Raw genomic sequence first — 288,358 nt, forward strand, 5'->3', positions numbered from 1 at the left:
TTTTAAGTTACAAAAACTTAGTGATAATAATCTTTAATTTTACTTGTTTATATATTAAAAGCTCCATCTAAATGGTTTTTTTTTTTGTAAACATGTTAAAGAATCATCCATCTATGTTAAAGTTTTGGTACTTTTGTTATTCTTTGTTTGTTTCTGCTCCTAAACTAGAATCATAGAATCACTCGAATTATTGATAAACCTTAAAGTTCACAGATCACTGGGGGTTTGTACGGCACTATATGGTAATAAAGTACAAATAAATTTAAACTGAAGCAAATTTGCCCAGCAAGCAATGGCCGTCATTTCACAGTTTCAAGTTTACTAGACCTGATATAGTCCAGGTATGAGTAGCTCACATCTAGCCAAAATAACCTTGAAATTTGTTCCAAAATAACTTAAGTGAGTGATAACACACGTAAGTGAAATCAACAGTGATTACAAGGTGTTTGGTTTCATTTCTTTGACATGCCCTTTGTGCTTCTATTCTTGGGCTATGGTTAGACGTTTATTACATTTTCACTGCCCACATTTTGCCTTGTTTTAGCCTAGACATCAGGGCTGTGTTTGGATGGCTAGAAGTCTTTTAAACGCTTTTAAACGCTTTGTTGTTGTTTTTTATCTTGATCAATCTCATTCCTCCACAGACAAACACTATTTTCAATACTGTAATGTTCTCATTGCACTAAGCAATTTCCTAGACAGCTTTGTTGTATTCTCCCATTGAGGCTGAATAATGTAAATGTCTGTCAAACTGTTTGACACTTTTACTACCAGTTTTATTAGGTTTTAATACATGGCTCTATGGAATACCTGATTCTTGATACTTAAGTTTTTATTTCCTATACTGATGCCGTTCATGTGGAGAAATTGATTTGGCTGTAATATTGGCTGAATATTTTGTACATTGTACATTTGATACAGTTAAAGAAAATCAAAACAATATGTCATGTGCACATATTTATTTATTTGGTGAGTAGCCGTGTAATAACTGGGATAATGTACGATCATTACAGCTGCAAAAAATATTTACAGACCTTATGCGCCCGAGAAACAAGCTTGCAGCCATCTTTAGAATTTTGTGTCTGAACTTCAGTTTAAAAGTAATTAGCTGGTGTATTGGATTTACTTATTGTAGAGTTACCAAAAGTTCTCATGAGCATTGTAATGTTTGAAGCTGATGACGGAACAAATGGGAAGATTTTAAAACGAGTGGGTCATTCATAAGTCCGTAAGATCTTACCTTCATGGCGTGGAAATATAAACAGAACACAAGAGCGCAGTGCTGAAAAGGGGCGGGGCTACATAAGGTCTATATTTCAATAACGACTATCGTACTGTACATTATATCCCTTAAGGCCAATTCACACTGAACCGGCGAACAACGGCAACTGACACTTCAGATCAGTGTTTCCCCTGTCGGCAGCTTTTTCCAATGGTCGTCGCTTGTTTTCACAGATTGAACGTTCAAGTTTGTCAGGTTGTGGAATGTCTGAGAAGTGGCAAACTGTAATCTGGTCAGGTGATTGTCCGTGTTGGTCGGTGTCAGTCAGTGCAGTGTGAATTGACTTATCCAAACAAATGATAAAACTTCCTCTACCAATACCCATATTAAAAACAAGAAAGAAACCAAATAAATAACATGTCTTGTTATTTAAATTGTTAAGACAATAAGGATGAGTTTAATACAGCTACAAATGAAATGTTACAAACCGATAGGTAGTAGATTAACAGTTTCACATTTACCACACACACACACATACAAAAAAAAACAATCCTTCTTGCAGTTTTTATGCCCACAATTTAAAGAGTTTTACAGCTTCTAAGTTTCAGTCAAACATCTTCTCATTTACAGATGAGTATTGCTCAAATTCACTTTTTGATTTATTCCAGTGTGACATTAAAAGTGAGATGGCTGCAACTTCCTGTCTTTGCAGCCTGTTTAGGGAACCAGTAGTATTAGAGCAGCAGAATGGAGAAGAAGAGACCCTTAAGAACATTAGAACCAGGCCGGGAGGGAACTAGACTTCTTGTTTTCTTCATGAGTAGAACTTGCTGTTGTTTATTTTTTGCTGTTGTTTATTTATCCTGTATGGACAAAGATAGAGAGATATGAATATCCTCTTTAAATTCACTCACGCATTCACTCTGTGATGTGTCTTTAAATTCACTCACGCAATTTTGCACACTCACTTTTTTTCCGAGTAAGTGAACTCCTGCGAGAAGTCCTCGCGGCGATTAGGAGTCGCGGCGCGCTGCAGGTTGGAGTGAGTGTCATAGAGGCAGAACTCATTGCTCAACTCTGCCTGCTTCTTTTGCAACTGTTTCGAGGAGGAGTAGAGTTCTTCCTGTGCTTTCTGAAGAAACAAGTCAGACAGGGGATTTCCATTAAACTAACAGAGTATTCTCATTAAAGCAAAATTAGATATTCTATAATTGTGACCCTGGACCACAAAACCAGTCACAAGTAGCACGGGAATATTTGTGGCTAACTGCTAACGATACATTGTATGGGTCAAAATTATCGATTTTTCTTTTATGCCAAAAATCATCAGGATATTAAGTAAAGATCATGTTCCATGAAGATATTTAGTAAATTTCCTACCGTAAATATATAAAAGAAATATTTTTGTGAGTGAATGCAGCAAAATCACGAACATAAATGGACAACTTTAAAGGCGATTATTTTGCACCCTCAGATTCCAGATTTTCAAATAGTTGTATCTCTTAACAGACCATACATGTATAAATCTCAATTTCAAAAAAATTACCCATGTGACTGGTTTTGTGGTCCATGGTCACAGTTATATCATCAACAAAAGTACCTAATTCTTATGTAAAAATTTAGCTGTGTCTTACCTCCACCAGCTGAATATCAACATACACCAATAGAGTTGCCAGCTCCAGGTTTTCACTAAATCCATTCTTTAAAGGGACTGATCTGTACCCTGTGAAAGCATCAAGCTCAGTTTTTGTACTCAAACTTAAATCTGCATTCACTTGTTTCATAAAAAAAACTAATTTGGCAATGTTGTTGACAGACTTACCTGGGCGAACACCTTTCACAGGGAACGTAGCCTGGGCCAGGAAATTGGGGTCAGAGAACATGTCCTCCTCAAAGACCACAAAACGTAGAAAAGTGAGGTCTGGGTCATACACGTTGAAAGTAAATGCCTCTGAAGGCTGAAAGTTCGGCCCGAGCCATACAGGGTTCAGTCCATTGTCATCTGTGGACATATTTAACTTTTTAAAATCTCTATAGATGAAACAAATACTTCTGGTGCACTCTATTACAAGGCAGTCCACAAATAATGATAACACATAATAATGTATTTCTATAATAATTTTTATAAAAAAATTAAACACACACACATATATATATATATATATATATATATATATATATATACAAAGCTTAGCAGGTTAGCAGTTTAGCACGTAGATTCTAGTTAGAAAATCTATAAGAATAAGTATGAAAATGATTTAAAAAAACTTCACATATTTAAAACAAAAACTAATATAAAGCGACAAAAACACACAACAAAATTACTAAACCTTTAAATCTAAAATGCAAATGTAAAACAATTCAAAATATGAATAAAAACTTTTAAAAAAGTATCTCAGTGATATTAAAACAAGACTGCTTCTTACGGCAAACGGTAGTCTTGACTTTGTTGTCTTCTGTTTGGCCACACAGTTCAATCTCCACAAAGGGACTGGCAATGCTTCGCCCTGGTTTGGGAAGATGTCGCGCTCCTATCACCTGAGCGTCAAAAAAACAAAAACAAGAATCTTTTCCAATTCTTTTATTAAAATGAAACCGTTCTTGTTCAGTTCTCCGACTCGGACTAAATTAATTTGATTCTGTTAGAATGAAGATCATGTCTTACCCTAATGGTGATAGTAGATCTGACATTCTTCTTCTCCTGATGAGGGTCATAGGAGTCTCTGCGCATCATCTCAGGTTGCAGCACATATCCCGTGCCTCCATTCAGACTGAAGAGAGCGCTGTTCAGCTGCATGTACTTATCTGAGGAGAGTTTTATATATTTATATATGCTATGCTCTTTTTTTATTGAATGACTAAAAAAAGGTTGTATTGTTCTTGTGCTTACACTCACAGTTTGAGCCCATGTCTTTACATTAAGGTTTATACAGTATGTTTAACATGAACTAACAATGAACAAAATGACTACAGCATTTATTAATCTTAGTCAATTGTAATTTCAATATTTACGTTACATTTTTAAAATCCAAACTTGTATTTGTTAACATTTGTAAACTAACATGAACAATGAACGATTTGGTTTTTACTAGCATTAACAAAGATGAATAGCTCATTGTTAGTTCATGTTACAAATGAGACCTTATTGTAAAGTGTTACCAAATAATTGTTTAACCTTCGCACTATTCTTACATTATTTTGCATGTTCCCTGCTTCCGTCTAATACTCTACCCATTTATGCAAACATTTATTTAAACTTTAACTAGAATTTCAATAAAACCTTTCATTGTGTAATTTCCTCTCTTCCTTGTTTACTATTTTACACAAGAGGTCAAGGGTTGGTTGATTTGTGTGGTGTAGTTTTCTTGCCCCTGCTGGTAGATGCATGGCATAACTACACCATTATGTTGCCAAAAAGCATTGACAAACTAATACATTTAGTGTGATAGGCTCAAAAAGTTCTTTGTGCCCATGAGCAAAAATGGCTGGTCACAGGTCATACGTTAGCAGACCTGATCAACTTCACACTTAATCTTACCAGCAGTTTGAAAGTTGAGTGCCACCATGTGACAGCCGCACATCCACAGAGGATACGGATCGTAGTTGGAGGAATCCACTCTCTGGCCTTTAGGGTAGATGCGGCTCAGCGACTTGCGGTTATACAACATAAATTGAGTCGACTTGTTTCTGGAAGGAACCTTATTTTCTACAAAGGAGCGAACCTCTTTGTAGGTATAATTATCTGAAAGGGAAAAGTGACTGCATTGTTAATACACAGTTAATATATGTTTGGGGTCGGTCATTTTTTAAAATGTTTTTTAAAAGAAGTCTGGTCGCATTTGTCTAATCAGTAAAACAGTAATATTGTAAAATATTATTACATTTTAAAATAACTGTTTTCTATTTTAATATATTTTTAGATGTAATATATTCCTGTGACGGCAAAGACAGAAATCATTCTAATATGCTGATTTGGCGCTCAAGAAACATTTCTCATTATTATCAACGTTAAAAACAGTTGTGCTGCTTAATATTTTTGTGGAAACAGTGAAACTTTTTTTTAGGATTTTTTTGATGGATAGAAAGCTAAAAAACAGCATTTATTTGAAATAAACTTTTCTAGCATAATAAATGTCTTCACTGCCACTTTTGATTAATTTAATGAATACTTGCTGAATAAAAGTTAATTTCATTAAAACAAAATACTGACCCCAAACATTTGAATGGTAGTGCATATGTATTCATATTTGTGTAAATATGTATAAATGCATATTTATATAATTAGCTGTACCAAAGCGGTCCTTGTCTTTACTGCGAGGCTGGCAGTAAACAACCAGTTCAGACATCTCGCTGGCCACGTCTTCTCTGCTCTCGACCTCCCTCTGTTTTATTTTCTGCAATGGGAAAGTATTGTAAGCATTCATAAACCCTAGCCCAACATTATACTTTAAATACTTGACTAGATACTTAGAATGCTTTAGATTAAATGTTCTCTCAAGGGCTACACCTAGCATTTAAACACCCCCTAAATCTGTCTGGCTTCAAAAAAACAATCCTATATTTATAGAATGAGTGACTCAAAACCTTGTGACAGCTTCCCCGTGTGACAACTAGCCCCGGTTTGCCCTATTTAGGACACGTCTTAAGATCCGAACGTGAGTGTGTGAGTCTAAGCGAGTGAGACAGACCTCGAACTCTCGGTTTTCTTCTCTCTGTGTGATGTCCCAGGCCACCTGATACCACTCGTACAGCTCCTCAGTGGTCTCGGTGGCCAAATCAAACGGCATCATGTTCTCTTTATTTTCCTTATCCTGCAACGTCACCACCACAGGTTTGCCATGCTTGGCTGAGCGAACTGGAAATGAAGAAATGAGTGCAAAATAAGTCTGAGCATAACAAAGCCACATGCTGTACAGGTGTTAAATGGCCCCCCCTGAAGATAAATCATCTTACCAACAGTACACTTTGAGATGTCCACTACCCCTTTACATAAGTCACCTAATGGATTTTCTTCTTCAGGCTGAAAGAGAACATGTAATGTTGATGTTCAGAGTATTGGATGTAGATGCTCTCTATGTAAGTAAGCAAATAAGCATGCAAAATACTATACTAACTAGCACCAAAGGACATATCTGTTTAGTTAAATATCCACATTTTTAATATGCTTTACCTGGTAATTGGCATCAGATGCATTGGCCACTTCTTCTACATAATTTGAAGGGAAATAGTGCTGCAGTTTCCCGCCATAGTCTCCTTTCCACCTGTAGGCATCAGCAGATAAACGGGGAAATTAAATGTTGGTGAACTTCTAAAAATGAAAGCAATTCAAATCACAAGAGAGTGATATGATAATCTGGCACAAAAAGGCAATAATGCATCTATGTGCCACAAAGCTACACTAAAATAAAAGTACCATGGGTTTTTGGACAATTTATGATGGTCAAATGTTTTATGAGCCATGGTAAAATATTAGTATTCTTTGATGTACACCTCAATTCAAAAGTTTGGGGTCGGTAAGATTTTTTTAAAAGAATGTAATACTTTCATTCCGCAAAGATGCATTAAATACAGTAGATGAAAAGTGACAGTAAAGACATTTATAATGTTAAAAACAAAATACTGTTCTTTTGAACTTATATTGACAAGAATCCTGAAAAAAGGTATCATTGTTTAACAAAGAGTATTAAGCAGCACAACTGTTTTCAACATTTATCAGCATATTAGAATGATTTCTGAGGGATCATGTGACACTGAAGACTGAAGTAATGATGCTGAAAATTCAGCTTTGCCATCACAGGAATAAATGACATTTTAACATGTCAAAATAGAAAACAATATTACTGTTTCTACCATGCTTTTGATCAATAAATGCAGGCTTGGGTTGAGCATTAGAGACGTCTTCTTAAAATCTTAAAAACACATCTTACCGACCCCAAGCTTTTGAACGTACCTTGGAGTTTTGTGTAAATGCTGTGGTACATGTATGTGCTAATCATTTAGTACCATGGTATTTATCAAATTTTTATGGTTTTTATTATTTGATACCTTCACTGCATCATGGCACTGCCACAGCTTTTTTGCAATGCTAAATAGAGCATTTATTGCTTTTATCGACATAATATACAAATAATCTCACCATCCATTTGCCTCCTTAGTCACATTATGGATCAAACAGCCCTTGTAAAAGGAGAGTTCATCCGGCCGCATGGCCCTGTAGTCATAGAGGGCCTTCACTGTGCTCTGGGGCTGCAACGCAACAAAATAAGTTCAATCTTGCTATACGGATCTGCAAATGCACTGAGGTAACCCACACAACACCTCAGTGGTTCAGAGTGTGAAGGCTAAAATAAATTCTCTTTAAAGGTAATGTGAGAATTACATCGAACTAGAAACATGAAGCATTTATGGCTAAACATGACATCGCTGTTTTAGCCAGGCTGCATTTCCTCTTTCGAGACGCTCAGTTTCCTATGTGAGAGAAAGAGATAGCCAGCACCACCACTTCCTCCCCAGCCCACAGGAGATGACCTCTTGTGCATACTAACATGCAGGAGCTGTGTTCGCTCTTCAAAGTGCTTACCAGAGATGGCTCTATCTCGTTGGCCTCCACATACTGTTTAGAATCATAAAGTGAAGCAGTTTTGGTTATCTGAAAAGAAAGACATAAAGCATTTCTTAGACATTTTTCCCTGCACATTAGACTTAAGCCAAGCAAAATCTATAATCTACACATTTTAAATGTCTGATTAGTCCCCACAAAAATATCTGTTTTCAATAATAATTAGAAATTTTAAATTGTGAAAAATATTTCGCTATATAAGAAGTCATTGTGACATCAGGAATGTGCTTTTGCGACGTATGTGTGCGTGTGTCGGGGACATTAGCATATCCTCAAGAAGTGAAAAAAGAGACATGTTTTAGTTTATATGTCTCCTTGAACACATTTACACAAAACAATGACACCTTAGTGCATATTATACTTGTTCAACTAAATCAGAACTTTTGGTCTGAACTTTGATTGGAAAAAGGAGAAGAGACCAAAATAACTACTACAGATGAAAGGATGCAAGTGTGACATGCAAACTGTGGCCGTAGCAAAGGAAGAGGTGCACATGCCCTTGTTCACTTTGAAGAGTGTATGCAGACAATGCACTCAAAGAAAAACTGTTGTACAATCACTGCACAGTGTTCAGTACAGTCCGCAGTATGGGGTTGTATAAAAAGTGGTTAACACTTTATTTTACAGTGTCCTCGTTACACGTTACATGTAGTTACTATAGTAATACCTATAAATTCTGCATAATTACATGCAACTAATCCTAAACCAAACCCTAATCCTTACCCAATAGTAAGTACATATACCGGTAGTTAAATATTATATTTACACTGTAACACAGTCACCTTAAAATAAAGTAACCAAAAAGTATTTTCTATTCCAAAAGAAACAATATTTTTTTCTTACCGAACTGAAGCGCTCAACTAGTTCTGGAGTGACTGGGTAGCGGAGTTTGATCTTCCGATATAACGGTTTCTTTCGGAAATAGTCCACCAATTCCACCAGGCTCTCAAACTCACTAGAGGTGCCCAGCACGTACATAGATCCCTCTTTGTGTATCCGGCAGTGCTTCACCATCCCTTCACCTCTGTTTCAGCAAATAAAACCCACAATGAATTACAATAATTATTAACTAAATAATATAAACACCAACAACAATGTGCTACTGTGGGTCTTTTGCCACAGTTTTGAGGCTATGAATTGGATGAATTGAGCTTCAGGGATGTCTTGATTTTTTGAAAACAATTACAGTTAATTTAGAAAAAAATATTTCCGTACAAATCTAAATGAATTACTGTATCCACAAATCTCCCATTAAAAACACACATAAGAACATTTAATATCCAACATAAATTCACAGGTCATTATTATGCAGTGACAAAAAAAAAAGTTTTATTCAACCTCAAAACTGTTGAAATAAATCTCACAAATGTTGATGTTCATTTTCAGCACATAAAACACAAAAAGACTGTAAGAGTGGGCGATATGAACAAATTATTATATCACGATGAGTAATTTTATTTCAAGATAACGATTTATATCACGATAGTTATTTTTGCTTTTGATACTTTTAAAGTATGAAAAAGTGAGTCAGCTCTCAGATTTCATCAAAATTATCTTAATTTGTATTCCGAAGATGAACGAAAGTCTTACGGGGGTTGGAACAACGTGAGGGTGAGTAATTACTGACAGAATTTTCATTTTTGGGTGAACTAACCCTTTAATAATGACAGCAGGTAAATTTGGATGCTGTCACTTTAAGACATAAATCACTACGTTTACTTGCAAAGACATGGTCAAGTCTTTGACTCATAAGCATGTGTATTTAACCGTTCAAGCTCATTTAGTTGGCAAAAAGCACTCAGTTCAGTTCTCGCGCTTTGTGAACAGCAGCTTTATATGTGCGCGTCTCAGACAGCGATGAGAAACAGTCTCTCTGACAGCATGCGCATATAGCGAAATGAGCTGTCTTTCACTGCTTACTGCACTTCAACGGTTTAAAATACTTGTTTTTAAATAATAAATGATAAATAATTAAAATAATAAATGGTTCATGAAGCATGATCCACACTAAACCAAGTCTATGGGATTTTTTGTTTTTGTCTGTTTGAAAACCACTTAGAAAAGTAACAGCACATTTTGCTTCAGGACTCGTATTGGAAATCAAGTGGTGACCCAATAAAGTATCAAAAAAGTTTATTTTTAAACATTTTTTTTTATTATTTTATTAAATGATTAGTTGTTTTTAAATAATGTATTTAAATCACTAACTGTTAATTGGTTTAATAAAATGACATGAATTTATATACAGTACATATACATTCAGCATATATAAATACAAATCTCTCCACATGATGGGATGTGAATGGATGGACAACTTGAGTGTAATACTAGGGGTTACGTGTTTTAAAAAACAATCTTAAAAAGCAATGCTAACGAAGAGATGGAAAACAGAGCAGCACCTGAAGGTTATGGCGTAAGATTCTGAATCTTCTCTCTGTCTGATGAGGAAGGCTCCATCTCGAGGGATCCTCATGAGATAGTCCTCCGCCTCACCTCGACTCAAGTTACTGTAAAACCACCTGAAGACAAAAAAAAACCACAGCTTCACATTTACGATGTGCCTGCATTTTGTAGTGAGCGTTAGGAGAGGCTGCAAGCCTGACCACGTGGTCTTCTACAGCCCTGCTGGCCGGGATGTGGTAAACAGCATGAAGTTGTTTGTGCACATCAAGTATCGACTAACCCTTCACGCAGGTGCTGGTCTGGTCGAGGCACAAGTTCGGTGAGGCGCAGGTAGAAATCTTGACAGCGGAGCAGGTTTTCCCTGTAATACTGGATGAGCGCATACACACTGGGGAAATGCAGGTTTTCTGTGAGGAAATAGACAGTGTGACCTCCTTCTATGCAGGAACGGATTCGACAATGCTGAACTCGTCCGCTGCGCCTGCAAAGACCACACAGTGAATTTATTTAGCAAAATGTGCATTTCTGTATAATTGTGACCAAAGGAAAAAAGTAATTAATATGAATAATATGGGTCATTCTTGTTATGCAGCACCATATGAATGCATTGTAATGGAAGTATTTCTATAAAAGGGTATTTCTTTCAGAAATATACTTTGGTCAACATCAGGCACATAAATGTATTAAAGGTATAGCGGAGGATTTTCCCGAATTTTAGAAAATTTTGAAAAAATGCACATGCGCAACACTCTACCTGCTCCCGAGAGGGAACGCCTATTAAACGTATGCACGAGCTAATCATAGCTTACATGAACTTTTACTAGCAGTGATTTTAAATGGATTTCTCCAAATAGCATGCCAAACTTTACCTGTCAAGTAGAAACTTTGCCACTGAGGCATCAGTGGGAAGCCCAACCTATGTTTTGAGCGCACGCCATCGTGTGAATCGTGTGCACGAGCACGTACGACGGCCTTACGTAAACATATCACCAGAATGATTGACACTTAGGAGGACCAATAGTCTTGATGATCCACCCGGAAAAAGAAAATCCTCCGCTATACCTTTAATTCTGAATCATTTACACAATGTAAACGAAAATTAAACTAACAGGATAAACAAAGTGCTAAAGTTAGTCACTGGTCAGTGAGACATTGAGAGTAACTTCCTGGAGGATGATGTCATTATGACATGCTCAAACTGTTTTATTGTATTTGTTTTGTATTGATTACAATTGATAATGTATTTGTATTGTGTTGATTTTAGTACAGTAATTTGAGTACAATATCAATACAAATATAAATTACTGTTTGCGAACTAGCTAACAAGAAGGTGTCAACTTAAAGTTAAAAGGATAGTTCACCCAAAACTGTAAATTCTGTCATACAGTAATTTACTCACCCACCCTCAAGTTGTTGCAAACCTGTATGAATTTCTTTCTTCTGCTGAACACGAAAGAAGATATTTTGAAGAATGTAGGAAACTAAACCGATGATTGGCCCCATTGACTTCAATAGTATGTAGGGGGAAAAAGTCAATGGGGTCCATCAACTGTCTGGTTATAGACATTCTTCAAAATATCTTCTTTCAATGTTCAGCAGAAGAAAGAAATTCATAAAGGTTTGGAATAACTTGAAAGCGAGTAAAGACAGAATTTTCATTTTTGGATGAACTAACTAAAATGATTTAAAATACACCCCATGTTCACTTAATTGTGAAACTGTGCTAAAATAAATGTTATATAATGTTATAAATAATATGATTCTGATTTCAGTCTTAAACAACTGCCAGATTAATATTTTATCTAGTATTTTATCTAACATTATGATGGGACATGAAAATGTACTGCATAATAGGAATGACCCATATCAACTGCATATGCTGCATTTTCCCTACATCTTCCATTTGTAAAGACAATAAAAAAAGAGAAAATAGGGAATAAAAAAACCCAATCTTTCCTCCCTCTTTGAAGAGAATGAGAACAGGCCTACATTACCAGAATGAGAGGGTGCAATCATTGACGAAGGTGTCGCTCTCCCGCACCAAAAACGTTCCGTCAACTCCACCCGAATCTGCACAATATTCTTGCAGCAGTCTCTCGGCAGTCTGTCTGCCCTCTGACATACGCCCGTGAAACCAGGGCTCTGACTGATGAAGCTCTGTACCTCCCTGGGACGACTGAGGAGAGGTTTTACATTTGAATTACACAGTTTATTTCCTTAATTTGTGGCATTTTAAAGTGAATCTCATTCTGTGATTGAGTCTCAGTGATTTACCTTTCCAACATCGTCCTCTAGATCATTCTCCTCAGCATAATACAATGTCTTGTTCTCGATCACACAGTAGTGCTTGTACCATCTCTGCACACGGACACGGTCACACAGAAATTACACTCATAATCAATTAAGGCAACTGAAATAAGATGAAACAACCACACGAGCCCATGATGATGTTAACTGGATTTTGGCACCTCATCTATTGGATCCCAGATGAAGAGCTCTCCCTGCTTATCTCCTTTTCGTATATCCTTTTTGCCAAAAGTCCCATCAAGATTCAGTTTCTTGTGCTGTATGAAAAAGTTAGTAGCAAAACATTGATTGTTGTGGCTTGGTATTGCATTGTAACCTGAAAGGATGCAGGATTATCCAGTGAAGCTTTTCTACCTTGAGGATGATCTTGCCCTTCAGTTGGGTTGGTGATGGCAGTTGTTCTGCTTCTGGTTCCAGTGGCTCCATCAGAAGCTTGTCCTGGAAAACATCTTTGAACACCTGAGCCATCATTTTCTGTTGCTTGATGTCACAGTGTTCTTCTATGGACAGCACCACAGGATACCTGCAAACAGTATACCCGTTCATAAACATTCTTCATAAATTCTGTGCATTTCCAAAAAAACTAAAACTGTGTGTAATAATTTTATAATTATATTTGGCATGAAGACAATGAAAACTATGAAAATGTCTGTGCATTGTGAAAGTATTCTCAAGCCTGACGCTCGCATCGCATTTCTTACTATTGGTGATTGGTGATTGGGCTCCCAAGTGAGATCCCAATGTCAGTATCGACGTAATGTCAAACATGACGGACTAAATGGCAACAAATTCTACCCATGCTTTATAACACTTTACATTTAAAATGTACATTTTAATGATTTCTTTTTTTCATGTAGCAGTAATGGCAATTTAGGGGGAAAGTTTGTTTTATTGTCATAAAAATAATGTCACAATGCAAATAATCTATAAAACTAGTCTTAATTGTCTTTATGCAAAATATAACTGCTTATTTCTTTTAAATAGGGGACACATTATGACCCGGGCATGTTCTTTAAAGGTTTTGTTAAATTCGCCCATTTCCCAAGAATGTCACCAAATAAATGTGTGAATGTGTGTGTTGCTGATGACTAACTCAGATGTTGCAAAAGCATGATCATTGATGGCCTTAACCACATCCTTAAACTTTATCTTGGAGGTTCTGGTCCAGCCATGGTATATAATAGGTTCATCTGGACCACTCCAGCAGTCCACTGAATAAAAAAATAAATAAAAAGAAAACAGTCATCATACTGACTCCCACTGATTTCAGATTTCAATGTATTATTCTCATCAATGCATACTCTAACAATGAAGCAGAAAGGGACCTGCATTAGTTTAGCAGAGAACTCAAAAGTATTTATGTAGAAATGAGGGTATGGTTCACTGACACTCAACACAGCGGCAGCCGAGCCTCAGGCAGCGCACATAAGCTTCTGTTGACGACTCACTGCGCAGTTGATCTCCAGTCAAATATCTGTGAAAAAAGCAAAACACATGAAGTAACACAGGAAGTTCATCATGACGAGAAGGAGCTGCATGTGTGTCATGAGCATGAAGAACAGCAGCACTGACGTGTTGTGAGAAGAGTTGATCCAGTAGTGAGACAGAGGATTGTTCATGTCCAGTGGGCTAATCTCTGAGAACTTCTCATCCCAAATTGAGTTTTCTTTGGAGAAGAGAAAACTGAGGAACTAGAAAGACAGAGAGAAAAGCTCTATAAACACATAACCTGCAAATATAAATGATCATAGAGTAAACAGATCTCTATAAGATGTACCTCTTCAACAGTAAAGGCTGGATCATTAGTCTTCCTCATGGTGTCATCAATAAATATAGTCATCAGCTCTCTGACTAGATTCAGGTTGTTGGCCCATGTATCCTACAAAATAAATTCACAGAATTTTCTTAACAAAACAAATAGAATTTAAATGAAATATATATACTGTAGATGACAGGTATATACAATATATAAATACAGCTAGATTGACTGTGTGATAATGTCAGGATAATGCCACATCGACAAACTAAAGTAGAGAGATTAAAATGATTTAAAATTCACCCCATGTTCACTTACTTGTGAAACTGTGCTAAAATAAATGTTATATAATGTTATAAATAATATGATTCTGATTTCAGTCTTAAACAACTGAATGCATGGATGGATGAGCAGGAAGTATACAAATACATATATCAATCTTACTCTTTGCTGATATAAAAGGAATCTTTGGAAATCGGAGAGTTGAATAGGCAGATCGTTGATACTGAAGAGAAAAAAATGCAAAATAATAAGAATGAGAACATTAGCATGACCACATGATGCACATTTAAAGAACTGATTCAACCAAAATAATGGACAGTTTCTTACCCCATGATGAAAGCACACGACTCCTTTTTAAACTCCTCTAGAATCTACAAAATGACAAGCAACATTCAACATAAGTAAGTAACATATATATATATATATATATTTCAAAAGTTAAGGGTCCAAAAGTTTTTCCCCAAAGAAGTTAATACTTTTATTCAGTTAAGTCATGACAGTGAAGTTTTTTATAATGTTACAAAAGATTTCTATTTCAAATAAATGAAAATATATGTTTTACGGTTATAATGCCATCTGCCAATCACAAAAATATCATGCAGCACAACTGTTTTCAACATTGATAATAATTTTTTCCTGAGCACTAAATCAGCATAGAATTTCTGAAGGATCATGTAACTCTGATGACTGGAGTAATTATGCTGAAAATTCAGCTTTGCCATTATGGGAATAAATTACATTTTAAAATATATTAAAACATAAAACAGTTATTTCAAATTGTAATAACATTTCACAATATTGCAGTTTTTAGTGTATATTGATCAAATAAATGCAGCCTTGGTGAGTATAAGAGTTTTTTTTTTTTAAATGATCTTACCGACCCCAAACTTTTGAACAGTAGTGTATGCTTATATAAGCATATATATATATAAGCTTATATATATATATAAATTACACCCAAAGCATATTTTATTCAGCAAAACTAAACTGCACTCTTACCATCTTTTGGTTTTCAAATATCAAAAGATTGTAGAATTTGTGAAATTGCTCAAAATCCAGGACTTCTTTCTTTGCTCCCACCGCCTGAAATTATGAAGTTTATACTTTTAGTGCAAAGCCATTAACTAAACATGTCTTTGAAAAAAAAAAAATATATATATATATATTTACTGTAGTATATGTGTATATTAAAACTTGTGGATAAACACAGATCATCATTTGCAAAACATCAGGAGAGGAAATGTTCCAATTCAGTTGCCATAAAGTTTTCCATATGATGCAAAGCATTCACTTCCGTCAAGATGATGTGTATACAATGAATCATTCATACCGAAATTCTGTCCTTCAAAAAACGTCCACCTGGTACTTTGAAGTTCATTTGTGGCAAAAGAGATTTGAGCTCTTTCAAGGTAATGCTGTGAGAGACATGAAAAAGCATTAAAGATTGGTAAAGAGGTTAAACGAAAACTGCAATGAAACTGGGTGAGAAGCAGGTGAAAGAGAAAGAGAACCTATTTTTCTTTGTCTGATCAACCGAGTACATCTGCTTCCTCAGCCAACTACAGTAAAACAAAGAATGAAACAAACATAATGATTTGGGTTACGGTTCATAGATACACAAGGTACACTCTCTGTAAGTGTGTGTGTGTGTGTGTGTACCTCTCTATAATCTCTGGTGTGTGAGCCACCAGTGTCTCCTGTCTGAGTAACTCCAGTCCTGTCAGCCATTTTTCTGCATCCTCCACTGAATCAGCTGTGGAACAGCAAACACTATCAGCGCTAAAAACAATGCAATCTTTTCCACAGAAAATTTAAGTTCTTCCTTTAACAGTCATTTCTAAACCAGCCAAATAATGGAATGTCCGTTAACTCAGGTAAGCAAAATGTGTTTTAATGTAGTCTATACATATCAAAATATCAAATAAATCTAAAATGTATATTGAAAGAAAGGAAGTGGCCTTCTCAAGAGTCTCAGGCTAGGCTAGGTGGTACAACTAGAGCTCTGTAAGCTGTTTATGTTCATTATTATTGTAATGTTATGTGCTTTGAGACATGAGGTAATTTAACATCTCTCATCTCGTGACTTTTTGCAGATGCTGCTGTGTGCGTTAATGTGTTTTGAAGGAGGCGTGGCTTTGGAGAGCACTGTGCTATTGCTAGCATGTTCAAAATTGCCTACCCTATCTTTATATGGTTTTATAACTTAGAATATGTAATGTATAAAAAGCACACATACCCCCCAGACTGAGAGTGTTGAGAACAAACTGAGAGCCATAGAATATGGTAAAGCATGTGTTGGGGTCTGTATTTTTATCCTTGGTGTCCTTGAATCGATCAAATTCTTTGGAGTTTTTTCCTGGTCGTACTTCCCGGATCTCAAAAAGGTCCACTGCAAAAATGAGATTGCAACATAAACATACTCTATATACTGACAGTATTCAGATCAGATCAACAGACAGCAATCATAGTGTTGTTATTGTTAACTAAAAGTAAAATTATTAAAAATCGTTTCGTTTCTTGAAAAAAAAAACTGAAATAAAATATAAGATGAAAAACTTGATAAAAAAAAAAGAATTGTAAAAAATATACAAATAAATGCTAATTCAAAATACAAAAAATACTATAATAGTATATAACAAAATACTAAAACAACATCTGATTAAAAGAAAGAGATAATTCCTGTGGGGAAGAGTTTTGAATTAAATATAAATGTATGTTTTTTATATATATAAATATATGAATATATGTAAATATCAGAAGCACCATGACAAGGCACAAGACATGTTACATCATGCAAAGTATGATGCACAAGGAGTCATGTACAAAAGAAACAAAAAGAAAGATTAGTTGAAACTGGAAGTGGCACTTCATTGGTTGAGACGGGTGTGATGGCACTACAGGCAACCATAATTACTGGCAACAGACAGTCAGTTCACTGGCCACACCCCCAAAAGTGTCCTCCTACAAGATCATGGTGCCATATGAGTTTAGATTGTTGCTGCCCATGGAGACAGCGAAGTAGCTCACTTAGAGACAGCCTATGATTACTGTCTGAAATCAGCTCTCTATTATTTAACAGATCAACCTGGAATGTTGAAGTTGATGGTCAGTTCATCTCACTATTAAATTTATCCGTGGGATTTTTATATAAAACCGTTCAAGAGTTTTTTTTATGCTTAAAGTGATACTTTTATTCAGCAAGGACAATAAAGACTTTTACATTGTGACAAAAGATTTCTATTTTAAATAAATACTGGTCTTTTGAACTTTCTATTTATCATGTATAATGGTTTTCCACAAAAATTTAGTGTTTTCTAAATTGATAATAATAAGAAATAGCTCTTGAGCACCAAATCTACATATTAGAATGCTGGAGTAATGATGATGCTGAAATTTTAGCTTCACAGAAATATTTTTTTATATATATGTAAAAAAGTTGTAATAAAATTTCACAATATTACGGTTTAACTGTATTGTCATCAAATAAATGCAGCCTTGATGAGCGTACAAGATTTTTTTTTACCAAAAATATTACAAAATCGAACCGACCGCAAACCTTTGAATAGTAGTAATTCATTCATGAATTTCTGTAAAACAATAGCTTAAACCCAAATTTAAAAAGAACATATTAACATGCTTTTAACTTTCAAATAAATATTCCTTTAAAATACAAATGCATTCCTTGAATATGTGTACCGCAAAATTTTTTGATAAATTGCTTGTGACGATCATCATTTATACAGTATGTTGCTTTGGATAAAATTGTCTGCTAAATGAAAAAAAAACCTAGATATGTTTTTATATTTCAAATTTATTTATTAGGATAAACCCCTTGAGATGCACCATCTCGTTTTCGAGGGGGTCCTAAAATAATTTATATAATTTAACGCCACTTTATATGGCCACATATTTGTAACATCCAAAGACACACAATAACTTATTAAGTATTAATTGTCTAATAAATAGTACTGTCAAACCGATTAATTAAAATTAACCGCATCTAACATAAAAAGGTTTGTATGTGTGTGTGTGTGTGTGTGTGTGTGTGCGTTTGATTTATATTACATTGTGGGAACCAAATGTCCCCACAAGGATAGTAAAACCTGAGATCACCTCCATTGTGGGGACCAGCCAGCGGTCCCCATGAGGGGAATGGGTAAATAAACATACTAAATTGTATTTTTTTTTTATGTAAAAATGCAGAAAGTGTTCTGTGATGGGTAGGTTTAGGGGTAGGGTTAGTGTAAGGGGACAGAATATACAGTTTGTACTGTATAAAAACCATTAAGTCTATGGAGAATCCCCACAAAGATAGTGAACCAGACATGTGTGTGTGTGTGTGTGTGTGTGTGTGTGTGTGTGTGTGTGTGTGTGTGTGTGTGTGTGTGTGTGTGTGTGTGTGTGTGTGTGTGTGTGTGTGCGTGTGTGCGCGCATGTGTCTGTGTGTATGTAATTATTCATTATTATATATATATATATATATTTCTAAACTTTTCTGTTGGATGCAATTAATCAATTTTACAGCACTACTAATAAACATTTATCATAAAGTTAATGTAGCTTAAATGGTAAAACAAACATGGGTTATTTTCTTTACACATACAGAAACAACGTACAGCTTAAATGTAAAGGTAAGTGTAAATGCAAGAAATTAACTTGAGGCAAGGTACTCACACACTCCTTCTGTCTTGTCGGCGGTGCGCGTCCAGGCCACCTGTCGCGTCTCCATGATGACCTGCACGGTAAGCCTCTCCATCCTCTGTCTGTACACGGTCATCACTATCCCCATCTCCAAGTCCCGCTTAATGGTACTCTTCCTGTACTCGGTCAGGTCTCCCTGCTGAGTGCGGCCTGCCATCTCTGCCTTTGGTCACACACTGGCAAAAACAAACGGCCACAGGTGGTTACTTATATATACTTATTCAGTACAGCAGGTACACATGTAGTCTCATGGTGCATATGTAGATACTTGGCAGGTATGCTTTCTGTACAACTGAATTATATGGCTGGAAATGTCTGTACTTTGAATATCAAAACACAACAGAGTATTTGATATTCAAATTTTTCAAGATACTGCATGGAACAAATCAAACATTAACTGAAATGAAAATTCTGTTGTTGTTTCAAAAATTCATGTTGTTTCAAAACCTGTATGACTTTCTTCTCTGGAACACAAAAGAAGATATTTTGAAAAATGTCTCAGTGTTTTCATTGCCCATCCAATGGTTTGCAGTGACTTTCAGGTTGAAACATTCTTCAAAATATTGTTTTTGTGTTCTGCAGATGAAAGAAATTCATTCAAGTTTTGAAACAGGTTTGGGACGACAAGAGGATGAGTGATGAATATCCTGAAATACTTGTATCTGAATTAATCCATCGTGTTGTGAAAAGCATGGAAGTTATTGAATGGATTATACAGCTACTGTTTCATAGACAACAGCAAATACATTCACTGAAGCTTTTTAAGTTGTCAAATGAAACAAGTGCTCATTAAACAGAATTTTCTAGAACAATTGATTCCTCTTTACAGTTTTGGGTTTAAAGAAGTACAATTTGTGAGGAAGACAACGTTAATACTGTAATTTCCCAATCATGCATGTCAGCTCTGATAATAGAAATTATCAAAACCTAAGGAGGAATATCACCATCAGTTATCTGTGACTAAACAGTACACCTTTCAGAGACAAGTCAGTTTTCCAAACTGTTGAACCATGGCAAGCAAAATAGATGTTTCATGTCTCGTTCCCCATAGAAGCCAATATTTGCATTGCAAATGAGTAGCTGAGTACTGTGGAAGTGTCCAAAAGCAAGTCCCTCTTTAAAAGTAAATCATTAACCCAGTAAACTCAATGTGGTTTCCATTCAGAAACCTTTGTACATCACCTTCACACCCTCAATTCTTCCATTTTGTGCTTTCTGTGTGAAAGAGAGACCATTCTCTTTGTCTTTCCAAACATATAAAGACAAGCACCAAGATAAAAGAACCAATTAACAAACCAAAATTGTTTACACAAATGATAACAAGATAAGAATAAGTGAAGATCTGTTGCTCTACAGTGTCAGAAAATGTATATGCTTTGTAAATGTAAATGTAAATGTTTGTCTTTACTGTAAGTAGAATACGTAATTGTTATCATTTACAACAAGAGGCAGAGGAGGCACATCTGCTTTTGCAGAATTAGCTTTTTTTTATAGACCACGGATATGTATAGAACAATTTTGTGCATTACTTATTGTGCATTTTGTTGCAAATATTTGCAGATTTTCAAGTATCAATTTTCCCATTGATGATAAATGGGAAAACTAAAGGAGCTTCAACTCATATTTAGTTTTATAAAACGCCTTTAACTTTATCAGTGTATTTTTCATAAACAAAAATGTAGGCCTTTAAATCAAATGTACACAAACATAAACAGCTACTGTAATACTCCGTAATGTAAACATCCAAACATCCAAATTAAAAAAATACTTACCCAAGTTTAGAGAAGACAATCAATGACCACTTCGAAAACCGCCTGCTGTAGTCTAACTAATTCTCATTTTAAAAATAAAAAATAGCCTAATGCAGTATTGAAAAAATCTCTATGATCAGTCTAGTCACAATGTGGTCAGTTCCTCTATTCGCTTAACACAAGGAAGTGAAGAGAACATTTTGAGAATAAAAAAAAATCCGGAAGCAAAAATATCTATGCAAAATCCCCAGGGAAGAGATAGCGATGTGTGTACCACGCTGTCAAACTTGTGTCTTTGTGCCTGTGTAAATGTGCCAAAAAACGTGAGACCCTGATACTTGGAGAAGCGTTTATTTCTGTGTGTATTCAGGTTGTGTTTCAGTCGCTAGTTGCCCGTATTGACGTAATCATGACATCACGAAGTTCTTCTAATTTAGTGTTTTATGTTCATAATCATTAACAACCTATTAATGACTCTGTGAAAACTAAATGTATAACTCTAAATGCAAACGGAATGCCTTAAAGCAAAGTATAAAAATGGACATACTTTCTAAGTAAACTTTTGAGGAGGTGATATGAAAATGAAAGCACCTGTTGCTCGCAGCTGGGCGCTGGCTGTCAGAAGAAAATGTTGTCGTCCAAAATTATGTTGATGTTTGAGTAATGAATGATTGATCTTATTCTCATGTTTATTTCTTTAAACATGCGAATGAGAAAAAGGCTCCGTAGCCTAGAATGTCGAATTCAAGTCACGTTCTTTTCTTATAGCATTACTTTCCACCGCGCGCATTCCACTGTTCATTTGCATTAAGAATGCATGAACAAAAATCTGATTAGAAGACTGTTGGGTAACATATTTATCATCTGGATGCAAAAAATACAAAGTATTAGGCTACCATGATAACCCACTGTAAATATCTAACCCACTCACTTCATCTTGAAAAAGTGTAATTTCGACCTAAAAACCAAAGTGGTTCACTTATTTAATATCCATGTTGTATAGTACATTATTAGGATTGTTCATTGTTTAATAATATTAAAAACAGTGAGTGACTGCAAAAGAACCATTACTAAAAGCAGCAAACAATAAACAGTAATCTGCACATTTTATTAATACAGCGATGCATGCTGGAAACTCCAGTAGGCCTACAGCATCTATCAAAGTTACACTTTACTGTCAAATTATTGTGGAAACAAAGTTCCTTTTTTTTTTAATTGCCATTATTACATGGTTTTGTAATTTCCCATTGTCAATCAATAGTAATTCTTTTACATTTTCATTCTGAGAATTACATTTATGTATTTGGTGCTTTCTGGGTTTTAACAATTCATAAGAAAATAATAATAATAACTATAATGTACATTTCCTGAAAAAAATGTGAGTGGTGCTTACAGTGGCAAAACTCGGCACTCGGTTGCTAGGGTGTGGCTATACAGTTACCATGGTAATATTCACAGACTGGTTTCCCAACCGAAACAAACGAGCCCATATGTCTAGTCTATAATATATTCTCTGAGATATAGCTTATTCATGTGATTGTACGGTTTCTAGGGTAATCTTTATGGTTACTAGGGTTTGCTTATACAGTTTATGGCTTGATATTTAAAGACTGTTTGCCAGTCTGAGTCGAAAAAGGCCAACTCTGTGTTTCTACAATGTTCTGGTGCTGAGATTTTGCTTGTTAATGTTGTTTAATGGTTACTAGGGTCCCGTAACTGGCTGCTAGGGCGTGGCTATGAAGTTGAAGTTGTTATGAAGCTGCTTGATAGGCCGAGTCAAAAGAGCCCAACCCCAAGTCTCTCTGACCTTCTGATCCAAAGATATGATCTTTCAAATTTTTTGCTAATGTTAAGTCTATGGAACTTTTTTCGGCTGATTTATCGCCCACTGGACGAACATCGTACACCCAATGGCTTATAAAAGTCATAGCACACCTCTCCTCAATAAACTGGTCGATTTGACACTTCATTGATGGGTCTACGACAAATGGTGCGTGAGGAGTAGCGTGCCAAAGTTTAAGTATGAGCAATAACATTGGCAAGCACCATTAATAATAATTTCCATTTTCCAATCTTTCAGTTTACAGACACTAAAGTTATCAGTCAAGACAAAATGCAACCACATAATGACCAGATATTTGATAAGAAATGTAGAATCCAGTCACACATTGTCAATACTCAGTGTTAAACAGTAGTCAGGCAGAACATCTTGTGTGCACATTTTAATATTTCACAGAAAGCAGGAAACCAGCTCCTTGATTTTGCATATCCACATAAAAACTGCAGTGTAATAACACCTTAATAAGTGGTTCTTAACAGTGTGGTTTCTTCATCATTCATATTAGTGTAAAAACACAAACCAAACCAAACCAAACCAAACACTTAAAAGAAACACTGCTAGTTTGATCTCCATGTTGTCTTCATCTTTTTTCCATCCTCACTGTCCCTCATCCTCCTCAGGTTCTCGGAGGCCTTGGCTGTGCAGGGTCTTCCCTGTCATTTCCATCATGGCCTGTACTTCAGGATCTGCATCTAGTATGCTTTTCTTCTTCTCATCCTGAATGTCAAGATCAGGAACATTTCAATTTTGCATTTCAATTTTTTAGTATCAAAAATGCAAACCCAAAAAACTATAAAATTCAGCATATTATCACAGACCTGTTCCTGTTCTTCAGGTAGCTGCCCAACGCCCCACATCTCCACGGTGTCCAGTTTGAATTCCTCGTCTCCTGAGAGCTGAGGACTGCCGTATGTAGTGCACCGTGGTCGAGCCCTGCTGTGGCCGTGTCCAAAATCGCAGTCCAACCACAAGCCGAAATAGCCATGCTGACCACCCATACCCTAAAAAAGAGAAGTAACAATGTAGTTTTGTTTTGCTCCATGGTATTGTAAAGCCTTGAGCACTGTTTAATATTGATCTCACCAAGCCATTTGGCATGGTCTGCTGGCCCTGGTTCAAGTACATGTAATGATTGTTATAGCCTGTACAGGTGAACACTCGCATGTAGGGAGAAATAGAGAAGAGGAAGCTCCTGGAATCGCCTAGTGCAAAAAGAAGAAAACATTGATTGTAATGTATAAAGGTGTGTTCACACCATGTCAGAATTAACTAATTACGAGATTTTGTAAGCGTTCATGGCCTCATAGAACTTGTAATTACAATTTGTAAACTCTGACACTCTTAGAAAAAAAAGGTTCTATATAGAACCTTAAAGGGTTCTGTGAGGCACTTCATATATAGAAGCGACTTTTGTAAACATTTAAGACACTTCTCCTTATTGAATTTATCCCATATAGAACCTTTTTGGTAGAGATGCACCGATGTATCGGCCAACTATTTAATGAAGTTTTATTAACTAAGTTCGGGAGGTGCATGTTCAGATAATTAACACGAGTGGATAGCACTCAGCAATCAATGACAAGAGGGTATATATAGACTCAGCAGTCTTACGTCGATCCATTGACAGTTTGCAGCATCCCCCCACCACCCCTTCTCCACACTTCTAGTTCTAAACACTTACATGCGGGGGGAGTACTCTGGGTTCGGGCTGAATTCCGAGCTCGGAGCCCTCCCTCCGGACAGCACGCCAAATACGCATTAAATCTTACTCCCTCAAAATTATATGTAAGTGTGAACTCGTGAAAAAGCAGCTGATGATCAGGGCCAATAATATCCTGTCAATCAAAATGGTGCGGAAAAACGTCTTCAGACTGCAACTCATACTGTGTGTGAAGAAAATCTCTCTTGTGTTGAATTTAGGGCAAATTAACATGACAATAAAGCATTAACAGTTAAAAAATAGCTACCTTAAAGCAGGCTCTATTTGAACCTATAAATCACCCATAGTTCAAGCCAGTAGTTTTCCCACGGAATGGGGTTACTTTTACACTGTCCTTTGATCTAAGAGTGTATATATCGATGTACCACCTGACTGCTACAGAGCCATTTTGGCACTGACGGTGTTGCCGTAGAAACACATAATTTTGAATCCGAGGATGTGAATGGCTCCGACTCTGGGTTATCATCTCATAATTACCACAATTATGACATGGCATGAACACAGCATAACATTGTATATGGTTTAATCCTTCTGAACTCACCCTGAAACTGAGGCTTGACCTCCCAGCTTTGAGACGCAAAGCCACCAAAGATATGACCTTTAGTGTCTTTTACCAACATGACAGTGGGACCCCGACTTTTGCAGTTGCCCACCAATCGGGTGAAGCTTTCCCCGTGTATGTTTGTAGAGAATAACAACCTCCAGGGGGCGCTATGTCCCTCTGGTAGTTGAGGGGACAGGAACATCAGAAGAGGTAGATTCAAGATACATCGGAGGTCACTCCAGGGAGCGTACCGACACGGGGGCAAGAGAGTTGGGGGAGGACGAGAGGGCAAACCAACTCCTAGCCCCTCACCAATCAGAAGCTCCAAGAACATGGCCATTGCTGGGATCCGGAAAATCCAGTCTTCCAGACATGGAATGTCACACGTACTCTGGTCTATTGAAGCGATAAGGACTAATTATATTAAATAATCCTCTTGCTGTGCACTGCAACTGTTAGTTAAAACAAGGTAACACTTCACAATAAGGTCCCATTAGTTAATGTTAGTTAATACATTAATGTTAATAAAAATACAGCTGTTCATTGTTAGTTCATGTTAGCTCAGGTCCATTAAATAATATTAAAAGATACAATTTTTGATGTTGAAATTAACTAACTAAAATTAATAAATGCTTTAGAATCATGTTTTCACTGTTAGTTCATGTAACTAATGTAGATAACTGATGTTAACAAATGGAATTATTGTAAAGCGTTAAGCAAAAACAAAAGCTATTAAAAATTACTAAGCATAAAATTGTAAAATATAAAAATAAAAGCTAATTCAAAATATTAATAAATATTTTAATAGTATATAAATACTACTAAAAGAACACCTCTTATTTAAGAGATTTATCCAAATGGTTCACATTCACATTATTTAAAAATACACTTCATTCATTTTCATTTGGATTTAATCTAAAACAGCATTTACTGTGATTCTGATACAAACCTGAAGATTTTAATTCAGAGGTCAAATGTTCTGACAGCAGTTTAACCCCTTGATGGCCATCAGCCATGCGATCGGGTTGCCAACCTCGCAGATGCCCCCTGTGGACTAGAGTCTGCACTGCCGCTGAAACCAGGTCTTCCACAAACTATTTCATAAACATTAAATTACCACAATAAGATATTAAAAATTATTTGGAAATTGTATTGATGCTTCATTGTTAAATTGACTTTGTGGGTTTAAACAGTCATGAGCTTAGGCCTAGTCCTAGACAAAAAATACACATTTGAGCTGTTTTAACAGAAAGCAACCTGCACTGATATATCCTTCTTAAAATATGTCAGTGCCATTGTTTTGTCTCAAGATGCACACCAGTAATGTTTTTTTTTTTTCTAAGGCATGTTTATAAAAGCTACAGAAATGTCCTAATTGATCTAAGGCCGAATCCTGGATTAATCTAAGCCCTATCTGTGAAACCGGGCCTAGTTGGTTTATATTTTCAGGCCTATGTTTAACAGTGTTAATGAAATCAACTTTGGTTATTGAAATGAAGCTGAAATAAACAAAACAAAAATCACATTATAACTATTAGCTGAAAAACTTAAACAAAACTTAGAAAATATGCCCTGCCAACTAAATGAAATAAGTACTAAAATTACTAAAACTTAACTGAAATAAAAATTAATTAAATCTATATAGAGATATTTCTATCTATATAAAAATATATAAATATGAAAAACTAATAAAAATGACAAAAGCACATAACAACTAAACCGTAAACTAAAATTAAAGTGAAAACTAAAAAAATAATAGTACATAACACTTAATACTGAAACCCTTTATATAATTAGATTTTGGTGATACTTACACCTCTGATCTGCTCAGCTGTGGTAGCAGTAGCCTTTGCACCCTCTGCCATTGCCAAGACCAAAGGTGCACGTTCCTCTGCTGTTCCTCTGAGAATATCTGCCAGGAAAATAACCAACTGCTCACGACTTACACCATCACCAGGGGGCAGTGGCACTTCTGGATCAATGCTGTGTATGCCATGGAATACTCTCTTTATCATTGATTCTGAGGACATCTTTCCCATTGTCATCTGAAACAAATAATAAAAAATAAAAAAACAGCAAAAAGTTCAAATCAATGTATCTTAAGTTTGCAAATGCAATCCAAAGAGAAAATGTTTGACAGATCTGCATCTGTTCACCAGCCATAACAATTACATTATTGATTTTTAGGCAGATTATTATTAGATATTCTACAATACTGTTCAGCCTTCTTACAAATGACTTCAGACAGCATTTAACTGGACATCAATGATTTATGATTGTCCCACTGATGGGTAAGAAATTATGCGGTAGACTTAGGAATATGTGGAAATTCACTACGGTTTTTCAATCGTTCAGTTCAAGACAGTGTTATTTTAGTAACACTGAAAAACTGTTATAGTTTTTATTAATATTCTGAATTTATTTTTTTAATATATATTTTCTGTTTATATATATATCAATTGTATTTCAGTATTAGTTATTTTAGTAAGTACATCAAGTTCAAATAAAAGAAAATGAGAAATGTTGTATTTGCATTGTTGGCAACTAGCTAATATAAAATAAGTTAAAGGGGTTTTTTATATCTTTATTTCAGTTAACATTTATTTTATTTGAAGTACAAAAACATTTTAGTTTTAGTTAACAATAATAACAGTGTTGTGATGTTCATCACACCGGGACACAAAATCATTAAAAGGATAGTTCACCCAAATATGAAAATTCTGTCATCGTGACATTTACTCACCCTCAGGTTGTCCTAAACCTGTATGAATTTCTATCTTCTGCTGAACACAAAAAAATATATTTTGAAGAATATGGGTAACCAAACAGTTGATGGACCCCATTGACTCCGTATGGGGGGGAAATTACTATGGAAGTCAATGGGGTCATCAACTCTTTGGTTACTGGCATTCTTCAAAATATCTTCTTTTGTGTTCAGCAGAAGTAAGAAATTCATACAGGTTTAGAACAACTTGAGGGTGAGTATATGATGACAGAATTTTCATTTTTGGGTGAACTCTCCTTTTAAGGATAATATATACACGCACATACACAAATATAATTCAAATTAATTAAATTTGAGGTTTAACATAATTAGTTTAATGCTTATGCCACAGCTGCTCACCTTACCTTCAGCATGTCTAGGGATAAAACCTTCCCCGTTTTTCCAGATGAAGAAGCGGAGGAGCCAGTTCCATGAAGCCTGTCAAATGTCCCCTCTATAACGGGTCTTTCATCCGGACGAAAACGAGCCAGTCGTTTCTGCGCTACAACACTGTCGGTGTTCCCCATCACCCTGAATGGAAAACACGAATGAATGTCAACTTAAATGAATTAATTCATGGAATTTAGTCTGACTGTCATGGGCACAAATTAATTCATAAAAACATGCTTAGTTTCAGCTGCTGACTGAAACAAGCGCTCAGGGGAAACTCTGAAATACAACGAACAATTGAGTTCTGAAAAACTGAAGTGAGATCTTCAGACCTGGTCAGTGGTTCAGTTTGACATTTCGACTCACGATGTAAACACCAGGTAAACACACACAAAAAATAATTTCCGGGTTCTGCACTACATCACGCGCAGAGGACCAATGACTGCAGAGAAACTTCAAACCGCGCTGTGATTGGCTGGATCAGGTTGCGTCATCCGCAGAGTGCTAGACTGCTAGTTGGTTTCTGGAGGCAAATTAGTTGGAATTTGTTACACACAAAAAAAAATACAAACAAAGGATACTGTTACGCCAGATGGTTTGGTGTTGATGTAGCTACTTTTATCTTAGTTTTGTAGATTAATATGATATTTTATAAATATTATTTAAAACTAGGTACTGTAAGTATTTGTTTAGGCCTACTTTCTGTTAATGACAAATAAATGGTGATTAGCCTATATAGAAAAGTATTTGCTTTCGGGTTTTTAAGACCACACAGAGAACAAAAGTATACATTGCCGTTAAATTTACTAAATCAGGCGTTTTCAAACTGGGTTTAGGGGAGTCCCAAGGGGCCACAATTGATTCCTATGGGATCTGTGGAAAAGTCTAAAGATAAAAAGTGTAAAAATTAACAAAACATTGATTAAAGCAAATCAATTGATTTTAAAAATAAATGAGCGCCTACAGCACAGTAATACCACAACACAGTAACGAAACTAAATATTTTTCAAATGACTATTTTAAGCATATTTTAATATTAATTTTCACATTTTTACATGAAAATATATATAGCTGGCTTTTAAATTTTAGGACGGGGCACTAGGATGATGTCCTTGGCATCTGAAAGATTGAAAGACCCCTGAACTAAATTATTACATTATCTTTCTGTTTATCTAAAGATAAAACAGCACATAAGATTGGCAAGTAGGCTAGATATATATAAATATAGGTTATGTAATTAGTTCATAATTAGCCTAGTTTTTACAGGTTGGCTCAGCGAACTAATTTGTTTGCGTCATTGGGAAGAGTAATGTAGTACCTCTTGTTGACCATAAGAGGTCAGACTAATACAGCTATTTAAAGCAGCAGATTTGTCTTTTCCGTGGGGCTTTACAGATCTTTCTCAACAGGCGATGAAAAACGCCTTTTAAGGGCATGAGATTCATGTGAGATCTGGGCGTGATGCCCGCTGACGCGCTGACGTTCCGCAGTCTTACCAGAAGTTTTAAATGAAGCCGTTTAAGGACATTTCCGTAAACGAAACTGTTGGTTAAAAAAATAGAGAAATGGAAATAGTCAAATCAGATGACCTGCAGGAAGGGATAGTATTCAAGTCGATACGACGGAAACAGAAAGACAGGCTATCACATGAATTCACAATGAATGAATGGCAAAACCTCACGGTAATGTACTGCGCATGCGCATCAATCATCAACCCAGCATGACTTACTGAGACTCTATACTGATGAGTGTATTCTTTACTTCTCTCGAGTCAAAGCACATAGCCTATACATGTTTGTTGTATTACCATGTATTTAACCTTTTATTACCTTGATATGTTTTTATACTGAGCTATTTCTCATATTCCTTCCCTAAATCTAGCCACTTCTTAATTTTCATTAAGACGTCATTTAGTATGCTTATTAAGCCATGTTTTGTGTGACTGGTTCTCACAATGTAGATGATTTAAGTTTTACTGTTCCTTTGTGGACATTTTGTCTCCACAATTAAGCCAAAACTGACCCACACACACACAAACACTTTAGAAGTTAAATAAGGCCTCTCATAGACACAGTTATTTTCATAGTGATAGGCTATTTATTAGGGGAGAGCGGGGCACAAAGTAACGCTTTTTGACTTTCTCAGTTTGTGTAAATCTACTTATGGTTCAGAGTATTTATTTTTTCCCACATTAATTTCCCACATGTCTAGTACAATTATGTGGTTTTGTTTTATTATATAATTTTTTCTGGATATACCCCGAAAGAATGGAAGTGAAATGTGACAACATGCCCCATAGGTGGGGTACATTGTAACATGTGAGGGGCACATTGTAACATGACATATGACAGCTTAAAATGTTATCTGATCTAATAAAAAAAAATACAAGACAAACTAAAATATTTTCTAAATAAAATACAATTAAAAAACTCTTTCATATAAAATAATGGCAATTTTTAATAATTAAATATAAACTAATTTTTGAGTTTTGACTACGAACACAGGAAAACACAGCTATACAACATAATTCAAAACAAATAAATAATTAGTCATTTCTGAACATTGACTCTCAGTCTTTATTTACCTTTTTCTCACGTTTTCTCAATAAAATTAATAAAAGTATAGAATATAGCATATTTCTAATAGGGGCACATTGTAACGCAGTGTTACAACATGCCCCGCCTGCACAACTGGGATTTAAACCCTACTAGTGTCTTCTGCTAGTTAGCGAAGCATTAAAGAACTATCTCAACTGTTAAATAACATATTGGAGATTAAAATAATATCAGATTTGTCTTATTTTAAATAAACACAAAAAATAGAGATGAAAAATTAACTTAAGTAAGAAATGTACTTTTGCTATGGTTTAATAAATGTCTATGGATATCTTCCAAAAAAATAATAATTTTGGCGCAATTTTTTCTCTATATAGTGTTGATATGGCAACTAGTAAATACACTAAGTTTCGTCATCCTAGCATGTGTGGAAGTATTTAAAACAAGTGTGTTACAACTAGCCCCACGTTACGTTGTGCCCCGCGCTCCCCTACATCTTAAACTTAAATCTAACCCTCAAACCTGTTGACAATATTAGATTCAAAGCATGATTTGATTTAAAGTCACCATGAAATCAAAATGGATGATTATTGTGTTTTTATGGAATATTGCATTATTTATTATAGGTTAAATGTTTAATTATTATTGTTATTATAATTATAATTCATGTCCCCTTGTAAATTTGAATCAAAATAGCCCCTTGGAGCAACATTTCTTCTCTTCTCTTATAACAGGCATAAAGGTGGGACAACCTCACTCACATGAGATCACAGCAATAGAAAGCCACAATGATCCAATCAATTGCCCGCCTGGACGCCTTACATGATATTCTCATTCGAGAAGCCGATTCACTCAGATAAACATGTATGTCACAAATTAAGAAAATACTCTCGCAACCTTCATATCAACTTTAAGCATGATAAATAATGAGCTTTTAAAATAGGGAAATTGACTACAAATCATTTTTGTTCCAAAAATTTTGAGCATTTGTAATAAATTTACCAAAACTGGTAAAAATCGTTACTTCATGAGAGTTATCTTCAGGTAATCTTGAAATATTCAAGGTTTGTACATATTACATGTGCGTAAAGGTCATAGAACATATGAACAACAGGTTTTTACAACCTAATTGCACATTGTCATACAGTGCAGTCTCTAATGAGCAGGTGTAAACCTCAACAATGCCGCTATTGTGCTGCAGAGTGCAGATCAACCTGCTCGCAGCATGTGCATGCGTAGGCTTTTTACACTTTTGATATTCCTGTGAAAGTTTTGGTGCCCATGTTCTGATGATTTGTGCTACCCGCTTAGATTTTGCTATACAGATAGGTAGCACAAATCGTTACCTATCAGATTGTACCAGCATCATATTCATGTGGTTTGAGACTTTTTTAACGTCCATTCATTCCCCTATCCTAAACCTGCCCATAAAACAATTGTTGGTAGCAAAATCTGATAGCATGTTTCATCAGTACACCCACATAGAATCAAATGTGACAGAATACGGGAAAAAGTAAACTACTTTATTTCATGAAGCATAACTACTGTGAAGCATGAAGCATAACTCCCGCTGATGTACTGAGTTATTTATGAACTGCAATATTTGTATATGCTGCAGCTGTTTGTATTATTTGGTTTTCTTTCCTAGAGTGCCTATAGCAATCACACCCTTCTTTAAAATGAGTATTGCTTTAGTGTGCGAAGGTCACGCATCCCCATATATTTTCATGATATATGTCTTTTATATATATTAATTTCCCTCTTGATATTGATTGATTTATTTAAAGCTGATAAATTCTCAATAGCCGAATCTTTACCATATATAAAACATAACCACACATTTGCTTATTATAATATTGCATGTCATATGTACTTTTATTACTATTACTATTTAATTTTATAATCATTTTAAATGTATAATCATAATGTAAACAATTGCAAATGTTTTATTATACAACTATTTGCATTGAAAGGCCATATTTTGTAGCTCTGTGTATTCTAACAGGCACAGCACAGACACTTGAAGTGAAACAGAGGTAGTATAGGCAAACCGTAGTCACTGTCTGTGGCACCTCCAATCTGCGAGTTGAGGCATGAGGTTTCTCTCTTTCTTTTCGACTGCTTCTTCTTCCTCTTTCCTTTATCTGCCACTGTCGTTCTACAGCCCTATATGGTAAAAGTCTAGCACACTCAGTATACAGGAAATGGTGAAAACTTTAGCACCCACGCTCATGCATGCAAACACTGTTCTTTCTCTGTGGTGCTCATTTGTGTTTATGCTTAACCAAATTACTGTTATCAATACAACACATTGTTTAGTAAGGAACTAACAATTCTCTCAAAAGTCTTTGCTTCTTTTTTGCTATTGTCTATTTTTCTATCTATCCTGCCCTCATTTGCATATCATCACATGCACATTAAACAATGCCATGCACTGGTATATCTGGCTAAGAATATCAAGGGCTCTGTGTTTAAAACAAATTGTCTTTATTATCCCTTAACTCTTAACACACTCATTTTGGTTTGCATTGTAGTATAGCTACTAATTATAATACGTACATTGACATTTATTTTCCAGTACATACAGAATTATATGATGCACCACCTTAAAATATAAATAAACTCTTCATGAAATATGAGGTTAAATTGGATATTTTATTGTAAGGGGGTGTACTTGAGATATTTTAATTAGATCATAATTAAACAGCTAAATTTGTTTGAGACTATAAAAGCTGACCTTTTCTTTTGATATTTGCGCTTGACCTTTCATCGCATTGTGTGTATCCCCACATTGGCTTGCAAGAAGTGGGCCTAATCAATAAATGAATCATTTTGTTATCCAGTTCATTGACCCGTATACTAAAGAGCTATAGCCCAATTAAATGGACATTTCTAGTTGGCTAACAGTACAGAGAGATTGATAGATTTGTTTTGTAATATTTAAATTGAGCCGACAGGATTTCTGGTAAGAGTACTTCCTGTTTCCTGGTTACTGTTTATATTAGTTGTATTTATGAAGCCTTGCCAGTGCTGCATTCTCCTGTGCATGTTGCCTTCCCTGATCATTACCGTTCAAAAAATTTGGGCTCATTAAAAATAAAAAAATTTGAAAGGAAATAATACTTTTTATTTAGAAGGAAACATTAATTTGATTAGAAGTGACAGTAAAGACTTTTATATTGTTACAAAACAATATATATTGTTAATTATATTTACCCTTACCCTTATAATTCATATAAATGCTATTCTTTTGAACTTTATATTCATCAAAGAATACTGAAAAATAGATAACTAATAGGTTCCACAAAAACTTTTCAACATTAATAATAAGAAATGTTTCTTGAGCACCAAATCAGCATATTAGAATGATTTCTGAAGGACCATGGGACACTGAAATTATGGAATATTCCCTGGAATAACCAGCTTGACCTTTACAGGGATAAATTATATTTTAATATATTTTGAAATACAAAATAGTTATATACTGTTTTTACTGTATTTTTGATCAAATAAATGCATCCTTGGTGAGCATGAAGGCTCCTTCACTCAAAGAACAATAACTATAAAGATAACTATATTAGCGTCAGTGGATGATATCGTTCTGTTTATTGTGTGCTTGTCTGTCACTTTAAATTCTCAAGCTCGTTACAGCAAGATGGATTCTGATTGGCTGTCAATGTTTTTATCGTTCATCAGCTGGATAAAATCGTTCTGAAAGTGATTCCAACGATATCGTTTCTCTGTGCCTCGTTATAGCTGTGGTGTGAACTATTCTTTAATATTGAGAACGATTTTTAGAACTAGGCCTATATCTTTATCGTTATCTTTAAAGTTATTTACTTGGTGTGAACGGGCCTTTTCTTTCAAAAATATCAAAACATTTTACTGAGCCCAAACTTTTGAACAGTTGTGTAGGGCTACTTTTTTTTTTTTCTGACACTACAAATAAAATACATCCGTTTTGTGGTGAATTCAGTTAAATTGGCAGGTCAAGTACAAATCTGCACTAAAATAAAGAATTTTGCAGGTTAATTTCTTACCCTGAACTTGAGGTGTTTTCCAGACTAGCCTACCAATCTGCATCTCTACAAAAACAAACCTTCATAAAGCTCTTGCACATTCAAGAATCCAACCCACAACTGAACATATAATCAGCGAATGATGGGATGCTCTTGTTCTAAAGAAGAGTGTATTGTTTTATAAACGTAAAAATACTGCTGTTTTCAAATATCTCCAGGACTTTCAACATTTGTGGTCAAGAGCATATGAGAACATTGCATGTTGGATTGTTGGGTACAGTGTTGGTGATGGCGACCCTACTATTGGCCCGCAGGTTAGTGACAATTGGACCACTGAGCCAGGTTGGGAGCGCAACTTGTTAGCTCATGACAATGGCAGCACTGTGCCAGAGCCTGAATGGTTCACAGGAACATTGCGAAGTGACCCATTCACTCACTCAATGGGCGCCCCTTTCTCGCCCCAGTAAAATCCCATCTTCCTCTTCCCCCAATGCTAGACTCAACTAGCAATTCCTGTAAACCATTCTCTCACACCATCTTCATATCATTGCACTAGATTTCCTGTACCTTTAGAAAATGTAAATAAAGGTGTTTGTATTTAAACAAATTTAACAAATTTCCCTTTGCCAACACCTCTCAGGCATCAGAAAGCAAGAAATAAGGCAAAACAGCAGAACTTTGTGTGAGCCCTGCTCTCCAGTTGGGTTCTTCATGTTAATGAAAGGTTAACAGAACACTGTGTTTGTTCTCATCAGACTCCTCCACTTGCTTGATGTACAGTAATTGGCAATCAAAATAGATTTGAAGCCGCTAACCAATTTATTATGTAATGTACATGGCTGACTCATTTGGTGACTGTAAGATTCAGTCACCAAAATAGTCATATTTTAAAAAGCTGTTTTTTTTTAACTTTCTATTCAGAAGCTGAAAATTTAGCTTTTGCGATCACACAAATAAATTCTAATATAATTTAAACAGTTATTTTAAATTGTAATAATATATGGAAATTTACGGTATTTTTGATCACATAAATGCAGCTTTGGTGATCATAAGAGACTTCTTTCAAAAACATTTTAAAAATGTTATCGACCCTTGACTTTTTAACAATAGTGTACATTTCTCTTTTGTAATAATTATCCAAAAACAATCATCACATCAATGCAGTAATGTGTGTGGGGTATGAAATACGCTTGAACTGGGAGGCCTCTGGAATGCAGGAAGGATCCGAGCAGAATAGCTGGCACTGACTTCCTTGTGAACAAGATGCCAAAGAATCTTCAGAAACATGTCTACACACACGCACACATTCTTTCTCTCAAACACACATTCTGTATTACAGCGAGCTGCACAAACGCAAGCAAGCAACGCTGGAGTTGTCAGAACACGTAAGCAACTCAAAGCCCCACAAACAGGCTGGGAGATAAAGATAAGGACTAGCCTGTCTGACTGAGTGCTTGTGTGTCTTAAACATGAAATTCTTGTTGACAAGATCAATACAATGCCCGTTTCCCAGTGTCAGGAGAGACTAATTAACATTCACATCTAATTTATCTCATTAAAGTCGTCCCCAAAGTCACTCAGCAACACCTGCTACAGTACTCAAGCTATTCGAGCGAAGATCTGGAACAAACACACAGTTCATCTAGGTGCAGTTTTTTAGTATGTTGCAAAGCAGTTGCAAGGTGGTTTCTTGGCCCAAGTAAAAACAAAAAGCCCACCCATTACTATGAATGCACTTATGTGAATAGATATTCAAATTCAATACTATTTTGTCAAAATTAAATAAATATAAAACACTAAAAACAAACCTGCTTTCACTGACAAGTCTTAAACCTAGTCCCAGACCCTAATGCATGTTTGAGCTGTTTTAACTGAAAGAAACTTGCTCTGACTTTAAATATATCAGTGCCATTGTTTTGTCTCAAGATGCACACCAGTAATGTTTTTTCTACTTAAATATCCTAATTGAACCAAGGCCTAATCCTGGTTTAGTCTAAGCCCTGTTTGTGCAACCAAGCCTAATGGCCGGTTTTACAGACAAGGTTTAAACCTAGTCCCAGACTAAAATGCATGTTTGAGTTGTTTTAACTGAAAGAAACTTACTCTGACATATCTTAAAATATGTCAGTGCCATTCTTTTGTCTCAAGATTTACATGGGTAATGTTTTTTTTTTTTTCTAAGGCACATTTATAAAAGCTACTTAAATGTTCTAATTGAACTAAGGCCTAATCCTGGCTTAATCTAAACCCTGTCTGTAAAACCAGGCCTAATTTTTTTAAATGTTAAAAGTGAAAATTCTAAATATGTTTGTTAAAACCATGATTTGAGCAAAAAAAAAATTCTAATATTATATGTATGTCTTGTCTGTCACCTTAATGCATCCTTGCTGAATAAAAGTATTCATTTCTTTAATCAAATAGTAATAAAATAAAGAAAAATAGTAACACTTTAGTTTAAGGTCCAATTAATTAGTTGCTTATTAGCATGAATATTTCTAGGATATTTGCTGTTTATTTATAAAGCACATACTAATGTCTTATTCTGCATGACCATATTCTACATCCCTCAATCCAATACCTAAACTTAACAACCATAACTATTAATAAACAAAAATTAGGTGTTTATTGAGGCAAAAGTGTTAATTAATAGTTAGTTAAAAGTGAGAATTGGACCCTAAGCTAAAGTGTGACTGAAAAAATTGTGAAAGAGCATGTGCAATAAAATATACATTATAAACAATACCAATGCATTTAATATATATATATATATATATATATATATATTTTTTTTTTATGTATTTAAAAAGTAAATGCACATCTCTCCTATCGTTCATGTCTATCACAACCAGTACATGCCAAACTTGGGCTTAGCAATACTTAGGTCTACTGACCCAATTTAACCAACTATTTACACAACACGAACACGCATATCTTCCACAGGCCCCAATTTCAGCGTCTACATTCCTGCCTCACGTCTTTCTGTGCTACCAAAACTCAGCGTCATAAAAGCAGCCTGGAAGAAGCTTATAGATTATGGATTAAGCAATTATGCAGTTGGGATCACATCTGTTGGACTAAACGCAAGGCAGGGAGAGTAAGAAGAAGGGAGGAGAAAAGATGAAAAGAGGTTACAACTGAGGGGGAAAGGGGGGTGGGAAATGTTTTTGGGGGGAGAGGAGAGACCATTATTGACAGGCTTTAGAGCAGAGCAGCTTGACCGCAGCGGTGGCCATGACAACCCCTGGGACTCCCCCATATGCCCCCTGGGATTGTTAGGATTCGTGCAGAGGAGCAGTGCCGTGCCAAGCGGCTTGCATTAGCGGGGCAGAGGCCAACCCACAGCACAATAACGTCAAAGAGTAGAGTATCGCAAACAGAGCAAAATATAACACACAAGGACAAGTCTTGAAAAAACAAACATTTTATTCTGACATGATTGCTTTTGTGACCATCATATTTTTTTGTCTTGGCTCGGGAGGCATTTTTATCATAAAGGAAGAACCACAGATTGTATTTTTTTAAATGTAAATAAAACCTACTTTAAAAAAAAAAAAAAAAGAAAAGAAAAAAAAGACAACATTTTTGGGTATTTTAATGTAATCCAAAATGAAGGCTACACTAGAGAAATGGCTGCTCCGCGGTTGGGTGGAGAGAAACAGCCAATCACAGCTACAGGATACTTTAAGACTCCACCCCCTGCATGCAAGTTAGCCAGTCACAGTGCAGTGTCTGCAAACACACACATACACAAATGCACACATTCCATGATGCCTTCCTCTCCATGGGAGATTGAGACAGTAAACACAGTGGTCTGTTTTAGAGGAGTCAGCAGGGAGATGAAGATTCATAATAAACCCCTTAAATAAAACAATGCTGGACTCGTATGCACTCCATTGATTATGGAAGCGTATCACAGTGATGACAACTTTGAGCCAAGACAGCATCCTCAGAAACTCTGATTACAGTTACAAAAATGCCCCTGAAAAAAAAAGAAAAAGATAACCCTCATAGCACTAGCAGAGATGACATTGAGATGATGCACAATACAGTAGATAAATCAACCATGCCCAGACTGGCAATAGGGGTGAGGTATGTATATTTGCGTTTGTCTGTGTGTGTATGTTTGTCTGTGTGTGCATGTGTACAAGATGACGTTTTCCCCTTCTTTCTGATTCCAACCCTATGGAAACCCGTCCCCAAGTTCTATTCGGCCTGGGCGTCGTAGTTGGCCCCGCCGGCCTTCTTCAGCTCATTGCGGAGGTAGTCTTCCTCCAGCTCCCGGGGATCACTGATCATAAACTCCTTGGCAAAGTTCTGCATGGAAAAAGGACAGCAAACACACTATGAGCGATGGAGGGACAGGACTTGAGATTGTTTGCATGAGCGCACCGATTTGTTTACAGTGAAAATGAACATTGTTATCTGCGCGTCTGGGTGTGTCAAATTTTGTAAATCTGAGTCGGAAAATTTGCATATGGCATGAGGGATGGCGTAAGAGAAAAGGAAAAAACCCACCTGCACGATGTCTTTTACCAGTGTCTTGTCAGTGCTAATCTTAGCTCTTTGCAGTCCGCTGATGTTCTCGCCAATCCAGGTGATGAGGGTGAACTTGGCACGCTTGCTCATGGCGTCGCCCGTCGTGATCCTCACGAAACCAAAGAGACGGGAGTCATCTGAGAGTCAGAGAGAAAGCAAGGAGGAACCTTAACAAGGAGGATGCATTTTCTTGAATATTGTTTGTTTCTTTTAGGACTGTCAATTGATTAAAAATATGAATCAAATTAAATACATAATTCAATTTGTCACAAACATATCAAAATTGGTTGAGAAAAGCCTCTAAATTAAGATAAGTCTGACCTTATTCTGGCAGACAAGAACAATATTGAATAGACACACAAAAAGTGTTTTTAGACGTCAATATTCTTTTTTGAAAAAGGTCGGTTTTTCTCCACAAATTAAAATTCCACACGATTATTTCCCCAATTAAAAAACCCAGCAAAATGAAGAACAATTACAACAGAATAATAACAGCACATACAATTTAAAAAAAATATATAGATTTATTAAAAAAAAAAAAAAATTATAATGTAAAAAATAAACCTATTTGAGTTTGATTTCATGTTGACTTTAATATTAAATGTGCTTCTTTAATGTCTCTAGTTTAGCTGAACTTTGTCTGTTAAATAACAAGGAAGAGCTTAGATTCAAACAAACACTGTCCCCATTGTAGCAAGTGTTTTGAATCTACACTATTTCATTGTTTTCTTTTCCAGAGAAAGAAGTCACAACATAAAACGTAATCTGAGAGCATCACGTGCGAGTGGTGGACGAGGCTGAGAAATTTAAGCTCTATGACATCACATGACACGAAAAACAAGGAACAGAGTAAGTGGGTGAGGAAAGGAGGTGATCTAGTTTACCGATAAGGATACCGATTATCTATTGATAAGGGTGTAATAATTCATCGGTAACACTCCCAGTCTCTCAGAGCTTAACAGCTGGCCACTTCCTCCCAAATGTGCTACAACTGCATTGCAGTGGCACTAGGACAAGATTCAAAGATAACATCAATTGCTCCTAACTCTGGCGTGCCTCTGTTTAGACACTGACAGTATCAGAGATAGCATTATACGGAAGAAAACACTTACTAAACCATTTATTTACATATTAATGATACACACCTTTGCACTTTGTTCTCTATGTATCTGTGAATATAGATCTGCTGAAACTCCTGCTTATCCCTAATAAGTATAGCAATAAATGTATATGTATATGTATGAATATATATATCAGGGCTGCACGATTATGACAAAAATCATAATTGTTGATTATTCCCTTGAATTGTAATCAATTATGATTACCACAATTTACATTGAATGATAGTTTGGCCATGGGACCCACATTTCCCCATGGTCATCAAGCCGCGACCCACCTTTTTAGGAATTATATAGGCCTATTATAATACATTTGTTTACACAAAAACTGTTGACACACACAAGTAGGCTACTGCCCCCCTTTACTTAATATACAAATAAATTGTAAGAATATGACTAATAGGCTACTGCTAAAATAAACAGTAGGCCTACGAGTTTAAGCTATTTAAATAGCAGTCCCAAACTAGTTTTTGTTAATACAATCTTGGTATGAGCCACCACAGTCATTTAAAAATACACAAAATAACCAATAAGTGGCATTATGTGGTTATGGAAACAACAGTTACCATGGTGATACACAATACTTACAAGAACTGTTAAAGTGAGTGCAGGCTACGAGCGCAGTATAACAACTGACAGGACATGAAATTTCGTTTTTCTGAGGTGAGAGACTTTTTTTTTTATTTCGTATCAAGTTATGAAAATAACGATAGAATAATGACACTGACATATAGCCTGACAACATCTCATCTGACCGCAGACACTGAATCTGGACAACGCGTTTATTTTCTAATTTAAAACGTAACGACGTTGCATGCTTGTAGTTTATTTTGCGCGTGCAGTTGAAGAGTGCGCGCTACTGCAGTTTAACGGCTGACAGGAAAGTCCGTTTTTCTGAGAGACTTTTTATTTCAGCATACACTTACGTCTCTGGTAGTTCCTATTGTGATGGGTTCTCTGAAGTAGTCGTGGTTCGCCTCTCACAGCGTAACATGCTCAAAACACCATGCAGAATAATGTAAGCGGCTGTTTTTTTGTTTGTTTGTTTTTTCGTAACGCGGCTTTGAACGATTACGTAATCGTGGCATCGGTAATCGTAATCGCGATTAGAAATTCGATTAATCGATTAATAGCCCTAATATATATATATATATATATATATATATATATATATATATATATATATATATATATATATATATATAGCCTACATATATAGCCTACAGTAGGCCTACATATAGCCTACAGTAGGCCTACATATAACTTAATTAAACAAACTCAGACAGATAGACAGCTAGACAGACAGACACGTTAGACAGATAGATAGACTTTCCTGGAAAACCAATGCCACGTGAATTCCCTTGGTACTACTTGAGACTGACAATATCTGGTTTTCTGTTGTTGATTAACTAGGCTTAAGGTTTAAGAAGCTAAGTCAGGGAACCATGGGTAATACTGTCAGTTGTATTTGGCACATTGACTGTTAAAGTTTCAAGAGCAAAGTGGATGGTGAATCGAAGTCACATTATAGAGACCTCTGCTGTATTTCAATAGAACTGAAACCTTAAACAAACCGCATTTAGGAAGTGAGCAGTGCTCATGAGTCAACATGCTAACAGTCAGCAGTGGGAAAGCATGAACTCTAGTAATAAAAAATAAAAAAAATGTGGCAATGATTCCATGCACTTTTACTTCCTCGTGCGTACGCAGGACATTTCTGAAGAACTCACTTCCAGAAAGTCAGTGTATTTGTGCTGACTACTACATGTGTACTCTATACTTCCAGTCTGCCAGGCTATGATGATGCAGCAAAAAGAAATATTTAAAATACTAAACTTGTTAGACATGACCTAAAACTCAAGCTTTATATATAATGATATACAAAATGTATTATTTTATTAATGTGACCCGCTCTATAATTTTTAGCCACTTTGACCCAAAAACCCATTTTGAGTTTGTGCACTACAGTAAAAAGCAAAGTTTAACATGAAAAATGAAGCAGAACACAAATGTAAGCAATGAAAAATCATATTCTTCACCCAGAGATTCACTATCACATAAAACCACATAATAAAGTTAGGATAACTCATTATGCTACTGACACTTCATGATACCTCTTAATAAAGCAGCAATCTTTTCATATTGTCCTGTCTACAACAGCTTTTTAGAGGGGATTGCAATGCTCATATACATAAAAGATTCTCCAACTACTCAAGAACCTACACCAATTATATTTATTGCTGGATAAAACAGTTTATGGGCAGCAGCTACAGCACAAATCACTTTTCTGTTTGGATTTAAAACATAAGTAAACGTCATGACTAAAGTTGTCACAAAGTATTCTCCAGCAAAAGAGCTTATTGTAACATGACACTGCTCCATTAAGGAAGACATCCTTGATCATCTGTCAGAGCACAATGGCAGAAGCCAAGCTATTGCAACACTTGTACAAGTTCACATCTGCTAGTGGCTACACATCTAGGCTACTCATGGAGACTGAACTGAGCACCACACCCAGATCTCTGTTCATTAAGGATGACAGAATGAGAGGCGAGAAATGACATCATTTCATTCTCTCTGTGGAGCTAGACAGTTATTTACAGTTATAAAAAATAATTCATGCAGTATAGTATACTAATTCACTGTAGCTTGTTAGATCCCCAAAACCACATTAAATTAGGTATCAAGTTGAATCTAATGAGTTCTGTTGATTAATCGATTACTAATACAAATGTGTTTAAAACCTCTCATTAAACATCTCACTGGTAGCTCGCCCTCTTGCCATGTCATCTAGGACAAATACAAAGCCATATTTGGTATGGTCTACCTTGGAATATAAAGTACTTCCTAACATGTGGTATGTAGAACTTAAAGTGACAGTGCACCCCAAAATTAAACCTCTGTCATAATTTACTCACAGTCATGTTTTTTTCAAACCTGAAAGAGTTTTTTTTTTCTTCTGTGAAACTCAAAAGGTAAGGTTAGAGCCTGTAAGACTCAGTCACCATTCACTTTCATTGCATCTTCTTTTGATTGTAAGTGAATGGTGACTGAGTCAACCCCTAATAAGGAAGTCATTAGGTTTGGAACAGCATGTGGTGAGTAAATTAGATTTGATTAAACTTTCATTTTTAGGGGGTGAGCTATCTCCTTAACTGATTTAATAATTAATTGCAGCTGCTTTCAAAAATACCTTAAGGTCCTCCCAACATAAAGCAGGTAAATAAGAAAATTAACTCACCTGTACACTGACTCTTGAATTCTTCGTAGTCGGACCCGTGACCAGCTGGTACAATAGTAGATCCGTCATACTTAAAAGATGCCCTTTAAACAGAAAATGTATATTTTAACTGTTGCCAAAACGATGGATGCGTCTCAAATTTTAGCAAGCTGCCTACCTAGACATTTTTGGGGGAAATGCTGCCTAGTTTCTAGGGTGCAGACTAGATTTTGAGACACTGCCCCTGGGTTAAAAGACCCAGCCCTACATGTTGCACCACATACATTCATGTCATCAAATCAATTAAAAACAGCGTTAAACGGTATCATTTGATAATTCAAATTGTTGAAACAATGTAACGAGTTTCGCCAGCACGCGCCAAACAGCAAAAATCTGGATGTGCAGCAAATCAAGGCTTCACTCACCAGCATATATCTGAGCCGTCGTCTCGCACCAGATTGTATGCTTCTCTGCAAGCCTCTTTGTCAATTCGCGTTGCCATTTCGACGATGCAAAGGAAGATAATGTAACTAAATGCAGAACAAAGCCGGGGGAATGAGAGAAATCGCAGATAAATCCCAAAGTGCGGCAGAGGTTGCTGCTGGTGGGACAGGGAGGTCTCTTCTCTCAGTGGGATGGAGAGGCAACTAAACTAATTTCACGACTCGATTCATTTCCTATTGCCTCTTAATGGGCGTTAGTGATATTTGTCTGTCAGGTTGCTGTTCCAGTGAATCAGAGAGCTTTTCACCTCCTAATGGCCAACCTGGGTATTGAGCTACATTAAATCCACCCAGTTCTGTTCTGTCATAACATTTGGTCTGAGTTACTCTGCCATCTTGTGGACCTGGGTTCATCCTGACGTTGCTCTTTTCGGTAATATTTGGATTAGGCTACAACGAGAAATACCATAGGTAATGGCATCAATAAATGTAAAATTTCACCCGAAAATAAAACATATTAAAAAATATTTATATAAAAATAAAAGTTTACAATTATTTGCATGGTTACAAGCATATCCCTTCCCTTGAAATTCTCATTCATAATAGAATTAATTTCAAAACAACATGCCTAGGCCTATTATCATGTTGCATAGCCTACATGATTGATAGGTAGATAGATAGATAGATAGATAGATAGATAGATAGATAGATAGATGGATAGATGGATGGATGGATGGATGGATGGATGGATGGATGGATAGATAGATAGATAGATAGAGTAGTAGTAGTATGTAGCCAGTACAGTCTGAATTTCTTCAGGGCGAAATTGAGCACACAAAAAAAACTTTTATTTTGAAATAAAGGTCAACACGGAAGAGAGAACTCAGCCTCACTGTGCCACGGTCAAAACTTGTTTATAGTCACGTACGGGTATTTAACTAGTAGTTAATACGGATAAAGAATGGAAAAATGGTAAAATAATATCTGCATTTGACTGTACGGTTGTTGTCTAAGATGCATCGATAAAATATGTAAAATTAAATTGAATATCAGTAAAACGTAATCACGAGTTATTGTGCATGTGTAAATGCCACTTTCCTTTTGTATTCAGCCTTTGTCTTTTTTACTTTGTCTTTTCCTGTTTTGAGCGTTATATAATTGTTTTATACATGGTTATATTTAATTACTCCCGATAATTTTTTCTTTCTTTTCTTTTTTTTTTTTTTTTTACGATATTTTGCAGAGAGTCCTATGGCAGGTGGTGACACAATGGACATTGGAAAGCAATCTCGTCTTTCACGTCCTCACAGAATAAGTGAATATTCAAAGGTATGCATAACAGTAGTGTTGTTATGGTTAACTAAAATGATTAAAATCATTTTCAATGATTGAAATAAAACTGCAATAAAATATAACTTAAAAATCTTAAATGAAAACTATCTGAAATAAGTTGAAGTACTAAAATGGCTAAAACTGATAAAAAAATAAAAACTAAATAGAAACATTAAAAAAATAATATGACTGAAGCTAAAATTAAAACAGAAAATCTAAAAATAAAAGCTAATTAAAAATATTAATAATTTCTATAATAGTATAGAAATAATAATAAAATAACTGATGCACCACTCTGTCATATTTTGTTTTTAGAAATAATAATTTTTCAATAATAATTAAAATTCATAATATGAAATAAACACTGATTGCATTATTACTTTTTTTTTCTTTTTATATTTAGTTAAAGGTAGTTAAAGGTAAGTTAATCGTCTGCTTTCACTCGAAATGAAGACTCCTGTTTATCAGTCTGCTAGAAAACTTTTGTATCCTTCAAGGAGTGGGCCTTCTTATGAGCTGATGGACCATGTTGATGTCACATGACTAGCTAACAAACCTTGTGCACACAGGTGTCAGTATAAAGTCTTAAAACACTGGGATGATAAGAATTGAGATAAGAAAAACTGCCCATTTTATTTGTCTTGAAAGTCTGTTACAAGTGTCTTGAAACTCACAAACTAACTAACTCTGATGCACAACAGGTGTATCGATGGGCAGACCAGGCTAACTACCTCCTTCAAGGGTTAAATGAGCAAAGACAGCATGGCCAGCTGTGTGATGTCGTTCTGGTGGCCGATGACCAGCGGATCCCTGCACATCGGGCTTTGCTTGCGGTGTCCAGCCCCTACTTCCAGGCGATGTTCACCCTGGGCATGCGAGAGGAACACGAGGCAGAGGTAGAGCTGGTGGGAGCCTCATACGTTGGTGTTAAAGCAGTAGTGGACTTCCTGTACAGCGGAGAGTTACCACTCGATGGTGGAAACATCGACTACGTCCTGGAAACGGCTCACTTGCTGCAGGTGTGGCGAGCTGTAGATTTCTGTTGCCAATATCTGGAGAAAGAGGTACGTGAGGACAACTACTTGTACCTTCAGGAGCTTGCCTTCCTTTATAGTCTGGACCGCCTGGATGCCTTCATAGACCGCTTTATTCTGGAGCATTTCACCACGCTTTCCGTCACATCCGAGTTCCTCCAAGACGTGCGGCTGCCCAAGCTTTGTGCTTACCTCGCAGATGAGCAGGTGCAGCACGAGAATGAGCAAGCTCTTCTGCAGGTCACCTTGCAGTGGTTGAGTCAAAGACCCGAACGTCTTGCGTTCGCCCAGCAGCTTCTCTCCAACATTCGCTTAGCTCTCATCCCGCCAGATGACCTCATAGGGCGCATATTGCCAGCCATACGTTCCCTGCTGCCTCCGGACGCAGGCTGTGAGGCATTAGTGGAGGAAGCAGTGGGCTACCACACGAGACTGAGCGCCCAACCTGTTCTCCAGACAACACGCACAGGCCTTCGAGGAGGTGTGGAGCGCCTGCTGTTGGTGGGAGGGGAGGTGTCTGAACGTGGAGAGGAGTTGAGTGCCGAGGTGTGCTGGCTGGATGAAGAAGCAGGAAAGTGGGTTGTCGAGACACAGCTGCCAGCTCAGAGGAGTCACCACTGCGTTGCAGTTTTGGGGGGATTTATCTTCACTGCAGGTGGGAGCTCCTCGCGGGACAATGGGGGAGATTCTGCAAGCAACTTGCTGTATCGATATGACCCCCGAAGCAACGTGTGGGTTAAGGTAATGAGCTTCACTCTGACAGTTTAAAAAGTCAGCAACATTTAAGTTTCAATAGCAGGGCTCCATCTATGGCTAATCACTCTTTATTTTCATATTTTTATTAATACATTTATTACTATTTATTATTTTTATGTGTTTATTACTACATAATTTTGTCTTCATCCAAACTCAAGAACAATGATTTATTGTCAAATGTGTACATTTATGGGATAAATAGAGAAGAAATGCTGAGAATTCTATTTGTGTGCTTGTGAAAGAAGTGTCTTTAGCTGCCTCTTGAAAAATGGCAGTGGTTTGGGTGGAAGTTGGCAGCTCATTACACCAGAGAGGAACAGAGAGGGTGAAAGTTTTGAAGAGTGACTTTGTGAAGGAACAACTAGACGTCGCTCATTCAGTGAACCTTAGCTGGTGGGAGGGAGTATAATCTTGTAGGAGAGAATTGAGGTAGGGAGGTCCTGATCCAGTGGTAGTTCTGAAAGCCCGTATTAAAGCCTTAAATTCGATTCTGGCCGCAAGGGAGTGAGAAGTGGTTAGTGGGAGGGATGCAGAGACCAGTGAGGAAAAGTGTGTAGGAGAGAGAACGGAGGTTACGGCGAAAGGTGACCAGAGGAGGATTCAGTGGTGAGCATGAAGGCAAAGTGACCGAGAACTGGTGAAAGAAGTGGTCAGAAAGATGTAGTGGACTTCTGAGATCTATCTTTTTGCCTGCTTTGCGAGTCGCAGTGGTGTGCTCTCTTGTGAAGTAAAACAAGGCTAGAACTGAGAGAAAATCAGTTGCTTGAGGTTTGTCTAGGTGGATGTTGAAGTCATCAAGAACTACACCAGCACGTCCAGCTCTTCCAGGAAGTTGCCTAGTTGACCTGATGGGCGGTAGATGGCAATAAGATGAAGTTTGGCAGGATCAGTAACAGTGATGATGGCATGATATTCAAATGATGTGTAATTGCAGGCAAAAGCCCATTTGGACGAGGGGTGTGTGGGAGAAAGTGAAATTGATGGAGAGTGAAGTCACAGTTATTACAGGACCTTTAATTTTATAGATATAATAATATAGATGAAGATATAAAATGACAAATTAAGTGTTAATTAAAATAATAATAATTAGCAAGCATGAGAAAAGTAGAGAATTGTTAGAATGTTAATCCGAGTGTTTTGCTGATCTGCAGGGTGCCCCTATGAACCAGCGGCGTGTGGATTTCTATCTGGGAACCATGGGAGACTGTCTTATAGCCGTTGGGGGACGCAATGATAGCGGTGCTTTGTCTTCTGTTGAAGTGTACCATCCTGTTGAGGACTACTGGGCCTATGTTGCAGGATTGCCCAGGTTGGTTGGGTTTTTTTGATACATTTTTTTTAAGTTTGCACCAGTTTATGTGGATATGTATTTTGAATCCACACTGTATACTGCTGTTCAAAAGTTTAGGGTCAGTAAGTTTTTTTTTTAAAGATTTGACTTTTCTATTCATCAAAGAATTTTTAATAAAAAAAAATTTTGGTTTTCACAAAACTATTAATCAGCACAACTGTTTTTCATCATTGATAATACATGTTTCTTGAGCAACAAATCAGCATATTTGAATAATTTCTGAAGGATCATGTGACACTGAAGACTGGAGTAATGATGCTGAAAATTCAGCTTTGTGTCACATGAATACATTACATTTTAAAATAGAAAATCAAATAAAAGCAGACTTTTTCAAACTGAATTCAATCGTACCGACACCAAATTTCTGAATGGTAGTGTACTTGGTACTGTCACAAATTAATAGCATGTCTTTTAATCACATTGGACTTTCTTTCCACTGTGGATTATAAACCTCACGCCACAAAAACAGTATCTTTCCATTTGCAACTGGCCTCATCAACACTGTTTCATACATGTTACATTAATCACACACTACTCAGTCAGCTATGCTGCACCTTCTTTTCTTTTGCACACATTACACTAATGTAAAGTTACATTTTAAAATAGTTGTCTATTTTTATTTATAATATTTTTATTCCTTGTTTTCTTATCATTTTTATGCACCTGTGCACCAGGACAAATTCCTTGTACATGTTGTACTTGGCAATAAAAGCTGATTCTGATTCTAAAGGTAATTTATTGGGGCTGACAAACTTTTGTGAAAATATTAATAAAGAAATACCATAAAAGTGGCTCAAATCTCATCCTTTCTCATGTTCAATTTAAAATAAAAAAAAGAAACTGTCACATGTTATTATTAAAACTTTTCTTTAAAAAACGTTTTTAATCTTCTTTCATAGATTCACATATGGTCATGCTGGGACTATTCTCAAGGGCATCGTCTACATCTCTGGGGGTCATGATTACCAGATCGGCCCGTACAGACGTGACATGCTAAGTTATGACCCTAAAACTGCAGACACGTGGACGGAACGACAGGCCATGATCTTGGCGCGAGGCTGGCACTCTATGGCGTCTCTGGTGGACAGAATCTATGTCATCGGGGGCAGTGATGACCATGAGGACAGCATGGAGCGTTTTGACGTGTTGGGAGTGGAGGCCTTTGACCCGCAGACTGATCAATGGACCAAGATAGCCCCTCTCAGGTACCCTAACAGTGAGGCAGGGGTGGCGGTCTTGGATGGAAAGATCTATGTACTGGGAGGGTACACCTGGGAGGCCATGGACTTTTCTCAGGGCACTCAAGTGTTTTGTCCAGACAAGGGCCAGTGGGTCTTGGGTCCAAATCTACCGAAGCACATTGCTGGAGCTTCGGCGTGTGTGTGCCTTGTCAGACCCCAGCAAACCAATAGTATAGAGGGTCATACCTCAGGACACACAGAGAGAGACAAACAGAATTCCAGCCAACAGCAACACAGGTGATTGTTTGGGGCACTTATTGGATTCAAAAAAGTGATCTGAAGAACACTTTCATGAGAGTATTGACTTTCTGAATGTAGGTTGACATAAGCCTGATGCCATTGGCTGCCTCTCAGATCCTTTTAAAAAGAGGTCAGCAGGAGATACTGTGATATGTTAGACTATGAATTGAAGTTGAAAAGCACAAACTAATATTGTAGTTTTTGTTACAAGCTTTTTTGGAGTTCTCAGTTACAATTAAAACACCCTGAAGTGACCATTTTACATGACTTTTTCCACCGTTTTTTTTTTTTTTTTTTGTGTGAAATTTTCATTTTTTGATTTTAAGTACAATATTATTCAAAAGTTTGGAGTCAGTAAGATTTAAAAATAATAATAATAATAATAATAATTACTACTTTAATTCAGACCTAGAGAAATAAACTTTAATTGTTACAAAATATTTGTTTCAAATAAATGCTGGTATTTTGAAATGTCTATTCATCAAAGAATGCTGAAAACATTTATCTTGAATTCTGCAAAAAGTATTAAGCTGCACAACTGTTTTCAAATGATCACCAAACTGGCATATAAAATGATTTCTGAAGGGTCATGTGACATTGAAAACTGGAGTAATGGCTGCTAAAATTGACCTTTGCCATCACAGGAATAAATTACATTTTAGAATATATTCAAATAGAAACATGTTCTTTTAAATAGTAATAATCACAATATTACTGTTTTAACAGTATTTTAGATCAAATAAATGCAGCTTTGGTGAACATAAGAGACTTATTTCAAAAATATAAAACAGACCCCACACTTTTGAATGGTAGTGTATGCCTTGATGCTTTATTTTAAACTAATGAAGTTACAGTAATGACATCTGTGAGTGTTTTTCAAAAATATTTTATTCCAGTGCCTTAAAATGTTGTCGTTTATCTATACACATATGAATACCTGAACCTAACTATCAAAAACAGTATCTTCTTTACTCCAACCTCCAGAAGTCCTTGGTCACTTTTCTCTAGGTGGGTTCTTAATCATCCAAGACTAACAGCAATTCACTTGAAGGGGTAGAAGGGATGTGGTTCCAATCTGAGGAGCAATAACACTATCCAGTTAACTGCTTGCTAGACATGTTTGTTTACAGTATTTAGTAAGTATACAGTGAATTCTCTGTATGAACAAAATACCCACATTATCATCTATTTGCCAAAATGCAGTATACTACAGTCACTGCATGCGACATTGTATCCCACAATGCAATGCATTTAATGTGACCTTCCATTTCCAAAAGAACTGATTGGAAGGAATATCAGCTGCATTTTTAACATCTCCTTCTTGATTACCCAAGTTAAGACATTTTTACACAAAATTGTTTAAATGCCAAATAAAAGTTTTTATTTTTGAAACTATAAACATGTAACACTACTGTACACCTACTGTTTTAGAAGTGTTTACAGTTTCATATTGCATGGTTTTTACATACAATTTTTTAAAAGTAGAATAACATATCTTACTGTGTAATGATGCAGGCCCTCCAGCCTCGATTCAGAGACCTTAGAGCATTCATATCCTCTTCATCCAGAGTGAAATCGAAGATCTGCACACAGACACATAATAGGGATAGTAATTACAATAGTTAATAGTTTTACAGTATTTAAAATACACCCTCATTTTGATCAAAATGTGACTGGAAAATGTCAAATTACAAGAAATTGTTATTAGGCCATCTCTTTTTCACTTAATATTTTGCTTAGATGAAAGTTCAAAGTTACAGTTGACATCATTTGGAGGAAATTGTAATATTGGAATAAATATTCAGAAGTTTACCTTTGTGTTCTCTAAAATGTGGTGGGGTTTCAAACTCTTCGGGATCACTACAATGCTCTGTTGAATTTGATACCTCAATAGAACCTGCAGGACAATCAAATACAACATTAAAACCCAAAAAGAGAAAAGTGGATTACGATACTTGTAATCGTAGAAAGGTATTACCTGTCCAGGGGTCCGTCTGTGCTTCTTGGCAATATCCCCGACCACAGGATCCTCCAGTAATGTCCTGGGATCCGTATCTCCTCTTTGGCTGCAGAGGTAAGGAAATTAATAAAGAATTGTATAAAATATCATCTGATGTTTAGGTTATAACCTTTAAGAAATGTTTTTAATGGACTCATCATTCCCACCCTTCTCATTTGCTTTGATAAGATTTAGACCTGACTCGTGTTTAAATTGTCTTTGTACACTTAGCTAGTTTAAACTTACTATTCTAAAGGTCTCCCAGGTGAGCCAAATGGACTGTAGGCTGTTAAAGCAATGTTCTTAGACTTACAGTAGTCAATCAAATCAGACTGAACCAGGTAAGGATGAAGCTCCACCTGTAAAACAAACAGCTATTTACAATGTTGTTGTTGTTGAATATGTATCATGCCTGTATTATTTATTGACTCATAGTTCCTTATTTAAAGGTGCGTCACGTCAGAGTTACTGTAATTGAGATTCCTACTTAAAGCGTTTACATCCTCTTAAAACTTGAAATTATAGCTTGTAAACTCAGAATTATCTGAGAGCTCCGACTTGTACCATGTGATCGCTGACATGACCACAGCAGATTCATTTAGTCGTTTTGAGTCCGAGGACATGAACAACTCCGAGTAGAAAGTCATGTGTTGTGTCATCTCTTAATTATTTACGACATTGCGTGAACATAGCAAATCCAAACCTTTGATCTACAACTTGGTAGACAATCATATGATGTACATGCACCTGATTAACAGCAGGTGGGATTTTGGCCACGTATAGCAATCTCTCTAATTGCTCGATTGTGAAGTTAGACACACCAATACTTTTCACCTTTCCTGTGGCTTTCAGAGCTTCCATTCCCTGAAAGAGACGGCAGCACACTCATCATTAGCAACGTTTTTACATTATATGCTGAGTGTTTAGCATTAGCGGTTAGCATTACCTTCCAGACATCAACATAGTCAATGTCAGTTGTGAGCATCTTTCCATCCTTTTCTGGGAAAAGCTCATCGCCCATTTTCTGTAATTTATTATAAAGCAAACAATAAGTATATTTTAACTTGAATACAAGAAATAAGTTCATTTGTAGATTAAAAATGTAACGGATGCTAAGGCTACATAATTAAAGTTGGTTTTTTTGTTTTTTTGATAACTGTGAAAAACTGAACACTCCATGTTTGGGAGGCTACTAATACATTTGATGTTGATCTTGATATTCATGTAGAGAGGTAAAAAGCTATTTGGGCACTTAAATCACACTTAAAATGGATGAATGACATTTATTATACTCTATATTGCCAAAAGTTTTGGGACATCTGCCTTTACATGCACATGGACTTTAATGACATCCCATTCTTAATCCGCAGGGTTTAATATGGAGTTGGCCCACCCTTTGCAGCTTTAACAGCTTCAACTCTTCTGGAAAGACTTTCAACAAGGTTTAGGAGTGTGTTTATTGGGAATTTTTTACCATTCTTCTAGATTCGCATTTGTGAGGTCAGACACTGATATGTTTGACTAGAAGGCCTGGCTCGCAGTCTCCGCTCTAATTCATCCCAAAGATGCTCTATCGGGTTGAGGTCAGGACTCTGTGCAGGCCAGTCAAGTTCCTCCACACCAAACTCGCTCATCCATGTATTTATGGACCTTGCTTTGTGCACTGGTGCGCAGTCATGTTGAAACAGGAAGGGGCCCACAAAGTTTTTTTGGGGGACAAAGTCCCACACAGGACAAACATTTTCAAAAATTCCTTTCACTGGAACTAAGCCCAACCCCTGAAAAACAACCCCACACCATAATCCCCCCTCCACCAAACTTTACACTTGGCACAATGCAGTCAGGCAAGTACCGTTCTCCTAGCAACCGCCAAACACAGACTCCTCCATCGGATTGCCAAATAGAGAAGCGTGAAGAGTCCAGTGATGGCGTGCCTTAAGTTGCACCACTGCATCTGACATTTGCATTGCACTTGGTGATGTAGCCTGAGGCTTGGATGCAGCTGCTTGGCCATGGAAACCCATTCCATGAAGCTCTCTACGCACTGTTCTTGTGTAAATCTGAAGGCCACAAAAAGGTTGGAGGTCTGCTAATGACTCTGCAGAAGGTTGGTGACTTCTGCACACTGTGCGCCTCAGCATGCGCTGACTCTGCTCTGTGATTTTACGTGGCCCACCACTTCTTGGCTGAGTTGTTGTTGCTCCCAATTGCTCAGACTTTGTTATACTACCACTAACAGCTGACAGAGGTAGTGAGGAAATTTTACTAATGGACTTATGGCTCTTTTGAGAGCGACCCATACTTTCACAAATGTTTGTAGAAGCAGTCTGCATCCCTAGGTGATTGATTTTATACAACTGTGGCATGGAATTGATTGGAACACCTAAATTCAATGATTTGGAGGGGTGTCCCAATACTTTTGGCAATGTAGTGTATATATGAATCAAATGCATTGATATAAATTATTTTTAAGTGTGACTTAAATGTCCAAGAATTTTGAGGTCACTGATTCTTGTATTACCTTAAGTCCTACTGGAAAGTGAATTAGGTAGAGGTCCAGGTAGTCTAGCTGAAGGTCATTTAAAGATTTATTTAAGCAAACTGGAATGTCTTCAGAAGCATGGTGAGTGCACCACAGCTGGAAAAAGAAAGGCATCGTTATTGCATGTATGATGTTTTTGCTCCTTTTAAATGTGTCTATTTCACCTTAGATCACCAACATAACTTAAACCTACTTTACTGACTATGAACATGTCTTGGCGTCTGATGATGCCCTGCTGTATCTTTGACTGGATGGCCTTCCCCACCTCTGTCTCATTCCGGTAGCTGTAGGCTGTATCTATATGCCGATATCCAGCAGCGATTGCTGCCTCAACTGCCCTTTGACACATATCTGGGCCAGTGGCCTGTTTACCATGTTGTAAAACATTAAAACATTGCTAGTTTCTGTTGCATAAGATTATGCAATTATTACAGGATTAAACATTACAAGATGGCTGTCCTTTGGTCCTGAAAAAGTGTAATGCATATGTGGGTAATGAAATCACAAAATTAAAACAAGGGGAAAAAATCTAACAAAATTAAAAGATACAGGGAAATTAATAATTACATTTATAACAATAATAACAACAACACACAAGCATATATTACACACACACACATATGGGAGATGGGACAATTTGTCATGATGGAAACCTGTCATTGAATAGCCTATTATTATTGTTTATAATTAAAAATAAACCAACATAAAAATTACTGCTGGCATTTGTGGAACAAAACTTGTAGTTCTTGTAGTTTTCCATATAACTTCCCAATGTGACAACTAGACCTTGTAATGTCCCCTTCCCCCTATTCAGGTAAATCTGAATGCTCATCTAAGAGTCATTTCAATGTAATAAAAAGTTTCCAGATTGATCTGAATTTATCCTATATATATATATGTAGTTAGTATGAGGCCATTATAGAAATGGAATGCTACCTCTGGCTTCCATGTTCCAAGTCCCAGTAGTGGCATGCGTGTGCCATCATTTAGTTCAATCGTCCTAGGTTGTCCGGCTCTCTCCTCCATGTAAGTGCAATGAATAGCAGCTAAGTGGACTGACTTGTCTTTCCTGTCCTTTTCCTCTCTCTATATTTCTAGCTCATATCTTCCTCTTTGCAGTTTAAGCAGACCTGCCTTCTCTTTATCTTTGCAGTTAATCATTGAACTTGACAAGGAGTGTGTCAGTAGTGTGTATGTGCGTGAGTGCAGATAATTTACCACTATTGTTCCTGTACGTATGTTTCCTATGGGCTTTTGGCACAATTGTGTGAAGGTGACCTTAGAGCTCATGTGACCCTGTGTTACTTCCTCGTGTGTGAGAGTATGTGTGTGTGTACTTGTTTAACCTACATTGTGAGGATCAAATGTCCTCACAAGGATAGTAAAACCTGAGATCACCTACATTGTGGATTACCAGCAGTCCCCACAAGGGAAATGGATTATTAAACATACTAAACGATGCTTATTCGAACATGTAAAAATGCAAAACGTTTTCTGTGATGGGTAGGTTTAGAGGAAGAGGTAGGGTTAGGGGATAGAAAATACAGTTTGTACAGTATAAAAATCATTACGTCTGTGGAAAGTACTCGCAAAAATACTGAAACCTATATTTAAAGGGTTTTCACCTTTCACCTTTAATTACCTTTTAAAAAGGTATAAAAAAGAGCAAAGCTTTGTATTCTGCGATTCGTGCATCAAACACTCGAGGGCAGCACACTGACACAAAAGCATTTCAATCTGCCCAAATCATTCCTGCAACAGATTTTGATTTGTCTAAGAAACCTTAAAAAACTTAGTCAACCATACAGGGATTTCTCACAAATCCACCTGATTGTCACATCTTGAGGAAGTAAGAGAGTGTAAAAATAATAATAAAAAAGTCTCTTTCCACCCTTTCCAAAAATCCACCTCCTCTAATCTATTTGTAGGCTATAGCAATCCTTAAGGCACACTATGCAGTTTCCGTTTTTCTCAAACAGCGACCCCTAGAGTCGCTGTGGAGTACTTGTATTTAACGTTACTGTCGTAAATGCCACTCACGCAGAGCCGTCTCTGCACTCTTCCGACCGCGCTTTCTTCGTTTTCTTCGTCGAGTCTGCCATGATTCACGTGAAATGTGTGCTAGTGTCTTCCATAGAAGATGTCTTCATATGTTGATGATGTATGTGACATCGTGCCATAAAGCAAGTCGTGATTCTCGCGAGATTTGTCGGGGCGCCACCTCTCAAACTTGCATTGCTGTTTTTTTTACTTTTTAGAGTATCGTACCCCCTAAGGCTTTTAACATCCTTCTGTGTCACACCTTTTTCAGTAAGGGGCAATATTTGCCCCCTTAAATAGATTTTTCCAGTGCATTTTTTACCTTTATAAATTCCTTCATAAATAATGCTTTAAATAATAAAAAAAAAATGTTCAATAGAGAAATATGCAATGATGGTAAAAAACGAAGTGATGCTTTTAAATATTAAATTAAAACTGCCATTAGGTGGCGGCAAGTCACTGTCTTTATGAGTGAGTCATCGAGTCATTCATTCATTCAGTAACGAAGCAAGTGGCTGTAATTATGAATGAATCATTGAAGCATTGACTCTCACGATTTGTTCAAAGCCGCGGATTCATTCACAAACTCTGCTGTGGCTTTTGTGGAGCTGTTATTTTGTTGAAAAAAATAGTGACAATACATGTTTAAAATTAACATCACTTAATATTAATACCTTTCGTTTGTTGAACTGATGTGTAAAATCAATGTCACATTTGCAATCGTGTGGATATTCAATTAATGTGATTAACATTAAACACAAAAAAATGTTTTACATGAACTGCATTAGATTAAACTGAGAAGGGTCATGGCACTTGCATATTGTCGTCCTACTGTTAGTTTAGCTGCTTCTATTGTTCTCATTTGTAAGTCGCTTTGGATAAAAGTGTCTGCTAAATGAATAAAATGTAAATGTAAACACAGGAACTCACACAGGGTATGTTTTTGTATCGAAATTTACGAGTTTAAATTTTAAATCGATCTCTATGGACAATCAGTGTCTATATGTGTGACCCCTGGATCACAAAACCAGTCATAAATCGCACGGGTAAATTTCTGGCAATAGCCAACAATACATTGTATGGGTCAAAATTATCGATTTTTCTTTTATATCAAAAATCATTAGGATATTAAGTAAAGATCATGTTCCATGAAGATATTTTGTAAATTTCCTACCGTAAATATATAAAACATTTATTTCTGTGAGTGAATGCAGCACAATCGTGAACATAAATGAACAACTTTAAAGGTGATTTTCTCAATGTTTAGATTTTTTTGCACCCTCAGATTCCAGATTTTCATATAGTTGTATCTCGGCCAAATATTGTCCTATCCTAACAAACCATACATCAATGGAAAGCTTATTTATTCAACTTTCAAGTGATGTATAAATCACATGACCATGTGACTGGTTTTGTGGTCCAGGGTCACATTTGTTCTTCATGCTAGTAAGTGCTAAATCCCCAATTTTACAAAGGTAGGCTACATGGTCGAGAACGGCAGTAGGTTATAGCGCGATTAGCCAAGGCAGAATTGTTGAGTGAATGCAGTCTGTTTTGCCTACAACAGATGAGGTAATTTGATCGGATGTCATGTATTTACAGCATTTTACCTGCTAGAAATACATGCTCAATTTTAATGTTATTTTAAGGTGGGGTAGAATAAAATGATACCCCCAAGGAATAGGGCAGAGCGGTGCACAACCTAACGCTGGGCTAGTTGTAACACCCTTGTTTTAAATACTTCCACACATGCTAGCATGACGAAACTTATCAACATATCAACACTCTTTAGAGAAAAAATTGCGCCAAATTCAAATCTTTGGAAGATACCAAGGTATCCGGCACGGACACCACCGTCTCCGACACAGACACCAACGTCTCCGGCACGGATAAGTAAAGTCTCCGGAAAGGACACCACCGTCTCTGGCACGGACACCAATGTCTCTGGCATGTCTCCACCGTCTCCGGCACGAACACCAACGACTCCGGCACGGACACCACCATCGACGGCACGGACACCACCGTCTACGGACACCAACGTCTCTGGCACGGACACCGGCACGGACACCACCGTCTCCGGCACAAACACCACAGTCTCCGGAACGTACACCAAAGTTTCCGGCACGGACACCATCGTCTCCGGCACAGACACCAACGTCTCCGGCACGGACATCACCGTCTCCGGCACGGACACCACCGTCTCCGGCACGTCTTCGCCGTCTCCGGCACGGACACCAACGTCTCTGGCACGTCTCCGGCACGGACACCACCATCTCCGCAACAGACACCACTCACTGTCTCCGGCACGGACACCAACGTCTCTGGTATGGACACCAATGTCTCCACCGTCGTCTCACCATCGCCTCTGGCACGGACACCAATGTCTCCACGGACTCCACCGTCTCTGGAAAGGACACCACCATCTCCGGCACGGACACCAATGTCTCCGGCACAGACACCACCGTCTCGAATTATAAAAATCAAATTATTGATATAAAAAATTGACATTGTTACTAGTAGCAATTCAATTGTTGATATCAAGAATAGACACTTCAACTAGTGACAATTGAATTCTTGATATCAAAAATAAAGGATTTACTAGTAAGAATTGTATTTCTGATATGTGAATTCATTCAGAATTTCAACTAGTAAGTAATCAATTGTTGATATCAACAATTGAATTTGAATGACAGTCTATGGTGACAGACACACACTCACACACACACACACACACACACACACACACACACACACACACACACACACACACACACACATACATTTACACACATATACAGACATTTTAAAACGTACCTAGTGTAGAATCTTATATCATCGTCAGAAGCAGCAAATCGCCCCAAACAAAAAAAATCTTTGACTGACTGACAACTCCTCCACCTGTCTCATTAGTCGGTCCACCTTTTTATGGAGATCTTCGGTCTGATACAGTGCATTATCAACTGCTGCGGGTTCTGGAACTGAACAATAATCATGTGCCAGATAATGGGCATCCATTGGCACAGGAACCTTATTCACTTGAGTGTAAACCTCCCTTTTTTGCCATACCCCAGTGCACCTTGGTTCAGCAACGGAGTAGCCGTTCCACTGGAATAAGGTTTGTACAGCTCCCTTTCGCAGGAAGCGACGCCCAATAGGGGTCAATGGCTCAATCAGATCATCACTTTTAAAGTTACGACTGCAGACCCTTGAATGAGATGTGATGTTAAATCTCTCACGTCGAATGTTGTGAATCCACTCTCTGCGTGTTTCTTCGTCAACAGGAAAAGTGTGAAAACTCAGTATAGAGTTAAAGGGATACTTCACCGTTTTTTCATATTAAACTATGTTATTCCCTTAACTAAGACGAGTTGATACATACCTCTCTCGTCTCAGTGCGTGCACTCAATCGCTCTGGTGCGTGGCGACACTTTGATAGCACTTAGCTTAGCCCAGTTCATTCATTAGGACCCAAACAGAGATGAAGCTAGAAGCGACCAAACACCTCCACGTTTTCCCTATTTAAATACAGTTACACGAGTAGTTACACGACCAAGTATGGTGACACAAAATAAAACGTGGCACTTTTCTAAGCGGGTAAAAAGGATAACTATAATGTATGGTGGAATAGCACTTGGGAGCACTTCGACTCGGCGCAGTAAAATGTCACTCCTGAAAAATCCTCTCCCCCTCTCCCTCTCACTTCTGTCATTAGAACCAACATGACTTTTTATTGCGCCGAGTCGAACTAACGTTACTCCCAAAAGTGCTATTCCGCCATACATTATAGTTATCCTTTTTAACCCGCTTAGAAAAACGCCACGTTTTATTTTGTGCCACCATATTGGTCGTGTAACTATATTTAAATGGGGAAAATGTGGAGGTGTTTGGTCGCTTCTAGCTTCATCTCTGTTTGGGTCCTAATGAATGAACTGGGCTAAGCTAAGTGCTATCAAAGTGTCGCGGCGCGCCAGAGCGATTGAGTGCACGCACTGAGACGAGAGAGGTATGTATCAACTCGTCTTAGTTAAAGGGACACTATGCAAGTCTGAGTTTTTTCTCTACGAGCTCCCCCTAGTGTCTGGTAGTATAATGCTTTCAAACACTCTGTCGTAAAAACGAACTGTTGTCCCTCCCCCCTTGCCACGAGCAACCCAGCTGATCAGCTGTCAACCTAGCTGAGCAGAGCAACCGGCTATTTCAAAACCAGTTATGTCTACCGAGGCAAGTAAAGCAATACTTTCTTTCCAACTGATGGCGATTTTTTTATTTATTGTGTTGTCATGCATACTAGTATTTTTACCGGGAACGAACGATATGAACGAGGCGAACTACTGCTTTCGTGTTTGTTTGTTTGTTTGTTTTTGGGAGAATGGGCATGAGCATAAAAAAATATATATATATCGGAGGCTAATATTTGTCTAAAGTTATATTAGCAAGGTCTATAAGTTCATCTGGTAGAATGATGGTTTACCTTTGCTTGTCTAAGAAAACAGAACGTTTTTTCTAGCTGTGCAACATTTTGCGCGTCTGATATTGCCTACTATCAGACGCGTTGACTTAGTGACATAAAATAAAAGTGTAAGTTACACAAATAAAACCGACAGAGGAACGGCCAAACAACGACAGAAATCAAACGTGTTTGCTATGACAATGCTAACATCAAAGTTATATCTAGCATACTAGTAAGCCCCTAACAGACAGCGATCATAATAAATACCTTTACAGACAATAGCAAACATCCTGAGGTCGCAATTACTTGAAATTTAAATATTAAACACAGTTTATTCCAAAGATACTTAACTTACAAGTGCAACAGCAGGATCAGCATCCGTTTTGCAGGCTTCTGTTTCTCTCAGTTCTCACCATTCTGAAAAAGCCGGTCCGATATATTTACTCGAGTCTGACTTCTTGCTCGGTCAGTCTCCCGTTTCCTCTTTCGTTGGTCCTCCGACAAAGATTTCCTAGCTTTCTGCTTCTTTTTTACAGGCTCAGCCTCAGCCATAACTCAATCTATCGTTGCCCTTTGCTTATAGCTAGCCCGCCGGTGCTTGAATAGGGGCGTGTACGTGTGCAGTGCCGTCAGAGCCCGTCTACGGAGAGCCTGCCCACTCCCTATTAAGCCCTATTGTACCGAATTTTGGTTGTAGTTCCACCAGAGTTCCACTGGGGGCGATCGACATGAGTGCAGAATGAATGGGAGTCTATGGGGCTAGACGGCTAAATTTGTCTCTTTCATCCGATTGCCGTTGAGAAATCTCAGATCTGATTGTAAATTGTGCAAGTTCAACATGGGTTTTAGATCGAAAGTTGAATGAACGAGTACTTATGTCGTTTTGATTTCTTACAGGTTGAGTTGTTGTTGCCCATAACACGCTAGCATTCTGCTAATGGACGCTGATTGGTCAGTGAAGGACTGATTACGACCAGAGATACCGCTTGATGGCATCGTGGCATCCGAAGCGGGACCAGAAACAAACAAAACAAAAACTCTTCTAGCACGTGTGTTTACCTGTGTCAGCTGTGTTGTCGATGCCTCGAGTGAAAAGAAAGTGCAGAGCGCGAACGCACCAGAGTGAGTGAAGGATTGCCGTTAAGCAGTATCTCTGGTCGTACATGTGTATGACGTCATTGACACTTTAAAAAACTTTTTAAAGCAAATAAGTGACTCTAAAAAATCTAACACCCAGCAATGTGTGATTTATTTACATCTCCTTTCGAATACAACATTCAAATTACTAGACAAAAAATTATATTTTGAGAAAAGTGGATTTTTATTGGTATAGCGCCATAGACCTCCATTCATTCTGCACTCGTCCTGTGAGCGCCCTCATATGGAATCTGAGAGGAACTGCAACCAGTTCAGAAGCCGGAAGTGTACTGAGAGTGAAACTTCTCGCCATATTAGACATTCTCTGGTGCCGTTGTGGTGAAGTATAGAGAGCCTAAGTCCCTCCCCTTCCGGTCGACCACCATGGGACCTTATTTCGGAAAAACATTGTATGGTAGTCAATGGCGAGAGACAACAAATATTTTGATCTCGTTTGAATTGTGCCCTGATTTACACATATGATGTTTGTCAATTTAAAAGATACATTTTAAAGTCAAGAAAGTCGCAGCTTGATATAAAACTGCTGAGGTATAAGACTGTGAAAACACGTAATTACAAAGACTACAAACCCAGAAGGCGCAGACGCGACGTCATACCTTTTCTCTCAATGAATGAAGCTAACTTTACTGAAGCTAACGTCTGACATTTTTTCTATAGTCTTACATTATAATGGTAATGTTACGCCGTCATGCCTGAGTGTTTTGAGCCAGAATACATACATACGAGCAACGGATCTTGTGACGCACATAGTGCGAGACGAGAGATGTAGTTCATTGAGCGATTTTCACATAAAACTAAACGTTACTCTTCTGTTTTATGACAAACTGCGACTTTCTTTACTTTCTTTACTTTCATAATTACCTTTTAAATTGGCAAACATCATATGTGTAGTTCAGGGCACAGTTCAGACGGAATAAAAAGATAAGTTATCTCTCGCCATTGACTTCCATACATATTTTTTCCGAAATAAGGTCCCATGAGCCGGAAGCGGAGGGGCGGGACTTAGGCTCTATAGTATACGGTAACCCTGAGGACCCAAGCAATCCGATTGGTTCAAAGCACGTTTTATGGGTAATCGCTTTAGTGCCTGGTTATAAATCATACAAAATAATTTTATTATAGAAGACGTTTGTACTACGTTTTAGCGAGTCATTAATGTATTTAATGTATTTTAAATGATACGTTTCATATACTAGTATTTAACCGAAGCTATAGATTGTGAAATTAAAACATTTCTCGTTGTTCGTGTGTTTTTTAGTTAGCTTAGATAATAGCATAGCATACAGCTAACGTTATCCGATGATCGTGCTATGAGCTTAAACTGCACTGATACTGCCTTACCGTATTCACAGCCATTCGTAATGCAATTATAATTATGTGATTATTTTTTATCCTCAATAATCAGCGCAATATGTTACAAGTACACTTTTATTTATTAAAAGAGCCATAAAATAATATTTATTTGTGTATATTACTATTTTTACTATTACATTTAAATAAATTACAGAATGCTAGCTATGTTTTGTGGGCATAAATATTAATTGGTTGTCTAGCCTTGACTAAAGAACACTATAATATAATTATGGAATCACAATCTTAATGTAATTAATCAAACCCCTTAATTCATATAATAATCTTTATTTTAAAGAAATAACATGTTAAAGTATGTTTTGTGACAAAGTTATTTGTTATTAAGCAATAGGGCATAATATGCTTTTTTTATTACAAGCATGTAATTTGTGTACTAATGCATATGATTTATGTCATAATAATTCTTAATACAGAACATCATACAACACAATAACATTTAATGTAATAAAATTAGAGAATCAAAACTTATATAAAAATTGTATTAAATTACACAATACAATACATAATGAATTCTGAAACTGAATTATGAGATGTAATATATTACATTTTTATTAACACAAAACTACAAGCAAAATGCACATCGTTTTAGGACATTTATAGAGCTTTTTAAAAATACACAACAATACAAAGCAGCTTTAAACAAACATACTCTAGTATGTCTTTACTTTCCTAAACACTTTTGTGATAGTCCTCTGGCTATACATTGTGAAGATTTAAAAACAATTAATGTTGAGTTAGCTGTGTTAAAATATTTAATGAACTGTAAGGTTAAAGTTTTTTGAGAGCTAATGAGACAAATAGATGCAGTGTATTTTGCTGTATGAAAAGTCAAATCTTTAGTTTGAAGTAAATTCATGTTGTCAAGGCAAGTCACCTTTATTTATATAGCGCTTTTTACAATACAGACTGTATCAAAGCAGCTTCACATTGATAAAATGAAAATAATACAACAAAGTTTGTTTCTAGAAGAAAATTGCATCATTGTCCACCCTAATTAAGCAGATCAATAATATTGTTGAATATTAAATGTCCCCAACTAAGCAAGCCAAAGCCAAGGCAACAGTGGCAAGGAACCAAAACTCCATCAGTGACAGAATGGAGAAAAAAGCCTTGGGAGAACCCAGGCTCAGTCGGGGGCCAGTTCTCCTCTGGCCAACGAGCGAACAGTGTATGATTATGATCCAGGCAGCATTACAGATCAGAAGTCAGATTGGTCGTGTCGACGAGGCCGGCACTTCAGGGATGCGTCATGGTTGGGTCCACGTGCAGGTCCACCATCTAGTCTGGATACGGCCGGAGTCCACATCACTTCAGAAACGGAGAGACTGGTTGACAATTCAGGACTGCGTTGTCGTCGCGTCCAGGCGTAGGTCCTTCATCTGATCTGGATACGGCCTGGATCCGACGGACTGCGGTAAACCTCGGTATAAGCAGAGAGACTAATATTAACGTAGACGCCATTCTTCTTATGATGGAACGAGAACATCAGGATTTATGGGAAGTGTTCCCGGTTCCGGCTGGCCTAATCTATGCAGCCTAATATGGAATTATATAAGTCTATAATGTATTATGTGAATGCTAGGTCAAAGAGATGTGTTTTTAGTCTAGCTTTGAACTGACTGAGTGTGTCTGCTTCCCGGACAATGTTAGGAAGACTGTTCCAGAGTTTTGGTGCTAAATATGAGAAGGATCTTCCGCCAGCAGTCGATTTTAATATTCTAGGTATTATCAACTGGCCGGAAATTTTGAGATCGCAATAGACGTGAAGGACTATAATGCGTTAAGAGCTCGCTCAAGTACTGCGGAGCTAAACCATTTAGTGCTTTGTAAGTAATCAGCAATATTTTAAAATTTGTGCAGTGCAGTGTTGACAGAACCGGGCTAATATGGTCATACTTCCTGGTTCTGGTAAGAACTCGAGCTGCTGCGTTTTGGACCAGCTGTAGTTTGAAGGAACTCTGCAAAAACACACAAACAACACGTCACATGCAACTGAACACTTGCAGTCTTTAGTGCTGTGGAACACCACTCACTGTTTTTGCTTTGATATGCAAGCCCAAAGGTGCAACGCAGCCGACGGTTAGCCCGTTGAACCAAAGGCATTTGCAAATGAGAAATGTTCCAGAGATATCGCTGCCACCAAAAGTCAGTCCACTTTCGCATCCCCAAAAATAGCGGCTGAAATTTTTCACCTTTGCTCTAGAGCCCTGTGCTTTTGGTATGTCACTCGGGGCGGGCCCTGGGGTCACCGTGCCGAATTTGGGGCCCCTGGGACCTTTCTATAAAACTCCAACTCACCAATTAATGTTAGAGGCTGAAAATGCTAGTTTTAGGGTTAGGGTTAGGGAATATTTTTGCCTTTGCTCTGTAGACCTGCGCTTTTGGTATGTCGATCGGGGCAGGCCCAGGGGTCACCGTGCCAAATTTGGGGCCCCTGGGACTTTTGTATAAAACTCCCACCTACCCATTAAATGAATGCGTTTGCCACAGTGGTTTCATGGACACCACTTAGAAAGGGCCGATCGACTAGGGGGCGCCATTTTTCATCTCGCCACGGCCCCCTGGAGCGGGCGGAAAAGTTTGGTGTTTAAAAGTTTCATTCTCGTTAATTAAACCACCCCTACTGTACTAAGCACACTCGACTGAACACATCACACTCATTTTCAAGTCATTTTAGTGCTTGATTTTCATTAAAATGCAGTGTCCATGAAACAATTATTTTGCATCCTCTGATTGGATCTGGGACATTTATGTGTTTTTGCTCTCCCGTCATGTGTGATATCAATTCTCGTTAATTAAACCACCCCCACTGTACTAAGCACACTGTCCACTGTCTGCGAAACCACTATTTTGCAGTGTAACAAATGCTTAGTGGAATCTCCATATCTCAGCTCTGGAAGGCTCTAGAGCCTCCAATCTTGCACTCCTGTCTGTGCCTCAGCACCCTCTATCCGAATCCAGAGGTTCAAGAAGATCAGATAAACTTTATTTTTCGACCCAAAAAAAACGACAGGGGTTAGCCTTATAGTTTTTTTGGTTCGAAAAATAAAGTTTCTCGGATCTTCTTGAAACTTTGGATTCGGATAGAGGGTGCTGAGGCGCAGACAGGAGTGCAAGATTGGAGACTCTAGAGCCTTCCAGAGCTGAGATATGGAGATCCCTTTTTAAATATGTACAAATAACTTTTTAACATTTGCTTTTCTGGTAGCAGGGCTGACACAATGAGCGTGTCTTTGTCTTTCAGATATTACATAAACTCAAAGAAAAGAAGAGAACACTTGTCTTCTACCATCAACTTCATGAAAGGCAGATGATGCAAGCATAAGTAGAAAAATCATACCGAGGGACATGCCATTTGCAACATTTCTGCAAGATGCTTTGCACAAAAAATGTGATTAAAATCCTATAAAAACAAAAGAAACAGAAAACAATTTATTCTTATATTATTAGACATATTACGGAAACTAAATTATAAAATATTTTATTTGTTTTATGGTTTATTAAGATTTACAGAGTTTTTTTTTGACTAAGGGACACAAAATGGCACGTTTACGTATTGACCCAACTGTGATAGGACTCATTAGATATTGCTTGATGCTGCAATATTTTTTTTACCTACAAGAGTCTCCTAGGATAGAAGGAATGGGTGGATATTCCGGAGCAACTTGCAATTTCTGACTGACCATTTGCCATCTTGGTTTGGAGGGGGAAAAAAAATCAAAACACAACGGCTTGCCACTTGGTTGAAATATATAGGATGATGTACCAGGATGGGTCCACTGAAGAGGATGATGTGCAACTATGTCAGCTGCTATCATTACGCTAGTAATTCATTAAGTTAATTATAAAGTGTTGCTATGTTGTGAGAAGGTATTCCTTTGCAGAGATCCCAACCCTAACTAAGCATTTAACAAACAGAAAAAAGTGACATCTCATTACCAGATGTTCTCCAGTCCTAAAAGTAAAACAAAAACACAAACAATCTATATTTAAAAGATCTTTTAGAAAGTCATGGTCTCTTTTGAGCCTTTGTCAGTGATGCTTGATTTCTTTCAAGACAACATACTCTGAAATACTTCCCATGATCCCATACATAAAAAAAAAAATACATGCTGTGTTGGTGATATCATATTATATATATATTAAAATATTCGTACATAGGCTATATAAAATAAAATGACACAACCCTGTCTCTTTTTGTTAAATTTCAGTTTTATTGATCAATAATAGCAATTATGAAAGTATAAGTAGCCATACAAGTCAAGAAATAAAGTAATTAAACGATTCAGTCAAATATAAGTCAGCAGGCACAACGTTAAAGATAAATAGCCTAAACAATTCAACGTTATATAAAGTTATAAAACTAAACTTTGCCCCCAGCCAAAACGAAAATGATAGATTAATGAGATCAAAGATCGTCCGTTAGACATAGCCTACACAAGACGAATTATACCACTCCACTAGACTCAGCGAGTAACGTCTGCTGCACTTGCCGAGATAAGGCTTTTTCAGGCGGGATACGTGAGCGCTGAGCGCCCGGTGATCCCTTGGATCTCCCGTCTCCGAAAACGTCAGATCAAAATTTGAAATAGGCGCTGTCTGTATAAACAAACAACATATTTGAGATTAAAACAACTACTTTCTCGACTGAAAAACTCTTAAAAATACATTTCGTGACACAATAACAGTAGTATTTTTAAATTTTGCGGTCTTTCTCCTGCTATTGACGCAACTTGAGATTGTAAATACTAGCTATACACAATTTACATATACAATATATAATTTAATAATTATAATTTATATAATTTAATTTTACCTTGCATATAGCAGCGGGATTTAGCATTCTACATAAAGCTACCACATAATAACACTTAAACAGCTCACGTTAGCTACAAGTTATCGCGAGAACAGATTTAGATCAGGCATACTACTGGCATACTAATTGGGTCCTCAGGGTTACCGTATACTATACGGTTACTGAATACTTCACCACACCGTCAAGCAATTCGTTACATCGCGAGACCTGATATCACGCGATACTTCCTGACACCGACCCGCGTCCCAAAGTTGCAAGTGAGTTTTTTCCGCTCTCGGGCACCAGGGGGCTGCGAAACCACCACCATTCAACCCGAAATAAGTAATATAACCATTCCACTGACTCCGAAGCTGTTCAGTTAAGGTTAAAAAGTTACCTAGAGCACCTTTAAGGGAATAACATAGTTTAATATGAAAAAACGGTGAAGTATCCCTTTAAACTTTGAGGCCTCACATAATGGGACACAACAATGTTCAGCCGAACAACTGTCTTCCCTCCGTTAAACTTTCTGGAAGCCATCACTACAATGCTTAATAATACTAGCCTATATATATAATACTTAAATTATAAATCGCTGTCAAATTAATTTTATTAAAGTTTTGCCGCTAGTACACCTCGCTATAAAACGCGCTATGCGGAAGTAATGCTGGCTGAGATTCTACCAGAAATACGGCAGCAGCGTTCGTGCATAGGGCGTATTTATTTAGAAGTTGCTGCTCCAGCTACTTTTGCTATGTCCAGACTGTCCGTCCAAAATCCGATTGAAAACTGATCAGATGAAAAATCACATGAAATCTGTTTCTAGCTACATTCACATGTGGTTCGAAATCATATTCAAATCTCTTTTGGAAAACCGTTTAAGTCTGACTGCTATGATCGGATTTTGCGTAGTTATGTGACTTTCTCACACCACGTAAAATGTAAACGTCACACGTAATAGGAAACAAGCTGCAGAAACAAGGTTGTGTTGTTGCAAAGTGCCAGACGAGCAGAAAATTACAATATAACGAACAAACGAAGACATATTTTGAAACCAGGGGAGACGACAGCACGGAATTTAGCCGCGCATACCAGCGCCCTCTGCCGCTATATTGTCATGTTGCAAATAATGGTGAGATCAAGTCCTCCTGGGAAGTTCGTACGAGGTGGGAAGTCGTGTTTACGACGGTGCGTACAACGTTGGCGTAAGATGGCGTTGTACTTTCTCTTAATTAATTACACAAAAATACAGCAAGGCTCAACCTCTAGTTCTAGTAAATGAAGAACAAAGAAATGCGCATCAGGTGTGCTTTGCTTTTTTATGTTTTTAACTAATAATAATATAATAATAACTTTATTCTTATATAGCGCTTAAAGCAGCTTCTCAAGGCGCTTTACATACTAGAACAAGCAAATTTAAAATACAACACTACAATAAAATATAATACAACAATATACAAAAAATTAAATAAAAAATCAAGTAAAAGCTAACCTAAAAAAATGCGTTTTTAAAAGAGATTTGAAATTACTTAGAGACTGTGCATCTCTGATATTTGGAGGAAGAGCATTCCAAAGCCTAGGAGCATAGGATGAGAAAGCCCTGTCCCCCACAGTACGCAATCGAGTCTGTGGGACTGCCAATAGACCAGCTTGTGAAGAGCGTAAATGACGCTTGGGTGTGTATAAAGTTAAAAGCGCAGACAGATATTGAGGTGCCAAACCATGCAGTGCCTTATATGTGAGCATAAGGATTTTAAAATCAACTCGGAACCTGACCGGGAGCCAGTGCAAAGACTTTAAAATCGGTGTAATATGCTCGTTTCTCCTGATTCCAGTCAAAATCCTAGCAGCAGAATTTTGTACACTAACTAATTTATGAAGCCACTGCAAATTTATCATTACATTCTTATATTATAATTCCATCATATTCTGTGCAGACAAATAGCTTTGCGCCGTAAATAGAAAAGCCTGATAATATCACTGCTAAAAAACATGAAGTATTGTGGTATCCCACCATGGCATCCCACCATGGCGTTCATGTGCATTCAACTCATAAATACGATCTTTACAAGATGACTTGAACGCACCATAATACAACGTCTGTATTCCATCCAAACCCCTCTATTTTGCGGTTGTTGTTGGCTTATACTTATACCTACCAACGCAACATCATTGCCATAGAAAACAATTCCAGATATTCAGGAAAATGAAAGAGCGCCATGGGACACACAATTCGGATCTGGATAATTTTAGATCTCCAATAAGATACACATAGGCGCATGGAGCACGTTAAATCTCGAACCTCCGGAGAATCACAAGGTAAAAAAAAAAAAAATGAACAGAGGAGAGTCTGCTGACAAAGAGAATGCGATAGAGCTCATAATAAAACAAGAATAAACATTGGCTTGGCTTTTTGGAGATCCCGAGAACTGGGATTGAAAATGTTATAAATGTGACGTGGAGATGGAATTTTTGTTACTTAACAGGTGAGTAAGGTATTTTAATGAATTGATAAATTGCAATGTAGCTTTATAACATAGTTCACTGTAAAGGTTTTAGCCTATCTATTGTGAAGGGTCTTTTCGGTTTATGTAGCACTGTGCTGGAATTGTGCCAAGGAAGTGCCATATCTAATGGGTATAGCTACAGTCAGTAATGTCTTCAGCTAGTCAGCTTAAGATCTAAACTGGTCATATCTCTTAAGCCTGGTTGTGAATGTTTTATGAGCAGTAGGATAACCATATTCATCCACACAGTTACGCAGAGCCGAAGCACAACCAAACAATGTTGTTCTTATGCAAAATGCATCCAGTTTTGTTTTTAACTGCTAGATGGAAGAAAGTTCCATCAACATAAAGGAACAGTGTACCTTTAATAATAATAATAGATTTGCACCAATAAGACATTAAAAATGTTTCTCCTTAAAGAACTCGTGAGATACAATTTTATTTAAATAATTTTTGAGGTGTAACAATTGAAAACAAAAATCTAAAGAACATTAGATGTCATATGAGTGCCATATGTCATTTTGAGTGGTTGAGCATGCAAATTAAACATATGCAAAACAAATGTTCTATTCCTGAAACATCACATATAGGATAAATACAGTACTTCACATCATGCAAGTTACACACAAAATTACTTTATGGTTTGGTCACAAGCCTTCCCAAACCACAATGTCTTTTACGGTGTAAGAAAAGAGACTACAATATTTTATAACGAAGGAAAAATATTTATACAATAACCCCCAAACCACCTATCCTCCCACCCCTTCCCTATGTAATACTAGCACATATAAAAAAATATAAATATGTTGCTTGCATAGAACTTTGGGTTTCCTGAAAAGAAAAATATTCAATTGTCACATGTAATGCACATAACTGTGTCCTCTCTTTTAACAATTCCATTCATTTTGCACCTTTGGACACCACTTTTCTTTTGACCTTTCTTATCCTCTTTTGACCTTTCATTCTTTGTCTCTTTCACTGGTCTAGTTCGTGACTGTCTAGGCTCCGAGGTAGGTAATGACGTGAGCAGAATTCTCTGATCCGAATGCATGCCTCAATCATCATGTCCTCCGGGACTGTCACTACAATTCGGAAGAAGTTTGGATATTCAAATGCCTGCAGCGAGAAACAACATGGGTGTCAGAATTGAAATATAAAAAGGGTGGAACCAAGCTTTGGTCAGACAATAAAGTGAATGAAGAAATAAGGTAAAAAAGGAGATGAATAATTCACCGTAGCGGGCAAACAGAACACAGATTGCTCAGTGACCAGCCGTTCAGTGAACTCCACATCATTCTGGAATTCTGGGAACTGTTCAATCTCGATCCCCACCTGAGAATGAGCCAGCATAAAATACATTTAACCTTTGCTAACTTGCAACTTTGCACTCTTTGCAAACATGCTCACTTCTTAATATGGACGTCCTGGTGAGCAAATGTGCCAAGTATCTATCAGGCCATTTAAAGGGATAGTTAACCCGAAAATGAAAATTCTGACATTATTTACTCAAATTTATGTTGTTTCAAAAAGCACCATTGAAGTATACATAAAAATAGCAGAAAATGTATTATTATTTTGAGTCTGATCTTTTCATTGAATCTGTCAATCCAGTTCACAAAACCTAAATGAAAAACCTGTTCACCTTGCTGACCGGTCAATAAGTTCAACTCACTGACGTGATTCGGGCACAAAGTTTACAGTCGGCATGAAACAAAAATTCACCCAGTTTTATTTTTTAAATGCGTGCTATTGATCTTATTGTTAATGATTTATCCATGCATACGTTTTCTTTGTTGTTCTTGCGTTCAGATATGCCTCCATTCAATCAACAACTGATGCAACCCATCCAGTGTGTCAGTATAATATCAGTTTACATTTCCAAACATTCTTTTTGCCATTAAATGTAATAATCCAGTGAGATTTGTGTATGCACAAGGAGTCTGACAACAGCCGGTATGATCTGATCTCACCATCATCGAGTCCATATGTGATTACATGAAGAAACAGAAAAAACTGAGACAAACTAAATCCAGAAGAACTGCGGGAACGTCTTCGAGATGCTTGAAGAAACCTTCCTGCAAAGCTACAGTACTGTGAAAAGTACTGGCACTTGTGTTAAAATGCTGTAAAGTGAGAATGCTTTCAAAAATAAAAATCACAAATTGAATTTATTTTTGATTTAACTTCTATTAACTAATTCAAATCAATATATGGTGTAACGACCCTTTTCGTTTAAAACGGCTTTTGTCGAGGTACACTTGCGCATAGTTTTTCAGGTAGCTTTGCAGGAAGGTTTCTTCAAGCGTCTCGGAGACGTTCCCGCAGTTCTTCTGGATTTAGTCTGTCTCAGTTTCTTCTGTTTCTTCATGTAATCACAGACTCGATGATGGTTGGTGAGATCAGATCATACCGGCTGTTGTCAGACTCCTTGTGCATACACAAATCTCACTGGATTATTACAATTAATGGCAAAAAGAATGTTTGGAAATGTAAACTGATAGTTGCTACTGACACACTACAGCAAAAGATATAAATAACTGACTTAAAACAAGTTAACATGCCTAAGACTTTTGCACAGTACTGTATATCTCGCTACTTCTGTTCCATCATGACTTCAACAGATCTCTGGAGAGAGGTTAATTCACTTAAATTTCAGTACCACTTTAATTACACTCACCATAATGTACATGGCTCCTGATGGCATCACTGGATTCAACCCGGGAACAGTTGACAACTCTGAGAAACATATCTCAGAGTTTGACTGAAGAGAATCATAAAAAGTGTGTTATTGTAAGAGTCAGATGCCGAACTGCTTTTCTCTCTGAAGCTCTACTCCTCTTACCTTGAGGAAACTGATGGCGCTTTGGTAGAACTCTGGTGGCGTGTTATTCAAAATGCTTTCTAATGCTCCCTGAACCACAGTACAGGGTCCTAAAATGCGTTGGCTTAGTTTCACAAGACCCTCTCGAATCTAAAGTGAATATAAGCATTATTGTTTTTTTGTATTTTTTGTATTTCATTCTCTGATACAGGTGAGAGACTAATACTTACTCCGGTTCCAAATATATTGTTACGATCATGAATGAGGATCCAGCCCATCCTCCAGCCAGGCACCAACCAGCGCTTGGCCAGACCTCCACAGGATAGGATGGGCACGTCACTGCTGAGAGGTGCCAAAGACTGAAAATCACAGCCAGAGAAAACCTGCAGAATGACAGCCAACTCATTACAACATTGTAAATAGCAATATTGTTCTTAAAACATATTTATAATATAATAAAATAAAGAATTATCCTTATAATTTGCAAGACACAGTAGATGATATTCAAAACTTTGGGGTCAGTCAGATTTTTTTTGTTTTTGAATGAGTCTCTTATGCTCACCAAGGCTACAATTATTTTATCAGAAATACTGCAAAAACTGTAATATTGTGAAACTGTGTCAGTACTCCAGTCTTTAGTGTCACATGATCCTTCAGAAATCATTCTAATATGCTGATTTGGTGCAAAAAAACATTTGTTATTATTATCAATATTGAACAGCTACTTAATATTTTTGTAGAAAACCATGATGCATTTTTTAGGATTCTTTGATGAACAGAAAGTTAAACATTTATGCTCACCAAGGCTGCATTTATTTGATTAAAAAAAAAAAAGTTTTCTGTTTTAATATATTTTAAAATGTAATTTATTCCAGTGATGCAAAGCTGAATATTCAATGTCATATGATCCTTCAGAAATCATTCTAATATGCTGCTCAAGAAACGTTTATAAAAGACTTTTAAAGACATTAAAAATCTTACCGATCCCAAACTTTTGAATGGCAGTGTATATATATGTATATATATGAAGAGTTCAGATGCAAAAGCCTCTAAGTGCCATCTGAAATTTTCTTCTACAATGATCATTTTTATCAAGCTCGTATTTTTAAGTTTGGTTATTTCACTTAAATGACAATAGGTAATTTTCATTGCCATAAGTGAAATTACTGAACTTAAATATACGCGCTGGATAAAAATTATCATTGTAGAAGAAAATTTCAGATGGCACTTAGAGGCTTTTGCATCTGAACTCTTCATATATATATACCTGCTACCTGCACCTGCTTTCACATTATATTTCTTTGTGCAGTAGACAATTGTGAAGCTAACATACTATTACTGTTAGTTGATTTCTAGAAACTTCTGCATGCTGTTACCATGCAGAACATGGATGTTTAGAGAGGGTTTTGAGAAAGTTACAAGGGTAGTGAGAGGGAGAGAATTCCTTTCTTGTAGCAGTTTTGCGGTCGTCCACCTGGCTCTAATTACGATTATGGCTTTATGTCTGGGAGATGGATCCGCCCCATCTCCCATTGGCTAAGATACTGTAATTTGCGGTGTTGGCCCTATTTCAGAAGCTCAAATGTATAAGTATGTTTTGTTGCTGTTGGTTTTTAACAGGGTCCAGACATCGAGGCCACAAGGGGTGCACAGTACTGTACCAGATGGAACTCAAAAACACATCTAGACAGTCAACGTGCAACCTACAATGAAACAAGCGGCCCCTTCTTCTGCCGCCTCTAATGTCATCTTCACACATGCTCACATGCTCTAATCACAAACACATGCGTTGAAAAATGCATAGTCATTGAGGTGATGACTCCGATACTAAGTTAAAAAGGCACCATTCTCCACATTCTCTATAGGCTACGACTGTCCAGAGTTGTGGACCTGTTGCCCCCAGCTCTACCTTCACTGTCCTTCATGACCTAAAGCTCAAAATGTGGTCAGGCTTCCATTCACCACACACACAACTCTAATCCTTCCAGTGCTGATGTGGTTTCCACTGCTGGTTGAGGCTGAGCTGAGCCAGGAAAATGCACGCCACCCAACAAGAGGATGTTTACTACAGTTGCAGTACACTAAAAAGATTCCAAAAAGGGTTTTCATAGTAATGCTATAGAAGAACCCTTTTTGATTCCCGATTTTGTTTTTAGTGTGAAGAACATCGTAATAATCTGAAGAAAACAAAGTAGCTTTTGTGCAGCATAAAGTTTATGTGCATATTAAAGGTTCTTAATGGAGTGTACTAAAAGTTGAAAAGTGTCTTGCAAGTAAGCCAGACTCGGACAAGTCATTTAACAGGGGTCATAGGTGAGCTTAGAATGTGAACTCCATAAAAGACCACTGTGAGAAGACCTGAGGTCTGTACCTCATCAAAGATGCTTGAAAGAGCTTGTAAAATAAGTTCTAAGAAAGAAAATGCATCATCATGCAGGCGTTTCCGTATTCATTGTGAGCTCACCATGTCTCCATAGATCTCATCAGCAAGGATAGGGATGCAGTTTCTTGACGCCACTAGGTCACACAAAATAATAGCCGATTAATATCATGGAATCTTTCTTTTTGAGATACACATTGTTCATATATTATTTGATTAGAGTAAATCAGTGCATTCACCGGAAAGTATCTTATGCAGGTGATCTTTGGAGAACACTGAGCCACACGGATTGGATGGGTTGTTGACGATCATGCAGGCTGTTTTATCATCAATCAGGCTCTCCAAGTGCTGAAGATCAATCTTCCAGGACTTCTCCGGCTAAAGGATCAAAAGATCAACTGACGTTAGAAAGAAATTCATCTTAGGCGTGACACAGTCATCGCTATTGACGAGAGGTATTGTAGAAACTTGATAAAAGGGATTATGTAAGCACTAAAGAATACTAAAACTATTCAATTCAACAGAAATGCTTTTAAATATTAAATATTATTCCTCCCTGAATTGTGATAGGATCGCATATAATCATTTATCTATAATGTATACATTAAAGCCTACAGAACAACAGTGGTATTATTGAGTGTGTTATTTGCATGTGCGTGTGTGTGACGTATATGGTTGTTTTCAATGATCGGTCCCAGATGTGCACCATATAGCAATGACACAGCATTTTCCCCCATCCACTCCACAAACCGTCCAATAGCATTGTACGCCCCCTGCCACCCCCTCTCGTGTACACTCGCTGCAAAAAAATGCTTTTCCAGTCCAAATATCTAAAACTTCTTAAATCAAGATGCATTTACTAGACAAGGAAAAAGCCAAGTTTATATCTTTTGCAATTTTTCTTATCTATTACATCTTGATTAAATCATTTTGAGATATTTGGACAGGAAACAAGACAAAAATACTAAGTAGGAATAGCATTTTTTTGCTGTGAGCTGAAAGTGCATATTTTTTCCCTAATGTTGCGATGACAGAAATGTCCTTCTAAAAGAGTCAGTTACTTTTTTACAATTTGTTTCATGTTTTCAGATTACATGTGCATCTGATGATGGACTTTGTCTGTGTGATTTACTCACCAGAAGATTGTAGTGCTTCACTTGGATGCCCATAGACACTGCCAGTGTCTTATAGAGGGAGAATCCAGGACGTGGAATTAAGATATTGTCCCCTGGGTTACACAACACGCTGATGGCCAACTCTATAGCCTGGCTACATCCACTGGCTAAGATCACATCCTACAGATTTATATACATATTAAAAAATCATGAATTTTTACTCATCATCGATTTACAAAAGCATTATATGAAAACTATGTAAACATCCTGTAGTTATGGAATATATACTTTGGAATAAAATGGACTGATAAACTAAATAAATCGAAATGATAAAATAATCATGATGGATGTGACGCACTTTGCCTTCCAGCGGAGCTTCTGGACAGCTGTAGAAGTTTGCAACAGCGTCTCTGCTCTTTTGGTAACCTGTCAATGTTATTCAAAATGCGGAAATTATTTTTGATGAAGCGCAAAGCATAATACACTTTTTATCAGAAAGGAATATTTTGCTGTATACAAAATTCAGCAATTAACTTCTCCACACACAAGCGTAAATCTTACCAACTGAAGGAGCATAGCCATTGAATTTGTGTGAGTCAATGGCCTCCTTCATTGCCTGCAAAACAGTGTCATCTGTTGGCAAGTTCCCAAACACAGTAGGGTCACCTGGAGGAAGTCCGAAGCATACATTTACATTGCATTTTTCCGCAAAATGAGTCACAAGTTAAACGAGACAAGAAAACAAACAAACATTAAGCATGTCATGAAATCCAAAACATTGTAAAATAATACGAGTATAGGCTAAATAAAATGGCAAACTAAGAGCACCTTACAAACAATTAGCTGTTTTTCTATAACTAGCATCATCCATTTTTTAAACACTGGATCACACTATTATGGATGCATTTGTTGTTGACTCATAACTTACCAATAGACAGAGCAATCATGGGTTTCTCGGGGTTGGGAGTGAGTTTCATCCCGTCCACTATGGCTCGGATGGGGTTGAGTGTTTTCTTGGACATCTCTGAGGGTCTGACGTTCCATCTCGGCCGGTTGCTCTTCAGTTTGGCTGGGTTAACAGTCACTTGAGTCCGCACGCTCAAATGATGCACACCGTTCCCGTTCATTCCATTGCCGTGGATGCCATCGTTCAGGGCTCCGTTCATTTTTACCACAAAAGACATTTTCTTGGTCTATTCACTTTTGAGAAAGATGACGTCTAAAGAATGAAAAATATGACATTGAAAGAGTAGCCTAAAATATGTTAACGAATACTTACGCATAAATATTGTTTACGTTTTATAGGCTAGCCTATATGGGGTTCGGACTGACGACAAAAACAAAATGTTGTATTTTATTTAATTATTATTATTTTACTTAATTTATTTACTTACATAAGTGTGAATTTTAACAAATAGTTTTTCAGCAGCCACAAAAACAGAGTTCGGTTAAAAAAAAATTGCGGCGAAATTTACTGACAGAAACTACAGAAATCAGACAAACACCATGAAAAATGCTAATATGACAAAATAGCCTAATATTATAAATAATCTGATTAATATATGACTGCAGAATTGTATTAGCCTCTTGTCTAATATTCACCACTGGTGTGACACAAATCTAAAATATCAAAAAGCAATAGACTTATTGAAACATCTATTGTTTAAAATAATTATGCAAAAAAAAAAAAAGAAAAAGAAAAAAGCAATAGCCTAATAATTTTGTATGTATTTTAAACACTATTATAATTATAATAAAAACGAATAGGTCTATAAATGGTAGTTTTAAAATCAATATAGGCCTACATAACTTAAAATGTAACATAAATACCTTATTAAGCAGCTTTTTATTTAAAAAAAAATCACGCTCCAATGGCTGGGATTGAGATAAATAGGTAAATATGTGCATAGATTGACATAAACCGAATTTATACAGAACCCCCAAAATGGGTGTTGAACCTTATCCATATTTTCATTGGTGGAGACTGAGGGCAGTCCAAAACTCCCCCGTTACATCATAAGTCTAAAATTCTGTAGTTTTCCTCCTCTTTCTATAAGCTGCGGTGATGCACATGATCTATGCACGCGATCTGATGCGTAAACACGCGAGTTTTTTTCTTTCAGGTGTATATTACTGCCTAACTTAATTAAAAAAATATATAAATATATATTTTATTTGTCGCACCTGTTTCCAGGGTGCATTTATATCAATTACAAATGTGAGAAACAAAAAACAGTTTAGGTTTAACACTAGTATTTTTCAGAATCTCGATAATGCTCTCATATCATCAAGAATCATTGGAAGAGTATTCTCTACAGCTGTAATGAGGATGAAAGGAGCTGGTTGCCACATTTGTCTTACATAAGTAAGTCAAGCCCACATTTTTAGGGGGGCTGGAGTGGTTTTATTAGTGCCAACGCTGCAACTATAAGACCATTCTGCTATTATGCAGCTAAAATTATCATGTGCAAAGCCTTTTGCCAGCAATCCAATATGGAAAAATCAAACTTCTCTGTGAAGTATCTCCCACCATCATGCAAATGATCAAATAAATATTTAGCACATTGGTGTTATGTCTTGTTTTCTATTAATGTGGCGTCTAGTTAAAAGATAAAACAACTTGTTTGGAATCTTTTCAACAAACTGGTTTTGTATGCTCGATCAATCAAACCCAGTCATTCAAAACCAGGGTTGGGGAGTAACGGAATACATGTAAGGGCGTTATGTAATCAGGATACAAAAATCCAATAAATAATCCGTTACGTCAAAAAACGTTGTAATCAGATTATAGTTACATTTTGAAAAAAGGGGGAATACTTTCAGGCTTCATTTGAAACTAAATAAATAAGTATTTTGTACGGTGGCCGAGAGAGCCAGTGTTGCTAGATTGGAAATGTCCAAGTATCGTACGTACCATTATCGTACATTATTGGATTTTTTTCCATTATTGATCGTACATCGTACAGAGATCAAAATTATCGTACAAATACGATAATTATCGTACATCTGGCAACACTGGAGAGAGCTCAACGCGCTGCAACTGAAGAAAACACATGCAAATAGAAAAACACCTGCAAATTAAGAAAACATCTTCATCAGTTTCACAACACATGTGTGCTCCAAATACTCACAACACAACCAAATACAGAAACGCGCTGCAAAAGTTCGCAACACAAACAAATACAGAAACGCGCTGCAAACAAGCGTGCCGCACAAGCCCTGAAAAGTGAAGCCAAAACGTCTCGATCGCCCCCCGGTGACTGGTCCTAGTATAGGTCATAAGCCCCGCCTCGCCTTGTTATTCACTATTCAATGGGACGCGAGACCAACTAAACAATTAATTTATTTTTTTGCAAAACATACAGAGATGACACGTTTATGACATACAACTTTGTATACAATATACAAAATGTATTTACAATATGTTCAATGTCATAAGAATACTAAAAAGAACAATGAGCTGAAGACTAAAATAAATAAATAAATCAAAAAAGAGAGAAAAAGAACATGAGGGAAATACATTAATCTATACATCAGTTACATTGTACACATTTTGTCATGTTATGTTAAAATAAGTTTCATAAGAAATGTTAGAATGCAGCTAGGGTCCAAATATGAGACGGCAAGTTTTAAAGTTGAGACACTCACACACAGATATAACGCATATTTTAAAAACTTTGTTGTATAAAATGTATATTTATTTGCAACAGTTATGTTAACAGCAATAATACTATATTTCTGGTAAGAACAGCTATTCAGCTGATGGACACGCGCTGCGTTGTCATGGGAACATCCCAGGTGAAAATAATGAGGAAATTACGTTGTCTTTCGTTGCTCCCTTCATCAACATAATGGCACACAAGTGCCCCGCTCCCTCCAAAGTGCCCAATTCAAGGGCTCTGCCGTCTGCCCTTTTAAGAGAGTAGGGCATAGGTAAAGCCAGCCATATTAGACATTCTCTGGTAAAGCTCACTAGCAAGAAGCACGTCCCAGCCGTCCGTCCATCACTTATTGGGTTCCCTGGAAACATTTCCGTTGTGTTCTGTCCTATTTGCAGCGCGTTTTTTGTATTTGTTTGTGTTGTGAACTTTTGCAGCGCGTTTCTGTATTTGTTTGTGTTGTGAACTTTTGCAGCGCGTTTCTGTATTTGGTTGTGTTGTGAGTATTTGGAGCACACATGTGTTGTGAAACTGATGAAGATGTTTTCTTAATTTGCAGGTGTTTTTCTATTTGCATGTGTTTTCTTCAGTTGCAGCGCGTTGAGCTCTCTCGGCCACCGTACACGTGTGCCACGCGCTGGTGCATGCGCAAATAACAGCTGTCTACAATCTCCTCAGACGCAGATTGAATCACTGCTGCTAGTAGAAACGACGCTGCCTGCGGGTAAAATCGCTTTTAATTCATGGAAATTCCGCGGCTATTTTGTAGAAATTAGGAGAGTAGCTTTTTTAGTACCCAAAATGTCCTTTCTTAATCTTTTCTCACGTAACGGGATGTTCGCTGTCTAGGTAACGTAGGGGAACTCCCACTGCCAACGCCCCAAGTTCAGTCAGGCAAATTAAGATAGATCACGGCTTTAGTCAACATGTAGGCCTATTTTAAAATAAACTATTTTACACAACTAAAAGTGTTTTTATTTTTTAGTTAAAAATTAGTTAAAAATAAAACAAAATAATCTTTAATACCATACATTAGCCACTAGATGTCTGTATAGCCCTTTACATAAATATATATATTCAGGCCTGTGTGTATATTTTGCAAATATTGTACACTGGACCAAATTCTTAATAAATAAATTTTTTTTTTTTTTTTTTTTAATAATATTTCTTCTTGCTTGACTTTATTTATATACGTGACCTTGAAGTAATCCAAAAGTAATCAGTTACATTACTTTCATATTATAGTACTTGGATTACGTTACTGAATACTTTTTTTTAGGAAGTAATTTGTAACTGTAACGGAATACATTTTTAAAGTAACCCTCCCAAGCCTGTTCAAAACACAGTTCATTTGGAAAGCTCCAATCTCAATTCACTGTAACTATGGAAAAGAGCGACAATCACATTTTCTTTTTGTGTTTCACATAAAGTAAACAAAGTCAAAAGGGTTTGGAACATGAGGTAAATAATGACAACATTTTCATTTTGGGTGAACTATCTCTTTAATAAAATGTCATATGTTTAGAAATTAAATAAGAAAAAGCTGTCACTTGGATGATTCTCTTAACCCTTTCAAGCTTAAACAATAATTTCACAGGTATTAGCTGCTTTTTTATCTACCTCAAATGGTAAATTAGACCGCACGTCTGACTGCGCTATCTGATGCAATGACATGAAAAGTAGTTTTACACTGCAATAACCTTGAACTTTAAACACACAACTCTCTTTCATGTTTTTTTTTTTTACTTGGTATGACAACCTATTTAAAAAAAAACAACACGTACACATACAACACTGAATTAGTGAGTCTAACCTTAAAACACTTATCTGCCCTCATGAGCTATCTAAACTGAAAGTACGGTCAACATGACATTCTAGGTAAGTACTGCAAAAAAAAACGCTCTTTTTTTTTTTACATAGTATTTTTTTCTTGATTCCAGTCCAAATATTAAAAAAATTTACTAGCTAAGTAAAATGTCACAAGGTAATATCTTGTTTAAAACAAGCAAAATTATCTGCCAATGGGCTAAAAAAAAAAATCTTAATCCAAACTGATTTCTTATCCCATTTGCAGAGATATATATATATATATATATATATATATATATATATATATATATATATATATATATATATATTTTTTTTTTTTTTTTTTTTTTTTTTTTTAAGAAAACAAGACATAATATCTTGTAATTTTACTTGTATTGTAAATGCATCTTGATTTAAGAATTTTTTGATATTTGGACTGGAAACAAGACAAAAAAACTAGATAAGAAAAGCATTTTTTTGCAGTGAATTAAGGGTGTGCTCAACTCGCATCATAATCCAAAATGTCTGTCCTTATACAACTCTTCCAAGTCAATCAAAGAACCATGTCAACATCTATCCACTATCTAAACACCTTCCAGAGACCCAGTGATAACCCTGACCCACCAAATGCGTCACTAAACCAACAGCACATTGGAAACCATGTGGTTTTAGATGTTCTCACTTCATAGGACCTTCAGGGCAAACGACTAATCACAAAAAAAAAAAACATACAGGAGTCAACAGGATATAAATATTTTGGCATTGACCATCAATAGCTTTAGGAAAAACACTTTGACCTTCATGACGTAAACCAACGTAACCTGCTAAAATCAATGTTTGAGTACCTATGCATCTGAAAAACATGTTATCCCTGGCACCTACGTTTTAGTTAGGCATGAAATTAGGGTCATCAGAGTCTGCTGAGTCTGAATCTTCTGAGTATGAAGCAGAATCAAGTATTTATTTACATCAAATAAGACATATTGACATTCCGCATCTTTTTCTCCTTCTAAGATGTCATAGGTTCTGTATGAAATTGTGGCTCTGGTTCACTCTATAGCTCAGTCTATTAAGGCACACTTGAGTTTGAAGCCACTTGGACTGCGTGAGGAAGCTTTGACTCTCTTAATATTTTTTTTTTAGAATGTGTTCACTGGTTCTTCTTAGTTCGGTGAAGACAACAGCAGGTAAAATCTGTCCTGCATTGATTCTTGTGTGATGAGGAGGACTTTTGGTGGGGACTGAAGGTGAAGGAGCAACTGATTTCTTTGAGGACACTGGATAAAAACTGACCTGCTGCATGCAAGACGTCGAAATGTTCGTAGAGGATGAGCTCATACAGCGAGTACTCATGAGGTAAACCGATTAGGTAAAAAAAAAAAAAGGTTAAAAAAATGCATATTTCTCCAACCCTAGTTCAAGTTTTTTCAAACATTCAAACACAATCTGCTAAAAATAGATTTGAGAACCTTCTAAAACAGATTTAAATACCTATGCATCTGCGAAACATGATGAAGACCACGTGAACGCTAGCACTTTTTCTTTGGTGTCCTCTGTTTTAGTCTCCTTTAGGCTTGTAATCAGGGTCATCAGAGTCTGTTGAGTCTGAATCTTCGGAGTATGAATCAGAATACAGTGTATTTACATCAAATATCACGTATTGATCATGTTCAGCCGCTTGTTCTCCTTCTAAACTGTATGAATTTGTGGCTCTGGCGCACTCTACCTCGCTTAGTCTATTAAGGCACACTTGAGGTTGAAGCCACTTGGACTGCATGAGGAAGCTTTGACTCTCTAAGGACAGTTTTAGATTGTGTTCACTGGTTCTGCTTGGTTCGGTGAAGACAACAGTAGCTAACATCTGTCCTGCATTGATTCTTGGGGTGCCAAGTTGCTTTGAAGCTGTGGACTGAGGTGATGATGAGGACTGTTGGTGGACTGAAGGTGAAGGAACAAATGGTTTCTTTGACACTGGTGTAAGACTGACCTGCTGCATGTAAGACATTGAAATGTTCGTAGAGGATGAATCAGGGTTTGAGGACAACGAGTGCTGGTTTGAAGATGCTTGAGGTTCTGGTGTGTGTGGGAAAAGAGGTGGAGTGCTTTGGGTTGACGTGGGAGTGCATTCTGCCTGTACAGCTTCTCCATCGAGCTCTTCAGAACATTCCTGAAGGATGCTCCTCATTTTTTTGCCATGTCTGGTGCACATCTGCTCTGGAAAACCAGCCTCACCTTCCTTCTGTTCTGGTTCAGATTGAGGTTTCGCCTGTCTGTGCCTCCCAATCAGGTCCTTCTTCACCAGAAGAGATTGGCTTAAGTCAATCTGAGGTATTTCCGAACCTGACAACTGTGTGGACGTAACAATTTCTCCATCACTACAAATTTCCTCCTGAGGTAAAATGATTTCTGTGTTTCTATTCTGCCACAAGTCTTGGGAACTAAAGAGCTCTTTTGTGCTGGTTTGTGAGAACCGTTCCTCCTTTGAGCTGATCTGAGATGGCCTCAAAATTACATGAAGGGTATCATGGGAAGGTTTAACAACTTCATCAGCCCTTGGTTCCTCACAAGTGTTTGAAAGTGATGGTGTGATACTGTCATCAAGGCTCAGATTTGTTGTTACAGCTGCAATATAGAGAAAATGGCAATGAAAATTAAAAAACCTCAAACTTTCAAAGCTGATATGACAATTTCCAAGCTAAAACCATATTTCTCACCACCATATAGGAGCCTCTTTAGAACTGTGGCTAGAGATGCACTATCCCTTGAAAGTAATTTTTTCAGGATCTTCTCTCCCCTCCCATACGGATGGGACTGCTTCAATACCTGGACACATTCAAATGCAAATATGGACAGATTAGATACAATAATAATGTATTTAAAGAAAGGCAATAAACAGATTATTGGGCTGATATACTAGTGTAAAATGTATATTTTAAGTGTGTTCAATTATTTTTCTTAGTCTTTCCTTCCTGTGATAACCACTTAGGCAGCCCAAAGAGAAACCACAAGAGTTTACATTGAAGTGAATGCCAGATACAGTTTATTGTGTATTCAAAATACCAATAATATTAAGATATTAAGAAAAAAAATGCATGATGTGGGAATTTTAACTATAAAAAAAGCCTGAAATGCATTGGTACTCTTATTTTGAAATATCTATGCTTTACTACTTCCAGCAGCTGATTCCAAAGTTTAAAGTCTGTCTGAAGTCAGTTTTTACATTCCCAAAGTTAAGAAACCTTTTTGTAATACAATTTAAGAGTTTTAAGACACTTTATGCCTTATTTATCAAACTAATTTCAAGACTTTTCAAAGACCCACAGGAACCCTGACTTGATATTTAGCTAATATATTTACAAATGTAAGTGGTTGGAATTTTTTTCACCTGTCTTTTCTATTTTTAGAAAAATAATAGCACAAAAAATAGCAATGCCCGTCTTAAAACCAACTCAATAGTAGAAGCAGCGGCTTTAGACACAAATGTACATAAACACTAACCTGTTCAATATTCGTAGGTTGTGGTAGGACTTTATCCAGCTCTCTCAAATAGTGTGAGAGTCTCTCCTCCAGTTTCTGTGCGTAACGTTCACCGTATTGCTCCTCCATTAAATCCTGCAAAGTTGAATGGTCACATTTGATTTAAAGATCTGAAATTGATAGAAACTAGCGCTGATATACTATATCAGTATAAAAAACATTATGAAATACTTTGAATGGCACATTACATGCCATTCAAAGTATTTCATAACGTTTTTTAAGACAGCAGGCCATTTTTACTAACCCGAATATAAGTCTCGCGCATGTCCCTGTCTCTTGCCAGACAATGAGCAAAGGACTTGAAATCCTTCTGGTTTTTCTGCATCAGATCCATGTTACTGCGGCTCTAGAAGCATCATTTAAGAAAAAGTAAAGGAACGTGTTAAAAAGCCCAGTAGTCCTAAAAACTATTTTAAATATTGAAGACATTTTTTTTTTTACATTACACTTCACAATTTGGCTTTTTCTGTATTTGTGGTGGCCCCTGGTGGAGGAACATTATACTTACACATTTGTGATACTCGGGAAGGCTGTTAGGGAAAAAGTTCTCGATCTTGTCAGAGATTTTAGCAGTACTCTGGTCATTCCACAACATCCACATGACAACCTAAAACAAAACAAAAAAGCTTGTGAATTGTAATACAGCTATGCAAAGGCAAACAACTTCATATTTATACAATTTGAAAACTACATATACATGACAGAAAGGTAAAGGCACAGTTCACCCAAAAATATGCTTACCCCATATCTGTGTGAGTTTCCTTCTTCTGTTGAACTAAAAAGAAGATATTATAAAGAATGCTGGTAGCCAGACAGTTGACAGTAGCTACTGACTTCCATAGTAGGAAAAAAAAATACTATGGAAGTCAATGGTGCACGTCAACTGTCTGGTTACCAACATTCTTCATAATATCTTCTTTTGTGTTCAACAGAAGAAAGAAACTCATACAGGTTTGGAACAACATAAGGGTGAGTAAATAATCACTTTTGGGTGAACTACCCCTTTAATTCTGATGGGTCAATTTATATTTGTTATCAAAGAAAAAAGTCTCACCAGAGTCTGCAGACCAAACATGATCTTCATGTGTTTGATGGGAGTCACTAGTCGTGGCACAAGTGTGTATGTAACATCTAAAAACTCAGTGACTCTCTCAAAGTGCTTGATGTCTCGGGCTTGAACGATCCTCCAGACCTCTGCCGCCACCACACGGATTCTGCACGGCTCTTCAAGGGTCAGAAGATGCCAGTCACCTTCTAGCCATAATGGAGGACCTAGAACTGAAAAAAAAGTAAAAGTTGATTAGATCTCCCATTCATAGGCCTGTCTCGATTATTGATGAATCGTCTGATCGTGATTATTCGACCTAATCGCAATTATTTGAGATAACCTCAATAATTGTCTAGTTTAAATTTCAATCACATTCTGACATCCAAATCAAAGAGATTTAAGCGCTTCAAGAAATGCCATAAAAACTGACAATATCTCCTTTTCCAATGAAAGAATAAAATAATAAAAAAGAACTGTTATATAGTCCACAAAGATATTTAAACCAAATGAAGTTTTTAGGGTCTAATCAGACTGCGTTATATATATTAGGCCTCTTATAAATGATTCATTATTTAAATATTATAATATTCATTCATTCATTCATTCATTTTAAACTTGATTCAGTTAGATCTATTATTTTTGTAGCACTTGCACCAACTGTGCAATCAATTTATGATGAAAAATAAAGTAACAACTTCAAGTAACACAGTAACTGTGTAATTACACTGTAAAGACATTGATTCAATAGATTATACACTTATCAGTATCATAATATGATATAAATGACAGGTTTTTAACATGCAGATTTGTTTGGGTAGTAAAAAAGACATTGTTAGAAACACCTTCTAAGACCTCCATCATCTGTTTAGTCCATGCATATTCAATGATCCATAGTGGTAAAGCAGGAATAAGGATAGAGCAGGCTTTCTCCAACCACAGGTTTTCACTCATTCCAGCAAAAGCAGCAGTTTCAGTCTCCAGCACTGTCATGATGTCCAAGCATCAGCTGTTTCCATTGCAGAGCATCTGTTGTGAGCTGCTGCATGCAGGAAACATCCAATCATTGACTCTGTGGAGATGATGATGAGCTCCATTTAAAAGTCAAATTTTGTTAGACATGTCCGGGCACGTTTAGGAAGTAGATGGCGGAACAGTTTACTTATACTTATATAACATCAAAGTATATCACGGAATAATTCAATGCTGATCAGCAATACAGGTCAGTCATTATCTCAGTGCAATTCTTTGTGTGAAAACAGAAATTGTTGACTGTGTGTGATGTTTTAAAAAACGAACCGATCAAGAAACCTTTCAAAATAAGAGGACATCCCGTCATCAGCTAAAAATAACATTTAGGTCAACATGAAAATGTATATTTTTTGCTGAGTTTATAAAAGTAAAAATAAAATAACCAAATAAATAAAAATGAAATAACTAAATATGTATAAATATTTAAATATATCGCATATGCAGTTCTTTACATTCACTGGTAAGTTAACGGACAAGCAAAGTTCGCTGTTTAAATTAAATCTCAATTTATCTTTTCAAATAAAATGCACAATTTTATATTTTAACTTTTAAAACTTGGCATACATTTTTTTTTTTTTATCTGGGAAGGTATTTTATTTTGAAAAATATATTTCTAGCTTAGCTTCACACTAAAAAAAAAAAAAACTCATGACCTAGCGCTTGTTGGTGTTTGATAGTTTGACGTTGGTCACCAGATAACTAAAAGGTTGATGCCACAGTTTCGGTTACACTGTCATTAGAGAATCGAAAAGTTGCTTTTGACGGTGAGTGTACAGCTCTTATTTTATTTATGTATGTGTCCTTTAGACAACGTTTTACAGTAAATGTGTTTTATTCTCTCTCTCTCTCTCTATATATATATATTTTTTTTCTCTCTATGTATACATATATATTCTCTCTCTCTATGTATATATATATATGAGACAATATAACGCATTTTATAACTGATTTTAATATGTAGTCACACTTCTTTGTTTTCACGTTACAGTTGCACTGTAATCTTTCCAATCAAGATGCCGCCACGTGTTGATGACGTAATGAAACTGTGTTGTGAACTATCCGCAAATCAACAAGTAAAAACCGCAGTGAAGCAGTCTGGAAAAGGAGCAGCGGCAGCTGGTGGTCTAGCTTTTGCAGGAGGCTTAATAGGCGGTCCTCTGGGAATTGCAGTGGGCAAGTACATTCATGCCTTTAGTACAGGTGTCAACCTCATACATATATATATATATAGTATGTTATGTTTTTCTTACCTGCACCTTTGTGTTTTTAAGGTGGGGCTGTTGGAGGACTGCTTGGATGCTGGATGACAAGCGGACAATTTAAACCTCTTCCCCAGGTTATCATGGAACTGACACCAGACCAGCAGCACAGACTCTGTGAGGATATTGCAGCTGTCTTAGGCTCAATAACATGGACTGATGTTGCACAGCTGACTGCCCTTGTAATGGGAAATGCCACACTTCAGCAGCAGGTAACTGCTGCTCTTCTGAGCTATATACAGAAGGAACTTCAAGCTGAAGTGCATTATGTTGACTGACACTATCTTCTCAAAAACAAAAAAACATTTCGAACCTTAATATCATGTCATACGGGTTGTTTGATTGGATGCTTGAGGACTGTAGTTGAAACTTGCATATAAAATGTTTTTGAACTTTATACAGTGCATTTGAATCTGAAAAGCACTGTATATTCTTTGAAATAATTTCCTGGCATAATGTGTAGATTATTTTTTAGAACACTTAGGAAGATTGTGCATATGTGGATGATATTGTTGAATTAATGCCTTTTTAATATTATTTAAACTTTTTGGTTTGTTTAATAGAACGCCCGTGTTAATTTATAACCAATATTCGCATGCCCAGTCAAAAGCCTTAAAAACATAATGCTGGCTGCTTTAAATTATATATTTATTAGTATATAGATTTAGCCAGACACATTAAATCATGTGTTATAGGGATTGTTTGACTGGATGCTTGAGTACTGTAGTGGAAACTGGCATATACAAATGTTTTAATTTAATTTATATAGTACATTTAAATCTGTCAAGCACTGTTTGTTCTTTGAAATACTGGCATTGGGTGTGATTTATTTTCAGAACACTTAGGAGTGTGTATTATGGAACATATGGAAATGATATTGTTGAATGAATGCCTTTTTAAAGTTATTTAATTAAACATTTTTTGGTCTGACTCTGACAGAAATCAGTTTGTTAATTTGTAACCAATACTTGCATGCCTAGTCAAAAGCCTCAAAAACAGAGATTTTGGTTGCTTTCAAATATATATTTATTAATAGTTAGATTTGGCCAGACAGATTAAAAGCATACAGAGAAAATGTCCATTGTTTATTCTATCCAACAACTACAGTTTCCTCATCTGGAAATTCGTAATAAGGCACCTCCAAGTTGAGAGGTGCGGGACCTTTTCTGATCCTTCCTGAAGCGTCGTAATGTGACCCATGGCAGGGGCAGTAGTACCCGCCGTAATCACCGGCATTTGCGATTGGGACACAGCCGAGATGAGTGCAGACACCAATAACGATGACCCAGGTGGGGTTGCTGACGCGATCTTTGTCATGCTGGGGGTCTCGGAGCTCCGAAAGGTCTACACTCTCCTCAGCTGCGATCTCCTTCTCTGTTCTGTGACGAACAAACAGAGGCTTGCCTCTCCACTTGAAGGTCATGTTTTTCCCTTCTGGGATATCGGACAACTTGATCTCGATTTTGGACAGGGCCAGGACGTCAGCAGAGGCACTCATTGAGGAAATGAATTGGGTCACAACCGTCTTGGCAGCATAGACACCCAACACAGCAGTGGTTCCGGTCACCAAGTAAGAGAAGGCCCGTCTAGTTTCACTGCTCTCCTGAGAGGACGCCTTAGGATCCAACACCTCAGCACGCCGATAGTCAGAGAAGTCAGGGATTTTGATGTCTGTGTGAGCGAGACGTGCTCCAAAATGGCCTAAAAGGAGATAAAACAATAGTCATTGGACACACTTAAAAGGGATAGTTACATAAAAATATCTTTCTTTCTTCTGTTTAACATAAGAGATGTTAACTTTCATTGCATGGAAAAAAAATGTAATGAAAGTGACTGTGGGTGCCAGTCCCTAACATTCATCAAGAGTTGCATTAATTTTCGTCTGAGATCTTGTATTGACAGTGGGACAGTAAAGTCTACTTCAGCACATCCCAAAGACTTTCAATGGGGTTAAGGTCAGGACTCTGTGGTGGCAAATGTGTGAAAATGATTCCTCATGCTCCCAGAACCATTCCTTCACAATTTGAGTGAATAAATAGCTGCACACTGCATCAATTAGATATATAATTTACATATGCATACGTGTATGTATGTATATATATATACTATAAGTATATCACACTACTGTGTATATATATATATATATATATATATATATATATGTATATATATATATGTGTTTGTATATGTATATATGTATATGTATATATGTATGTATGTATATATATAATATACACACACACACACACACACACACACACACACATATATACATACATACATAATACACACACATAATGAATTATGTATTAATTATTGTATTAGAAGGAGCCATCTCATTTAGACATTTTACGTTTATAACATTATTTCGGATGTCATACTCATAACCGAATGTCAAGAGTCTGACCAGCCTGTTAACTAACACGTTACATGATCACCTACCGCTCGCAGCACACTTCATCAGCACTTCTTTGTTCACTGCTCCGGGTACTAATGTTTTCAGCGGACCACAAGCCTGCAGGTAAGGGGACAATGTCCCCAAACGAGCGGCCAGGGACATCATTTTTGACCAGTTAAGAAGGATCCTGACAACTCGTACGGTTACACCATAGACAGTATGGGTCACACCGACCTCTGAAGAGAGAGAGCTTTGAACAGCGGAAGCTCCTCCTTCAGCACATCATAGTCGACCGGAGATTGACTGAACGGAAAGCGCACTGTAAAACAGAAATTATAAAACAAATCCTTCAATAAAGCTATTTGAATGGTAAATACAATACATATTTTAATTTTTGTAGCATATAGATTTCACAGTATTTGTTAAAATATTTAAACTTTTTTGATAATGTTATCATTTCGAACAGGCAGTACAAGGCAGTCTCGTGAAAATGTAAACAGTAGTGACGTATAAGTAGCTGGATTCATTTTTGCGAATCGGTTCATTCGAACAGTCCAAATTTTCTCAGCTCACCATAGACTGTAAAAAAATAAAAAGCAGCTCACCCCATAGATATCATATAAAGGCTCACCCACTAGCTATCCGCTGAACGAATCTTCGTGAACGAATCCTTCTAACGTGAACAATTTCTTTAAAAAACTGGACATTTCTCGTACACACTGGTCGGGATCCGCAGGATGGTCACCTGAAAATCAAACATGAGATTCTTTCGCCGGAAAATAGCGATCATAGTTGTTTTGGCTTATGCGATATTTTCACTGTACGCCGCGTATAATGTGTTTTTCAGCAAGAGGGTTATTTCTCGCGTTCATCGAGTAGTGAAAAAGGGCACTGTCATTTTAGGTAAGATAATAAATCATAACCAGCATAATCTAATAGGTTTGTTATAATAGACAAACAATATAATATAGCGTACATGCAATACAAGCATACATTTATGATCGTAACGTTATGTTAACAATAGATTTGTTTAATAAAATATATGTGTTTCCAGATAATGGAAAAGCAGGAGAGGAAGAGTGGAACCCATGGGAAGAGGATGAGCGTGCACACTCCTTAGTTCTGCAAAAACGAAGAAATGCCTTCAGATCATATCAAGATCATGCTGCTAAAATCAGGCCAAATACATATAAAGTTCAGATCTGGGGAAAAGCAGCCATTGGCAAGTGGAATATGTTTGTTGGTTCCAGAGATCATTGCATTTCTTGTTGTGTCTTGATATACTGTGTATATATATATATATATAAAAAAAAATTTTTTTTTTTTTTTTTTTGCATTAGTAGAGAACATATTTATTAAATATGTTTCCTTTTTCACATTTTCTTAGGACTTTATTTGTGGGAACATATTTTAGAAGGGCCTCTCATCCCAGCGGACAAATCCAGCCAATGGAGAGAAGGAGAGATTCAGTCTGGGAAGATCAATTTCAGGTATTCATGCATTAAACTGATCAAATGCGACAGTAAAGACTTTTATAACGTCGCAAATGATTCCTATTTCTAATAAATGCTGTTCTAAAATTCAAATGAAAATCCTGAAATTCAGCTTTGCCATCACAGGAATGAATGAAAATGTCAAATTATTAAAATAGAAAAAAAAAAAAAAATGAAATCCTAATATTACAGCATTTTTTTTTATTAAAGGGGTCCAGGATTTTTTAAATTATTTTAATATATTCCTTGAGGTTTACTTATAATGTTAATAATGTTTTTTTGCACAGAAAAACAAACAAATATACATGCAGAAAAACAATTATTTTCAACCTTCATTCTAAACCTTTGTCTGAAATGATCAGTTTTTATGCGCGGCACCTTTAAGGCTTGTCAGTAAACGGACACTTTTATGATTGGCTAACATCATTGAAATCAACTCCCACTCGCTATTGCACGCCATGAGTAAGTGTTTTAAAAAACATTATCCATGTAAAACCATCATTTACAGATATCATTTAATTGGGGTTTGTGAGTCAGATCCAGTACAGCTGACTGCTTCATCTTTCAACAAAAGTTTCTTTGCGAACTCTCCATTACACTGTTCCTCGTTTACAAAACAAAAGGCTCTGAACAAACATATATTCGTTCAACGTGATCCGGGACGCCACAAAAATAAACCATTTATGTTTCCGACGCTGGGATCCTTCTGAAGTCAGTACAGAAGCTCAAACGAGCTGTTTAAACTGGACGCGTCGAAGCGAACATTCTTTCACTCTTCCGTTTGTCCTGTTGTCGTGACGACAGACTCAAGTGTGTGGGGTATGTCAGAAACTGAACACCCATCTGTAAACTGTATCCAGTGTAGACAGTGTCAGTGATTATAATGGGTTCTATCAGAGAATGTCTAATATGAAGAGAATTGGCACTCTCTGGTTACTTCCGGTTTCTGGACTGGCTGCAGTAACACGTCTCTGTCCATGCGGGGGCGCTCGCAGGCTAGAATTTTTTTTCTAGTAATTTGAATGTTGTATTCGAAAGGAGATGCAAAAAATTACACATTGCTGGGTGTTATTTACACTTATTACATGGCTTGGCTGAATTCCAATGTAGAATGCGGTCTGTTATTTCTTGATAACAGACCGCTGCGAAGTATAACAGACCGTTGCCATGCAAAACAGCGCGTTGCTATGGACGCGGAACGGACTATTTTCTTTAGCGGAAGCAATACAGTCGTTTTTAAATCAATAAACTCCTTTTAAATAAATAATTTGTGTCAATTTATTTATTTATTTTGTAGGTAGCCATGTAATAAGCGGGATAATGTATAGTGAGCCGGTTGTTATAGTGAATAACAACCCCTTCAGGCTGATTCAAGATCCCTCCGCTTCGCGTCGGGATCCCGTTCAGCCTGTCGGGGTTGTTATTCACTATAACAACCGGCTCACTATACATTATCCCTTACTTATTTGCTTTAAAAAGTCTTTTAAAGTGTCAATGACGTCATAGACTCCCATTCATTTTGCACTCATGGGCGATCGCCCCCAGTGGAACTCTGGTGGAACTACAACCACAATTCGGTACAATAGGACTTAATAGGGAGTGCCAAGGCTCTCCGTAGACGGGCTCTGGTTCTATTTGCTTTTGAGGTTGGATGACGCAACACTTGCATTCAGTGTAATGACAGTGGGCGGGGCCTATTGTGCGATTATGTAAAACTACTCAGTCATTTGCAAATGTATTTGCCTATGTGACATTGCAGATCCCGCAATATCAAAACGAGACGTTTTAGGAGCTTGATGAAATATATGCTTTGTTTTATAATGAGGAGGACGTTTTAAGCTATGAAACTTGCCGGATGTTTTTATGGTACAAACAAAGGCCTCTTATATGTCAAAAGATCATGGCAAATTTGATTTCTCATGTCATGACCCCTTTAAATAAGTACAGCTTTGGGTATGGAAGCTTGAAAAGGGAAAATACAACTTACAATTCTTTTTTTCTCGCAATTGCTAGTTTATGACTTTGTTTCTCAAAATTCCGAGTTTATATCTGACTTTTTTCCCCTCAGAAATGTGAGATGTAAACTTGGAATTACGAGTTATAAAGTCTGAATTGTGAGTTATAAACTTGCAATTGCAAGAAAGTCAGAATTGTGAGATAAAAAGTCGCAATTAGTCACAATTTTTTACTTTTTTTTTATTCCTTGACAGAAACAACAAGCTTAGAGACACAAAAATCATTAAAAAATCTCAAACTTTTGAGTGGTAGTATAAGTTATGTTAGCTGATCAGTTAATAAGAATGTATAAACATTTTTTAGCCAGTACGCATTCACATAATGTTTCTGTTTTATACCACATACCCTTCAATATCAATACAGGAATTTTACTTAAAGACAGATTAAATACAATATTTCTAATTATATACAATATATATTTTTATTGTAAGTAAAGCATTGTGTTGCATTTTCAGAAAGCACAATTCTTTAATCTCTTTTATCATAATCTGTCCTCAGTTTCTACACAGGGCCAGCAGTGGTCCAAGGGCATGTTTCTCTGGACACAGACAGTGTGGTGTTGGTTTTGAATGGCCGTGAGCAGCAGAAAATCTCCTACTCCATCCAGTGGCTTCAGCACGTCCAGGGTCTGGTGCAGGCCCGCACTGTCTCTCGGGTTGCTGTGGTCCTTTTGGGCAACGAGCGGTGCAATAATGACTGGATCAGTCCTTACCTTAAGAGGCACGGCGGGTTCGTGGACCTGCTCTTTATTGTGTACGACAGTCTTTGGGTCAACGATAAAGACATCTTTCAGTGGCCCCTGGGTGTTGCCACGTAAGCGCTTAGTTATAGACTTTCTGTTATACTTTTATATATATAATTTCAATTAACATCAGTTTAATTGTTTATAATGGGCTTTTTCTTTCTCTGCAGATACAGGCATTTCCCAGTCGTCACGCTTAGCGGTCAGATGGTGAAAACTGTAAGACCATACCTCTGCAACTTTCTTGGGACTATCTACAAAAACTCATCCAGGGAAACTCTGATGGGCGTCCTAAAGCAGAGCGGCATGGAGAAAGATTGCCTCATGCATGTTAGAGAGAAGTATGTATTTCTGGAAAAATGTCATCAGTCTGATGTTATATCATTGTAAAATACTTACCCTACCATTAAAAAGTTCATATCCAGTAAGATTTTAAAAGAAAGAAATTATTACTTTTATTCAGAAAGGATATATTAAATTGATCAAAAGATATTTATAATGTTACAAAAAGATGACTATTTCAAATAAATGCTGTACTTTTGAACTTTCTATTCATCAATAAAATCTTAAATACAAAAGTATAAAGCAGCACAACTGTTTTCAACTGATAAATGTTTCTTGAGCAGCAAATCCGCATATTAGAATGATTTCTGAAGGATCATGTGACACTGAAGACTGGAGTAATGATGCTGAAAATACAGCTCTCCATCACAGGAATACATTACATTCAGAACTATATAATAAAATAATAAACAGTTATTTTAAATTGTAATAACACATTCACAGTATTACTGTTTTTGCTGTATTTCGGATCAAATAAATGCAGCCTTGGTGAGCATAATATTTATGTCAGATGATCAGTTAATTTTTTTCAGCCAATACACATTTTTATAATGTTTCTGTTTAACCCATACATCCTTAAATTCCTTCAATAAATAATATCCCAAACATTTCAAATTTGCATTTTGTGTCATCAGGTGGCTTCCTCAAGAGACTGCAGACACTTCCAGACAGTACCAGATGGCATTAGCACAAAGTGACCTCACTCTTTGCCCGGTGGGAGTGAACACAGAGTGCTACCGCATCTACGAAGCCTGTGCCTATGGCTCTGTGCCCGTGGTGGAGGACGTCCTGACTCCAGGGGCCTGTGCAGTTGGTAACCGGTCCCCGCTCCGACTGCTTAAAGATGCAGGAGCACCCTTCATCTTCCTCAAGGACTGGAGGGAGCTGCCTGCCATCCTGGAGAGGGAGAGAGGGATGAACCAGAAAGAAAAAACAGAGAGGAGGATGAGACTGCTGGAGTGGTACAGTGGCTTTCGTCAACAGATGAAGGACAAATTCACAGAGGTACTGGAGGAAGCCTTTTTCAAAAACACCTAGTTTGGAGAACATTAATACAGTCCCGCATAAAGAATTAAAGACAGCGAGCAGATGCTATGCATCAGCATCTATTTTCGTTTGTCTTGTCACTTATTTTTGGAGCCGTTCATTCATCTGTTGTTTTTATACATGTGAAATAAAACATGCTACTGTACGTTATAACATAACATGGTTCACCATATGCTGCTGTGCATTAATGCCCTCCATGTTTACTGTAAAATATTAATTTATTAAGTCGATTGAAATAACAGTGCAAAGTTTTTATGTTGTAACCTAGCTGGGTTATGTAAACAGATATTTAACATTGTTAAAATTTCATTTTTTTCTTTCTTGAAGGTGTCTTTTGCTTTCAGCTCAGTGCAAATAAATCAAATAAATGTATTTTACTTTGAAGCCGCCTGATCTTTATTTAGCAAGCATTTAGACTTGCATACAGTGCTGGAGTGGATGTCACGTACACTTACAATAAAAGTTACAAAAATGGTTAACATCACCATGAATTACCATTACCAGTGACAGTGTTTCGGGCATTTTGGTGATTCTATATCTTAAAGTTTATAGCTGTATGCATAACTACATTAGTGTATTAATGTACTAACATGTTTGAATCAGAAACAAACAGAGCGAGCGACTAATGTAGTCTGATTCCCAAATTAATGATGGTTATGTTTTTTAGTGAATCAAAAACCTTTCCCAAACTGTATTAAGTGAATCACTGTGTTGCTCCTACACCTCATATAATAATCTACTGCTATTTAGTTATTTAATCAATCTTATATTTTATTAATATATAGTTTAATATATCACATGCATCAACAGGATTAAGTGGTAAAAGTGTATGTATACAAATATAAAAAAGTTTTGAGTTTTATTATGTTTGTTTTCAATGTCAACTTATGTTTTTATGTATTTGTTGGTTATTTTTCAAACTTGTTTGCTGTTTTAAAATAAAATATTTCCTATTTGTTTATACTGTATATATTTCAGTAAAATTAAATTGGTGGTGAGGGATGGTATTAAAATAGTTTTAAAGTAAATTTGTACAAATCAAATGAATATTTTCTGTTAGAGTTACTCACCTTACACACTGTGGTTTTAAACATGTATATTTGAACAAATAAAATTCATATTTTCTAGAATTACTTAACCTACAGTACACACAACAGCACTCTTTGTGCTTGATAGTCAATCACACAGTTTAGGGATAAATAGATTCAGAACTTTAATTTTTAGCAGATGAATGTGGGGGAAATTAAATTAAATGTTTAATTGTGGAACATTGTCAAATCTATATAATGTGGAAAAATATTATTATTATTATATTTATGCCACTGTTCAGATCATCGTCATTTGGAGCAATAAATTCTATAAAAGGCATCTGTGAAAGAAACAAAGATGAAAGCATGGTAAAACGTTTCAAAGAGTTTAAAATATGATCTTCATTGAGAAGTGATGCCTTCAACACTCTTGAAATTTGTTTAGAGGGATAGTTGTATCCTAAAGATTTTTGATATAAGTCTACCATTTTCTAAAAGTCTTGCAACAAAACAACTGTCCTGTAAGAGGCGCTATGTGACATCAGCTGACTGTCAGTTTATCCATATCTTCAGATTATGTATACAATACCTACCTTTTGGGCTTTGTTAGTATTTTATAATAATAATTAAAAAAAAGATAAATTAATAAATGGTCCAATGAAATAATGTTGCAACCTTTTCTAGTTGCTTAGCATTATTATTTAATGTATAGAGTATTTAATGTATAAAGTGTAAACTGTAAAAAGTGGGTGAAAAGTCATTGAAAATTTTTTGAACTCTGACAGGTTATGTCTTTTCTGTTATAAATTCGCCCTCGTTCATTTCTTTCCCAGCCGTCACAGTGATTTATTTTCGTGTAATTCCCATCACTGGCCACTAGGCGTCCTACACAACACACACTGCTGCGTTGCTTAGCGTTCCTATTAAAACGAGTTGCTGAAACCAGATAAAAATATTCACAAGGCTTACTTTACGACTTTAAAAGTCATTACCATAAATCATATGCACTTTTAAAGGATCAAGACTGTAACGATTTGAAGCGTTAACATATATCAATTTCAAAAACACATTTCACAACAAGTTTTCAAACTGTTTTATTAGCATCAAAATGCAATATTTTGAATCGCTTAGTCTGTAACGACTACAAAATTACTGTCGGGGACAACTGGTTAGAAAAGTTGTCAATCCCGTTCTCGTCCACATTTCCGCTACGTGCACCCCCTCCACCTCCCATACAATCCCTCCCATTTCCAACCACTTGCTTTTCCAGCTGCTTTGAGGTCAGTCAGAATCCGTGAAACTGTCCGGCGATCAGTCACACGGACGCGAGGAAAGGGTGCTGGGAATCACGATAGCCCTGTGTAACATGTCATTATGCTGTTCTGTCCGTCCAGATCCGTCGGCGGGTGACTAAAAGACAGCTTGAAGGGCTCGATTCGGAACAAACAGTGGACATTTGCCCAAGGAAAAGGTTACTTGTTTGGGAGGAAACTCTTCCAGTGCGCGCTCTGTTTTGATAGCATTGGCGGCGGAGTCGTTCGGAACTCGGACTATGAACATTTGCGGCGTTTGGCTTTTGGGATTTTCAGCCTGAGAAACTTGAACAATCTCTGGGATGCACTTGCCGCTATAGGGCGACCTGGATATAGGAAAAGTCCCTAAAATAAGCCAGTTTACAAACATTCTCATAACTGAACTATTGATATTACTAACGTTACTATTCAATATTGAAAATGTCGACCCCTCCTGTGAAGTTTAAAAAGGAAAAAGAGATCATTACAGATTACGAGACTCAAGTCAAAGGTAAGAATCATAAACTGCAGTAGTATTTGAATGGCTGGTTAAGGCAGTGGTGCCTCACTTGTGCATCATCATGCTAATCATCTTGTTTTGTTTTTTTGCGAACAACAGGTTTGATAGAAGCTTGTCACATATTGGTGGGTCAATGACAAATAAGGTTGATATTACAAAAAAGAAGAAATGTTTAAAAGTCCAGTTAAAACTCATTTGGCAAGTTGGAAAGGTTGTAATCTTGTTTCATACATTAGAAAATACTGTTTTTACAAATATTTTGATTTAATGACTAAAAATCTCACGTGGTGTAACATCAAGTACGAACTTGGTCAATATTTTCAAAACATTTTTCAAGGAAATGTATTTTTGATTCACGAAAATCAAGGTTTTGTCTTGGAGTTACAACATTTGAAATGCCTATTCATAAAAAGGTCAAAATATGAAGTACATTTTTTCAAGGTCTTTTAATGCAAATAAAGAGTCCTCTCCTTTAATGCTTTTCTTGTCACATGACAGCAAAATGGCTTCGTTCATATTGGTTAAGCCACAGTGACTGTCAAATTGTCAGTTGTTTTTTATGAATTGTCATTGATATTGTGCTCAGCATAACTCCGTGTTTCATCTGTAATGAGGCAGAAGTGCTTTTCTGTTTTGAATTTATTTGTTTTTCATTCTATTTTGAGTATTTTCATCTGTGGAAGTGGCAGTAACTCTATATGGGTCTCCACAGTCTCATAAAACCTAGAAGTATCCCCGGCCTGGAAAATTTAGGAAAGATAATACAATTTTAACCCTAAAAGAAAAACATAGAAATATGAGGTCTGTGCTTTCTCATGGCATGCAGCTATGTTTTAATTAACATGATGATGATGCCTGAGTTTTCATACCAAGTTAATTGACTGAGTAATTGCAGGGACCCTCTTTTTAATATTGTTCTCAGCAATTATGCCCACTTACCCACTGTCCCTTCCCCTAAGCCACTCAAACACACTCTGTAATATTGCTCATTATACAGACACCTTTTTAAGGGAATTTACGAAAGTAGATAATAAATTTAAAAAAAATTCTAGTTGTGCCGGAAAATAATTCAACGGCTACATTGATTACGAATGACTGGAGGAGTCATGAAAACACATCGGCCAAATTTGCTCCTGTGTTCACAGAATGTTTTATAAGGTTCCCTTTTACTTTCCAGCAAACTAAGCCGGATGGTCTGTTTCCTTTTCATCTCATGAGCAACAACATCATCATCATCATCACAGGAAAGAGGCAGTTACTGCATTGTAGTAACCATGGGGATTTGGCATCACCCCAAGGGCTGAGTCCTCCAGGGCTGTTTGCAGACAGAAATGCCTATTATTTATGTAGAAGGAGAGAGCGTTCAAGAGAGAGAGAGAGAGAGAGAGAGAGAGAGGTACGTTGGTATCATGACATTGCGTTTGTCAGAGCAGCAGTGCTCATTTGGCAGGAATGTCTCTGTCCCCTCGCTCTGATGATGACTAAGACTGTTAATAGCAGCATGATGCACAGAATCCGCCTGTGCGGAGCATCTCATTAGCTTTGTGCTGCAGCCAAACGGGGTTGTAGTAACATGAAAACACACCCCAGATTAACAGCCATGCCTTTTTCCATGACTGAAGGAGGGAGATTTGTTCTAGTGCAAACTTTATGCTGGTGCAATGTTGACAGTTATGTTATTGTGCTTTTTTATTGTCTTCTAAATTTTGGCATCCATATCAGGTACATTTTGTCTGTGTTTACTCTGCTTGTGTGCAATGTGCACTATACCTAACCTATACCTATACCTATACTTATAGTGATACACCGAAATCACTATTTTCATTTAGCCAAAAAACAAAACTGGACAAATTTGGGTTCTTGGCTAATTGACACCCTAATCAGCATAGCAGATAGGTAATAAACCAGTTATAGTAAAGTTCTTCAACAGTCACCTCTTGATATTTCGCTTGACTTTTTTTTACATATTGCTACTCTAGCATCATTTTTGGTCACAATGAAGTGCATCCACTCAGCTGGTGTAGCTTATCTAATTTTTGGTCACAAAAAATAGATGCTGACATTTAAAACAAATGTCATCGGAGAAGCGCTAACTGTTTCGGGCAAAAATGTTGGCTCTCCAAAACTATTTCGGTTGAAACTAGAGATGCACCGATATTAACATTTTGGCCGATACCGATAATTCTTTATATTTAAAAAAAAAAAAAATTGGCTGATAAAACTAAATCCAAATTTTTATATTTGAGATCCTGATTACAAAAACAAAAGTCACCATTAAAAGCCACGTCCCAAGCACACAATTATCATGATGTTCTCATTATAATTTTTTTATGAAGCCTATATGTCAGACTTGTGCTGTACATGTTGCACATGACCGTATTTTCCTTTTTGAAGTCATTCCAGTCATATTTCAAGCAATTCAAAAACATCATGGTGAACAGTGTGCATCTGAAGTGTCTCAGCTGAAGGAAATAAGCCATTATTTATTGGCTTCAGTATATCGGCCACATTTTCATAACAATAAAACTATAAAAATGAACATATATCGTCCGATACCGATATGGTGGCCGATATATCGTGCGTCCCTGGTTGAAACTGAATTTTTTTTTTGACCTATATTTTCAGCCATCAATACTTCCTAAGTATTTGCGTATGCTGTCTAATTTGTTTCACTTTGATATATTTAGATGACCTTTCCATAAGTCTGCCATGTAGTTTCCCCCAACCTGTGATGTTTTGGGATCGACTACTTCCTCTGCAACACTTTGGTTGTCGTGAAAGTGATACTGTGAGAGAGAAGAAATGCCTGAACTGTGCCTGGAATCCCTCTTTATCGGCTTATGCCAAGGACTCGTGTCCTAAGTGATGTGTTATTTGTAATCCAGGCTCCTGGTGTTTGATCATTCCCTTCTTATCCTGATCCTGACTATCATAGATCATGTAGCCTATCATATTATTTGTGCTTAGATTATTTTATATTATGATTCAATATAGAAGCTAATTAAGTCAAAAGTAAATTGCATTCACAACCATTTTATATTTGTAATCTGATTTATTTTGAAGTAAAATGAAAAGTATGCCGGATTTTATTCATTAGCAATTTATTGGATTATGAATACAATAGTGGGAATAAGTGTGATTTGGGATGTCAGCTGAAAAGGAAAGTTCTATTTTGATTTTGTGTTGCCTAAAATAGCGATACATCACGCACAGTAAGATCAGTATTGTGTATTAGGACATCAGAGATTTTATGTTCTTCAGAGATTTACTTCCTATTAGTAATCAAGTATTTGTATTTTGACCTTTTCAAGTTTAAGGTTACACATAGTAAGTCTGATGACTTTTGCTCATAGTTTCCACATGTTGTTTCTGTGCTTCCTATCTATAAACTTGGCAATGACTCGTATTGTTTGCTTTAGCACCATCATGAGTCACATGAAGCTTATTTTAGAGTTATCAGGTTATGTCAGCCAGCTAGGACTGAAAGGTCAGAGGATCCCAGTGGTTGCTCTGCATGAAGCTGCAGGAGAACCTAACAGTTAGTCTTACCAACACACAAAGCTGCCGTATCCAACACCCTGCATTCCCCGCAGCACTGACTGCATAGAGAGAAGCATGTAGAACAAAATATTGAAAGGCACAAAGATGCTGTATTGTAGGAATGTCACGGACACAGTGAGGAAAGTTGAAATTTTCAACCGATAACGACGAGAAGATCCAGGCATTCTTGAGAATTCTGTCCTTTTTAGGGTCGCATCTCATGACATCACTTCCTGTTTTTGGTTCATTTAGATGTCTTGCTCTATGGTCTATTCGTATTTCAGTCGAACTGCACCAGTTTGCTTGGAAGCGAACCAAAACCACCTGAAAAGCTGGGTCTCAGTCCACTTGTTTGGTGTGAACCAAGGTTCAGATGGCAGCATTCACACTTATTTAAATGAACCGCACTAACAGAGCTATAGCAAGTTTGCTTTAATCAAACCAAAACTGAAATGTGTGAACACATCCTAAATGTGCATTAATGCATTTGTTAAATTTTCCAAAATGAAAATGTATAAATAAAATGATAGCTTTTTAATTGTACTATATAATGCATGGCTGATTTACTTCATTGCAAGTAAGTGCAGAGATGTGTAAACTCATAATTTGGTCCCTTGGCCTGCTAGCAAAACACAATAGCATTGTTTTCTTTGGCCAGATTGTCTGTTTGATGTCGCACAGTTGGCGTTCTTTTGATTGCACCAGGTCACGACTCACTGGCCTGCCCCTGCTGGCTCCTGACACGGACGCTGTCCTCAACCTGTCAGAGAATATTTCCCCATTAAATGTTATAACCTCTAACACATCTGTCCTGTAATGTGTTGCTGAATGAGGCAGTATATATATTTATTTTCTGTGATATTTTGGAAATATTTGTGCGGTTGGCATGAAATGCTTTAGCAAATTTGACATGTTCTGCGGTGTGACCACTAAACCTATTTTAAACACTGACAGACTATATTTGGAATATTTGTACTTTTAAAATGAAATATGGCATGCCACACCACGACCATTTAAAATGAACAAGTGAAGTCAAAAAGATTATTAAAAAATGTGAAAAATTAAAACAAATCACACATCTATCTATCTATCTATCTATCTATCTATCTATCTATCTATCTATAATATTTTAGTAAAATTTATAAAGATTTACAAAAATCTTTGTATATAAATATTTAAAGATTTTAATTAAAAGTAAAAACTAGCCTATATTTTAGGTTGTAAGCATGACTGACCATGATTTGTTTTAATTTTTGTTTTTTTTAACAATCTTTTTGACTTCACTTTAAATAGACGTGGTGTGGCATATATATAAACAGGCTTTGTTATGCATGAAGTACCAGCTATAGTTGCTCATCTTGCATTATATCACTGAGATTTGAGTTGTCAATTGAGTCACTTGAGTTGTTGCTTTATCATAATGACACCATCACACCAACCTTGCTAAATAATGAATGAATGAACTATGAGTTAATGTCTAAAAATGGCCTAAAGATTGTTCAGTATTTCGAAAGTCACTGTCAGGGCTTTCTTGGTGCTTGTGCAATTTTCAGTGCTACTGACTAAGATATTATTCACAGCTCAAGTTTTATTTTGTCTATAGCCATACCCTGGATGTCCAGTTATTTCAGAAGTGCTCAAACTATTAATCACGAATGTTATCATGGGGTCATATTAATCAGTCCGATTTGTATACAAACTGTAAAATGAACAAGCACACATGACAATGTTTACTACAGGATTCTGATTATCACTAAGTAAATAATTCAGTTTGGAAGTGAGTTGGCAAGAATGCTTAGTTCAGTCCATGACTCATTTCATTGACTTGGCTAAACTCTTTCATTAAAAAGCCAGTGAAACAAATCATTTGCGAAGTGGACACCCCTTTACACTGTATGTTTTATTTTATTTTACTGACTCAGTTTGACTAATTTCCTAAAAAGCCCCAGTCAAATGCAACCCTTTACACACTATATGTTCATTATTTAATTTTATTTGTATTGCTGCTTGACAGCTATGTCATTACAATTTGCCGCCCATTTTTGGTCTCTTTCGCAGTAGAATTCCCACACTTCCTGCTTGAGGCATCCTGTACCACTGTTCCCCACAGGTCCACAAATACCTGCCATCTGCTCCGGCCAGACCATCAGCCTTTGTGCTTGATTCTAGTGCCCAAACAGTGGATGAACACCCTTGGTGGTGGTGGGAAGAGTGGGGGTTATTGATGCGACCATCTGTGTCTACTCTCCTTTTCTCTTGTTTGATAGACTAAGCCTGTCTCCTGCCTGTCTTTCCACGCATGCTGGGCTTTTCACTCCACCCAATAAAATCTGCTTCTCTCCACCCACGTCACACCCTGATTTCGTCATCCCGAAACTTAACAATACATCACAAGTCAAGGAATTGTTAGGTTTTACTTACAAGCTAGGTTGTATTATCTGTATCTATGCACAACATTGTTGTACCATTTTTCGTTTTTCAAATGAACCCTTGACTGCAACTTTCTGTCTTGCATGATTCATGGCTTCTATCATTTTATATAATGAAGTTTGCGCTTATGGAGTTCATTAGATGAACTGTAATGAAATTAAATGAAAATGCACTAGGGATGCACAATATGGTATCGGCCGATATAGGTTCATCTTTAATGTTATCGTTATCGCCCCGATAACAAAATTTGGCCGATATATTAAAGCCAATAAATAATGAATTGTTTCCTTCAGCTGAGGCACTTCAGATGCGCACTGTTCGCTATGATGTTTTTGAATTGCTTGAAATATGATTGGAATCACTTAAAAAAAAAGAAAAACGGTTAAGTGCAACATGCAAGTCAAGTCAGACATATAGGCTACATAAAATATAAATAATTAGAACATCATTATAATTGTGAGCTTGGTCTGTAGCTTTTAATGGTGACTTTTGTTTTTGTAATCAGGATTTTAAATTTGGATTTGGATTTAGATTTATCGGCCAATATATCGGTTATCGGCTTTCAGATATAAAGAATTATCGGTTATCGGTATCGGCCAAAATTTTCATATCGGTGCATTTTTTAAATCTAAAATGCACCCTATCTATTTTCTAAATGCATTTTATTGATCTAATTGTTAACTAGAGCTGCATGATTCTGGATAAATAGAGATCACGATTCTGAACAGAGAAGAGACAACTTAACAAATAACATTTACTAGAGGTTCTGACAAAATGTAAATTGCTGCAGTCTATTTAAAAAAAACAGATTCAATGACTCACTCATAAATACTTCACTTGTTTCATTGCAGGATGAATCAACGTTTTTGAACAAAACTCTTGAATGAATGATTCAATGATACACATTTTTAAGCCACTTTTCGCCACCTAGTGGCATAATGATGTAATAGTGCGATGCAATTATTGTTTGAAGCGCCAAGTTACTTTAGAAAGGATTTGCTTCCATAGACATCAGTGTTTTTCCAAGCTATAAACTTGTATCCCAGTACTTCTGTGATAATTTGAATAATTTGAATAATGATACTGTGTGGTTGAAAAGAGCTGTTTCATATTACCTATACATGATCGATAACCGCTTTCTCTGGGTCAGTAGCAGCGGCAACGGCGTTTTTTTTTTTTTTTTTTTTTAATGTTCCAGTGTGATTTTGTCAGGTTTAATAGACATAATCGATTTGTTGCCATTTAGGAATGAGATTGTGTGTGTTTGAACCGAGATCGTGACCTTTTAATGATTAATCGTGCAGCTCTGTTGTGAACAATGAATCTGTGTGTTTTATGTTTTATAATTCTCATACCTGTACTTCTTAATCAAAATTTCATAACTCGATCTTTCAGCAGACTTCTCTCTGGTGGCGTATGCTACATTTCTCCAATCGTTTAATGGCAAGCTTCCTTTTAGCCAATCTACAACCGATGGATAGATCCAAGTCCCCACTGTAAATTTTGTCTTATTCTATATAACCCTTTTATTCAGATGCACATCACAATGCACTGGTCATATTCAGACATGTCTTGGCATGTAGCTCTTGCAGTTTTAGCAGATTTTATGACCCATCGCCTCAGACTTGGAAAATGTCCTGAGTAAGAGCAATCCATGCAATGATGAAAGAATAGGCAGATAAATCCTTCCCTTGGGGTCCATCATAGTTGCCATAGAGCCCCTTCCCATAAGGCCTTGGATAGAACTGTTAAGACTAACCAGTGTTACAAGACAAGAAAGGCGATACTGCCTTCTATGAGTGCAGTTTGTGTCATGGGATAAAGCAGGAGGTGAGAGATTTCTCTCCGAGTCATAGAAGGTCTCGCGTTACTGCTCATCTCCGGTTTAATCTAATTGTTTTAATCTCTTCTAACCTAACTTGCACTCTTGCAGCTGAGAAGTTTGTTTTCTAGTGGAGTGGCTCTTCAAAAGGGTGACTGTAAACATCCTGGAAGGACTTGAGCCTATTTTCGTGTTCTTCATGTGCTTAAACATCGTAATGCTTTGGCTTTTTATTTCTACTGAGCTTGAATGATCTCAGCAGTGTTCAGTGCTCATCCATTGACCAGTATTGATCCCCGCTGATTCCCCCAAGCAAAACCCTACGTCAGTTCTGTATCATCATTCCTATTTATATACTGGTTGGTTTCATATTAGCTGGGCTAATTGTTAATGGCATTAATTTGATTAGTCTTATAAGATGGCATCAACATGATTCACTTGTTATGTATGCTATTTTGAAATGTGCAATCAGCTCTTATTTGCTTCAGCGAGACAATTATTTGCCATTAAGATAAGCAGCAATCAATCAAGACTGCTGCAAAGACTCCTGCCATGACGGCACATTTCTTTGGCATGCTTTAGTTTTTCATTTATCAGATTAATATGGTTAAGTACTTTTATTTTACCCCTCTACTCTCTCTGCTCTATCCTGAGATGAATATGGGATGTATCTCTTTTTCATTCACATGCTCTCTCCCAACAGATCAAAAGGCCCTAATGGTTGTGTATGTGTTCCCTTAGCAACCATGCTGATGACTCTGTCATTGTTTATCGTCTGTTGCTCAAAGCAACCAAAGATGCCTCCTCACAGCACCTGCATTCCCTCCCTAAAGGCCTCACACTAAAGCAGCTTGGCCTCCCTTGGGTTGTTGTTGGTTTGCAAGCTACTAGACGCTTTCTTGGTTGCTTCTTTACAGTAGAGCTGCACAATTCTGGATAAATTGAGAATCATGATAGAGATCACTATTCTCCCAATATAACATGCAATTTACTTTAATCACTGCAGTCTATTTAAAAATATTTAATTACTTTGAATTAATTAATTGTTTAAAAATTAGTTTGAATGAACGATTCAATCACTCACTCATAAACAGTTGTTTCATTATTACTGGATGAAAATCTCTTGAATGAATGATTCAATAACAAATTAATTTTTTTAACAATCACTTGTCGCCACCTACTGGTGTAACGATGTAATCGATCATTTATTTGAAGCGTGTTCGAAAAGGTGATTCTGAAGCTCGCTACCATAGACATCAGTGTTTATATCCGAACTATAAACTTTTATCCCAGTACTTCTGTGATCATTTCAGTGATTGTAACAAAAATAATGATACTGTGTGGTTAAAAAGACTGTTTGAATGTTCGCTGTGATCGTGCTTGTCAAAGATAGATATAGTCGAATCGAGATTGTGACCTTTTAATGTTTAATCGTGCAGCTCTACATTACAGATAATAAAGTAATTTTATAATATCAATTTTGTAATTTCACATTATGCATATTCGTAGAATAATATGGATGGATCACACGTGAATATAAATGCCTGGGGCTTTCAAACTTTTTAATACCAATGCTGCCTAAATATGACGATTCCCTTATGGTGAATATCCACTACAGCGGCAAAAATTATTTTATTAATAATTATTATTCATTTTAAATTATTTGTAAATGGCTTTCACAATAATGTTAAGAAGAAATGTTTTTCATTCATTTTCATTTTGCACTATTGCTTTCTGAAATATTCAGTTTGACTAAACTACTAGCCATCCAACACCTAATTGTTTAGTGAGTTTGTATTAATTGGCTTTAATTTTTTTGTGGCTGTTTTAATTGGCATGATGTGATTTAGCTGTTTTAGTTTGTGTCTTTAAATCCATCCCTTTTAAAGTAACAACATGTAGCTTTTCAACCTTCATAATATATTTCCAAGACCCTTGTGATAGTTCATCGACTTACAATAGGTTGAATGAGACGTCTGCCAGAGCCTGACGGGGTCTGTATCGCTTTTACTGGCACTATGTAACTTCGCGGTACGGGTAGTAACCAGCGCTCAAAAAGAACTACAAAATTCGACTGCTTTACGGCATACGTCACTTCGCCCACCACTTCCTCAAATGTGGCCAACCAGCGCGTTTGTTTTCGTGCGTCTGTTTTCGTCATGGCTGAAGCAGCAGCGAAACGTAAGAAGTCCAAGGTTTTGTCGGAGTAGAGTCGGAAGAGGAAAAGGGAGAGTGATAAACTGAAAGGCAGGACGAGGATCAATATGGGTCGAGCGTTTGCTCGCTGGCGTGAGCTAATGGAGGAGGAGTGTTTCCAGACCGATGCTGACTTGGCCGTCATGCTGTTGAACTAGTAAGTAACTGTAAATTGCTTGCATACTATCTTTAGTTTTTCTAATCTGTTGTCTGCCTGGCTACGTTACGGAAACTATCTGGTCCTCCATTTATTTATCTTCATGAATCAGCTAGTAGATGAGTGAATTATCAATCTGGTAGCTAGTAAACACTAACATGCGTTAGTTTTAGATGGTTAGGATGCTATCGCTATCATTCTCGTTCAGATTTGAGCATTGTAATCGACATGCAAATCGCAAATGTTTGAGTTAAAATGTTTAGTCTACTAAATATGTATAAATTATAAAAGGAGGAAGATTAATAATATTATCATTGCCCATATGAAAAAAAAACCTACATGCTTCATATACAGTAACCGTTAATCATTTTACGACAGCGGTAATGGACAATTCCGCTTCCAACCTGTAGGGCGACCGCAGAGGAAAAGTTCCATGTTGTTGCTTTAAAGCACCGCTGCTAAATGCCATATTCATTTTAATGGACGTCTTTGGCTGCCACATTTGCATAATTTGTTTTATTGTTTCACATCAAGTGTTGCTCTTTTAAGGAATGTCAAGTGAAAAATAGTCGAACTTTTTAAAACGAGACCCCTGCTGTTTCATTCCACTGTGTTCCGTCTAGCTGTCTTTTGCAAGAACTCTTCTTATGCAAGCATCTGATCGGAGTCAAGTGAACTCTAAACCAAAAAATATGTCATTTTTCATTTTTATATTGTATAAGCAATTTGCGTTTCTCTGCATGGCCTTTTATGTCACTCTGGGTGTGTATGATGGGATAAGGTCGACTAACTTGGCTGTTCTTGCTGTAGAACTGCTCCTGGCACTCAGCCCAGCATGTCTTTGTCTTCATCCTACTTAAACGAATGCAATCCCAAACAATCAAAGCTTGGCAGCTACCACAAACAAGCAGCTTTTATCTTGCTGACAAGTCAGGCCATGTTTGTCGTCATCAAATAGAGTCGTGATGAGTCGGTTGATGATGTGATTGTTGATCAGAATTTGATTTGACCAAATGTATGCCATGAAACACTATTCGTGTTCGGATTGGTTCACAAAACGTAATTTTCCCAGACGTTCGATTTGACGTATCCATTAACATGTAACATCATAACATCTAGCCTATAACGTCGTCTCATCAAAACGAATGCACTATCGCTATGCAACTTCTTTTCCTAGCCCTCCACCTCCCCAGCACCACCTGCCTAAATCTGCTCCCTGAGAGAGGGGTTTTCCTCTCTCTAGCAGCAGCAACATGTTTCCTTTAAATTGTTCTGAGCATTTAGCAGAAGTAAGTCATACTGTGTAGTGTGTACATTAATTTTCATTAATAAAATGTTTTATAAATTATCCTGAGAGTTGTCATGACTGAACTGTAATAGTGATATTTTAATTTGATCAGCATAATTAAACAAATATTACCATGATGCATAGATACTTTACAATTTAAATAATAAATAATTGTTCACTTATTACAGTTTTGTAAATACTATATTTATTACAAATAATATTGTTCTTATTTTGCAATAATTAGAATAGAAAAAATCACATTACAATCAATATGTAAAATTTTGGCCACAACCAAAAGGAAATTTTGTGAACAAATATTTCTGTATTTTTGTTAGTTTCACACAAAGTATCATAAATATATATTTTCCATTTCTGATTAGTGTGGGTTGTCCCATGTGGCAGTCTCTTGATCGAAGGGAAATTCATCTACTGCCGCAGTTATCTCCCCCCAACCCCCCTCCTCTTTTCTCCTGCACTGACCTTTTGAACTTTAAAGGTCGAGGGGGTAGGCGGTGGGTTCTAGCCTGGCCTAATCAATAGCCAAAGGCCATGCTTTCAGCAAACCTTCCTTGAAAAGATGTCTGGGGCCACTGGCGCTGAATCGCTGGGGGTAGCGATCTTTTCGAAGGCAACGGTCAGGCATGAATTGTCAGGGAACGGCTTTCCCTCGTCTTTGTGTGCGTTAAGCCTGATTGATTATCACTTGTGGCAAAGGCACAGCCCTGTCCTTTATTTATGTAACTCATACAATGCTGTATCATCGCATTGAAGTCACTAGAATCTTCCCTCTACGATTTTTTTGAATGCAGTTGCCTTTGCCCCTGGTTGTGTCTGTTTTTAGAGTTGATGTTGGGAATTGTTTGCCATGGGTTCTGTCTATCTCTCCCACACGATAAAGCCTTTTTGTGGTCTGGGTGTGAGCTTTGGACTCAAAGATTCAGGGGGCTAGACCCATCTCATGTGCCATTGCCTGGTCTGTGCAGCTCCCTCCCCAGAGGCAGAAACTTTAGACAGCGTTTGTGGTTCCGGCCACGGATGTGTGGGACTCCCAAAGAAAAGGCCATTTATTGATACCAATCTGAGCGCTGTGGTTCTTTTCTGAGCTCGCCACCAGCAGTCAGCATATTATTTGGGTCTTTTGTGAAATTTAAATTGGTGCTGTTGCAATTCAGTGACCCTTTTAAGCCTATTAAGAGCACCAGAGTGTTTTATTATTAAAAAAGAAAGGAATTAAAAAGTTTGAGTTTATCATCCACACAGGAGATTAAACCTCCCTATTTTTTTAAATAAGTGAAATTATTCATTTTGACATTTACAGAGCTATTATTCTATAAATTGGCCAGTTAGCAAAAGACAACTCATAGAAAACTGATTATAATAAACAATAAAATGAGAGAAAACGTAATTAATGTGGGGTACTATGTGTATTTTGTGGATTGCTGATTAGTTCAATGTTACACCAAAATACTTCAGATTAATCTGACAATAAACATTGTAATTGTAAAAAGTATTGGCACCTCTCAAGAAATTGCATTATTTGAAGTATCATGTACGTTATATACTTGTCAACATTTATCTTTATTTGAACTGCAAAATGTTAGAATACTTCCTGATAAAACTCTTCATCAGGACTGGAATATATCATTTTTGTCTTATATTTCAGTGAGCTTCATGGCTGTCCCGCTGAGCAGTGAAGTCTGGTGCGGGAAGTGTCTTATGGAGTGTTTTATCATAAGAGAGATGATAATGGAGCCTGTTGTTTTCTATAGATCCATTATAAACAGACGTTTCCCACTAGAGCAGCATCTTTTGCAGTATATCTCTTCTTGTTCTGAGTCGTCTCCTCCACCCCCTGCGCTGAGCTGCAGATGGTCTATACATGAATCTGCATGTGGTTGATGATTGTTAGGAGCTTTGAGATTAAGGCATATTCTATATAGTTTGCAGGCATTAGGGAGCCACTATCAATATGCAGGGTATTAGTTAACCCAAAAATGGCGTTCCAAACCTGTAAAACTTTCGATTCATCTTCAGAACATGAAGATATTTTAATAAAATCTGAGCGATTTCTGTACTCCATTGACAGTTTACGCAACAACCACTTTGACGCTTCAAAAAGTTTATAAAGACTAAAAACTAATCTAAATGAATTGTGTGGTTTAGTCCAGTTTTTCTGAAGAGACATGTTATAAAAAGTTATTAGACAGGTCAGGTAGCCTAATTTGGTCAGTTAAATATCTATGCATTTAATGAAAGTCTCACAAAACCACTTTATTTGACTATTTTCCCATTTGCACAGTTTCCCATGTTGTTTCTCCCTTGGCTATTTCCTTTCTCACTGGAGTAGTATTGCCTCCGGCGTTGACAGCTGTGACTATGGATATCCTGTGGTCGTCCCCTTGAATTATTCATTCATTTTTACCAAATTTTTATCTCACATGTTACAAAAATGCCCTCTCAAATGCAGCGTGATGAATCAGCAAGAGGGAAGTTTTCTAAGGTTACTCCATTGTGTTAATCAGGTTTTCCCATCTACATTTCTGCTGATTTCCATGTAAAACTACCCCCAATGCTCTGGCTCAGCACAGAATGCACAAAGCAGCAAGGTAGTACGCATTACACAATATATATATTTGTTATTTAATTTTTAATTTTTTTGCACGATAGGGCTATGTAGGTCTTTGTTTTTCAGGTTGGGTGGAAAAGGAGCACACTCGCTTTGACATGTCTCCCAGTAGACCTGGTTCAGTTTTCTAATGGCTCGAAGTAACAGGCCTGACAGCAGAGTTGAGCGTTGCTCTGCTTAAAAGAACAGTTACTCAAGGACACAGGCAGCTAGCACTGAAAATAGACCATGCTTGACACTGTGAACACTGAAGTGTTTTTGCACTCACTTGTATCCACGTTGGAGCGCTGCTCTTTTTGCCAAAAGAGAAGCTCTTGAGCGAGAGTGAGATGGGGATGCGGTGCGTGTTTTGCACGAGACGCTCTGACATTGCCAAGTTGAGAAGTGGTTCATTTCGAAAATGCAGTTTGCGATAAATCTTCATTTGTCTAATCGCATAATGCACCGCCTGAAACAAATTACTACTAGGCAAATTGTCTAGCTTAGATGAGAGGTTTTAACTGCTCTAACTGCTATTGCTTTTAAAAGAGGGAATTTGTTTATCTATACTAGTGTACTGAAGCTCAGAAGATTGATTTCTGACTGCGTAGTCCCTTTGGACCTCTAGTTGTTGTACTGTCAACATAGGAAGCTACCTTCTTAGGTATATTCTTAATCCAAATGCAACCTCATAAGTGATTAATTAGAAATGCTGTTCTTGTTCAGTTGTCACTGAAAAAAAAATGTGTAGAAACAATTTTCACTTAGAAATTGCTACATTTCAGGAACAGCAACACAATTAAATATGATATTTGATATTTTCTTGTAAAACATACTCCAGTAATCTTTATTTACAACTTCTAAAAAAGTGCTTTTACAGTGTAAAAGTTACTAATTAATTCTTTACTAACTAGAGGTCGACCCATAGTGGATTTTACCGATAACGATAACTATGTTGGACCATGCTGGCCGATAAACATAACCATGAAAATGTACTGTACTTTTTAAATATAAAAAAATATGAACATATTAATTATACCTTCATCATTAACGTTAGTTTATAGTGCATTAACTAATGCTAAGAGATACAACTTTAAAATGTGAAAATGTATTAGTAAATGCTGAAATTAACAATGAATAATACTTTTATTAACCTTTGTGTTACAAATGTAAAGTGTTACCATTTCATATAAATCCAAATAGTCATGCAGACGGCCATCTTTAAGGCCATAGTATTGAAAATAGTATATTGTATGTATCCTCTCACACTTTATTTGCTTCTATTTTAGAACACTTGATTATCTAATTAAAATAACAAAATATATGTAATAGTGATAATAAAAAAAGATTTCTGATTTGTTTATATTGTCGGCTGCATGGCGATACAGTTTGCTTTCTCGCGTCACTAGCTTTAAATATGCAACTTCGCTGCATAACGAAAACAAATGCATAAAGCAGAATGCAAACTAGCGTGTATTTTTGTCACGTTGGAGGTACTAATGTTAGCTTCCTCTCTGCCTCGACTGCAAACATACTGCTCTTCTCCACTAATGCTGCTTCTAGTCAACAAATGAATGACTTTATAATAATATGAAAACACGTACGGTAGTGTACTGTACACACACGTTTCATTGCCTGTTTTAAATCCACATCTGAAGTATCTCACTCTGTGCAGTGCGCAGTCTCACATGTCAAAACAAACTCCACGAGTAGTCAGTGATAGTTATTATTTCGCCTCTAGAGGCTGCTCTCGTACAGTATAAGGATGGTGGACACTTCTCAGCTGCTCCTGCGACGGACGCAATCCAGAAAAATTATCGGTATCAATTTTTGCAGATTACCGATTGTTCCAGCAATCGGTTAACCAAGCCAAATAATCGGCAAAACCGATCAATCGGGCGACCTCTACTACTAACGACAAAAATATATAGAACAAAATTATTGGGTGAACTATTCCACTTTCCATTAAATGGATCAGGTTTTATGGATGCTTTTACTTTCTGAGTAATATCCCTGCATTTGTAATGTAATTTGGGATTAATGTGTTTTCATATTGAAAGAAATTCATGAGGTCTTCAAGTCGCTAGTGTATGTGCTCCTACTTTTCACCCTTTATTGCAAAAAAAAAAAACGTTTTAGTATCTTTGTCACTGCAAATTGTCAGCATGTGTGCCTTTTTATATGTGATGCTGCTAATATTTTGGACAAAAATAAGGTTTTAGAACAGATTTAAATAAAAAAAAAAATTTCTTCTAGTACTGAAAAATAATAATCCAAATGCAATGATTTGTCTTTAAGATATGGTAATGATACTCTGCAAAATCGTGCAGTACATCTAGCATTTCCTTGTATGTTTACTCATTTATTGTGCTGTTTACAGTGCCAGCGTGTCAACCCATTTTAATCAGCGTGACCTGTGGTAGCACTGTTGCCCCCCCTGGAGGAGTGTGATTTGTTGTTTAATGGGTTGTCGTTGTGGTGATGAATGGTCAGCTGGTCCAGATGCACATGTGTGTGAGTAGAGAGGAGATGTTTTGGTTTTGCACACTGGTGGACAGCAGCACTGCTGATAAATGACCCTGTTAGGGTCTCACCTGCATGTGCGATCTTCAGGGAATATGGCACAGGGCTGTTCTTCTGTGAAAATGGTTGCCTTGTAATGGCACCTGATGGTTTAGCAAAAATAGCCCTATTATATTTCTGAAAAAGTCTTCTAGAACTGAGTTCATTGATTTTGTATGTAAGGAGGATCCATGTAAAGCAAAAACAGAGCAGACAAGGGACTGAGAATGAGAGAAAAGGACTGTATGCTTGAGGGGATATTTTCTGAAGATAAGAGGATGTGGGCTTATTCAGCTTCCGTTATATTGCCTTCCACTATAATTACCTGGGAATCTGGCTGTAGATGACGACTGCGTGTTTCTTATAAGATCCGCCCTCTGTTTAGGTAACATGGAGATTACACAGATATTATACTTTTTTGCCTTTTTTTTTTGCTGTTCTTGCATGTATAAATTCTTCTATTAATATATATTTGATTATTTATTTGATAGTTTTTTATTATATTTATTTAGGCTATTTATTTATTTATGTATGGCACATGGCATAGATTCAAGAAGTTTAATGCTAGACATTAAATACAGCAAAAATCTAGTTAAACATAATCAAGTCATGTTTTCTACATCGTTTTAAAATGAATAAACAAAAGGAAGAATAATATTTAGCCTAATCATTCATTCATTTATAAAAACCATATAACAGTATTATATTGGGGAATTATTGGAAAGCAGGAGACGGGGAATGACACCGGTCTGAACGAGCCTTCATTTCCCCTGGTTTGTTTTGCATCACATTTACATTTAATCCTTTAGTAGACACTTTTGTCCAAAGCTACTTTTAATAGAAGCAATCATATCAACAATAGGGCAAAAATATAAGAAATTGCTGTGACAAGTCCCACTTAGTCTAGCACAGTTCATGTAGCAAGTTTCATGTAGCAAGTTATATAAAATATATATATTAAAATGTATATAAAAATATAATAGAATAGTAGGTGTTAGACAGATCCTAGTGATGTCTTGTAGATGTAGAAGAGAAGTGGTCCAAGCACTGAGCCCTGAGGCACCTAGTAGCTGTTGCGACTTATGGCGCTTTTCCACTACACAGTATCGGCTCGCCTCGACTCGACTCGACTCGGCTTTGTTTGGTTTTCCACTGTGTAAAAGTTGTACCTGTACCTGCTTCCAGGTACTTTTTTTCATATCACCTCCGGCGAGGTTCTAAGCGAGCTGAGGCGATCATAGACATGTATAGAAAGGCTAGATGGCTCAAGGCGGAGTCAGCTGTGTCGTCACTTGGCGGCCATCTTAGGTCAGGAGACTGCGCTGCTGCTCCCTGCTGCTGTGGACGGAAGGTGAGTGACATACGCCAACTAAAATGCTCGTAACTTGCTGAAATCTGGACGGATTTACAAACGGTTTGGTTTCTTACAAACGTTATTAACGGGGCTATAATTCTGAATGCTTAAACATTTTGAACATAATTATTCATATGTATGCAGTATAATAGCTACATCTCTGACGTTTATAACAAACCAAACCGTTTGAAAATCGGTTGAAAATTGAGCAAGTTATGGTTATTTAAAAGTACATGCACCATGTTATGAGTGAGCGAGCATCCTGTCGTAAGATGGCCGCCGTGTGCGGATGTCGAGCTCCATTGGCCAGCAGCGCGGACGAGACATCTAGCCTTTATATGATATCTATGGAGGCGATACTAAAATCTGACGTGAAAACACGGCAGACTGCTGATTGGTCAGAGAGAATCGTCACTATTCACTGCGTCATCATTGCACGCGCCAGACGGAGTATCCTGAATAAAAAACAGCAAAAACAAAAACATCCAAAAACAGCATACACTCGATTTCCTCCATTGTCCTGTGTGTGTGGGTAGCGGGTGTGTCTCACGCATAGACAGTAAAATAAAGGTCTCGCGTAGAAGATTAAGTCACGGCAGTTTCCTGCGGCGTCGCTATGACGACCAGGTACTATTGTGGAGGTACTATCTGCAATGGAAAACGGAGCGAAAAGCAAGCCGAGCCGAGTCGAGTCGAGTCGAGTCAAGTTGGTACTGGTAATGGAAAAGCGCCATTAGACACCTAACCCCTCCAAGACATGAGAGGTAAGACTTGCACCATTGGAGTGCGGTTCCTGAGATGACCATTGTCATGAGGGTTGACAGGAGGATCTGGTGGTTAATTACTCATGCATTGTCCATGTTACATTGTTTTGTGTTTAATTACAAGTTGCAAGGGAGGCCACACAAACACAAACATGAATACAGTGAGTTTATGATGAATGTTCTTTAGTATTGTAGCTTGTCACTTATGCATCTTTCAAATTTGTGTTACTTTATGATTTTGTGTGTGTGTGTTTATGTAAGTGAGACAGAGAGAGAGACAGAACACATTGGTCTGTGGATCATATCTGTCGTCTGGTTGTCCAGTGGAGATGTGTTAGTGGTCCCAGCTGTTCCTTTGAGATAAGAAGCTTCATTCACATTGACACAGACCTTATTCAAAGACCTGTCCCATAACTCCAGCTCTCTGAAGATCTTTACGTAAGACAGCTTTTTTGGGACTGTTTGTGTACATCAGGAGTTTGACATTTTAAGCACAAAAAAGGACAGATGTGTGTATAATCCAAAATTAGCATGTATTTTTATTACACATAGAGCATTGTTTTTACATTTCTGATTTGCATGCAGTGTGATATGATGTCAGATTGATGATTCATGTGGTTATGTCAATCTGTGGCCTAATAGGGTATATGTCGAACGTCGCATGACGAAACCGGAAACCTGGTCTCATCGCATCCGCTTGTCATAGAAAGTGTTAACAGCCGTATGAACTGACGCCGATATCTATGGAATTTTAAGGTAATCAGCTAACCTACCTATCTCACTTTGTTATTGGCGTTTTATTCTATTTAAATTTCTAAACGTTAGTGTGAAGATTTTTTTTTTTTTTTACTTTTAAATATCGATCTTCACATGCGAGGGACATTGGTTATGATCATCTTTGCTCGCTCCTTTTAAGTTATCTTGAGTAAAACAGTAAAAAAATGCAAGAAGCACATACAAAAGACCTGAACCGGAAGCGATGCGTTCTGTTTTCCGGTTTCGTAATGCGACGTTCGACATATACCCTATTGAGATTAACTAGCATCCTTTCAGGTTGCAGGGTCAAGCTAACCTTTTAACCTTTATAGATGTTATCCGTTCTACATGGTGGAGTGTAGAACACTAGCGCGTCATAGTGCAACGCAACCTACCCATAATTAATCCATATATCTTTTATTTTAAAACGTTTGAAAACTTTTTAACTTTAATTTCTCAGTTTAATTCAAACACAAACAACAAAGACTTGTCCTATTCCATAAACATGCTTTTCCCAGGACAAAACATCTTAACTGTCATATGTCGTTTGTTGGTCATTATAAAGAAGTACAGGCCATTTCTATTCACTCTTTGTAAGACCCTCTATTTGAGCTGTTGTGTTTGCTAAAGTCTAGAGAAGATCCTATCATTGACATAAAAGACATAACAACAGAAACAAATGTGACGTAATTCTAAATGGCAACCACAACATAATGCATGACATGTCAATAGTACATCTGCTCTGTCCCAGTCCCCAGAGTAAATAAAATATGCTCTGTCAATTAGCCAATAGCACTCCTATAGCTTTTCTTTTTGTGTTTTTTTTTTTAAGTAGGTGGGGGGGGGATCGTTTAACTGACTGAATATAGTTCTTGGAGCGCTCCACCTAGTTTTATTTCAGTGGCGGGTTGATTTGAGTACGAAATATTAGTTTCCATCTTGACAGCCTGTCATATAAAGCTGATGAACTTGTGCAAATCTTAGGTGTACTTCAAGTTTGAGTGCTATCTCAATTTTCCCATCGCACAAACTTCCCAGTGGCACCTCTGCACTACAATTAGAGGCCCTGGTTTCACATCGGCTACTATCTCCTGCCCTGAGGGGTTGAGACTCTCTCATTTTACCACTTATTACATCTTTGTTATTGTGAATTCTTCTCCCCCAGAGCTAACATACGATGAAAGATATTCTAGTGCAACAGGCTTGGACTTGAATGTAAATGCTGTCCTTCTAGGGTTACTCTCTTTGGACTTCTTTGGTTAAAAAGATCTGTAGAGGTGATGGTTGTTTTTTCACTGGAAGGGGGGTTGTCGGGAATGGGATGTCTTTAAACACTGTTTAGATCTAGGATATAGTCTCAGAAGAGCACCAGTGGGTAATGTCTGCCATGTGGCCCTGTGGTATTTCAGTTGTATTGTTCCTCTGAAGTTCATGATGGGCCTCATTGTGTAATTTGTCTTTTAGGCACACATGTGTTGTCCTGCTGTCTTGTGGACAATTATAGTTCTCTTGTTTGTCTGGATTTATCCCTTTTGTTGTTTTGTATGCTAAAATGAACTCCAACTCAGGTGATGGGTACCCTATACTTTTATTGACCCTTACAAAAGTGTACAATAGTGTTTCCATTGAAAATATGGATTGTTGACGCATAATGAAATCAATACTTTTTTTTGCAAGGGTGCATTAAATTGATCAAAAGTTATAGTAAAGACATTTATAATGTTACAAAAGATTTCAGTCTCAAATAATTGCTTTTCTTTTGAACTCATGGTTTCCACAAAAATATTAAGCAGCACAATTGATTTCAGAAATGCTACTTAAGCATTGATGAAATCAGCATATTAGAATTATTTCTGAAGACACTAAAGACTAGAAAACAGTTATTTTACATTGTAATATTGAATATTGAATAATATTCCTGTTTTTACTGCATTTTTGAGCAATAAATGCAGCTTTGTTGAGCATAAGAGACTTATTTTAAGTAGATTAAAAAATCTTACACTGTAAAAAAATTCTAACCTCTCCAAGTCAAAATTTTCTAGTGACTGGTCACATCTAAATTTTTAAATTGACCCAAGTGCAATTCTTGTTGAAATAGTCTGTTAACATTGGCTCAATGAGAAATAATACGTCAGACTAATTGAAAAACATGGTAATCAAACAGTTCTATATATAATTTAAAACTATCTCTAAAACTTGAAACTTTTTTTTTTTTTCAGATTACAGATGAAAAAGAGAAAGCATCTAGCATAAAGCACACAATTGCTCTTCATTAAGTCACTTAGATGTACTTAGGCATAGATTACTTTAATCTATCAGTGTTTCTTGTACAATAGGATGCCTGCTCATTACATTAAATGCAAATGTCACAGCGGGGTCCAGTGGGAGCGCTCAGGGTGTTATGAAGATGGACCAGGTAATAAAATCTATAATAAGTGAGAGTCATGGCTTTTATAATAGAACAGTTTTGCTTTGACAAAACGTCCATTAGTTTGCCAGCATGGGGCATTTGACCTGTCCTACAAGCCTTGATGTGATTAGCGACAATTGGCCTTTTAGTAGTAAATGGCACATAGACAGATTAGGTTTAGTGATTGTTGGTGTTATTTATGACCTTTGTGGAGTTGCTAAAGACCAGGTTATGTAAAAGAGGTTGCATTGCGTTTTCAACCGAAGGGGACCCCTCAGATTTTTGTCAGTATATTGGATCCGTGTATTAGGTCTTAAAGTACCTCCTGCTGTCTATGCCTTTAATGTTAATGAAACATAATAATTGTTGTTTAGTATAATCGTTTCAGAACTTTTTACTTGCATTAGTTAGCATAGTATTAGTTTCTGTTGTGGAATTGCAAATCTTCACAATTTTGATATCGTAGCAACCTTATTTTCAGCAAAATATAATTTATATACATTGCTATTGTAAAGAATTATTACTCACAAGATTTTAATCATTTCGCCAAAATAATTGTAATTATGATTTTTGCCATAATCGAGCAGCCCCAGCATGTTGTGAGGTTCCATGGATTCCAGCTGTAAGACTGCGAGGCTCCTGCCCGTCAGCTGTGCGCCCCCTCTGGTGTCAGTGTCAGGGCTGTCAGGCCGGGATGAGTCGCTCTGGCCTGAGTGGTCTCACTCTCTGTGGTCTCCTCTCAGTGGGCAGTCGCCCAGGAACCCACCGGGGACTGCTAATGTTCTCTGACGGAACAGCCTCATGTTTACTGGGGAGTGAATTAGCATGACAGGTAAACGTACTGTCAGCTGACCCATTGGTCTGACCTTGTGACCTTTAAAAGCTGGAATACACTACACAACAAAAAATCTGAACAGATTCTTCTACTCTATCTATAAAATAAAAATAAAATAAAACATATACTGCGTTAGACTAAACTGGGAAGGTTCACTTATATATTGTTGTCCTATTGTTAACTGCTTCTATTGCTCTCCTCACTTGTAAGTCGCTTTGTATTAAAGCGTCTGCTAAATGATTAAATGTAAATGTACCATATAATTTATTGGCCAGTAGTAGAGTTTTTTTTATTGTAAAGGTCAGTGTTGGATAAATCTATCAGCAAATATCAGATATTTAATTATTCATGCTCATTTTTTTACATTTAGATTACCCTTGTTGTCATTAAACTCTTTCCTAAAGTTAATCTTTAAAAACACTAATACTATCCTAACACTCTGTTAAAGGTAATCTTTAGCAAATCTCAAAACTGAAATCTACTCTCTTCCATCTTGTTTTGAAGATGGGAATCATCCAGTAATCATTGGCTACGCTTCGAAAAATTCGGTCAAAATGAAAAATTGCATTAGAACGCACAACTTGTACTGTATAGCTTGGCATTTCTCTTCAGGAATCATGTGAAAGGGCCTTTAGTTTAAGTGTCCGGCACTGTTTATGCTCTGTGGAGCCTGTCAATGGTGTTCAGTGTATTAATGGATGGGATAAACCGCACATGTCGGCTGATGAGGGATGGAGTTATGCAGGTGTGTCCAGTTGTATGTAGAACATTAGCTCGTGCAGATGTGTTTAGAATGAACCGTCCAGGTGTTTGTGTGTGGGATTGAACCGCCTCACGTGTGGTCCGTGAGGCCCCGTCAGGCTGCTCTAGTGGGCCCCCCAAGCTCTGAATGCTGTTTCTTGAATAGAGTCGTCACTTCAAACAATGCACTGCAGGGCATTTGGAGTCGCTGCTGCATTTTTACAACGATCATTGAAGTTCAGAAGATTCATTTGTCATTTTTGACGTGCACAATTCGTTTGATCTCCAGCTGTGAGATGGTATGAACCTTCTGAGATAAACATGATGTAGTGTTTGTAATGCTTATTGACCTCTTAGATGTCGGGAAAAGCCCCATCTAATTACAGGAGAAGATCTGTCGGCATTCCACACGTTTCCAAGGGTCTTACTCCAAATGTGGCTTGTCCTGGCTGCTCCCTCATAGATTTTGCAAGGGAGAGGGAATGAAATGTGATCCTCGGTTCTCTTTTTCAGACTCTTCTCGCTGACATTTTCCAAACAAAGGAACAAAGTGAACCCAAGGAGCATAAAGTGTCATCTTGCAACATAGTGGTACTTTCTTCTAGAAAAAAATGTGTGAGAGAGAAAGAGTAGTCCTTTTCCAGAATGAAACTGTAGTCTGAAAGTGTGTATTGAGTTTCTTGTGATGCTCTCCCCCTCCCCCGAGGGCAGTCGAAGCAGCTGGGATATGAATCACTGAAAGAAGGGCCAGTCTTTGCTCACTGTAGTTGCACATTTATGCACCTGATGCAAGAGTTTTTCTCTCTCTTTGTTGATATTTAAACCTTTATAAAGGCATCTGTTTTGGCGATATGTTGGCATTTGGCTATATTTTGAAATCAGGGGAGTTATTATTGTTAATTAAAACACACTATTCAAATATTTTTGTTAATAGAAATAAAGCTGAATTAAAATCAAACATAAATATTAGATGAAAATATTGCAATAAAATGATGATAGTATATAATTAAAACTAATATAACACTATTGAAACTGGCTGATTTTTGACTGGAAATGTTGTGTCTTTCATGTTTCCAGTTCAAGCAGATATCAGACAGCTGAATAAACAACCTTTCCCTTTAAAATATAATTATAAATCTCACATTTCTACTGCTCCACGTCTTTATTTTGGTTGGGTTTGAATGATGACTCTCATGGGCCACCGTGATTATGCTTAGTGATTGATGTTTTACACATATCTTCCTGGAGTGGACCTGTCTGCTCTTGTTGGGATGTTCTATATTAACTCCTGTCTTTATTTTTTTGGGGACTTTGTTTTATATTTTACTGTTAAAGGCGCAGTAAGCAATTTCTGAAAAATGTAAATCAACACCTAAACAAACAATTATGTGAATATTTGCTTGATGTTTGTTCTGTGTGTGTGCTGAAAAAAAAAGTGTTTGTACATAGCCCTGGCTGTGTAAATAGGACAAAAACAAAGTGGATCAGTGGAGCACCAAAACACTCTTTTAGCCAATCAGCAATAGGAGGCATATAGCCTCATGATGGGGGAGGAGGAGGACTGAGCAAGCGGGACATAGTAGATAGAGAGATGGCTGAGATATTACTAAAGAGGACAAGGGCAATTGGAAGAAGGGTTACGACTGAGTAAGAGGTATGACCCGCGTTAATATTGGAGAAGCTTTCCACCGCTGGAGAGACGTTCGAGAGCGGGAAGGCCTGAACATTGTTTTTGTTTCACAGAACATGCTGTTGTCGTTGTTGAATCACACTTGATTTATCCATATTTACGCGAGCTGTCTGACGCGCCAGCTGTTCGTGGTAACCTGTGTTGCATAGCGTGTTAGTTTTTTTTAGGGGCGGAGCTATTAAGGGAGGGGTATCGTGTTTCTCAGAAATTGCTTACTGCGCCTTTAAGGTGAAAACAGACTTCCAGAATTTTGCAGTTCCTTTTCATGCCGTAGTGAACAAAATTACACAGCTAAAGCTTTATATATAAAGTTTAAAGTCATCATGAAATCAAAATGGACAGTTCTTATTTTATTATGGATTATAGTAATATTTCGCAATCTTTAATGAAAGTAACTTCCCCTCCCTCTTGCAGTGAGACGTGTTTGCTGGCGGGACAATCTGTCACTCACATGAGATCACAGCAATAGCAAACCACAACGATCCAATCAATTCCTGCTCCAAAAAAGTCTCACCCTATTTTTTTTTTTCTTGTTTGTGAAGCCGTTTCATATCACAATAGGCTTGTGATATGAAACGGCTTTACGAAAAAAAAAAAAAGTAGGATGGGAATCGGGAAGAAAAGACTATTGCTTCTGCTTCATGCCGACTTTAAGTGGTTGTCTGTCCATTGAATTCAAATTGTTTGAGTTTATGATCCAGTTTCTCCCTAAATCTCACTGGATAATATATTGAGATTTTGAGATTTTCCTGGTTTAGGTTTCCCAAAATGTCTAAAAGAAATAACTGATCTGAGTTTGTCAATTATCATATTGGTTTATTTCTTATTTTATATATATTGTTTGCTATACTTGGCCCCATGTGTTAAGACATGGTGCCAAAACTAGATTAGACTCCCTACTAAACTCATTTATTTGTCTTGAATAAATAACCTTCTAATATTTATTCAGTCTTGGCTGACCACGTTGTTGAGAATTGATACTTTCTAAGTCGTTTTACTGGCAGATGTGCTTGGCCTCAGTCTAAAAAAGGAATCTCCAAACATTGAATTAGTTTCCATGGATGTGCTATTGATATGTGTTAAATTTGAGGAGAGCAGAGTAAGTGGAGGAGTTTAAGGTCAGAGGAGTTCAGGCAGTAAGGTGTAATTTGGTCCTGTTGAAGGCCAGAACAGGAAGGAACTGCTTCTCAGTAGGTCAGTAGACCACAGTCTGACCAGACTGTGAAGACACATGCAAAGACTGCCCTGGGGCCAGTCTTTCCTGTTTATGTGTGTGTTTGTGTATGCAGGCCTTCAGACCATCTCAGGAAATGGTAATGAGCTAATAGCCGGACGCAGTCCTCTGAGGTTCATAATTCCTGCTGGGTCTGAGGAAGACTTACAGTTAGATAAAACAACATGTGTGCACCCCATGTTCATGTTCTTGCCACCAACTGAAATGGCTTTAGAGAGTAGAGCCACATGTAGGGCTGGCTGGTTGGATTAATAGTTTAGATTTTTACTTGCCCATGCTTTCACTGGTCCCTTCACAAATAATAGGCCTACTAAATATTAATATAATTGCTTATTTTTAAATATAATATATTTATATATAGTTTTTTTATTTTAAATGAATTATTTAGATAATTATTTGTAATATATATATACAGCCATGGCCAAAAGTATTGGCAGTGACAATTTTTGTGTTTCGCATTGTTTGCTGCATCAGTATTTGTAGATTTTTTTTGTATGTTTCTATATAGCCTACTGGTAAACAGTGATAAGCATTTCATAAGTTTTAAAGGTTTTTATTGGCAAAAACATTCAATATATGCAAAGAGTCAATATTAACACTGTTGATCCTTTTTCATAACCTCTGCCATTTGCTCTGACTGATAGCGATCCATTCTTGCACATACATCTTGGCAGAAGGTTACACTTTAATTCTCATAGACTCATTTGAAATGGACTTTAAACTTCGGTAACTAACTTTTTTATTTGGTTGAGTGCTGCCATACTTGGGTGAGTCTTACAAAACCTGTCAAGAATGTGTCAGCACATGCCACTCCAAACTCTTCTTACTTCAAACTACTTCTTACTGTTGTAATTCATGTCACCTTAAAATGGTCCTAAAATAGACTTAAATTTCTTCACACAAAAGACATTTATTTTGCTTTTATTATTATTTTAGTTTAATTCATTTTCAATATTATTTTTTTTCATCTTTTTATTATTTATTTATACAATTTTACTTCTTAATTTAAGTGTTTTTCTTTTGATTTTGGTGTGAAAGCTGACCTAGACATACTTTGACAACTCACAGACTTGCACTCGGTCTCTGATTGTGTTAATTCAGTCTCCTCTGGACTTGCATGCCAGTCATTATGAATTGAATATAGCCATAACAAATACTAACTAACATAACTGAGAAATTTAATATAACTTATTTAACTAAATAACATGCTTGGGGGAAAACAACCTAATTAAACTGGCATATACCAAGAATTTGGCTCATGTTTTGCCTAACTTCTATTATGAAATTGTACTAAGTTTTTTGATTTGCATTGTGAATGGCACGGTTCACAGGATGCCTTCTAGTTTCTGTAACAAGATGGCTTGTTAGTGGTTGAATGCGGACACACTGCTCTTTGAGCTGTCAAAAGTGATTAGACTTTCCTTGATGCACTGGAGATGGTAAAAATCAATCTGGCCATGGGTTATCAGCACTGGCGCAAGGCCGACTGACTGACGTCTCCCAGCTGTGCTGAACTATATGAAAACAGGATATTCCCCCAGCCACTGCCCACCTGTCTTCAAATAAACACTCACTATTTATTATGGGTATGAAAGGGGATGTTGTACGCTACCCATAGAGGATTACTTACTAGCATGATTATTTATTGAGAAGCTGGTCTTTCATGAGTTGAAGTAGTGACTGCACATTAGTGGTGTTCAGATAAGATAGATTGATAGCGAAGATAGGTCGCTTTAATTTGACATTTTTATAAAAACAGGCATAAAAACTGTATGTACAAGGATGTTGTTTACAGTAGCATTAGATGCAGTATACAGAAGCATGTCATATCATGGGTATGACATGTCATCTCAATTACCCAAATACATAGTTTGGCACCTCACTTTGCTAATTGAGCAAACGTGACAGTCTGGAAAGTATTCCCCATGCCGAGTTAAGCAGATGGCGGTTCTGGATAACCCAATGCATTAACACAAGTCTCCTGACAAATGTTGCTATTTCAGGTAGCGCTGATGAGATCGTCTGCATACAGGATTCTGGTACAGTATGTCCCACATAGCTTTTGGCACAGACTGTATGAGGAAAAAGTACAGCATGCTGCTGTTACTGGTATATGAGAATACTTAAGCTGTCATGATAGCAATAAGATATTATGATGTTGCTCAGTTGACAATTCCCATTACCGTAATGTAAAAAATATATAGTTTTTACTACTGTGAATTTTTTTTTAAATTTAGGTTGTAAAATATTTATATTTCTTGTTATACATTTAGCAAACATGTGCTATTTTTTGCTACTAACAAATGTAAGGTGATTTCTAAAAAGGTTTTTTTTGCATGTTTTTTACAAACTGAGAGACTAGTTGAAATTTTTGTGGTAACAAATAGACCAAACAGTACTTCCATCTCTGTATTAAAGGATTAGTTCACTTCATAATTAAAATTTCCTAATAATTTACTCACCCCCACATCATCCAAGATGTTCATGTCTTTCTTTCTTCAGTCAAAAAGAAATAAAGGGGTTTTGAAGAAAACATTCTTGGATTTTTCTCCATATAGTGGACTTTAAGGGGGTACAACAGTTTGAAGGTCCAAATTGCAGTTTCAATAAGCTTCAAAGGGATCTACACGATCCCAGCCGACGAATAAGTGTGTTATCTAGCGAAACGATCGGTCATTTAAAAAAAAAAAAAAAAGTTTAGTTTTTTTAATCACAGATGCTCGTCTTGCACTAGCACTGCGCCACTCATTTCGTAATCACGTCAAAAGGTCACGCGTGTTCCGGTTCAAAAAGGTAGGGTAGGTTGAAAAACTCATCTCATTTTCGCCTCCAACTTCAAAATCGTCCGACATCGTTGTTTTAACTTTTATTTTTTTTTGTAAATGCCGTTTGACTTAGTCTTTGCACGTTCACTTCTTAAACACTAGGTCGGTACTTCCGCTATGTCACGCGTGACCTTTTGCAGTGCTAGTGCAAGAGGAACATTTGTGGTTAAAAAGTATAGAAATGTAAATTTTTTTAGAAAATGAACGATCGTTTCGCTAGATAAGACCCTTATTCCTCGGCTGCGATTGTGTAGAGCCCTTTGAAGCTCCACTGAAACTGCAATTTGGACCTTCAAACTGTTGTACCCATCCCATTATATCCCATTGAACTATATGGAGAAAAATCCTGTAATGTTTTCATCAAAAACCTTCATTTCTTTTCGACTGAAAAAAGAAAGAAATGAACATCTTGGGTGACGTGGGGGTGAGTAAATTATCAGTAAATTTTAATTCTGAAGTGAACAAATCCTTTAAATTCAATATGATGTCTACTGTTCTGGGTCTTTGTAATTTCTTTCTTTTAAAGGAGAACTCCGGTCAATTTTAACATTGAGCTCATTTTTTGTAAATTTGGAGTGCTGTCAGTACAGAGAACAACGACACAAATCGGTGTTGCCTACACCGTGTTATCCTCTTTTTAAAATTTGCACCCTGTTGACTTCAATGGGGCAAGTTTTAAACCTGCTTTTAGCCTCTTAACATCCTTGATGTGTCATTACAAGTGCACAGCCATGTGAGTGATTCCTTCAGAGTGAACACGGTTCATCTGACTACAGTAGATGTGAAAGAAATATATAAAAAAATGAAGTTAATTCAGCCAGCGCACATACCTGTATTTACTTCCTGTTTTCGGTCGAAGTCCACAGTAATCGACTGTCGAGTTCACGCGTGCAACAGTGGAGAACTCGACAATCTACTACTGTGGACTTCGACCGAAAACAGGAAGAAAATACAGGTATGTGCACTGGCTGCATTAACATCACTTTTAGTCATATCTTGCACATCTACTGCAGTCAGATTCACCGCGTGTTGACTCTAAAGGAATCACTCAACATGGCTGGGCACTTGTAATGACACATCAAGGATGTTAAGAGGCTAAAAGCAGGTTTAAAACTTGCCCCGTTGAAGTCAACAGGGTGCAAATTTTAAAAAGAGGATAACACGGTGTAGGCAACACCGATTTTTGTCGTTGTTCTCTGTACTGACAGCACAAATTTACAAAAAAATTAGCTCAATGTTAAAATTGACCGGAGTTCTCCTTTAACGTACAATGGAGGTCATAAAAGGTTCAAAAATGGTCGCAGTTATCTTTAAATGGACCCAGGCCCTGTTGTTTGCTCACATACTTTTCCTGCGCTTTAAAGAATAGCATGCAATCTCCGATAAACACTCATCCCAGCTATTAGCTATCTTAGTAACCCACCTGCGAGAGCCGGAATTTGTTAAAGCTAACTGTAGAGACAGAGAGTGGAAGGCTAATTATCTTGGATTCCACCTTCAGGTCTTGTTTGTGCAGTATCAGACGGCTCACAGGTGCTCACATCTATCTCTCTGTTTGAAGTGGATCACAGGGGCTTTGATCCGACACACGGTCTCACACATGCTTGAGCACACTGACTCCATGCAGATGTTTACCATACACATGACCTCACAGGGCCAGGAATTCTCTTTGTAATCGCAGAGGGTCACTTGATACTGGTGACGAAGGAAAGCTGAGCGCAGAAAGTTTTATATTGCTCTTGGAATCTCTTTGAATGTCGTTGAGGTAATGGTGTATTGTGGATTATGTAACGGATTTTTAATCAGCGGGATATTAGTGCAAAATATGACATGTCGGATTTTATAGCCTAATTAAGTGGCCCTTATGAGAAAATATTTGACTGCAGCAGGTCACCAGTCAGAACAAAGTGTTCCAGACAGACAGACGTGGAGTTTTTTTTTTCTTTTTTTTTTTTTTCTAAAAACCAGGCATCTTGTGCTACAATTCTCTTTTTTTTTTTTTGGGATATATTTATAGCCTGTTATTAAAAGTCGTGCATTGGTTCTCTACGTTTTTGCTTAATCTACTTTTTAATTATTATTTTTTATTTAATTAATTAATTAAATTATTTAACTTATTTCATTTATTTAATTATTTTATAATCAACTATGAGACGTTGTGCTACAGTATTACCATCAAAACACCAAATTAGCAACAAAATTGCAACTTTAATCTGATTTTTAGACGATAAGTGTGATTACTACAACGTTTCCATTACTATACATAGTATTTTTTTGCAGTCTTTTGATGGCTATGACAGTTTTTTTATTTATTTTTATTTAAATAATTATTTGTTTTTTGCAGGTTTATTACTGTAAAGCTGCTAATGCAATCTATTGTATAAAGTGCTAGGCCTAAATTGGCGTGACATGACTTGACTGGAGTGCTGAATTGCAGAGCTGGTGCAAACATATCCACACATCGCTATAATCAGAATCAGATGCTTTCTTAACTATTGCTTTCTCACATCTATCATTTTTAGTTGTGTTTATTTTGTTGTTGAGAGGAAAGCGTGCAGCACATATGAAGCAATAAGGTACGAGAGGCCGTGCTGTGCTGTGAATAAGTGACGGCTGAAGGGCGTTATTAGGCATGACGCGAATTGCCTACAATCCCTTCAGCCATGACTTATTCACAATACAGCACGCCTCAAGTACCTTATTGCTTTTATAAAACGGTTACCACACAATACAAGTATTAAAACCAAAAATGTTACTTTTTTGAAGTAAATTCATTAGATGCGATCCTTCCGCTAAAAAAAATAGTTCCTGACAGTGACAGTAAATGTCATGAGAATATAGAGTAACATGCCTCATCGTGTGGAGCTCAAATAAAAACAGAGAGTTGGAACTGTTCTCATCCACTGTGTCATTTATTATTTTCTCACACACATGCATCTGCTCATCTCTCTGCATGAGAAAACATCTGGTTTCCGTCTTTTAGCTTAAAACAGACAGATTTGTGGCGCAGCATGAGTGTAAATTGATGGACATAAAGTACCATACCTGCAACAGAAAACTGTTAAATACAGTTATTTTCCTTGCACTTCGGAAACCATGGGCTTCCACACAAACACTCACACATCAAGGTATCTTCCATCGACTCGGGAAGGGTGTGGCCTCAAAATTAATGGTGAATAACGCAACATGATGCCAGCAGGGGTCACTCTTATAAATTATAAACTTATAAATAATAAACAGTTTTTTTTGCTAAAATACATAATACATGGAACTATATTGATTGTTTATGTTGCTAAGGATGGTTGTTAAGGGTGTTGCAGTGATACACAGAAACATTGGGTGAAGCCGTCAGAATAGCTGTGCTTTATCGTGAATAAAACACTGCTATTGACCAATCAGAACCAAGCACTTGAAGTAACCATTTTATAGTTACATATTCATCTAAACGGATCAACAGTCAGCGTGGATGGTGTCAGTGTGCACTTAAATTCAAATGTTTCCTGAGTATTTGATATTGGCATAGCTTATTTTGCAAACAAAATGACTCGTCAATCTCCTTAGTGCTTGCTTCCACTGCAGCGGGAGCTGGTGTGTAAGTGAGCTGGGTTTGCTAATGTTAATGTTAGCGATGCACCCTTGTACTTCACGTTCAGTGATAATAACACTGCCATCTAGTGGTCGGGGTTTAAACAGAACACAAAGCCACTGCCACAAGTCTTGAATGTAAAAAATAAATAAAACATAAATATTGATAGGGTTTTTGAGAATCGATACAGTATCATCAAACGTAATATCATGATATTCACGTTTCTCTATATTTTCTTGCACCCTTATAAAAAACTGTTCATGTTTAAACATGTTTTTAATACAGTCAGACAGGCTATTGATACGATTATTTGGGGGCTCGCACAAGATACAATTACCGTAATGTTGTTGAAATATTTGTGCTATTAGAGCATCTAGCTATTGTGTAACTTGTCAAAGTGGATATTGTGGTTCAGATCCCACTTTTATGAAAAATACATTAAACATGTTGGGCAACTTGAGGGCTGAGAGAGGAAGTCTGAATGTATATTATGGTATGGAGCTACTGAGCCTCCACAGTGGACTGCAAATTTAATGAGCTCCATTTCCAATGACAAGGGGGCAATCACATGAGGAAACCGGAGGTAATTTGGGCAACAACAACAAAAAAAAGCTTGTTAAATGAAGTGTAGTGCCTGCATGGCTGTACAAGCTGTACACACATTGGCTTTAGAGAGCCATTAAGTTAGTTTCTGGGACCGTTCCTCATTCCGGCTGTAATGAAATGCAGCACAAGGGCATTACCTGCTCCACTTGATGAGCCTGGATTATTGTAGCATTGCTGATACTGCACAATGAAACTAGCTCAGGGCAAATCTGAATGGTTTATTTATGGAAGATATATTGCTGGCCATTTTTAAAATTTTAGTCTTACTTCGCTGAGCTGCTAGCAAGAGGTTTCCAAAGAACTTTTGAAGCATGCAATGAAACTGTGCCTTCACTCCATTCATGATTTCTGTTGAGAGACTCTTCCAACGAGCAATGTTTGGTTGTGTTTGTTCAGAGATTCGAGCCCAACTGGTGGAACAGCAGAAATGTCTGGAGCAGCAGACAGACATGAGGGTCCAGCTCCTTCAGGACCTCCAGGACTTCTTCCGCAAGAAGTCCGAGATCGAGATGGAGTACTCGCGCAACCTGGAGAAGCTCGCCGAACGCTTCATGGCCAAGACCAGGAGCACCAAGGACCACCAGCAATATAAGTGAGTGTGTTGTATTACTGGCGATGACTTTGTGATTTGAATCTAGAAACTTTTGCTCTCGTCCCAGATCTTTAACCACTGACCCACAGCATCATTATTTCCTAAAATGCTATGAACAGTTTGACTTCTGTTGAACTGCTATGTGTGCTATGTGCCATATGAACTATTTTCAAATGATGTTATGCAAATGATGGTGTCATTTATTTACATTAAGTGGAAATAGGAAGTAATCCTGCTTAATAAATGGCACTTCAAGGAATTGACATTTAAGATGATGCTTTTCCTTTCCCATCTGAAATGGATCCCTAAATTATGTTTTATACTTATTTCCATATATATATAGGGAATAGAAAAGCAATATGCGATCAAGGCAGGTTTGACTGTGTGGGCCTTCTTTCTGAACAGAAGGAAAAGAGATAATCACTCACTGCTCTTGACTGAATAACTTTTTGTAGCTTTAATAAGGAGGATTAATACATTTAATTATACATTAAAGACTGTGCTGTGTTATTTTACATTTGATTACTTGATTACATTTCTATATATTTCCTAACTGAATATATTACTGTTGGACCTAAAGCACTGTTACATGTGCCAAAAACAACATTGCGACGTGCGATTCATTAGTTAATTAGGAAATAATCATTATAGGCTCCTTGATATTGTAAATTTCACATCATTAGTAAAATATATACATCTCTCAATGAGCCTATAACGAGTCTTTATTTCTTAATCTTTTTTATTCCTTGTAACTTATCTTTTCCTGCTGATTTATTCCCAGTGTAGTACAGTATTGAGACACTATGATTGACAGGAACAAAGTCAAAGCGTGATCATCATGGTCTTATTATGCCAGTTCAGTCACTGGCTGGAAAACAGTCTATGTCAACATAATGTTAGTACAGAAACCAAAAATATTTTTAAAACTCAAAATATGGAGTGTGTTTGCTTTTCATTTCTGTAAATAGACCAAATGCTGGTTTAATAGCCCTAAATGAGTCCAGCAGCTGTGTGCACAACTGGAGGCAATGGAGAATCTCGTCGTGGCACTTGTGGTTTACGTGGCCTGTTGGTTTGAGAGAAGTATAAGATACTTGACAACTCACTACTATATTCTGAAACACAAGATGCCAAACTTGCCAGTTTTTAAATACCTGACAGAGTATTAACAGATGCAGAAGTAAAGAAGGGTACATATTACAGTGTGATGTTATTGGTGAAGATTTTTGCCTTTAAGAGATAAAAAAAAAAAGTCCTGATGTAAGGTTGGGGAGCCATTTCTAAAGCCGGTTTAGCTCAGATGTGTTTGTTGAATGAAATCAGCATGAGCTTTATTAACTGGGATATTCGCGCATCCCAGAGTTGTCAGAAAGAACATCTCATTTTAAAATCTTTTCGAGTCGGTTTAACAGGTCTTTTAGCTAAATTTGGACTCTTCTGTAACCACAGGGCTTCAGCAACGAGGTCCACACTATTGCCACTGTGTTTGTATCCCATTTTGTTCCGTAGTCCAGAGGTCTGGCCCGATGTCTGACCAATGGCGTCTAGATGAGGCCAGCTGAGCCAAAGTAGAGGGTGTGTTTTACCCTTTTGTTGAAGTTGGCCTGATATATGCAGTCAGCAGAATTCTGCAAAACCAGTGAGAGGAAAGATTATGTGACTGTTTGTCAAGAAACAGTTTACTGTACTGTTTGTTTATTGTAGTCACAGAATCAATCTTCTCACCAGCACTAGGAGCATCTCAGGTGACTCTCAGAGCAAAGTGTGATGGATCGGGGCCTGAAAGTTGAATACCAGAGAGATGTGGTCACATTACCACGCATGGCTAGTGTATGTATGAATTTGGTTAGTTCCTAACCGAAAGTTTCCATTTTAGAGTCTTTTTTTTTTGTACGGAAAATTTGATTTATGACTTCTGTAGAATTGTGGGTAGATAAAAAGTAATAACATTTGACCACAGGATCTAATTTCGCTACAAATTAAAGTGCTAGGGCAATAAATCGGCCATTTTAGAGAATATCGTACTGGCCGATAACAATTCCTGCTTGACCAACACAAGTTGTAGCTCCCTTGTGTCATTTTTAATCTACTAGCAGCCTTGACAATACATTATGCACATTTTACACTAACTTTTATTCTGCAAGGATGCATTGAACTTTTACATTGTTATAAAAAATTCTATTTCAAAAACATTCTGTTTGAACTTTCAAAAAATCCTGAAAAAAAAAAAAGTTTCTACAAAAATATTAAGCAGCACAACTGCACAACATTGGTAATATAAATGTTACACTAAATCAGCATATTAGATTGATTTCTAAAGGGTCATGTGACTTAAAATTACATTTTAAAATATATTAAAATAGAAAACATTTTATTAATGTTTTACTGTATTTTTGATCAAATAAATGCAGCCTCGTTAAACATGAACATAAGAGACTTCTTTCAAAAACATACAAAAAATTACCGACGCCAAACCTTTAAACAATAGTGTGTTTCAATAATTAAATATTTTCGTGAATTCCCAGTAAATATTGAATGGAAAAAATGTTTGATTTTCAGCTTATATGTCAATTCCTGTAATTTAACAGTTGTAGCCTATATTTCGGCTTTCACACCACCCACCCTCTAGTTATTGATGTCATGACCGCTCCAGGTTCTGTCCTCGCTTGTGCACATTTACAAGGCAGTGTATTTGTGAGGTGTGTGATTAAACTTCTCCCAGATGACACTGTCTTCGTGACGACTAATCGACTGGTGCTTAGTTTAGTGCACGTGTTTGTTGAGCTAACAGGCATCGCATACAGTTTGCCCAAGGAGGGGTGCAGGACTCAGGATAGGAGCTATTTAATTATATTTTGCAGATGCCTTTTAGCCAAATAGACTTTCCACAAGGACACGTTTCCTGTAGGAAACTGAGTGCAAGTGTTTTACTGTTAGGGTACAGTAGGTCTGAACCGTTTTCATATTGGTTACACGCCTAAAATGAAATGGAATGCACTTCATATAAAGTATTATGATGAAATGCTATGCCCCAGTAAGTTCGTTGGGGTTTTAGTTGTCTGCGTGATTGCACCTTCACTCACATTCATTTTGATGACCTTGCTGTTGGCTGCCAAACCCTCCAGTGAAGCGCTCTAGTTTGCTCTGGCATTTCGCAATCGATGAGCTGTCAATATAATGTTTGCGATCTGCAGGATGTTTACACCAGCACCGAATGAAGCTCCTCTGGCTACTGTGTTGATGTAGTTATTGCTTGTAGTTGTGGTGTATTTATGCCACTGGTGATGATCTGTTGGGTTATTATGATATCAGCAGATTAGGGCCACATTCATTTTACTGTAATTCATTTGGGTAATTGCCACCAATGTTGTATAGACTTGCTTACACCTGGGAACTGGCACATTGGTATCGCTTTCTTTAGAACATTTTACGGAATTTATAATGGCTTTTCGGTGGCAGTTTTGATTTATCTAGATTTTTTTTATGGTAAGTGGTTGCACACAATTGATTTTAGCTACATTTAAACAAATGTATTAAGTTGAACTTATTAAATTTTAGTACAACTTAATGCATTTGTTTAAATGTAGCTTAAATCAATTGTGTGCAACCACTTACCATAAAAAAATCTAGATAAATCAAAACTGCCACTGAAAAGCCATTATAAATTCCGTAAAATGTTCTAAAGAAAGCGATACCAATGTGCCAGTTCCCAGGTGTAAGCAAGTCTATACAACATTGGTTTTAGCTACATTTAAACAAATGTATTAAGTTGAACTTATTAAATTTTAGTACAACTTAATGCATTTGTTTAAATGTAGCTTAAATCAATTGTGTGCAACCACTTACCATAAAATTTTTTATTAAATTCAATGAATCATTTTTTTCAGTGTATATCGTTCCCTAAATTTTGTTGTAAAAAAATAAATAAATAATACATGAACAAAAAATTCAATATCTGTCCTTATTTACTCACTCACATTTTGTTTAAACCCTTAATGACTTTCTTTGGAATTAAATACATATGGTATTTTAAAGAGCACAATAACTATATAAGAGAGCAAATCGTTCTTTTAAATCAGTTCTTTTCTGTGAACTGGTTGATTCGGTTCTCAGATCAAACTGAACAATTTGTTCAGTGATTCCAAATATAGCACATAATGCCATTTATGCTACTTGTATGATACTTTTTCTTGTTTTTGGAACTTGACAGATGTGGTCAGTGTTATTTAAGTATTGTTTATTTACTGTTATTGTATTTATTAATGTTTTGAAATCACATATTTTAGTAATTGTGTTATGTTCTATTTCTATTTTGTGGTATTTTACTAAAACTAAAATAAATAAAAAATAATTTTAGTACTTGAACTTATTTTATTTCAGTTAGTTGCCTATAGGCAAATCTTAAGATTTTCGTAACCCTTTTTAATAAGTATTTTTTAAATCTAATATTTATATATTTTTTTTATTTCTGCTTTATTTCAATAAATGAAAATTAGCTAACAATAACAACATTGCTCAGTGTGAACTGTTGTTGTATGGAAAAGTGTGAAGATTCTTCAAAATACCAAATTTTTTGTTTCACAGAAGAAAGTGAGTCATGAGGGTTTGAAGTGATAAGAGAGTAAGTCAATAATAACCGTTTTCACTTTTGGGTGAGTTATTGTTTAAAAGTTTGTTTTGACACCACTTTTTTTATTCCCGGTCCATTTGGGTAAAAATGGTTAAACTTTTGTAGAAAGTGTTCTGTTCCCTTGAGATGATCTAGTCATATTGCTCTTTTGCCTTAATTTCAATAAGATTTGTTTTATTGGTCGTTTTCTCTTCTCAACTTATTTTGAAGTTTTTGATCAAATTCTGCTCTGTGGAAGCATCAAGATGTGAGCTGTGCAGTGGAGAGCTGTATAGCCCTTTAGAGGGCGAGGTGGTCGCTTTGAGGCCAGTTATTATTTAATCTTGTCTGAGCAGTAGAGCTGATTTACTGAAGCCTTTAATGTTGCAGCTGGCTCTCTGCTCTACTCAGCAGCAATGGCTGCTTTTCTATCAGTTCTGATTAGTCACGTCACGTGCTTTCCAAATGAACTCATCATGTCTTCTGATTACCCAGTGTGACTACTTCCTCCCCAGTTACCATCACTCCTATGCCCACCATGGCTGTGAGCTAATAGACTCTACGACTGATTCCTGTATATCATTTTTACTTATTTAAATAATTGTATGTATTTACTTATTTGTGTATGTGAGCTATTATTTATTTAACAAATGAATGTTAGATCTCTCTTTCTCCCTTTTCCCTGCATTCTTCATTGAGACACATTTGGCTCAATATTTTTAATTCTATGATCTAGTATGAAGTAGGGCTGCCCCTTAAAAGTCGACAAAAAGAGGCTTAGTTGATCAAATTTTAATTAGTCGGCTAGTCGCAGAAAAAAACAAAAAACATCACAGGAATCAGTCCGATGGACAGTTTAATACCACTGGTCCATGTGGTAATTATATCAGACATGAAATCCAAACTTCACTTTTCATTCATTGACATCAAACATGGCATATCATTTGAAAAAAAAAAAAAGTAGCTTTAACATTTAGCCACTTTACATGGCCACTCGCTCAGTTAACCTAGATAAATGTGCGCTATTATTAGGTGCGCATATTCAATGTCCGTGCAGAGTGTGCACGCTAAATTACTGCACTCACTGCACGACATGGTTAACTGCATCCATACTGCGGAGATGAGAGTCAGCGTTAACATCTTTGCCTCCAACATTGACTCAGAAGACACTAGCATATTAATAAATTATTAAAATGTTCAGACAGTTTCCTTTCGTTTTTTTCCCCGACACATTCATAATCATTAATGTATATTTTAAAGGCTCATTATTATGGTTTAGTATTTCTCTGTAATGTAGAACAATGTTAGCAATGTTACATATAATATTCTTTGTCAGCCCTGAAATTGAAACTTGACCTGAAAACAACCATTTTCCGTTATTAAATTGAAAGTTATTAAATGAATATTCCATTATTAGGGTTTGTGAGGTAGACCAAGTTCTCTCGTATCCTCCACTCATGCCTGCCAGGAATGTATTAGCCTTGTTACTTTAATATCGTTGCTATTTTTATTCATGCATTTCAGTGCTCAGGAAGCATATATGTTTTTGCTACTTTAGAATCCGAATCATGTGTACACTTTCAGCTTTCTGACAACCCAAGCTTGACTCTGTTGAATCGTACTGTACATACAGTCTGTGTTACTGTATGATTCTTTACACACATTATACACACAATCCTGAGTGCGTGCTTTAGATGCTGAGACGGACTTGTGAAAGGATTTACAGTAATTGCAGACTGACAGAAAGCGCACTGCCTCTCATAATTCTCCCTGCAATGTGAATCCCTGGCGTGCTCATATTGTGACCATGCATCTTTAGGCTTTTAGCTCAATTAGATTATCCATTTGATCCAAACCTGGCTGTCTAAACAAATCAGTTGCTCTAAGGAATGTCTATCATCTTTATGGACTTTGTTTCCTGTTTTTGAAGAACACGGTTAATGTTAAAAACTAGATGTATTGGTGCGGATACATATTTCCTTCACCTGCAGTGATGAAATGCATTGCCTGTTTTGTAGGGAGGGTTATGAAGGGAAATGGAGCTGAAAAATACTTCCTTGCTTACTTCCAAATGTCTATCAGCTGCCAATGTCACCTCCTCCTCAAATTCAACATTTTCTTCTGCTTTTTTTTTTTTACTTGATATAACCAGCATTGCTATTTATATTGCTAATATTTATGGGGTTAAAAGTTTGTTTTAGCCTGTAAGATTATTTTCTCTGTAAAGATTATTTTGTTTCTTTATTCTTCTGGAAGAACTAGGAACTGCTAGGAGACACAAAGAGCTATAGATGAATGAGAATTTAAAATAGCAGGAAACGTGAAACTTTGATTGCTGATAAATAATAGATCTATTTAACATTTAAAAAAAATATTGTTTCAACATATAATTAATATTAATGCTCTAGTATTCTGATATGCTGATACTTTTCTTATTAAAGCTTTAAGCTGATTTTGAAACTAAGATGATGAAATAATTTTTAAAAAATCAATATTTTGTGCTCAAATAAACTACTGTTCAAAGGTCTGGGGTTGGTAAGAATTTTTCAAATGTTTTGAAAGAAGTCTCTAATGCTCATTCAGTCCGCATTTAAAAAAAAATCAACATACTGTAAAAACATTAATATTGTAAAATATTATTAATATTAAAAATAACTTTTCTATTATAGTATATTTAAAATTTTATTTTTTTCCTGTGATGACAAAGCTGAATTTTCAACATCATTACTCACGTCTCACGTGATCCTTCAGAAATCATTCTAATATGCTGATTTGGTGCTATTATCAATGTTGAAAACAGATGCGCTGCTTAATATTTTGTGGAAACCGGGATAATTTATTTCAGGATTCTTTGATGAATAGAAAGTTCAAAAGAACATCATTTATTTGAAATAGAAATATTGTTTTATTTATCTTTTGTTAAGCTTTATACATATCTTTACTGTCACTTTTGATCAATTTAATGCATCCTTGCTGAATTTCTTATTTCTTCATTTCTTCTTACCGATCTTACTGACCCTGAACTTTTGAATTTCATCAGTGGTGTATTTATTTATAAAGTAGCTAGGTAATAAAGTGGAACAAAGTATTGTCATTCAGTCATTATCACAAAATAAACCCTTTCTGTCATATCAGATTTTTTTTTTGTGCTGTCCCTATGCAAATGAATATGAAAATATATAATGAAATACTAGAAACTGTGTTTGTCATATTGCAGGTATGTAATAATCTGGAGAGAAACTTTCTGAATCTCCCATATGTCCCAGAAGCAGTACTTTTAAGTCCAACTCACGGTTCTGTTGCTCTGCATGCATGCTACAAAGTATCCACAGATCGTGAATGCTTAAATAGGCCATGTATCATCAAGGGAAGAGATGAGAGGGATGTTAATGTGTGTGTGTGTGATCCACGTGAATGGCTCTTAAGGCATCCTGATGGGTGCTGGGAAGATGGATCTGTCTGTGATTTCATCCAGTTCATGAGTTAAGTGCACAGATGGTCCGGACAGCTCGCAGACAGGAGCCTTTCATTATGTTTGATCAGTGTCTATTTCTCTGTTTTTCTCTCACATGCAGGAAAGACCAGAATCTCTTGTCTCCGGTGAACTGCTGGTACCTGTTGCTGAACCAGGTTCGACGGGAGAGCAAAGACCATGCGACGTTGAGCGACATTTATCTGAACAACGTCATCATGCGCTTCATGCAGATTAGTGAAGACTCCACACGTCTTATGAAAAAGGTCAGTGTTTTTGATTACATTTCAAAGACTTCTAGTCTCTAAATTCTTTAAAAGTCTCAAAATAACTTGTTGACTCCTGAAAACATGTTGGAAAACATGCTTTAAAATGAAAAAGCATTTAAGGGAAAACACAATTTAAAATTTTTTAAAAATGCTGTTTATAATTGTATGAATTCATGATTATTTATAAGTTATTCAGCTCTGCTAAATATTAAACTAATTATATAAAACTATGTTGTCAGTGCACTATAAATATGTTAATCAAACTTATTGTAAAGAGACAAGGCCTAATACAGTTCCTGTCCTTTAAAGGGATAGTTCGGCCAAAAATTATATTTAACCCATGATTTACTCACCCTCAAGCCGTTCGAGGTGTATGACGTAGGACGTAGCGTAGGAAGCGTCGTGACGTAGAACGAAGTACAGCTAAATCAAACGCCACGTCCTACGTCATACGCCGGCATCCATCTGCCGTGAACGCGCGTCGACCGTTGCCAGATGCAAGATATTTTCATTTATAAAGTTTTAAATATGTATATTTGTATGACAAAACCGCACGGATTACCCTCAGAAGGCCTTCGTTTATCCCCCTGGAGCCGGATGGATTACTTTTGTGAAGGATGCATGCACATTTTGGGACTTGAAGGAGGTGGACCCCATAGCTTCACATTATAACCACTGAAAGATCTAAGACATTTTCTAAAATAACTGAAAATGTGTTCGTCTGAAAAATGATTGACATATGCATCTCGAACGGCTTGAGGGTGAGTAAATCATGGGTTAAATATCATTTTTGGCCGAACTATCCCTTTAATGCAGGCCAAAGCACACAGCAATGGAAGGGTTAAACTCTTGTGAGAGTGTAACTGTGTAACTGACACCCGCTTAAAAAAAATATTTTAAGGAATGTTAGCAAGAAATGTCAAGTAGATATTTGACAAACTTTTCACTTGTCACTTAATTTTTTTTTTTTTTTTACTTTTTCCATGTTTATATCCATTGTAAGTGTGTTATAGTACTGTTTACAAAAAATATATTTTCTGTGGTGATCAACATAATGCCTGTGTGCACAAATGCAGTCGATTAACTTTGAGCATTCCATTTAAAATTCACATGAAAAAATTATTATCTGCCATTCTGGAGAATAACAACTAGCTATTAATCAAGACACTACTGTACTTCACATTTACGCCATAACATGTGCAGTTATTTTTAGCTATGGAAATAGCAAAAAAATAAAAACCTCTTCGTTGAGCTACTTACTTTTGTTCCTTTCTCTGTCTATTGTTTTACTGTCAGCCCTCTTTCCTTTTTTTGTTGTTGTTATTTTCCAAAAGCTATTTTTATTCCTTTGAATTTTTATATTTCAAGCAGTTCCTGGTATATTTTTGGACCCTAAAAGCAACTTTACAGCATATTTAAGCTTTTCTTAAAGGGATAGTTCAGCCAAAAATGGAAATTCTGTGATCATTTACTCACCTTGTTCCAAATTTGTATGATTAACTTTAGATTTTCTTCTTTACTTAGATTTTTATATATATATTATTTTGTGTTCCATAGAAGAAAGTAAATAAATAAGGTTACAATGAAATTATATATTTAAGTACTGAGTAATATTAATCAACAACATGTACTTATAGGGTTAGGGTAGGATTAGGGTTTTGTTGAGGGTTAGTTGCATGTAATTACGCATAATTTACTGTTATTACTATGGTAAGAACATGTAACGTATGTAACAAGGACACTGTAAAATAAAGTGTTACCAAAAAGTATTATAAAAATGTTACAACTGTTTTCGTTTAGTGTTGTTTTGGATTCCATGGACCTTCACAAACCAAAACTATATTTTATATAATATTTAAATCTTTTTATTTTCAATATATCCTCCACACAAGAAAGTAAGTCATACAGGTTTGGAACAACATCAGGTGAATATATGATAAAAGAATATCCATTTCTGGGTGAACTATCCTTTTAATAAGTGAAATACTACATGACATTTTGTCTTTGTTATGACAATCAGTGCACGTCTTGGTTTGTGTCAGCTTTGATATAGTAGAATGAGCTCAAATGGTAATGTTTAGTCAATGCGTTTGGTGCGTAGTTTCCTGTGATTGTCATTGCTGTATAAATAGTTTTGGACTATCTCAGCTACTGCATTATAATACTATGCAAACCTTTTTATGAATCGTAATTTATTCACATGCGATCTATATGCTGCTTTTTGCGGTGTAAAGAGGACTTAAAGACTTTTAAAGTGTACCTGTGTGCAGTTAGTTCTTGCTTATCTCAGATGTGGGGCATGTGATGTTTTGTGTGGTACAGGATTGTTTGTGTGCCTGTATTCGCTTGTCAGATTTACGATGCAAGTCCGGCTATACGGGACCTCTGGTTCTGGGCTGCGGTTCTGTTCTGAGAAGTTCCTAAAGACCGAGCTCTAATCATGGCCTCCTGCCTGTCGTTTGATGTCTGCGGCCCCATGACCAAGACGACGTGGCGGTCCCTCAAGCGCAGGCCGCAGAAGGGGGACAACTCCCAAACAGATTATGTGCTGCCATGCATGCGAGTCATATGAGACGACCACAACAGCAAATTACAAGGCTGGAATGTGGGAGGTATAAGTTTGGTCTCAAACAGGGGTTATTCAGAGGGCTTGACCAGCAGATCTGACTGGTTTTGAGATGGTTAAAGAGAGAATTCACCCAAAAATTTTTAATTCTGTCATTATTTACCCATCTTTATGTTGTTCCTAACCAGTATGAGTTTCTTTCTTCCATTGAACACAAAAAGTGAAGTTTTGAGAAGTATTTTGGCCACTCTTTTAAAGGAACACACCGACTTTTTTGGACTTTAGCTTATTCCCCGTATCCCCCAGAGTTAGATAAGTCCATACATACACTTCTCATCTCCGTGTGTGCCGTAACTCTGTCTGACGCACCCACCGCTAGCCTAGCTTAGCACAAATACTGGAGGTATAAACGGCTTCATCTAGCCTTCTGCTCCCAATAAGTGACAAAATAACGCCAACATTTTCCTATTTACATGTTGTGATTTGTATAGTCACAGTGTGTACATATAACAAGGTCACATGAGACACAGCCATCTTCTAACCGTATACATACTGGGAACTATATTCTCAGAAGGCAAAGCACTGCTACTTCTACGGAGTGATTTGCTCGCTACTTGCTACTTGCTAGCTAGTCACGTTGGTTTTGTTGACAGAAGTAACAACGGTGCTTTTCAGGTGTTGCGCTAATCACTCCGACCAAGTAGCAGTGCTTCGCTTTCTGAGAATATAGTATACAAATCACAACATGTAAATAGGAAAATGTTGGCATTATTTTGTCACTTATTGGGAGCAGTAGGCTAGATGGAGCCGTTTACCTCCAGTATTTGTGCTAAGCTAGGCTAGTGGTGGGTGCGCACGGAGATGAGAAGGGTATGTATGGACTTATCTAACTCTGGGGGATACGTGGAATAAGCTAAAGTCCCAAAAAGTCAGCGTGTTCCTTTAAAATATAATAAGTGAATCAGAACTGAGGCTGTGAAGTTCAGAACAGCTCAAAAAAGACTCAAACAGCTCTAAATGACTCAAGCCCCCTCATTTATTCACAAATATATGGATTTTCGCAACTGAGGAACCTTTTTATAGTTCCTAGAACTTTTTGGCGTGTTCACACCGCAGGAACTGGGAACGAGTTTTGTAGGAACTCCTTTTGGGGGAACTAAATTAGGTCCTACTTCAGGGTCTAAACCAGCACTATAGGAACTACCAGTGACGTAAGTGTACGCTGATTGGCTGAACGCTTACGAAACACCACCACCCGCCATTTTTTAAAAAGCATTGTACACACACAGATTATAGCCTCACAAACAGATTATTATCTCTCAACCTTTACACTAAGGAGAAAATTCAACGCAACTTTGAGGGGACCAAGCGAAACATGATTATGTATTTTTGCTCTGCTAGCGACATTGGACATCAACCACACGGCAAACGCTAATACTTTTTCCATATACTGTCTACTTTCTTTGTATAACAGTTCTATCTATTAACGTATTAGACAGGACTTTTAAACAGATTGAAACAGACTGAAAATGCAAGGCTCTGGCATTCTCAGCGGCATCAAAATAAATGTCCGCCGTGCTGTCAAAAAAAGTCACAACAACAAGCACGGCTTACTTCACTTCAGAGTTTCTACTGGTGGTGCGAATGCTAGTTACTATAACTGAGTTCTTTGAACTACCCGTTGTGAAAGCCCCTAATTTTCAAAGGACCAGAATAAGAAATTAAGTTAAAAGGGTTTGAAACACACACAAGGATGAATTTTGGTTGAGCCATTCCTTTAATGATGCCATAATGGTCTGATGTAGAGAGATCTTTTGTTGCATGCTAACACAAGGGGAAACTGCCCATTACTGTAAGGTGTAGTACTCTATTATGACATAAAAACCAGGTGTTCTTTGTCCTCCTCACAGCTGTTATTATTAGAACAAGTACCTTATGTTCAAGTACGTTGGAGAAGACCTATGAGTCATGACAGAAACTCCAGATAGAAGGAACCTCAAAACAAAGCTGATGTGTCTGTAGGCCTTAAGTGACTAGTTATATAACAAAACAACCTCTTACATGCATTCTCTTGCTCTCTGCTGTCTGTGTGACACAAAAGTGGCAGAAGAGAGAGGGCAGTGTGTTGTTTTCCTCAAGGGCGCTGGATGTTGTTGGTGGGGGGCAGTCATTCACCCATGGTGTTGAAACTGCTCTTCCCTGTAATCAGTGCACCCCGCTTCCTTTGATCACAACATGGTTTCAGTAATGAGCCACACATACAGGAGAGCAAAGCCCCTGCTGTCCCCTCAACCCTCAGAGGCACAGCTGCAACAGAGAGGCAGACCTCCAGACTGTCTCGCAAGAGGCTTGTTAGTGGCAGTCACTCTTATTGTTGCTCATATATGAGGTTAGGGATTTAAAGTTTTTTTTTTTTTTTTTTTTTTTTTCAATATATTATCCAGTATTGCTATATTTTTATTATGCATGCTCATTTCCCATGTTTTTTATATTTAATAATTACATTTGCCATCATGTAGTCTTTAGACTAACAATCTGTTATATGTAATCTTCAGCAAATTTCAAAACGAATATACAATGTTCATAATGTTCATTATAATGTTGTTTTGTGAGGCCTATGTTTAAAGCAACACTAAATATAATTTTTTACCTTAAAATAATGTTTCCAAAATCGTTTCAGTGGTTCATCAAGTCGTAACAGGGTGAAAGGCACTTCTGCATTCGCTTTGCGACCCTATATCTGCTATAACCGCACTATGCAAGTTTGCCAGATCAGGTAGCGTTTCTGTAGTTCGAATGAGACATAAGAAACTACAAATTTGACTTGCTTTACGGCAAGCGTTACAATAGTCATTGTTTTTTTTTCTTCGTTTCTGATGTCGCAATACAGCATACTTTCATAAAATCATGCAACATACTCTACCTTTTCTGTGGACATCGTTCATTCCAAAGCCGGTGCTAGATAAACAGCGAGTGTGCGTGTGACAGTATGCTGCGGTAGGTTAAATTAATGTACGACAGCGGTAATGGACAATTCCGCTTCCAACCTGTAGGGGGACCGAAGAGGAAAAGTTCTTTGGTGTTGCTTTAATTGTAGCATTTAAAATTATAGATTTATATATATATATATATATTTTATAAATTTAGACAAAATAGTATAGATTTGGTTAGTCATAACATGAAAATAAAATTGGTATCAGCCAAATTTGTTCATCATTAAAATTAATCTTCTAAATTGTAATCTAGTTACCTGTGATCTGAGTACCTGTGCATATTTGCATACACTTTTTGTATTATTTAATTTATTTATTTATTATTTTGCATTTATTTGGCAGACTGGTGTTAGAAAAAAATGGCTAATTTGTTTTTGTGACATACAGTACACTACCATTCAAAGGTTTGGCGTTTTTTGAAGGATCATGTGACACTGTAGACTGATGTAATGATGCTGAAAATTCAGCTTTGCCATCACAGGAATAAATTACAGTTTAAAACATATTAAAATATATTATTTTAAATTGTAATAATAGTTCCAATATTACTGTATTTTTTATTAAATAAATGTAGCCTTGTTGAGCATAAGAGACTTCTTTCAAAAACATTTAAGAAATCATACTGAAACTTTTGAACAGTAGTGTTAAACTAAATCTTAGAAAAGCCAGTTGATAAGTTGACAGTGAAAATAAGAAATACTAGAAACTCTTTCCATTTAAATGCAAAAGAGAGTGTTAAAGGATCTGTGATGTACTGTATTCACGGAACAGTCGTGCATTCAACCGCATATGGCATCACTGGAGCGCACGTCCTTTTCCTAGCATGCATGTACAACGAGGAATTCCATCATGGTAGGGTAGATTTTGTCACATGTATTTTGTTTTCATTATTTATACAACATGCTTTTTTTAAAACTCTTAGGTTATTTATGAAATCCAAGGTTGATTTTTGAAACCTAGTCTTTCCTGATGCACTCAGAGATGTTTGTTCTTTTTTAAAGATTCTTTTGTTCTTTTTTGTAGCTCAAACAGTAGAGCACTGGCGCTTGCAACGCCAAGGTCATGGGTTCGATCCCCAGGGAAAGCAAGAACTGATAAGAATGTAAATGTAAGCCTTGAAATGCAATGTAAGTCGCTTTGGATAAAGGCGTCTGCCAAATGCATAAATGTAAATGTTAAAGATGTTATTTGTTTTTCTGTCAATACATTACAGTAGTTGATGAATCCTAGTTTTTTGTTTTATCTAAAATTCCTCTTTACTAATTGTATTCCATTTTCAACAGTAGGTTCAATGCTACTAATAATATAGTCTTCAAGGATAAATCCCACTGTAAGTGCCCTGATCATAATTTGCAATATAGTAAAGCTGTCTACAACAGTCATGCACGTTAAATGGCTGTCAACACTTTATTTAGGACCTTTATTGCCACGCAATATGCTTCCTGCTGCCATAAAGTGAATGGCTCCTCACTATTTTTGACATGACTGGCTTCATCATGAGCCCTGCGCATGGTGCTGTCAGCTCTCTCGTGTTCGTGCCTTGAAGGTTGTACATTTTTTATAGCCAGATTAATTTTAATGGAAAGATGTAACCTTCTATACCCAGAGGCTTGATACGGTTATATATAGAGTCCTTTAAGTCAACTAGCAGATAGTAGTGCTACAATGACTCATCTTCTCACTTGAAATGTAAAGGCCCAGCATTTAAGGGGCCGTTTACACGACACTATTTTCAACTAAAAATGGCAAACTTTTTATGCTTTTTGGAAGTTGACTTACACGACAACTGCGTTTTCGAGACCTGAAAACGCAAACTTTTGAAAAGTTTATGAGAACCGTTATCGTCTCAGTGTAAACTACAAAAATGTGAATTTGTGAAAACGGTGATGTCATGCGCATGCGTATTATGTGTTCAGTCTATAGTTGTGTAGTGTTTCTTTACAAAGTGACATCGCCAACTACTGGCCTGGCATGAATAATGCAGCGTTTTTAGTCGTTTTCACAGATCTGTGTGAACGGGGATTGTGATGACAACGTTGTCGTTTGTACGCGGAAAACCTCAAAGGAAAAACTTTTCCGTTTTTCGTACATTGTTGTCATGTGAACATACCCAAAGTTGCAAAGTCTAGGACTCATGCAAGGTAGAGGTCATGACTTAGGCCTGGGATTTTTGAAACTGTAAATAACTGCCATTTATTGATGCATTTTTATCCAAAGTGACTTATAAATGAAGAATATTTTATTTTATTTCTTATTTTATTTAAAAAAAACTTTCAACAAATTTTCAAACACATTTTGTTTTATTTTCAGGAATGTCATTTTAATTCAATTCAAATAGCACAAAACCCTGCTTCCCACAGTCCTTTACTCTATTGCCAACCTGCTTGATTGCTCCCAAAATAGGCTGAGCCACCTCAGCTCTCCATGTAACTGTGCTTGTCAGTTTGACCATCGGCTGGAAACGGTTATGTAAAAGGCAGAATTGGCTGGTGTTAGATGAGCCTGAGAGGAAGCCTGATTGAAGGCAGAGCTTTGGCATGGCACGTGAATAATCTCTCTAGGCCTGTTTGGATCTGCATGCCCGGATGCTGTCGGTACTGTACGATGAGTCACGGATGATGAACTTAGCATTTAGTGCAGACTTGTGTGCCTCTGAGATCCTGCGGGTGTGCTGAAGTGCACACATGTACACACACAGCTGTTAGCTCTTGTGTTTGCTCTTGAGCGGTTGAGTGTGGAACAGCAGTGTGGGTGTTTGAAGATCTTAGCTAAATTATTTTGACTCTTGCCCTCCACGCGACACGTGTGACCTGTTATGCTTGCGTTAAACACAACTGAGTTCAATTAAATGTCTGAATGAGTTGATATCACATAGCCTGTGAAGAACATGTCCAGATCATATTTCCCTTAAATAAAATTAAAAATAATAATAATTTTGTTTAAAAATATATATATACAAGAATTATACTATTATTGTTTCTGTAATTAAATGTTTGTGCATCTTGCATTTTCACATTTATTATTTAATTACATTTTTATCATTTTATTTTATACTTATGCTTAATAAATATTACTATAAATATTAAAAATATATTATTATTAATAGTAGATATTATTATTTAAATATACTACATTTTTGATCATTTTTACTGTAATTTTCATTCAAATAATGTCGTTTTCATGTATTCCCTGTCTTCTTTTTTTTTTTCATTTTGGTAATGTCAATTCAAACGATCTTTGGGTTGGAAATTTCATTTTAAATATGACATATTTGGGTAGCATCTCTTTTGATTGGTGGGTTAACAGTGATATGAAATTCATTATCTATGGCCTTGTTTACACTGTCAGTGAAATGTGACCAAATTCCGATTTTTTGCTCATATGTGACACAGATCCGATGTGTTCTATGACATGTTTATGGAAAAAACGCATGCATTCGGATATTTCGAGATCGGTTTCAGGCCTCATTCATATGTGGAAATAAATCGGATATGTGCCAATGCGACTGTCATGTAAACAGGCAGATCGGATTTTCTGAGGCATTAGGCAACGTCTCCGCGGTTTAATGACGAGAGAAACCCCGACGTGCATCTGCAAAGGGACGGATGACCCGACGAAAGGTTGTGTCGTCGTAGGAGAGGAATGTGAACAAACGTTGTACACAACAAAATTTCAGCCCCACTGCTCCTCGTTAAAGCCAATATTTAAACACAATATGCTCCCACCAGTCCTGAGATCTCTCTCACACACAATAACTGAAGCTTATGCGCAATGATGGCACTTTTCGTCCTCCTTCGCCTCAAAAACATGCTGATGTTTGGCGAACTTCGCATATATCGCAGAGCTAGCATCAAGCATATTTTGTGTCCGCCCATCTGTGCAAGAGAATTTAACCCTTTAAGCATGCGCAATGTTTTAGATAGTATGGCAAGTGTAAACGCATGAATCGAATATGGGTCACAGTTGAAAGAACGTGTAAATGGGTGGTCAAAAAAATCGGATAAAGGTAACAAATCAGAATTGGGCATCAAGACCTGCAGTGTAAACGAGGCCTATTTTATGCTGGGTAGCAAAAAGATGGTTAAACCCAAAGTCACTTTCTATTGATGAATGGATGCATGCTCAACATTTATATAATAAAAAATACTTTTTTCCCTCTTTTTGAAGTACTAAATTAAGTCTAAAGGACTAAAAATGACTAAATGAAGCCCTTGAATAGTCGCACCAGGTGTGCTTGAGACAACACCTGTTTTGCAGATTTGTGCTGTTGTTAGGGATTCTATTCAGGGGGTTGAATAGTTTTGAGACTCCAGAAGTCATTAAAAGTTGCATTTTCAGTTGAATTTGGGGAAACATTTTTTGTGTTGAGGTATTTCAATTACTTTTGTTTGATTTGTTCATTGCAAACAGCTGAAAGTCTGTAAAGTTTGCCAATAAACCTGTTTTGCAATGGGTGTTGAATCATTTTGATTACAACTGTATGATTAATGAGATTCACCCTAAAACATCCATCAAATTATTTTCTAAATAAACCCACATGGACTAAAATGCTGATAGCATCTCCAGTTCATTCCACAGTCATACACTGTGAGTATAATTTAGTTTGAAGAACATAGTGGCCTCTGATTTTTCAAGATTGACTGGAGGTCTTGCTCTAACTGTTGCAAAATGATTTGCTCATAGCACCCCTGAGCACTGGGATGCTGGGAATGGCTCTTGAAATCAGATCAGTAGAGATATAATTGGGTTAGTGAGAGTCTTGAGTGGTCTGCGAGACAGAAAGATCAGCCTCGTGCAGGTAATCCACGCAAGCTGCTAAAAGTTGAAGCAAACAGTTCAACTATGTGTAAGAGGTGAAGAGCGTGTGCCCATTAATCTCTTGCAAAACTAACATTTTAATTGCACACAAACACATGCAGCTTTCATATTTTGTCAGTGAGTTTAATGTGATCTGATAGCTAATGCCTCCTTTTTGTATCTCTTTCTCTTCAGAGTAAAGAAATCACCTTTCAACTGCAAGAGGATTTGATGAAAGTCCTCAACGAGCTCTACACGGTAAGTGTTGTAAGTTTTGTAAGTGTAAAAGTTTTTTTTTGCTATGCATTTCTTCCGGCTAAACCCAGGAGTGTACTATGGTAAAAGACCTTGGCAGATTATGATGTTTATACCAATAATCAATAATTAATTCCCACACTTTAATTACAGCTCTCAGGTCCACTGCAATTGCTCGGAAGATTCATGAGTACTTTGCTTTCCCTGCGGTCTTAATAAGATGCTAATATATTCCCAGGTCTTAAAAACCACCTGCAGACTGAGGACTCTCTGTGTTTATTTGTTTGCAACGCTTAGTATTACGTGTTTTTCCATTAAATCTCTGTTCGCTTTTGTTGCTTTTATTTAGGGCTGGGTTTCGATTCAAATTTCAAGAATCGATTCGATTCCGATTCTCAAGATCTTGAATCGATTATCATTATTCGATTCGATTCGATTCGATCCGATTTGATCCGATCTTCGAGATTTAGATAATAGTTTTTGAAAAAAGCAATTTTTTCCAGCTGTTACCTGAATTACATGACTGTACTAGTTATGCAACATATTGATACTATTATTATAGACATTAAACTGCAAATTAATGGAATATTGGTGGTTGTAAAGAACAATCCCCCTTCCAGAGTGTTGATACAACTGCTTTCACAAACTTGCACTGGTGTAGACGACCGAGGACGCAGAGGTATATCAGCAGCAGTAGACCGATTATTTAGACGCGAACCTGACGTATTATTAAAAATGACATTAAGAATTTTCCAAAAAGCTCCTACAGTTCAGATGCAAATGCACCTTTATTTTTTATTTTAATGATCAACATTTAGAACACATTTGTTCTAAGCCAGTGCAAATGTAAACAGATTGTTGGTTACTGGCTTCACAGTAAACAGACAACGAGATGTGCGGATGGGCTATTATTTCAACCGCATCACAAAACTCATCCGTCCGCACCAACGTTTATGACCAATTTTCAAAACAGCACCCGCCCGCCATCCGCTTAATGTATGCATATATTTTTTATATGATTGGTTAACCGCCCGCCACCCATCCGAAAATATAATTTTTCGTCACGTCATCCGCTTGATCCACGGTTTATCCGCGGAGTCCGCGGCTGTAACCGCCAACCGCGCATTTCTATCAGAATGTAAATAAAATTTGAACTTACAAAACCTTTAGAAAACCTTTGCTTTTGTCAAGCTCGTTCTCTGCATTGCTTCTGATTCTGAACCCGAAATGGTGCCAGATCCATAGACTGTGGCCAGATCGGAGCTTTGATCGTTTCTGGAGTTTTCAAAGCAACCGCTTGCTTAACGTTACTGACGTTGTTTTAATGTCCTTCCACCTCGCGCGCATGCGTGAATTCAATGACGCGGAAAGTTAAAGTTCACGGGGAAAATCGATCCTCTGAGTTACGGATCGATCTTTAGAAATTAATATGAAAATCGATTCAGAATCGGTGAATCGATTTTTTCAACACAGCCCTACTTTTATTCTTTGTGTCCAAACTAAACAATGGGATGACGTGCAAATTATGTGATATGTTATACATCTTCCATGATAATAAGTTTTTGTCTTAAATATCACTGAGTAACTATCAAAAAATGTCACAAAGCAAAACGTTATGACCTACAATTGGTTTCCATTTCTAACTTGTTGTGCGACTAGCTCCACCCATGGTAGAATGCCATTGGTCTATAATCTTGATCCTCAGTGCTGTTTTTAAATAATCAGATATGTTCAGATTGGCTGATTTTGTCGGCATTTCAGTTTCTATTCTACATCGCAGTGAAGTACATTGGATATTCAGATTCAGCTTACACTACCGTTCAAAGATTTAGGGTTGGTAAGAGTTTTTAAAATGCTTTTGAAAGAAGTCTAATGCTTATTTGATAAAAAAAAAACCGTAATATTGTGAAATATTATTACAATTTCAAATTTTTGTCCTTAATGTTTTAAAATATAATTTATTCCTGTGATAGTATTTAGTGTCTCCAGTCTTTAGTGACATGATCTTTAAAGGGATAGTTCACCCAAAAATGAAAATTCTGTCATCATTTACTCACCCTCAAGTTGTTTCAAACCTGTAAGAATTTCTTTTTTCTGCTGAACACAAAAGAAGATATTTTGAAAAATGCCTGTAACCAAACAGTTGATGGACCCCATTGACTTCCATAGTAGGAAAAAAAAATACTATGGAAGTCAATGGGGTCCATCAACTGTTTGATTACAGACATTTATCAAAATATCTTCTTTTGTGTTCAGCAGAAAAAATAAATTCTTACAGGTTTGAAACAACTTGAGGGTGAGTAAATGATGACAGAATTTTCATTTTTGGGTGAACTATCCCTTTAAGAAATCATTCTAATATGCTAATTTGCTGCCCAAGAAAAAAATCATTATTATTATTATTATTATTAAGTGTTGAAAGCAATTGATGATAATCAGATGCTTAATGTTTTTTTTGGAAACCATGAATAGAAAGTTCAAAAGAAAAGCATTTATTTGAGATGGCAATATAACTCTTTACTCTCACTTTTGATCAATTTAATACATCTTTGCTGAATAAGACTGTACATTTTTCTCCAACAAAACAGTGAACCCAACATTTGAAACAAGCTTTCAAAATTACTAAATGGGTTTCATTTAGAAATGATGATTTAGTTTGTCTTCTCTTCGAGAAACCTCAGCCCTGATTATTTTATTTTAAAGCTGTCACGTTTATTCATTTTCTGTATGTTTGTTCTGGTAATTACACCACACACCATTGCTTCCTTTTGATCTCTGTAGAAGTGTATCATCCCTTTTGACCTGAATTAGCCTTCGGGAGGGAAACACTCTTGTGGGATCGTTGCATCAGAAACCCTCCGTGCAGCCACAGCCAGTAAAATAACAGGTCTGGTGTGACTCTAAAATTGGTCCTTCTAAAACCAGCAGAAATGTAAACAGAGTTCCAGACCAGTAAGTGGAGAGCGGGGCCCATGGTTTGGTCTGCCATTCTAGCCATGTGTCTAATTATACAGCCATGGACAGCAGTGCACTGTGCTGCTCCGACTGTACATATTTATGAACAATATTTAGCTTGGTCCACGTTTTATAGTCAGGCTCTCTTTTGAGGCTTTACTGTACCATGAATTATAATGCTGCGTGACTGCCACCGTGATTATGGCCTGGACTGACTCTGTGTTCAGGGGTCTAATCGTGAATGGCTCCTTGTAATCAGCTTGGTGCTCAGTCACCTTTGATTGAGGAGAAGGCAAGCTGATGAGCGGAGCTTAGCGCTTTAGCGTTAGCGTCAGGCTTTGCAAGAGGCTTACAGAGCACAAGGCACAAAAACATTACAATCATACTTAGAAACTTGCCACCTAAATAAGCGTTAGCATATATTGCTAACAAGACTGACAGAAAAACATGAGAGAACAGCAGCTGTGATCTATATTTTTTTTTACTGTTTTTCTTGTTAGCAGTTCATGCTAATGCTCATATTTAGGATTTGCAAATATAACAAACCCCTTACACTTAAGGATTAAAGTTTGGAGAGTATATCGTCCTCCACCATTTGTGCTACTCGCCCTCCACCACTTTCTAAACAGTTGCACTAACAATTTTTGCCTGGCAGGCAATAAAACAAGGGTCAGAAATCTATTGCATTTATATTGGATGATGTACATGAGCCATATCCAGAGTTAATTTAGTATAATTTATATTTAAATAGTTTTATATTGATTTTATTTATTTCAATTACCATAAATTCTTTTTAAGTTGAGTTTAATTTTAGTTTTTAGTAATTTTAGTTAACAACAACAAAAATTTAAATGCAGGAGTGAGTCCCCTAAATTATCTTTCCTTGTGTACGGAACACAACTCACTCCCGAAAATTAAAGTGAGCTGTTGCATGTGGTGATATTTTGGTCTTTTTTTTTCAGCATAAAGCATTTGGATTTATTTCGGTTTATTTTGTGGGCTTGTTTTTTTAGCAAGATCTGGCAACACGAATGAGTCAAGGCTTATACCGCTTTCCCTGTGATTTCTTGCACTGCACATAAATAAGGGAGAAACATTTCCGATGGACGTTAAAATACGTCAGATGTTAAAATACGTCATTAACAACTAGTTGTTCAGTTCAGTTCACTGCATAGAATTTATGTAAATTAATTCGTCACAACCTGCATTTTTCGAGAGTTAATTCGGTTGTAGAATTCAGTTGTCACTAATGTAAATGACTGAACTGTGTGTGTACAGAACATGATTAAGCACTAAAAGGTGAACTTACAACTGAATTTAGCTGCAGTGTGTACGTGGCCATAGAGACTTATGGCTGGGTTTGTTTGACTTGGCAATACCCTAGGAACAATTGATATTCAGTGTAGTAAAGCCTCTTCTCCATTGACATCCATTCACAAAAAAACAGCCTCTGGTCTCCTTCCCTGCGTACCGCCACAGCTGCAGAGTTAGCATTAGCCCTAGTATTAGCGCTTTTTTGGCTAAAGGTTGCCTTCTAGTGGCTTTTGCTATACGTAAGCCGCCCGCCATATTGGTACGGTCAAAACACGGGTCCGTGAACACTTGAGAGCAAGTTCTCTGTGCGTCTGCAACCGTAGTAAGACGCATGTATGAATATTAGGGCTGTCAAACAATTAATCGTGATTAATCGCATCCAAAATAAAAGTTTGTGTTTACATAATATATGTGTGTGTATGGTGTATAATTATTTTCTATATATAAATACACACACATGCATATATATTTAAGAAAAATGTGTTATTTATATATAAAATATTTATATATAATATAAATATATATACACAGTATATACATGCAAATATTTCTTAAATATATACATGCATGTGTGTGTATTTATATATAGAAAATAATTATACACCATACACACACATATATTATGTAAAAACAAACTTTTATTTTGGATGCGATTAATCGCGATTAATCGTTTGACAGCCCTAATGAATATCTATATATGCAATAGATTTCAGCAGATTATTTTGCTAAACTAACAATACAACAAGACGAAGGTGTCAAATAATACGACATTAAAAAGTTACCAAACTATAAAAACGCGAACAAACACATTCTCACATGTGAAAAGTTATTCCAATCATTAATTCTTTTACACCGTTTACTTTCTTAGAAACTGACATCTTTTTATACATTTATAGGAAAGGAGTGTCTGGAATATCAGCTGCATGCAGTGTTCAGTCATGCCATGCCCATGCTACATCAATTACAACGTGAAAAAGCTTTTAGTGTCGATTAAGCACTCGCTCTTTGTGAAGAGTTTGACATTGTGGGCATAATTAGTTTGTTAGTACAGGCTCATAAGCTCTGAGTCACATCCTAATGCTTGTTATAAAATTCATCTGAATATGACTAATAGCCACCTAAACAAAACAATGACTCATGCCATCTGAAGCAACATTTACCATTATGTCGCACATTCACTTCTTAGTAATTGGATTTCTTCACGGGAGTTCAGTACTCAATATGCGTTTCATCTAAAAAGGCTCCGGGTTTGATGAAAGAAGTTGAGTATGGTAAAAAAAAGAGATTTTCTAGAATTTCCATGAATTTATTTTGGTTCCTCTTTGCAAGCATGTAGTTTGAAAGCAAATGAAGTTATATGAAGGAGAAAATTATGCATTTATGTTATTTTAGAACGTCGATTGGTGCTTTTTTAGCTTTTACATACATACAAAGGAATATAAAATGCTGTTTCTTTGAAGGACAACAGAATTGATTTGAGTTAAGTATGATGATGAAAGTGTTTTGGCTCAGATTGAGCAGCTGCTGCACCTCTCTAGAGCTCAGCTGGCTGTTGTTGAAATTTGACCTCTGACCTCTGGTCCCGCAGGTGATGAAAACCTACCATATGTATCACACGGAGAGCATCAGTGCTGAGAGTAAACTGAAAGAGGCAGAGAAGCAGGAGGAAAAGCAGATCGGACGTGTTGTAGATCCCGTCTTTCACATTCGACTAGAAGAAAGACACCAGAGACGGAGCTCTGTGAAGAAGATTGAGAAGATGAAGGAGAAGGTACATAAGAAATGGTCTTTAGTAGTTCATAACCAGGACCATGATTAACCATCCAATGAAACTGTGACTGGTAAAACTTGTCAAGAATTGTCTGCATCATTTAACAGAAATAGAAAACAATATTCTAAGTAGACATATTATTGAAATAAAAAGCTAATTTTGTGATTTAAAATTATAAAGTATATTTTGTAAAATTCAGTTGAATGTATCAGAGTAATATTTGTACTGCAAATTAGTGGAAAATATGACCCAGATTTCATTTAATTTGCTATTATTAGTAGTATTTGTAATGCGCTTCCTCATACACAAAAGAAAGACAAAATAGAAATACAATAAAAAAACAAGCAAAATTTTTTTTAATTTAATTTTATTTGTTATTATTATTATTATTGAAGTGAAGTTAATGCGTCAGTCATGTTTTTGATAGAAGCCATGCCTGACCCTTTTTTAACAGGAATAGCACCGTTTTATGCTCTGTTTTTTGTTAAAGCCTGTGACAAATGATTTAACAGCTGCGGGATTGTTTTTTCCATTGATGCTTCATGGAACGAGACATTGTGGGAACTGGGAAGGTTAAAATATGAAAGTTAGCATGAGTCACTGTCTGTTGGTCAGTCAGTTGAGTTAGACGACTAAGTGGGTCTGAATGTTCGCAGTATCCTTACTGATACAGGAAATGAGCAATACTTTATACTTTACAATACTTCAAATGACATCCTTTGCTTTTAGATTTTTTGTAGCAATGTAGATGTTCTCTGTTATTCCACATATGTCTGTATAATCTGTATGATGATTTTTTGCAGTCTATAAGCTTATATGTCTGTTATTTTTGGAAGGATTTGCTCTCTGTTGTTTCACAAGAAATCTTCAAGGAACAAACTGCATGCAGAGATAAAAGCTCACTTGCATGTTTTTTATATTTCAACCTGTTTTCTCAAATTCTGTCTGTTTCGTTTTTACACTCTCTCTCTCTCTCATCAGAGGCAAGCCAAGTACTCGGAGAACAAGCTGAAGTCGATCAAAGCTCGGAACGAATACCTGCTGACGCTCGAAGCCACTAATGCTTCAATCTTCAAGTATTACATTCACGACTTGTCTGATTTAATAGACGTAAGTACCGGGGAAAGAAAAGGAGGTGCAGGGATTCTTTCACAGATGAAGAAAGTTTATGTGACAAGTAGGACAGTTATAAATAGAGTTTCAAACTGACCTCAGGTCTGCTGGGATGGCTAAAAATGACAAAGACTCCTGCCGTTTTCACCGGTTTCTTGGTTGAATATGTATCTTTGTCTACACCTGCTTTGATCTGAGGAAATGCATAGATTCCTCAGCGAGAGTTCTGTCAACGTTGCATTCAAATTTAAGCTCTTGAGACTTCAAATGCGGGCGTGTCTGACAGGAATGAGATATGAGAAAATACACTGTGGTTAAATTGCATTCATTTTCATATCTCCAAACAACCGCACAGACCTGTTATTTGAAGATGTTTTATGAAGGCCTGATTGTCAAATACATGTTTGAAAAAAGAATTAGGAGTTTAACACAATGTCTGTGTAAAATGTGGCACACAAGTGCTCAGTGTGAGATAAAAAAACAATCCTTCTAGAGCAAGGGTGTCCAATCCTGCTCCTGGAGGGCCACTGTCCTGCAGTTTAGCTCCAACCCCAATTAAACACACCCAAACATCTAATCAAGGACTTACAAGCATACTAAAAACTTCCAGGCGGATGTGTTGAGGCAAGTTTGAGCTAAACTCTGCAGGACAGTGGTCCTCAAGGAGCAGGTTTGGACACCCATACTGTATAATAAGAATAAGCAAAGAAAATAATGGTGGTTTAAACGTGTGGGTGGAGAAACCAGAGGCCTTTTCCAAAAGTATGAGACCAAGTTAAAACGCTTTTATTTAGCATTTTTATTTCTAGTTTAATACAAAATTCTTTATTCCATATTTACATGAATTTTAGAAGTTCATGATATACGGTTGGTCCAGTTTTTTTTATGTAACACCTGATGATTATTTTCTCCAGCATGACTTCAGATGATCCAAAGAGCTTCAATAGAATCTGACATTCTTTACGAAGGAGTTCATATCAGTGTCACATGTTTGCTTATTTGATTAGTGACCTAGAAAATGTTGAGAATATTAAATATTTCTTATTGAATTAACATAATTACTTTATTTAAAGGGGTCATCAGATGCAAAATTCACTTTTATATGGTGTTTGTATATAAATGTGTCGTTGCAGTGTCTGGACACAACACCATACAATGAAATGTCTTTTTTTTATCCTCAAAAAGTCAATAACCAAGCCGTTTGAATTATCTGAGCAATATGATATCATATTTCTCATGCTCCGCCCACAACCACTGACACTGTCCCGTATTAGCATATTTCCACCCTTTAGCCATTTGTATACTGTCCGCCAAGGCAGAACTTTGTGTCTTGTGTGGACACCCCACATGGAAGAGAGAGGTGGGGTGAGCAGTTGCTCATTATCATTTAAAGAGACATGCACCGAAACGGGTCGCTGTGAACAGAGCTGTTTTTGAGGAGGTAAAAAGGGTGTTGTTTTACACAACCATTTAGGAATTTTAACCAAAGTATATGTTACAAACTTTACATGAAGACCCTAAAGAATCATACCAACTTGTGGAAAATGGGCATCCGATGACCCCTTTAAATCTTTCTAATTCCATTTCCAGGTGGACATTTTCTTTTAAATGTGGACTATTGTACCCTCTTGTGTATATGAGATGGATGTTGTCCTACTTTCATATTAAGGTCCTGTAGGTGCCTCAGCCTCTGAATATGGCAAAACAATTTAAGCATGAATGGAGAAATGGCGGCACCTGGCCCTAAAACCCACTTTTCTGTGAATCAGCCAGCCTGAGTCTTTTTTTAGGCCAACTACTGTTATAATGTACGTTTTCACACTTCACCCTACTCAGCACTGCTCCTTTACTATTTTGTAGCCGTGGCCTGAATCATTGTCAAATCCAGTCAGCATCATTTATTTATAAACTGAGCATCCAGCAATATTATGTTCATCTATGAAACAAAAACTCTCTGCAGGGGGCTGGCAAGAGACAGAGTGTTTGGGTGATACTGTATGCATGCGCAGTCAGTTTTTCAGACATTTCTTTAAAGGATAAAGAACTTGACCTTGTCTTGTATTAAAGACATGCATAATGCTATCGAACATGGACTTTCCATTATGGGTCCTTTTGATATACTAAACCAGTCACAATGCAAAAACTTTTATTTTATAAACTTTTTTATTTTATTTTATTTTATTTTATTTTATTTTATTTTATTTTCAATGAAAAAGGGGCATCAAAACTCTTAAAACAATCAGCAGGCCGACAAGCAGAGCTGGCCATCATGATAATTAAATAAAATGAACTTTTTTTTTGGTGCGAGATATGGCAGATCTTCCAGGGACAGTCAGAACTTAAATAACCTCCCCAAGGATGGCCCAGTTCTCCCCCATATTTTATTATCCAGGACATCTCAGTTTCCCATGACTCCCGTATCAGTCAAAATTAAATTATGGAAATTCCTGCCAGGAAACGACCAGGCTACTGGGCTTGTTTACAACTCTCCTCAGAGTCCAAGGCCTTATAAAGACAGCACACCAAAACACAGTCAGTATGTATTAGGTCAATAAGCCACAGTTACTGATAGACCGGTACGTCATGCTGGGCCCTTCTTGTTAATGTGTTTGGAATCTCAGATATTAGCTTTGAGTCAGACCTGACATTTTGCTTAACAAGGCCTAGTGGTTACAAATCTTGGCTGGTAACCAAGAGGTTGTAAGTTTGATGCAATTCAAGAGATGTCACTTGCAGTTCACAGGGGACGGTCATTCAAAATTTAACTACACTTTACAGTAAAAGTGTCAGTTAAAGGATTGCTTATGCAACTTTCAAATCCTGTTTCACATTTGAAAAATCATGACTTAAATCATGATTGATTTTTATGTACTGTTGATGACAAATTGGGATAGAACTTGCCAGAAAATGCTACTTATTTACCAAATTTATGAATTGATAGGTTTGCACAGCCAAAATTCATTACCCATCACTATCAGTGGATGCATGGGAATTATTACATTATAGATAAAACATAAACTACACAAATAATGCATATAATTGTTTTTGCTAATATCTTTCTCACTTTTTCATGAAGTAAGAAATATTTTCCATTTAATCATTTGAATGAGGGACATCTTTACAATGTTATTTTAGTATCATTAATATACTTTTTTTTTTAGTTGGGTTTTATATTTATATTTTCCAATTACATTTTAATTTGTTTCAGTTCAAGTTTCTGTCATTTTGTTGTGTATATTTTTTAAATAAATGAGTGTGACTTTATAGGTTTACTTAATTTTTATTTCAGATTTAGAACTAAACAGTGATTGAACAAAAATTGGAATTTTTGCCTTGACAACTAACTGAGATAAATTTTATTTCAATTTACATTTATTTTATTACAAGTAACGGAAATGGTTTTAGTTTAGTTTAGTTAACAATAACAACCCAACGTCTTTAATAGGTAACATTTCTCTCCTCTCTTTCTTCCTGTGTAGTGTTGTGATCTGGGATATCATGCCTCTCTGAACCGAGCTTTGCGGACCTACCTTTCGGCTGAATATAACCTGGAGACGTCTCGTCACGAGGGCCTGGACATCATTGAGAACGCAGTGGACAGTCTGGATCCCCGTAGTGACCGCCAGCGTTTCATGGAAATGTACCCTACCGCGTTCTGCCCACCCGTCAAATTTGAGTTCCAACCACATATGGGAGATGAGGTCAGATTTAAACAAATCCTTACCCACACACCCACGTACATATGTACACACACACAGTAGCAACCACACTGACACCCATTGTTTGTTTAAGTTACATCTTAACACCATGTAAACTGAGATGAGGTTATATGGGTTTATTTTCTTAGCAGTCTGTTATGTTGTAGTATTATTATGGGTTTTTTTTAATACATATTTTGTATTATATAACTTGAATTTATCTGGCTTCCGCTGCTATCCTCTTCCAGTTATTTTAGCTGTACGAAAACAGACCATAATGCTCCTTAAAGGTCCCGTTCTTCGTGATCCCATGTTTCAAACTTTAGTTAGTGTGTAATGTTGTTGTTAGAGTATAAATGATATCTGTAAAATTATAAAGCTCAAAGTTCAATGCCAAGCGAGATATTTTATTTAACAGAAGTTGACTACAAAAAACGGCTGGATTGGACTACACCCCTCTACTTCCTTCTTTAATGATGTCACTAGAACTGTAACCTCCGCCCACAGGAACACAGGCGTATTGATGGCAAAATGTCAACAGACGTGGTTGATGTTTATCTATAATATATCGGATACCGCAAAAGTTTAATTCGAAGTTGTTAGTTTGCTCTGTCCATTTCACCACGGACTGTTTTTCTAACCTGGGATAATATCAAGCAGACTTCTCTCAGCGTTTCATACTGACGAAGGGGGCAATTTCAACTATATTCCAGCAAGCGGTAAGAAGTGATTTAATATGGAAGTAGCGATCAACTTCACATCGTTTCTCTTAGTAGGATGAAAATAATCTTACTTAAACTGTGATTAATATACAGAAAGCGATCAAAGAACAATCCCTTTCCAATCGCCCAAGCTGTGACACAGCGCGAGTTTATATGGACACTTGCCAAAACTCTTTATGAAATCAATGACGCTGTTACACTACACAACGAAGCTCTTACTGTATTTATATACCTCATGTTTGCATTGGTGAAATCATTAGTGAGAGTGCAGAAACTGCGTTGCAATGATAAGATCTTTCACGCGATCAACAGACTGTCATCTGCTTAATGCTCATCATCACTGCAACCTTTTATGTGATGGGAATAGATCTAAATACTTAAAAAACTTCTCACGATTCGTTAATCCTGATAGCTGTAATAGTAAAAACGTATAATAGCTGTAATAGTAAAAGTTTTCCAGATAGTTCCACATGTAATGCCAGATATTTCATATGCAAGCATGTCAGCCAATCACAGCAGAGGGCGTTTACACTGAAGTCTCACAGCAGACACGCCCCTTCAAACAGAGTGTTCAAACCAGGGAATGAAATCAGGCTAGGAAATATACCTTTTATTTCTAAATTATAACAATTTTTGATCTAAAAAACATACTAACATTATAAGGGCACCCCTGGAAACATTATAAAATAATAAAAATAATCCATGGAATGGGACCTTTAAATTGTAAACTAGTATTTATCATCAAATTATTTTGATATATTATCGTAATTATAAACACACTGGTTTGTAGCGCAAATAGTTTTACCCTTTACTGCACTTTATTTACCTATGATGGATAATGATTGGGAAGTCTTGCACATTTACAGAAAATCACTTACTTCCATGTTGACAAATAAGGTGGATGATAATTAATAATTATAAATTGATTATTCACAGAAAAGCAAGAACATTAACTGAATGGAAATAGCTCATATTAGTTTTAGGGAATGAGAGAGATGTTATAGTTTGTCAACTTCAGCTTTCTTTTAATCTTTTTATTTTAAATGTTGATATTATTTTACAGATTGGAACAAGTGGAACAAACAAACTTCTTCAAATCCATTGCTAATTGTTAACTAGAGGATGATAGTATTATAGAAGAGTGAAAAGTTGAATGAAAGGTTTTTTTTTCTTTTTTTTCTTCACCTCTCAACCCAAAATAGTGAAATTATATCAAATTCACCCCTCTGGTCGGCGCCGATGGCCTCGTGGTCAGCGCGCCGTCATGTAGCGCTGTTGCGCTTGGGCGGCCCGAGTTCGAGTCCCGGCTCGTGGACCTTTCCCGATCCCATCCCCCGTCTCTTTCCCACCTCACTTCCTGTCAACTCTCTACTGTCCTGTCCCAATAAAAGGCAAAAATCACCAAAAAAAAAAAAAAAAAGATAAATTCACCCCTCTGTTCACTTTAAATGTAATATTGTGGTAAAATAACAATAACATACATTTCATCTTTAACATTTCTAAATTTAATATTTTTTTAAATATTTTAAGACACACACTACCAAGTTGAATGAATCCTTATTTAAAAAAAAAAAAAAATCTTACTGACCCCAAACTTTTGAATTCTAGTGTATATGTGATAAAGACATGATTATATACTACATGTAGTACTAATATGTACTATAGTAGCACTGACCCAACACCCTTCGCCTTCCAAATAACCTGTAAGCAGACGTTACGTTTCATTTTAACATGCAGCTCCCATCGGCAGCTCCCATCCATTAACCTCACGTTAATCTTGTCTCTGGCAGTGGTGAAGCGTATGAGATCATACAGGATACAGAACGGAGAAAAGCATCTTAATGAAATTCTGAATTATATGCGGTCAGGATTGCTTCATATCCTTCTTTTATTGAGTCTCAGCTGGCGGCGCGGTGTTTACGCAGAGCGCTGAGAGCAAATCATATTGCATTTCTCACCCTCAAGCCTTTTTTAGAGAGTGTTTATTGGATTTATTCTCACTAATTGGCCATTTTGTCACTGATATCATGTCTGCGCATGGTTTATAACCTGTTGTTTTGTGGTTATGCCTGTACTCTCTCGGTCAATGAAAGCAACTGGGGTTTTGCGTCATAAGAAGCAGTTATAATGCTTGTGCCAGGTGTTGGTTATTTGTTTGAATTGAGATTCTTCCTTTAGGGAGCTATGTTTTATAAGAGCAGGTTCTCTAATGGCAGTTGTCATCTTGATTTCTTGTAATTGGAAGTCTTTGTTTTTGTTTTCAGGTGTGTCAGATCACGGCCCAGCCTCCTGTGCAGGCAGAACTCCTCCTGAGGTTCCAGCAGCTGCAGTCCCGCCTGGCCACCCTAAAGATTGAGAACGAAGAGGTAAGGTCACCCAAGTGCTGGCAGAAATTTAGAGTGTTTCAATATGACATTTGCAACCGGTTTTAACCGAGTCCCTCTTATCTATATAGGGCCCTATGTCATAAAAAATTCATAGGGCCCTACCTATGCTGTCATTTTTTGTGTGCTTGAGCGCTTAAAGTTTAAGTATTACATTTCTGCGACACTAGTGGCACCTTGCGGAATTACAAAAATATAGAATATTTTGTGTCACATGTCCCCCTCCCCCAATTCAGACATCACAGCTCTTACGGGTGCTTGTGAAGACATGTCTCATTAGTTAAAAGTAGGCTACTTTCCATAAAACTACATGTTAGGAATGCTTTTAGCTGTGTTGCAATGCGTCATGAGTTTGCAATTGAGTAGGCGAACACTGTCTAGAGCAAACGCGAGCTTCTTGCTTATAATAAACCCATCCAACGTATCTGCACGGGGCTCATTTTTTGGACTTGACGCCTCAACTATTTGAGTAACATTCTAAAGTTAACTGGTACATTTGTCTTTCTGAACTGGTGCATGATGATGATATATGGTATTGCGTCCATTGTAGCGAGTTGCATTGCAACACCCCGTTCTCTTTGATGTGTTCATTAAAGGGGGGGTACAATGGTGTTTCATGTATTCAGAGTTGTTTACAGTGTTAAAGAGATAGATTCTCATGCTAAACATGGGCAAAGTTTTAAAAAAATATTTTGGACGAATAACGGAGAATTTCTATGTCAAAATCTTACTTCCGGGTTGGTACAAGTTTCGGCTGTTTTTTTTTAGATCGTGGATCTAATGACGTAGATCAGAGTGCAACTCCTTATATGAGCATTTCTCTCGGAAAAGCTCGCCCGCGAGCACGTCCACTAGAGGAGAGCGAGACCGCGCACATCAACGCGCTTCAACAGGAAATCATCGGCAGCGCTGCATAGGATTTGTTCAAGAATGTCTATAAAAAAGTGTGTATTTGGATGTGAGGGAAAGCTTACCGTGTTCAGTTTTCCAAAGAACCCAGTGTTACAGGAACAGTGGATGCAGTTTGTTTTTCCGGGGCAGCAACGGAGTGTAGGAAGTGCGGTTGTGTGTTCTGGTCATTTCAGTGACGAATGTTTTATTAACAAGGCTCAGGTCGACGCTGGATTTGCAAATCGTTTGCTATTAAAACGTGGAGCGGTCCCAGTGATAAAAGACCCCATTCATGTAAGTACAACTGGATCAGATTTCTGTCTTTTGCTGGAAATCAAGCACTACCGCTTGACTCTATAGCTCCGCCTCCAGGACTTCAGCTTTTTCCGGAGAGAATCGGAAAGCTGTATTTTTCTATTATAAATATAATAAAACTAAACACTTTTTTGAGATATTAAGGATGCACTACTACTCTATAGGTACTCAAGATTAACATGAGATTAGGTGAAACTGTGCATGTTATGTACCCTTTAACTGTTTAATTTTTGAATGTCAAATTGCAACGAATATCGGCTTGCACTTCTGTAACCAAAGCTGAATTTTTATTCCCATGCAACGCACCAGTCATGTTCCCACACCAGCTAAACACCCTCTGGCCATGAATGGCATACTAATAGTAGTCAGTGAACAATAAACTGGATTAAGAGAATGTATTTAAACAAAATAAAATCTTACATACTTCACCTTTCCCAGAAAGTAGCGTGCAGTTCACTTTGGGTTATAAAGCATCTGCTAAATAACAATTGCATCAGATGATCACCATGGTCTTAAATGGTTTTGTTCATTTAAACTGCATAATTGAATTTGAAAATCTTGTTTAATAAGTTAGCCAAGTCGAGGAGCACACAAACCGTATCGTCCTGTTGCATTAGAGTGAGACAGCTTTGCAGTGTGTTTGCTTAATTGAGTTGGCAGAAGCTGATCGTAAAAGAGGCTTTGGGAGGACTTACAAGAAATGGTGTTTTTCCTCCCTGCAGAGTTTTCACTGTCCTCCAGATAACCTGCGTGACGCACAGAGAAGCTTCTCTCAGTGACACCATCTTCCTTTTCTTCCTTCAGACTGTGTCTGTCTTTTTCACATTTTATCTCTCCTCCGAGGCTGCAACAATTTAATCAGTTTGTAAGTTAAATGCTCGGGCTGCTGCCGGATAAAAAAAAACCCCACTCGGTCAGGAAGATGGAGGAGTCTTGCTTTGTTTCTTGGCTTTATCATGTCCATCTTAGATAAACGACTGTCTTACATCTGCCCTCTTCTTCTCTTATCTCATTTCTGTTATTTCTCTACCATTAATCTTTTTCTCAGTTTTGACAGACAAAATCGTAATTTAGCACGGAATATGTACATGTGATAAAGATTATGTATATTGTTGTTCCTGCACAAATTTGACATAACCTATGTAGGTTAGGCAGATCTATCTGCAATATTCAACGCAGCTTTGGAATTGGTCAGTTCTGTATGAATATTGTTGCTCCAGGCAGTTACTACAGTCCTTTGTGGACTTTCCCCACAAAGAGCTGATAAATCATTTGCTGTGAAGAACGATTGCTCAGGCCACTGTCAGTGTTGTCATGGAAGCTAAACGGTCCTGGAAAAATGCCCAGCTAACTGAAATGTTGCAGGTTGTTGTATAAATATCAGTCTCTGTATAAAATGAAAGAATTATGAAACATTTCAAAGAAGGAAAATCCAAATTTTGCATCTTATTGTCAGGGTTCTGTTTAGTTTCATTGTGTTTTGGATTTGTTGTTCCTGGTCATTTAGTTTCCATAGTTACTCATTAGTTTCTCACCTGTTCTCAGTTCTGTTGATTACTCGTTCTGTGTATTGAAACCCTTAGTTTCCTCTGCAGGGCTGGATATTAACGCTTGTCCGGAACAAGTTTTTTTTTTTTTTAAGGAGCCTGATTATAAATTCAGTGATAAAAAAGGGAAGCAATGAAACGAAAGAAGATTTTATTACGTTTATTGTTAAACAGTGAATGATAATAGATGCATTTCTGGTAACAAGGTCGTGCTGTTGAGTCTCGCTTCCTGTCTTTTGTGGAGAGATCAATACAAATGAGCGTAACGGCACACATAAAGAAACTCACAGTAGAAACATACTGAGGTAAAATTACAAAATGTTTAGTTTTTTATTTATAACATATTATACAGTCAAACCAAAAAAAAAATCAGACTCCAGATATAATTTTTTTAGGGCTGTCAAAAGATTAATCGCGATTAATCGCAAAAGTTTGTGTTCACATAATATATGTATGTGTACTGTGTATAATTATTTTGTATATATAAATACACACACATGCATGTATATATTTAAGAAATATTTGCATACATATACTGTATATATTTATATATAATTTATATTATATATAAATATATTTTTTTTATATATAAATTTCACATTTTTCTTAAATATATACAAGCATGTGTGTGTATTTATATATACAAATTTAATTATACACAGTACACACACATATATTATTTAAACACAAACTTTTATTTTGGATGCGATTAATCGCGATTAATCTTTTGACAGCCCTAAATTTTTTATATATTTTTTTTACTAGTGGGTGCAGGGCACTATATAGTGTCACTATTTTATATTCATTTATGTAAGTGAGGATAGCAAAATAAAGTAAACTGTGACATATTATACCCAAAAATTCTTCATACAGTGGACTACCAGTGAAAATTATAAAATTTTGGGACCAAAAATTATTCAGACACTTTGAGGTTTAACTGTAGTTAAGTAGCACAACACGACCAAGGGAGCTTTTTTGCAGAATATTTTCATGATTACAAATGTTACATTGATTTTATTGTTCAATAAACAAGTAGTTACTTACATTTTAGACACAATATTGACTATTCTTGTTCTATTTCACCAACGAAAATACTTCCAAACACAGATCACAGCAGAACTATTGTGCATTCAAAGCAACACTCAGCTGTTATTTTACTGAATAATTTAGCGTTTTGAACAAATCGGTTGAGTGAATTCTTATTTGTATATTCAAAAAGGTATTTAAAACATTAATCTCATAACTTTATTTATTGCAGTTGTAATTTTGTGGTGTAAATTATTTCATTGTTAACTGCCCAATAGTGTTTTATTATAATTTAATTTATTGTTTATTATCAAATGTAAGAATTTGACATGAAAGATGATGCATACATTCAATCAGGTTAAAAATAAACCTTTATAAAGGTAAATAACGCCTATATCACAAATATGCAGATTTAAGTATGCAAAAGCTGAGATAAATTATGTTTACATTACATAATTTACATTACAACTTGCGCTAAATGACAAGTGTTGGACATACCAGGCTGAAAGGAAGCGGAAGCACAGACCAGGATGTGAGGTCAGGGAACTTCCTGGTTTCTCCAGATGGCTTAAAGCATCTTTTTGACATCAGACACAAGGTTTGCGAGGAACCTCACAGGATACTGGGTATAGTGTTATGTTTTTGTGCAGCTGTTTCCTAGAACCTTCACTGCATTAGAAGATATAAGAAATGACCCGATGAATACTTGCATTATAGTGGAAATGTTGTAAACCACTCAGCTTTGCCTCATCCTCAAACACACCTTTATCGGACACAAAGGAAGAATATGTCTGTCAGTTAGAGCTTCCTGCTTCATCCTTTCGTTTTTATTCAACAATTATCCAGCTGTCAGCTCTTCTTTTTTTTTCATTCTTCTTCTCAAGCTCATAATTGAATAATGTAAATGGTGTTTGCTGTAGAGATTAGGGTGAGATTGGAGTTCTCAGATGAGAATTGACAGTGTTGTCTCTTGACTTTTTGTCCCACTAGCCTTATCTTTTTCTCCCGCCTTCTTTCCTTCTCCAATGGATATTCTGTTCACATCAAACACTAAAACCCCATTAAGGCACCGCACTGTTCTCCGTAGGAAGTGTCTATTTGTTTTGCTGGAGATAAACCTCTGGGAGGCACATCAAACGCTGGGAGATCTGTGCTGTTCCCCTGCTGCTGCGTGAAGCACTGATCGTGTGATTGCGGCCCTCTTTACTGCCTTTGTACTGATTATCGGGCCCTTCTGTTAGTGCTAATGCTGATTACCAGAGTGCTACAGATTTGCCAAAATATCATCTTTGTTCCGTGCCTTCTTATCACCCCAAGTAGGTTGTTCGCCAAGCTTACCGATCACATGGTCAGAAATAGTGATAATGGAATTGATCAGCAAATTGGCACTTCCAAACAATGTTTTTGTAACACTTATAATACATAATGACACATTGCTTTATAAGATACCTATATTTAATTACATGTATGTATATCAGATTCAAGCACATTCCAATGTAAATGTATTTGCAAAGATATCAATGAATCAAAATCGTGAGATGTGACCTAGGTAGTATGCATACTCTGACAGGTTAGCGGTATACAGGCGATTAGGTTTGAATTTGGCTTGGGTAACTTTTCCGATCCCCCTTTTGCCACTGAAATTCTCCATATAATTTCCTGTATAGTTTTTAGAATGTCATTATGAATAAAAATCCAAATATCAAATTTAAAAAAGTTTCATGTAATTTCTAACTATTGAATATACAACATCTAATGATCTGTTAAGCGTCTTATAATGTAAACATAATACTGACTTTTCTAATAGTGCATTTGAAAAGTAAAATTTGTGAGTGAAACCTGTATTTTTTTAATTTACATATTACAAATTATACATTGCTTCCACTGAGGGATTGACAAGCTTTTGGCCTCTTTTCCCCATTTTTCATCTTTCTTATACTACTTTCTGACATTTTTTTAATATTTGTATTATTTCATAAGTAATTCACACTACATAGTATTTCAAACTACACACTTTGAAAGTAGGGCTTAGCTGAGTTTTTTATTTTTAATCAGCTGAAGTATAGTTTATCTTTAGCATTCATGTCTTTAACCACCTTAGGTTTAAAAAAATCTGAAGGGCTCAGGGTTTTCAAGCAGTATTAAAGTCGGCATGAAACTAAAGTTGTGATAGTCTTTTCTTCCCTGTTGTGACATATATCCAAGTCATGGTGACTTTAAAGATACTTAAAAAAAATCCCTCTTATTTTCCATGTCATTTCATTTTGACTGCTTTCATGTCCTTGAAACTAAGCTCTTCCCTTCCCCCTTCACTCAATTTACCTCTGTGTAACCTGTCTGCCTTTAAGGCAGAACTGAGGTTCACTTTCCCAGTAAACAACATCCTACAAGACAGGTGTGGCATATCATTCATAAAGTCTCCCAACAAAACAAAACCACAGACAGATTAATGGCATAAAACTGATGATTCTCAAGGTCCCACATCAGGTTGAACAGTGACCTGGATCTAGGTGTGACTGTTGTTTTCTGTTGACTTGTATATCATACTCCATTGATTTGAGGAATGATTCAGACTGAATGGGACAATGAGATATGAGCTCACTATGTGATGAAACTACCATGGTTTTATGTCGCATTATACCGTCTGGTGGTGATACTCACTGTGGTTGTATGACATTCAAAGTTGCAAATTTATCTTGTGTTCGAAATTGGAATACCACATAAAAAATTTGCGTTTCGTTTCCATCCCATGTTCAATCGAACAAAATCATCACTTCCTGGGAAATAAAAATGGAAGTTGCTGTAGTTGGGGAAGCCACTGTGGTTCTTTTTTCATACATTATAATAGAGTGTGCAGACAAAACGCAATGCTGTCGTTATCTTGCATTCGGAGGCGGATGCCTGGTGTTTGGGAACGCAATCGTGTGAGACAGTTCTGGGAGGTAATTATATACCCAACAATTTTGATGACTGGGGAATGACCATACTAACATTTGTGATATTGTGCAAAAAAATTGCTCTGCTGGTTAGTCCAGCTATCCAATCACATCTTCTTTTGGGGCACATTGAGGGATTTATTTGGTAAATGTGTTTGTGCATGTCATCTTATTGAATGAAAAAAAAAAAATATCCGCTTCACTTGAGCACATGTTTTTTTTATGTGGATTTTTAGAATTTATGCTCATCTTGGTGTTTCCAGCCAGCGGTATCCCAAAATGTGCATAAAAATGGGCTGATTGAAATATAGCTTTTGTCTATTTGTGTATATGCATGTTTTATAGTGTTGTGCAAGATTAAAGTGTGTGTGCAAACAAAAAAGGCTATGCTTCCTTTCCATACTCTTGTGTATGTGAGAGAAAGAGAGCATGTCAGTGTGAGAGAAATTTGTTCTTCCATACTGCGCAGATTCTTTCAGCAGGTGAACAAACGCTTCCACTGAGCGATTGCACCCGCTTTCAACATCTTTTCCCCATATTTTTTGGTTTATCTCATTGGCATCTCCCTTTCGCTATTTTATGTGGTTATATTATTGTGTTTTAATTACTGTAGGTCTGATAATTGATTAAATATTGTAATTGGGTTCATTTACGTGATATGCTGATTAAACAAATTAATCAGAGCTAATTATATATATCAGTATTTGCTAAGAAATACCCCTGAAGGATGAAAAAGCATTGAACAAACATTACAAAAAGTGGCTTTATATTGTTTATTTTATACATTGAAGAGAGTCAACAGCAGTGTTGTCAAAAATATCGATATTTCGATGTGTATCGATACTGAAATATTTCAAACAGTTCCAATACTCCTTTTCTTCAGTATCGATACACCGATCTTCTCTCCGACGGCGAATTGACAATTTGACACACACCCACCCGCCTCCTGTCACTCACTTGTCTCATCCGCTTCGGTTGATTAGTGCTTGTATTGCGCATAATTTTAGTAATTCCGCTCTAACATCAAAAGCACCCGCATTACTGATCTATACAAATAGTGCTTTCATAACGGCACCTCTCAAACAGCTCGCGAGTACCAACTTTACTTCTTTTTTGTGGATTATTGTGCTTAAACGGTCAAATACATACAAAAATATGTCAAAATGCCTGTCTTGCTGAGTATTCGGGTAAATACAGTCAGTTTTGGAACATAATATTTGAGAGAAAACGCATATTGTGTAACTATATTGGATCCGTGTGTTAGCTCTTAAAGTGACAGCAGCCTAATAAACCTGCTGCTGTCTGTCATGTTAATCAAAGAATAGAAGACAAAGACAATCAATCACTGCTCTTGATTGAATAACTTTTGTAAATTTAAAGGTGCAAAGAGCAAGTCTCTGAGTTTTTGCAGAACTATGCCCCCCTCTGGCGACAAATGAAACTGCAACACTGCAACTGAACGCGCATGACGTCACGCCCAGTCTCAGATTCGGCCCGAATCCCTCTTATTTATTTTACTGTACAGGATTATAGAGGCAATCGCAGTGATCAGAGAAGGGCTCATTCAGCCCATCAGGCAATTGTTTAAGCATGTATGGGTTAGAAAAACAGGTATTTTTAACATGAAAAGTTGCTTAATGCACCTTTAATTGTAAGCCTTAATCTGGATTTAATTTTTACAACGAAAACTATCCAGTGTTATTTTAAATTTGATTACTTTAATTTCTGTAGTACCTGAATACTACTGTTAAGGTCCTTGCACACTGAGTTCGAAATTTTCGCTCTTTAAAAAATAAATACAACCTTATGTTGTGTCAATCACGTTTACACACTGCCTCCGAAACTTTCATCCGTCATAAAAAATTCAGATCGGTTTCGATTTTCAGAGTTTTTTGGCTTCGGTAGCAAGCATTATGAGAGGTGTTTTGACAATTGTGCTATTATTTGTCATTTGTTTATTTGTTCTAATGTTATCACCGACTGTTTACTTTTTTTTGAGTGAGATAGCCAAAGAGTTTTTAAAATTTAGATAAATTATCTGTATGGCGGTATATATGGCAGTTTTTCCTGTGGTATCGAAAATGTTATCTAATTTCGATATTTTTCAAGGTATCGTATCGGAGTTGGAAATGTCAGTATCGTGACAACACTACCTCTACAGCAATTCGCTTTGCAGTCTGTCCCTCTTGGTATACACAGTTCCAGACATTTGTAATTGTATAATAATGTTGCATGTCTGACACTGGAAAGTTACAGAAATGAATCCTCAAGGCCATGAAATGAATGATGTTCCCTTGGGTCATCTTCCTCTCCCCTCGCTGTAAATTGATTTCTTTGGTCTGGTGTCTTGCTCAAGGCCTGCTATTAGTCACAGAGCACATGTCAAGCAGGGACAGTCAGAGGATTTTTTCCCCCCCGTGTCACTTATTTGGTGCTTAATGTGTTTTTCTATCGCTTTTGTTGCTCCTGGTATCACTTTTGTACTGATGCACATTCTTAGCAATAAATGTTGCAGGAATATTCTGGAATGAGTTGGATTGTCCCTGTAATACTGCACTCTTAGTTGCTATTGTATTACTGTGGCATCCCTTCCCTACTAAAAATGTTCTCCTATTTCAGATCAAGAAGACTTCAGAGGCCACTCTCACTACCATCCAGGACATGGTGACCATCGAGGACTATGACGTGTCGGAATGTTTCCATCACAGCCGCTCCACTGAATCGGTCAAGTCCACTGTGTCAGAAACCTACCTCAGCAAGCCGAGCATCGCCAAGAGACGTGCCAACCAACAGGAGACGGAGCAGTTCTATTTTATGGTCAATTTGTGTTTCATAAAGATTTAACAATAAGTTTAAACAGTCACTATTTAAATGAAATGTTTCATAGGCAAGATATCAAGTTTCACCTTTAAACTGTGCATTCAAAGTTTAAGATTTTAAATATTTTTGAAAGGAATCTCATGCTCACCAAGACTGCTTTTATTTTGTCAGAAATACAGTAAAAACAGTAATATTGTCAAATATTATTGCAACTGGTTTTCAATTGTTATTGGTGCTCAATTATGAATAATGGTTCTTATAATTATCAATAAAAACGGATATTGCTGCTTAATATTTTTGTGAAAACCATGATACATTTTTTTGCGGATAAATAAAAAGTTCAGTGAACGGCATTCCTTTGAAATATAAATATTTTGTAACATTATAAATGTCTTTATTCTCGCTTTTGATGTATTTTATGTGTCCTATAATTGCTCTAAACTTTTGAATGGTAGTGTTTCATGATTTCCACAAAAAATATTAAGCAGCTAAAACTGTTTTCAACATTGATAATACTAAGAAATGTTTCTTGAGCACCAAATCTGCATATTAGAATGATTTCTGAAGGATCATGTGACGCTGAAGACTGAAGTAATTACATTTTAAAATATATTATAATAGAAAAAAGTTATTTTAAATTGTGATAATATTTCACAATATTACTGTTCGTGCTGTATTTTGATTAAATTAATGCAGCCTTGGTGAGCATAAGAGACTCAAAAGAAAAAAAAAAATCTTTATTTTTAATTATTATCTTTTGGCCGGTAGTGTGTGTATACTATATATGCTGTATAGTGTTTATTTTTTTTTGTACATTGCATTTCATTTTAATTTAATTAATTAATGTATTTAAAAAGTTAATTCTGGTTCTGTGCTTAAATGATCAAATGTTGTCAAATGTTTTTGCTCTCATGCTTGTCTCAATTGTGTCTGTTCACAGAAGTTCCGTGAGTATCTGGAGGGCAGCAATCTCATCACTAAGCTCCAGGCAAAACACGATCTACTGAAGAGGACCCTTGGTGATGGTATTGTTTGCCTTTCTTTACTTCTTCCTTCCTTCCAACATAGGGTCAACACTTTTAAACTGAAAGTACACAATTAATGATGAAACTGCTGTATAACAAATTTGGATCCTAATCCTCTTAGCCAGTAGAAACCAGCAGGAAGATGCTCATGACACACCGCTGCTCGTGTGGGTGATGCAACCTTATAATAACCTCATGTTAATTAATTTTGATAGTATGAAGGATTATAAATCCCTCGTCATGTATAAATCTGCTCATCATGTTTTGGAGCCCGGGGCATTTCAGTCTTGTGTTGTGAACACTGCAGACTCTGCTGTTAGAGGGCCATTGAGTGAACGCTGTGTGGGTGGGATCAACAAAGCTGTCAGGAACCCTGTTCCCTGGCATAAAATCAACCGTGTCAGTTTTTTAAAGATGTAGGCAGTAGTCTGCCTGCTGCTTTCTGGCACTTTGATGAAATATTTCATCATATAGCTAAACAGGTACCTGTAGTTAAAACTTTTCAGCTGCTACTGCAGTCGAAATGTAGAATTTCTCTACAAAACGTAACAATGTCCTAAAGGTGCATGTGTATGGATGTCCAGTTCCAGACAGATGGCTGGCTGTATGTGCTTTACTGAGCATAAACGAAAGCCTCCCCTGGGCCTCTGAAGAACTGTATTGTCATATTTTCTCTCTCTCTCTCTCTCTCTCTCTCTCTCTCTCTCTCTGGCTCTCTCTCTCTCTCAGGTTACCGGCCTGAATATGCGACTACAAGGTAAAAATTGTTCACAGTTTGTCTTGTTTGTTGTCTTCTGGAACACATTAAGGTGCTAGATATAATATTAAGTTATGTCAGACTTTCTTTCAAACTATCTATCTATCTATCTATCTATCGTATCTGTCTGTCTATCCGTCTGTCTGTCTATCTGTCATTTATCATTTTATCATTGTCTGTCATTTATCATTGTCAATATTTCCATCATTTGTTCTCATTCTACTCTATCTTTTTTCATTTTATCTGTCATTCTATTTTTCTATTTGTCTGTCTGTCTATCATTCTTCTGTTGTTATATGTGATGCAATCTGGGAAAACCCACCACATGGTGAAATTTTACCTATTATAGGTTTTGATATGATATGGAAGCTGGTATCAAGCCCTTTCCAAATCTGTTTTTATTTTTATCATAGCTTGTTGGTAGCAAAAGTTATGTTTATCTGAAGTCGGCCGATCCGGAATTTTGAGAAAAACAGGTTTAATTAACTGTCACCGTCGAGATGCTTCTTGTCCATCTCGCGATTGTTATAAAACTGCGTGACGTTATAGTTTAAACAGGATTGGCGCGAAATGCGCACTATACACATTCACTGTACATGTATGTGGTTTATTTTAAAGGTAAACTATCTTTGTAGTGTTAAGAGACGGACAGGTGTATGGGATATACGGCGATTGTTTTGTTTTCTTTCACCTCTGCCGGGCGTTAGAGAAAATGGTCGCATAGAATGCATTAGAGAAAGAGAGTATTTTCAGCTTGACACTATAAATCGCTGTTTTTCTGCACTAAACAAGGGCATTTTGCCAAGATATTTTCAGAGATAAGAGAAAAGATGTTATAGAATAATAATTTAATGGGGAAAAAAAAATTGACAAAAAAACTGACATTCAAACTATTTTGGAATTTACTGAAAACGGCCCAGCGCGACATCCGACGGGTTTTCCCAGATCGCATCACATATATTTCCAGTTGTTATATCTATCAGTTGTTCTATTTGTCATTCCATTTGCCGTGCTATCCATTTTTCTATCATTCTATCTGTAGCTCTATCTATCTTTCTTTTGTTTTGTCTGTCATTCTATCTATCAGTTGTTCTGTCATTCTATGTATCTATCATTCTATGCATCCTTCTATCTATCATTCGTCCTGTCGTTCTATGTATCTTTTTTCTATCTATCCATCTATCTATTGTTTGTTCTATCGACCTATCCATCATTCTATCAATTTGTCATTCTGTCTTTAGTTGTCTATTGTCAATTGTTTTATTTTTCTATTTATCAGTCTTTCTATTGCTCATTCTATCTTTCTATCTGTTGTTCTGTCTATCTAAAAGCACTTGTGAGAAAGTAGACCTGAAAGTTAAAGAGAAAAGGGTACATGCACTGATAAGATCCAAACAGTAGACCAGATGCTTGTGTTTGCTCTCTGCCATAATTCACCATATGTTCGTGCAGCAATCTTCCCCGGGGTTCCTACCCACAATGCTTTGCACTAATAGTGCTCTTTAGATTCAGCCTCACCCAGAAATCCTAAAGTTTGAAAGCACATAAAAGCTCTCCTATTGATTAAAAGACAAGAGTGAAGAGTGAACTGAATTGGTTGAACTTGCATGTTACCCTTTTTTATTTTCTTTCAGTGTAAAGCTGTTGTTGCACATGTCAGTTATAGATCCTTTAAGGACATAGCATCAGTTCTATCATAAAACAAGAACAGCATTCTGATATTGAAATGAACTCAGATTTTTAGGTAAAGGTATAACCCAATGTGATCCCACCAGCTCCCCAAGCCGAGCCAAAAGATTTCGTGCTTGGACATCTCTCGCACACCCACCTCCTGCTGTTCCCAGCAGACCTGCCATTTCCATGACCTTTGATGTGCGGTGGAAGTGAAGTTTATGAACAGGATATTGTCATGTGCAGATCACTGAGCTAGACACAATGGGAGCTTACCCCTAAATAACTTGAAATCACATGTCCACCACAAAGCTGTTCCATAAACTATGTGTGAGATATGAACTCATTAGTGATGCGTAAGGCTTACAGTGCATATTCAAGATTAAAAGTGTAAACATCTCTTTATAGGCCTCCCAGTCTTCCTCCTAAACCGTTTGGCACACAGAGGCCCAGGCCACGCTCTGTATTTAACGTTAAGCTGTTTAATGGCAATTTGGAGTCATTTGTTAAGGTACTTAGAGCTTTTGGGTACTGTACTACCTGCACTGAATACCGCTGCTAATGCCATAATGATCCACGGCTACTTGCTTCTACTTGACTGATCATTATGGCTGGGGAAGGTATTTAAACAGAGCAGAAACGGGGGTATGTGTGGGTGTGTGTACACATGAAGCGAGATGACTGAGATAAAGTGAGCTTCAGGCATCAACATTCACCCAGTTGCTTCAGGGCAGCATGAAAGCCTCTTAAAGGGAAAGTTCACCTAAAAAAAAAGAAAGAAATCCCTGTCTTGTGCCATTCCGAACTAATGAGACAAATTATTCCGGACAAAATAATATTCTGGAATGTTCTAGAATGATCATTCTGCTCTTCTTCCATGCAGTGAAAGTGAATACTAAAGATGTATGTTGTTAAAAGATGCAAATTGCATTAATAATGGTCCTTAGGCACTATATTCTAAGACTTTTGATATGTTTTGATATGTCATATGTTGTGTCCCAAATAATGCACTATACACTATGTGCGCAAATGTAATCAAATGCAAATGCAAATTCTTTTTGGAATTTTTAGTGTAAACGCACTAATCACACTGTTTATACTACACAACAGCATTGTTCATAAGTATATAAATTGGGACTCACCTTTACAATAGCTTTAAGTCATAATTAATTAGCGATTTAGGGATTTCATTCGTCTGCAATTTTAAACTTCTAGAATCTAAAAGCAAATCTAGAAGTTATGAAAGATGTGAACCAATGACATTGACTTTTATGTCACTTTTAGGGTGCATCATTTTTTTGAGTTTGAGAGCATCTGATTCTATTCACTTTTGATGAATGGAAATTAGAGTGACCTTTTATTTGTTTATTTTCTTGTGTTCCATGGAAAAAAGAAAGTCAAAAAGTTTTGGAATGACATAAGGGAGAGTAAATGATGACATTTTTTTAGGTGCAAAATTTCGGGGTAAATACTTGATGAGGAATGTTATTTGATAATAGGATTCAATGTTGTGTCAGCACATCCCCTCTTTCTCTCTGTAAGGCTGGAGCTAATGGTGTAATTGGAAGACTAATAATGATTTTGTAGGCTGTTATTGGTGGCTTGTAGTGCTGGGACCAAATAACCTGGGGATCGCCTCTTTCTCTCTGTTTTTTCTGCTCTCTCACTCTCTGGCTCTTTGTCCTGTCGTTCTGCTGTCCTTCTCTCATAGTCGTGGACGACGGAACTCACACACAAGGCACCAGGTACAGAAACAGTCGGCTTGTCCTGATTAGCTCATTGCTTCATGTCTCTCTAAGCTTCCAGTAGTTCAACTTCCAGTCACCTCTGCTTAATCCTAAGGAGCTGTGAACCATGTACAGTGGCGTCTGAATATCAGAGACCACACTGATTCTGGGATTTCTATTTAAAACGGGAAACAAAGAAACTAAGAAAAGTTAGGAATATTTGTCTACGCATTTCATTTTGTTCTATTCAACTGTTCAGTCAAATAGTTATGTTGATAATATAATTTGTAAGGGAAAATTTTGTATCACATTATCATGATGCATAATAGAAGCTTTTTCAGTAGTGGTCTCAGACTTTTGGACCCCAAAGTAAATGTGTCCATGTGCTTGACAAGAGTTCATCCTTCTTGGCTTCAGTGACCGTAATGCACACAATTATGATTGATTAATTTGAATTGAGAAAATATCCCACAATTTAAAAAATTTTCACAAATAATAATTATAATAAAAATAATACAGTGTAGTTTATTTAGTAATTTAGCACATTTCATTCACTGTAGAAATTTAGTTCTTTACACAGACTAAAAATAATTTCTAGGATTGAGATTATAAATCAATCTGCATAAGATTTGAATATAAAAATCCTACAATACCTATAATACAATACATAATACTTACAATACTTATAATTAATTATTGCCCAGCATTTTTAATATCCCATCATATTTGAATTATACTTTTTCTTATGAAGTGTTGCACAGCAAAGTGCAGTTTCCAGCATTCATAACTTTACCACCTCTGTTTCAATTATGATTTATGATTCGTTGCAGATGTACAGTATCAATATTTAAACATGTTCACGGCAGCACATTTTGTTTTCACCTTATTGCAATAATCATAGCTGGGAAATGTAGCCTGTGAGGTCTGCCTCAGTTCCTGGCACTGCCACAGTGTTCGTACTTAGCACATGTTCCCTGGGTTAAAAGCAGATAACAGCATTTTTAAAAGCTTGTAAGATAGAGTGTAGCCGAACACTGAACAAACAGCTCTAACCCCACACAACAAGCAGCCCGCACCCTAGGATCACATAGCTGGATTCACTAAACCATTTCGAGTTTTCCACCGGTGGCATTTGCTCCATTCATGTTCAAGAACCATGTTAGCATGTAGATCTAAGTTGTCATTTTGTTTCCTGTCTTGGATGGGTTAAAGCCCAAAATCTTAGGTGTGCTCTTTAAAAAGAGTCTGTAGGAGTCAAGAAGGATTATCTTATCATCTCTGACATGAATGATACATGGTGTGTGGTAAATTTTCAGTTGATTTAGAGCTAGACTGATTGCTTGAGTTAATGCCCATGTTTGTCTTGTTTTAAGGACTCTGGACAAGCAATACCTCGAGTTGTTGAGAGCTCTATTCGATTCATCAACCTATATGGTAAGTTATATTGCAAATGTCTTGCAACTCAAACCATACAATACACATAATTCCTTAGAACGGCCCACCATTGTCAGTGCACCAGAAAAGCCCAAAGAAATTTTTCATCAGTAATGCTACTGTCTTTAAACTTACTACTTAAATGCTACCTGTTCTGTCATTGGTTATCTGAAGTTTGGGACTGAATTCAGTAAGTTTTAGAGTCTGGGTTGTTCCAAATCCGTCCTATTCCAGTATAGGCCATGCACAAACTTGTTTCAGATCTATTGTAAGTTTGCTGTTGGGCTTTCCTGTCAACGTCAGAGGACGTTCAGTCCAAAGAGGTCTTTATCATATGCTTGTATTAACTGTGCGAGCACAGTCATATATCTTGTGCGTCTATTGTAAGCGCTGAAAGCTGTCTGTGTGTGGCCGTCTAACTGGAACTATAGAGACATTTTTAATTAATCTTTTCTGACCCTCATCCAAGCTTTCCATTTAAAAGCTAATCCGGACTGACGGATGTTTTTGTAGAAGTTGATTGCAGTCTCTCTCCTTCATTCATTATCTTTAATTAGAAAAAGGGAACTTTTCTAAAGCACAGGGCTTAGCTTTTGAGGTTGGGATTTGACCGTGGTTACGACGGACCAGCCTTTATTTCCAGTGGATTTAAATGAACATGGGAAGACATCTTATTCAAACGCTTATTTCAGTTTCTCTCTTTATTTTTTTAGGCCTCCAACATCAAGGAATATTCCGAGTGTCTGGATCTCAAGTTGAAGTCAATGATATCAAGAACTCATTTGAGAGAGGTGTGTGTGTGTGGTAACACAGTTCAGGTTTCTAAAATAGCTCTGAAAGTGCTGTCACTGCTGAATAATAATGAATATCTTTTGTCTTCAATGTCATGTGAGCTATGAACCTAAATTCATATGATTTAAGGACCTTGACTATAGTGTTTTTGGCAAAACATCTACTGGGGAAAACATATTCTTGATGTTTATCTTGTTATTTATATAGATCTATTTCAATACTTCTTGCATGTAAAGAGAAGTTAAATTATTTACCATAATTTCTCTGTTTTGTTTTCAGCAAATGCTGATATTTTGTTTACCAGTATAAAAAATGATTGTGTGTGTGTGTATCTCATTTGTATGTTTTAGATTAAAAAAATAATGTAAATGTAAACAGCAGATTTGATGCATAGTATGTCTTTTAGGTAACGATCCTCTGACAGACGAAGAGAACAACCACGATATAAACTCTGTTGCGGGTGTTTTGAAACTCTACTTTCGAGGTTTGGAGAACCCTCTGTTTCCAAAGGAAAGATTCAATGATCTAATCTCCTGTGTCAGTAAGTGCCTAATTTTTTTCTTTCTATTGACCTGCAGCTGTAAATCTGTCATTGAATCTCAGTGTGAATTAACAGTGCTTTGAACTGTTATCGTGTACACTCAGATGAAGAGATCTTAGTCATTTGCCCCCAACAGTGGCACAGTGACTTTCTTCACTGTATGACAAGACGTCCTGCGCCTCAGGCTAACGCTAACAGCCTTACGTACCCTCCATTACAGCGCAGTGTGTGTTCCACCACGGCATGACACATTAGAGCTTCAGTTGGTCCTTCAACCGGCATGAATGCAACGTTGTGTGTGTTTGAAAGAGCTCAGAATGCGTGCTTTATCATCATCACAGATGACGCTAGATTGCACTGAATGAATGTAGAATGACACCGTGATGCTCAATCCTTTCATTTGGGTTAATGGGATGTTTGTTATCCACAGCTCGAATCAATTAAGAGAGGGGTAAGCTGTGCCACTTCTGATACAAAGTTGTCCTCTTATCAAAGGACAATATATGGGCGATGTGCATTTGAAATAAAAATATAAGTAATGAACAACTGATTTTTGTATTTAAATTATTTAATTAAAATACGTATTAAACCAGTTCAGTGCAATTTCCATTAAAAATACATTCAAAACCATTTCGTATTAGTTAATTCCACTGGCACAGTTTACCCTGAATCATCTGACGAACTTTAGCCCACAGATACAATTATGGGGAAAATCAATCATTTAATAATTCATGGATTAATATTTAGCTAAATAATTCAAATGGTTTTATGCTATTAGGGTTTCCTTGCATACATAAACATTTTTAAACCTGGATAAATTAACTTTGACATTTCCCTGCCATGTAGAAATATTATTTTGACATGCCAAAATGTTTTTTTGCATAAAAAATATCCCTTATAGCTATTTATGTCCGACCCTTTTTAAATATTTGTTCTCATATCAAAATTTGTGCAGAGCTATAATAAGGTGCCGTGAGTTTGCATGTGTGGGTTGGGTGGGTTTTTGTTTGTCTGTATGTGTGGAGGAATGTCAAGGCGTGTGTTCATACATAGTCGACCAACTAGCGGTCTTGTGCCTGTGACACTCCGTAGTGTGACTAATGGGGATTCCCTGCTGTTTACATTTACACACGACTTACCCCTTCCCAGCATACCACACACTCCCTCGAACACACATGGCCTCTCCTGTTTTCTGTCCTTGGCAGATCTATATATAGACTTTCAGAGTTGTTCGTTCACTGCACTGTAGGAGATCAGTTCATGTTGTGTAGCTGGAGACATGTGCCTTGTCTGTGGTGAGGCTTGACAGTTCTTTAAATTGCTTCTTTTGCTCAGGATCCATGTTGGAAACCCTGTTTCGTCCTCAAGTACGACAGATAACACGAGAAGCATATTAACAAAAGCCCAGGTCTTTTTCCCAAATGGTGACGTGGTTATTTTAAGCTGCTGTCGGAGGATGAATCGGGGATCTGTGTGGACGAGAGCAGATCACATCAGTTTTTAAATATGTTCTACAGAGGCTGGTTTTGCTTTTATAAGTGCTGCTTATGTGTCTCACAGCCAACACATGGGATCCGATGAGGTCAAGATGTAGTTGTTGATCTGAAGCTATGTTTGGAATGAGCTAGTGGCAAATAGCATGTTGTGCAGGATACACTTCATATTTTTTTAAAATAATATTTGCAACAGTATGCAAACATTTCAAATACTTGTATGGTAAAGTAATTGACAAGTAATTGTTTAAATTGAGTCACATCCAGTGTTGACTTTTTAAAAGCATTTTTGGTCACACTTTAGATTAGGGTCCAATTCTCACTATTAACTAACTATTAACTACGACTTTTGCCTCAAACTCTTAATTCCTGCTTATTAATAGTTAGTAAGGTAGTTGTTAGGTTTAGGTATTGGGTAGGATTAGGAATGTAGAATAAGGTCATGCAGAATAAGGCATTAATATGTGCTTTATAAGTACTAATAAACAGCCAATATCCTAGTAATATGCATGCTAATAAGCAACATAATAAGATAATAAGTGGAATTGTTTTGGCCGTCAGAGCAAAAAGTAAAATTAAAGGGAGATCAGAAAAATGTTGATATTGCTACTGGTTCAGTCACCATACTAGAAATGCATTGTGGGATACTGTACTGTGTTGTAAAGATTCCAACAGTTCCTGTCCTATTTTTCAGTAGCCATGATTCCGAATATTTTAAAATAGTCTCCATTTAAGAGTTATAAGCCATGACCCAACCAACCAGCTACAAGGTGAATCACAACCAGAAATTGAAGCAAAAAAAGTATTTGAAAATCGGACAAAAAGATAAAGGTACAAGACTGTATACTTAATGGCTTTAATGAGAGTAAGAACTAATCCCATGAAGCATCGCAAATGAGATAATAAAAATAAAAATGAATAAATATTAAACTCTTGATTGAATATGTATATTATGCATCGAGAAACAATATATTTTGTTTATAGAAAAATATGCATATACAATAATATAATTCCACTTTTACATGCAAGTATAAGTTGAAACAATGCGGTCTGATGGCTTCAACAAAAGCATATATCATCGATTTAACAACCTCATAGCTCACATAGGTCTGTCTTTTAAGGTCTGTAAGTTAAAAATCAATTCCCCTGGAGAAAATGAATGGTATTTTGACTGTTGACTTCTGCACGTTTTGACTTGTAGTTATTTACATAGTTTGTGCATAACAGAAATTTGCATACTCTGCACAGTTGACATTCTGCATATAGCATAAATAGTATGTAGTTTGAAAAATGTAGTTTGTAGTTTTGTACAGTAGGAGTAGGAGTACTAGTATGAGATTTCAAACACAGCCTGAGAGCGCATTACTAAGGAGACGGTAAAGATGCTTGATGGAATTCCAGAACAGGAAGTGAGTTAAAAAAAACCCAAGTGCTGCAGGAATACTCACACACGTTTCTGCGATGCCAGTCTTCTGGATTAATCTTTAAGCTCCTTAAAATGAAGAGTTAAATAGTTTTGAAACTTTACCTCCTTTAATGCTCTGTTAATCAGCTTTTTTAGTTGCAGGGTGAGGGCAGGCAACAATTTAGTTTAAATGAATCGTCTCATTTATTTTAATATTCACTCTCCTTTGACAGAGCACTTGTTTAATTTGCTCTGCATTGTGGTTAAAACACTGAAGCAATGTCATGTTTTTCATGTTTTTATATTTTATTTCAGCTTTATTTCAATTACCAAAAATTATTTTTAATAGTTTTAGTTTTAACAACAATGCGTCAACAAAACGAAAATAAGTCATTTGTTTTGCTGTGATTGTTGGGAAATCGGAAATGTCCATTTGCAGCATGACAAGATTGGGCAGAGTTTAACTTTGTGCTAATGAACGCTGTTGTAATGTTTTTTTTCCACCACACATAATGAGTTCAGCCTTGTAACTCTATGAATAGAGCTACAATGATGTGGTTATCTGTGAATTAGCATGTTCAGATGGAAGCATGTCATTAGATACTCAAGGGTACTAAGTGGCGTGGATGACAAAGGCGACCCTGAATAATCATTTCTGAATGTCATGTAGGACAAGCATTTGTTCAGGACTCCTACGCTGTCTCTACATGCAAAAACGTGAATGCAGTCTATGCAATCTTTGCGATCTATGCAATTTTCATGTGTCATGTTCAACCTAATGAGGTGTGTAATAATTTATGTATGTATGTTTATGTATATATATATATATATATATATATATATGTGTGTGTGTGTGTGTGTGTGTGTGTGTGTGTGTGTGTGTGTGTGTGTGTGTGTGTGTGTGTGTATGTATGTATGTATGTATGTATATATGTATGTATGATATATATATATATATATATAATATATATATATATATATATATATACTCACCTAAAGGATTATTAGGAACACCTGTTCAATTTCTCATTAATGCAATTATCTAATCAACCAATCACATGGCAGTTGCTTCAATGCATTTAGGGGTGTGGTCCTGGTCAAGACAATCTCCTGAACTCCAAACTGAATGCCAGAATGGGAAAGAAAGGTGATTTAAGCAATTTTGAGCGTGGCATGGTTGTTGGTGCCAAATGGGCCCGGTCTGAGTATTTCACAATCTGCTCAGTTACTGGGATTTTCACGCACAACCATTTCTAGGGTTTACAAAGAATGGTGTGAAAAGGAAAAAACATCCAGTATGCGGCAGTCCTGTGGGCGAAAATGCCTTGTTGATGCTAGAGGTCAGAGGAGAATGGGCCGACTGATTCAAGCTGATAGAAGAGCAACTTTGACTGAAATAACCACTCGTTACAACCGAGGTATGCAGCAAAGCATTTGTGAAGCCACAACACGCACAACCTTGAGGCGGATGGGCTACAACATCAGAAGACCCCACCGGGTACCACTCATCTCCTCTACAAATAGGAAAAAGAGGCTACAATTTGCACGAGCTCACCAAAATTGGACAAATGGAAAAATGTTGCCTGGTCTGATGAGTCTCGATTTCTGTTGAGACATTCAGATGGTAGAGTCAGAATTTGGCGTAAACAGAATGAGAACATGGATCCATCATGCCTTGTTACCACTGTGCAGGCTGGTGGTGGTGGTGTAATGGTGTGGGGGATGTTTTCTTGGCACACTTTAGGCCCCTTAGTGCCAATTGGGCATTGTTTAAATGCCACGGCCTACCTGAGCATTGTTTCTGACCATGTCCATCCCTTTATGACCACCATGTACCCATCCTCTGATGGCTACTTCCAGCAGGATAATGCACCATGTCACAAAGCTTGAATCATTTCAAATTGGTTTCTTGAACATGACAATGAGTTCACTGTACTAAAATGGCCCCCACAGTCACCAGATCTCAACCCAATAGAGCATCTTTGGGATGTGGTGGAACGGGAGCTTCGTGCCCTGGATGTGCATCCCACAAATCTCCATCAACTGCAAGATGCTATCCTATCAATATGGGCCAACATTTCTAAAGAATGCTTTCAGCACCTTGTTGAATCAATGCCACGTAGAATTAAGGCAGTTCTGAAGGCGAAAGGGGGTCAAACACAGTATTAGTATGGTGTTCCTAATAATCCTTTAGGTGAGTGTGTGTATATATATATATATATATATATGTATGTGTGTATACTGTGTCTGTATATACTATATGTATATACACATTTATAAAAAGAGAGAGGGATACTATTGGTAAGTGGAGGGATGAGATGATGTTGTTTTGAATTATTTATTAATACTGTAACTGTCTGGGCAATTGCTTCTAGGTTTGTGAAGGAAGTGTTAGTACGTGTATACTGAAAGTTTATGCGTGTTAGTTGTTTTTAAAAATGTCTCTTTCTGAATTTTGATACTGTATGTCAGATTTTATTTTCTTTCAAACATTATATATAATTAGATAATTGTATTGCTCTTTGATTTTTGCTTGATTTCTTAATTTTTACTCTCTTATTCTCTCTCTTTCTCTTGTAGGAATTGAGAATCTGTATGAGAGAGCGCTGTATATTCGAAAGATCCTTCTGACTTCACCCAGATCAGTGCTCGTTGTCATGCGATATCTGTTCGCCTTCCTCAACCAGTAAGTCTGAATGTCTCACAAAAACACAGAAAGCTTTAAAAATGCAAATAACATGCATACATCTGAAATAAGTATTGATTATATAATACGCTACTTGATTGTGAATGAATATCACTTTTTGATCCAAAATCATTCCTAGATCCATATCATAAAGAAATTCTCAGACCAAACTCGAACTTGACTATCTGATTAAGAGCCAGACCAGAACCATCTTGCTTTTTTTTGCTGGTTGCCTAATAGCTTGTTCGTATTTCCTGCAGCTTGTCCCAGTACAGTGATGAAAACATGATGGACCCCTATAATCTGGCCATCTGCTTTGGCCCCACCCTCATGCCCACTCCAGAAACTCAGGACCAGGTCTCCTGCCAGGCCCATGTCAATGAGGTCATCAAAACCATCATCATCCACCACGAGACCATCTTTCCTGATTCAAAAGAGCTTGATGGCCCCCTGTATGAGAAGTGTATGGCAGGCGGAGATTATTGGTGAGTGGTGTGATGAGATGGTGATGCTGTTTTTAATAATTTATTGATAACTGTCTGGGTAACTGCGTCTAGGTAGGTGTAAGTAAGATAGATGTTCAGGGGTTGCTCAAACTGAAAGATGAGAATCTTGTTAAAGCTTGTTAAAGTCAGTGTTTGGGCTTGCGTTTGACTATTGTATTTTTCTGTACTATATTAGTGGTGGTATCCGGACATCCATGGTGTGACTGAAGTGAAAAAATGTGTTTTAATAAAAAATAAAACAAATTATTCAGTGCTATAGTGAGTCACTCATTTTGTTAGCACAGGTTTAGGGTGTGACCGCTTTGTTTTGAAGAGCAGGTCTTGTTGATCCAGGAAAGGAGGATACATCCTTACAAAAGATTTGGAAGAAGGTAATACACGTCCTGTCTGTTAAAAAAAAAAAAAGAGTCATACAGGTTTGGAATGACATGAGGGTGAATTTCAATCAATTTTTGGAGGTGAATTTTTCTTCAGTGTGGATTATGTGTGATGTTTGTTTTCTTTCAAACTCTGAATTAGCAGAAATCTGTGTTATAAAATGGCCTCGTATTTCTCATTCTTTCTCTGTGAGGATATACCAGGCCATAGGCCAAAAGTTTGTATTTAAAACGCACTTAATATCACAGGTATGTGTGCCTGGATCTAGAGAGTGACGGGACCAGCTGCATCTAAGCTGTGTTTGGATTCGGTGTGGGTAATTATTTGAAATGATGTCGTGCGGATATTGTGAACTCTTTAGTCGAGGTAGGACATTTTTTAGAGGCCGAAGGGTTTGGAGACCTTTAACTAGGTGAGACAGAATGAAACCTTGATAATTGCAGCCATCAAGGTAAGAAAAGAACGCCGGCCAAACCAACGCTCATTTCTCTCCGAAATACCCATGGATGAGAAGAGGAAAGAGACATTTTCCGCCAACTCCACAGCTGTGTGTATGTGTTGGCTAGTGATTTTGTTGTCTCAAAGAGAGCGGCCCAACTCCCACAAGTCTTCATCCCCCAAACTGAAGCAAAACACCTGCCACTGCAAGAATCTGTACTTGAGCACTTCAAATCATTACATCCTTAAACTCGCCGAAGCCGGTTCTCGTATTTTCCCCTTTGGTAGTGTGGCATGTGGGAGTGGCAGAGCTCTGTTTGAAATGACTTTACTGTGTGTCAGGGGTAATCTGCAAGGATGTGAAGGGCATTACTGCCAGTCTCAGTAACCGTGCTGTGCCACTGACAGAATCCCAATCACCCTGCCCAACTCCTCCTGAATACTAATGACAGCTTCTGTACTTTTTGCTCGATGCTGAGTTTTACTCTGGCTGTGACTTAAATCTTTGTCTCCCTGTGCATGCATTTACTTATGTAAGGAAGTATACATACACTACTGTTCAAAGGTTTGGGGTCGTTAAGATGTTTTTGAAAGTTCTTATGCTTACCAAGGCTGCATTTATTTAATCAAAAATACAATTAAAACATTAATATTGTGAAATATTATTAGAATATAAAATAACAGTTTTCTATTTTAATATGTTTTAAAATGTATTCCTGTGATGGCTAAGCTGAATCTTCAGCGTCATTACTCCAGTCTTCAAGATCACATGATCCTTCAGAAATCATTCTAATAAGCTGATTTGGTGCTCAAAAAGCTTTTCTTATTTTTATCATTGTTGAAAACACCAAGAATGTCATTACATCATTTTCAAAAATATATATGTATAGTGCATTCAAATAGTTTATAGCACAGCTAGCTGTGGATTATCCCACTTATACCATGGTCATTTGCCAGCATTGACAATTTAAAGCTGTCATTGAAGTTTGCAGTGCAATATTTGACTGGAAGGGTAAAAATGAAAATAAAAATTATTTTAGTAAGTTACGGCTCGCTAGATCTAGCATTCTGCCTGCTTTCAATCAGACACAGAGATCAAATAGTGCGGTAAGATTACATTCATTTGAATGAATGAATTATAGCATTTATTTGAATTAATTATCTAGAGAGAGAGGGGAAGGAAGGAGGGAGGGAGAGAGATGAATGAGGCAATGAAGCTGTGAGTTTAGCTACTTCAAAAACAGTGATTTTACCCCCTCGTTGCTGAGAAAAATAATGTAGCAATTCAGCAGATAAGCTATTTTATTAATAATGCTCTTGAAAGGTTCTTTGTGTGCTTCAGTGAAAGAAGAGCATTAATATAGAACAGTGAATAAACTGACTGGAACTACCTCTGCATTCAACGGTTTGAATGCACACCTTCCAGCCAATCAGAATCGAGTATTCAGACAGACAATGGGATAAATATATTTTAATCTTTTTTTATTTTATTTTTATTTTTTTTTACTTTTACTTAAAAAAAAAAAAAAAATGTATATATAGACATAGACCCTACAAATGTATGCGTCTACAAAATTAATTTAATCAAGCATTTAGATCATAAGTTTTTTAAGCTCATGAGAAACACTTATTTGGCTGAAATTTAGTTATTCTGTCCTTAAATATTGAGTTTACAGATGCTGTAAATGCCACAATCTATTAAGTATTTTAAAAATAGTTCATATAACCTATAGTTAATTATTATAATTATTCGTCTTGATTTATTTCCTCTTTTTTTCCTGCAGTGAGAGTCCATACAGTGAACATGGAGCTCTTGAGGAGGTTGATCAGGATGGAGGAATTGAGACCCACACCAGTGAGGATGGTATGTTTATTTTGTTTAACAAAGTTTAAGTTTGTGGTTCGTTCGGATATGACAATAGAAAATAAAAAGTGAAATGAGGAGCATATTACTTACATTAACTGATGGTAAAGAGAGAGAGAGAGAGAGAGCACTTCTGTTGTATGCTCAGCATACATTTGAATTAAAACTAATGAACTGATACATGATTTATGTATAATGAGTGGTTCCATACTTGTCATTATTCCCATTGTCTCAGAATGGCTTCAGCCAATGTCCATCAAGCCTCTGGATTGATTTTACTTCACATGACGTTTTCTGACCTGGCCAGTCAAGGGTTAATCTCTGTGTGCACTGACCTCTGGGTAATCACTTTTCACAGCTCTAAATTAAATGATTAGAGAGTGGAGAACTACGTCCAGCTATTTGGTCCTTCTTTTTGTTTTCTAATCCTTTGGGAAGGGAGAAGCATCCGTAAACAAAGAAGGGGGTTTTAATCAAGCATGATAAATGCTTTCCAATACCGCAGGGCAAAATAGACCAGTCTATCATGTCTGTAAGGCTACTTTCATTAAAAAAACATGCAAAGTCCTTACCAGTCTGGCTCAAACTTGAGTTCTGTTTGTAGTTGCATGTAGTTTTATTATGGAAAAAGTTCTCTAGAAGTTCCCAAAGCTCAACTGAAACCAGATGCTTGGCCCATTGATGACACATGATCAATTCCCATGTGTAATCTGAGAAACAAACTCCAAGTTTCAGACTGTGAAAACTCAAATCAAGTGGTTTGTTTTCGTCTTCTGTCCAGTATTTCAAAAGAACCAAAAGGAAAATGTTGCTGCTGACCTGTATGTTACCTCACTGAAAATAGACACATTTCCTGTCTCTCGCTCTGTCTGTACCTGAACAATGCTTGTTTTCTTGTGCGTTCTTTGATAAGAGAAGTGGGATGTCTGCTTTTTCCATATCTATGATTTCTAGGACAGACAAAAGCCACGTTTATCCCATTGTTTAGCTTCTAAGGGCCTTAAGCAGCGAGTCAGATAAATGGTAGTACTGTACCATAACACCAAATACACATTCATTTTGTTAGATGTTTGCTTTGAAGTCTACCTTTTATTTTTGGATCATAAAAACAAATGGGAGTAAACTCTCCCTGTATTTACTCAAATGGGATTTAATTATTTGGATAAGGCTAGAGTATTATTGTATTATTCTTAAAATTTGGGATTTAAACAAACTCCTAACCATAAATATTAAATATTAAACTAAGGCTATGTTCAGACTGCAGTTAAATGTGTCCCAAATCTGATTTTGTTGCTCATTTGACTCATTGACATTGACATTTTTTTTTTTTTTTTTTTGTCATGACAGTGTGAACTGCACAAACCACATGGAATCAAATCTTTTCAATTCTAATTTGTGCCACTTCCATATATGGTTCTAAATCTGATACAGGTCAGATGTTTTGCAATTAGGGGTGTGCCGGTTTCAGAATTGGTGATGACGGTTATGACGTGAGTCAAATGTGACGGTTCGTAACATAACCGTCGTCGGGGGCGGGGCGTTGCGACGTTCGTCTGTTATAGGACAACTTAGTTTGAATAAACGAGCAGACACTGATTATTTGATCGCCTAAATAAAATAAAAAAATAAAAATATTTGTGTAGTGTTCAATGTTGTTATCGCGGATGGGGTATTATTTCATCCACAACCGCATCAAAAAACTCCGCTGATTGTTTTGCGGTCTATGGACGATGCAATGCTCTGCTGATGCGAGCCGCAAGAAAGCCCTTGTCTGTCCTAGAAAGGATGCAGCAAAGATATTTAATGCTAATGTTTGAGGCATAGGCCTACGCTGAGTTTCATTCATTTACGATGAGATGCGCTCTAGTTCACAATGCAATGCAAGTGAACGCGGCACACTGGCGCCTCCATGTCACGGTTATTATATTGTCATTTGCTTTTTATTTATTAAATACATTCAATTGGTTGATGAAACATTTATTAAAATTAAGATACAATTTGTACAAAACGAAATTCGCTTTAAAGAAAGGCTTTCTACAAAGAAAAACCTAATGAAGTGGTAAAAATCATGTCTGACGATTTACAAAACAAAACTTGCGTTGGTACTTGGCAAAGAATCAAATACAGTTGGAAACGACGTAGACCATTAATGACACAGACTGTTAACAATTGTTTTTAATTAGTGTTTAAACATTATGACAAAAAATGTTTGTAAAAAATATTTTAATAACACGGTTTTGGCGGTTATAGAGATCTAATGACGGTGTTCAACTATAACCGTCGGTCTCACGGTTATATACTAACCGTCACACCCCTATTTGCAATACGACTTCAGTCTGAACAGTCATATCGGAATTCATGAGACTTTTACATCTCTCTAAAGCAGCATTCGTCACAATTCTGTGTTCATGGGAGTGACTTCAAAGATTTTACATACCCAAAGTTATCAAGACTATCGCGAAAGGTGTCTGTGGAAAGACAGTTATGTGTTAGAACTTGAGTATTACATTGACAAATATACAAGCAAAACATGTGGGCTCGTATCATTATCATGATCTGTACACACTGGAATCTGATATTGGCCACATTTAAAACAATAATGTGAACAGCTATACAAAAAAATTGTATCTAAGAAATAAATCGGAATTGAGCGCTAAGGCTCGCAGTGTGAATGTAGCCTAAGACGCATAATTTGTCCTTAACCGTTTGTGCTACAAACATGAAATCGTGGGGTTTGTATAGAAGATGTATTCTATTACATTTGTAAGAGTTTAAACTTGAGATTTGTGATAAAACTGACAAAAAGACTAAATTGCAAGAGAAACCCCTGATAACTGCATAAAACACCCACCTACAAAACCACAGCAAGTTTTGCATGGGTAAGCACCAGCGATACTCACGTTTTTGTCACGTATAACCGGAATCACTTGAGTGTTTATATGAACCGAGACTCGTGTCCAACTCTGACATCATGCCGCCATCGTTCGTCCAATTTCTAAACTGAGCCGAACAGACAGATCTCATATCCACCCGAGTATAAACAGAACCCATAATTGAATGTTCAGTTCTTTTCAGATTGAATTTATTGAAGGATATTACGCACAATTGTGTCATTTATTTTCGTAAATCACTATTGGACATCTAGACATGGGCATCTGCATGCTGAAGATTAGTTTTGACTGTTCCCATCTCACTGTCTGTTTAAATTTCATGAATCTGTCACATTGAACTGAGAAACCTGATACTTCACGTATGTCAGGGTTTCCATTAACTAACGCAGATGTCGGATATCAATGTCAGGACAAATCATAACTGACCTGAAGATTGTAAAATTGCTCTCAGCTTCCATGGTTTTGCTCCAAATGTTTTCCTGATGAATGTATTGAGGAGGTTCTTCCTAGTAGAGGAATTGTTATTCTCCTTTTTTTGCACTACTAATATTGCTTATGTCCGATCTCGATTATGGGTAGCTTGTGTGTTTTGTCTTGTTTCATAATAAGCGATTTGGGTTATATTATCCTTCTAAATCTCTTGAAAAAGCCTTTTTCATGGGAATTTATCAGCTGGCATTATTATAGAGACCATCCTGAGGAACCGATGCCTAGACTGTTAGAGTATAACTATATCAGCCCGCTCAAACTAGTGACCAGTGCAGCATCTGTCCTCAATCACTGCATCTGAAGGGGATCGTCTGGTCTCAGGGCCCATCTGGAAAACCACTTTGTCCAGTGATGGGACCCCTGCTATGCCTTTAGAGCCATTTATTCATTCAAGTGAACTGGAATAAGCAGACATAATGCACTCTTGGGAAGAAAAAGACAAATCTCAGCATCTGTGAGAAACCGATGTTGAATGAAAAGATTTGGCGTTTTGGAAATGTTGGTTTGTGTAATATATCTGAAAATATCTAAAAGTCAACATTAATTCAAAAATGACTCTTAATAATAATAAAAAAGGTATCACTTAAATTTGATGGTCCACTTTAGACATTCAGTTAAATATAAGTCCTGTAACTTTGCAACTACATGTCATTTAATTCTCATTTAGAGTATTAGTAGACGGTCTGCTTAAAGGATAACTGTCGCCAAAATGCTACCTAGGGTCTTTTTGTTAATCTACCTGAGGCAAACTTTCGTTTAAAAGCATAATTAGAATGGAAACGCCACTTTTAAGTTTGACCGTATTTTCGTTTTCGGTCAAATTGCCTTATGAATGGGAGTGTTTGGGGCACTTCTATGATAGCATCAAAAATCGCTATTTTTAAAACACTAAGAAGGCTCGACACAACATGAAACTTTGCTCGAAGTATCACCAGGGGCTCTACACATGAACTCGAGCATTGAGAACATTGTTTGTGTACACAGAGTTTACTAAAAAGAAAGATTTTGATCAACTCACTGTTGCTGTGTCCGCCGGCATTTTGACAGTCAAAAATAGTCGATCTCCGAATGCAACGTAACAGGGAGGAGAGTAAAGATGGAAAGCTCCTAAAGCTTACTTCCATATAAATTCAGGGATAATTTGTTGTTTTGTCGTTAGTGAAAATCAATATTGACCTTGTATTAGAAAAAGGATGCTCATATAAGAAGCAATACTAAAATTCAGAGTCATTCATTCACATTCGGAGATCGACTATTTTTGACTGTCAAAAGTTTGCCTGGGGTAGATTAACAAAAAGACCCTAGGTTGCATTTTGGCAACAGTTATCCTTTAATATCTGCTAACACTTTATTTTGATGCTCCCCCAACACACATTCTTCTGACTATAAGTAACTTTTGCAACTACATGTCAACTTGTCAACCGAACCCTAACACCTAACCACCTAACAGTCTACTAATACTCTAATGAGAGTTGCAAAGTTAGTAAATCTATAAGTAACTTTTAGTTTGTAGAATGTCAAAAGTGGCCAATTAAAATAAATAAACATATACACACACAATACGAAATGTATATACATATACAGATTATATTATTGTTGTTCAAATGTTTGCGGTCAGTAAGATATTTTATAAAGAAATTAACAATTTTATTCAGCAAGGGTGCATTTAATTGCTCAAAAGTGTCAGTAAAGACATTTATAATGTTACTAAAGATTTACATTTCAAATAAATGCTGTTCTTTAGAACTTTATATTCATCAAATAATCCTGTATCACGTTTTTCACAAAAATATTATGCAGCACAACTGTTTTCAACATTGATAATAAGAAATGTTTCTTGAGCACTAAATCATCTTATTACATAATTTTTTGAAGGATCATGTGACACTAAATATGTGATGATAAATTACATTTAAAAAAAAATAAAAAAAATATTTTACATGAGTCATATTTCATAAAATTACTGTTTTTACTTTTTTACAATCTCAAAGTTTTTTTTAATGTTTATGAAAGAGATTTCTTTCATAATTTAAAATAGTTTACACTTATTTAAGATACAGTCTTTGAAAATGAGTGTTAATATCTTATGAAGTATTGCTTCTGAAGTACATATTTAATGAATTTTAAGTAAAAAATTCTTTGTTGAATATTCGGGTTTACTGTTAAGCATGCATTAAATAAATAATGATTATTGAATGGCATTTCTTGTTGAATATTATTAGGCTGTTTCTGTTTCAAAACAAAGCTTTGTTAAAATGCCAGTTTTTGATGAGAAAAACCTTTAAACATTTCGTCTTTGTTACAAAACAGAACATTTCTTAGCCGGTGATGTTGCAGTGAGCTACTTTTCTCTTCTAAATGGCTGTATTCGTGCAGTCTGCAAGCATGCCTCCATAAAAAAAAAAAAAAACAGGAAATGCAGCTTACAAACATTTTTCTACTCTGTCAGCCTTCATTCCTCCTGGGTCTGCTTGCAGCCGCGAGTGCTGGTGGGTAAGTTACTGCTACAGCAGTGTATATTAAGCCAAAAAACCTAGCATTGGTTGTTAACTCTCCTCTGGGGCAAAAACAAGCCCATATGGTACAATGTGCAATGAACTACGGTAGAGCAAGCGGCTGCAGGAACAATGTCTGTGAATAAAAATAGTACCATAACAAAAGAGTTACAGCTTCTTTAATACAGACTACCAGAATTAATTAAAAGTTCCAAAGCGCCTTTTGAGGTTTTGAACACGAGTAAACAAATGAATTGGTCGAATATATGGATTTGCTTTCTTTAATAATCTTGGTAACTTTCCTACTTTGTCTGCCGCCCGTCTTCACAAACACTGTCCTAGCAGCACTGTGATACATGAACATGCTTTTGCAAGGACAATGAATGACAGCATCTGTCAGGCAGAGATGGAGGAGAGACAGGGACGTGTGGACAGTTGATGGCCTTATTGATCTCTACCCCGTCCTCTTTATTAACAAGGTGCCTGCTCTCAGAGCTGCCCTATTAATTCAGACAGTCAACTCACGCCCGTCACGTCTTATTGACTCATAGTCATTTCCAGACTGTCGAGAATGAAAAAGCATTTCCTCTCTGAGCTTGTGCCTCTCGGTTTTATTGCTGTCTTCCCTAGATTAATTGTGTATTCTATTTGTCTGATTTGTTATTGTTTTCACTAATTGTTCTGTCTTTATTTATTACAATGGCAACGCTCGTGCCTCTCTCCAAAGGTTTTTTTGAAATACTTCTGTAGCAAGTATCACTACATTTTTAACAACAATTTTGACCGTTTTGATGCTTGACTTTGATGCAAAATGCAGTACAGAACTTATAGAATTAAGACTGAACACATCTTCACAATATGCATTTAGTTACAGACAATACAAATTGATTTACCAGGTAGTTTAACTTTTTAATGAGACTTTTGTTTTCACAAACAAATACAATTTATGGACATAAAAAATGGTAATACTATGATGGATTACACCATGATGGTAAACCATAGTTTTTTTTTTTATATATATATATCTTGGGCTAACATTTAAATACCATTGTACAAGAATATGGCCTTCTTCATTCAGTATCACAGTTTATATTCAGTTATAAAATGCACAGTGCGTGGATGCTGATTGGTCGTTTTGCTTAATAGAAATAATAAGGACAATTTTTAAAATTTAATTATTGACATTTTTGTTTTTTCAATTATATATATATATATATATAATGGTGTGTGTATATATGTATATATATATATAATTTTTTTTTTTTTTTTTTTTTTTTATAAATTATATATATATATATATATATGTATATTATTATTATTATTATTATTAACTATTTAAAATTATTATTTAAATATTAAAATTGATATAAATCATTTTTAAAATATAAAAAGCTATTTTTTTTATTTATTTTTTTTGTTCCCCTTTAAGTGTGACTCAATACATAATTTAGCATGATCTCTTGTACCTTGCTCAAGCACCATGGTATCACCATCACTGCACCACAGTGCTGTTTTGTAAAAGTTGTTGCACTCAGTTGGCAGGTGTTGTGATGTTGTTGGTAAGATCCACATTGCCTGATTATCCTGAGGATGAGAACAGCCCGTTCTGCCAGAACTGCAGCTACTTCACATGCATTGAAGCCCGCGGTGTCTCTTACATAAAGGGAGTCATGGCAGCAAAGGCATGTACAGCAACTAGTCAGAAACCCTATAACGTTGATGCATTCAAATGCTCTCATAAAACAGTCAGATATTGTTGAGGCATGTGCACTGTTTTCATTCGACTTGTTTCTGTAAATAGCACCAACTGCCATTCAAACGGCTTCATATTTTTTCCCTTTAGGCGTTTCATGTAGCATATGCCTAAAGTGCAGAAACGGGTGATGCTGCCCATGCGGAAGAGCTAATTGATCACACAGAAGTTATGATTGGAAATTCTCCAATGGAAAACCTATTGTCACTGACATCTATTTCCTCTCTCCTTACTTAACTGAATTAACCATGCTGTGTCTTTTTTTCCTCTACAGAGGGGGAGCCCATTGAAGCCATCGCAAAATTTGATTATGTGGGGCGCTCTGCGCGGGAGCTGTCCTTTAAGAAGGGTGCGTCTCTGCTGCTGTACCAGAGAGCATCGGATGACTGGTGGGAGGGCAGACACAATGGCATAGACGGCCTAGTGCCTCACCAGTACATTGTTGTGCAGGATATGTGAGTATCTCTACTGTACTACTGTGATAAAACAAATACTCCACTGTCTGTAATGATCCATGTTTCAAGGGTTGTTTGGATATATAATATAAATAATAAAAGTGCTTCAACAGAGTTTGATGTTGCAATGTTGCTAACAGCATGATAATCTAAAATCTTAGAAATACATAGCACATAAATATTTGGCAGAACTATTTTTGGAGTATGAGTCTACTCAGTCCTTTCAGCATTAGATAAGTATAATAATTTCAATTCAGATTGCAATTTTATTGGTCACACACAATCATACACAGTAAAATGCTCAATGAAATGCATTTTGCGACTCTATACATTGGATAAAATCAACCAAATGTAACATACATTTGAAATAAAATCTAGTTTTATTTGTAGAAATGTAGAATTTTTTTGAAAATCTAATTAAAAAAACAAAAACAAGGATAAGAGACAATGTATGAATGTGTAATGGAAAAAGTTAAATTTTTATAACTTTTATAAATCTAAGTTCCATATATTTACATATAATTGTACAAGTATTTTAAATAATATATTTTAAAATGTTTTATATTTATGTTAATAATAATATTTAAAATAAAATGGTTTAATGGAATAAATTAATTTATTGCATCAAACATTTCATATTGATCTCCAAAATTAACGTTATTTTTCCCAGCCTTAGTTTGTATACCGTAATATTCTTTATTTGTCCACAATTTTTTTGAAATGCATTTTGGGATTACCTTCTCCTCAAGAGTTAGACTTACGTTCAAAGACTTATTTTCAAAGTAGGTACTGCATTTGATGAAAAACTTGCTTCTCAACCATTAATAAAATGTTATACTATATATACTTCAATCTGGACATACTGTATTCATACTATGTTAGGGAAGTAGGCATAGGGGATGCAGACTTAGAAGGCAGCTGCCTACTTAGAAAGGATTGTACCAATGTTGCCTTAAAATGCTGTCTAGATAGGCACCTCATTAGATTTTGAACATAAATGAACCACAGAGTTTAGTAGCTACACTCTGCTCTGGACCATCTTCCTCTGGTAAATCTCTTTATTGTCATGACAACTTGTTCTGCCTGGGCAACTATTGGTGCCTTGTTGAACAGATTATGGCTCATAAAGGGGGCAAATCTAATGGATCAGGCACAGTGCTGAGTGACGCCAACAACAGAGCCCATACCAGCCGACTGTGTGTGTGTATCAATAATTCACATCATGACCCTCTGTTGATGTGTGTTCTTGGCTCGTGGCACTGAGAGAATTTACAGCCTGGTGGAACGAGGGAGTTTAAAAGGCCCTAGACCAGCAGAGTCAGTCCCTCAGTCCAATAAAAGAGCAAGAGAGTGTAAGGATGTCAGCCGGGCAGCTCATACACACATCAGCACAGTGGCACGCGTACAATGGAGAGCATTCACATCTCAGCTTATAGAAATGTCTGTTTGGTGCTCAAAAACATGTGACCTAATGTACTGTCCAATAAGCCGTATCAACAGCTGTGATTTTACACGGGACTTTTAGAGCTTTACATGCCTCGTGTCAGGGCTTTAACGCACCACTCAACACAAGCATCACGTATCGCTTGACCTTCACATGAAAGTGTTGAAAAAGGGCAATGTTACAAGATTGCAAGTTAGCATGGACGCAATGTAAACAGGAGAAATAGTGAAAGCAAATGAAATAGTCATCATGTTTTACCTTGCAGCAGAAAAAATGTCCTTGCGATTAATTGTTTTAAATGTTGCTGAAGCATGTGTTGCATTTTGATAGGGTTGTGACAAAGAAGAAGAAGAAACCAAAAATGTTTGAACTTTAGTGTCACGTTCAATTAGGGATGCACAATTACTCAAAATATAACCAATTTGCTATATGGCTTCCTGCAATTTTAAGGAAATAATGCAAAATGCAGCACAGTTCTTTTACAGAGTGAAATCTTTTATCACATCTTTTATGTCTCAGTTAACAGTAAATGCATATTCTACTACTACTACTACTACTACTAATAATAATAATTAGTATTATTTTATAGTCCTATTGATATATAATCACAATATTTTGGGCTAAATTGTGCAGCCCTACAAACAAGCAAAGCAAACCCTGCTTAATGTGATTTTTCTAATAATAAAATATATTATTATTAAAATATTTTATATATATATATATATATATATATATATATATATATATGCATCACGTATATATGTATGTATATATAAAAAAAAAAAAAAAAAAATATATATATATATATATATATATATATATATATATATATATATAATATTTTAATAATAATAATATATTTTATTATTAGAAAAATCACATTAAGCAGGCCTACATTAAGTGTATTGGGCAATATTGAGTGCAGAGCTCTTTGGGACGAGCTCAGTGATACTGAATAAATGAATAAATGTGTTTTATTGGTATTTGGAGCTCATTTTGTTGTCTGACGTGAAATAATTTGGGGTCTTTAGCGACCCAGATCTATATCTAACACGAATGGATCTCTACCTGTCGCAATAATATGAAACCCTCCCGATATTAGTGTAACCAGTGCTCGAATTGAGTCAAGTCTTATGGGGGGTCCCCAAGTTTTTTTGGGCGGGGGGTTGGTTAGTCTCGCAATATACAATTTATACAAAATATACAATATATTTGATCATAATATGCATAAATATATACTATTTATTAAAAACGCTTGAATTCACATACATATATATATATATATGTATCTTCTTTTAAATTACTTACTTGAGTAATATGGATTTAGAGGGTGACAAAGCAGCAGACCCAAAAGGGCAGCTATGGCAAATATACCAGGGCACTACATATTGGCACTTGAACACCCGTAAAAGCAAGTGACTTCAAAATACATTGAAATGTCTCAAAAACAGTAGAAAATAATCAGATGGCTTCCAGACTCACTGGATGGTATCACTGTCAGATTCAACAGTGGCACAGGGATAATAATTTCATAATGTCTCCGAAAGCAGTGAAAAGAGAGCAGTCAGTAACTTCAAAAGGATATCTATCTTCACAACTTTTTTATTACTTAAACAGTAGCAAAAGAATGGAAAAATACTATCAGGCTGTAATGATGTAGTATGAACCCAGATGCGGGAGTTTTACTCAAAGAGTGCAGGGCAACTGGGCAAACAGGATACAGTATTTGGAATAGTTTATAAGTTTAACATAGGGATGTCCATGATTGATGTGACACTGTGATAATGTTTGTTCCAAAAGACTTGATTAAATGCATGAAACTTGTTTATTATAAATTGTGGCAAAACAGGCTGTCAGCCTGTGTGTTGGTTGGGATTTTTCAACTATTTCAGCACATACGATTTTTAAATAGTTACGTCCAGTAGGTGGCGGCAAAGCACTGTCATGAGTGAGTGAGTCAGCAGACTATTCAACCATTTCAGTGAAAAAGGCTGCTTTATTCATAAACAAACAATACTATGGCAAATTGGCAATCAAAATAAATCATTGCTATTTCAAGAGTGAATCCCGCATAAATGCGTATGTAATTCCCAAAACTTTGCCGTGTTTATACAGCCTTTGGTCCTAGCAGCATGAAAAACAAGTCATATACAAATAAATACAAATTCTGAATGGATATTAGAAAGCATAGAAAGCGCACAACGAACGAGCGCTCCCTTTATAATTACTAAAAATCTGTTATCCATCTTCATCGAGATCTCTAGCACTAGCACTCCTGTAGAACCAGGACTGTTAATTATGAAAAAAATAGTAACGTAAGCCTAAATGTTTCCAATATATAGGAATATAAAAGCCCCGACATGGAGTGGATAACTGTTAGATATAAAGTAGAAAGATATATAGCGAGAGACAATTACCCCTCAAAAAAGTCAGTAAGAAGCTTTCTCTTCCCGACTGCGAGTGGAGGTTTATTTTTCTCCATATTTTAAAAGCTAAAATTAGCTTCACCGGAGCGGCGCCAAACAAACAGTCCTGACTCCTGTCAGTCGACGATGTCATGCGCGCGCACAGCGCTCTTTAGGCGGGGCGTTTACATTTTAAAGAGACATGACAACTAGCCTATAAACACACTTAAAATAAATTATTGTAAATAATCAATTCACGATATTTACTGTATCCTTTGCATGCATTTATTTTGATTTGTCATTATTATTTTTACTAAAATAAAAATATCCGAGGGACCCCCCTAATTCTATTTTTTACTTCTTATGGGGGGTCCCTAATACCTTATGGGGGGTCCCGGATCCCCCCAGCCCCCCCTCAATTCGAGCACTGAGTGTAACAATTACAGAAGAATAAAATAAAGCATATTTTGTTACCTTTTGGAGATTGGAAGGGTTCAGTTTGAGCAGATGTTTTATACCATCATCACTGTCCTCATCAGAGCTCATTTCACAGTACATTCAGCATCTGGCTTATATTCACGATCTCGAACATATTCTCCAAACTCAGGGTGTCCGCGGATCCTTAAGTCTTAAAAAGTCTTAAATTAGATTTTTAAAATTTAAGGCCTTTAAAAGTCTTAAAAAGTCTTATTTTTACTTATGAAAGGTCTTAAATTTTAGATGGCAATTTGACTTAAACATATCTAAATGTTTTCTAAATTAGAACCATCTAATTAGCGTACTTTTTTTATTTATTATTCTTTCTTTGTGGTTCACGTGACATTTCGCGTCATTCGCGGCAGCGTTACGTCCATCTCCTGCAGACCTGCACGCGCGAAACAGGAGGAGAGAATGAGAAGTGAGTTGGTAAACGTCAGTTCAGTTCTAAGTTCAGTCTTTATGTTCGTAGTGGTGTGCGATGTGTATTGTCTATTATTATGATATTGTAATCATTGTTTTAACGATGTACTGCGAGCTGACATCGCTTTGGTCTCGTACTCACTGCGTGATGAGTGCAGTTATAACGTTAGGTAGGCTATGTTCCCATGAGTTTTTGTCTCATATCATATTATGTTGTTATCATAGACCTACAATATCACATCAGCAAGACTTCCGTTTTCCCGTGCACAATTGCAAATGTGATTATTTATTTATATAACAGTAATTAACAATAAATTAACATTGTGATTTAAATTTTATAAACAGTAGCCTATTGTCAATATTGTTTGTTTCCCCTTTATTTCGCTGACGAGAATTTCAAATTGAAGCCATAGCAGAGCCTCAATGCAACAGACAGCGATGAGTTTTTGACTGGAATCCGCGTTTTGAACGAATCAATTTAATGATTCAATGAACAGTCACTTGCTTCCCGAATGAATCAGCCGTTTGAACGAATTGGTTGAATGAATGACTCCCTCAACTCACTTATTAAAACAGTGACTTGCCGCCACCTACTGGCAGCTTTAGTTTCACATTTAGAGTACTTTTTAATTAGAATGTTAAAATTAGAAATCACAGTTCATATTTAACAATCTCATAGCTTTATTTATGCAATTGTAAATGCAGTGTAAATATGCACAATAAATAAAATGTAATGCCAGATCTGATGCCGCCACTGTGTCACCTCTGCACTGCAAAGGTGGATTTTGATTTAATGATTTAATTTGACTGGTAACAGTGGTATTGTGTAATTATTCTAATATAATTTAATTTAAATGTTAGAATTTGACATAAAAGGTGATGCATACATCTACAAATGTCAATATAGAGATGAAAATGCCACTGGAAATCAATTTAAGATGGCAAATATTACCCCTTAATAAAAAATGTTAATTTTTGTTACTATTATCTAATTATTACCCTCAAAACTTTGAAAATATCGATCGAGACATATTTTGTCAATATTGCACACCCCTAATGCATGGTATTAATTTTGATTTCTTCGGGTCTTAAAAAGGTCTTAAAAAGTCTTAAATTTGACTTTAAAAAATGTGCAGAAACCCTGAAACTATCATTTTCAGCATCTTCAAAATCAATATTTTGATCGCTGACAGCTTCCTCAACAGATCCATCAAGTGACAGTGACTCTAATATTTGAATGCGTTGAGGATTTGCTCTGCAGAAAATCGCTGAGCCATTTTAAGTTTTGCTGATGATACTTCCTATTCTTTTGTTTTCTGCCTGCGGTAACTATGAGTGAAACGTCACTTCATCATTGTGTATCAGACATCGCCACCTTGTGGAAAAAAGGCGGATTGCATTTTCTTAGTCATAAAAGATTCAATTATTGTTGTGCAGTAAAATTATACTTAAAAATATTTTATAATTTTATAATACTTAAAAATACTTTATAATTGTATTATTTTTTTTCTTGTTATATTGTTTATAATGAATTGATTGAGGAAAACTAAGAAGGTTGATGTCTAACTTTAAAAAATAAATGAGATGGGGGGGGGGGGGGGGGTAGTGAATGACGTCCCGGGTCACTAAAGACCCCAAGGTATGCGTTTAAGGGTTAAATATTAAACTAAGCTAAATGCTTGTGAATATTTTTTTTTTTTTACTACTTGTGTGCTGTTTTGACAGGGATGACACATTCTCTGACACACTCAGTCAGAAGGCAGACAGCGAGGCCAGCAGTGGACACGGAGGAGAGGAGAAATGCTCCACTAGAGACATTGGATCTCCAACAGACAGCAGAATACCTGATGCCTACATCAGCAGGTGAGTGAACAAAAACTTCCCAGAATTCCCCTTGCTTCAAGACATTGAGTGTATTCAATAAAAGGCAACAGCACTTTAAAAAGTGATCAGATGACTTAACTTAAAAAAAGAAGTATGGAAACCCATTGCCTTAAAATTATTAAGTAATAAACTTCATGCGTAATTGAAAAAATTAAGTTATGTGAACTTGACAATTAACTTTTCAATTACGCATGAAGTTTATTTACTTAATAGTTTTAAGACAACGGGTTTCCTCGCTTTTTTAAGTTGTCAACTTATCCCTTTTTACAGTGAGGCAATTTAATGACAAACATCAAACAATCAAATACTCCTTAAGTAACGAGAACGAAGAAAGAAATGCCCAGAAATCCCAGTGTGGGTTTTTTTTTCTTGAAGTTTACTACATCAGTTTTTTATTCTGTTGATTTGTCTTGTATTCATTTGCTCTCTCCCCCCTTTCATTTGCTCCATCCCTCTGTGTTGTGCTGCTATGTTTCCTGGCTCTTAAATCTTTCAGTGCATTTGTCTTTATTTAGATGTCCTCCTCCTTCCATATGTGCATTTATCAAACATACTGAGGATAGCTTCCTCTGCAACTGTAAACCCAATGACATTATGGCAATCAAATTATAAAGTGTTGATCTCCAAAGACAAATGTTCTTTTTGATGTGTCAGCGCTATTCCTAGCAGAGGAGGCGGGTGCTCAAACACATGAACTCGGTACTTATTTACATCCAGTTTGCCAGAAATCTGGATAAGCGGTGAATGTTAGTGTATTGCAATGTGTTAACAGACCCATGCAGCTGACATCTGCGTCGTAGAAATGAAAGGACTCTGATACTTAAATGTTAAATGGTATTCAATATGAATTTGAATAATTTCTAGTCATTCTAAAGCAGTATTAGATGGCTTTCCATAAAAACCACCAGTTAATTTCTGTGTTTTCACGACTTGACTCTCTTTGGATACTCTACTGATTTCATGCAGCAGTGCACCATTGCGTCGCCCCTTGTTTTAGTGCAGTGCAGGTCGCTCTCTGCTGGACAAATACCTCTACTGACGCTTTAGATAAAATAGCATACAAAATCAATTCAGTTCTTCTTAATATGGTCACTATTAGCTGCACAGTTACATAATTTATGAACTCACAGATTAGCATCTCATTACTGATTACCATCTATCACGGACTGTCAAAATGATTCTTTGAATCACATTACGAGAGCTCATTTGAAAACATTACGAGAGCTCATTATGTACAAGTTAAGAGGCAACTTATGGTTGAACACTTGTGCTAGAAATACTCCATTTTAGTAATTGAAATAATTTATGGGTGTTTCAACTATGCGCACTTTCGTCCTTAATACACACATTTCACACTTACTAGTGGATATACTTGTATTACAGGACAATAATGCTTTTTCCCCCGCAACTGTCTTTCCACCAGTGTTATTTGTGTACTATTATAGTATTTATTCATATTTTGATTTAGCTTTTTTTATATTTTCAGTTTAATCTTAGTTTTTGTAATTTTGTTATGTCTTTTTTTGTCATTAAATTTTATATATATATATATATATATATATATATATATATATATATATATATATATATATATATATATATATATATTTCTAATTGGCTTTAATTCATTTGTATTTTCTTTTAGTTCTTTTAGTACTTTAACTCAAAGATATTTATTTCAGTAAGTTGCAACGTTTCTATCTTAAGTTAAACTTAAACATTTTATTTTAGCGTTATTTCAGTTTCTAAAACAATTTTTGTAACTCTTTCCACCACATCTTCCATGTCTAACCGCATCTGTGTTTTCAAAGTTTTTGGAAGATTCTTTAGTCTTGCTGAGGCTAACATATTGTGCGCTCTAAATAAGCCAAATTAACTAATATTTTTACATTTTTTTCACAGCATAATTACAGCTTGATTGGAAATGACACACTACATTAAGTTTTTTGCCAGTATAATTATCAGATATTCTTTGCTTTCTTTCTCTTAATCTCTTCATTGACAGAGTTGTCTCCTTGATAAACACGAATATTAACTTTTCAAAAAGTTATTAGAGGCAAAACTGTTGAAATTGATATTTTGGCTTTACAAACTTCCTTTGGTTCCCATATTTTAATCCTGACATCAAGCATCTTCTCTGAGAAGCGCTTTTAGTTAATACTGTAAGATCCACAGACATCATACATCATTATGACTTCTGTCAAGCTGGTTCCTGCCAGGCCTCTTGTAATGAATATGCAGAGTAAGTCTTACCACAGATACTCAGGAGATGCCTCTGACACCGATGCTAATTATGCATGAGCACTGAAGGTTAGCGAACACCTGATGTTGCCAAATGCAGCATGTGATGACTAGCAACATGTTCAAACCATGTCCACCACTTAAAATTAAAGGGGTCCTATTATGCTTTTTTACATTTTCAACTCTCTTGAGTGTGTAATGTTGCTCTTTGAGCCTGAAAAAGGTCTGCAAAGTTACAAAGCACAAAGTCTACTCCAAAGGGAGTTATTCTCTTTATCAGTACAGGGTTTTTCCTGGGTCAAAATGGCCTTCGGTGGTGGTGGATAACAGGAACTTTTATGACATATCATAAAACAAAGTTCTTAGAACTATTTTATATTTAAAAATCTGTAAATTTATGTGTAAAAAGTGACTGATTTGAAAAGTTAGTAATAAAATAAACTACAAAGTAACACATTACACATAACAGATCATGCATAGATCATTTGACATACAATATCAGATTGATTTGTTCTGTCCTGTGCTATATTTATCATTGTCAATCGGATTCAATCGCGTATTTAAATACGGTTGTCAATCCAGAAAATTTGCAATGTGTAGTTGAAAAATGTATATTATGTACAGAAAGCGAGCAAAGATCGCTTCCATTGAAGCTCAACGTGAGGTACACGAAGCTGCACATTTGTGAAAAGTCCCGTTATAATCAATGAAGCTGTCCTACGCTGTGCAATGAATCTCTTATTGACATCGTATTTATACTGATACTGATACTTTGAGCAGTATTGAGCGGATTCTGATTAACTTATACACATCTGATTGGCCATTGCGTTCATGCACTCAAAAGATACGTCTCTGATTGGCTATAAAGCTCAACGCTGCAAAAACACGTTGTTTATAGAAACTTTTGACGCTCTTCACAGATTGCTTACACAAACACTCACAGGAGCATTTTAAAGCAGCCGGCTATCACCGGATACCAGCACCGCAGAACAGCAGGTATAGTCACATTAAATGATCAGATAAATCGTTGGCAGGTCAAAGTCTATTCAAAAAATATTTTCAATGCGGGGAAAAACCATGCAGTAAGAACTGTGTCTGAACTCCCTGAAACGCCTCGATTGTAGTCTTGAGGTTTCTTCTGGGAACGTGCAGGTCACAATATTCCTCATTTAAATAATTCTCACCAAAAAAAGGGGGACAATGCCTAGTTGAGTTGCGTTAGTAGTGTATTGGAACTCACAGTTATTACACTGTGCTTTTCAGAAGGACGGCTTCAAAATGACAGGAACTAAACAGTGCGTTACAGACAGACTGGGAAGAGAGGTGCTGCAATGATATAAAATATGTGGGAAAATGTGTTTTTTGGACATTCAAGAATGAAAACTTATTAAAAGAGCATAGTTGGTGCCCTTTAAGCTAAAATGCCATCTTGGTATAGAAACAGATTCATTAGACACTTTAATGTTATCTTTCTTTCCATTTTGTTTAGCAGGCACAGGAAGAGAAGTGACCCTCCATCCCGTAGGCCACCAGCTCGCCCCACTGACGCCCACTGCATGGTCCACCCCTCTCAGGGCCACCACGGTAACCATAGCAGCCACGGTAGTCACGGCAACCCAGATTTGGGATCCCCGGCGATGGGCCACTATAGTCCGCGGGATCTGCTTAGAGGAAGAGGACACATGCCCATGGACAGCCCCGAGAGACGCAGACGGACCGGCCACGGCAGCCTGACCAACATCAGTCGGCACGAGTCCATAAAAAATATGGAGAGCCCTCCCATCCGAAGGTCCACGTCTTCAGGCCAGTACAAGAGCTTGGATCCAGAGAGCATCGCACAGGTCAGCGGGAGGCAAGCGACGACGCCCCTCACACCATGCGCAGCAGGCCCAGCCCTGTAACATAGTCAGTTACTGCCTCCTGTTACTAATGACTAATGCATATCTGCAACACTTATGAAGCACAAGCAGAGAAAAAAATCCAATTTAAATGTGCTGTGAGCCGATGCTTCTCAATCTTTTTGGCCCTGTTTACACCTGGAAACATCTGTATTAAGATGCGTTTTTGGTAAATCAAGTGAACAACGCTAAATACAGGTGTAAACGGGGTCTAAAACGTTTCGAGCTTGTCCACTTTCTACAACTTCCAGGGGTAGTCGAAAACTCATTGACTAGTTTGTTTTCGTAGTGTAAACGCTTATGTGGTCAAATGCGTTCGAACAGCCACAAAAGACCACCTACTGACTTAATGCGTAAACATCGTGGGAAGAGTGATAGACGGACGAGATTTAAACACTAAGTTTGGTTTGAAGACCATTCCTGATTTCTAAAACGCACTTAACGCGTTCGCCGTGGTCTTGTGGCTATCCGAGCAGAAACGAAATCTGCAGCTCTCTATGTTTTTCCGTCATCTCTGGTCATCCATTAGATGGAAAGGCCCATACACTTGCCCATAGACGCTCCCCTCAAAGAAATCAGGACACCAATGTATGTCCCTCTTCTACTTGTGATCCGATCGACCAAAACGTATTCTAATACTAGGTGTAACATACAGTATAAAACAGGTCCTTTGACTCCCCCATTCTGAACATCTAGGCTAATACTGTATATTTCCTTGTTTGTTAATAAACTTTATTTACAGAATCTTGGTGTCAGTAGATTAAAATAACTTACCACAATTCACCTATTGTGATGTTTGATAAACTGAATGTTCTTTAGGCTTCTCACTAATTGATTTACATGATTTTTACAAATATTTTTGCTCTCAAAGATCAATTTCTACCCAGTAAAATGATTTAGATATTTATATGAATTATAGAAATGTCCATTACTTTATATTTAAATATTATTTTAAATAGGTTTGCTGAGACCCTAGTGAATTTACGTTAACTTTCCAGTCATTTGTGATTATTACTGAATAAAAACTTACTTAAAAATATTTTTGTCCACAAAGAGCATTTTCTACCCAATAAAATATTTTAGGGATCAATTAGAAAAAAAATATTTTCGTATTCAGTTTATATTTTCTTTGAATGTTTTTCTAATTTAAAAAAATATATATTTTTAATTTTATTTTAGGTATAGTAATCAGGGGAAGGGGATAAATTAAAGAATTTGTTTTTTAAATTTTTTTTATTGATTATTTTAAAACTTGTTTTGTCTCATTTTAAACCCTTGGAAGTTTTCTGAGGCTCCATAATGAAACTACCGAAATACCAGAAGTTAGTTTAATTTAAGTAAAAATGGCTTTACAAACAGTTCACACACATTCATTCTGCTTGTGTTTCATCAATAAGGCCTATTTTCATATTTGAAATAGTTCCGTAACAAAGATGGTTTTATTGAGTCCAAAAAAACCTTGATGTCGCACACTAAGAAGTATCCTCATGGGTCTCTTTGTTTAATACTAACAATCTGACCATGTTATGAACACATATTGTAAGTACTTTTTATTTTATCTCACTAGATGTGATGTAGCATGTTGTCTGCATGTATTGCCATTTGTTTGATGTTTATATTATAATTTCGGCCACCTACACACTCAAATTCACTGTCTCTCTCCTGTAGGACATAGAGGAGACGATGAACACTGCTCTGAATGAGCTCAAGGAGCTGGAACGGCAGAGTTCTGCTAAACACGCTCCTGACGTGGTGCTGGACACCCTGGAGCAGATGAAGAACGCTCCCACGCCGGCCAGCTCCACCGAGTCCCTCAGCCAACTGCACGGGCTCCTGCTCCGGCCCGCCCCAACGGAGCCGCCCATGCGCCGCAGCACCAGCTCCTCTAGCGATACCATGAGCACCTTCAAACCCGCCGTGGCCCCGCGCATGGGGGTGCAGCTCAAGCCCCCCGCCCTGCGGCCCAAACCCATGGTGGCGATACCCAAGACGGGAGCGGCGCAGCATCCGGCGCCCCCTCCACAGGATCCACTGGACAAATCCTGCACCATGTGATTAACTGTGTGCATTCAGAGCGACAGTGGGGAAACAATGTCAAATTAGGACCATTGCAGTCAGAGCCAGGTTTTTAGTGGATTTTAATGCCATTGAACATTTCACAACATTTCATTCGCTTTAGAGAGTGGACTAAAGCAAATATAAGTAACTAAAGATACTAGAAATGGTCAGCATTAATGAGGTGTTAGTTTAAAACAGTGTGTGTATAGAATTCCAACACTATTTTAGGGTTTGTTAATAAACTAGAATAACGTCGGTTACTAAGCATGGTTCAGAAGAGTCACTTAAACAGGTGTTTACTATTTCAGAGTTCCGTTTTCTCTCATGACCTGTTTAGCGAATTCAAACGGACATTCTTAAATATATTCGAAAGACACCTGCGACTAACAGAAAGCTATTTATGTGTATCCAAAAACCGTTTGCATGCTTGTCCGACACCTTATTTGTTTCCGCAATACTCTGTGTGAATAGATTAAATGATATTAAAGAAAGCAACAAATCACTACAGCTTCCTATATTCTTAGGGTGACTTTTTAAATATCAGCAGTTTACATCCACTAGAAAAACTGTTAAATGTGAATTATACCGAAACTAAGCAGGGTCTTTGGTTTCTCTGTTTACAGCATAAGGATTGTGGGAAATGTGTCTTTACATCTCAAGAGTGTTTTCTGGTCACGACTCTTTGAAGTGACGATGTGTGGAATGTTGAGGTTGGAAACGCACTGCCATATAAGGGCATGTGATGTCACATCTTTTGCCCGCCCTGATTGGCTGTTGATGTTGAATGATTCTAAGTTGAATTAGCAAGGCTTTGCTTTGAATATTATATTTTTGATAGTAATATTTGAATATATGCCCAGGGAGTTTGCGTAAACCACATCCGCTTACTTTTTTTTTTTAAGTACTTCACTCAGTTTCTTCTTTAGAATGAAAGAAATATATATTGTGTATATAAATGTACATCCACTAAACCTTTTTATTTTTATTTTGTGGGTCTTTTATGTGCGTTACCTTCTCCCAGGCCAATTTGGAACAACTGCTCACTATAAACATTATTTTTTTAGTATCTCTCTGCTTAATTAGATGTAATCTGTGAATAGTAAAGTCTAGCTGCCAAAAAAAAGTAAAGTTCTTCAAGTGCTGCTTAGAGTTTGATGCGGATAGGCTACGAGAATCATTTCTTTGTCTGCTTAGCTGTCTAAAACCCTCGGCTCGGTTCTACCCTATAAGCATGAACGATAATCCTTTTAGTTGTCATATGCAAGTGCATTTCTAGAAACTTTTAAGGCAATAATTCTTGTTGTTTCACCAAACAAGGGAATGATGCCAATAGCCATGGACTCAGAGACTGTTACAGCAGTACTTTCGTGAGATAGTGCTGTTTCTTATGTGTGCTAGTGGCCCATTAACCCTTCGTAATAATGTCAATACAGCACCACACCCAAATGAAGTCAGTCACATGACATACCCAAAGACAAATAAATATGTATAGCATCAGTCACTCCAGTGTATTTGCACTCCAAAATTAAAAATCTGGGATTTCTTATACAGTATATCAATCTTATGTTATCTGTGCATCAACATTCACATTATTATGACAGTTTGGCAATAGTTTAGTGTTACTCGTACTGTATTCACTGATAAATATACAACAGTTTACTCCTATTTAGGTAGAATATGCTATGAAATATGTTTGGATGATGTTATGAAATTGTCCATCGCTGAACCAAGGGGAGGAACTTTAAGACAATATAAGCAATGCCTGTTTTTAAACATGTAAAAGGAACATACTAAAGCCTTTTGATTACCAATTTATATTGAGTGATATTAAAAACGATTACAAAGTGTTTTCTTATTTTCTTTTATTTTTTAAGAGTGTACATTACGTTGATATTTGAGATCTTATGTCTCTCAGCTAAGCCTTGAGAAATGTTCTCCCTGCAAAACTACACACAGTAGCAAAATCTCTGTATGTATTTCATTGCTGTTTTATCAGTGTGTCCATGTACATCTCTGTACTATGTACTTGTGAAAGTGCCTTTAAAACTGTTTTAGAGGAACTTCATACAAACGTCCTCTGTGCCGTGGCATTCTTATTTCAGATCCAGTATACCGAGTTTGCTAGGGATTACAGTAAATAAATTATTACTAACGTTGTTCTGTTTATTAAGTTGTAAGAATGGTCAAATAATAAAGATACTGCTTAGCCATTGTGACATTGCACTTTTATGTAAGACTGTATATTTGGCATGTAACATCCTAACAAGTTGTAGAGCTTTTGGAGGACTGCTCAGTCTTTCTAATAAAGAACATAGTTTGGTCAGTTCACTGAGGTGTTGGCTTGTATCTCCTCTTCCTCCTTGGACCGTGTTGTTTTCTTAAAGGATAAGATTGTACAGTATGTGGTGACATATGACATTAAATAGTCTTCACAATATGATGCTTAAAAACAAAGACAGTGGCTTAATGAATTCCCAGTCTGGACTTGGTTGTTTCCCAATTGTCACTGTTAATGAGGAAGGAGTGTCAGAGCATTTTGAAAAACAAGATCTGGTTAAACGTGTTTGTTCCAATGGCTTTTTTAACCCTTCTATTGAAGATACACCGTAGCATTTACCAGTTCAAATTGAACCAATATTATATATCACAGCTCAGCGGTAAGAATTTGCTAAGAACTTAATATAATAATGAGATGCTACCTGTAATCATGCTTCTTATAGTTTTAATTTCATGCTAATCATAAACTTTTATTTTCTTATACTATGATGGCCAGGCCACAAGCCTATTTTAGTCTTAACTCTTATTTGTGTTGTAACATACATTTGTGTTGTAATTAACTGCCAAACATTAACAATATTATCATTTATAACAAGTGGAATTATCACTAAAAGATCAGCATTAAACAGTGATGAGGGATGGCATGAAATCACACAAAGAGAAAAATAGATGATTCTCCTTTGTTTTCGATTAACTTATTGGAAGTGTTAAAAAGAATAAGATCTCAGCCATCTCCCAGAATTCCTCTTGCCTGCCTACTGGCAACTAATGTTAATGTTTTTATGTGTGAAAAGAAAGAGGATGTGATGTGAGACTTACATAGACTGTAAGTGTGAGACACGTCAAACTGGAAACTTGCAGGAAGGAAATGGTTGACTGGGGTCATGTTCAAGGGAAATGTAAAAATGCTTCATTAACCAGAATCAAGTATTACAGAGAGCATTTGAAAATGTTTATTTTTCAGGTTTGCGTAAGACTGAGTTTTATAGTTTTCGCGAAATTCGTTGTTTGTTTACTGCCAATAAAACCTCAAAAGAGCAGCTAGCAGCTATGGTAGCCATGGTGACCCACTGCATGGTTTCCTGGAGTTGCATGCATAGACATAAAGACATAGATGACTCATTAGCGGCTGCTTTCTTTGGGCCGTAAGCCGTCCGCCATATTGGAACAGTCAAAGCCTGTCCCTGAACATTAAAGAGCAAGTGCTCTGTGCGTCTGCAACCTTAGTTAGACGCATGTATGAATATCTATATCTGCAATAGACTTCAGCAGATGATTTAGCTAAACTAAAATACATCAATACAACAAAAAAGGCGTTAGCTAAAAGTTTGCATAGTTTAAAAACCTGGAATATTGAGTTAATACAACACATTATCACCTGTGAAAGGTTATCCCATTTCTTCTGGAATTTAAACAAAGTCAAATCTCTTCAGTTTCATAACGAGAAGTTACGCAATGTTGTGGCATCATTGATTCTTACTATGAGTGACGACAAAGATTTGATATTCTTTGTGGCATTAGGCAAGGATGCCCCCTCTCCTTTTTTAATTTTTGTTAGTCACCCAGGTTTTGGCAATGCATGTAAAAATAAATAATTTCCCCTGCACTGACGTTGCTACTTTCTACTCAAGGACAAAATGTGTCTTTCAGATGTAGTGAAGTTAAAGTAAAAAGTTTCCAGAAAAATAATACTCAAGTAAAGTAGGCTACAGATACTCAAAAAGTGCAAGTGTGAATGTATTACTGTCCACCTCTGATTATAGTGCACTTAATGACACCTTTAAAATATGGTTGAAAGAGTTTTTAAAGAATAGAGAGCGTCTTTGAAACGTATTTCTTAAGTATATATTTAAGACTCTTGGAGGCTATTGAAATGCAATTTTTCTGTTGACAAAATTCCTGTTAAATTGGCCAGTTTTCACAGACAAGCCCTGCAAGCATGGAAATTGGTATATAAGCACACATTTTCACTGCACAATTATTTCATATGGAATAACAAAGACAAAAACAAATCACTATTCTATCATACTTGGTTCAATGAAGGGATTATATTAGTTAGACAATTGGTTAATTCCAGTGGATATTTGTTATCATATAGGCTTCTGAATTTCTAAAAAAAAATGTAAATTACCAGTTAAACCAAGAGAGTTTGCTATTGTTCTTGACGCGATTCTAAAGAGTATGATGTTACTCTTAAAGAACTATAATTCAGTGGAAATCAACATGTGGTAACATTTTCATTGATATTGTTAATATAAAACAAAAATGTAGCAATAAGGATATAAGAAATGCTCTTTGTTCTGTGTCTTTTCCTGCAGCAAGATTCTCTTCTTTATTTTGTAATAACATCTTGGGTCAAAGCATTGCCAAATATGTTTTGTGTAAATAACAAAAGTAAGGAAGTGTCTTACAAAATACTTCACAGAATATATCCTGCGAAGCATGTTTTGGAAAGATTTAAGCTTAAAATTTCATATACCTGTGAATTTTGTGGACTAGAAAAATTAACTTTTTTGCATCTCTTTTTTTCACTGTATCTACTCAAGATTATTTTGGAAAGATTTAGAAACCTTTATTAGTAGAAAACTGAAGTGTATGATAGAAATGTGTGTATTTGATGTGCTTTTTTAATACTCAGAATGACAATTTGGAATGTAAAGAACAACATATTATACAGTTATTTATTTTATTAGGAAAATACCATATACTTTAAAAGAAGTGGGCTCAATGCAAACCAAATTTTTCACATTTTAAAAATAACTTTAAATTATATGTAAATCTTGTGGAACAAACAAAAAAGCCCTGATAACATGTAATGGTTTGAATTGAAAGCACTGGATTTTATGTAATTTTCTATTTGTATTTTTATTTCTATTTTTGTTTTGTTTTTTCTCTCATTTTCTGGCAGCTAATGTTAATGTAATAAGGGCATTGAATGAAAAAAAAAAAAAAAAAAAAAATTGAGTGACGATACGCCGACCGTTCCAAGATGGCGGGCGCGCCGACGTGTCTTGAGCATAGACTGTAAAAAAAAGTGGTCGAATGTGGCTTCTATCTAACATTATCATGGGTTGCAGGCAGCAGGGGGCGCCAAAGACCAGCATCAGTTTCGCTTTCGTTTCCGTTTAAATGCCCCAAACATCGGCCAAACCCTAGAAGCAGTGAAAACTATTTACCGTCGTTGACGGCATCAACGAAAATGTCGTATATCGTCTCAAGACACATATTTGACTTTCTCTGCAAGCATGGAGGCTGTACGGAGTATGGTAAAGTCGAGAAGAATTTGCGGCAGAGTTTCACGGTGGCGGATCAGGTTTTGTCTCAGGTGCTCGATGATCACCAGAGGTTTGTTATAGTTCAGGATCAAGGCTCAAATCCCAGAAGCTCCATACCAGCTGCTGACAGCCAGATCATTGCCAAAACCTCACTGCGAGTGTGTAAAAATGACAAATGTGCCGGATGTGAAGACCTACACCTGTGTAGGTACTTTGTATGTGGAAATTGCAGATTTGGGTAAGCAAACTTTGAGTTCCTTCGTAGGCCTGCCGGTTATAATGAATATTTGTATGTGTATGTCATAAACACTAAGGTAGAGGTAAGGTATATAGGCTACGCATTTTTAACGTGTATTCATTCAAACTAACTAGTATCTTTATTTAGTACTAGCCCCTGTTTGCTTTTACTTGCAGTAACGTTAATCCAGTAGCGCCTAGTAGCCTATCTTTTCTTCTTCTTTTTTATTTTAAATTTCATTAGTGTGATACTAGCACAGTTCCAGTGACAACTAACTACCATTGTATCTAGTATGCATTTCAATTGTGCTGGTAACTATTTCAGTTTTACTAGCCTAGTTACTTTAACTAAGTCCATTCATTCAGTATCTTGTACTGTAAATATTCTCGTATATATTCCAATTTTCTTTTTAATTGAACTAAGTAGCTATTTGATTAGTCATCATCATTACATATGAGTAAAAAGCCAGTTGCAGCTAGTAAGATGAGAAATGTTTCCAGTATCATTCTTGTCTCATAATAGGTACTAGTATTTACTCTAGGAACTAGTAAAGTTGGAATAGGTGGCAGCAATAGTTGGAATTCAGCATGCATACTAATATGCAGTTAATAATAATATTTACACAGTAAAATAACATTTGCACAATTTTTGCTTAGACACAATAACAGCTTGCTTGTAAATTATAAAATTACTCTGTGTGTTGTATTTAGATGATCAGTTTATGGTAGAAAATAACATTTCACTGTATATAAATATATCTAATTTGCCTTATTTTTCATTCTTAGGGCGAAATGCAAAAATCCCCATGACTTGACTTCAGCACATAATTCTGACCTCCTGAAAAGTAATGATCTTCATGGCCTTACAAGTGGACAGTTGTTTCAACTTCTCCTTCAAAATGACCCCTCATTACTTCCTGAGGTACATATCTATTAAACAGGTTTGCTAGTTATCTCATTCTTTATTCAGGTGACTTTTGTAAGTCAGACTCTGGACGGTATTTGAAACTGACACGTTAAAATATCTAGATTGTATAAACATTAACTATTCACCTGCATGAGCATGTCTCACTCTGCATAACAAGTGAAGTGATTACAGAAGCTGTGTACTCTGACCCAGGATGACGAACACACACAACATATATTTATCTTCACATAGTGACGTCTTCTGTGATTTGTCTAGGTGTGCTCCCACTACAACAAGGGGATTGGCGAATATGGCAGTTGTAAATATAAAACATCCTGTACCAACCTGCACATCTGCCAGCACTTCCTGCAGGATGACTGTAAGTTTGGAGCAGGCTGCAAAAGGACCCACAGATTCGATGCAAATGCTCAGAAAATTCTGACCGTCCGAGGACTCGGTCCAGAAAACATGCAAAACATGCAAAGACTCTGCAAGCTTTACAAGATCAAGTTACTGATTGCTTCTTCCGCTTTCAAGAAAAATGAGACAGGTGAATGAAAAAAAAGAGCCACTGATTCTGTTTGTTTTCAAATTAGCGCACATTATTTAGCATTATTTTTTGGTTCTTCTCTTCCATGTCTCATTCCATTCTGCTTTCTATCTGAACAGCAGCTCTACCAGCAGTGAGAGGACGCACCAGACACAAATCCAGTAGCTCTGTCAGTGAAGCGGATCACAATGAAATCTGTCTCTTTTTCATACGCAATGGATGTAGTTTCAAAGGTGAAGTAATTGAATATCCTTAATTCTAATCGCAAACAAGAACTGTGTCCGAAATCGCATGTCTACCCAGACAGTAACAAAGTGCTGGCCCAGATACGGGCCACATCTAGTACATGTGGATTCCATGCGTACCAGATGTGGGCCGGATCTGGGCCGACACTATGTTGCTGTCTGGGTAGTAGGTAAATTTGCACTACATACGCCATGTTGTCACTGTCACGTGACCTACTGTACCATCGTTGGTTGTGTTGCTTCACTGCCATTCATAACTCTTCCCCCATGGTTTCATGGGATAGTAAAGTGTCCATCAAACACACACTCCAGAATCTCGGCATAAGTAGTAGGTCATCTGGGTACGTTCTGCCTAATGTTTTTCGGATGATATGTATTTGGACATACTACTTTTTTTTTACGTACAGTTTTTCTCATACTATATACAGTAGTGTGCAAGTAGGCATATATGGATGCAGCAAAGAGTTTCTCAAACTATAAATACTAAAATACATATTTTTGAGGACTCAACTAGACAAGAGGGCGTGGTACAGGGAAACAAGGAGGCAGGAACAGAGGAGCACATGGCCAACACAAACAAAGACAGAGCCATATGTTGAAGTACAACACAAACATAGATACATGAAACAAAGACACAGACAAAGCTTCCAGGGCAGAACCCTGACAGGTGTCTATCCTATAAATAAAATATGCGTAATAGTAACATAAAAAAGTGAAATGTGCTCTGGAACGTGATTTGGAAACAAAGGTGAACTCGGCTCACAAGGTGCCACAAATGGTGAATATGAAAAAGTGTCAGTAAGAGCCCCAAAATAGGTTGTATTATTTGCAAGCACTTATTTGAGTAGAACAACAGCTTAATTCTGTTATGTGGGGTTGTAGGGCAACAACAAAATGGGACCAAAAAAACCTCTTGATGTTAAACAAAAAACCCATTTGATTAAGTGTGTTTTATTCTCAAAGCAATGTGTTTGACATCCCATCATTTGTGTTCCCTCTAGACAAGTGTGCCCGTTTTCACCACCATCTACCCTATAAATGGCAGATATTGCAGAAGGATGGAACTACGTGGGGTGACTTACTGAATGAAGAGGAGGTTGAGAAGGCATACTGCAGTCCAGCTAATGTTCTGTGGTATAAAAATTTACACATATATACTCAGTGGTATTTTAATGGGTTTTCTAATAACATTAATGTTGCAAATCTAGCGTTTCATCACTTGCCAAAGCAACCGATGCCCTTGTAGAAATGCTTTGTCAGTTGTGAGTGATTAATCTATTTTGTGCCCAATGAAATCAGTAGTATTCATCTAGTCACGTGACCTTAATACGTCTGCTCCTATGAGGAGACCCGCTTCATGTAACATTTTATCAATTTTATTAAGTTATTGATGTGAAAAATGGAAAATTGATTGGAAAAATAGTGCCCAATTAAAGATTGTACATGTGCATCTGAAGTGGCCTGTAATTGTAGTGGTTTGTCATGATTTTTATAACACCCTTTTTCCCCACTTGTTGTGTTCTCCATATTGCAGTATTACCCAGAACAGCTCGGGGCATCATCAGGTAGTGGACTTTATGTCAATGAATTGTGGAGTGTCAGAAGTCCGTCGGCTGTCCACAGCATCTTCTGTTACTAAACCACCCCATTTCATTCTGACCACTGAATGGATCTGGTTCTGGAGGAATGACAAGGGAGGTTGGACTGAGTATGGCAAAGGGGTCAGTGACACATTTGTAACATAATACCTCTCAAAAAACGATTCTAAAGCTTTTTCTTGAAGAATAAGGCCCAGTTTACACGTACATGGTTATTTTGTAAAACGGAGACATTTCCTTTCGTTCGTGCCCTTCGTTTACATGCAAACGGAGAATTCGCCTCTGAAACTCCAGCCAGAGTGGAGATTTTGGAAAACTTCGTTTGCACGTTTGCATGTTAAACTGAGAAAAACTGAGTTTTAGGCAGCCGACGTCACAGTATGCGACAGAACTTGCACCTGCGTCAAAAGTGCGAGTTGCTGTTGTTGCTATTTTCGGGATTCTGATTGGCTAACGTGGGCTTGAGCTTCTCGTTACACTGCCACCTACAGATTTGGCATGCTCTTGATGGCATATATACACGGGTTCTTGTAAACGAACACTAATACTATACATTTACAGTTATTTGTGTCAATATATTATACAAAAAAACTGTTAGCTTTTTAACTACATTTCACAGCAGTTATTGTGTGAATCTTACAGGAGGATGCTAAACTCGTGGCGTCAATCACCTCGGAAGACCTCGAGAAACATTACCTGGCTGACAGTGAAAAGGAAATCTCGTTCACTTCAGAGAACCATCAATACGTCCTCAAATTAAAAGGTACTTGTGTTGTCACTGTTAACTAAAACTAAATCATTTCTTTATTAAAATAAAGCTAAAATAAATTCTAAATATTAGATGAAAAACTTAAATGAGCATTAGAAATGTTGCTTTGGCAACTAATAACAATGACAAAAGCACATACAATTACTAACCTAAATTATAGCAAAATTGAACATAAAAATAAAGCTAATACAAAACAATAAATACCATAATAATATATAAATGCGGTTACACTTCTAACTATTAACTACGACTTTTGCCTCAAACTCCTAATTCCTGCTTATTAATAGTTAGTAAGGTAGTTGTTACGTTTAGGTATTGGGTAGGATTAGGAATGTAGAATAAGGCATTCATATGTGCTTTATAAGTACTAATAAACCGCCAACATCCTAGCAATATGCATGCTAATACGCAACAAATTAATGGTGAGAATTGGACCCTAAACTAAACTATTACCATAAATAATACTAAAATAGAGTTGACATGATGTTTTGGCAAATCATTTTCAGAGATGTGCCAGCAAAATCTGAAGTACAAAACCGAAAGGGACGTTAGAAGGAGACCACGTTTTGTTTCGGCCGAAGATGTCAAGAGCAAAATCAAGGGGTATGATATACTCTACCTCTTCTCAATTACATGCACACACATTGAACATGATTTATTTGTTGTTCAGTGCACTTTAGTGTATTGTGTTTTTAATTAGCAGTGAGTCTCCAGACAGCTCAGCATCTTCTTCTGTGGAAGTTCCTCCTTACTGGGACAAAGGAGCTCTTCCTAGCGGCACTTACAAGGTACATAGTCCAATCTCATTGAGTACAGAGAGGTCAAGCAGTTATTAAACGCTATGGGAATCAATTCTGTACTGTACTTGGGGTTATACTGTAGATGAAGTTTAGTGTTTCTACTCTTACTACTCATTAAAGGGATGGTTTGGAGTAAAATCAACCTAGGGTCCTTTGCACCATGACATCGAGCCAAACACCCCCCCCAGAAGCCTTTTTTCCCTTGGTTGAACATTTTTAAAGTTAGAGCTTATTTAGAGATATCAGCCGAATGGCTTAGTGCAGGCCAGGGTTTCCGTTGTCCGGTAATTGCCGGACATTGACCGGAAAAAAAATGAAATGTCCGACAAAATTAAATCTCTCCGGTCAAATTGTCCGATTAAAATTGTCCTAACTAACTACACGAGACGCGACACGCGATAAAAGGCATCTTTTCCATGTTAATCAGAGTTTTTGTCCTAACCAGCCGCGACGGCGACACGCGACATTTCTCATTTAGAAACGGTTTCTATTTTTCTGCGACGTCGCGCTGGAACATCAAACACAAAGTGTGGCAATGATAATCTCTGGTAGGCTACTGTTTATGTGCTTTATTTAATGTTAAAAGCGTGAAATGTGATTTTGAATATCATTTAGTGCTCCAGCTTTAAAGCTGCAAAAGCAACAATGGATATAATTCACCTCAGATCTTGAAATTAAACAAATGGAAACATGAACGTTAAAACTGTGAACAAACAAGTGTAGGCCTATTCTTTGACAAAGAATGTTTTAGTAACTCAGTAGCCTATGTATTTTTTTAAATGGTGTAATATTTGTGAATCTTATTATGTAGCTACTTATCCATTTATTTTCTTGCGAGTGCCTCAAGTTTACTCTCTAGTCGGTAGTCGGTTAAAAAAAAAAGTGATCTCTAAATTAGGCTATTATAGGCAGTGGACTAAACGCTATACAGTTAGCCGTCTCATTCCAAGATCTTTTTGTGTGAAGTGAACAAATCCCTCACACTCAATTTTTCATAACTGTCACAACGAACCAGCAAAAGTAATGATTATGAATATGTAAAATATTGCAATGAGACATTTTAATTGTCTATTAATAAACAAGTGTTTTCTGTGTCGGCTGCAAAGATGAAGTCTGACTCGCGATCTTCGCAGTAGTGAACGCGCCGGAGAGAGATACACATTTCATACGGATCACATCGTTTTATTTTGTTTTGAATGGTTCTGTTTAAAAGTAGAGATTTCTGTAGATAATAGATATATTTCTTTATTTTTTTTTTTTATTTTTTTTAGGTGTGTGAGGCGAGTAGGCTACCTTATACGTTAAATTTCGGGCCATGGATGATAGCTTAACGTTAGCTCCAGTTCAGGCGCCTCCATGTCGTGATTAGCCTATTTATTGTTTTTTTATTATTATTAAATCGAGAAAATTGGATAATGAAACACTGATTAAAATTAAGATACAATTAATACAAAACGAAATTCGTTTTAAAGAAAGGCTTTGTGCTTTCTGTTTGAGGTCTCTGTGGAAGTTTTAAAGCAGTCTTTTAGTGCCGCTTTGAACGGTCGCGACGCGTCCGTAATGGAGAACTGTCACGTAAGATGGTAATATTATTATTATAAATAATAAATCGTGTAATAATCCCGCCCCCCTAATTAAGAGGTGATATTTGACCGGCATATCATCAAAAATGTCCGGAAAACGAAACCTCACTTTGACCGGCACGATTTTTTTCTAGCGGAAACTCTGGTGCAGGCGCTAATGGATCCAAGGATGTATCTCTTAAACTACCCCACTAATAATGCCCAGAATGGCACCAAACTTCTACAGTAGTATAAATAGGTTCTGTACTCATAAAACGAGGCATTGGAAAGTTTGTAAGTACATCAGGAGTTTATTTAAATAACACTTGCCTGACGGCTCATGCTACCGCTAACCCGGACGTCGAGGTCACTTCACTGAGTTGAGAAAAGCACGTAAAAGTCCTGACAGAAAGCGATGCATAAGGATGTAGTGTAACGACGAATTATTATTTTTTCCGAAGTGTTGACAACTTAGTGTTAACTAATAATTGTTATAAACTGGTACTACCAACAAAATATTAGTGCATTCCTGGAACTGGGCGTCGTTACACTACATCCTTATGCATCGCTTTAGCAGTAGCATGTAGCATTAGCCAATAGCGCCTGCACTAAGCCATTCGGCTGATATCTCGAAATAAGCTCTAACTTTTAAAATTTTCAACCAAGGGAAAAGGCTTCTGGGGGGGGGGGTGTTTGGCTCGATGTCATGGTGCAAAGGACCCTAGGTTGATTTTACTCCGAACCATCCCTTTAAGCATTTTATCCAAAGCGACTTACATATGTGGGACATCACATAGTTTTTATGTTAGTCGAAAAGCATCAGTTACCAACAGTCAATTAATAATACTGACTTTCTGAAACTAAAACAGTGTAATGTTTCCTTAGATTATTCCTTTGCAAAGCTCTTCCAAGGAATACCAAAGAGTGGGATCAATGTTTAGTAGAACAATGCCCAAAAGCATCATTCACAGCATTGAAAGAGTGCAGAATCCCTCTCTCTGGAAGGTCTTTCAGTGGTACGTTTTTTTTTCATATATTTCTATTTAACATTTCACTAGGAAAAACAACAACAACATGACTACTAGAAGAAAGTTCAGTTGCACAAGGTCATTACAGATTATACTTCAGCTTTACTGTATTTGTAAAAACTACCATTTTGGACAGTCAGATCTTTTGGATCTGCAAGCAAATGATACTTGAGCTTTTCTCAGAACTAACTTCACTTTCAAGCCATTTTAGTGAATGTATGAAGTCATTTCCCCTCAAAATCACACAGGTATAGTTTATCACTTGAATTATGAACATGTTCCATGAATGTGGGATGAACATAAAGTAAACAAATTCTTAATCTTTGATTTGAATTATAATTATTTAAATTATAACTTGGTATTTTACTTGAAAAATGTGCTATTAAAATGGAATATTGCAGTATTTATTTTAAATGTACACATCTTTTTTTAATTTATTTTTTATTAATGTGCCCTTGTAATCTTTAACCAGAACAACTTTCCCTCCCACTTGCGACGACATCTCATCTTTTCTCTGATGACGTTTTTTGGGATCACAATGATCCAATCAATTCCCGATGGACAAAATTAAGTCCCAGCCTACTTTTTTTTTTTCTTGCTCAACAAAGCCGTTTCACTCAGATGTACTGCACATCGCAATAGGGGGAAAAAAGACTACCGCAACTTCCGTTTCATGACAACTTTAATATTAATAAGTGTTTAAGTATCCAAATACACTATTTACATTCTAAGTGGGTAATAATAGTATTTTGAATATGGTATATGCGTTTTAAATTATCCATGTTTTTTTTTCTAGGCAAAAAGAACAAATGAATTTGAAGAATGGAGGGAATGCTGTGAACCAGCGTTACCTTTTCCATGGTACGGATGAGTCGTTCATAGATGCCATCTGTGAGCAGAACTTTGACTGGAGGATCTGTGGCAGTCATGGGACAAGTTATGGGAAAGGTATTTATGCATATAACAGCTCTTCATCATATTATGTACAATGAAAGTTATTAAATGCTATTGAATGTTTCTTGAATTGATTTTTTATGATTAACAGGCAGCTATTTTGCCAGAGATGCTTTATACTCTGACAGATATGCAAAATCCAGGAACGGCAAGACCAAGAAGATGTTTGTGGCACTGGTGCTGGTCGGAGACTTCACAAGGGGTAACAGTAGTTTTCTCCGTCCTCCACAGAAACCCGGCAGTCAAAGCTTTTACAACAGCTGTGTTGACAATGAGACCAACCCTGCCATTTTTGTTGTGTTTGAGAAATTCCAGATCTATCCTGAGTACATCATTGAATACTCTTAATTTGTGTAGTAGCAAACTATTTTTAAATATGTTTGATACATTGAAACATTCTAGTAATGTAAAGCAGGTTTTCTTATATACTTATTTCTTGAAATAGTTTTGAAAAAGTCCTGTTACACAAACGATTTATGTTAACATCACTGAACATAACCAAAATCTACAACTCTTTAGCATTTTAAAGTATTTTCTTTCAAGAAAATGTTTGTGGGGTATTACATATTAGGTAATTGTTTAATCAGAATTAGGATTACTAAACAATCATCTGTGACAGACATAAGAGGAATAAAATAACATGGTTTTATGTAATGTCTTTATGTATTTGATGCAATCATTGTATTTCCTTATTGGCTTTGGCACTGAGAAAAAAAGGTTTTAATACTGTATCAGTTGTATAATCAAAGGTATATAGTATAGGTATATATAGTATAATCACTAAATCAATCAATAATTCAGTTTTATTGCACTAGATTTTAACTCAAGCACTTGAATTACTGGAGCATTACTAAGTTTTTATTTTTTTATGTTCAATGAAGTGGATGGAATTAAAGTACTAATACTGTTACAGACCTGTACTTTGTACAATTATTTTCATTATTATTACAGTTATTAAAAAATATATAATAATAATAATAAAAAAATATATATATATATATATTTGTGTCATTAGAAACAGGTGTGATTGGATCGTTGAGTCGGCAAGTTGAACTTTTTGAATTAGTTGATTCATTGAAAAGATCTGACTCAAATAATTCATCAAAAAACTAAATTTGCTTTTTCTCATGAATGTGAAAAGGTAGGATGGATGTCTAGAACTTAAATATTGGTCTGCCACAGTTATTGCATGGCTTCAGATGACTTAAAATATAGTGCACTACTTTTACAGTGAATTAAGACATTCAGCTTTCCTGTTTAGGCTAAGTACATAATGAGAAAATTATTTTTTTTGGTGAACTATCCCTACATCGGTCTCTGTTAGTATTTGATTTTAAAGTTTCCACCCATCGCATTCTTGGACCTCTGGGAAAATGATATGCAAAGTACAGCTCTGCTATAAACAATACAGTCTGACAAATAACTATGAAAGATTTGCAGCATGTAATATCCAAAACAAAATCGCAACTTTAATTTGTAGATCAAAAATCAAGAAATGCTAAATCACTAATAAAGGAGCAAGATTAATGTGATGTGATTGCTCAATAATGCAGTGGAAAAACAGGCAAGGGGAAGAAGGACATTTACCAGGAAATCATGAGACGATAAGGAGCTGGTCAGATATTATTGGGGAGTCACTGCGACCCCTGGTGGCGAGACTGAGAAGTGAAGTCTTAGAAATCGGGTATGGAGACTACTAATCGCAGACTCTGTTCCCCTCAGCGGCTTTTTCGGGACAAGAACCGTCCACGTTTACAGTAAGTTGGTTTTATATACAAAACAAACTTTCACAGAGTTCTATCGAAAAGTTCTGTGGTTTAAAGCTCATAACATTCACACACTTGACTCCTTTCGTGTGGGTCTAAAATGCTTGATATTAAATAATGAGGATGAATACAAGTATACTGAGTGTTAAACCATTTATTTAGTATTACTTTCATTAATACTTTCAATTTCAAATCATTTGAATATGTCGTCAAAGTTGACAGTTCATACCCTGAGTAAACATTCACATTCAACTAAATCAGTTAAGATAATGCCACACAAACACAATACAGCAAACTGCACATTCTGAACCTTAATAATCTCATTATTCTGGTACAGCACTGTATATTTACATAATATAAAATACATAAAATAACAGTGTAATCAACATAAAATCAAATGCCTTGTGGGCAATAAGGCAAGACGTCTCATCCCAGTTCCTTTTATCAAATGCACTATACAGTATGTGACACTGTATAAATCAGTTTTAACCAAACAATTAGTACAGATATGTTTGTCATATGACTCTAAGTAATATGAATTACATATGAATAAGTAATATGATTTCTAAGTAATTTGATTAGAATCAGACTGCAGCTGAGAACTGAAACCATATCAGGACTCGTCCTCAAAATTCTCCCTCTTGGTGATTTTGACAAAAATACCATTCTTGGGTCCGAGGGTGGTGTTCGACTTTAATTCCAGAGGAACCTGTGTGATGGAAGAGAAAATATTGGAAACCAGAATCTACATGCATACTAAAGCTGCACTTTTCCAGTCAAACAATGACAAACCTCAGTGTCCTCGCAGGCCACAACGTTAAACCTCCTAAATATGTGAACCAGAGCCACTTTAATCTCCAGCTGGGCCAATCTCATGCCCACACAGCTGCGTGGCCCCGCTCCAAATGGCAGATACACAAATGGGTGCCGGCTGGCCTTGGCTTCTGGAGTGAACCTGAGACAAATGCAGAGTTCATTGTGAGCACATCACATGGGAGGCAGGCAAACAAAATGGAGAAATAGCTGTGTACAGATTGTCTCCGATGCTCATCAAGAATTCATTTATTATCTAAAATACTATTACAATTTAATATATTTTTAAATATAATTTATTCCAGTGATGTTAAAGCTGAATTTTCAGTATCATTACTCCAGTCTTCAGTGTCACATGATCCTTCAGAAATCATTCTAATGCTCATTGGGTGCTCAAAAAACAAAACAAAAAAACATATCATCTTATTATCAATGTTGAAAACAGTTGTGCTGCTTAATATTTTTGTGGAAACCATGATACATTTTTTTTTTCAAGATTCTTTGATGAATAGAAAGATTCAAAAGAACAGCATGTATTGGAAATAGAAATTCTTCGTAACATTATAAATGTCCTTACTGTCACTTTTGAACAATGTAATGTGTTCTTGCTGAATAAAAGTATTAATTTCTTTAAAAAAATCTTACTGACCCCAAACTTTTGAATGGCAATGTATATGTAACTACGCTAAACGTAGGGCCCGTTTACACAACACCGTTTTCAACTAAAACCTGTCATTTTTGTTTGTGTTTTGGAAGTTAATTTACACCGCAACAGCATTTTGGGGGCCTGAAAACGCAAACTTTTGAAATAGGGTTTCAAAGTGCATGCTTTTGAAAACGATACCATTATCGTCTCTATGTAATCTACAAAAACACAAATTTGTGTAATGTGACGTCATGAGCATGCGTTTTACGTGTTCAGTCTATAGCCGCGTAATCTTCTACAAGCATTTAATAAAAAAAATAAAAATAAAATAAAATAAAAAAAAGTCTATAGCCGCGTAGTGTTTCTTAACAAAGTGACATCGCCAACTACTGGCCTGGCATGAATAATACAGCGCTTTTAGTCGTTTTCACCGATCTATGTGAACAGGGATCTTTTTGACAACGTTGTCTTCTGTACACGAAAAAGCAAAGGACAATTTTTTTTAAGCTTTTTTTAGTACATCATTGTCATGTAAACATAGCCTAAATTTTTTTTTTTGAATGAAAAAACACCATCACATTTGTATCACTCAATCACTCAATTTGTCTAGCTCATGGAAAACTGTTGCTGTGCAATGTTGACAGCCATAATAGCATCATAGATATAAACAATCATTGTTACAGAAACTGTTCTGCGTAGAAAGGACTGGCTGAAAGACAGTTCACCTCTCCGGGATGAATTTCGTAGGTTCGGTCCAGTGCTCTGGGTCATAGTGAAGGAAACCTGTAGGGATTTCCAGAGATGATCCTTTAGGCAGAAGCTGGCCATTCACGACACAGTCTTGCTCAACATCTCGTGCAACCCTGTGATGAAATACACAAAAACAACATGATATTTAAGATTCACTCTGGGGGAAAAGTACATTCTAGTTCAATGCCCAGAACCAATGTGTTTTCAACCGGTTAAAAAATAGTAGCCGTCAAACCTGAATGCAGGTGGGTAGAGTCTGAGCGACTCGCATATGACCAAGTCTAAATACTTCAGCTCCTGGACATTAGTGTAATCCGCTGTCTCCTGAAAAAGAGAAACGTATTGAGGATGACAACACCAATCCTGCCCTAAAATATTTCTAGTTACCATATATGGCCAGTAGGTGGCAGCACAGCAGCAATAATCAGTGATCCATCTAAACAACATAAAATGGCTTTTAAAATAAAATTGAAACATACATATTGTACTATATTTGTTTCTTTGTGATCAATATTTTAATTGTCTTGAAATTAGTAGAACGCAAATCATATGTACAAACTATGTACAGATAGATGCCCAAGAGCTGCCTAGAGTTTCAAATAAATAAATAAATATAAACTGAAAACGAAGCAGACGCTGCCCAGCAGGCAGTGCTAAGTAGTCTATCTCTGCATGGCTCTGTGAAAATAGGGGTCAGGCACTGAGCACGCACCCGTACAGTTCTGCCCACATCCTCGGCCTCTGAGGCCCCCAGTCATGCAATGTGGGCATTATAAATGACTGGCTGCTCTAAAGTCACTCTGTTCCACCGAGAAAAGCATCCGTCGCAGAGATCAGAGGATGCAGCGGGGCGAGAAGAGGGGCAAATTCTGGCACGCTAGATGCATCCTCCACAGGCGCCCGCCCCCCCTATTGTCTGGCTACACTGTCAGTAGTCAGTTCTCGTTGGGCGTCATTCTGGTTCCAGTGTAGAGTGACATGGCAGTGATGAAACTGCACCTTTTTCTCGCTGCAGCAGATGAGCTGGTTTGCATGGTGAGTTGTGTAGGCTACTCACTAGGGACTGAAGGTGCTCTTAGATTTAAACTCCCCTTGCAGTCAATAATTGTATCCCTTAAAACTCACCTTTGATCACCAAAATGACGTATTTAATTGGTTTTTCCTTGAAAATAAATTTCTTCTTGCCTAAAAAAAGTTTGAATGTAAAGTTCCTTGCACACTGAATCCGAAATTTTCGCATGCGTTTTTTCGTATCCGTCATTCTGTGGCTTTAAACTGTCAAAACACCATTCAACCCCTTGTTACGGATGCGAAAAACGCAGAAAATCGAACCCGATTTGATTTTTTTTTGACGGACGAAAGTTTCGGAGGCAGTGTACAAGTGTGATTGACATAACGTGAGGTCGTATTTATTTTTTAACGTGCGAAAATTTCGGACGCGAATTTCGCTCAGTGTACAAGGGCCTTAACTCTACACCCTTGCCTCATTTAGTATACGCGGTTCTATGAATATGCAAATTAGCCCCGTCTCCACTCACTCGCACCAGCTCAGAGATTCAGACGTTGACGTGATTGGTTACAAGGTAGTTTGAGACGTCAGAAACACCAACGATTTCAAACCTGGTTTTTGAGACTCTTTAGTTCATTGCAGTTTTAAAGAGAAAATACTCAGCAATGGTGTTGACTTATGAATTTGTACATGGTTTGTCTTAAAGCATATTAAAAACACCACATAGACATATAAACAACATTAAAAGCTTGATTTTCACCACAGGGGGACTTTAAGACTGGTAAGGGAAGTTTAAAGGACCACTAATTATTGACTAAACTATGGTGACCATGGAGAAATTTAGTAAGAATACTAGTAATGCTTATCAAACATTTTACCTAAGCTCTGCCCAAAACTACAAAGCGATCAATATTTCCCTCTCTGTGCCATTTGTTTCGGTACAAAAGAGGTATTTTAGATTCTGTTGGCACAGTTCTGTATTATTTCAATAATTTCTTTGAGAGAATGTGAACTATTCACTGTATTGCTGCCGAAAGGACAGAGCCTATGTTATTCTCTGACTCGCAGCCTCAAGTATGACTAAATTTAACTCCACTTGAATGCACATTGATGCCTCTAAAATGACAAAGCAAGGTCAGACGGCCCTGTAGATAAACTAGCCAATTTTTCAAGTCTCGGTTGATTCTCCTTTTTCGTTCCTTCTCAAGCTTTCATCAAACAAACAACCAAACAAAAGCCCAGTGCAAAAGATTGATGCTTATGATAGATTGTGCACAATGTTGCTATAATGCATGTGCTATATCTTCCTGAATGGGCTTGAATGCCACTTTATTAACAACTGATCAGAGGCCGCAATCAATTTTGGCCTGAAATGGCTAAAGAAGAGCTCAAGAAAAACCCAATACAAAGCAAAGCAAATGCTATTTATAAGTGTGCTAAAACCTTGTTTGTAGACCGACACTTCGCTAAGCTACAGAAATCAACCATTACAAGCTTATGGGCCACTGGTGAAGAAACAAACAAGACATTCTGGAACTAAAATAAGGCAATTTTAATCCTTGTTTAAATTTATTTAAACATCCTTCACCCTCAAACATGTTGAATATTGGCCTTCTTTAGAGATCAAGATGTTTCTCAGATGTTTCTAAATTCACTAATTTAATTGCACATTTCCTTGTTCTCATATGGCGACAACAAACACATTCCGTATGCAAGTAACCTAATGAATTCTCATTAAGTATATAGAAAACAGAACATGTAATTAAAATCCAAAGGGCCGTACCATTGGAATTAATAAAACAAGAAAACCCTCGGAAATGATTTGACCTAAAAATACTCAAACGTTTCCTTCAAATTCATTTTAAGAGAGACAAAAAAAGCCTTGCCATGTTCAAAGGAGCACCCTGCTAAAACAACCCATTTCTGTGGTATTTCTTGGTATTAATAACAGCCTCTTTTCAGAAAATGAGATTCATTTCTTTTGCGTGAGAGCGTGTGAAGTGTTTGCAGGCCTTGGAGCGCAGACAGCCTGCCTCTTCACGTCTGCCGTCTCCCTTATTTATGATTCTGCTTTCATTCACGTCATAGAGGAGACAGGCTATCAATCAGTTCTTGAATTTTAGACATTTAACCTCCTGTTTACGGCTAGCTGCCCATGATATGTGTGCATGCGTATGTGATATGAATTTTTTGCATAACTGGATGAGCATATAGCGGCAGCCTACATTATATCAGTGGCCCTCAACTGCTTTTCTTTTATATTGGACATCAAATGGCAACTCAACACAGTAATATATATTTTTTTGTAAAACAAAAAATTCACATTATTATCATTACTCATTTTTATTATATATTGTCAAAATATTAAGCAGCACAACTGTTTTTAACATTGATAATAACAAGTGTTTCTTGTTCACACCAGCATATTAGAATGATTTCTGAAGGATCATGTGACACTGAAACTAAAAAATTAAGCTTTGCCATCACAGGATTTTTGATTTTTTTTATATTTACAACATATATTAAATTATATTAAATTGTAATAATATTTTCGTATTTTTTGACCAAATTAATGCAGCCTTGGTGAGCATAATAGACTTCTTTCAAAACGTTTTTAGAAATCTTACCTACCCCAAACTTCTGAACTCTATACCTTACAGTTATATGTTATAGGTTTCAAGATGGACAGAACAAAAAATTCCTTGCTATGCGTGACCTTTCCAAACCCACAAATTTAAAAGCACTTGTTTTTATTACATCTTATTTTCCCATTTTATTCCCCTTCCCTTTTTGTAAATGTTGCCATCCAGTTCTGGGAAAATGCAGGTTAAACAGTACCTACGAGTTGAGAACAGTTAATTTGGCTCTTTATCTCACCCATCCCTTAAGGGTTTCCACAGAAAGAGTTATTTATTGTTATCGATAGTGATGGAGGCATGCATGTTCAGACAGGAGATGGCTCAAGGGTGCCGTTACTCCATAAACACAATGAGTCTCATCTTGCATTGTCTTCTGATAGGTGCAGGCAGGCTGGAAAACCTATTGTGTTTCTAAAAACCACAGATATTTGTGCATCATATCAGTTCAAGCAATTCTTAAAGGCACATTTAAAGCCAAAAAAGAAAAGGGAGGGCCATTTTGTGAGGGTTTTAATAAACAGAGTAGAGACTAAATCCATTCATTCAGAGTCAGATTAATGGCTTTTAATTGTATGGCCTCCTCAAAAGAGATTCATTAATTTCAGGGCACGTATATATAGAGAATTAACAGGTTTTTTGGCAGTTTAGAATTGTAAATCGTAAAACTCGTGAATCAACACCTCTGGTTTCCTTCAAGCTTGGAAATCACCCCCCTGCAGTGACTATTTCCTTGGCCAAATGGTTAATTAGGGAAGCTAATTGTAGGGAGTGTCACACACATTGATTGTGCTCTTATCAACTAGAGACAGCCCATGTCAGAAGACTGTGGGCCGGATGTATGAATGATACAGTTCTGGCCGATGCCTGAACTCTAGAATGAAGGACAAACAATAGGCAAACTAATTAAAAATGCCTAATTAAAATCACCTGAGCAGAAAATCAATGCTTTGTCATGGTCTGAATAGTTGACGGAGGAGAATTTGTCCCAGCTCCAGTCACAAGGCAAAGAAAAGTCTGGAAATTAGACAATTTTGGTTGACATATTGAGGTATTTCTAAGTGAAATTGAAGATTCAGCCAGTAAAATAATAGATTTAGTCCTTTGGGAACTGAATGGATTGTGAATAGTTAGGGCATCATGTCAGAATGGAGCCAGAACTGATTGTGAGTTTTGTATGGAGGACGACTATCCTTCTGAAAAACCACCGCCACCCAATTATGAGGGGACCATTTAAACTGGATTTGGAGACTGAAGCGTACGTTATCATGACAATGATGTACTAAAAACGAAAAAAAAAATGTTGGAATACAGATGACACCATTGTCAAAACGATCCATTTTCACACGGATCTGCGTAAACGACTAAAAACGCATGCCAGGCCAGTAGTTGGCGATGTCACTTTGTAAAGAAACACTACACGCCTAGACTGTACACGTAATATGCATGCGCATGACGTCATCGTTTTCACAAATTCGTGTTTTGTAGTTTACACTGAGATAATAACGGTATCGTTCTCAAAAACTTGCACTTTGGACTGCTTTCAGGTCCCCAAAATGCAGTTGTCGTGTAAATGAACGGCCAAAACGCATAAAAAGGTTACCATTTTTAGATGAAATCGGCCAAGGTCAAGTTCACCTAAAGCCTTCTTTGCTATTATACAACAGAGAGAGTTATGGCCATCAAATTTTAATTGTGCAGATGACAACATACAGTATCTACAGTATGCAGTGGTATAAAAGTAATGCAACAATTATGCAGAATCACAGACAGTTCAGTTCAACAGTATATGCAGAACTTTGAGAATAACTACAAGGTATTTTACTAAAAATTATGGGTCAGCATTTTTAAAAAGTATTAATTGTATACTTATTTGACCTAAATAAGGTATTTATATATTGTATATATATATACACTGCTCAAAAAAATAAAGGGAACACTTAAACAACACAATGTAACTCCAAGTCAATCACACTTCTGTGAAATCAAACTGTCCACTTAGGAAGCAACACTGATTGACAATCAATTTCAAATGCTGTTGTGCAAATGGAATAGACAACAGGTTGAAATTATAGGCAATTAGCAAGACACCCCCAATAAAGGAGTGGTTCTGCAGGTGGTGACCACAGACCACTTCTTAGTTCCTATGCTTCCTGGCTGATGTTTTGGTCACTTTTGAATGCTGGCGGTGCTTTCACTCTAGTGGTAGCATGAGACGGAGTCTACAACCCACACAAGTGGCTCAGGTAGTGCAGCTCATCCAGGATGGCACATCAATGTGAGCTGTGGCAAGAAGGTTTGCTGTGTCTGTCAGCGTAGTGTCCAGAGCATGGAGGCGCTACCAGGAGACAGGCCAGTACATCAGGAGACGTGGAGGAGGCCGTAGGAGGGCAACAACCCAGCAGCAGGACCGCTACCTCCGCCTTTGTGCAAGGAGGAGCAGGAGGAGCACTGCCAGAGCCCTGCAAAATGACCTCCAGCAGGCCACAAATGTGCATGTGTCTGCTCAAACGGTCAGAAATAGACTCCATGAGGGTGGTATGAGGGCCCGACGTCCACAGGTGGGGGTTGTGCTTACAGCCCAACACCGTGCAGGACGTTTGGCATTTGCCAGAGAACACCAAGATTGGCTCTGGACACTCCATGCTCTGGACACTACGCTGACAGACACAGCAAACCTTCTTGCCACAGCTCGCATTGATGTGCCATTCTGGATGAGCTGCACTACCTGAGCCACTTGTGTGGGTTGTAGACTCCGTCTCATGCTACCACTAGAGTGAAAGCACCGCCAGCATTCAAAAGTGACCAAAACATCAGCCAGGAAGCATAGGAACTAAGAAGTGGTCTGTGGTCACCACCTGCAGAACCACTCCTTTATTGGGGGTGTCTTGCTAATTGCCTATAATTTCCACCTGTTGTCTATTCCATTTGCACAACAGCATTTGAAATTGATTGTCAATCAGTGTTGCTTCCTAAGTGGACAGTTTGATTTCACAGAAGTGTGATTGACTTGGAGTTGCATTGTGTTGTTTAAGTGCTCCCTTTATTTTTTTGAGCAGTGTATATATATATATATATATATATACACATAATTTATATATCTTAAGATCTCTTTGCTCTTTTTAGTGCAGTTGAGAGAGAGAAAAAATACTTTAGAGCTTCTGAAGCACAATGGTGGGGAAAACAAACAACAACAAAGCCACAGCAGATGGACCTAATTCTCCACAAAACCAAAACCCGAATGAAACACATTTTTGCAATAACATTGGCATTGTGGTTTCAGATTCTTGCAGCTGATTGGTCAGCTTTAAAGAATGGGATTTCCGTGTGAATTTCCTTTTATTAATACAAAAGTTTAAAAGGTTTGAACGGTTCTAGCCCAATGTTTAGAGAAGCATCAGGAGATTTTAGAATGAAAATATCCAATCTATAGCTGGGAATGCTGGGTAGTAGTGCATCTATGTTTCATTTACAATGAATGGGCTTTATCAAGGCAGCCCGTTTTGCTAGGCCATGAACCCGCCGTGCGTCTCTTCCATGTGCCTGATGCTCATTATGTTCTTCACATATGGCCCTGTTGTGTATGTCTGTGATAGAGATATTCCGGCCCAGCGCGGCCTCCGGGATTTAACCCCCCAACACACAGCCGGACACCTTTTACTCAGTTTGACTCAATGTGCAGGAAAATACAGCCGTAATGGACAATCAAATGACAGGTCATGAGGCTCCCTGCCGCAAAAGCAATTATGAGGGGTTTTTGCCATCATGATTCTGCCAGAGAGTGCAGCTAAAATGCTCATTACGGTGGATGCAAATCCACACGATTTCGGTCACCTTTGCCTCCGCCAGACAGGAATGCTTACCTTCACTTATTATGCATGCAATGCAGACTATTCAATTATTGCACGTTTCTCAGAGAGTACAGATTGTAATTACATGTTCATTGAGGATGCTGTTAGAGACGGGTCACGATGGTTGACTCATACAAAAACGACTAGTTGATTAGTTAGACTGACTCGATTTATATAAATCTATAAATCTAGATTTTTATATATATATATATATGTGTGTGTGTGTGTGTGTGTGTAGATAAATGGTTGACAGACTTTGAAATATATATATATGTGTGTGTGTGGATAAATGGTTGACAGACTTTGAAATTATATATATATATATATATATATATATATATATATATATATATATATATATATATTACATTCAAATTCAAATAAATCTAAAATTGTAAAATCTAAAATTACAATCCATTTGGTTGTTTTTGACTCAAGAGCATTTCTTATGTACAAGAAAAAAAAAAAATCCTTTAAGAAATGTGCCCAACTGGGGTCAGGTGAACTCAAACCAGCCTAGTTATACAAAATGTCCTTAAGACTGATAATTTCGACTAGTTGATTTTTAAAATATCTATTTTAGCACACCCCTACATACATATATCACGTATAATACATGCACATTGTATTTGAATAAGCCAAACGATGGCAGGTAAATAATAAAACACAATTTCATTGCCACAGTCGTTTGCATATCCCCCCGGAGCCCTAGCGAAGGTGGTTCTCGAACAATGGCAAGCAACTATTAGCTGTTGACATTCGACACACGTGTCAGTTTGAGGTGCAGCTGACTGGTGGAGGATTTGTTATGGTTGCTTAAATCAGGCACATTACAAGTCTCCTTCCTTCCTGTCTCAAGGGGCCTTACATACATATTCTCCGGTCCTTCTACAGTGGCAGCAGAGGTTTGATGACTCCATCTGCTCTGTTCCATTACACATGCGGTGGAGATCGAAACGGCCGGCACACAGACCAAATAACAAACAAGGGAGTCATATCGCTCCTTCCACAGTATCAACAACATAACGACACAATTGAGGCATCTGTTCAGAGGAAACTTAGCGAAAGTGCCTCTTTATTCGATACAATGCTGGTTGATATGAAAACCCTGTTAGGTAAGGGGGCTGACGCAGTGGACCATGACTGTTTGTGCATGAATGCACATGCCTTATGTGTGTTTGTGGATGTGTGTCTGCTTGAGAAGTCATTTGGGACATGTAGAGCACTTGAAAAAGTACAGATGACCTGCTGCTTGTAGGTGGGATTAAAATATCTCGGTTTGAGGACTCAGTATGACGTATGCAGCCTCACGTACTTCAGCTCAATCCTGCTCTGCTTATACCGCCCTGGGGAGAGAAGGGAGCGGAAAGAGAAAGAACGAAAGGGGGAGAGTAAAACAGAGAGAAATCTTGATGCGCTCTCTTTGCCCTTCCTTTTCTACATCCAGAGGGGGTGTTTCTCTCTTTTTTTCTCTGCTGTCTTTAACCTGAAGCACAATAGTAGCATAAAGCATTACCTTAAGCAGTGTTAAGCAGTGTACACACAAATACACACTCGTGCAAATTAATGACTGATCTCAACATTTTCTTGGTGCAGTAGCAGTTCTTGAAACTTTAAAGCTGATGTCTGTAACATTTCAAAGCTTTTGATACTTTCTGCTATCCCAGTTTAATGTGCTGATAATAATGTTAAAACTAGGTTTTAATTACAATTAGTAGATGTCCTATAAAAGAGTCTAAAATTTACTTGTAGCATTTAAAAAGAAAACTGAGCTTAGTTCTTTTATTTACACTATCCCGAACAAAAGTTTTGGGGTCTGTAAGATTTTATTAATGTTTTTGAAAGAATGTTTACCAAGGCTGCATTTATTTGATCAAAAATACAGTAAAAAATGCAATGTTGTGAAATGTTATTACAATTTAAAATAACTCTTTTCTGTTTTAATATATTTTAAAATGTAACCCCCTTTTTTTGTGGACAAAATCGGCCATTTACCAATTATCAGCAATAACATAAAAATAATTGTATAGGATGAGTTGTGCTGCAGATAATAATGTAACATCATTCATGTATGTTTACAACATATTCAATATGATTTTTGAGATGACACTATCAAATTCACACACTAGATGGCAGAGTACATAGTTTAAGTGTCAGCATCTTGCTAAATAAACACTGTGGAAATCTAAAACGAATAAAAATACACAGCACACACAAGTTGTGGGTACAATAGTGCCTTTTTAAATGGTCAAATCACTTTTTATTGATAATTTTTATATAATTTCTCTAGCTTTGTCATCTTTTTTATGAGCTTTTCACAATACATTATGGGATCATATTATCTTATCCACAGGCACAGACCATACATGTGATGCTATCTTTGAATTTGGCCAAAATAAGATATCAGAACAAGTGCACTTAGTATGATGCCTTAAAATGCATTATAGGCAGCTCACTAGGTTTTGTAACACTAAACACCTTGAAGCCTATTTTAGCCTTTCTCTCTCTCTCTCTCTTTCTTTTGTTCTCTTCATGGATCTGCACACATGACGCATTAAACCGAAAGATAAAAGATGGCCCGACTAGAATAAACTGCACTAGAAACACAAGCATGCTGTTTACATTAATTCAAGTAAGCAGTGTATACATAATTTCCTAAGTTCCAAATCCGAGAGGCAAGGCTGTTGCATTAGGAATGAGAGACCCAAAAGCCACATCAATGGGAACCGACAGATACAGAGCTGTGGTTCCGGAAGGATCAAAGGGTGTGTTATTGAATTTAGCGGGGGTGAATCAAGCGCTTTATTCAGGTTGGAGCGCTATCAGGGAGGGGAGACGAGCCCATCACCGCTCTGAATGAGGGAAAGAGCCGCCTGGAGGCCGAGCCTCAGAGGAACGTCACCAATGAATTATTCACAGATAGGAAAGGCTAGCTACCGGCTGCTCTCGCTCCCTCTCCGTCCCTCTATTTCATCCTTTTGCCATCTTTCATTGCTATTTTCACCCTTCCTCTGTGTTTTCACTCATTATCTCCATCTTCTTCACAGGTGCTGAATTGTGCATTATGACTCTGAACCACCAACACATGCTCCCTGGATTTTTCATTCTCTCTCTTCCTCCCAACAACACACTCCGCTGACTCTTTAAAAGATCTTTAAAAGAATAGTTCATCCAAAAATGAACTGTCATAATTTACTCACCCTCATCATGTCCCATATGACTAACCTACGTTTAAGCATTAAAAAGGACACAAAAGCACCATAAAAGTGGCCCATGTGACTCCTGAACTATAACCCAAGTCTTCTCAAGTCATATGATCGTTTAAGATCAATAGATTTGGATTTAAATTGTTAAAAAAATTGGCTCTCGTATGACTCCTAAAGACTTGGAATGCAGCACATCTGTCATTCAGAACATATTTATGGTGCTGTTGTGTTCTTTTTCAGTACAAATATTTACATTTTTTTCATACAGGTTGACATGAGGGTGAGTAGCATATATCAGTTCAAGATTTTTTTTGAAGAAATAAGATGTCTCTTGCACTGACAGGAAATTCCTGCCAGTGTTAATGTTTGCAACGGATGGTTTGCATGTTTAAAAGTTTGGGCCCAGTTAGTTTTTTTTTCTTCATGAAATTAACTTTTATTAAGCAAGGATCCGTTAAATTGATCAAAAGTGACAGTAAAGGCATTTCTAATGTTACAAAAGATTTCTATTCCAAATAAATGCTGTCCTTTTAAACTTCCAATTCATCAAAGAATTGATTTCCACAAATATATTAAGCAGCACAACTGTTTTCAACATTGCTAATAATAGGAAATGTTTCCTGAGCACCAAATCAGACTATTAGAATGATTTCTGAAGGATCATGTGACACTGAAGACTGGAGTAATGATGCTGAAACTTCAGCTTTGCCATCACAGAAATAAATTACATTTGAAAATCTATTCAGAAAGAAAATTGTTATTTTAAATTGTAATAATATTTCACAATATTGCACCACAATACCGTTTTACTTTGATTAAATAAATGCAGCCTTGGTGCAGCCTTTTCACTTTGTCAAAAACATTATAAAACTTACCGACCTTACTGACTTTTGAACTTTTTAGATTTTTTTTCCTTTTCTTTTTTTTTGTCCTTGACCCAAACATGTATCCCTTCTCCTGAAAAAAGAAAGTGAGAAAAGACATGTATTTGTCGTCTTCCTTCCGCCCTTCATCTCTCTCCCTTTCTCTCTCTCTCTCTCTCTCTGTGGGAGAGGTCTTAGCTGGAAACATGTAATTTTGCTCAGTTTCTGGCCCCTTTGCCCCCGTCTCCCACCTCTGGATGACTCATTAGGTAGCGCTCCGCTTCAGCTCCCTGTTATTTATGCAGATAAAAAAGGCAAATTAATGACGGGCACCCGGGGAGGCACCACGCAGCCCGAGAAGGGAAAATGAAAGGCTAGACCGGCAGATACAATGCGTGCAGCCGGTGACACATTCACTGAGTCAGTCGAGCGAGGCATTTACGTGTTTGCCACTTAAACTGTCCCACTGGTAAAAAAATCAAACTGGCAAATCGATGACAGTAATTCCAGAATTCACCCTTGACATATTGTTTGTTAAGGTCATGGGTGTGGAAGCAAGAACTGGTAATTTATCACAGTCACCTCCACAAATTCTTAAAGGGATAGTTCACCCAAAAACTAAATTTCTGTCATTATTTACTCCAGGTACGCCATTCTAACCTCATGTGACTGTTTTTCAGTAGGACCCAAAAGAAGAAATTTTACTGGATGTCTAAGCTGCTCTTTTCCAGTGACCAGATGCTGTAACTATTTAAAACAGGGTTATTATTGATAACTAAAACTTCTAAAAACATTTATGTTAATTGAAATAAAATAAAATATATATTAGTTGAAAAACTTGGTAACTTCATTTTACACTGTCCTTGTTACAGGTTACATGTAATTATAGTAATTAAAATTAAAAAGTAAAATTATCAGTATATTTTTTTTTTAGCATTACACTGGAACAAAAGACACCTTAAAATAAAGTGTAAGCAAAATCTTAAACTATAAAATAAAATTATAAATATTGCCTAGGCAATAAACTGAAAAAAGTTTAAGCGCTAAAATTATTAACTGTAAAGATACATAATAACTAAACTATAAAATTGAAAAAAAAAAATAATAATAATAATGTAACCTAAATAGCAATATTTTAAAAAGTCCAAAAAAATGATAACAAAATTACTAAAAGTCAATACGATATTCCAGGTTTTCACAAGCAATAGGATCGATTTTTCGTATTCACAAAAAAATATTCAACTCACCCTAACTCTCAAATCTCATTTGCACTTACAGTCAGACACACCGCATAATAACTGTGAGATATCAAACATGGTGTAACTAGTCTTGATGCATCATATTTGAATCTATATGCACATACAAATGATATCTGGTAGCTATGGCAGAGAGAATTTATTTTTATTTCAGTGGGAAGGAACATTTTTAAATGAGCTTTAAATTACTTTTAAATCATTAAATAATATTTCTTACGGGAAACAGGTTGACACCCTCGGTGGTGTTACACTCTAGTGCGTTTTAGTATGAAACACTTTCAGCGCCCTCTCGCAGGATGTGTGAGGAGAGTGACATTTGAGAAGCTTTTTAGAGCCAAAACTGAGAGCGGGACGCACACGGTGAGGGGCGTTTAGTGAATAAAAGCACTCTGAAGGAGGAGCTGAAGACACTGAGCTAAACACGATAGCGCTGATAGACATTATAGCAGCGGGCTAGATGAGACTGACCTTCACTAAAACCAGGCCAGATGTCTTTGTGGATGGATCCCCAGCTGCTTGATATAAAGACAGTATTAAGTTATTGCCTGCTATACAGTCGACTTAGGACGCGAGGAGTCATGAGACAAGGCCAAGGCTGAGCTTGAGTTTTATTGTGCTGTTTGTAATGCTTACTGCTTTTATAACTTCTGCCATAAGCTTTTTTATTTGAAAACTTCATGGCAAGTGGGTTTATAAAAAAATCTCTTCAGTTTATTTTCCATCCCGGGGATCAGCTAACCTCAAAATGTAAAGTGCGACGGGTTAGCGTGATGTGCTCTTTGCCAGATGTGTTGCATAAGAAAACCATCAAATAAATGATGCATTACCATGAGAAATCCCTCAGACCACATTTTTTAGACTAACAGGACTGATTATACATTAACACAAAAGAAAAACACCCTCATATTTCTTCTATTTTCCAAGGATACTCTCGTATGATCTCTACACAATCTACAGTACTAAAGATAAACGATCCCCCTAAAAGCTCCGCAGAACATTAATCCACTCTGAAAAAGACCCCGACTTCCAGAGAGGAGAAATTAGAAGTGGAAAGAGAGTGCTTAAATTGAAAGAGAAGCAGAAGGGGAGAGGGGAGGGGGAGGGGAGGGGGAGGGGGAGGGGGAGGGAGGGCAAGAAGAATGAGCGAATGAGATGAAAGAGTAGACAGAAGGACGCAGAGCTGAACTAATGCTGTGTTTGATCCCTTTCTCCGATGGGCGGCTGCCAGGCCTCGGCTGCAGGTATCAGAATTCAAGAGATGCAGGTTCATCAAGTGTACACCATTAGAGAAAGCAAAAGTGAGAGCTCTGAAACTTCATCGTGAAATGAGAAAACTGGCTGACGGATATGAAGACAGACAGCAAAATGAAACTGGATTTCTATATTTTCTGTAGAAAATATAAGTGGTGCTTGACGGCGCACATTGCTAGTATCAGCGGTAAATTGAAAAAAACTAAAATGTTATTTGTCAAATAAAATTAAATTCAATTTTAATAAATAAAAAAAACCACCATTTAATCAAAAACTGGTGTCAATAATAATAATAATTAATCGATAATATTCAGTATAAGTTATTTAATACATTTTTCAAAATGAAATATTGTATAATTTTAAAAGATATCTATGTTATCTAAGCTTTGAATAAAACACAAAATGGCGTAAAAATTAATACATTTTTGTAGTTTGCACAGAGACAATAATGGTATCGTTTGCAAAAACTTGCAATTTGAAACCCGTTTCCAAAACTTTGTTTTTAGGCCTCCAAAATGCTGTTGTCGTGGAAATGAACGGCCAGAACGCATAAAAACTTGTCCGTTTTTAGTTGAAAATGGTGTTGTTTAGTTGAAAACGGTGGAAGTGAGGGGGTTGTTGAGTTGACAAAAAGCTAACAGTCTCTCACAAAAATAAATAAATGATTTTAAAAACAAATCAAAATAAAACCCCAAAAAAGATGTAGAAATATATTGTTTACCTCCATGTCATGCGACCATTAATCAACATTAAAGTACCATGAACATGCAAATGTATAATTGAAATATTCAATTAAAAATCTCAAGTTTAAGAATTCGTGCTTGAAGAAATTCTGGTAACTAGAAATGGCTTGAGTATTGGCAAAAAACAGATCTGTTAGAAAAATAATAGCACATCTTACTACAACGAGTTGCATAATTTAAGGTATCGCTCATGTTTGCAGCAAAAATGTGTGACTTTATGTTTACTAAAGGTTAGAGGTGTGTTTAAATCCATAAAACCCTAAGTATGAGCAATAATAAGTCTTAGTGAACCACTAAGTGACTATATTCTCTCCATTTCTTTATTCTCCTGTCTAGCAGTTCACACACATTTAAAATACTCTTTATTTCCACGGATTCCATTAAAAACGCATTATGCAGAATCTTGCAAAGTGTTTTGTTTATTTGAGATGGTAGAAGCTCAGACCGAAGGGAAGTGTGATCCCTTGAGATAATGGGGAACGAACATGAAAAAGCAAACGTGAGAGAGAGCCAGAATGTTCCCCCAATAATGTAAGCTGATTTAGAGGCTCTTCTTTCCACATCTGACCCTCCTCCTCATCACCATCAACCCCTCTCAAGCGCTCTGCGGCACAGATTACAAGGTTTCAGAGAATCAATCAAGAATCCATCTCTGTCTTTCATGAGTATGCACATTATGCACAAACATAAGACATCAAATCAGCAGAACCGCCATCATCACAGCAAACTGGCACTATATTTATAGAGGAGAGTAAATGATCTAAGCAGATTTACTGCAAACTGAGCACTTGTACAAGCCTCCTATAACTGTCACAATGCTGCAGCTTTTCTGATATTGTTTCAAATGTAACCCATCTGGCTGTCTTTCTCTTTATTAGTGGTGTTTGCTAAACCAAGTACCACTATACATTTGAACAACTTGATTGCTTGTTGAGGAGAACTGTGTTCTTTGCTTTCCCTGGCATTTCCTAGATTTACACCTCAGAAATTATGAACGCCCTAGCAACGTCCTAAAACATCCTAGGAACCGAACAGTGGCATGCTAAAAATAACTCAGAACTCCACATAGCAACACCCTGGCAACCCTCTACAACAACCTATCATTCTGGCACAGACTCTTGCATGGCATGAACTGCTTACACCGATACACACGGGAGCGTTTGAAAGCAGGCGGATCAGCGGATCCCTAATATATCCACTGATAGACGGATCCGCTGATAGACGTCTGCTTTCAAACGCTCCCGTGTGTGTCTGTGTTTGCACTCGGTGAAGACAACATGTTTTTGAAGCATTGATCATTGTAGGCAATCACATACATATATGTTGAGCGTGTGAACACAATGGGCAATCACATACATATATGTTGAGCGTGTGAACACAATGGGCAATCACATACATATATGTTGAGTGCGTGAACACAATGGCCAATCACATACATATATGTTGAGTGCGTGAACACAATGGCCAATCACATACATATATGTTGAGTGCGTGAACACAATGGCCAATCACATACATATATGTTGAGTGTGTGAACACAATGGCCAATCACATACATATATGTTGAGCGTGTGAACACAATGGCCAATCACATACATATATGTTGAGTGCGTGAACACAATGGCCAATCACATACATATATGTTGAGCGTGTGAACACAATGGCCAATCACATACATATATGTTGAGTGTGTGAACACAATGGCCAATCACATACATATATGTTGAGTGCGTGAACACAATGGCCAATCACAGACATATATGTTGAGCGCGTGAACACAATGGCCAATCACATACATATATGTTGAGTGCGTGAACACAATGGCCAATCACATACATATATGTTGAGTGCGTGAACACAATGGCCAATCACATACATATATGTTGAGTGCGTGAACACAATGGCCAATCACATACATATATGTTGAGTGCGTGAACACAATGGCCAATCACATACATATATGTTGAGCGTGTGAACACAATGGCCAATCACATACATATATGTTGAGTGCGTGAACACAATGGCCAATCACATACATATATGTTGAGCGTGTGAACACAATGGCCAATCACATACATATATGTTGAGTGTGTGAACACAATGGCCAATCACATACATATATGTTGAGTGCGTGAACACAATGGCCAATCACAGACATATATGTTGAGCGCGTGAACACAATGGCCAATCACAGACATATGTTGAGCGTGTGAACACAATGGCCAATCACAGACATATATGTTGAGCGCGTGAACACAATGGCCAATCACAGACATATGTTGAGCGTGTGAACACAATGGCCAATCACAGACATATGTTGAGTGCGTGAATACAATGGCCAATCACATACATATATGTTGAGCGTGTGAACACAATGGCCAATCACATACATATATGTTGAGCGTGTGAACACAATGGCCAACCAGAGGTGTTTAAGAATCCATTCAACAGCTCTCAAAATGCTAGAGGGAAATTCTGTTATCGTCATATTTGTAAAATTTTATGTTGATATTCATCATTTATAATTGTAATGTTTTTTAGGTTTATATATCTAACAGTACTAATGGTAGGTAGAATATTATTAATTTAATATCATGGTAATATAATATAAATATAATGTATTACATACATTTTTAAAATATGGGAACATATACTGTATGGCAAATATTTAATTTCTATTAAGCTGACACAATATTTATGTATTTTCTTCCTACCCACTGTTAAGGGTATTTACCTGAAAAAAAAAAAACATCATTACAACTAAGGATATCAACAGAATAAAATAAAAGTCTGATGTGATGTGAACTTTTTTCTTATTTTTCCTTTTATTTATGTGCACTATTTTCTGTCTCTGAACATTTTCGCAGCCTATGGTATAGTCTACTCATTAGGCCCAGCTAAGATGTGGCCCACCCATAAAACATTAGTTCTGGGCCCTGTAAATATAAAATGAAACAGTTCTAACAGTTAATGGTTTTCTGAGAAACATGCCAGCTCGCGCAGACCTTCAAAACTGATGAGAAGAAACACTCCAACTCTCTAAAGGGCAGATAATGCATCACAAAGAGATGGAGGACAAAAACAAATATTTCCAAAAAGTATTTTCTGAATCATAATGGCATTTCTGGGCACCCACAGCAGAACTAATATGACAAAAGACTTCTGAAAACATTGAAGAGAATGCCAGTTATTCCACAAATTATATGTGCAGGATGTGAAATAAAGAGGCATTCTCAAAAACGAGAATAAAGTAAATAACGGTTTCCAAATACAACAGGCATTTTAATCTCAACTCACGTGTTTGCTGAAGAATTCATCCACTTCTTCTTGGAGTTTTTTCTGGCACTCTGGATAGATCGCTAACAGGTAGCACGTGAAAGCTAGCGTGTTGCTGCTCGTCTCATAGCCGGCCAACAGAAAGATGAAGGCCTGACCTACAATCTCATCTTCTGTCATCATTCTCTTCTGCTGGACGCGCTTGGTGGACTCGTTTCCAGGAACGTCTTCTTGTACGTTGTCCATCCCCTGTTCGGTGCAAGACTGCTCATCGGCGTCGTTGACCACGTCAAAGTGCTCCAAAGAAAAACACTTGTTGCTGGTTCTGACGTCCAGCATCATTTGCAGGAAGTCCCGCCGTCGCTTTAGACAACAAACAACCCACACGCTTGTTTATGTGGTTGATACTGATGATGTCTCATTAATTTGTTTGTTCATGGCCATACCTGTTCAGGGTGAAGATCATCTCTCTGTTTAATCATCTTTTGGATACATTGGATAAAAAAGGAGTTCATCTCATCCCTCGATTTATTGGGAAGTAGGGCAGCAAATGGCTGAAGGAGAAATGGAAATGCCACTACAGCAAAACCAGGAAAAAAGGGACACAGTTAGAAAATTTTACTTTTCCCTCTCACTCAGATAATAAATATGCTAATCACAATATCAGCTAAATGAAAAGTTTCATATTATCATCTGTCGGAAGGACTTTCCAAGCTGTCCAAGACAGAAATAAATGCTGTCCGGGATTGTGCTCTAGATTTGGTGGTTGAACGTACAAATGAATATCATGATGGGTTTGAAGAAGGTAAAAGCGAAGAATTTGGAGGCCTGGTGCACAAAGGGGTCGTCTGGATTGTTCTGAGAGTCCACCTGCGTACCAAACGCAACACTGGCAATTACGTCCATTGTGAAGCAGCCGAAACACCTGCAAAAAAGATATGCATTGCATTATTAAAAGCTCATCACAATGTCTAAAAATATTAAGAAGAATAATGTGCTCACACACATATACAATACTTATAGAAACTCATACTTGTGGATGTTGAAGCTGTTACCGGACTCAGCGTGGCTCTTCAGGTTTCTCAGTAATGTTTCTGTGGCCGTGTTGATGAGGGGAACCATCTGCAAAGAGATCAGAATCAGTAAGCACCACAAAACAAGAACAAAGAATTTGGATTACAGCAAATTACTGCCGAGCCGACAACAAGGAATAAATACAGTAAAAAACACACCGAAGAGAGCATGACCAATGGGAACAGGGCTCAATTTTACGATCTTAAGAAACAACTGATTAATATATTGATATATTTATTAAGAACCACCATTTGTAAATACTGTCGTGTATATGTGACAGTACCGTGGTCTTAAGCAAAAAGTAACATGGTACTCATCAGGATTCCCACACTTTTTAGTTAATAAATTTCTATGACTTTTCTTATAGTCATTTGTGAGTTACTAAATGAGAATTTGCTCAATTCAAATGCAGGATGATCATTAATTAATCATTAATCACACAAGAGCAATATCTTGGAGAGACCAGAGATAATATTTTTTAATAAAAAAGACAGTTCAAACTTCTGCATGAATCATTCACAACAAGATGTATATATAACATGCATTTACAAAATATATAGAGTGAATATTCATATTATGCCGACTTTCAAGATTTCATTTCCATGACTTTCCAGGCCTAGAAAACAGAATTTTAGCTTGTCTATATGGTATGATGCTGAACAAATACCATATTAATATACCATGGTATTTATAGTGCGCTAAAGAACATCAAAGAATACCACGGTAAAATTTGTCTATCACGTGTGCATATAACAAATATGCATTGCAGTCCAGCATCCGCAATAACATTTAAAAATCTTTTTTAATTTAACACCTCCTAAAATATTTTCTTTTGCTTTCAAACTGTATTTGAAAAGGAACAGACTACATAGCTTGGCCTGTTTAGTTTGGTCTATTCATTCATAAGCAGAGGACAAGAAATGACACAAAGGGCTCGAGACAGATTAAGGTACTCTGGATGCACTATTCTCAAAACTGCACTTCTTCACGCCAGCAATCTCTTCCTCTGTATCTGGGTGAGATGAGAGGTTGTCCACTCTCAGTGTTCAAGGCTATGGCTTTCCTCCCTGACACCCATGACTGCAGCCGTGATAAGCCAGCAGCTCATATACGAGACCTATTGATCCTGTCTGCTCAGGAGGAGAAAGCGAGAAAAAGAGATACAGGACTAGTCTGTATAAGAGGAAGGTAAGAAAGATAAAAGGAAGGAACAGATGCATGCGAAAGGGAAAAAATGCTCTGTTTCCAGATCTCCAGGACATTCTACTTCACAATGAAGCCAGCGATACCAATTCAGCATCCAATTACTCAGCCAAACCTGATTATCGTGCTGTTTCTCATCAATTCTGTCTTTAAGTTACCCTGGTAATAGACTACTTGGACTACACCAACATTCACCATAAATATGCTATTGTAGCCTGGCGAGTTCAGGCAGGTCGTAGGTGAACTACCTAAGGCATTGGAGTGCCTTATGCTATAAACCAGCAATCAAAACAATAGATTCCAATAGAGTTTGATGTTAGCATATTGTTCAGCTAACGTTACGATAAGCATAAAAATAAATAACGCACAAAAATATTAGGTAAAATAGCACATTTTTAAATCCCTGCTAACTGATAAAGCAAGCTTAACCATCTTAAGGTGATAACTGTTTTGTAACATGGTAGGTTTACTAGCGGGACTACCAGCTAGTCTATTTTTGAAAGAAATTAATAAATTCTGAAACAAACTGATCATAATTGACAGTAAAAACGTTTGTATTGTTACCAAAAATATTAGGCAGCACAACTGTTTTCAACAATGGTAGTAAGAAATGTTTTTTGAGCATCAATTCAGCATATTAGAATCAGGATTCCCACACCTTGGTTAATTTCAAATTCAAGGACTTTCCAGGTCCAATACCCTCATATTCAATGACTTAAAGGAATAGTTCACTTTAAAATGAAAATTCTGTCATCATATACTCACCCTCATGTTGTTTCAAACCTGTATGAATTTCTTTCTTCTGCTGAACAGAAAGGAAGATATTTAGAAGAATGTCAGTAACCAGGCAGTTTCTGGGTCCCATTGACTTCCATAGTAGGAAAAAAATATACTATGGAAGTCAATGGGACCCAGAAACTGTCTGGTTACTGACATTCTTCTAAATATCTTCCTTTGTTCCAAGGTTACATCGTTTCAGCCTATTTTTGCAATGTTTCACAGTGTGTCTGTGAAATGTTGAGGTTCCATCGTAGTAGTTTCGTGCACGCGTGAACGTCATGGCAACGTACAACACAAAGTACCTCATGCGGGAAACACTTAACGTAACGCGTAAATGCACGTAACTAACGTAAATCAAGCAAGCTAGTATGCATAGGCCACGAAGTGTTGGTGAAATAACACATTAGCGGACCGGAGGGAATAATATGGATTTTTTTCCAGGAAACTTTTTGCACAAAATAAATTCAAGACCTGTATCTATGAATGTGCACTATTACTCTTTTAATGTTTTTGATCAAATAAATGCAGCCTTGAGCATTGAGAGGCTTATTTCAAAAACATTTGAATGGTCATGTACATGTGATGCTGTCTAAAGTTTTCCAACCTTTTGGAACAGTCTTCATTTCATGACCACATACGATCCCTTAAAGAGCAATCTATGGGCTGCTCACTATTAAGCCTCAAAACAGATCTTAAATGACTTCCAGTCTCGATTTTCCCATTTATTTGGGATTTCCAGCATTTAGACTACAAAGCATTCAGTTCCTTGAAGTCCCACAAATGCAACTAAATTGTGTCTATATAATCCAAGCAAAAGCTTTGTTATCCAACACATTTTGTATTCACCTGTGGTCAAGTTATCTGTTTTACTAGAACAAATTACATCTCAGTGAAGCCTTACTTGGTGGTAAATAAGATGAATAGGTGTGTGCGTGCATGCATGTGTGTGTTTGTTGATGCATATTGACTCCGTGCAGGCAGGCAGATGAAGACGACTGGAAAGGCTGATGGAGAATGACAGGAGAGGTGTCTACTGTCTCTTTCTACCGCTACACCGCAGCTAATGAAAATCAATACAGGCAGCAAGTGCATGCCTACACTTTTGCGCGCACACACACACACACACACACACACACACACACACACACACACACACACACACACACACACACACACACACACACACACACACACACACGCGCACTCACAACTTGGAGCTCAGATATACATTAAACATTCAGGAAAGCTGAATTTTGGTTCCAGTTTTATTGCACATAAAATCTTCCGCCAGATGCAGCTAATATTTAACAGTGGAAGGTCTCGATACTGTGGGTTTTAAAATGCAAACATTATGGCTCTGTTTACTGTAATTAAGTTAATGGAAATGCTTTAAGACGGAGCTATGAGATTTGGATTAAAGCAGATTGTAAAGAAGGTTACGAGCTCATTAGAAGTTTGTGTCTTTGCACTGTGCAGTATTTCTCTCTCACACTGTGATAGATAGAGAGGATAGAGAGTGATGTGTACGGATTTCTCCTGAATGATGCCACACCATGCTGAATTTAGCTTGAGTGAATGTCACTCCACTCTGACGGATATCTGTGAGTATGAGAGCAAGTGAGACAATGAGAACAATCACTGTTTTCTCCTCTCACAGATGTACACACCTCTGACATTCCTGATGGACATGCATACCATTTCAGCTGGAGGAGGGAAATGACATCACTAATGCATACTGGTTCATAGGTAGATCTATACATACATACATGCAGGTTTTTTTTTTTTGCAATGCAATTTTCTTTTCAAACAATGCAATTCCATTTTAATGAAAGATTGTTAGTAAAATTCTTTTGGTACCCACTACACTCAAATGTATGTTTCTCATGATCTTGAAAACATCTGTTGATCAAAGGCAAATGTTTAAATTCAAAACTTTTAAACAGAACATTTTAATAATAATTGATATTTATGATACCTCATGCCGTTAGTTGAGAGAAGCCAAGAGTGTGCAGAGCTGTGATCTAGACAAAGGTCTTTTATTGTTTTTTGGTTATTTTTTGATCACTAAATTATTCCCGTCCCAGATAGGTACGTCTCTAAGATGTCTGCTAAAGAGCGCTTAATCTGGAAAACATCTGTTGTGTACAAACATCTGATAAACGTCTTAGAAAAAGCAGTTTTACATACATTCTAAATCATAAACATCTAAAGACATTTTCTAAATTTAACATCTGACAGGAAATGTCTTAGAGACATTGCAGATGAGCAAACGCAAAAAAAATACATCTTGCAGATGTAAATGCAGACATCAAATAGACGTTTCCGTGATGTACTGTACGTGTGCGATCAGGGATACTTCCATTTGTTATAGTTTTGATGACTTTACTATTAGTATATTCTATTACATGTATGTGTAAAATAGTCAAATAAGAAAATATGTGTGTCCAAATTTATTTTTCATAGAAATCTTTTGTAACATTAAAGGTGAACTAAGTAACTTTTTTTATCTTAACCGAACAGCTTCGGAGTCATTGGAAGGGTTATATGACTGTTTTCGGGTTGAATGGTGGTCTTCTCGCACCCCCCGAGCGCCTGTGAGCGGAAAAAAACACACTTGCAACTTTTGGCCGGCGAGCCGCCGGCCGCAGCGTCAGAAAGTATCGCGTGATATCAGGTCTCGCGATGTAACGAATTGCTTTACGGCACTGCACACATACACTATCTAAACATTTATATGCTAGCCTTCTGTGTATCATACATACCTCAGTGGACATGGCTCCGTGCGTTCGCCGGGTTCTTTGAAAACATATACACATGACCAGCGGGAGAAGATGGGAGAGGGGGGCGAGTCGCCAACGAGTTTTGACGACAGTGTTGTCAAATATTTATTCAGAAGCTGTAGGGGGAGCTCTATAGAGAAACCCGCGAGCAAAAAGCGAGAAAACAGTGAAGAAATCGGCAAAGCTGCATAATGCTGCTTTAAAGATGTCTTTAATGTCAATTGTGATCAATTGAATGTATTCTTTTCTTGCTAAATAAAAGTATTCATTTCTTTTAAAAAAATTCTTACTGACCCCCCAAACTATTAAACGGTAATGTACACACATACAGACACGTATAATGTCTTTCTATGTGTGTACTACGTGTGTGTAATTTTTTAAGAAAAACAAAAAGAAACATGGTTGTATTACATAGCAGAAAAAAAGTATTTTTGGCCATGACTGCACAAGTATATCCCAAAAGTTTTTCTTTCTTTATTAGGAGATGAAATCATCTGAAATTCTTGGCAAGGCTGAAAGAAGACAAAAACTTACAGGGTCAGTTTCCAAGACACAGATTACACCCCAGACTACAAGATGTTTTCAGTGGAGAAATCAACATTGACAACATAATTTAAAGCAGGACTCGTTTAATCTGTGACTTATTAATCCTATTCAATCATTCGGCTCGTAAATGAACAATGAGTCAGTCACATGAGACGCAGTTGAACGATTGAGAATCGATCCTGTTCTATGATGTAAGATGTGATGGCTGGCGCTTCAAAACATGTTAGCAAGAGGACAAACAGCAATTAACTGCTGTCATCCAAGACCTCCTGATCACAACTATCATATGTCTAGCCACTCATACATTTTCAGCAGACAACTTCATGTTGTTTTCTTGTTCTCAATGATGTCATGTGAATTAAATCGACTGTGCTTTTCTCCTCTCAAAGAGTAAATCGCTAAACTCATTTTTCAGAGTTTGAGACCTCATCTTTCTCTCATCTGTCTTTTCCTCTTGACTACCACACCTCTTTCCTTCCTATTCTCTTTCTTCTGCCTTCCTCTGTTTTATTTCATCAGAAAAAGAGTGCATGTAAAGTGCAAGGCTGTTGAAGAGGAAACACACTGCTCTCTTTCATATGTGAGATACAAAAAAGATGAATGTCAAACTCTCTTAGTTCTCGGTTCCAATCTCTCACTGTGGGAAAACCGATAGTCTAGTATCATGTCCAGTGTGCGAGTCCAGGCGCTGCTCCACCAAAATGCTTAAAAAGGTAATGACAAACATTGTGCAAATAGGCTCCACCAAAATTACACATTGTGAAAGCAGCCTGATACGGTCTCCATTAACAACAAATCTCCAGTGACACAGAACAGGATAAGAGACTGAGAAAACACACAGGCTTGTTAAAGGGGTGGTTGATTATGATTTCACTTTTCTAACTTTAGTTAGTGTGTAATGTTGCTGTTTGAGCATAAACAACATCTGCAAAGTTACAACGCTCAAAGTTCAAAGCAAAGGGAGATATTTGCTTTTAAAGAAATCGCTTTTTAAGGACTACAACAAACGGCTGGTAGGGACAACACAACATTCCTCCCAGGTTAGTGACATCACCAACCCTAAAATTTACATAAACCTCGCCCTCGGAACACGATTTATAGATTATCAAGACAGAATATGCTAATCAATGACTAGAAGATAACACACATCAGCTACATAAATTCATCACCTAACCATTCAGAAATGTCCTGTTGCATTCTACATGTTGTCACTTCTTCTTGAGTCTCTCCATCATTGTCTGAATCCGGATTGAACATAAAAGGCTAAAAGTTTTAGAAATTTTCAGTGCATGTCTGTGTGAGTGCAAGCTGTTGAAGCTCCGCCCTCTGTGCCGGGAGCAGCAGCTCATTTGCATTTAAAGGAACACACACAAAACGGTGCGTTTTTGCTCACCCTCAAAAAGTGACAATTTTAACATGCTATATAAAACTATCTGGATGTGAAGAGACTTTCAACCAGCATAACACAAACATTTCTGAAACAAATCACCTACCCAGCCTTTAAGACTCTCAGATGAGGTTTACTGAGATTTTTCAACATATTCCTTGATCAACACATCAACCATTAAATTTTAAAAATAGGAAAAGACCTGAAACATATACATACATACATATATATACACACACACACACACACACACACACACACACACACACACACACACACATATATACATATATACACATATATATATATATATATATATATATATATATATATATAAAATACATATATACACATATATATACATATATATATACACACACACACACACATATACATATATATATATATATATATATATATATATACATACACACACACACACACACACACATATATATATATATATATATATATATATATATATATATATATATATATATATATATATATATATATATACATATATATATACACATGTATATACACATGTATATATACATACACATATACATATATATATATATATATATATATATATATATATATATATATATATATATATATATATATATATATATATATATCTGAGCTCACTCCCAATGCCATGTAAACTTCAAACTACACACGTTTATGTGTGACCTTGTGAACTTATCTGCATTCTGCACATCTTATGACGATCATTTAAATCTTATGCAACTTCTAAAAACTATTTTAATGGCTGTTATGGAAATATGAGATCCACTACAGGTCCAAGATTTTGTTCCAGCCTGCTCCAACAGAGCTGCACTTGATTTATAAACTCAAAGCCATAAAATGTGATTGCATAATAAGAACAATTGCTTTTTCAGACAGCTTTAATGTTTGTTTAGCACGTTTAGGTAAGAGAGCAAAGCTTACCTCTTTCATCTTGGCAGCGCTGAAGGTCGGTGTGAGGATGCTACGCACTCGTTTCCATTGTTCGTCCCTCAGCATGATCAGACTGTCGCTCATAGGTTTAGTGATGCCCCTGGTCGCCTGCATCGAGAACACAGCTGAGGTTTGTAAACTTCAAATGTCTCAAAAGGACATGTTTATATAAGGACTAGATTAGGGCAAAACCTAAAGCATTCCAGCGGTTTGTCATTTAACATTTATAATTTACCTTTAAATGCACCCAGTATTGTGTAGTAGTAGACATAGTTAGCAGTAGAAATTATCAGGCCCAAAACAGCTACAGTATGTGCAAACACTAAGTTACGCAAAAACTTAAACCTATGCAACATTGATTTCACGCATCAAGGATTTGAAACATGCATTTCATAACACAACACAAGTATACTGCATTATTAGTTTTGCCACAAGAGGTGCTACAGCAGGCCTTAGCATTACTCTTCAGGTGAGGTCTCATTTAAGAAAATATAACCAGCTGCACAACTGCAGCGCACAGCAGTTTCAGGCCAGCAGCCACAGGATGGAAGTGAGGGGCAGAGCTTATACAGTCTTAATAGAGCTGCGCTACACATAATTTTCATTTATTAAAGATGAGGTATTTTCACATGGATTTTGATCGGATGATGGGTATCTACAATATTTGCATTAGCATGCATTAGCAAGTGATTTCAACTGTGGACATATAGTGGAGTATATAGCTAGCTGCAATTTGAAGATAAATTAAGTACCAAGATTTATTTCTGCCATAGTAATGCAAGAATGCACCTTAGATGTATACTACACAATGGGATTGGGTGTTTATAAAACAAAAAGTGTTTATAAAAGGCTCTACATGGAATCATTTTGACAATGCTTCATAAGTCTCGGATTCATTAAAACTTCTGTTGTACACTGAGTTGGCTACATAGGTTGTTGGCCTGAAAGGTAGTTCTGTAACTAAGGCCAGGTGGCAGAGCTTTCTACTGGGCCGACCTTGAGTTTGTGTGTTCATGTGTGTGTTTGGAGGTAGATATTTGTGCTAACGGCTGCCAAGTGTGCCAACACATATTTGTTTTTGTTTTTTGGTACCATGGCAATCTACTTTATGAGTTTTCTCCCATGTAGGTTGTAGATGTACAAAAACAGGTCAAGAGGTAGTTGATAAGCCCCAATGCTGCACATGGCCTCAGTATTGATCTGACCCTGCCATAATCGTTTACCCAGCAGGCTCAGCTCTAGCAGCAAGGCCATCTCATGACCTTTGACTCTGCTTTGATACATAAGTCATGTGATCATTAGTTTTTGACCTCCCTGGACTAACTGAGTTTAAGGCTCTGAAGCCTTTTTATCAATACCTTACCATTCAGCATTGATTCATACACACAAAATACACACTTACATACAGTAAATCCCATGGATTGCAGGAAAGAGTGCAAGAAATACATCGAACCGAACCTGTCATGAATTTAGTTGATTCTATAATTTATGGGAGATGGTACAGTATGTGTATCTGTGATAAAAAAAAGATCATGTTGTGAACAAACAATCGCTGAATTATGTGATAATATCACTCAGGAATTGATGGTGCCATTTCCACTAATGTGGCTTAAGTGGGACCAAAAATATTGTATAACGAGTTTTGAGCAGACTTTTTATATGTAGAAAACTCTGTCTTCTAGATGATACATGAGTTGCGATGCGAATAAAGTTGATGTGAAACTTGTGCAAACAAGTGCATTGTAAATAGTAATGGATGATTTTGCTAAGTTATTTAAATTTTCCAAGCTACTTTTAGAATATTAAGTCACTATACTTGAATTAGCTTATATTATACAAATATTATACATTTGTTTCATTACGAAATGCCCATTTCAGAATGCATGTGTGAATAAAACTTGCAAAGTTAGAACCGAATGTAAATTCATGTTCTTGTGTACCCGGCAAAAAAAAAAAAATCATAGTTTTAATGAATATTTATTTCTTATTTACCCATTAAAATATCCTTAAAATGTATAGAAGTAACACTGCATAAGATATTAAGAAAATATCTCTTTAAAACAAGTGTCCCCCCAATTGTTTTATGTTTAAACAATTAAAAAGAACAAGTAAAAAAAATCTGCCAGTCCAAAAAGAGAAAATACAATTATATCAGTGTTATTTTATATACTATTATTGTATTTTATTATAGTATTATAGTATTATATTTTCTTTTTAGTTTAAGTTTTAGTATTTTTTTCATGATGTGATTATTTTATTTCTGTTAGGTGCCAAGGCAACATTTAAAAATTTATTTTGGTTAAGTTTACGGTTTTTATCTAATATTTATATTTTATGTACAGTAGGCCTTATTTCTATGAAGATTATTTTTTAATAGTTTTAGGTTTAATTAACAATAACAACAATCTATGAAAAGTCTTAATATCTTCTGAAGTACATTTGTACGTTTGTGTTTAAGAACGTTTTGATTTTTTGTACTGAAAAGAAAGTCAAAAGATACTAATTAAAAACTCATTTAGAACTCATTTTTGCAGTGTAGATTCAGGCCTAATAATACAGCTTGAGATGAATTGCTGAGTATGAGTGTTTGTGAGATATTAGTTTGTAAATGTAATGCCACTCACCATTCTGTTGGGGAACTTATTGAATTCCTTCACCATCACCTGTCTCAGCATATCCGGATCTGCTATGATCACTATAGGCCGCCGGGCTATATAATAACTGACACACACATACAGCAAACAAACAAGATGAAATGAATAAATAAATAGTCAAATTTCAGGGGAATAGCAGGAGACAAAAGAACAAAGGACGTATACACACACTCATGCACAGATAAAGTAGCACATCTGTGGCTGTAGACCCCGCAGACACCATCTTCCCTGTCATATCACTGACGTGGTACAGACACATCATGTGTGTGTGTGTGTGTGTCAAGGTCAGCTCAGTAAAGAGAAATTTGATGAGACTGCTGGGTAGTTCCTTTTTTTGTAGTCACGCATGGCAGCTTTCACTGCTGAGATGTGGCGAGGTTGTACCGTCAACGCTGTGAAATGGAGGATTGCGAGCATGTGTGCCCTTGCATGTGCCAGCATGAGAGACCACATACCTCCAAAATACAAAATTAATTTTTCTGAGAATCAATGTCACAGGAAATAGCAGAAACAATAGTCGATAATTAAACGCACTGATAATTGAATATAAAAGCTTTTTTGGCAAATATCTGAAGCCATTAATCTAGTTCATTCAAGCTTTTGGAAGCTTCCTTTCTTTTTTTTCCCGCAGAAGGATACGCTTAGGTTCATTACAGTGTCCAGTGGCTGTAAAGCACATTTAAGCTCAGCTGGGACTCCGCTGGAGGCAAACGCAGCAGAGACGGATCACTCTTATCATTTACTGTACTCTCCTTTTTGTGTGTGGTGTCAGTTTGGTAAGTAAAACTCAGAGCAGAGCGGATAGGCTCTTCATATCATCTTCTAATAATGAAGCTGACATTGGCAGTCCACATGGCTCTAGGAGCAGGATGAGTTTAATTAAGCTTGCAGCTAAGTGACCTATAAAACACTGATCTCATTAGTATGTTTTGGTTTATCTATGCATCTGCGCCGGCGGTCTGTTCGCAAACCAAAGAGCCGCGTGGAAAAAGTCTCTCACGTGCAACACAGACTGATATATGCAAGATAGACTGAAATGTTGTTCACATGACAAAGATCATCATTACTGTCCTGGTTTCCAGTAAAAATATAAGTCGATAACACTTTACAATAGGATTAATTACAGTAGCGGTCCTGTACTGAGCTGGATGACGTCCTCACTGCTTTCTCCAGAGCCGCTTTATAGATTAACTGAACTCATTCCATAATTGATGAACTTTACACAGTTATTGAACCAAACTGGATCAACACTTAACTGATTTCAACTGAATAATGGCTGTTTACTATTCTTTTTTAGAGCTGCTTTACAGCTAAATTGAATTCTGTTTGCATCACTGAATCAATATATTCCTGTTTGCCACTCTAAAGCTGCTTTGAATAACGCACTATAGAAATATAAGTGACTTGACTAGTTAACTTGATCAATACCTAACAAAACTATGCTAACAAAACAATACTACAGCATTTATTAATATTTTTTATTATGTATTCATTTATTATTTTACATAGTACATTTTAAAATGTTAAATTATAGTAATCACCATTAGTTTGTGTTATGTACAAACATAAATTAACAATTAAACATTATTTATGCTAGATAATATATGCTGTAGAAATTTTTTATTTATTGTTAGCTCATGAGACCTAATGATTCAACTAATGTTAATTATTTGAACCTTATTATAGTGTTTGGAAAAAAATATGATTCTTTAAGTCATAATGACTTAACATCTCGTAGTCATGAAAAATTATCATGACGATTACTTATGAGGTGTTCATAACAAGAAAGTTTTAGATTTCATTATGTGAAATATTTTAATAATTATGAGAAGGTATCTCATTATTATGAAAAACCAAGTCACTATAAGAAAGTGTATTATTATTATTATTATGATGAGATAAGTCATTATGAGGAAGTTTCTCTTTATGAGATGTTATTTAGAAAAAAAATCATTATGACTAACTCATTATGATCAAGTTTATCATCATTATGATATATTATGTCATCATAATGAGAAATTCTCTCAATATGAGATGCCAAGTCATTAAGAAAAAGTTATTATTAATATTATTATGAGAAAGTTTCTCAGGTTAATGTTAAGTCATGGTAAAATGTATCAATATTATATGATAGCGTAAGTCATTATTAGAATTTTATTTCTAAACTGTGACGAAGCAGGCTTCCATAATAATATAGTGTAGATGACTATTTTTTATAAAAGTATCTTGACAGTAATTTGTAGACTCAACAATATGTAGTTAGTATTTAGACGCTTAATTCACACCTAAAAACGTCTGAATGTCACTGTATTATACTGTATAAGACCATTGGAAAGCCCATATAAGTTGATCACTATACCAAAAAGTTTCTTTCAAAAACTCATGGATTCTGGTAAGAAGCCATTTCAAGATGTTCTCAAACCATATCTGAAGGATATTTTTGGGTAGAGCAAAAAAAAAAAAAAAAAAAAAAAAATCAAACCTTCCCCACATTTTAAGTCAAGCACTCCTGCAATGCGCCGAAACATCTGAACTTCGATGACTGATGTCTCGCACTTCGTGAACCGACAAGGGTTTTAAGGAGCATGCGGAGCACTGATATGTATTTCAAAGCCCTTTGATTTTGGTGAGCAGCTCAGCCTCTTCGATTACTCTAACTGAAAGATGTCGTAATGTCTCCTGACATATATCCACACGACTCCGAATTAGATCCCCTTTTCCGGTCCCGACACCCAATCCAGAACTCCCAGATCCCAATGAACACACACACACACACACAAGCAGAAAAAAACAGTGTCATTCTGATTCTCTTCCCCTCCATTCTGCTCATATTAAACACAGGAAGCCCAGTGGCACTCGCTGCTTTGATCTCCCCGAGGAGAAGTCGGCCTCTCAGAAGCAGGCATATTAAAACACAATGTCTGGATAGGAATGGACTAAATTAGAGGACACTGGGTGCTCTGTGAGTGGCTCATGCTGTCTGAATATAAATGACAGGACCGTGAACGAGGGCTTGGTGTGTGATGGGTGTTATGCTGGTGCTTTTGTGTTAAAGTAATTCTATAAATATGGAAATGACTAGAGCAATCATGTAGGGCACTTTTCATCAGAAACATAATCAGAAAAAAATAATTTCTATTACACAGTGGTTAATGAGAAGTCATTCATGTTTCACTAGGCAAAACAAATAGGTTTCGCATATATGTGTTTAGTAATGCCCTCGACAAAAGGTTTCCCAGATTAAAAAAAGTGTTTCTCTCAGACATGACGAATTCAGTTCGTTTTCATTTATATTTATTCATTTGATAGTTGCCTTAATAACAGTAAGAGTCAAATCCAGGGAGACTTACCCACAAATCCGTCCATACTTGTTTATGAGGTCAGTTTGTGCCTGAAAGAAACCCTGAGAAAGAGCAGAAAATCCACATATCAGTATGAAAACATTAGAGAACATATGAATATTCAAGTCCCATTGTATATTGCTAAATTCAATTATTTTTGTTGCCATTACAGGTAACTTGTTTTTTTTTTCCTTGTCAGTTTGCTTTGCAAATGTTCTGCAATAACACTAATAAAGTGAGTAAGAGAGACTTGCAAACTTGCATCTTTTTGTTCCCAGTAGGTGGGCACTTTTTCCAAGATATTTGCAAACATTTGCATAGCTTTGTCATCATGTAGTTTAAAGTGATTATTTATTTCAGCTCTATCTTTTCTTAGATACCACTGTCTGTCTAATAAGACTAAGGCTGCGTCTGAAATCACATACTCTCTTGAGCAGGTACTAATTTTGAATAAGTAATAATTTTGCGAATTAAACCATGCTGTCATTATCATGTTTTTTGCATCACTTCACCGCCATTCACAAATCCTCTCCCATGGACTCAAGGGATAGTAAAGTGTCCATCGTATGCAAACTACAGAATCTTGCCATAAGTAGTAGGTCATCCGGATACATTTTTATGAGTACTGTGATTCCAGACATACTTCCTTTGTCACATACTGTTTTTCGTCTACTATATGGTAGGGAAGTATATGATTTCAGATGCAGCCTAAGATGTAATTCTGTAGGTTAGGGCTGTCCAATCCTGGTCCAGGAAGGATACTGTCCAACAGAGTTTAGCTCCAACCTCAATTAAACACACCTAAACCAGCAAATCAAACTCACAAACTTCCAGGCAGGTGTGTAGAGGCAAGTTGGAGCTAAACTCTGCAGGACATTTGGACACCCCTGCTATAGGTGATTACTGTATGAAGACAGGCACCGCTGAGTGACTGCGCTTATCTACCAGTAGGTGTCAGTACAGAGCAGACACTGACTGCGCTTGGCTCTCCTCAGGTTTATGGGCTCTCTGAAGGTTTATTGAGGTCTACTGGGAATATTATCCTGAAATATCCATAACCATAACGCAATAACAGGAATATTAGTATATCCTCACTCCGAATGGCAGAACACATTAAACTTTGCACATAAGGCTGCTGAGATTTAGCTGTGTTTATAGATGCTGGTGGGATATGGTTAAGAAGTTACGCAACAAAGCAAACAATGAACATCAAGTACTGACTGTTAAACGCACACACACACACACAAAGAGCACTAGTTTGGTATGCATGGCAGCCGGTGGCTCTGCTGTCTCTACTAATGAAGGAGTCAACAGTGCTGGCACCGAACCGCCTGCCCTCCCTTCTTCATCCCACCATTCCTGCAGTTTCCCTGGTGGGCATTAGGCAGAGAAGTATGTGTGTGCGCGTGTTCCTCAGTGAGCATTAAGTGGGGTGTGCCCTTCCGTCCTGATGTCCTCTCCTTCAGCCTTTTATTACTGTTCTGTCACACGGAAGAGGCTGCGCGTGCATCTGGCAGTGCCGTAGTGAAGTTAAACAGGAGACCAGAGGCTCAATTCAAATAAATGAGCCACCCTTGCCTTTTGCTTCATTGGGGATTCATCTCGGAAGGATACGATCAATATCGCACGGCCCCGACTGAAGAGGACAGTCAGCGATCCTATTGGAATTCTCTTAAAAAGATTAGCCACTTTCAGTTGTTTTCTAGCACACTTATGACCTTGATCTCCGCGCAGGTCTGAACACCGCGCTGCTTCTCTTTGTCTCAGATGGTAATAATCTCTCATGTCACTCAGAGTCATGCAGGGAGGTATCAGTGTGTGTAAGAGAGAATGTGAAGGAAGGTGTGCTGGGATATGCACTTTTAAGGATAAACCCGTGAAAGACAGACAATTAGGCGAAAGTGGCCCTATTCTATTCTATTCTATTCCCCCTGCGAACATTTAAAGGGATAAGTTACCCAAAAATAAATTCAGTCATCATTTACTCATCCTAATGTTGTTCCAAATCTGTATGACTTTGACTTTTTCCCGTAGAAAACAAAATAATTTTTTGGCCATACATTGAAAGTCAACGGATTAGACAATGGGACCCTACTGACTTTCAAAATATCTTCTTTTGTGTTTGTGTTCCACATTTACAAGTGGGTAAATCTGAAATAGATGATTCCAATAGATACTGGAGCGATACTGAAAAAAAACTGTAGTCTCTCTGCAAGTGAGATTCCTTTATGTAGGCTTTGAACTTGTGTATTTTGTCTGTCCAAAAGTAAAAGTAATTTATTTAAGGATATTACTGAAACAACAAAGCATGATCTAAAAATTCTGCCCAAATATCTACTTACTATGTGCCTCAAACAAAACTCTACATATCATTCAATGATTCAATGCCATGAACGTGGCAAACTTGTCAAATCCAGTAATCATTTCTTCCCCAAAAGCACTAAATGTAGCAAATCAGTTCCAAGATCTAAGAAACTTTTTCATGCAGACTATTGCTTATAAATAATGTAATCTTATTGGATCTTGCCATTTTTGCAAGTGCTTACCAGTTTTGTGGAAACAATGAATCAGACATTTATTTTTTACTGAGTATTTTGTCTCTCACTGACCTTTAGTATGAGAAACACTGTTGAAAGTGGATCAGACCGAGCACCAAAACACACTTGTAGCCAATCAGCAGTAAGGGGCGTGTACACTAATGAGGGGGGAGGTGTCTGTGCTGCATTGAGTGTTTGTGAATTTGGGGGCGGAACTATTGTTTTGGTGATTCCTTATAAGATTCTTTCCCTATAAGACTTCTATGCAAATGACCTCTGTTGTGATTGGCTAACCTCTTTGCATTTGAAAAGTGTTTATCAGAACAGGCCAACTTGCCAACTTGCTAAATACTGTAAGGGTGTTGATATGTACACTACCGTTCAAAAGTTTGGGGTCAATATGATTTTTTTAAAGAAATTAAAACTATTCAGCAAGGATGCATTTAAGACATTTATAATGTTACAAAAGATTTCTATTCCAAATAAATGCTGTCCTTTTGAACCTTCTATTCATCAAAGAATCCTGAAACAGCACCAAAAAAATAGCACATGTAACTGTTTCCAACATTGATAATAATAAGAAAAGTTTTTTGAACACCAAATCAATATATTAGAATGATTTCTGAAGGATCGTGTGACACTGAAGACTAGGAGTAATGATGCTGAAATTTCAGCTTTGCCATCACATGAATAAATTACATTTCAAAACATATTAAAATAGAAAACTGTAATTTACTGAATACTATTTCAGAATATTGCAGCCTTGGTGAGCATAAGAGACTTCTTTCAAAAACCTTTAAAAAAAATCTAACTGACCACAAACCTTTGAACTGTGGTATAACATGGATGGCCTTCTGTTAATATTTTTATAACCTTCAACAATTACCTGTTTTTGTATCTTAGCTTCAGTAAACAGACTTGACTCACTAGGGAGGCAGCTTTACGTTGTGAATATTAAAATCTATGCCTACATACAGTACAATACAGTTCTTTTATTTCAAAATACCAAGACAAATCCTCTTTTCCGAAAAGGTCCCCTATGGATAAAGGGAAAGCAAGTAACTGCATGTGTGCTTGCAAGAAGGCGGGGGGAGGGAGGGGGGGGGGGGGGATTGGAACTGCATCTGGGCTGTTTAGGATCTTAAATGGACCAAATCTCATGTCTGTGAGTGTTGTATTTGGTAATAGAGTGTGTCATGATAATGTGCTGCTGTGGGTTGCGAGAGACTCTGTCGTCTACTCTCTAAATGTGACTCAATCTGCCCTTGTATCCCAGACACTGCTCATCTCTGTACATCACATCCTGTTACCCATGATCCTCCCCCACACCCTTGCTTTTCTCTTTCTTTTATCCTTCAAATCATTCCAAATATATCATTATCGTTTCATCTCCTTATCTTCTGCCTCACATCTCCTTCTCTCAAGACTGTAGCTATATTCGGGGTAAAGATTTGTCTTATGTGCCACTAGACATAACTGTTCAAAAGTGTGGCATTGGTAAGATTTTTTTTTTTGTAAAGAAATTTTTATTTTTATTTAGCAAAGACACATTATATTGATTAAAGGTGACGGTAAATGCATTTATACAGTCTTTAATGTAATGTTTTTTAATTACAATGTAACATAAATTGATTTATGTTGCTTTGAACCTTCTATTAATCAAAGAATTCTGAAAAAATGTTTCCAAAAAATATTCAACATTGATAGTAATAGGCTAATAAGTGTATATTGAGCACCAAATCAGCATTTTATAATGATTTCTGAAGGATCATGTGACACTGAAGACTGGAGTAATTGCCATCCCAGGAATAAAAACACATTAAAATAGAAAACAGTTTGTCACGGAGCAAACCCGTGATCATGAATGGACTGTATGTAGGTACACCATATCAAACACACAAACATGTGCAGCATTAACGCAGTCTATTTACTGACACTGATATCCTGGGTATTCAGACTGCAGTGTTGTGAATGTGCAATGTTTGTGCAATACTTGAATGTATTGTGTATAATGTGTTTTAGATATTTGAGAGTACAACGTGTTTGGATATCATTAGCCGCTAACATTGTTCATTCATCTTTATAGAGAACCACAACACAAATATGTTTGATTTGAAAACTTTATTAAAAATTGTGTAACACATTATTACATATCTAACTTACCTGCTTGGAAAACACCTGTGACCAAACCTGTATTAGTTTAAAAGCAGAGTATTTAAACATGGTGGACATGCTGTGGGGGGGGGGGGGGGGGGGGGTGGGGGTTTCCAAATGTTCCTGTAAAGCAAGGTTTATAATTGTTAATTCATTGTTTTGCATCATAGTTGCATGTTCTTGTTACTGTGTAATGTAATTATGGATGTTGTTTAATATGCATTAGGTGGTTGAAAGTACATATGTTAGAAAGTAAAACTTACCTGTAGAATGGTACATTCCCGGGTGTGGCCTAGACTATAAATGGCAGCCAGCAAGCATGGTGCAGGAGGGGTCAGGTTGGTTGTGTGAAGTGGAAGCAAATCCATAGAAACTTGTTCCAGAAAGTTTATTAACCAAACGATACAACTGCTGTTGTGGCTACCTTCCCACAAAAACTTGTAAATATTTATGTTATTTTTTATAGTTTTTCTTTTTCTTTGTTTTTTTTTGTTTTGCCATTGGATTTGCACTGTCTGCACAATAAATTCACCTTAATTGGGATTTCCTGTCGCATTTGGTCTTATTATGCCTCTGATCGCAAGGGCGATCGCTAACACAGTTATTTTAAATTGTAATAATATTTCACAATATTACGGTTTTACTGTATTTTTTGATCACATAAATGCAGCCTTGGTAAGAATGGAAACTTCTTATATAAAAAAAAAAAATCAACCCCATGTACATGCATTACTCATAAATTAGAGTTAAACTGACTGTGTTACTCATCCATTAGTCTCCCATTTAGCCCACTGACCAGTCATAATGCGTTCACTTTGTACATAAGTACTGGAATTAGACTATTTCCAAAACTGGACTGATTCTGGGTGTAAGGTTAAACAGTTTTTTTCCATATAGAAACTAAGTCATCAATCCCAAACAGGGGCAGTTCTAGACCATTTTTAAAACCACTTATCTGAAAGATCGGGCCAGTATTGCTTCAAGAAAGTTTATAATTTGCACGTTTTTAAGCCTTATAGGTTTAAACATTCAAGTCATTTTACGCCATTCAAGCACAATACGCCGTGAAAGTAACTTAATTCGGTACTCGTGCGCTGCAATAGATCGTTTCTGTGCACGCACACAGAAAGTAGGGCACAAAATGCCCGTCTTGACGAATATCCACGTAAACACATACGGTTATGTCTTAAGTGAATGAAAACAGTTAAGAAAACATCCGATGTGTCAATATAACAGTTATTAATTGTTAATTAATTACTTGTTAATAATAATGATATATGATAGAAAGACTGGTGTCATTATCTAATTTATAAAGTTCTTGTATTGACTTGGTACCAACCCAAGCCCTTCCAGTACTGGTAGGGTACGTTTGACTTACTATATAGTAATATAGTGGTGCCAGTTCACAAAGAGGCACCACTTAAGCAATGATCTCTTGCTACACTTTCTCACTATGGGCTAAGCCTCCCTGAAGATCAAATCCTAGAACCGCCCCTGATCCCAAATACTGACTGAGCTAACGCAGGCTATGCATTCTCCATTTACCTCTTTTTGTGTCTCACTGAATTTCTAACTTGAAATGCAGTCACCTGCCTCTTTAGAGGGGATTGCATCTGTGTCTCTAGTGCCAGGAACACAAAATGTGCAGTCGCGCACACAGACCTACAGGATTTAGCTGAGAGGTTGGCCTGTAGAAGTGGGTCAGAGGATTCTGCTGGAGCAATGCTCTGGAGACCACTGTTTGTGAGACTGAGTCTGCTGACGTGTGCACGAATGTACACACACACTAATATGCACAGACAAAGGGTGCACAACAGCATACAAAACCCACACACATAACTTTAGTTCACCTGGGGAGCTTCATCTAGACACGCAGTAATTATGCATGCATGCATATTCATTCACGCCTTTCTCACTTCCATCTAATAACATTTAATCCCAACGTGGAAGACGTGAATTGAGATGAAATGGACGGATAAAGGGAAACAGACAGGCAGGCCGAGAGGGAGAGAAGGAATAGGGAGCCCTGTCACATGCGGGTGATAGAAAGAAAGAATGAAATGAGTGTTGTGAACGACATGCTGTCCAGTCAACCATCGCTGTCTGACAGTAACATATTGATCTGAAAATCTCTTCAGCACCAGAAAAGCATAAGAGTTAGAATCAAAGCTTTATTTAAAATATGCCAGTGTGCTGGTAGGTGAATTTTGTAAAAATGGGACATTTTTCACACACACAAAAAAAAAATGTCTGGGTCTTATTTATGTATATGTATATATTCTATTTTGCATACAGTAAAAAAAACTGTTCTCACAAATTCTCATTTAGGTGATGCATCCAAATGTTTTCAAATCATAATTAGTTATTGCTGTTTAAAGTTAAAAACTACTGTATTACTGTCTCACAATATTGTTTACTTTCAGAAAGGGGGTTTATTTCAACAAAATAAAACATGAATATGACATGTGCATATGAAAAATGAACATGAATTACAGAATTGATTATTCTTTGGTCCCCCTCATCATATAATCGTCCAAAAATAAGCCTCATTTTCTTTTGTTCTTTTGATTTTCAGGGTGAAATAAGTACTGGATATGTTCTTTTTATGACATTCCTCCTTATTGGTGGTTGGATGAATCCAGGCAATTCACATTCACAAATGAATCTCGCTTTAATCCTCTCAGTGGAATCGAACAGCCCTACAGCATCGAAATTTTGGCCTTTATTTCCTATAATACACGTCAAATCATTATCATTAAACTACAGACAGACAGAAATGAGTATCCTCAAGGTAGCTGTTGATTTGCTACATTTCAGCCTCAGACTGAGATTAAACTTTCAGGAGGAATTAAAAGTATTAATTTTTCAATATTAAACCCACCCACTCTCCCCGTCCGTCTTTTATATTATCGCCGTAAAAGTGCATCATTCAGCACAGAGGGTAATCTGTTTGGAAATCACATGGCATTAGATGTCATTAGTGGTGAGTCATCTTTAATGAACACATCTAATGAAGTGAGGCTCACTGAGAGAAATATCATTTTTCCTGCTTTAGGAGGGCAGTACAAGGTGTGTGTATGAGTGAGAAAGGGTGTGAATGAGTTTTGGGTTTCATTACGAAATGAACAAAAGGTCTTACATTTCGAAACATCATGAGGTTCCCAAAAAACGGAAAGGGCTTTGGGTGCTTGATGCCACACCGTTCCAAGGTGGAGAAAGGGGCGATGGAATACCTAAAACAAAGACAAAGACATTCAGTGTAAACCTCTGTAGTTTGGGGTCCGTTTTTTGCCTCATTAGAAAGCCATTTTGAGAGAATGGCAATAGGAGAAGATTATTATAAATCATTAGAAGGAAAAGGGAAATTATGCTGCAAAATCGTAAACATAATAGTACATTATTAGGTGCTGTGACTGGTCATTTTAAAGGTGCAGTATGTAATATTGACAGCTAGCGGTTGAAATGGGTACGTACCGCAGTCCAAATTCTAAATATTGGAGAGTTGTTTGCCCCTCCCCCTCATTCTTAAACTTAAAGGCGATGAGCCTGACAATGTCATTTGAGTCGTTGATTTAGCCACGTTTTAATATGCCTCTGGTCATTGAGCTTTTAAAATGGATGCCGAGGCTCTTCAGGTCGGGTAGAATCTGCTATCTCTGACCCAGTTTTTTTTTTTTCTGGCTTCCATGGCTGTTCCACGACACTGTGTTTTCCGCCAACTGGCAACCCGGGGTGTTGAAATACTATTGGGTAAATTGGCAGTGGGTGGGATCACAAAGAACAAAACAAAAACAGACTTTCCAACACAGAACGCACATTTCAAAGTAGAATAACTGGCTGTAGAATTGTTTTTCGGATAAGCAAGTATGTGAACTTAATATGTTTGCAGATATTTAGGAATCCTGCTATGATGTTTTTATTCTTTACAACATTCAACAAAATTACATACAGAACCTAAATAACAACACGTAAATAGTAGCCTACTGCAGTGAGATAAATGAATAATTTAATAACAATACTAATGTAATTTATATATTATCATTTTAATCTATATATCTTTAAATTTAATATAAATGTTAAATTATTGTATAATTTTATATATACACTCACCTAAAAGATTATTAGGAACACCATACTAATACTGTGTTTGACCCCCTTTCGCCTTCAGAACTGCCTTAATTCAACGTGGCATTGATTCAACAAGGTGCTGAAAGCATTCTTTAGAAATGTTGGCCCATATTGATAGGATAGCATCTTGCAGTTGATGGAGATTTGTGGGATGCACATCCAGGGCACGAAGCTCCCGTTCCACCACATCCCAAAGATGCTCTATTGGGTTGAGATCTGGTGACTGTGGGGGCCATTTTAGTACAGTGAACTCATTGTCATGTTCAAGAAACCAATTTGAAATGATTCGAGCTTTGTGACATGGTGCATTATCCTGCTGGAAGTAGCCATCAGAGGATGGGTACATGGTGGTCATAAAGGGATGGACATGGTCAGAAACAATGCTCAGGTAGGCCGTGGCATTTAAACGATGCCCAATTGGCACTAAGGGGCCTAAAGTGTGCCAAGAAAACATCCCCCACACCATTACACCACCAGCACCAGCCTGCACAGTGGTAACAAGGCATGATGGATCCATGTTCTCATTCGGTTTACGCCAAATTCTGACTCTACCATCTGAATGTCTCAACAGAAATCGAGACTCATCAGACCAGGCAACATTCTTCCAGTCTTCAACTGTCCAATTTTGGTGAGCTCGTGCAAATTGTAGCCTCTTTTTCCTATTTGTACCCGGTGGGGTCTTCTGCTGTTGTAGCCCATCCGCCTCAAGGTTGTGCGTGTTGTGGCTTCACAAATGCTTTGCTGCATACCTCGGTTGTAACGAGTGGTTATTTCAGTCAAAGTTGCTCTTCTATCAGCTTGAATCAGTCGGCCCATTCTCCTCTGACCTCTAGCATCAACAAGGCATTTTCGCCCACAGGACTGCCACATACTGGATGTTTTTCCCTTTTCACACCATTCTTTGTAAACCCTAGAAATGGTTGTGCGTGAAAATCCCAGTAACTGAGCAGATTGTGAAATACTCAGATCGGCCCGTCTGGCACCAACAACCATGCCACGCTCAAAATGGCTTAAATCACCTTTCTTTCCCATTCTGACATTCAGTTTGGAGTTCAGGAGATTGTCTTGACCAGGACCACACCCCTAAATGCATTGAAGCAACTGCCATGTGATTGGTTGATTAGATAATTGCATTAATGAGAAATTGAACAGGTGTTCCTAATAATCCTTTAGGTGAGTGTACAATATTATTATACTGTGCAATCTCTCAGTTACTATGAGAGTCATTGAAGCTGCAAGCATACATGAATTAGACAACTCTGTTGATATGGGAACATTCTGCTGTTGCTTAAATTTCTGGGCCCTGAGACAAAATGTTTATGGATGCGTATCTTCTTTACCTGGGCCCAATGAGTAAGGAAATACCTAAGTGGGTTTTCTTTGTCATATAGGCCAGGACCATTGACAACAACCCTGTGCTTCTTGTAGACAGGGTGTAAGTGATGGTTTGTGCAAAAGCATGATGACTCAAGCTGTATCGGAGAGCACTGGCAAGTGCTGCAATTCCTCCGAGTATGGAAAAGGGGACCTGCATTATGCATGAGGATTGCATCTGCTGACACACCAACACTTGGACCACTTTTAACTTAGAAGTGAGCCGTGGGAGATGACGAGACGTTATTCTCTCAAATAGTGCATTTTTGTCCCCAAGAAGTTAAACACAAATGTCTTAATAATCCACCAGACCAAGAGAACAGCGTACTTTACGCTGAGTACTTTATTCAAATATGTGCAAATAATCGTTAACACTGGTGCACCTAAAACCATTTGCAAGTTAAGAAATACATTTTAATTTCCCAGGAGTTGATTTCTATTTAAACTAATTCAATTTTAAACTAATTAAATCTATTTAAATTCAAGTTCAACTTTTTGTTATATGAAGGTCACATTAAATGGTCTACCATGGCTTTATTTTTCAGTATTAATCAAATGATTTTTATTTATAGATTTTATTGGTTAATCATTTGTCTTTGGCCCAGACCCAGACTTTCTTAAACAAGGAGTCATTTTAATATTTATTTTATGATATATAATGATTTATATTTGTTTTACACAATTCTGACTGTCATTCATTTGTGGCAATTTCATCACAACCAACAACTTTGCCTCAATAACTTTTCAAAAGTTGGTTACCAATGCAACAATAGTGAATCTATTATTTAATATTAATTCTAAAAATAAAATTTCAAAGTATTCATTATATATTATTATTTTCATATATATTTATTTACATTGAACAACCATTTTATTACAATTTTTACCTAGTGTAGAGTGTATAGTCCCAGTGCCAAAAGTGTCCATAGTTGAATAAACACTTCTTTTTCTAATCGTGTTCGGCTGGAAATATCGGACTCTGACTTCAGCACTGTGGCGAAAAATTAACTGCCACCCATCTTTCTCAAAAAAAAAAAAAAAAAAAAAAGTACTGTAACCAAAAGATTCTGACATCCATCTCTTCCATAATCTCCAGCTCGGCAGGAGTTCATTACCATATTAATTGTCAGATTAGAGAGCGGGTCTTAACACGTGCTGTAAAAAAAAAAAAGCTGGAATGATAACTCATTTTATGACACACTCTTAATTACACAGAAGCACGTTGCATCCTAACACGCTTCTCCGGTGCTGAAAGACGATGAATCCGCGGCCCAATCTGTCCATGTCCAGACTCAAAATCATTTCTCACTTCAGCAAAAATGTATTCACCACCAGTTGCCAGACATCCCCAGTCTTTCAACTCATTATTGGTTAAGTGAACGCATAATGTGAAATACATACGCAGTGTACAGATAGTTGATTAAAAACAAGTTTCTCAATTTTTTTTTGAAAAATAACAAATAATAGAAATTGGACGATAATTGTTCACATCAGATGAGTCTCCACCTTTGAACAGAGGGGTAACTCTTGCACATTTCCATATATGAGGAACAGAACAGGTAGACAAAGACAAATTAAATAGATCTGCAAGGGGATACATAAATACATGAGCAGCAGATTTATAGGCATAATTTTCTTAAAGGAAAAGGAACCATTTAAATTAGTGGAGTTTAAAGAGCCAGTGATACTATAATAATCAAAATGTTGGAAACCAAACAGAGAAGAAGAGCTGACCTAACCAATATTTTGCCCAGGTTTTGTCCCTTTGCTTATAAGTTTAATAAGATAAGAAGAACTGATCCAAGGTAAATGTCTGCCTTGGACTCTTAACAATAAAACTAAACTCCATGCATCATCAACAAAAGGGAAATCTATGCCAATTTATATAAATTAAGTCTTGAATAAAGCAATCCACATTCCTATTTTTACACTGTCTCAATAGTTGTGGGAAAGTTTTCTATCAAAACAGTACCAAAGTTGAATTGTCCTTCAAAACATACAGTTTGGAACATTGTCAACAGTTTGTTCCAGTTTTGTTGAAGTTCAATCAAAAATCTCTTTAGGGAACATCAGAATTAATGTGTTGCTCCATAGAGCAGGTGTTACTGAAGTGTGTCACAGCCCATATAAAGCGGAATGTTTCATATTTCCATATTGTGAAGGCAGATAAGTTCCAAACCAAAAAGTGACTTAAAAGATCAAACATTAACAGCAGGTCATTCACACACAAAAGAGAGCAACATTCAGAAGATTCTGATAAGAGTTTGGCAATAGCATGTTGTTAGGCTAATACAATACTCTAATAAGAATAACCAACATAGTACACACAAATAATAGAATTGTGAATCCATCCTTTCAGATTTGAAATATACTTTGCATATTTTTTAACTTATTCGCTATCTTGGATATAATTGTACATGTTGCATTATGGGTCTTTCTTATATATGCAATGCATTCAAAACAAGATATCTTAGTAGACGTATTCTGTGTCGCTTTTGTCCACCGCATACATCATTGGGGCTGTCTCGTTAAAAAATGTAACCATTACATTTCCAAAGAAAGAAAGAAAGAAAGAAAGAAAGAAAGAAGATCCGGCCCACATCTGGTACGTGTGGATTCCATGTGTACCAGATGTGGGCCGGATCTTGGCCGACACTATGTTGCTGTCTGGGTCATGAGGAAATAATTTTATAATGGTTACTTTTCTGAAATGAGCATAGCTCATGATGTATGCGGACAGCAAGCGTGACCAGCCATGATCACAAGTTGCCTTCATGTTGGGAGCACGTTTATAATGCCTTAAATGCTGTTTAGGCAGGAAGTTAACTAGGTTTTTAAAAAAGAGCTGTAAACGGACTTATATAATTCTGATATACACTTTTGTGACTTTTTTTCTCACTCAGGTCTGCTTATAATTGTTAGCAAAAGTTTCTTGCACGAAAAACACTTTAGTTTTATATTACTAGTTGTACATTATCCACCTTCACTCGGTCCCTTAATTAAGATGAATTAAACAGGCTGATTTTCCTACTGTGCATATCAAAGGATAGTTCACCAATTAAAATCTTGCAATAATTTGTCATAATCATTCCAAACCTGTATGATTTTTTTTTCTGAGGAACACAAAATTAGATATTTTGCAAATGATTGGGATCCAAGCAACAGAAAAAACAATGTCAGGTTTGGTACGACATGAGGGTGGGTAAATGACAATTTTCTTTTATGGGTGTATTATCATGCTTTTTTTTATTAATGTTTTTACATTTCTAACTTTCTTTAGTGTGTAATGTTGCAAGTTACAAAGTCCAAAAGTCCAGTCCAAAGGGAGTTCTTCTCTATATCACTAAGCACTGTATCTGAACTCTCTGAAATGCCTCGATTATAGTCTTGACTTTTCTTTTGGCACACGTCACAATATTCCTCATTTAAATTATTCCCGCTTAAGGCATACGCAAAAAAAGGGACGATGCCTGGTTGAGTTGCGTTAGTAGTGTGTTGAATCACAACACACTGGTCCAGCCGACCAATCAAAGCACACCGTGGTTTTCAGAAGCTTCAAAGAGACCGGGACTAAACAGAGCGTCACAGACACACTAAAAAGAGAGGTGCTGCAAATAATGTAAAATATGTGGAAAAATAATGTTTTTTGAACATTCAAGCATGAAAACCAATTCTAGAAGACCTCAAAAACAAAATCAAGACTTAAGGGCATAATAGGTCCCTTTTAAGATTTAAGTGGTTCTATACACTATATGTGAATGACTATTATGACTGAATAACATCTGTTTACTGGCATACTGTAGCTCACATTGCCGTATGCGTATATCATGGCTAGTCATGCTGCTGAACACTAAATAGATGCTGACGTGTAAATGTGCAATGTAAAATTTACGTGCTTGTGATTCTGATGCCAATACGATGATGCTATCTGAATCTGAATAACCCATTTTTGCAGCTCAATTTCTGTAGTGTATGCATGTGTTTTGAACGTTACAGTATGTCTGTATATTAGGCTACAGTATATGTCCATTTAATTATTTGACTACAGACCTACAGCACAATAATTAAGTTTACACAAGACAGCACACCACTGCATGACAATCAATTGTAGTTCAATGTGAGCCTGAGCTGACTGACAAATCCAGCGAGGCATCTCCTCTGTGTCTCTCCAGGCTAGATAAACAGATGTTGATGTAGCTTATCAGTGAATACGCCTGGCCGTTTCTGAGCCCTGTGCCAGGGGCTGAGAGAGGGAGAGATGTGCCACAGGCTAAATATACTGGGAAAAGGCCAGGGTGGAAGACAGTCCTTAAAATACCACTAAAATTCACATCCAGTCTCCTTGTTAAATATTTATCTAGGCCTTACTCTGTGTTCTTCCCAAATTCAAATTTTAAAGATCCTACAAGGTAAGGAAGGTTCACTGTTGGCCACCGACACAAACATGTTTAAACTTAAAAAAAATGTATGTGCACACAAAGCACAGCTGAACTCTTTCACAAACACAACTGTCTCCAAGGCTGATATTATAGTTTGCTGGGCTTTGGATTAAACTTGCACATCATGAAGTCATTAAAATTTATGTGTTTGGGGTGACCTGTAACTTTGGGGTGAGCGAGCAGTCCTTTCAAGGGAAGGAGCGATTGAAGCAACCATGTCTGACTGACAGCAAGGGACTCACTGTGTTGTTTTCAGAAAGAGGTTGGAAGGAACAGGCCAGCCAATGTTCTCATTAAGGCCAAAAGTGTCATAAAGGAGGACAGATACATTGTGAGGTGAAAGAAGGGTGAGATACTAAAAAGTTGCAGTCTAGATTCAGTAGTGGAAAACGGCATTTTGTTTCCTGATAACGAATCAAGATGCTCAAACTGTGGATCTGTTACTAAAACTAGTTAGCTGCCTATGTAGATAGCATTTTAAGGCCGTATTTTCCAACCTTACTTACACACAAGTAAAGCTTAAAGGTGCAGTATGCGATTTTAAAAAAACGCTGTTGAAAATTGGATCTGACCGAGCACCAAAACACACTTGTTGTAGCAAATCAGCAGTAAGGGGCGTGTACACTCATGATGGGGGAGGAGAGAGAGCTCACTGCACAGACAGACATTAGCAGATTGACTATAGAAAGAGAAAAAAAAAAAAAAAGATGAGGTAGGACTCGTGTTAATATTAGATAACCTTTCCAGCGCTGGACAGACCTTAAAGGGATACTCCAATTAAAAATGAAAATTATGTCATCATATACTCACCCTCATGTTGTTTCAAACCTGTATGAATTTCTTTCTTCTGCTGAACAGAAAGGATGATATTTAGAAGAATGTCAGTAACCAGACAGTTTCTGGTACCATTGACTTCCATAGTATATTTTTTTTCCTACTATGGAAGTCAATGGTACCAGAAACTGTCTGGTTACTGACATTCTTCTAAATATCATCCTTTCTGTTCAGCAGAAGAAATAAATTCATACAGGTTTGAAACAACATGAGGGTGAGTATATGATGACAGAATTTTCATTTTAAAGTGGAGTATCCCTTTAAGGAGCGGGGAGGCCTGAAAACGGATGCCGAGGTTGTTTTATTTCTTCTCGATACGCGAGTAACGTTGGTTTTGCTCTGTTTCACAGAGCTAAGATATGCTGTCTTTTGCTTTAATATACTCGTGTTTCATCTTCACAGGTGTGTTCATTTGCATTATTAATATAAGCCTAGAACATCTAAACCTCCTCCGATGCCCGTTTCCGTCTCGGCTCACAAATTGTGCTCAAGGTGAGATAACATACTTCAATTATATAGTTTTTCTTTTGGTTCCCCTTTTAGTGATTGCTATAACCCCTTAATCTTTTCACATTTGTAATCTATGGACTATCGTGTTATATTGGGAGCTGTTCATGTTGTATTTTAGGATGATAGAGATTACTTTGCCATCAAAGGAGTAGAGGAGCTAAATAACAATTAGACATTGACCTGAATTATCCTAGTAACACAAATTCCTTTCATTTATGATGACATCATACCCTAGGGCGGCAGGCAAAGCAGATTCCACCATAATCGCAATGACTATGGTGGACGCTATTTGTTACATAATGCGTACGTGAATGTGGGGGCGGAGTCATCAAGATAGGGGTGTGATCCATTTGGGTAGGGGCGTGTTTGTTTTGGTGATTTCAAATATCAACAGCGTTTACCAGAAATAGCTTACTGCACCTTTAAGTACCTCTTCATCACCACCAAACTGAAATATATGTCCTTTTAACTCATATTATACTGGATATCATAGCATTAATATTAATATTGTCAACATCACTTAAAACAAAAGTAAATACACTGCAAAACATGATTTTCTTACTCAGTATTTAGTGTTATTTTCCAGTATGAATATCTAAAAATGGTTAAATCAAGATACATTTACTTGAGAAGCAAAATGACAAGATATAAGTCTGAAATTAAATGAGTTTATGCTTAAAACAACAAAAAAAGATCTACCAATCGGGCATGTAAAATAAACTTGTTTTCCCTTTCAATTAAGTTCTCTATTGACAGATGTTTTTCTGCAAACTTTTTTTGCAGTGTACTGTGGAAAAAACAGACTAAGCAAGTAGCTTCCTCTTTCTTTCTGGGACAAAAAGTTTGTTTGATATGTCTTTCAAATTTTGACCTGGGGGTAATTATGGAGAAATTAAAGACATAATGGCAAATTATTTTTAAAAATTCATTCCAGATGGGACTTCAAAGGTTAATTATCGATCTTTATGTGTTGGATTATCATCTACAAGCGAATACATTGTTATTTGTGACATTACAACTTAAATATATCGCCCATAGTCCTTTCACTGACCATCTGATAATATTAATAAATATTAATACATACTAAAGAAAATACAGAAGCAAATTTACTACTTTTAGACTGACACACGTTCAACATTTTACACAAATTTCTTTAGTGTTTTCTGTACACTTCCTGTACAATTATTTGAGTTTTGTTCTGATATACGTTTACGATACAGCCCATTTTGGAAAAACCTGTCTTAAACGTCATTAAACAATCCGTAAAAACAAAATAAACTATGGCTGCACACTTATCTTTTATAGATAATCGTATATTACGATCAGACTTTTATTACGACCAGAATCCCCAGCAGACTTTATGCTCATAATAAAACTCTGGATACACGAGACTACTTTCTCAATGTCTTTGTCATACACTATCACAAACACTCATAATTACACAATATTAAATCGCTACAGCATCCCACAATGCTTACATACTTTCAATCTCAGTTTATGGAAATGTAGCAGAGTTTATGTAGCAGACAGTTTGTTTGTGTCAGAGACAGACTTTAAGTTAGTATCAGCAAACAGCTCCTGAAACACTCAGACGCACACATTGATCCTGCCGGGCATAAAAGTGCAGGCTATAATTGCTCCGAGCTGCTTCCAGTGTCTCTCTTGATCATCCATGACACATTTGATTTCTTTTCTATTGTAAGAGCCTATTAAAAATGGCCACCAATAAAAGCGCATTGATTCATGCAGGATTAGCCCATCGGACAGGAGTTTTATCATGGCTGCAAAAATCACGAACTCCCTTCTTTTGCTCTCACGCACACACTAACGCCCCACAGTGTGCAGCTGCAGTCACATGGATCATGATTCGCCAGTTCTCTGCTCAATAGTCTGCTGATGGTGCCGTGGGCCTGGGTGGGCTACTGAGTGAGTGTGTGGGAAAGAGATGCCCAAAACTGCTTAAGCGGTCTAATGGTGGGCAGAGGACGAGCGCCCCTGTGGAGTACCCAGACCTGGATCAGATGCTTGGCGGTCACGCCGCGGTAGTGAGCTCAGATCGCACATTTATCTCTGGGAGCAGAGAGCTTCTGCGATTGATCAGCTGTGGAAGAGGAGGCGCTACGATCCACACACAGCTAACAACAAACACAGGACAGAGGGCCAAATGAGTTTAAAATACTAAGTATAAATGTATACAAACACATGATTTAAACATGTGTAAATGGAAATGCAATGTTTAAAGTGCAAACAGCCCTTCAAATGTTTGAGAGTATGTCTTAGTACAGAATCTGATCTCACGTCATAATGATCTCTTAAAATATCCTTTTCACGGTTATGCACCTCTAAAAACAAGTAACGTGCCAATTTGGACTCGTGAACTGCAGATAGCATCAAATAAGGATCATTTTATCATTTATTAACTTGCACAGAATATCTAATGTGTATAAGGATTATTTTTAATACTGGTTCACTGTAATAATAATCAAATAAAATAAAATATTTATAGAAAACTAAACTTAATTTACATGATGTGTCCAATGAATTGACAATAAAAAAGTTCTCAACTTTTGAGAAGCAAGTAAAACTCAAAAGCCCATGCAAAAATTAAACAAAATATGAGTTGGGCATTTAATTAATTAATTTATTAACATCGCAGGGTAGTGCTCTATTCAGAACTGAGTTGAGACTGCCTTTTAATTCCAATTCAGTTGCTACATTTGAAATTAATTTGAATTGAAAATAGTATACAGAAGCAGAATTAAAATGAACCGAAAGTCAAAATTCAACTAGAATTGCCAAATACAATTTTATATTAAATCATATTTAATAAATTGACTATTGTGGACAATGGTGGATGAACACAGTAGGCTACTTAATTTCCCAGAATGCATTGATTTTCTATGAATTCCTTTTCCTGTCATTCCAACTCAACTTCTTGTGTGGTGTGGCCAATTCAAAATCTAACTAATGAATTAAAAGGGAGACAATTGATCAATTCTGATGTTTGCACAAGCCTGGTATCAACTCCTGGTATATTGTGGCAATTATGATTCCTCATTACCGTCTAATACTAATATCTGACATGACAGATTAAAAGATTTCTTAACCTGAAAATCTCTTAAAGTCCCCCTGTAGTCAAAAATTGTATCCCTTGAAACTCATCTTTGATCATCAAAATGACATATTTAAAAAAAATCTTGCCTTAAAATAGCTTGAATGTAACTCTACGCCCTTGCCTCATTTAGCATACGCGGTTCTATGAATGCAAATTAGCCTCCACTCAGAGCTCAGAGATTCAGACGTTGACGTGATTGGTTACAAGGTAGTTTGTGACGTCACAAACACCAGCGATTTCAAACTGCGTTTTTGAGACTCTTTAGTTCACTGCAGTTTTAAGATAAAAATACTCAGTAATGGTGTTGACTTTTGAATTCGCACATGGTTCATCTTAAAGCATATTAAAAACATAGACACAGAAACAACATTACAAGCTTGATTTTCACCACAGGGGGACAGATATTTGTGTCATTGACTCATTCATCCACACAGGGGCTCATACAGGGGCGTCCAGTTTGACACATGCTCACAGCTATGCATTTCAAAGATTCTCCCTTTGTCACATAATCAGTCACATGCAGGACTCAGAGTCATACACAGTGAAGCCTCTGATCTGAGCAGCATATAAGCATATTAGAATGGTTTCTGAAGGATCATTTTAAAACATTAAAACAGAAAACGGTTATTTTAAATTGTAATAATATTTCACAATATTCTGTTTTACTCTATTTTGATCCAATAAATGCAGCTTTGTTGAGCATAAGATACTTCTTTAAAAAAAATCGTACCCAAAACGTTTGAAAATTAGTGGAAATGTTAAACCAGTACATTTTTGTATATCTATTCACATTGTAGTTACACAGTCTCTGATGGTTACATCTGGAACATAAAAATGTAGATGCTTCAGAATCCTGACAAATTTCTTTTTTCTAAAGCAATTTTTATATATTAGTGTGATTGCAATGTACATAACTGTTCAAATAATAATTAAACAAAAATAGTTTGATAGGCTTACTTCATTATATAGTCGAAAAACAGTATTCTATCATTATCTTCACGGCAGTTCTTGAATAAATTTTCCATCAAAATGGGTCTATATAAAAGATACTGTTTTTCTATTTATTTACTATGAATAATCATATCCTTTGGATTGTGTCCAAGTTCCAAATAAAATAAGAAAATAAGAAAATTAGGTGAATTACTTTAATATTTGTCATGTACTATGGGCAAGTAGTCCTTGAGTCTATGGGCATTACCAACATTACAAATATTTTAATCATTTTTAAAGGTATACTATGTAACTTTTGGCCCTCTAGCAGTTAAAAAAACAAAACTGCATGCATTTTGCAGAAGAACATTGTTTTGGTTGTGCTTCGGCTCTGCGTAACTGTGCTGATGAATATGGTTATACCTACTGCTCATAAAACATTCACTACTAGGCTTAAGAGATATGACCAGTTTAGATGGAAATGATCTCAATCTGAATAGCTGAAGACCATACTGAATAATCAACAATAATGAAATGATCCTATTGCAAAGATAATGCAAGATTAATTCACACAGATAATATTTTACAATGGCCTCTGTTAGAGAGGTACATACGGCAATTTATCTGTATAATAAAATACCTTACTCAGCTGTTGAGTAATAAAAACTCCATCTCTGCGTCACTTTTACAACATTTCAAATCCCTCAGATCTCGCTATCTCCGAAAAGCCAAGCCAATGTTGATTCTCGTTATATTACAAACCATGTGTCTCCTCTGTTTGGTGTTTTTTAAAATGGGTTTTTCTCTGGAGGTTCGAGATTTGGCGTGCTCCATGTAAAACTTTCTCGCTCGTTGTGAAAACTAGCCTATGCCACTCCCACCATACATGCATCAAAGCAGTAAAAGCAACTTTTCTCCATTTACGGATATGACGAGACACGCACAGGCGAGTGACGTACAGTATATACGCAATTTCCTGTGAAAACCATCCCTCAGGTCTAATTCATAAACACTTAATAGTAGGCACAAATAATAGGCTTACCATAGTGAATCAGGATAAGACAAAAACATGTTTTGGAAAAAGGAGTAATGATGTATTGACTCATTATTAAAATGTTGTTCATTTTAAACAAAAGTTATATAGAGTGCCTTTAAGCTTTTGGTCATATGCACACCTAAATTTGGGTCTATACACCTCTTTCAAATGGATACTATGTTCTAGCTATTGATGCAAATCATCGAACGAACAGCAAGCAGCTTTTGTGACAGTCAGTAAATAGCTATTATTGAACGATTTGGAGCTTGGCATATTTACAGCTGATTTGTGTGCAACTGGAGATGGATTCATGTAGACATCTATTTTACTAAGGTTTTGTGGCGTTACTGTACCCAGAGGGATTGTTGAGTGCCGCCTGTAGAAGAGATAACCAACCCACACAGTTGATGTAAGATATCCTTGTTTACCAACCCGTGTCGTCGTGCTATGCAAACTAATGGCTGCATGTTAAAAGCCCCTCACTGAGTTTAAAGGTTTTTTTTAATGACTTCTAATTCCTCTCATCACTATGCGATGTGCACTTACAAATCAGCATACCAGCCTTTATTAAACACACAAACACGTATTCCTTGTTATAATTTCAGGATGTGTCAGACTACAGAGGAAGGAGTTCACGTGTCTTCTCGGTGCCAAACCATCGTCAACCATTCATCAACGTGTTTATTTAAAGTGAAGAGAAAGGGGAGAAAAGGAATAAACCAAGAGAGAAGGCAGCTTTGAAAAGGAGTATATCTTGGCCTGTCACCTCCTCACTGCTGAAGTGCATTGTGTGTGCAGGTGCACATGTGTATCCAGCTGTGAGACAACAATAACCAAAAATAGGCTGAAAAATGGCGCTAAAATAGAAGTGTGAACGGGCCTGCTGTGACATCTCTCTCATCGGCATTAGTCATGCGAGTCCCTCCGGTTCCATAACACCTCCCCAGGACCCAATCCTGTTCTTCCGAGCCTTTCCACACAAAACATGGTGCTATTTCCAGCCCTCAGCAGGGACTACGGCACGTCTCGTTAAAGACGGCTGAGAGATTCTGTATCAATCTGAAACTCACAGACATCATGTAAAAAGTACAATGATTTAAAGGAACAGTTCATCCAAAAACTTTGGATTTGAATTTTGAATTTTCAACACACTGTTCTTTAGACTCTGATCTTTTCGATGAATCTGTTATCTGAATGATTCATTCATGATTTGATCCAGTTTACAACTCGCTTACTCAATGATCCAGTCAGCTATCAGCCCACTGGAGGTGAATAACAGCTGTAATTTTGGTCTGTTTTCTTCACACAAAGCTATAATATGACTTCAGAAAATGCCCCTTTTTAAGCTTGAAAGCTTCAATCTCCATTCACTGTTATTTCATAGAAAAGAGTAAAGTTCTTCCATACCTCTCCTTTTGTGTTCTTCTATCAGAAAGAAAGTCATACGTGTTTGGAACAATATAAGAGCGAGTAAATAATGGCATAATTTAAATTTTTAGGTGAGCTACTCCTTTAAAATTAAGTCTATGAAAGCACTCTTCACATTAAAAGTAATTTAAAGGGGTGGTATAATGCCCTTTTCACAAGATGTAAAATAAGTCTTTGATGTCCCCAGAGTGTGTATGTGAAGTTTCAGCTCAAAATACCCCACAGATATTTTTATATAGCATGTTAAAATTGTCACT

At 36.8% G+C, this 288,358-nt stretch overlaps 13 protein-coding genes across 27 annotated transcripts in view; 5 read left to right on the forward strand and 8 right to left on the reverse strand.

Annotated features, from left to right (window-relative positions):
- Positions 1-1,245: 1,245 nt before the first annotated feature.
- plcg2 (phospholipase C, gamma 2) lies at positions 1,246-21,858 on the reverse strand. 3 transcript variants are annotated; one of them, XM_079873421.1, is made up of 33 exons: positions 21,633-21,858; positions 19,264-19,466; positions 16,826-16,978; positions 16,249-16,342; positions 16,101-16,148; positions 15,920-16,004; positions 15,589-15,672; positions 14,917-14,960; positions 14,752-14,812; positions 14,329-14,430; positions 14,124-14,242; positions 13,940-14,025; positions 13,645-13,762; positions 12,906-13,074; positions 12,713-12,808; positions 12,519-12,602; positions 12,239-12,420; positions 10,525-10,725; positions 10,241-10,360; positions 8,685-8,865; positions 7,803-7,871; positions 7,359-7,468; positions 6,393-6,483; positions 6,176-6,242; positions 5,911-6,077; positions 5,514-5,616; positions 4,761-4,964; positions 3,888-4,027; positions 3,649-3,760; positions 3,045-3,224; positions 2,857-2,945; positions 2,191-2,354; positions 1,246-2,085 (listed from the first exon to the last, which is right to left on the reverse strand). In XM_079873421.1, the coding sequence occupies exons 2-33, from the start codon at positions 19,445-19,447 to the stop codon at positions 2,037-2,039; spliced, it is 3,756 nt and encodes a 1,251-aa protein (XP_079729547.1). In that variant the 5' UTR covers positions 19,448-19,466; positions 21,633-21,858; the 3' UTR covers positions 1,246-2,036. The 3 variants fall into 3 exon arrangements, with proteins under 3 accessions (XP_079729547.1, XP_079729546.1, XP_079729548.1); XM_079873420.1 differs by lacking the exon at positions 21,633-21,858 and adding an exon at positions 21,063-21,458; XM_079873422.1 differs by lacking the exons at positions 16,101-16,148; positions 21,633-21,858 and adding an exon at positions 21,063-21,418.
- A 272-nt stretch (positions 21,859-22,130) lies between these two features.
- Positions 22,131-28,717, reverse strand: meak7 (MTOR associated protein, eak-7 homolog). Of its 2 annotated transcripts, none has more exons than XM_079873430.1 (8): positions 28,632-28,717; positions 28,275-28,440; positions 26,960-27,190; positions 26,095-26,239; positions 25,143-25,541; positions 23,965-24,083; positions 23,700-23,882; positions 22,131-23,598 (listed from the first exon to the last, which is right to left on the reverse strand). In XM_079873430.1, exons 2-8 carry the CDS (start codon positions 28,434-28,436, stop codon positions 23,479-23,481), a joined length of 1,359 nt encoding a protein of 452 aa, XP_079729556.1. In that variant the 5' UTR covers positions 28,437-28,440; positions 28,632-28,717; the 3' UTR covers positions 22,131-23,478. The 2 variants fall into 2 exon arrangements, with proteins under 2 accessions (XP_079729556.1, XP_079729557.1); XM_079873431.1 differs by having other exon boundaries at positions 28,595-28,666.
- A 9,561-nt stretch (positions 28,718-38,278) lies between these two features.
- On the reverse strand, positions 38,279-44,484 carry cotl1 (coactosin-like F-actin binding protein 1). Its single transcript, XM_079873434.1, has 4 exons — positions 44,173-44,484; positions 43,769-43,851; positions 39,389-39,546; positions 38,279-39,187 (listed from the first exon to the last, which is right to left on the reverse strand). Exons 1-4 carry the CDS (start codon positions 44,247-44,249, stop codon positions 39,077-39,079), a joined length of 429 nt encoding a protein of 142 aa, XP_079729560.1. The 5' UTR covers positions 44,250-44,484; the 3' UTR covers positions 38,279-39,076.
- klhl36 (kelch-like family member 36) lies at positions 40,210-50,407 on the forward strand. Of its 3 annotated transcripts, none has more exons than XM_079873427.1 (5): positions 40,210-40,258; positions 45,434-45,519; positions 46,224-47,297; positions 48,464-48,621; positions 49,563-50,407. In XM_079873427.1, the coding sequence occupies exons 1-5, from the start codon at positions 40,225-40,227 to the stop codon at positions 50,143-50,145; spliced, it is 1,935 nt and encodes a 644-aa protein (XP_079729553.1). In that variant the 5' UTR covers positions 40,210-40,224; the 3' UTR covers positions 50,146-50,407. The 3 variants fall into 3 exon arrangements, with proteins under 3 accessions (XP_079729553.1, XP_079729555.1, XP_079729554.1); XM_079873429.1 differs by lacking the exon at positions 40,210-40,258 and adding an exon at positions 41,117-41,190; XM_079873428.1 differs by lacking the exon at positions 40,210-40,258 and adding an exon at positions 45,062-45,162.
- A 541-nt stretch (positions 50,408-50,948) lies between these two features.
- Positions 50,949-55,931, reverse strand: LOC307159809 (aldo-keto reductase family 1 member B1). Its single transcript, XM_079873433.1, has 10 exons — positions 55,622-55,931; positions 54,879-55,049; positions 54,665-54,781; positions 53,090-53,167; positions 52,891-53,007; positions 52,390-52,502; positions 52,123-52,210; positions 51,958-52,041; positions 51,645-51,727; positions 50,949-51,219 (listed from the first exon to the last, which is right to left on the reverse strand). The coding sequence occupies exons 1-10, from the start codon at positions 55,709-55,711 to the stop codon at positions 51,186-51,188; spliced, it is 975 nt and encodes a 324-aa protein (XP_079729559.1). The 5' UTR covers positions 55,712-55,931; the 3' UTR covers positions 50,949-51,185.
- A 15,623-nt stretch (positions 55,932-71,554) lies between these two features.
- Positions 71,555-79,255, reverse strand: tat (tyrosine aminotransferase). The gene is made up of 12 exons (XM_079873734.1): positions 79,153-79,255; positions 78,251-78,541; positions 77,884-77,988; positions 77,681-77,748; positions 77,344-77,502; positions 76,447-76,585; positions 76,292-76,344; positions 74,058-74,210; positions 73,849-73,977; positions 73,684-73,767; positions 72,240-72,338; positions 71,555-72,122 (listed from the first exon to the last, which is right to left on the reverse strand). Exons 2-12 carry the CDS (start codon positions 78,504-78,506, stop codon positions 71,982-71,984), a joined length of 1,386 nt encoding a protein of 461 aa, XP_079729860.1. The 5' UTR covers positions 78,507-78,541; positions 79,153-79,255; the 3' UTR covers positions 71,555-71,981.
- A 3,892-nt stretch (positions 79,256-83,147) lies between these two features.
- LOC307160689 (uncharacterized protein) lies at positions 83,148-88,676 on the reverse strand. Its single transcript, XM_079874872.1, has 7 exons — positions 88,218-88,676; positions 87,382-87,605; positions 86,836-86,934; positions 86,572-86,673; positions 86,289-86,402; positions 85,505-85,613; positions 83,148-85,412 (listed from the first exon to the last, which is right to left on the reverse strand). The coding sequence occupies exons 1-7, from the start codon at positions 88,363-88,365 to the stop codon at positions 84,349-84,351; spliced, it is 1,860 nt and encodes a 619-aa protein (XP_079730998.1). The 5' UTR covers positions 88,366-88,676; the 3' UTR covers positions 83,148-84,348.
- A 354-nt stretch (positions 88,677-89,030) lies between these two features.
- On the forward strand, positions 89,031-91,213 carry LOC307160691 (protein C19orf12 homolog). Its single transcript, XM_079874874.1, has 3 exons — positions 89,031-89,168; positions 89,393-89,577; positions 89,676-91,213. The coding sequence occupies exons 2-3, from the start codon at positions 89,418-89,420 to the stop codon at positions 89,939-89,941; spliced, it is 426 nt and encodes a 141-aa protein (XP_079731000.1). The 5' UTR covers positions 89,031-89,168; positions 89,393-89,417; the 3' UTR covers positions 89,942-91,213.
- On the reverse strand, positions 90,666-92,380 carry LOC307160690 (cytochrome b-c1 complex subunit Rieske, mitochondrial-like). Its single transcript, XM_079874873.1, has 2 exons — positions 92,106-92,380; positions 90,666-91,364 (listed from the first exon to the last, which is right to left on the reverse strand). The coding sequence occupies exons 1-2, from the start codon at positions 92,224-92,226 to the stop codon at positions 90,754-90,756; spliced, it is 732 nt and encodes a 243-aa protein (XP_079730999.1). The 5' UTR covers positions 92,227-92,380; the 3' UTR covers positions 90,666-90,753.
- A 306-nt stretch (positions 92,381-92,686) lies between these two features.
- rxylt1 (ribitol xylosyltransferase 1) lies at positions 92,687-98,660 on the forward strand. The gene is made up of 6 exons (XM_079874875.1): positions 92,687-92,964; positions 93,116-93,283; positions 93,449-93,551; positions 96,069-96,383; positions 96,483-96,653; positions 97,290-98,660. Exons 1-6 carry the CDS (start codon positions 92,820-92,822, stop codon positions 97,690-97,692), a joined length of 1,305 nt encoding a protein of 434 aa, XP_079731001.1. The 5' UTR covers positions 92,687-92,819; the 3' UTR covers positions 97,693-98,660.
- A 1,298-nt stretch (positions 98,661-99,958) lies between these two features.
- On the forward strand, positions 99,959-216,946 carry srgap1a (SLIT-ROBO Rho GTPase activating protein 1a). 6 transcript variants are annotated; one of them, XM_079873443.1, is made up of 22 exons: positions 99,959-100,532; positions 134,339-134,534; positions 142,719-142,881; positions 153,436-153,498; positions 159,353-159,535; positions 160,517-160,645; positions 164,128-164,349; positions 167,333-167,434; positions 176,787-176,984; positions 177,928-178,012; positions 178,742-178,769; positions 182,152-182,185; positions 183,541-183,601; positions 184,315-184,392; positions 184,800-184,934; positions 190,413-190,518; positions 190,779-191,003; positions 193,625-193,704; positions 201,607-201,787; positions 208,262-208,399; positions 212,151-212,502; positions 214,228-216,946. In XM_079873443.1, exons 1-22 carry the CDS (start codon positions 100,463-100,465, stop codon positions 214,612-214,614), a joined length of 3,216 nt encoding a protein of 1,071 aa, XP_079729569.1. In that variant the 5' UTR covers positions 99,959-100,462; the 3' UTR covers positions 214,615-216,946. The 6 variants fall into 6 exon arrangements, with proteins under 6 accessions (XP_079729569.1, XP_079729567.1, XP_079729568.1 ...); XM_079873441.1 differs by lacking the exon at positions 182,152-182,185 and adding an exon at positions 180,849-180,951 and having other exon boundaries at positions 214,228-216,945; XM_079873442.1 differs by lacking the exon at positions 182,152-182,185 and adding an exon at positions 180,849-180,951 and having other exon boundaries at positions 212,154-212,502; positions 214,228-216,944.
- A 3,037-nt stretch (positions 216,947-219,983) lies between these two features.
- On the forward strand, positions 219,984-229,775 carry parp12a (poly (ADP-ribose) polymerase family, member 12a). 4 transcript variants are annotated; one of them, XM_079873808.1, is made up of 12 exons: positions 219,984-220,407; positions 221,193-221,328; positions 221,590-221,863; positions 221,983-222,096; positions 223,110-223,242; positions 223,643-223,829; positions 224,349-224,469; positions 224,982-225,078; positions 225,176-225,263; positions 227,723-227,853; positions 228,662-228,813; positions 228,911-229,775. In XM_079873808.1, the coding sequence occupies exons 1-12, from the start codon at positions 220,094-220,096 to the stop codon at positions 229,165-229,167; spliced, it is 2,004 nt and encodes a 667-aa protein (XP_079729934.1). In that variant the 5' UTR covers positions 219,984-220,093; the 3' UTR covers positions 229,168-229,775. The 4 variants fall into 4 exon arrangements, with proteins under 4 accessions (XP_079729934.1, XP_079729932.1, XP_079729931.1 ...); XM_079873806.1 differs by having other exon boundaries at positions 220,008-220,407; positions 221,986-222,096; XM_079873805.1 differs by having other exon boundaries at positions 220,008-220,407; positions 225,179-225,263; positions 228,911-229,730.
- Positions 229,776-230,722: 947 nt separating this feature from the next.
- tbxas1 (thromboxane A synthase 1 (platelet)) overlaps positions 230,723-288,358 on the reverse strand; it is a 69,080-nt gene continuing 11,444 nt past the window's right edge. For both annotated transcript variants that reach the window (XM_079873801.1, XM_079873800.1), the window contains 12 exons: positions 273,447-273,540; positions 265,626-265,678; positions 262,246-262,342; positions 259,613-259,729; positions 251,919-252,007; positions 251,662-251,810; positions 251,332-251,462; positions 250,907-251,248; positions 233,030-233,118; positions 232,770-232,907; positions 231,378-231,540; positions 230,723-231,294 (listed from right to left, as the gene is read on the reverse strand). In XM_079873801.1, the coding sequence (XP_079729927.1) occupies positions 231,199-231,294; positions 231,378-231,540; positions 232,770-232,907; positions 233,030-233,118; positions 250,907-251,248; positions 251,332-251,462; positions 251,662-251,810; positions 251,919-252,007; positions 259,613-259,729; positions 262,246-262,342; positions 265,626-265,678; positions 273,447-273,540 (1,558 nt within the window). In that variant the 3' untranslated portion in view covers positions 230,723-231,198. The remainder of the gene's footprint in view (positions 231,295-231,377; positions 231,541-232,769; positions 232,908-233,029; positions 233,119-250,906; positions 251,249-251,331; positions 251,463-251,661; positions 251,811-251,918; positions 252,008-259,612; positions 259,730-262,245; positions 262,343-265,625; positions 265,679-273,446; positions 273,541-288,358) is intronic.

The sequence above is a fragment of the Squalius cephalus genome (assembly GCF_949319135.1).
Source record: "Squalius cephalus genome assembly, chromosome: 6".
NCBI classification, from domain to species: Eukaryota; Metazoa; Chordata; class Actinopteri; order Cypriniformes; family Leuciscidae; genus Squalius; species Squalius cephalus.

What these genes read in the sequence shown, in the direction of transcription:
- plcg2 (XM_079873421.1), bottom strand. Translation starts at nt 19,447, where the DNA reads ATGGCAGGCCGCACTCAGCAGGGAGACCTGACCGAGTACAGGAAGAGT. An exon ending in ACGAGATAGAGCCATCTCTG is followed by an intron (nt 7,469 to 7,802) that starts GTAAGCACTTTG and finishes GTTGCGTTGCAG; the next exon opens with CCCCAGAGCACAGTGAAGGC. An exon ending in AAGAAAACCGAGAGTTCGAG is followed by an intron (nt 5,617 to 5,910) that starts GTCTGTCTCACT and finishes TTCCCATTGCAG; the next exon opens with AAAATAAAACAGAGGGAGGT.
- meak7 (XM_079873430.1), bottom strand. Translation starts at nt 28,436, where the DNA reads ATGGGGAACACCGACAGTGTTGTAGCGCAGAAACGACTGGCTCGTTTT. An exon ending in TATCCCTAGACATGCTGAAG is followed by an intron (nt 27,191 to 28,274) that starts GTAAGGTGAGCA and finishes TATTTGTTTCAG; the next exon opens with ATGACAATGGGAAAGATGTC. An exon ending in CTCTGAATTAAAATCTTCAG is followed by an intron (nt 25,542 to 26,094) that starts GTTTGTATCAGA and finishes TCGCTTCAATAG; the next exon opens with ACCAGAGTACGTGTGACATT.
- klhl36 (XM_079873427.1), top strand. Translation starts at nt 40,225, where the DNA reads ATGACATCACATGACACGAAAAACAAGGAACAGA. An exon ending in GAATAAGTGAATATTCAAAG is followed by an intron (nt 45,520 to 46,223) that starts GTATGCATAACA and finishes GATGCACAACAG; the next exon opens with GTGTATCGATGGGCAGACCA. An exon ending in TATGTTGCAGGATTGCCCAG is followed by an intron (nt 48,622 to 49,562) that starts GTTGGTTGGGTT and finishes CTTCTTTCATAG; the next exon opens with ATTCACATATGGTCATGCTG.
- cotl1 (XM_079873434.1), bottom strand. Translation starts at nt 44,249, where the DNA reads ATGGCAACGCGAATTGACAAAGAGGCTTGCAGAGAAGCATACAATCTG. An exon ending in ATTCAAGAGTCAGTGTACAG is followed by an intron (nt 39,547 to 43,768) that starts GTGAGTTAATTT and finishes TCTGACTCTCAG; the next exon opens with ATGACTCCCGTCTCTTTGGT. An exon ending in TGGTAAAAGACATCGTGCAG is followed by an intron (nt 39,188 to 39,388) that starts GTGGGTTTTTTC and finishes TTTTCCATGCAG; the next exon opens with AACTTTGCCAAGGAGTTTAT.
- LOC307159809 (XM_079873433.1), bottom strand. Translation starts at nt 55,711, where the DNA reads ATGGAGGAGAGAGCCGGACAACCTAGGACGATTGAACTAAATGATGGC. An exon ending in ACTATGTTGATGTCTGGAAG is followed by an intron (nt 53,008 to 53,089) that starts GTAATGCTAACC and finishes CGTCTCTTTCAG; the next exon opens with GGAATGGAAGCTCTGAAAGC. An exon ending in ACATTTTAGAGAACACAAAG is followed by an intron (nt 51,728 to 51,957) that starts GTAAACTTCTGA and finishes GTCTGTGTGCAG; the next exon opens with ATCTTCGATTTCACTCTGGA.
- tat (XM_079873734.1), bottom strand. Translation starts at nt 78,506, where the DNA reads ATGTCTTTTGTGGTAAAAATGAACGGAGCCCTGAACGATGGCATCCAC. An exon ending in CATGATTGCTCTGTCTATTG is followed by an intron (nt 77,989 to 78,250) that starts GTAAGTTATGAG and finishes GACTTCCTCCAG; the next exon opens with GTGACCCTACTGTGTTTGGG. An exon ending in TGAAGCACTACAATCTTCTG is followed by an intron (nt 76,586 to 77,343) that starts GTGAGTAAATCA and finishes TTGATCCTTTAG; the next exon opens with CCGGAGAAGTCCTGGAAGAT.
- LOC307160689 (XM_079874872.1), bottom strand. Translation starts at nt 88,365, where the DNA reads ATGACAGTGCTGGAGACTGAAACTGCTGCTTTTGCTGGAATGAGTGAA. An exon ending in TGTTTGGTCTGCAGACTCTG is followed by an intron (nt 86,935 to 87,381) that starts GTGAGACTTTTT and finishes GTTTTGTTTTAG; the next exon opens with GTTGTCATGTGGATGTTGTG. An exon ending in AAAGAGGCTCCTATATGGTG is followed by an intron (nt 85,413 to 85,504) that starts GTGAGAAATATG and finishes TCTATATTGCAG; the next exon opens with CTGTAACAACAAATCTGAGC.
- LOC307160691 (XM_079874874.1), top strand. Translation starts at nt 89,418, where the DNA reads ATGCCGCCACGTGTTGATGACGTAATGAAACTGTGTTGTGAACTATCC. An exon ending in TCCTCTGGGAATTGCAGTGG is followed by an intron (nt 89,578 to 89,675) that starts GCAAGTACATTC and finishes TGTGTTTTTAAG; the next exon opens with GTGGGGCTGTTGGAGGACTG.
- LOC307160690 (XM_079874873.1), bottom strand. Translation starts at nt 92,226, where the DNA reads ATGATGTCCCTGGCCGCTCGTTTGGGGACATTGTCCCCTTACCTGCAG. An exon ending in GATGAAGTGTGCTGCGAGCG is followed by an intron (nt 91,365 to 92,105) that starts GTAGGTGATCAT and finishes ATCTCCTTTTAG; the next exon opens with GCCATTTTGGAGCACGTCTC.
- rxylt1 (XM_079874875.1), top strand. Translation starts at nt 92,820, where the DNA reads ATGAGATTCTTTCGCCGGAAAATAGCGATCATAGTTGTTTTGGCTTAT. An exon ending in TCTGGGAAGATCAATTTCAG is followed by an intron (nt 93,552 to 96,068) that starts GTATTCATGCAT and finishes ATCTGTCCTCAG; the next exon opens with TTTCTACACAGGGCCAGCAG. An exon ending in CTCATGCATGTTAGAGAGAA is followed by an intron (nt 96,654 to 97,289) that starts GTATGTATTTCT and finishes TTGTGTCATCAG; the next exon opens with GTGGCTTCCTCAAGAGACTG.
- srgap1a (XM_079873441.1), top strand. Translation starts at nt 100,463, where the DNA reads ATGTCGACCCCTCCTGTGAAGTTTAAAAAGGAAAAAGAGATCATTACA. An exon ending in GAAGAGGACCCTTGGTGATG is followed by an intron (nt 178,013 to 178,741) that starts GTATTGTTTGCC and finishes TCTCTCTCTCAG; the next exon opens with GTTACCGGCCTGAATATGCG. An exon ending in ATGGCAGGCGGAGATTATTG is followed by an intron (nt 191,004 to 193,624) that starts GTGAGTGGTGTG and finishes TTTTTCCTGCAG; the next exon opens with TGAGAGTCCATACAGTGAAC.
- parp12a (XM_079873808.1), top strand. Translation starts at nt 220,094, where the DNA reads ATGTCGTATATCGTCTCAAGACACATATTTGACTTTCTCTGCAAGCAT. An exon ending in TTTCAAGAAAAATGAGACAG is followed by an intron (nt 221,864 to 221,982) that starts GTGAATGAAAAA and finishes CTATCTGAACAG; the next exon opens with CAGCTCTACCAGCAGTGAGA. An exon ending in AGTCCAGCTAATGTTCTGTG is followed by an intron (nt 223,243 to 223,642) that starts GTATAAAAATTT and finishes TCCATATTGCAG; the next exon opens with TATTACCCAGAACAGCTCGG.